Genomic DNA, 250,408 nt, shown 5'->3' on the forward strand with positions numbered 1-250,408 from the left:
TAGTGAGTCTCATGCCAAGTTTCCCTGCTGTGTTTCTCGTTTACATATGGAATGTCCATTGGTGTAGGCCTTAAAGAGGCCTCCAGTAGAAATGTTTGATTGTTAAACAATGTGTTCCTGTGGAAACCGTGTTTCCATCTGAGTTCCACAGGAGAAAAGAGGTGAATAAGGTCCTATTTTAGTTCTATTTATAAATATGTTTACTTCAAGAGGGTTTGCATCTGGGTTGGCGATATTTTTATGGGATGTACAAACCTATAAAATTAGACTTAAGGAAGGGGGAAATAGGAAGTTATTGTTTAATGGGTGTGGAGTTTCAGTTTGAAAGATGAAAAAGTTCCCAAGATAGATGGTGGTGATGGTTACCCAACATTATGAATAGACTTAATACCACCAAAGGCACTTACTTAAACATGTCTAAACTGTTTTATGTTTTATACTAGTGGCCCGGTGCACAAAATTCGTGCACGGGGGCAGGGTGTCCCTCAGTCCGGCCTGCACCCTCTCCAATCTGTGACCCCTCGAAGGATGTCCTACTGCCAGTTTACAGGGATCGGGCCTAAACCGGCAGTCGGACATCCCTCTCGCAATCCGGGAATGCTGGCTCCTAACCACTCACCTGCCTGCCTGTCTGATTGGCCCTAACCACTCTGCCTGCCGGCCTGCTCGCCCTCAACTGCCCCCTGCCACCGGCCTGCTTGCTCCCAAATGACCCCCCCTGCCAGCCTGATCACCCCCAACTGCCCCCCTGCTGGCCTGCTTGCCCCCATCTGCCCTCCCCACTGGCCTGTTCGCCCCCAACTGCCCCCCTGCTGGCCTGCTCACCCCAAACTGCCCCCTGCTGTCCTGATCACCCCCAACTGACCCCCACTGACGGCCTGCTCGCCCCCAACTGCCCCCCCTGCTGGTCTGCTCACCCCCAACTGCCCCTCCCCCTGCTGGCCTGATCACCCGCAATGGCCCCCCCCTGCCATCCTGATCACCCACAACTGCTGTCCCATCCTGACCTGATCACCCACAACTGCCCTCCCCTCTTGGCCTCTAACCGCCTCTACCTCGGCCCCGCCACCGTGGCTTTGTGCAGAAGAACGTCCAGAAGGTCTCCTGGAAGGTCTTCCAGTCTAATTAGCATATTACCCTTTTATTAGCATAGATATCTGACTACAATAAAAAATAGATCAAAATATCAAAAGCTTTGTTTTTAGATATTTCAATTACATTGAAACATTTCCTGGGAAGCTCTCCTGTTAGGAGGGAAACACCACCCCAAATGTAGTAAGAGTCATTATTCACTTTAGTCTCAGGGGAATTTTGGAATCACAGAAGATTGAGGTCCTCATAGATGATACCTTGCCATTAGTACTCTGCAGCAGAGGGGGGAATTATTAATTCTCAACTAGTTGATCTTAATTGTCGCTCAATTCGCAATCTTTAATGTAATTTTCCAGCAAACTGTTAATATTCCAGGGAACATGCTGTTGTGATTTATCCAACTATAGACTCGTTTATTTGGCCACAAATGACTAAGCACAGCACGTGCAAAGGGAAGAGCGATGGTTTCAGATAGAACTGCTAATGATGTTTTTCTTTTTTAAAACAGGGAAAAAGGGGGCTAGGTGTGCAGGAAGGTATTTATTTTTTTTTAATATATTTTTATTGATTTTTCACAGAGAGGAAGGGAGAGGGACAGAGAGCTAGAAACGTCGATGAGAGAGAGACATCGACCAGCTGCCTCCTGCACACCCCCCACCGGGGGATGTGCCCACAACCAATGTACATGCCCCCGACCGGAATCGAACCTGGGACCCTTCAGTCCGCAGACCGACGCTCTACCCACTGAGCCAAACCGGTTTCGGCGTGGAAGGTATTTATTAAGCACTAGTAACAAGCAAGGAAATAGCAATAGAGCCCGCAGTATTCATTACTGTAGCTGACAATGAACTTGGCCCACTTCATGGTTCTCTGGGGCTTCCGCCGGCATCTCAGTGGATTGGGGGTGATTTGCCCAATTGGCAACTTGAGGGATCCTGCTTTTATAGGGTTGTAGTAGTCATCCATTGCTTTTGCATACGGGTATGGCAGTTGGAGAATTCACTCTCAAGGGTAAAATGTTCTATCCATGATCTTTCAAGTTCTTACTTTTCTTTAACGACTAGGTCGGTCACCCTAGTCAACCCATAACTCACTGTTCCCCTAGAGCAGCGGTCGGAAAACTCATGAGTCAACAGAGCCGAATATCAACAGTACAACGATTGAAATTTCTTTTGAGAGCCACATTTTTTAAACGTAAACTTCTTCTAACGCCACTTCTTCAAAATAGACTCGCCCAGGCCGTGGTATTTTGTGGAAGAGCCACCCTCAAGGGGCCAAAGAGCCGCATGTGGCTCGCGAGCCGCGGTTTGCCGACCACTGCCCTAGAGAAACCCCCCTCCTCTTTCCTGTTGCATGGAGTCTAGAGTCCATATTCCTTGGTCTAAGGCTCAGCAGTCTTCCTGATCTGGCCCTGCCTCCTCTCGCTGTGCTTGCTCTTGCTTCTATGACCTCAGACCCTGTTAAATGAACTGTATTCCCCTCCAGCTCCCTGATCCAGCCAAGTTCTCACTCTCTGGCAGCTTTCTCATCTACATGCCCCTTCCCACCTTGTGTGACCTTTAACTCATTTATTGTTTTAGTTTCCACTGAAGAGCGTATCCCTTGTGTATCTTTCTCTGTCCAATTCCCTCCACCCCACTGTTCCCTTCAGCACTGCCACAGTTCTTTAATGCTTGATGTTTCCGTTGCCCCTGCTTGTTCATTCATGCATCTGTCCGTGTCCTACACCAAGCTTCCTGAGGGACAGGCCACTGTTGGACGTATTCTGTGCCTCGTTCACGGCCCTGAGTGCCTCCCTCACTCCATAACGTAGGGGTTCTCCTCTGTTTTGGTTGTTACGTGAGTGATAATATAGCAGGTGACAAACACTTGAATTAAGGAATGAAGCAAGACCACCTTGTATTGTGATGGCTTGTATCACACTTGCACTGCCTCGCAGTGTGATTAACCTCTGTTTAATATGTTTTATTGATTTTTTACAGAGAGGAAGGGGGAGGGATAGTTAGAAACATCGATGAGAGAGAAACACCCATCAGCTGCCTCCTGCACACGCCCTACCGGGGACGTGCCCGCAACCAAGGTCCATGCCCTTGACCGGAATCGAACCTGGGACCCTTCAGTCCGCAGGCTGACGCTCTATCCGCTGAGCCAAACCAGTCAGGGCCTAACCTCTGTTTAAATGTAAGCTGCCAGCCCGGCCAGTGTGGCTCAGTGGTTGAGCATAGACTTATGCACTAGGACCGTGGTCCGCAAACTGCGGCTAGCAAGCCACATGCGGCTCTTTGGCCCCTTGAGTGTGGCTCTTCCACAAAATACCACGGCCTGGGCGAGTCTGTTTTGAAGAAGTGGCGTTAGAATAAGTTTAAGTTTAAAAAATGTGGCTCTCAAAAGAAATTTCAATCGTTGTACTGTTGATATTTGGCTCTGTTAACTAATGAGTTTGCCGACCACTGCACTAGTAGATCACGGTATGACTCCAGGTCAGGGCTCCATTCCGATGTGGGGCGTGCAGGAGGCAGCCTATCAATGATTCTCATCATTTTTCTTTAATATATTTTATTGATTTTTTTCCAGAGAGGAAGGTAGAGGGATAGAGAGCTAGAAACATCGATCAGCTGCCTCCTGCATACCCCCCACTGGGGACGTGCCGCAACCAAGGTACATGCCCTTGACCGGAATCGAACCTGGGACCCTTCAGTCCGCAGGCCGAAGCTCTATCCACTGAGCCAAACCGGTTTCGGCGATTCTCATCATTGATGTTTCTCTCTCTCTCTCTCCCTCCCTTCCTCTCTGAAATCAAAATGCATATTTTAAAAAACAGTCAGCTTCCTCCTAGATTGGAGGGCAGGGCCAGTGTCTGAGCCGCCCTGCTCTCCACAGGGCGCGAGCAGGGCAGAGGCCCGGTCCAGCGATTGCCCAGGGCTGCGGGATCCCTGGGAAGAGAGCAGCGCCAGGGACTGTGCACCTAGGTGCTGCCCGAGCCACGGGAGGGCGGGACTTCCGGCCCCGCTCGCCAAGCTTTCCGGCGCGAGGCGGAAGCCGGGCTCCGGTCCGGGTCCGGAGCCGAGCGCCCGGCGCTGCGTCCTCAGTGGCCGTTTCCCCGGCCCCGCAGCCGCCGCGCACCGCGGAGGGGAGACCGGGTAGGGACCGCAGCGTCCGGGGCCCCCGCGCGGAGGAGGGAGCCCCGGGCCTCCGGGTTTGAGGGAGGGGACCGTGACCCGGGGGACCGGGACGGGGGAGCCCGCGGGGTAGCGGGCAGGGGCTTGGGGAGGGAGGCCGGGGGCGGGAGGGCGGGGAGGGGAGGAGGGGGCCGGGATGCGAGGGGCGGGGAGGGCGGTGACCCGCGCGGGGATGCCGCCGTGGGGAGAGCGTCCCGCGTGGGGGAGTGTCCCGGGCTTGGCTGGTGGTGCGGGCGGCGCGCGGTGGCCCAGGTGGGCTGGCCGGGGCGGGATGGAGGGGAGGGGTCGGCCCTGCGAGGGGCGTTCCCCGGGGAGGACCACTGACCTAACGGGTCGGAAAGAGGGTCAGGCACCTACTGGTATTGGAGGCTGAGCGCGCACCCTGCATTTTCAATGAATGCTGGCTGTGCATGTGTGTGCATGTGTGTGCGTGTGTGTGTGTGCATGTGTGTGTGTGTTTGTGAGGGTGAGGGTGTAGGTGTCCCAGGAAAATAGTTTACATTCCTCGGGCAGCGTGAACCCTCCTTCATGCAGGTTCCAACGGAAGCTGCCTGTCTTTGTCCAACAGATACGGCTCTTTATCAAAGTTGTTGCCTCCGAGCAAGCCCACCAGAGCTTTCCTCTGCAGTCTCGTCTCTACCCTGCGGAGTGTGGGCTGTCTCGTTGCCTTTGTGGTGGAAATGAACTTTTAAGTGCATTTAGAATGAGGGTGATAATTACACGGAAAACCCAGCTGTCAAACCGTTTGCAGTTACAGTTCATTGTTTTTTTGTTTTTTTTTTTCTGCCAGACTTGCTCACACTAAATACTTAAAAGTTACCCCTGTGGGGTTTAGTTTTTCGGGTTTAACCCGTCAGGGCAATTTTAGATTAGGGTGCAATGACTGAATTACTTCAGCACGTACTGTTACTTTTTTATTTCTGCTACAAGGAAATAAATCTATTTGCCGTGGGCAGTATTTAAAAAAATACATCGGTAGCCCAAGATTTGTTGTTGTACACACGTGGACCCGTGTAGTTTTCCTTAATGGGCTTGTTTTTAATCATTGTCGGAGGTAATTACAATTATCGTCTACGTTATATTTATGTTTTATTGGCTGCAATTAATACGCACTTCCTAGTCTATGTCATACAGTGTCTCACTTCAGTGTGATTACAAAGACTCTCTTAGCTTCAAGTAGATGGTAAGTGAATTGTTTGCCATTAGCTGGGCCGGGGAGCTGGGGAGAGCTGTAGCATTGTCATTGGTGGAGAGTGATACCAGATGATGGTTTTGCTTCTTTCCAGAGTTTCATATTTCCAGTGTTAAACTTTATTATTTTTAAAATTACTGTATTGGCGCAGCTCATTTTTAATCTGATTTGGTCCTCTGACTTGCACGGATTCACATAAACTGGAACATTTTCTATTTATTGGTGCCATGGTGTCTTGCTAGCTTGTAAATTCTTTTCCCGCAGCTTTTGGAGGTATAATTGACAAATAAAAATCGTATATGTTTAAGGTGTAGAATGTGATGATTTGATATACATATACATTTTGAAATGATTACCACAGTCAAGCTAAACAACAGATCATAACCTCACGTTGTTGCCATTTTATTTCTTTTTTGAGAACACTTAGGATATACTCTCTTCCAGATTTCAGATGTACAGTATTATTAGCTGTAGCTTATACACTCTTGAAAAGAATCTGTGCTTGAGTTTCTTATAAATTCTTAAAGCTTGTGTTGAGTCAGGGCTGCCTTTGGATTGACTGTAGCTAAGTAGCTAATGCTCCTTGTGGGGCTTAATGGTCTTTGTAAGGCTTAATGGCAGATCATCTCCAGATTCTGTTATACAGAGTCTCCTGCAGAAAAGGGTCATCAGTGATGGTTCCCTGGACCTGGTACCCTCACTCCCTGGGAGACCCAAGAATTACTTACAGGCTTTTCCAGTGTTTGTAGTGGGTTTTCCGCTCCCTACCACTCACTTTTACATGCGTATCTCTGAAGAACAGAAAAACACAAATCATTGGAATTACATTCTAACATACCTGCCTCTCTCCTAGCCCTCACAATGAAACGTCACACTCACATCTAGAAGAGTTGAAAACTTGCTTAAAAGAAAGTATCTGGGACCTGCCATTTCTTATGTTTATATGATGTTGCTTTGGAGTTTAGCCTTTGAACTGTATATGAACTCTCATCCATACTCTAAAGACTTTTAAAAACTGCCAAGAACTATAAAAAAGTTAAAAAAAAAAAAGACCTATAGAGGGAAACGATCATTAATGTTCTTGGAAACTAGCCTTGCCAATGGCCTTAGTCCATTGTTATTATTATATAGATGTATAATTATGTATAGATTATATAAAGACAGACATAGATTGTATGCAGAGATTATTTCCATTTTTAGCCAATGTCAGACCTTTAAAACCCAAACCAATAGACGCATTTTTAAAACCTTGGTTCAAATCTTAGTTCTTCATCTCCGTATTTTTAAAGTTAAAATTGCCAATAGCGAAGTCTAGCTTAGAAGAAAGAGTCTATTAGTTGGTGAGTTGGATGCTGTTTAGTGGGTAGTGAATGGGAAGTTAGACCTGCAGGAGTTGGGTTTTCATTCAGTTAGCACCATCCTAGTAGAGGACTAGAAGGAGCCCTAAACTGAGTGTTGGGATACCTGGGTTCTAGCAGTAGCCGTGCTGCTAATGGGCCATGTGATTGGATGAGGTGTTTGGCCCCTTAGACTCAGCAACTGCCTGTGAAAAGGACTGGATTCTCAGTGTTCTGAATTTCCCCATTGTTACGGCAGTAGTATTCCTCTCTGCAGCTGCTTCATAATTCCTAGCTGTAGGAAGTCTTTTCCTAGGCCCGTGGTCGGCAAACTGCGGCTCGCGAGCCACATGCGGCTCTTTGGCCCCTTGAGTGTGGCTCGTCCACAAAATACCACGGCCTGGGAGAGTCTATTTTGAAGAAGTGGCGTTGGAAGAAGTTTAAGTTTAAAAAATGTGGCTCTCAAAAGAAATTTCAATCGTTGTGCTGTTGATATTTGGCTCTGTTGACGAGTGAGTTTGCCGACCACTGTCCTAGGCTATGAATGGCTAACTTATGGCCCCCAGGACCCCTTTCAGCTCTGATAGTCTAGAACTGTGCTATCCAGCACAGCAGTCCCTTGCCCACAAAGCCAAGATATGACTGGCCCTTTACAAAAAAAAGTTTACAGATACCTGGTATCTATCAGTAATGCTTTTAAAAAATATATTTTAATTGATTTTTAGAGAGAGAGAGGGAGAGAGAGAAACATCGATGTGAGAGCAAAACATCAATAGACTGCCTCCTGCATGCCCCCCACTGGGGATCGAGCTGTAACCCGGACATGTGCCCTAACCAGGAATCAAACTGACAACTTCTTGGGTACATGGGATGATGCTCAACCAACCACACCAGTCAGGGCAGTACTACTTTTTGAATGGAACCACAGTGTGATTTTAACAGATTGGCTCATGGAATCGTGGGGATTGGCAAGGCCATAATTTGCAGGGCAGGCCAGCAGGCTGGAACGTCAGGCAAGAGTTTTGCTGCAGTCTTGAGGTAGAATTCCTTCTTTGGGACACCTTGGTTTTTGCTCTTTTGGTCTACAACTCATTAAATGAGCCTCCCTGTCCCCACCTCCCCATCCCCACCTCCGTCCCCCCCCCCCCCCACCACACACACACATTCAAGTGTAATCTTTACTTAAAGTCAACTTATTGTACATTAACCACAAAATACCTTTACTGCAACCCCTAGATTAATGTTTGATTAAATAACTGGGTGTTATAATCTAGCCAAGTCAACACATAAGACTATCCACAGTTAGTATTTAAAACACATTTGGCATATTAAACAACCATGTATATAAAATACTGCATAGAGATTAGCAAATAGAGTATTTATATTCATCATCTTTAAGGAATTACTTGTATCAAAGAGTAGAAAATGGACAATTTAATGAACCTTGTCACCCTTTGAAACTTAAGTTATTTTCTTTTTTTTTGGTTTTTTTATGTCATATTTTTAAAACTTAAGATGCCTTACATAATTTTAACATTGTATAATAATTTTTGTTCTTATAAGTTAATGCTCTTTGCTAATCTTTTTGCATAAAACATTCTTAGAGCTGGGGGTCAGTTTTCAGCTTATGCGGTCTAATGCCCATCGGTTATGGTTGAGAAACTGGTCCCGGAAGGTGGAGTGATCTGCTCAGGTAATACCAGCAAGCGGAAGGACCAGAGCAGAAGCCAGATCTGGTTTCCAAGCCAGTGTGCCCTCTGCTACAAGAGTGACTACAGTTAGGTGAAGGGGTCAAGGGCAGGCGTTCTGAAGAGAGGGTCATTTTGAGTTTCTACTGAAGGGATTGAGTATGAATTGATAGTTAAGAGAATGGAGGTGGTATGCAGGCCATTCAGTGACATGGGGGGGGAGAGACAGAGAGAAGTGGGTATGTCATAGGTATTTCCAAGTGGACAGCATATCCTATTGAGGGCACATGGTGACATATGGTACCCAGAGGGCTTGAAGAGATCTGTCAGAACAAGCTAGCCATTGGATGATTCACGGGGGATATTCCAAAGGAACTTAAGTAGAGAGAATGCATGGACCAGGACAGGGACTGAGAGAGCTTGCTTGCTTGAGGAGTGAAGAAGAAGGGAACCTACTGTGTTGAAACGTAAGTACTCCCGTAAGCACAGAGGGCCCGAATCGGGAAATCTAGAGGGAACTTTAGGGTTCGGTGGGGCACCGAGAAAACATTGTAGGGCGTAAATGGATCCTTTAGAAGGTTGCCAGGTTTTTGGCATGATCTGAGTTTACTTCCTTACCTGCAAAATAAGCATAATAATGCCCACCGCATGCAGTTGTTCTAGAAGTGTTTTATGGTCCATTTGTTGCACTTTAAACTTTTATGAAATGCGATCAGTGTATTAGTGAAAGTGTTTTTCCAAGGTACCAGAATTAACGTCGCATCTAAAGTCGTAGATGCTTGTGACATTTGCTGCGTGGATAACAGCAATAGCAGAGAGGTGGCGGTGGGTGGAGGGGGCTACTCACATAAAAATTCATTTCTTTTGGAATTCGAAGCAGGAACTTTCCTCATATTACAGGCTGCTGCAGGGCAGGGCTAGGATCCAAGCTTTGATTAAAAGCACCCAAACTCTCTTTCTCTTTTCTTTACAACCACAGTTATTGCCAGCTGAAAAGTATAATGGAGAGTAATGATGAATGCATTTCCATCTGCTGCAAAAAAATGTTTTAGGCAGTTTCATTCTTTTACACCTAGATAAAAAGGCCGCTTTGAAATGAGGAGTAAATTAGTGGCTGCCAAATAAGTGGTTATTAGATTCCTGCTTGGGAAGCCTGTTTAGGTGATACTGATGGGGGCAGCTGCCAGTTAACAGTTCCGTCTGAAATACTTTCTCCCTGGGGTTGGGGGAGTGGGGCGGGGGTGGTAGAATTCGAGCACTTAGAGACTCTCTTTCCTTTTCATCCCCAACTTGTGGATTTTAGATAGAGGTGTTACTTTCCCTGAGACCGCTCAGGTTAGCTCGGGCTGTCAAGGTCAAATGCAAACCAAACTTTTGGAGTGATCTGCAGTAGATCCTTTTACTCATTGGGACGGGCGAGAACTAAGCTGGTTGGAATGGGCCGTGGCTTGCATGCCCTCCTTGCCAGCTGTGAGAGGGGCTACGGAATTGCTGGGCCTCCCCCAGAGTTGATGGGACTTGATGCTTTTTGACTTTAGTGTGGCTTCATTACCGTTACCCCTCAATATCACTTCAGCAGCAGTAAACTATAGAAAAATGTAATCAGTCCCTTAATATTGGAACCTAATTATTAGTAATCAGAACTCTGGGCTCCAGTGAACAGATGAGTACTTTTCAATGATTTTAAATTTGTGTTTGTTTGGTATGGGATCCAGGTTGTTGTATTTGCTGAATGTTGATGGGCATTAGGGTTATGTACTCCTATTAGGGAGTGAGTCACTAAAATATAATTTAATTTCTGTGCAGTGTGCTTTTTTATTATTATTTGTTGTTAATCCTCACCCAAGGATATTTCTTCATTGATTTTTAGAGAGAGTAGGGAGATGAGGGGAGACAGAGAGACAAACATCGATGTGAGAGAGACACATTGATTGGTTGCTCTCACCCATGCCCTAACCAGTACCACCAGGGATCAAGCCTGCAACCGAGGTCTGTGCCCTTGACCGGAATCGAACCCGGAACCCTTCAGTCCATCGGCTGAACCAAACCAGCCAGGGCTAAGATGCTTTCTGATACTTCTGCTACTGTGGTGGTATAAAACAATTTTAGGAAGAGGAGAATAATTACACGCTGGCTGACACGTATTAAATACTTACTGTGCTAGTTACTGTGCTAAGTGCTTCACATCTGTTCTATCTAATTTAATCCCCACTGTAATCCTATTAAGGGCCATTATTACGCCAACTTCACAGACACAGAAACTGAGGTAGATGGAGGCTAAATAACTTGGCCAAATGAACAGTAATTGGAGTTGGGATTTGAATCCCGGCGACCTGACTTGTGGGCCAGAGCGCTTGCCTGCTCTGCTGTACATCAAGCGGATGCCTCTGCTGCAGACATAGGCAGCTCTGTGTAAGGTTTCCACTCATAAAGCTCCCCCTGTCGTTTCCCATTAGGGGCTGTGTATTCAGGCCGAGTTTCCATTTCTCTTCCAATAAAACTTCATCTTTAGGGTTAGTGGTTGCCAATTGGTTTCTTGCAAAACATTTTCAGCGCTTAGCATTTCTGTCCCAGGTGAGAGGATGGGGTCCGTTGGCTGACTCTTTGGCATCTGTGCTTTAAGGTCGGCGTGGTCAGCTCTTTGTACTCGTAGAAACGAGCAGTTAAAGCAGTCTGTACCTGGGGTTATAGTGTCATTTGAACTTTATTTTAGACACATATGGAAATTAATTTTTATTTTACAAAATATGCAGATGGAGACATTCTGAAAGCAGCCTGGTGTAGAGGAGAAAAATCCACTCAGAATTTAAAATGGGCCATGGAGAATTAGGAAAGGGGGTGAGGGTATGGATCATCCATATGTGGGTTGTTGAATTCAAAGTTTCTCACCTTTTTCCTCCTTAGAGTTAACCTTAGCATAGCATTATTGGGAAATGCTTGACTTTCTAAACTTTAACTGAACACTTTAAGTTTCGGAGCACAATTTCTAAACCCATGAAATAATCTTCACACAGCATGATTTTATTTTATTTGTACTTTGGGATTACACACTCGTTCCTAATTTTCACAGGTTTGAATTAACTGAAGTGAGTTACACATCTTTGAGGTGACATAATTCATAGTCTTTTTCTCCTAGGAAGTTTGGGGTTGGAGGGATAGGCAGCTACCTAATAAAGCAGCGACTGGGTTTTCTTTTGTTTTTAAATATGCTTTTATTGATTTTAGAGAGGGAGGGAGAGAGAGAAAGAGAACGAGAGAGAAAGAGAGAGAAACATCGAACGGTTGCCTCCTGCCTGCCCCCTACTGGGGATCAAGCCGCAACCCAGGCATGTGCCCTGACCTGGAATTGAATTAGTGACCTCTTGGTGCATGGGATGACACAGCCACACCAACCAAGGCACAACTGGATTTTCTTTATCTTAAATGAAGTGTTAACCTTTACATTTTGCTGTGGAAGGGGCATTGACTTCAGATTGAATTTAACCTGAAAACCTAAACACACATAGGCACACTTTTGCAATAGTAATGAGCTTTAGGTACTACACATAATATAATTTCATACGGAAGCTTTTTAGTCCTGAATAAGGGAGGGATGTATAGAAAGCCAAGGAGATGAGGATGGCTGAATTCTATGTAATAGTCATGGTTGAACTAGTCTAAGTCAGCAATCTAAAACAGTGCCCGCTTCTCAGTGAACACTTCACTGTCATGAAAAGAGGGGGAAGGAAATGGTATTTTGCAGATCTGTGTGCCAGGTGCTTGCATGCTAAGATCCTGGGCTAACCATCTCTTTTTTATTAAGACGAGGAAACTGATATTTCCTCATCTTTAAAAGCAATGGAAAAATATACCCTCGGCTGAGGATTTAAAAAAAAAAGTGATGGTAAACCTTCTTTAGGTTATATTTGTAAGGATATAGGTTATCCTATATAATAATAGAGTAATATGCAAATTAACCATCACTCCGCGACAAAAATGGCGGCGCCCATAGAAACAAGATGGCGGCGCCCAGTCCTCTCAGGCCCGCAGGAGTCCCCCAGTCCCAGGGAAGGCTGCCGCTGAGAGCAGGCAGCGAGCAGCCCAGCCTGTTGGCCTAGGAGGCGGCTTTGCCCTCTGGCCAGATCCTCTCCTAGCCCTGAACCTGGCCGTGGGTCTGGGAGGCACCCTTGCACAGCCGCCATGATCAGCTGCCCGCCCAACCTGGGACATGGGTCTGGGAGATGCTTGAACATGGCCGCCATGATCAGCTGCCCTCCGCGACCCGGGCCGTGGGTCTGGGAGGCGATCGTGCACGGCTGCCTCCATCAGCTTCCTGCCCGGACCCGGGCCGTGGGTCTGGGAGGCGATCGTGCACGGCCGTCTCCATCAGCTTCCTGCCCGGACCCGGGCCGTGGGTCTGGGAGGCGATCGTGCACGGCCGTCTCCATCAGCTGCCCTCCGCGACCCAGGCCGTGTGTCTGGGAGGCGATCGTGCACGGCCGCCTCCATCAGCAGCCTGCCCGGACCGGGCCGTGGGTCTGGGAGGCGCCCCCGCACGGCCGCCTCCATCAGCTGCCCTCCGCGACCCAGGCCGTGTGTCTGGGAGGCGATCGTGCACGGCCGCCTCCATCAGCTTCCTGCCCGGACCCGGGCCGTGGGTCTGGGAGGCGATCGCGCACGGCCGCCTCCATCAGCTTCCTGCCCGGACCCGGGCCGTGGGTCTGGGAGGCGATCGCGCACGGCCGCCTCCATCAGCTTCCTGCCCGGACCCGGGCCGTGGGTCTGGGAGGCGATCGCGCACGGCCGCCTCCATCAGCAGCCTGCCCGGACCCGGGCCGTGGGTCTGGGAGGCGATCGTGCACGGCCGCCTCCATCAGCAGCCTGCCCGGACCCGGGCCGTGGGTCTGGGAGGCGATCGTGCACGGCCGCCTCCATCAGCTTCCTGCCCGGACCCGGGCCGTGGGTCTGGGAGGCACCCGCGCACGGCCGCCTCCATCAGCTTTCTGCCTGGACCCGGGCCGTGGGTCTGGGAGGCGATCGTGCACGGCCGCCTCCATCAGCTTCCTGCCTGGACCCGGGCCGTGGGTCTGGGAGGCGATCGTGCACGGCCGCCTCCATCAGCTTCCTGCCCGGACCCGGGCCGTGGGTCTGGGAGGCGATCGCGCACGGCCGCCTCCATCAGCTTCCTGCCCGGACCCGGGCCGTGGGTCTGGGAGGCGATCGTGCACGGCCGCCTCCATCAGCTTCCTGCCCGGACCCGGGCCGTGGGTCTGGGAGGCGATCGCGCACGGCCGCCTCCATCAGCTTCCTGCCCGGACCCGGGCCGTGGGTCTGGGAGGCGATCGCGCACGGCCGCCTCCATCAGCTTCCTGCCCGGACCCGGGCCGTGGGTCTGGGAGGCGATCGCGCACGGCCGTCTCCATCAGCAGCCTGCCCGGACCCGGGCCGTGGGTCTGGGAGGCGATCGTGCACGGCCGCCTCCATCAGCTTTCTGCCTGGACCCGGGCCGTGGGTCTGGGAGGCGATCGTGCACGGCCGCCTCCATCAGCTTCCTGCCTGGACCCGGGCCGTGGGTCTGGGAGGCGATCGTGCACGGCCGCCTCCATCAGCTTCCTGCCCGGACCCGGGCAGTGGGTCTGGGAGGCGATCATGCACGGCCGCCTCCATCAGCTTCCTGCCTGGACCCGGGCCGTGGGTCTGGGAGGCGATCGTGCACGGCCGCCTCCATCAGCAGCCTGCCCGGACCCGGGCTGTGGGTCTGGGAGGGCCGTGGGTCTGGTCTGGACATTGCAGTTACATTGTGCAAGGCGTGCACAATCAGCTGCCTGCCGAGGCCCGGGCTGTGGGTCTGGGAGGCGACTGCACAAGGCCGGCTGGATCAGCTGCCCACAGCAGCCTGGGTATTGGGCCTGCGAGGTTCCCATGCATGGCAGGAGCCGTCTGCTGCCTGTCCCAGCCTGGGCTGTGGGCCTGGGAGACCCAGGCTGCCTATACACCTCCCTCCCCACCTCCCCACCCTGCCCCCTCTGAGATCAGCTCCCATCTGCAGCTGGGGGGTGTAGGCCTGGGAGGCAGCCGAGCCCCCCAGAGCTATTCCCTCCAAGAGGCAGCCTGGGGTGTCAGGCTGCACCCCCATGGAGTGATCTCCCACACACACTATAGCCTTGGAACTTCCCTTGCTGCCAGCCAAGTGATTCGAGATGGGCAGTGATATCTGGGCGATGCTGCCCAGCAAACCTCTCCCATTGGGTAGAAAGTTCTGACCAGGTTAGGGAGGTAAATGGGTTTTAAAATCTTTAGGAACCACATGGAAATGTCTGAGGTAGGGTTTCACATCGGAAGTAACTTACAACTAATTTCTGAAGGCAAACCTGGACATTGCAGTTACATTACTGGAGAGTACCCCGAGGTCCGGAGGTTGGCTCTGCAGCGGCGGTGCAGAGTGCTCCCCACCCTGGTTCCTCAGCACCTTGGGCAGGGCTTGAGCCCACCCAGGAAGGCCTTTTCCCCTACAGTTTTCACCACGGCAGGGAGGTTTTGTATACATGAATAAGAAGTGCCCACGCACAAGTCCTGAAGATGCCAGGGCCGGCAGAAATGACAATCAAACCGGGAAAAGAGCAAAACCAGAAACACCACCGATCCCATCATAGATCATCTTTTTCTTCAGATGACTGTGTGTTTCCCTCTTCTTTGTCTTCTGGAAGCAAGACAGATTCAAGTACTGACAATTCTACCAACGGAAAAGTTAAGAGAAAGAGAGGACAGAAAAGGAATAAAAGGAAAAAAGAAAGAAAGGACAAAAGTTGAAACATCAAGAAAAAGAAAGAAAGAAAAAAGAAACAACCACATCATATCACCTTTCTAAGGTCTCATGAAATTCCTGTTTAAGTTTATTTTATGACACTTTTAGTTTGGGTTTACATTTTTACTGGTTTGTGAAGACCACGGCAGGTACACAGTCCAATATGTTAAAGAAAAAAACCCTATCTACTAAAGAGGTAATAGGAGGGGAGAGCATTTGGGGGTGACCGGGCTGTCAGGGGAAGGAAGTTGGGGATGACTGGGCTGGCAGGGGGACAGTTAGGCATTGATCAGGCTGGCAGGAGAGTGGTTAGGGGGTGATCAGGCTGGCAGGCAGAAGTGGTTAGGGGCAATCAGGAAGGAAGGCAGGCAAGCAGTTCGGAGCCAGCAATCCTGGATTGTGAGAGGGATGTCCGACTGCCCGTTTAGGCCCGATCCTACTGGTAGGATCGGGCCTAAACGGGCAGTCGGACATCCCTTGAGGGGTCCCAGATTGGAGAGGGTGCAGGCTGGGCTGAGGGACACCCCAACCCCGTGCACGAATTTCGTGCACCGGGCCTCTAGTAGAAACATAAACACTGTTACTAGTAAAAGTTCATTTGAAATTTGTCAATACCCTTGACACTCATGATATGTTCAGCATCATGTTATCAGTTACATTCCAGTTATGTTAAAATATTGTATATATTGAAATAAACAAATTTTCTTGTCAATTACATTATAATGACTTCTCCTGGGATCTCTAACCATGGCCATTTAGAAGTCTTTTGTCATTCACAGACAGTTGTTTTTCACTTCTAATTCTTTTCTGAAAGTGTTTACAGTCAGCTTGAGGCGAGAATGTTCAGTGAAGCCATCACTTGAGACCATGCCAATGGACTGAGTAATTTTCTCAACTAATGAAGAAGTTGATGGATTCATAGAACTGCTCACCCAAGATCAAACAGAACAAGAATTAATTACACGAACTGATGAGGATGATTATAATTTTTAATGACTTTTTGTTTGAAACGTTGCTGGTTCTTTAATGTTTTATTTTCCTCTTTTCTCTTAAGCTATCTATAATTTACAGCAATTTGGTAAAGTGTACCTTTGTGAACAAAGATGAAACAATTTTCTCCCTATGTGATCCCTCCAGAATTCAGAAAAATCTTATTGAGTAATTTTATTTTCATGGCGATATAGCTATTTACATAAGTCCAACAAGAATCCGTTTTCTGCCTTAGTCAGTTAGGCTCAGTGGATAGAGCGTTGTTGGCCTATGGACCGAAGGATCCTGTGTTCCGTTGCAGGGCATATACCTCGGTTGCAGGCTCGATCTCTGGCCTTGTCAGGGTGGGTGCAGGAAGCAATCAGTCGATGTGTCTCTCTCACATCAATGTTTCTTTCTCTCAGTCTCCCTCTCCCTTTCACTCTCTCTGAAAATCAATGGAAAAATATCCTCGGGTGAGGATTAACAACAACAACAACAAATAAACTGTTTTCTTTGTAACTGGACATAATCGAAAACATTGGTTATACTACTAAGGCTTTGACTGGAATGTCCTATTTGAGAATGATGTATAAAATCAGATATGACCTTCCCTTGGAGCAAATCAGAAGACCCTCATATGAGAGGTGCCTTCCCTGAACCCAGAGAGAGGAGTACCCTTATCTCCAGATGGAGGGGCGTGGAGAGGACCGAGCAGACAGGCCTTGCTGAGTTCCCCAGGGTATTACTGTTAGCGTGTACTCCTTTTGTCTGTCATATTTTCCCATGATTCTCTACTCTTCATCAAACCTTAAAACACTCAGATTTAACCATTTCTTTGGTCTTCATTTCCTTAGGAAGTCTCCTGTTTTACAAAATTTATAAATAAATGTGTATACTTTTCTCTTGTGAATCAGTTTTTTGTCATAGAGATCCAGCTGAGAACTTAGAAGGGTAGAAGGAAAAGATACTTTTCCTCTCCTACAAGAAGCACCAAATCAGTAACTTCCCCCACCCCCAAACTTGAAGACTCCCTTATATTGACTGCCCTCCTGAGGAAGAAAAAGAAAAACAAATCTCCTAATGAGACATTAAGTGTTTTATCTTGCCTCATATTCTGAGATAAACAGGGTCCAGGGATGACTTGATCTGAGCGTGGATGCCGTGTGCGAAGCTCAGATAGGAACAAGTACTCCACGAGGTTTATGCAGTGGGTGAATGACCACGAATACGTCAAACTTCTTTGTATTGAAATTCGGCCAAGTTTGTTCTGAGGACTTCTTCAGGGGCTTCTGTAATCTTCAGAGAGATGATAAACACACCTCATCAGTCCTCTTTAAATTTTAGGCTCATACCCTGGCTGGTTTCTTGGTGGTTAGAGCATTGGCCCACCGACCGAAGGGTCCCGGGTGCCATTCCCGATCAAGGGCGCATACCTTGGTTGTAGGTTCAAATCCCTGGGTGGTAGGGGTGCAAACCAGAGGCAACCAATCTATGTGTCTCTCTCACATTGATGTTTCTCTCTCTCTCTTCCTTCCTCCCTTCTCCCTCCCCTCCACTCTCTCTCAAAAAAAAAAAAAATCAATGGAAAAAATATACTCAGGTGAGGATAAAAAAAATTAGGCTCAAAAAGAGTTTTGATAAGAGAAGTTTTCCTCATGTGTCTTTTAATGCATTTTTCAGTGAAAAATCATGCATGATAAAAATAGTATATGTACTGTATTTTACTTACTCTTCTTGTTTAGAGTATATATTAGGAGGGCATCTAGAATAGAAAATAACTTTAAAGCATGCTTCCTCTATTCTTCCTTTGATGTAATCTTGTAATATGATTACCTACAGACGATGTGATTTTCCTTTGCTCTAGATAAACACTGTTAAAAATAATATTTTAATTGAAAAGGCGCTTAACCCATCTATTTTTTAATGTGTTGAGGTTAATGTTTTATCAAGTTATTCAATCTGTAGCAGGCAGTCTTAATGTAGTGGTTTTTGGCAGAGGTTGTCAATGAGCTCTAATGGAGGAGATGAGCATTTGAGGGGAAACAATTGCTTGCTTTGTAAGCGGTGATGTTGAGCAATGACTAAGTACATTCATTTGCACAGCCAATGTAAACTCCAGACAGATTCCCCGGCCTTCTCCTCAAGTGGGTCATGTGAGTCGGTGTTTATCACCGACTTGAATAGCTTCAAGTCTTACAAACCACACAACTTGACCATGAAACCAAGCAGCTGTTTCAAAGGACTCTTTGCAGGCCGATTTTATTTTTTATTTTTGGGGTCACTGCAATGAAAAGAAGATTGTGCAATTTGTGTATGCTTATTGGAACTTCCCTCCCTCCCTCCCTTCCTTTCTTCCTCCCTTTGGCCTCTTTAAATCAAATTTCAGTGCAGAGATTTCTGCAGTACATTTGGTTGGTCCTTTCCACACGGTGCCTTCCATCAGCAGTTGGCTTTGGGCTAAGGCTCATAGGCCATTGCGTTTAAAAAAGTCAAATCGTGTGCCTGGTACTTGGTGACTGTCTTTCGGAAATGACAGTAGGTGAGATTGTAACCCCTATTGTTAAAAAATATATTTTATTGATTTTTTTACAGAGAGGAGGGGAGAAGGATAGAGAGTTAGAAACATCAATGAGAGAGAAACATCGATCAGCTGCCACCTGCCCACTCCCTACTGGGGATGTGCCCGCAACCAAGGTACATGCCCTTGACCGGAATCGAACCTGGGACCCTTCAGTCCACAGACCGACGCTCTATCCACTGAGCCAAACCGGTTCAGGCTGTAACCTCTATTTTATTTAGATCTGCTTACTGCTTTTGTTTTAGGGTTAGTGGGGAAGGAGCCTAATCCCTAAAGAACAGTATCTAAGTTTTCAAAGAACCTGCAAAGGTGGGTTAAGTGGCACCTACGACTGATGGGTCTTTGGGATTTCGATGCTTGCGTTGTTTTCAACATGTGGTTACTATTAAAATTATTCCTGGGTCCTATCTTTCTTTTACAGGATGTGTGTACATGTTAGTTGTATAGAACCTTTAATATGCTGACCTCCAATTGTGCTAATGTGAAATGCTTCTCTGATGATTCTCTTCTTAAAAACTGGGCTGTTTCAACATGGAGAATGTCAGCATTATTATCTGGGTAGAGCTACGCCTCCAGGTTAAGTACCGCTCGGTTTGGCTTTTGTATGTGTGCACACATACACATGTGGAATTACGATTTTAAGTTAGGCAATGATGTAAAAAAATGGGGAGATTATTTCAGAGGCAATAAGTAGTTTATTTATTTTTTAAATCTCTTTAAAAAATTGATTTGAGAAAGAGAGGAAGGGAGAGGGATAGAGAGATATAAACATCGATTGGCTGCCTTGTGCATGGAAGGAGCCCGCAATATGGGCATGTGCCCTGACCAGGAATCGAGCCAGTACCTCTGGGTTCATGGATCAGTGCTCCACCACTGAGCCATATTGGCCAGGCAGTAAGTTTATTTTTGGATAATAAAGGTATCTTAAATCAACAAATACATTCTAAATGTCCATGATGTATGTAGAACTATGTTTGATGCTGGAGAATTTATAAACACCTGTAAGTTCTTACCTCTTATCCTTGAAGACCCTACATCCTATAATTACTGAATGTAGTGTTGTAGTAGTTCAGATGAGAGAGAGATTATCACAGGACAAAGAGAGTAGAGAAAACTTTATGGACATCATGATCTGGGTTGAAACGCGAAGATAAGGAGACACAGTGTAAAGGAGGAAACACCCAGTAGAGGGAGCCTGAGTGAAGGTGGGAATCTCGGGGTGTGTTGAGGGACCAGTTTGGCTGTAGTATGTGGCACAGGTGAGGGCCTAGGGGAAGACCAGCGTGGGGCTAGGACTTGGAGGACTTGAGTGCCATCCCGAGGAGACTCTACACCTTGTGAAACAGTGAGATTCATTCATTAAACCAACTGAATGTTTATAGTGTGCCAAGTGCCAACGAGGCAGAAGAGTCTAGTGGGTAAGGGCAAGGCCCCTAGAGCCTCTAAACTTCCGGCTGGAGTCCTGATCAACTATTTGATGGCTCAGTGAGCTTGTGCACAATTCTCACCCTCTGGTGGGGCTAGACTGATCTGTGATGACCGATTTGTCAGATCACCAAGTCATTGATTCTTATCAAATTTTCTAATGTTTAAGGTCTTAATAAGAACTTCCATTTTCTGGTTCCTGATCAGAAGATATATAGAAAACTATTATTACTAACAAAAATTTTAGTATTTCACTTTGTAGTTTTTTCAGTTGAGACTCTTTTAAATGGAGGACTGTTTTAACTATTTTTTATTTCTTTTGGCTACTGTTGATTTTAAGTTAGATTTAAAATGAAAATAAAAATGAGTTAAAGTTTTTGAGTTTAATTTAAGTAAGTTAAAAATAAAATCCAAAAGCACTCCAAAGAAATCACAGTAGTCTTGCCTCCAACCTGTGGGCAAGACTGTTCAGGGTTCTGTGTGTGACAGCCCCACCTGTACCACATGGGGCGGGGAATGGTTTTCACAGAGATGAGATGAATGATGTTTATTCCTTTGGTCTTTGCTGTTGTTTTCTTACTCAGAAAAGGGAGTTTGGAAAGCATTGTGGTAAGGGTAGGGGAGGTCAAGTCTCTAGGACAACCTCACAGGAAGTCATATCAGTGTGGCAGACATGGGGGTATTGAGTGGGTCCTTCCAGATCTCCGCTTTTTTGTTCAAGGTCACTCCTTGGTCTTGGGCCATGGTCGGCAAACTGCGGCTCGTGAGCCACACGCGGCTCTTTGGCCCCTTGAGTGTGGCTCTTCCACAAAATACCACTGCCTGGGCGAGTCTATTTTGAAAAAGTGGCGTTAGAAGAAGTTTAAGTTTAAAAAATGTGGCTCTCAAAAGAAATTTCAATCGTTGTACTGTTGATATTTGGCTCTGTTGACTAATGAGTTTGCCGACCACTGGTCTTGGGTTGATGGCATTTAACATTGGATGTCCCACAGCTACCCTCCAGTACTCGCTGCTTTTTCACCCTGAATTGCCTTTTGGTCTCTGATTTTAGAGACCAAATATGGACAGCTTAGTTCCATATTCGAACTGTGTGGCGAGACTCATATTGGAGAGTGGGAAGTGGGTTTGGCCTGAGGACAAGGGACCAGGGAAGGCCCAGGCCTGCTGCTGCGCCTTGTTCCTTAGAATTTATGTCCCTTTAGTTGCTGACCGCTGCTTTGCCACGACTGTGTGAAACTTCCGTGTGATGTATGGGTTCCGAAGCGTGCATTTCAGATGTTAGGAATTGAGCTCTAAATTCACTTGACAGAAACCAGACTCATTGTTCCTCCGAGACCCTCGGTGTAGCGGAATTGGAGCCAGAAGACCTGGGCTGGACGCCTGGCTCCTCCTCGATTATTTGTGTCACTCTGAGCAAGAAATATAGTTTTTCTTAATCTGTTTTCTCTTTAATATCAAGGGAGGGATAGTTCTTCCTATCGTTGGTTGTTGCAACGAGACTTGAATAAGATGCTAAGAGCATTTTATAGCATCCTAAGGAGCTATTTAATGGCAAATGTAAGGGGTGGACTCTGTCTTTGGAGGCAGGCAGTGTGTCACAAGTACCCATGTGCTAAGGCTCAGATTTGAGGGCAGAACCCTGTTTGCTGCCCTACTGTGTACCCAACATCTTTATAGAACTGTGCTTACACATTGTCTTTATTTCTAAGTTTAAGAACTTTTCAGCATTTTTGGTCATTCACTAGCTTTCCTCAGATGTTTGATTGTTCCTTCCCCATCTCAGAATAAATGGTATAAGAAAGCATAGCGCCCTATTCTGTAGCTGGACAGATAAGCTACCCCTGTGGGCTAATCCCTAACAGTAAAGCGGCAGGAGATGCAACAGCAGGCTTCTCTTGAGTTCTCTGTCGGCCTCAGATTAAAATCAACAAGATAGATGGGAACCTGGAGGACACAATACTGAAAAGAAAGATGTTTGGCGAGACTCTGTGGACAGACACAGGAATCCAGGCTTAGCCATTGAATGGAGAATCCAGAAAAGGAATTTGGTCTGGGTCCAGGGAAAGATAATGGGGCACATGAGGCCTTACCTTTGACATTCTGTCCCAGCCAGATAACGTACCCTAAGCTTACACACCTGTAGCGTCCAGGCCGCACACTTACAAAATGCTATGCTACCCTGTTGATATTTTTATATATGCAAATTAGCATTCGTGTACTGATAGATGATAGTTAAGACTTTATATATTTTAAGACAATGTCCTCTTTTTTTAAAAAAATATTTTTATTGATTTCAGAGAGAAAGGGAGAGGAAGAGAGAGACAGAAACATCAGTGAGGAGAGAGAATCATGGATCGGCTGCCTCCTGCATACCCACACTGAGGGATCGAGCCCACGACTGGGCATGTGCCCTGACAGGAAGTCAAACTGTGACCTCCGGGTTCATAGGTCAGTGCTCAACTAGTAAGAGAAATATATCCTTCAAGTTAATTTTTTTGAAAGTGAAGTATTTGACTCTTGGCTCTATTACACACGAGCTGAGTGATATTGGGCAAGTTACTCAACCTCTTTTGAATGTTCATTTTTTTATTAGCTATAAAATGAAATAGTATCTTGAAGAGTTGTTGGAATGAAAAATAAGATATGTAAGGTACCTAGTACAGTATCAGGCACACAGTAGGGATTCAATTAATGATGGGTATTAGTTTTTTATATTGGTTTCATGTGTAAGTATTTGTATATCATTGGCAATAAGTTCTATAGATATAATATGAGCATTCCAAATAGTGCCAGTCTTGTGAGTTTCAATATTTGTTTATAGACTAAATATATATTATGTTCCTTCATAGATTCCTGAGGGAGCAGATACCATGTTCTGTTGAATTATATGCAATAACTCAAAAGACATTTATCAGTTGTCAGAAGCAGCTTCATTGGCAAAATTGTAATTTCACATTTGGAAAGGGTCACTTATTTTTAAATTTTACTTGGGTTATATTGGTGTCCTTGACAAGAAAATCAATAGTCTTCATGAACTAAATTGGAGTAATTTGGGCTATAGGACATACCAATTATATCACATTCTCTCTGTACTGGGGTCCTCATCCCTCTCCACCTTCCCATCCCCTTCCTTACCATCTCCCTCCATCTTTGATAATGCAGACAGAACTGCTAACTGTACCCCAGTAACTGGTCTTTTTTTCTTCTTTTGAGAAATAGAACTCCTAGTCCCACCCCATGTTAGCTAACCCATGGCCACCCAACTACAGTGTATTTCCCAACTACGTACACTAAATGGAGCCCCGTGACTAAGTTTGGGGCCCTGGGATGTAAAAGGAAGAGATGTGGGCAACTTCTGGGGTCGTCTTCTTAAAGACCAAGGCACTTGCCCTGGAGGTCCTTGTTTTCTTTTCCTCGCTGGCTGGGCAATGGCAAGAATGGAAGCAGCAGTCTTGGGCCCAGAGATGGACACTAAGTGATGGAGATGACAGCACAACCAGCTCTTCTGGGTCCCCTGGAGTAGAGCTCTTTGCCCACCCTAGATCACTCACTTACCCATGAACTGTTAGGTGACAAATAAATAAATGTCTATCTTTTTAAAAAAATATATTTTATTGATTTTTTTTACAGAGAGGAAGGGAGAGAGATAGTTAGAAACATCGATGAGAGAGAAACATTGATCAGCTGCATGTACCTGCAACCAAGGTACATGCCCTTGACCAGAATCGAACCTAGGACCTTTCAGTCCACAGGCCGATGCTCTATCCACTGAGCCAAACCGGTTAAGGCTAAACGTCTATCCTATTGAAGCCCTGGTACATTTGTATTTGTTTATTGCAGCTATTACAGTTTGTTGCAGTCTACCTAGTGGCCTAAACAAAACTCTGATATAAAGAGTTGCGGGTTGTCTACTGCATGGGAGAAAATATTTGCAAATCATATACCTGATAAGGAGTTGATATAAAAATATACATAAAGAACTCATACAAGTCAATAGCAAAAAACAATCTGATGAAAAAAGGGGCAGAGGATCTGAATACATTTTTCCAAAGATGACTTACAGATGGCCAACAGGTATGCAAGAAGATGCTTAACGTCATTAATCATCAGGGAAACGCAAATCAAAAGCTAAATGATGTAGCATTTCATATCTGTTAGGATGGCTGTTATCAAAAAGACAAATAGCAAATGTTGACGAGGATGTGGAGGAAAGCGAACACTTGTGCATTGTTGGTGGGAATGTAAATTGGTTCAGCCGCTATGGAAAACAGTATGGAGGTTCTTCAAAAAATTAAAAGCAGGACTACCATAAGATCTAGTAATTCCACTTCTGGGTATTTATCTGAAAACAAAGACATTAATCGAAAAGACATACGCACCCCCATGTTTATTGTGGCATTATTTACAATAGCCAAGATATGGGAACAACCTAAATGTTCACTGATGGATGAATGGATAAAGAAGATCACACACACACACACCACACAAAAGCCAAAAAGTGTCAAATCACAATAGCAATCAAAAAAGAGAAAAACGAAACAGTGCTGGAAAGGAAAGCTGAGATTATTAGTGGTGGCTGTAGCAACCGAGATGGATAGATATCGGGGAGGTCTGAAAGCAGGGGCTCCCCCGCAGCAAAAGCAGATAAATGGTGTCACCATCATGGCTGCCTCTGAAGGTAATGGCAGAGTGCACCCTCGTTGAGGTGTGGTGTTGGGACTGGGAAAGACACACGTGGAATTGCATTTGTCCTTAAACTGCTGCCTTTTCACATGCTAAACATTCATCTTGGAATATATCCTGAGTAGCCCGTTTGCTACTCTGTTTTTGCGTATTTAAAACAGCATGTACACATCTGTTTCCCCAAATCTTGTCATATCAGTGGTTCTTGCCGGGATTTAGTAGACCGGGTATGCTGAGATTTCCTCTAACTGCTTTTTGCTTCCTTTGATACTTTATATTCCTTCACAGCAGAAGAAAATACAGTCAAGCCTAGTATTATCACCCATTTTACAGGAGTGGGGAAATCAAGGTGAAGGTTAAGTGGCTTCTGCAAGGAATGAAGGGGAGGCGGCTTTCAAGTGTAGCTGAGAAGCCAGGAGTTTGGTATTTTTATAGGGAAAAAATAAGATGGCTAATTGAGCAGGCTTTCTGAATTTAACTTTTTTAATGCTTGATTCTACACTTAAGTATGTTAAATCTTTCAAGTATTATCTATATCGGTACCAACTAATCTACCTTTCGTTATATAATGGAGAGCTGATCCAGCCTCTCCTTTTAAGAAAATCCTTGATGTATTAGGTTGTTAAAACAAATTCTAACATTTGGTGCTCATTAGTGTTGTAACCGAAACAAAAACATTTTAATGGTTGATCCCAGAATATTTTGAAGTTAGTGTAACTTTGCTGGAAAGGTATTTAAGCTACGGTATCAGTTGCAAGTAGGCCATGAGCCAATTTTCAAAGCTGTTTCTAAGTAAGATGTTGAGTTTTTCAGAATGCAGAAAACTACATTATGTGGCACCGTGCCATGATGCAAAGCAACAGCACGAAAAAATTACAATGGGTTTTGTATTGATAATTGTATTTCTAAGTGAGTAGTTTAAGGTATTATGAAACTGAGTTCAGAATAACTCCCCAGTGTGTACAACAGTTGCTTTATTTTAATTGTAGACCATGAAAGAGTTGTTTTGAATATAAAGAAGGATGGGAATAGCTAGATGACAAAAATTCAAACTCAATATTCAAATCTTTTGCCCATTTTTTAATTGGGTTGTCTTCTTGTTATTGGATTTTAAGAGTTCTTCATATGTTCTGGATAGAAGTCCTCTGGTGGCTCTATGTATTTTAAATATTTTCTCCAGTGTATGGCTTGCCTTTTCATTTTCTTGATGGTGTTTTGGGAGGACATACATTTTTATTTTGATATTTAGCTTATCAATTATTCTTACATGGTTTATGCTTTTTGTACCTTGTCTAAGAAATCTTTGCCCAGCCTAGTTAAGGTCTTAAAGATTTCATCCTAGATTTTTTTTTAAAGAAATTTTATAGTTTCTAGCTTTTACTTTTATGTCTATAATCCATTTTGAGTTGTTTTTTGTGCATATTGAGTATGATGTGTTTGTGGTGTGTGTGTGTGTGTGTGTGTGTGTGTGTGTGTGTGTGTGTGTGTAGGTGTATGTAGTCAGTAGAAACCCATAGAAAATGTTTGTACATGGACCAACATTTAGTGACAGTGTAGAGATTGCAACCAAGAGTAAAAAGGTGGTGTGAGTTGATAATAACCCGAAGTAGGAGAGCAGGGAAGAGGATAGATTTGATGGCATTTTAGAGACAGAGTAAATTGGATGGGGAGCAAAGATGAGGCTAAGGCTTATGGTTCCAGGAAATAGCATGGTCTGTGCCAGGACTGGAATATAGGACAAGGAAAAGATTTATGATGAATGGAGAAGAGCTCTGTTCTCACACTCTTGACTCATGTGACAGCAGGACATTTAGTCTTTGTCCCTATGCACACATGTTGGGGCATAGCCAGATTCTTAGTGAAAACACTTCTTTTTATTAACCCACTGTATCCATTTTTCTATGTTGTTATATAGTCTCCATTATGGTATTTTTTATAGCTTAACAATATCATAGTTTTGTAATAAAGCTATGCTACATCTGCTATATAAAAGAGTTATCTTGTAAAAAGGATTAAATGATGCCACCAAAATGCTTTCCACTCTACTTCCCTCCTATTTCCATCACAGCATAACCACTTATAAGGATATTCTTTCATTCTTTGTCTACATATGCAGACATCTCACATCACACTTTCATGCAAGTAAGGTTGTATTATCCTTATTTTATTTTTTAAAATATATTTTTATTGATTTCAGAGAAGAAGGGAGAGGGAGAGAGAGATAGAAACATCAGTGATGAGAGAGAATCATTGATCGGCTGCCTCCTGCACGCTCCCTACTGGAGATCGAGCCCTCAACCTGGGCATGTACCCTTGACCAGAATCGAACCCGGGACCCTTCAGTCCCTAGGCCGACGCTCCATCCACTGAGCCAAACCAGCTAGAGCTAGACCTCCTAATTTTTATACTGTGTTTATAGAATGACAAAAGCTGATCTTCTTTATGTATAAATAAATTATGTGAAGAAATGCAACCAAGATTAGATGACAGTCAGTTATTTAGAATTGTAGGTGTTCTAGATTACAGCCTCTTTAAAGGCAGAGATTATGTCTTACTTCATTTAACAAGTATTTATTGAGCACCGCAGTGTGCCAGTTGCTGAGCATAGAACAAAACACAACTTCTACCTTGAGCACTTGAACAGTTTATATCTAATGGGGAAACAGACATATAAGAAATAAATATAAATAGTGTGAAAAATACGTATGTTTATACACACCAATGTTTTTAGTTGTTTTCTGCTGCTGTGGAAATATTTATATCAGAACTGCACACATTCACTGAGACATTTTCCTAAACATATGGACGGGATGATGAGACTATTTAAATAGTGTTTTTATGCTAACTTCCTGGGAACTATATTTCAAAATACTTATTTGTCCCCCCACCTCCTACCCTCAAATTCTTATATGATACCAATCACAAAGAAGGCAAAAGGCCACATTTTTGGAATGCTTCTTTTGTGTTTTCTGCTTTGCAAGATGTTAACTCTGTATTCCACATTGAATCCTGAACAGGGACTGCATACACGCTACATATTAACAAAATGATGGTAGTTTCGGACCTCGTGCTAATACTGTTTTCTCTTACTGCTTCCTCTAGTTCTGTGACTCAAATCATGTAATTAATTTGTATTTTTATAAGGTAAATCAGTGCAGTTTAAAACCCAGGCATCTGTTCTCTATATGTTCCACACCTGTGACAAGATGATTTCAACCATTCACTTATAAAAGAGAAACACATTGTCAGGGGGCACCCCAGCTTTGAAGCATGCGTTCTATTTTTCGCTTGGTAACCATGTGAAAAATACCAATTACTGAAATTCTGAGAAGAATGAAGTTACTTGTAAACCTGGTATTCATACCAAGAAGGCTCTCTAAATCAAAACCAGACTGAGATGCAATAGATCAAATCTGTATAGCATAAACCTTTCAAGATCAATGTCGCTGAAAAAGTATCTGTGATTCGGGAAGGCAGCTTTAACAAAACAGTATTGTTACAAACAAGAAACGTGAGACAGCTGGCGGCCAGTCCGACAAACACGTACCATGCAAGGAAGCTACGCAATTCAAAGACCTCGGGGTGTAATCTGGGTGAATGCCAGTGGACTGTTACAGGTCATATTTCTTTTCTTTTTTACAATTTTAACTTAATTTTTAATAGATGTTTTTATTGATTTCAGAGAGGAAGGGATAGGGAGAGAGAGATAGAAACATCAATGATGAGAGACAATTATCGATCTGCTGCTTCCTGCACGCCCCACACTGGGGATCGAGCCTGCAACCCAGGCATGTGCCCTGACCGGGAATCAAACCGTGACCTCCTGGTTCATGAGCCAACGTTCAACCACTGAGCTATACCAGCCAGGCATACAGGCCATATTTCTAGTACATTTTCGTTACTATTTTAAAGCATATGAAATCTTTTGATACATGGAATTTCCAAAAATTAAAAACATACATAAAAGTACCATTTTAGTTGGAATGAAAATCAATGTTATATGTCAATGTTCTATGTCAATATTGACAATGTTATATGTCAATGCCATCTCAACAAAACTGGAAAATAAAATCACGAGCATTTCAGATCTTGAGGAGAATAATCTGGATTCTGGTTCAGTGTCTGTTGATAATGTATTCTAGCATCACTTTTCATTATTAGACAGTTGCCTTCAGGAGGAGCAGATATGAGCGGTCTAGAGCTGCGTCTCCGAGTCAGGAAGACAGGCGGGAGGGGCATGGCTGTAAGGACTCCGAGGCTGGCGTTGGGCTCAAACAGCAGGTCTCTGTTTAAATCCCAGCCCCGTCACTGGCTATCTACTGAACAGTAGACTCAGTCTTTCTGTGCCCGTTTCTTGAGCTGTGGAACATATAAGATAGGTCTTATACATGTAAGATGTGTAAGCTTTAATTACATGAAAAATGCTGAGCGTATCATTAGCACACGAGCAACAGTTAGTGAATGCCTGCGGTCAAGTTCAGTGAGAGCAGACCTTCACCCCTCGTGTGCTTTGCCTCCATCTCCCTTTACTCCTCTGCTCACTTTTATTTCCCCCTTTCTCTTTAGCTTTCTAATCTTCCCACCCTTTCTCTCTCTCTTTTTAAAAAAAAAATAGATTTTATTGATTTTTCACAGAGAGGAAGGGAGAGGAATAGAGAGAAGCATCAATGAGAGAGAAACATCGATCAGCTGCTTCCTGCACACTCCCTACTGGGGATGTGCCCGCAACCAAGGTACATGCCCTTGACCGGAATTGAACCTGGGACCCTTGAGTCCGCAGGCCGACGCTCTATCCACTGAGCCAAACTGGTTAAGGGCCCCTTTCTCTCTTTTAACTCTCTTTTCCCCCAAGTTTTTATTAGCTTTAAATATTTCCCGATTCCTGTTATTTTGTTTGGCAGGCTCAGCGGCCATCCTTTCCCTTTGTAGGCTTGAATCTCTGCCTCAGGGCCCCTTAACCTGAGACCTTTGAATGCCCTTCAGAGACCTAAAGAACACTGACACTACACAACATGTGATGAGGGGAAGGCTCCATAGGTCTTCACCTGGTTTCGGAGGATTTCACGCTTTCTCCAAGGTTAAGAACCACTGATCATTGGGGTGTAACTACCCTCCCTCCCAGATGACTTGTTGTGTCTCTTCACCAGTTGCCTCATTGGTATGAGGGGGCCTCTTTAGACTTGGGAAGATCTCACCACTCTGCTCTCTAGACGCGGAGAGCATGCGAGATTTGTCCCATAGTATTAGAAAGGCATTGAATTCCCAGGCGATTCCTCAGCTGTGGCAGTATTGTGTTGTGCTTTACTATTTGTGTAACAGCTTTGTTTTGCAAAATGTTAGCGGTTTTAGAGAAACAACATTATGCATTCCATATGGCCAGCTCCATTTCAACCAAAGTAGATATTTCTCATTGTAATTTCTTTTCCATTTCTGTATGATACAGCCCAGCCAGCTTGGAAACAAAGCAGCCAATATTTTAGAAACCAATTGTCTAGTGAGAAACCAGTGAATTTGGAACGAGTTATAAATTCATTAGCGAAAATTCCAGATTGACAGCATTTGGGGTTTCTCTGAGCCTTTGAAGGCAGGCATGTCAACGATAACAAAACAGCAACGTAGACTTTGGGGATTTTTTTTTTCGAGTTGGCCAAGGAGCCCAAGTTGTTTTCTTAACTAAAAATCATCATTCACATGAGTCATCCTGACAGCTTGAAAAATTTAAAACTCCTCTAGGAAAAGAAGATACCCAAGTAGCGCATTCTTCACACATCCTACCATGTGCAAAAGTCTGGAGGAGAAAAATATCCCTTTAAGAAGAGCGCTTCTTTCACCTCTGCCCTGATAACGGCATTAAAATAAAACGCCCATTTTCAAGGACGTGGATTCCACTGGGGAGTAATCTAACCAAATTACCAAACAGATCCCTTACCTCCTCACCGCCCCCCCCTCCCCCAACGTACATAAAAAATACGGGTAGTCAGTCCTGCTCACTTAGTGTGTGGAGCTTAGCCAGCACGGCACCATATACATATTTATCAACAATAAACTGAGTACCTAGCATGAGGTCCTTGCCCTTGAGAAAATCATAAATACACACACACACATATAAATGCATCTACACACATATGTATATATACATACACATACGTATGCACATATATAGTGTGTGTGTTTGTATACAGATAGTGGTAAGTGCAGTGAAGAAATGGATAGAGCCCGAGGAAGAGTGAATTTTGCTTTAGAATGCCATCTACACCCGGCTAGCGTGGCTCCGTTGGTGTGAGTGTCGTCCCGGGCACCAAGAGGCTGCAGGTTCCATTCCTGGTCAGGGTACCAGCCCTGGTTGCGGGCTTGATCCCCAGTAGGGGGCATGCAGGAGGCTGCCAATCGATGTTTCTCTCTCATCATTGATGTTTCTCTCTCTCCCTTCCTCTCTCTCTCTAATCAATAAAAACATACATTAGAAAAGAAGACTTTCCTAAGAAGAGAGGGGTCGCTGCCTACTCCCTTACCCTTAACTGGGGAGCTACTACTAGAAACAAAGCAAAACAACTTAAAACAGTGAACCAATTCTTGCTTGGTTCTGTGTCAGAGGACCTTCCTGAGTAAGGGGGTTTGTGTACCAGTCGGGAGGGTTTCCTTGTGTGACAAGGAGCCCCATCAGGAACCTCTCACCTGGCTCCCCTATTCTTCCTCCTCCCATCCCTCCTGTGCCCTCTCCTTGTAGAAAGGGAAGTGGGGAAAGGAAACAGGACAGGAGTTCACGCTGTGGGAATTGTAGAGGACCTGTTAGCAACGGCAGATTTAAGCGATTAATTAATATTCAAAAGCCCTGAAAGTTATGTTCCTAAATCTTCTAACCCAGTGGAAAAGTGCATTATGCTCATTAAGAAGAATCTATGGGGAAGTAACGGACACACTGAACTGTTTAGAAAGCAACATATTTTAGCCAATAATGAGTCTTAACCTTTACAGGGTTAGCACATGGAACTCGTTACTATGCACCAACAGATAGCCCCGGCACCATACTTCTTAAGTCAAGGACTGAGCGTCCATTCATTACACCAGGGCGCTCTGACTTCCCCAGTTAATCTCATTCGCTTGCTCAGTGGTTTCCATGCTTACAGAACAAATGTAAAGGGATCACTGGTTTAATTTTGCCATGGGAAGTGCTTCCTCCCTTTTCTTTCTACCCTTGGAAGAGTTTTGACTATTTCAACTTTTGCATACTGTTAAGAGGACCACAGTTTTTAAGCTCCGGAGGTATGCGATTTGAAGGCTTCCTACCTAATGTGACTGGAATTTTTCTCCAATTATAGAAGAGGCAAACCATCATTCTCCAGTTTCCAAAAAGGAATGCAGCTGCTTGCAAGAGGTCTAAGCTAACAGGACATTTAATATTTTGAAAAATATACCCTGGGGGGGGGGGGGCAAAGACTTTTCTGTTCAAAAAGATATTAAATTATTTAGCTTGGCAGCTCCAAGATGTGAATACTTTGAGCCCCTTGGATGTCACTGATCTTTTATTGAGTTCAAATGGGAGCATTGAAAACTTTATTCTGACACACAGTCTTTTATTAGCTCTCACATCTAGACCTTTGGCTGCAGCCGCCTGCAGGTCCTGTGATCTGCACGGCCACATTCTACTTCCAGGGGATCCGTGCTTAATTTTCCAAATTCTCAGCAAATAGCAGCGCTGCAGCCTAAATCCCTGCACCGAGATTCCTTCCGGCCCAGAGGAAACTAATAGTTCCAGGCTGCGTGGCTGTCATTCATTACTAATCCAGGTAGGGCTGCTTACTGTTTTTAATTTTCCTGGTCGGGACCTAAAGGCAGTGTTTGCCTGTTTCCCATGAGAAGCCGGTGATCGTGGGCCTGACATTCCAGCAACTGGAGACGGCGGGCCTCTCCACACCCACACAGCCAGGCTTTGTTCCGGGGCCCGTATAGACACCAGCTTGGTGATAGACATACTACAGCAGAGGACAGGCGTGTAATAGGGTGTTAAGGAAAAGGAAGGCTGCATTAGGGATTTGCCCCTAAGTTTTTAAAGTTGGTGTCACGGAAAGCAGCTATTTCCTGCCACAAGATACCCATCGATGCCATTTGCCATTTTGGGTCAGAATGTTGAAGTGGATGGACAATATGTGTTTGTGTTTATGACAATTCTTGTTATAAAAATAATAGAACAAGACTGGGATGTCCTCAAGGGTAGGGATCTGTGTTCTGTTCATCTGTGCCTGCTGTCGGACAAATAGCAGAATCTTAACTGTTAACTGAATGGCTACATTTATGGATGAAAGAACTATAATGTCGTGTTTCTTTATCACTTTTAATGTTGATGTAATTGCAAACTTAAAGAAGCATTACAAAATTGGTACAAGGAAATGCCATATATTTATACTGTTTATTGAGATTTACCAATTGCTCACTAAGTTTTAAATTATGCATAATGGTTTTCTGAACCACTTGAGACTAAGTTGCCAACATTGTGTCCATTTACCCCTACCCACTTCAGTACGTTTTTCCTAAGAAGAACATTCTCTTATAATAAAATACAGTACACTTATCAAAATCTGGAAATTTCACCTTCACATAATACCATTTTCTAGTCCATATGCAACTTTGCCCATTGTCTCAATAATATCTTTTGTAGCTATTTTTTTTTCTCAGTCCAGTATCCAATTCAGGATGACACATTCCACTTGATTTTCATGTCTAATTGGCCTCCTTTAATCTGGAAGAGTTCGTTAGCCTTTCTTTTTCTTTCTTGACCTTAACATATCTTGAAGAGTAGAGGTCAGTTATTTTGTAGAAGAGCCCTCAATTTGGGTTTGTCTAATTATCAGATTGTCTAATTATTAGGTTGTCATTGGAAGGAAAACCATAGAAGGGAGGTGTGTCCTCAGTAGATTATATCAGCAGACACAGGATATCAGTGTACAAATATTACTGATTTTTCACTTGGTTAAATTATATCCACCAGGTTTCTCCACTGTCCAATCACTGCTTCTCCTTTGCAATTAATATGTAATTTGTGGAGATACCCTTTGGGACTGAAAATGTCTTGTTTCTCCTTAAACTTTCACCCCATAGTTGTTGCACCCCTCATTCGTTCTTCCGCATTCAGTAGTTGGCTTTATGCTCTAAAGAAGCGCTTCCTTTTTCACTTGTCTTTATTTTTCATTTGCATTCGTTTGAACTCGTAGATTCTTATTTTTTTCAAGGAGTTCCATTCCATTCTGTCATTAATGGTTTTGATTCTTGAATGACTCTAGATTTGTCCTGTGGAGCCCCTGCAAACTGCTCCCCTGTCCTTGTGATACATTTTCATCATTCTTTGGGAATTTCCTACTTTCTGGTGTAACAAGATGTCCTAAGTCCTTCATTGCCCCAGCCCTGGGCTCAGCCTTTTTCTAAGGGGCCCTGACTCCCTTTCCTGGTAAATGGTATTTAAAATCAAGATCTGGGTGTGCTCATCGCTCTACTGGGTCATTGGTTCTAGATGCTCTCAGGTCTTCGGTCTCTCAGACTGAGCTAGGAAGCGTGTGTGTGTGTGTGTGTGTGTGTGTGTGTGTGTGTACATCTATGTCTAAATTAAAGTTCTATATATAATTTAAGAGTTCATAGTCATTATTCCACTTCAAATCCAGCACCCCAGGATTCATCCCAGTCTTCCATGTTTATAACTCCCTTCTCCAACAGTGGAGAACTTGGCTTCATGATACTGTTTTATATCCCTAGCATCTTGTCCAAGCCCTGGCAGTATGTGATAACTATATGTTTTAAGGATTTAAATCAGGGGTGGGGAACCTTCTTTCTGCCAAGGGCCATTTGGATATTTATAACATAATTCGTGGGCCATACAAAATGATCAACTTAAACATTAGCCTGCTTTATTTGGTCAAACTTTTAATCAACTCACCCCTAATGCCTTGGCAGGGCCAGACCAAATGATTAGGGCCCATGGGCCCGGCGTTCCCACCCCTGATTTAAATGAATGAGTAAATACAACAGTCATGGTGTTATCTCTGTAAATAGCCGCACTGCTGTGACCAATGCCTAGCCTGACTTAGATGTTGAATAAAACTTTGTCAAACAAATGGTTCTCTCCAACATCTTCATTTTACACTTTCAAACCAGATGATGCATGACTCCATATGATACTCTCGTGTGTGCGTGTTGTTGTTCTTTTAACATTTAAATCATGAAACCAGATAAATTATTCAGTGAATATGAAGTCTTTTTTGCAAGAAGAAAAAGTTATAAATAAAATTGCAACAGAAGAAAAATCGTTCTTTTGTTTTGCTCAAAAAACCCCTGGAAGTGGGCGGCGCCATTGAACAGGTTTCAGAATTTCTAATTATAAAACTTGCAGCCAGCAGAGTCTGTCTGGCACATTTTTCACATTTGTCAGCCCTGGCGATGTGAAATATGTTCTTCATCTGAATTCTCTTCCTATCCCCCCTGCTGTCAAGGCAAAAAGAATTTCCACTTCCCTGCTGCTTATTATTAAGCTCTTCTAAGCAAGGATGCTTGAAGATAACTTATGAGCCAGGGACTAGAAATTTCTGATAACCTTAGGACTCATTGCCAAATTATATGATTAACTTTGTGAGGAATCTGGGGGAAAGCAGTGGGGTTTCATTCACCTATGCCCTCAAATGTTATAGATTTACAATTCAGGGCAGCCATTCACGATGTTACTTCTTGAAGTGAATTCTACCCCCCCCCCCGGTCTCCTCCCCCCTCCCGCCACCCCCTTAAATCTCAGGAAATGTGCTCTATTTTTCTCTCTGATGTAATTAAAACGAACAGTTTCTTGCTCATAAACTCGTAGTTTATTCCTAGAAACTTGCTTAAAAACGACTTGCTTTTTCTGTTTACCTAAAGAATGTTACATATAGCATATGCATTGTAACTTCTAATAGAGCATTCAAAGAAACAAGATATTTTAGTAAACATAGAACAAAGCCTTCAGGAAGACTTTTCCACAAAATTGGCTTGGAATTAATTTTTGTTTGAAAGAAGTTTTCCCGCAACGTAGCTTCTTTAGCCCTTTATGGGAACATTTATTTAGAAATGTTCCCCCATGTTTATAGGAACAGTGCGAGGTGTCTGCATCTTCCACAACGAATAGAAAGATCACGACATTTAAAGCACTTCAGTCTTGAAAGCCTTTTCTATTTAAAGAAAAAAACTAAAAAAGTGTCACTTTACATTAATCATCTTTTTTTCCCACGATTAAATTATTGAAAGCAAAGTTTTATGGCTTCATATCTCTTAAGTATAGACATATAGCTAAAATCCCCAAATTGTCACTTACTTTGGGAGTGGTAGTGTTGTTATATCAGATTCCCTGATGTGTATTTTGTTTTATTGCGCCAGCATCAGCCTATATTACTGATTTTTCACACACACACACACACACACACACACACACACACACACACACACGGTATTAACTAGTAAAGGCAGGTATGCTTGCCAAATTTCTAAAAATGTCTCTGTACTTTTAGCCGAAGTTCTGTTTTTGTTCCTGTTTGAGTTTTCACTTAAGGGCCCCTGGTGTGTTTTATGATAATTCAGTGTTTTCTTTAGGGGTACAGACAGCCCAGGAACGTCACCCACAGGAGATGTGGTAGTCCAGTAGTTGCATGAGCATCATGGAGGGATAACTAGGTAGTTAGCATTAATTATCTCATGGAGTGGGACTGAGAAGAATTATTAACTCTTTATCATTATATTATTCAGTTTGTTAGAGGAGGCATCTATTGTTAGTATAGGCTTTTGTTAGTAAAGAGATCTAATAAATAGAAATTGAAATCAATCCTAGCTTTGTGTATTTAGGATTCGTTTTTAAGAAGCTTAAAACAGTGAAGTCAGGTAATCGATTTTTTCATTGAAGAAAAATACAGATTATCTGGCTACTGATTGGCTCAACTCTAGTGTTTCTAATACCTTCAGATTCTTCAGTAGCAATATCTATACAAAAAGGAACATCTCAAAGATAATTTTTAGACATGCTTTCCTTAAGATCCAACTTTTCAAATGCTCATATTCTTGATTCACATAATGTTAAACATTTTCATCTTAGTTTATTTTAGAAATCTTTTGTATTTAGCAATAAATGCATTAAAATAGTACAGTGGTCGGCAAACTGTGGCTCGTGAGCCACATGTTGCTCGCAAGCTGTGGTTTGCCGCTCTGTTGACTAATGAGTTTGCCGACCACTGAACTAGTATATTCACCAATGAAAGATGAATGTTGTTTCCATGTGAAACCAAGGCTAATAAATTCTCACAGTGCCCTTGATTTAATTAAGACTTAAACCTTCTTTTGCCAAGAAATGAATTGCTTGGTGTAATTACAGTTTTCTTTTTAAAAGGGAACAAAATTAATTCTCTGCATTTTGTGAATTTTCATAAGTTTTCTGAGGCTCTGAGCCTTCAGTAACTCCAAATAAGTGTAAATGTCCTTGTAATTTTCCAACATTAGGGGTGCCTCAGGCCCTAAGAGATGGTTTGTTTGTTTTAAATCACAGGTACTAATAAAAGAAAAAATATTTTTGAATGTAAATATTTACTGGGAGTTTCTTAATCATAGGTTTCACATAGCACTAACAAAGCAGCTCTTCACATAAAATGTAAAAATTAGTCAATTTAAAACGTAAGAAAAACGTCAGTAACAATTTGAGTGTATTTGAGATTGAGAAAACAAAATACTAATCCTTTTCTTAGTTAAGGTTTGTGTGTTATATATAATCAGTTGCTCTTGTAGCAAGCTTTTATTTTTTTCATTAAAGTAGCACCAAATTAATACCTTTTAAATACCATGAGATTATAATCAAGATCTGATTCAAGCACTACATTTTTTTTTTCATTAATCCTCACCTGAGGATATTTTTCCATTGCTTTTTGATAGAGTGGAAGGGAGGGCAGAGAGAGAGAGAAACATCAATGTGAGATGTTTTAACAGAGGAATTCTTTCTCTCTGAGGAGCTAGCAAAGCTTGTAGAAACCATGACCATTTGATCCAATAGCTCATGATAATTTTAAGGATTAGTTGATTCAGGCTATAAAAGAACAAAATATCTTATACATGATGAAACAACTATAAAGAAAAATAGAGGGATCATATCCTTTCCTTGATCTTTTCTATATTCTGAGAGATGTAACTTACAACTGAATTTACGTAGTAGCTTTTCAAATGAAACTATTAAAGTTAAGCCTGCATGAAGAATTCTGATACTGTTACTATAGCTCTAAATGAAAATGGGATGATTATCAGATCAAAGGAAATCATTGGTTTACTAGTTTTTGGAGGGGGTAAAGTGAAGCTAGACAATGAGGGAGCATTTGGGGCTTATAATGGGATGGGACTGGTGGATCCTTTAGCTTGGGCCTTACATTCATGAAGGGCCTTAAATTTAAATTTTTCTTAATATTATCCCCAATTAAGGTTGTATTTACAGTTGTATGTTCTTTTTTTCCCCCTCCCTCTGTGTTAACTATAAAATGTACTATGAATTATTCTAACTATTTTGGCTTTTTTCTTTTCTTGTCTACATACTAGGAACCTAGAAAGAATGGAAATGGCGGGAGCATCTCTTGACCTCTTAGAGGAGCAGAATGTTTTAGGTAGGAAGTCGCATCAGAAAACACTAATTAGATGCCTGCTAGAATGAATTCAAATGAAAAGTTTTGGATGTCGCTATTGTATTTGAAGATATGTATATGCTTCTAAAGTTTGCCGGGAAGGAAAAAAATTGGTGAAAACATCCAGGCAAATTCTGAAAAGAAGAGTTCCTAAGGGAAACCTGATGTAGCTGATAGCAAAATGCGGTAACATACTACCTCTTAGGGTTGTCATGACAACGGAAAGGTATTGTTCAGGTAAAATTCTTGGAAGAGCATCTGACAGAGAACAATTTTTTCTTTTTTTGAGCATGCAGTATTTTTCCTTTATTCAGAATGGGAAGATTTTTCTCGCAGTCCCCACGTAAATGTAGTAATAGTGTAAGACACGCATGGGAGTGCCAGCCCCCAGTTCAGGGCAGCGGTGACCTCCCCGGAGGGAAGAGAGGGAACAGGATCCAGAATGTTCCACTTGGCTTGTGGAGTCAAGGGGACCCCGCTTGTCTTGTAATACTTGATTTTTTTAAAAAGGCAAAATTTATAAAGATTTTTCTAAGCTGGAAAGCAAGTCCACGGATATTCATTACTCAAACCCAACAGGGCAGGGTTCTTTCTAACATTTCTCCTTTTCTTATTTGTAACTTTTTTCTCCAGCATGAGAGAAAGAACCTGGCTCCATTCTCTCTAATATGTTTACTTACTCGTTCAAACCTAGTAGATAAAGCAGGGGTTCCAACTGGAGGCGGTTTTGTCTCCCAGGGGATGTTTCTGGCATTGGCTGGAGGTGTTTTGGTTGTCCTCAATGTCCTACAATGCACAGGACAGCCCTCAGGAGAGAGTTACATGGCCCCAAATGCCAGGAGTGCCAAGGTTGAGAAAGAAACCGTGACACAAAGTAGTTTCACTAACCGGTCCCCCCATAACAAATAAATGTACTAACTCCAATACAATATTTGGGTACAGTTCTTCCTTTAGTCTTATAGTATTTACTCAAAACAGTGTTATCCATGTTTATTAGGGTCAGTTCTTTTCCCCCCTCAACATGCTTATGTTATTGATGATATAGGCAGGATCATCTGTTACTGTGTTCATTCAGTTTGGGGTTTTATTTACTTGTTATTGTGTGAGTGTGTGGGACATGAGTCCGAGAGTCAGAGCAGGACAAAAAGGGACGCCAAGAAGTGGGGGGAATGGCTGAACGTTCTCCAGGTGATTCTGATGTTCGCCTGTTTTCAGAACCGCGGGTCTAGCTCATGGGCTTTGAAGTGAGACCTGAATTGAACTCCCGTTTCCTAGCAGGTATGTAACGGTGGGTAAGTTACTTTCCCTCCCTCAGCCTCTGACTCCTACTCCGAAGGATTGTTGTGAGGATATAGGATGTGTATGCGGTGTTCATTGCAGTGCCAACCTGAACCTAGGTGATCGCTGTTTCTTTCACGGACCCATTTAGCAAACATTAATTGTGTTGCTGCTCTGTACTGAGGCGCTGCACTGTTTCTTAACATGGGTGCATGCCTTTGAGTAGTTCACATTTTCGGGGGCTTATAGCGGTTTTGCGGAGAATGCAGTGACTATTGCTTACATTGACGTGCAATATGAGAGGTTCAGATAGTCATGATTTTGTGGAAGCTTTTCCCCAGAAAGCCTCACTAATGCAGACTGCGCATGTATCATGTGAACCATCAAGGTAAAAAAATATAGATAAATAGATGGTTATGTGTCTCTGCCTCTCTCAAACGTAAGTCATTGCAGGCTTTTAAAAATGTCTGGATGTCAGACCATGTGAAGTTGAATTCTCTAGGAGTGAGCGCCTGCAGGTAGGCAGGCGTTCAGTGTTCTCAGGTACGAGACATTTAAGTGGTTTTATTATATCTGTGTGGAATGTGTTTACACATCATCTGGGGATCTCGTTAAAAAGCAGGCTCAGTCAGTAGCGCGGGGCGGGGCTGGGAACCCGCATTTCTAACACGCTCCCAGCAGCTGCAGCTGGTTGTGGTCGCGCTTTGAGTAGCAAGGGTTTATTGCACTGACTTTGCAAGCATGCGTTCTGGCTTTGAATCCCAGTTCTGCAACGTATTAGATGTGAGTCTGCTATGAGTGACTGTTTTTACTCTATGTATATATGGTACCTCGAGGTATTAGCTGCCAACATCATCCCTTTATAGCATTTGAACATATAACAAAAAATGTTTTCATTGATTTTAGAGAGGAAGGGAGAGGGAGACAGAGATAGAAACATCGATGAGAGAGAAACATCAACATTGATTGGCTGCCTCCCGCACGCCCCCTGCCAGGGATGGAGCCTGCAACCCAGGCATGTTCCCCTGACCAGGAATGGAACCGGCATCCTCCCGGCTCATGGGTTGATGCTCAACCACTGAGCCACACTGGCTGCGCACATGTGAACATTTTAAATTAACACTCAGACCTCTAACAACTAATGGGTAGAACCGAAAAACAAGTGTCATGATAAGGCAGCAAAGGAGTCTCCTTTCACTTGGGGCCACGTGTTATCTGTGAGGGTTCTTTCTCCCAGTAAACTAAACCAAGTACCTGAAGAAACTGCAGTTAGAACCAGACTCACAGATCACTTCACCACAAGGGGTTAAATCAAAATTAAAAAGCACACACACGTATACTAACACTGTTCTCACTATGTTAACATATTAATAATTAATAAAATAGTTTTAATGAAAAAATTTTTGAACTATTAATAAATGGAATACTTACTTTAATATGTACTTCATCAGTCCTTTTAAAATTTCTAATGTGTGTGTGTTTGAATTTGCCTAATTTCTTGGTATAGAAATACATTTCTATGATTTACATTCCAAATGGGGGTACGGATTACTTTGCTGTTCATGAAGGGTGGGAGAAAAAGGTTGTGATTCTCCTGCCGTTGGCACAGAGAAGAGGACTTTGTTTTGAAAAATCATTGAGGGCCACGCTAATAGCTATGGGAGGAAGGGCTTGTGGAGAAAGATCTTCCAGTGTTCCGTCTCCAGCTCAGATCACAGAGCTGATACGCACATTCCTTTTCTGTCCCTCCTCTCTGTTTCCGATGCTGAGGACAGAGAGCCAGGCCTGGGGAATCTGGATAGTGAGTGCTGGGGGCACACGAGACAGGAACCCGAGCCATATTCGGAGGTTTATTAGATAGCACCCCTGATGAGAGGAACAGCTACCACACCTGATGGCCTGCTGTTAGATTCAGGTATGCGTGCATTCAAAAATGTTTATTGAGCACCTACTGTGCGCTTTCCAATTACATGGGAAAAGACCACAGAGCCGTCAAACGTGTTTTCAGACAAAGCTGGCTCCAGTGGCTGTGTGAAGACGGTTCGATTGCTCTGGTGGCTGATACCTGCATTTCTTCCTTAAGGAGGATTAACTTAGTGGAGGAGACAACCGAGCCCCACTGTGGCTGGCTGGGGGCCAGCTCTTTGAAGTTCCTTCCTCACACAGACTAACCCTGTCAATCCCGAAGGCAGAGGAAGCTGGCGTGCACTTTGATGTCAGGACGGCTCTGCGAGACCATCTTAGGTGGCGCTGCCTTTGAAGCAGTGACTCAAGGCAGTCTTTGCTTACACGGGGCCAATCGTTTGACCTAGAAGGCCTAGAAAGAAAAACCCTTTGCCAAGAGGGACTGGAAAATAGCTACGAGTGATTGGAAACATCACGTCTCTACGGAGAGCTTCCAGAGAGATCAGTTGGAGTGAATCTGGTTTACCTAAAGGCGGAGGATTAGTTGTTCAAAATGATTCCTTATGGGTATTTGCACGTCGATGGAGTGCGTCTCTGTGAATTGTTGGGGCACCGGCTGTTTAACTGCAGACATTCCTGGGAAGGGCCAGTTTCTTGCTAAATGCACACCCATCCATAAACACAAATGTGTGGTTGAGATGTTTTTAAAAGCCAGCTCTGAAGGCTTTGGAGTGGGGAAAACAGTCACAGAAGCCGAAGGATCGGTTTCAGCGACAGCACGTTATCAGGTTTCTTCGCGATGCCAGGTTAATGGGAAACGGCGGGCTGAAAGCTGGAGCGCGTTACCCTCGGACACCTTAGAGTGTTGCTTGTTAAGACAGGCACATTGCTGAAATACTTGTTTGCATACCTGAACTGCAAGCCCTTGTTTTCCTGCCTCTTGTCATCCTATGGGCTGGCTGCTCATGGCATCTGGGCATTTCCCAGGCAGCTGACATTCAGAGAAACTTGGCCAGGTGTCTGCTCCCAATGCTCTTCAGTTCATGGTCAGAACACTTGTTAGTGTCCAGCAGATAGTTTCCTGAACTAGGTAATCACTTATAAATGCCATATTGTCTTTTAAAATTTAATCTTGTTTTCCTCATCTATCTATTTATTTATTTATTTATCCAATTTATTTAAACAAAAACAATTTTCTCCCACTTTACACCCCATACCGCTGGCAACCACAAATCTGTCCTCTATCTTATTTATGCTTGTCGTATTTATTTATATTTTTAAGTTCACATACAAGAGAGGTCATATGGAATTTGTATTTGTCTAACTCAGTGGTCGGCAAACCGCGGCTCGCGAGCCACATGTGGCTCTTTGGCCCCTTGAGTGTGGCTCTTCCACAAAATACCACGGCCTGGGCGAGTCTATGTTGAAGAAGTGGCATTAGAAGAAGTTTAAAAAATTGGGCTCTCAAAAGAAATTTCAATCGTTGTACTGTTGATATTTGGCTCTGTTGACTAATGAGTTTGCCGACCACTGGTCTAACATTATTTCACTTAGTGTGAGACCTTCAAGTTCCACCCATGTTGTCACAAATGGTAAGATTTTATTCTTTTTTATGGCTGAATAATATTCCATTGTATGAGTGTGTGCATACATACTTACCACAATGTTCTTATCCACTCATACATTGATGGACATTTAGATTGTTTCCATATCTATTATAAATAATGCTGCAGTGAACATGGAGTATATATATCTTTTTTTTCATTAGTATTTTCATTTTCTTTGGATAAGTACCCAGAAGTGCAATTGCTGGATCGTATGCTAGTTCAGTTATTATTTTAGGAATCTCCATAACATTTTCCATCGTGGCTGCACCAATTTACATTCCCACCAACTGTGCACAAGGAAGTCCACATCTTTTCTCCACATCTTTGCCATTACTTGTTATTTCTAGTCTTTTTGATAATAGCCATTTAACAGGTGTGAGGTGATATCTCATTGTGGTTTTGATGTGCATGTCCCTGATAATTAGTGATGTTGAACATCTTTCCATGTACCTGTTTGGAAAAATCAGATGATCTGTCCACTTTTAATCAGATTGTTTAGTTTTTTTGCTGTTGAGTTGTATGAGTTCTTTATATACTTTGGATATTAGCTCCTTATCAGATATATGATTTGTAAATAGTAGGTTGCCTTTTCATTTTGTTGGTGGTTTTCTTTGCTTTAGTATCTATAAATATCGCATTCGTCTTGTTTTTGATATTTTTATGTTCAAAAGAATGGTATCTTTAAGAATAGAAAGAGAGCTTTGTCCTAATTTGGCAGGTTGGAATGGGGTTAGAGGTCAGAATAACAGAGGACTAACACTGCTGACCCGCCGTCATTTGGCCGTTTCAGTCACTGATCTGAGTCACTAATCATGGGTTCCGACTGGGACTCTCCTGGGTCCTTGGCTACAAATCCCTGAAGGACTTCACCCTTTTGCAAAGTGGATCTGCCTGAATGTTAGGAGCAAGTTGGCGTTTCATACCAGTTGCTTCATTTAAGACGGTTTCTGGGAGATGGTTTAGCTCTATAGAGTTATCCCAAATAGTCCCAACATGGCCCTATTTAAGGTTCCACCATTCACCTCCAAATGATAGGTGGACAATGGAGAAAAAGGCCCTCTAGTCATTTTTTATTCTAGATAGACTAGCCACCCATAATAAGTATCCCATGTGAAACCAGGCTGGCCACTCCAAGGACATGAATGAGATGGAGTAAATCCCTACATGCATATATACACATATGCATTGAACAAATTAAAAAGTAAGACTTTCAAGCTATTGCATGTGTAGGACAAGTAAATCTTAAGAAGCAAAGCATTTTTAAAAGTAAAGTTTTCAGAGGTATTTTTATTGAATGAAAAGAGTTAAAAAGTTCTCCTTTTGGTAAATTTGTTTTCTAGAGCAAGAGAATGCTTCGGGCGGGGCAGTATAAAAATGATGAAAATTAGAATGTCCAACACAATGAGGGAGTCTTTTAAACTTTGAGTTTTTTTTGGTGTTTTTATCAGAAGATATTCTGATAACAGAATAAATTCAGCTGCACATTGACGATAACAGACAAACCAGAAAGTGTTGTAGTAACCCTTATTTTCTCTCACAAACTGGGAGAGAGTAACTAAATCTTCCTAAACATCCACCGTGTTAACTTCTACCAGAACTATGAAAACTGTAACGTCTTTTTTCTTGCTATTCTTGTAACAACCTTATCTTGAGTAACTGATAATGTTCAGTTTTCTAATGTTTTTTCCTACTTGAAAGACTTTTAAGAGATTTCTTAGTATATTTAGTTACTTGTTTTTAACTTGAAACATTGAAAATAAATACTTTTTTCTGAGATTCTAATTTAAAAAAATACATTTTATACTTTGAGTAGTATGGATTTTGTATTTATGATTGTGATATATTTTGGGAAAGTGTGTTGGGATCCTTTCTGAAGTCAAGTATTTGAGGTTAAGAATGAGGAAAGAAAATACCCTTAAAATCTCAGTAAGCGAGTATTAAATAAATTGATGTTTAATCCCTTGAAAGCCAGGGTTTGGTTGGATATCCAGTTACCTCGTATGTCTTGTCTGTTGTACTGATTGATGATAGGGAATCTGTTTTCCCAAAATAAGAGCTTTTCAGCAGTTCCTAAAGGAACTCTTTCAAGAGATTTTCTGATTAGGGGAGACAATGCCAACAGTAGCACTTGGGATACTGTCTGGTTTGTGACACTGTTTTGCTTCCAAATGTAAGCTGTTCATTGGTCTATCATTTTCCCCATGTGACTGTTTTTTTCATAGTCATAGCCATATGTTATTATAACTCTGTGAAATTCATATGTTTTGGGGCAAAGGCTACAAGAAACAGAAAAAGGAAAATAATATGTTAGAGACATGGGTTAGTGGATGAAAATGATTTTTAAGAGTTTCTCAACGATGCTACTATTACTTCAGCAATATAGGACATCCCAAGGAAAACAATTTTCATTTTAGACAATCTTGAAAGAAACATTTTTTAAGCCTATACCATTTTGTTGTTTCAGAGTAGAAACCTTAACGAAGAAAGTAATGAAAAGGTCTGTATCTTCCTTGAAATCATTTTCAGATCAGTCATAGCTGAGAGCTGTGTCTTTTGAGTTCTTTTGTTGGCAGAAGACTCAATGGGAGTGGCAGAGGGGATCTGGAAGGGAGATAAAGAGACTCAAGAGAAGTGTTTCCATGTGGGCTTTGCTTCCTTTTTTCAGATTCCAAATGATAAACGGCAAGTGTTTTAATTCTCCTGTGAGAATTAAAGTTTAGCAATAAAAGCAGAGAGCGCTGATTCACAGGAATCCACTGATACCAAGCCCAAAGCAAAAGCAGGAAACGTTGACACGGAGTCGCAGGTTAAGATGGATCTTTCTGGAACCTGGATAGGAGCATGGAGGAGAGAAGGCTTCGCAGTCAGCCTTGTTTGTGGCTGTTGCCATATGTTAGTGTGAATTCCCTGGCCCTGTCTACTGCTAATAGTGATTCAGTCTTGCAAAAAAGAAGTATTAATAAGTTTGTTCACATAGTATACTTGGTATGAGTCCAATAAGTGGTGTTGCAAGAAATAACAAGTTTTGACAGCAAAATAAATTCTTAAATTGGGGATTTGGACATGGATTCTGTGTTATGCTATTAACCTTACTAGGAGATCCAAGCATTACATTATTTGAATACTGCCTAATACTTTTCACTCCTGGTTTCCAGTGCTTGACATTTGCTACAGGCTACACTTCTTTGTGCACTTTAAGAAATGCAAAGTGAAGGTGTGAATGTGGCTGTGGAATACTCCAACATGAAATCCGAAACTGATCTGTGTAATCAGAATTAACAAAGCAATTTTGACTTTAATAGTGAAACCAAAATCAGGGTAAACAAATACTTTTTAAAAAATATATTCTTTATTGCCTGGCCAGTGTGGCTCAATGGTTGAGTGTCGACCTATGAACCAAGAGGTCACGGTCCAATTCCCAGTCAGAGCACATGCCCAGTTTGCAGGCTTGATCCCCAGTGTGGGGCATGCAGGAAGCGACTGATCAATGACTCTCTCTCATCATTGATGTTTCTCTCTCTCTCTCCCTCTCCCTTCCTCTTTGAAATCAATAAAAATATATTAAAAGTAATAATAATAATAAAATATATTTATCTACAGCAAATGCACAAATGATCTAAAAATAGATCACAGACCTAAATATTATAAAACCTGAAACCAAAATTTTTAGAAGAAAACATAGAAGGTCTTTGTGACCTTAGTGTAGGCAGAGATTTCTACCTTAGTCTGTTTAGCTGCTATAACAAACTACCACCGATGGGTCTCTTAGAAATAGCTGGTTTTATTTCTCACAATTCTCGAGGTTGGAAGGCCAAGATCGGGGTGCCAACAGCGTAGGGTGAGGTTCCTCTTTCTGGTGGTACACGCCTCATTGTATCCTCATGTGGCGGAAGGGGCTAGAGATCTCCTTCGAGCCTCTTTTATAAGGGCACTAATCCTATTCATAAAGGCCCCACCCACAGGATTTACCAATTCCTAAAGGCCCCACCTCCTAATATTACCAGGTTGGACATTAGGATCCAACATGAATTTTGGGGGGACACAAACATTCAGACCATAGCAATTTCTTAGGACAAAAAAAAAAGCACTATTCATATGATAAAAGTGTTTGATAAATTGGACTTCAAGATAATAAATTTTTCTTCTCCTGAAGATACCATTTAAAAATGAAAAAGCAAGGCACAAAATAGGACAAAATATTTGTAACACAATGTCTGACAAAGGGCTTATATCTAGAATGTTTAAAGAATTCTTACAACACAATGATAAAGAGAAACAATTTTTAAAAATATGGGCAAAGACTTGAAAAGACACTTCAGTTACTGAAAGCCTCTAATGAGATACCACTTAGAACTACCAGAATGGCTCACATGAAAGAGACTGAGAATAACAAGAAGAGAAGAACAGGTGGGACATTTCTAATGAGAGTGTGAAACGGCATTACCACTTGCAAAGCAGGTCAACACAAATGTACCTTATGACCCAGCAACTCCATACCTACATGTTTACCCCAAAGAAATAGAAACATATGCCCTTGTAGAAACAAAAGACTTGTTCATGAGTGTTTATATCAGCTTTATTCGTTACAGTCAAAAACTGAAAGCAACTAAATGTCTATCAGTGGGAATGGATAAACAAAACAGTCAATGCAATATGTACTCCTCATCAATAAAAATGAATGGAAGACTGATACACGCAACTGTGGATGACTCTCACAGACATCTGGTGACTAAAAGAGACTTGGCACAAAAGAGTACATGCTATGTGGTTCTATTATATGGTTACCTGGAGTGGAGTTCATTGGGAAGATTGGCTATGAAGGGTAAAGAAAACCTGTGCTGATGGAAGTATTCGCTGTCTTGATTGGGATGTATCCATTCCTTTGCCAAAACTCATTGAACTATATGCTTAAAATCTGTACATTTTATTGCGTGTAAATTATACTTTCATAAAGTTTAAAAATAAGAACATGATGACATTTTAAAAGTATAATTAAAATATTGTTAGCATCTCATTTTGTATATTTTTAAGAAGGCATTTGCCACGTAAATTTATGGGGAGTTGTTCTATATTTCTAGGGTGCTTTATTAGGAGGCAGTTCAGTGAACCTGTCATGAATAATTTAATTTTGCACTTAATAGTCAGGTTAAGTCCAGAAATAATGAGGCAGGCTCCATTCCCTCAGGGAAACAGTCCTTAACATCTACAGCTTTCACTTTTATTTGAGCGTTTTATAATTTAAAAGTACGTACCAGTTTTATTATATTTACTTTTCTGCATTTTCAGAGGCTAAATTATGTGGTGTCTTGGTTAACCTGCACATGCCTTAAAAACATGAGTGTGTTCATTTTGGACTTACTTTAAAAAATGCTCCATATCTAATCTGAATCAGAGGAATCTATCTTCTTCCACGTACGTCTTAAATCTTCACAGTTAGCCGTGCATTTTCCTGTCTTTTCCCCTTCTGCTTCATGTCTTGGTGTCCTACAGGTGAATTGTTGCCATCTGATTTTCACTGGCCACATTCTTTGAGACAAAACATAAGCTTTCTGATTAAATCCTCCTATTCGTAAAGTTCTGGTCACTTTTCGAGGGACTCTAGCTTAGAGTAGTATATGGAAGAAATAGAACATTGGTTTGAGTGGGGAAGTCTGCATTAGCTGATGTAGTATAAAGGTTTAAGCCAGTGACAGATGTCTTTTTAGAGGTGGGGCCCATGGTGCTTAGGAGAAAGGCAAAGGAAATGTGGGGGTGGGGGGGGGGGAGTGGGGGGGAGGAGAAGGGGAAAGGCACGGGCATGCTCTAGAGAGAGTGAGCCTGGGGGAATGAGGGGGTGGGAAAAGGCACTGGCATGAGAGAAAGAGAGAGAGAGAGAGAGAGAGAGAGAGAGAGAGAGAGAGAGAGAGAGAGAGAGAGAGAGGAGAGAGAGAGAGAGAGGAGAGAGAGAGAGAGAGAAGGGGCTTGCTCTAGGTCCCTTGCCTTGTGGGTTTTAAAAGGCAGGAATTCTAGGGGAGGTCTCAAGGGAGGATCTCAATAGAATATTCATCAGCTTTCCGGGTATGCCCGTTCATGGTCGTGGTCTCTACTGATTGGTCAGTGCCAGGGCTGGGGTCATTTGTCATCGCAATTCGTCCTGATGTCAGTCATGGCATCAGCCTGCCTGGCCTTGCTGCTGTTCTGGTCCTGGAGCTGAAATACAACTGAGGCCTAGATGTTATCTCTAAGGCTTAATGCTTAAGGGAGTGGTCATGCAGGGCTTGTATGAGAAACTTATGAGGCCATTCTCAGCCCCCCTTTTTCTTCTAAAGGGGTCTGCCACATGACTAGCAACCTACCGGGGAGGAAAGATCAGGGAAAGGTCTGAACCTCATGACCAGTGATATGCTAGGGGCGGGGAAGTTCACCCTGGGGACCAGGGCCCACCCCCAAACACTTATCCTCCAAGTTTTCCTCATTGCTAGGCCCCCGGGCTTTCTGCCCTGGTGACCTTCCATATCTGACTTATCGTTCCTACTCTGCTCATGTCTGTCTAACTGCCTACTATATCATCCCCCCTATCCCGCCCGCCCCCCCCCCAAGGGTTCTCGGCTCCGAATTCTTTGAGGGATAGGGGTGTAGGGTCTCTTCTACAGCTGCTTCCTGCTGAAGAGGGGCAGTTTTCCTTCAGAGCCAAGTGATCCTTGCTGTCTGTCAGAGGGATGGTGAGGCCTGGGCGTGGAAGGAGGCTGTGATGGTGTTTAGAATTGGTAAGCGGCTGTCTTCCTGGAGTACAAGTAGGACTCGTAACCTGGTGAAGACAACTTGTGTTATAAATCTTAATGGTATTGAGGCAAAAATTAGAACAATAAGAACCATGACGAATGGTCCCATGAAAGGCAGTATCCAGGTAAGGATACTGGGGTGCCCCCTAGTCTGAGTAGCCCAGATTTTGCATGTTGTTTGCCCTGACCAACAAGTAACATCTCTAGTGATGAACAATTCAGGATCCAGTTCAGTTGATAGGCAGAAAATAAAAGTATGAAGACAATGAACTGGACTTGAGTCTAATGTCCACAACTGTGTATTATAGATTCTTTTGAAACTCAGTTTTCCCCCTGGATTTACTAGTATCCTCATTTTCATCAAAGAGCCAAATTAAGACCAATATACTTACTGCAATAAGTCCAGTTTTAATTTAGCCTGATTATTTGCATAAACATAACAAGAGTCGTAATGGATCATATAGGCTCTCTTAAGTCTGCTTTGCTGGAATCTCATGAGGAATCTCCCTTAATTAGCCTCTCAAGGTGAAGAGGCCACGCCACACAGTTGCCATCAGACTTTGCGTGCAATACCTATAGCTTTTGGATTCTTCAAGTTCATGAGGTCCCCAAAAATGTCTCGTGATTCTTCCTTTGCCGTTTCCCAGGAAAGCAACCTTCATTCCTTACCTGGAAAGACTGCCCTGAACCATGTAAATAAGCAGGCTTTTTCCCCCAAGGGGATTTTATCTACCTCCAAAGTCACTCTTAATTCCTTAAAGCTTTCTGGTGACATTCAGAGTCTAGGCATGTCTCTCTCTAACATGACATTCCAGTCAAAGTCTTGATACCAGAGATATTTGACATTATCTTCCAATTATACTGAACAGTATTCCTCTAAATCTTTGACTTATCAGATATCAAACACATTCCCAGAGATGTTTGCTCAGAAGCTAGGGAGGGGATCTCCTGCGTGTTAACGCCTTGTTTGGGCAGTCCCTTAGAAAGAGACAGTTGAGTGAATAAACATTGATTTTGTGCTTACATACATTTTTTATTATCCTTATCTGCTTCAGTGTTTGCATTTAGATCAAATAAAACCTAGTATATGTACTGTGTACTCCTATAGTTCAGATCCCTTTTGTAGAAAAGAAAGAACAGTAGCCTGCTCTTTCCTTTCCCTAATCAGGAAGGATGAGGCTAATGGGTGTTGACAACAGCTGAAAAATAGTCTCATGTCCTTTATGTAAAGGTTTAGACATCTTTAGAAATCACTGGAAACATAGACGGTATTTGATTACATGCCATTGTGAGGTGTTTAATCTATTTTATTCTTTCAAAACTAAAAAGTGATCTCCAAGATTGAATCTGAGTTATTTGTTAGGTAGAAAATGTATTTGTGTGAACTCCCTAAGCCTCTGCTTAGGAAATCTGTTATGTCATAAGTCATTATGAAGCATTTGTTCTGAACTGTACTGTAGATGCTAATTATTTACTAACATAGTTGTAGACTTGTGTAGTGTCATTTAACACATTACTATTCTTGATGTTCAAAAGAGGCTAAAGGTTCAGTGCCGAAACCTTTTCTCTTAATACGCTTTTTATTAAATTTAGAAAGAATAATTTATCTTTAGCTTATTCAGGGACTTTTGCTTTGCTTAATAACGTGATTTCTAATCACTTGATTATACTATTGGAATTTTTTACTTTCCTAAGCTTTATTTTACTATGTTACTAGAAAAACATAAAATATAGTAGTCATGGCTGCAAGTGATGTTTGCTGGTAAATGCAAGTCAGATAATTTATTTTGAGACTGATTTTATTTGCTTTCTAGATTAGTATTTTATTATTAATATATCTTAAAATAAAAAGGGAATTAAGAAGTTACCATAAACCTTTTTTTTTGGAACAAGTTGGAGCATAACATGCAAAAAATAAGATGGATTATGACATATTAAGTGTTCTGTTGGGTTAACATTTTATTTTACAAGTAGTTAAATAATTTAAGAAATATTTCTTCCCTTCAGTGTTAATGCTAAATCAAGCCAGTCTGAGATACATATTAGTAATGCTCAGGATGGAAAATACACACCTGTGGTGGGAGACTAGGTCATGGTAAATATGTTTGTACAGCTGTGTGCTAATGTTAGTTATTACGGAGTACATTTACAGAATCATGTAATGAGCCTCATTTTCAAACAACCATTAACGTTGGCTTAGAAATGACTAATTAAAGAATAACTTCATTTTTCAAATGCAGACTGTGTAAACAATATATAGCATTGCCATAGCTATCTGTAAACTCTGAACACATAAATTTGATCATAAGTATATGTTGGCTAATTTCTGAGGAAATAGAGACTTGTGAGATTATTTCTTATTTATAATTTATGCTTTCATTGCATATAATGCCTACTCTTAGTACCAGACTGAGTTTCCATTAAACTTTATTGCACTTACATGGACTCTTCTGTCATGCTTTAATAAAATTATAAAATTACTTAATTGGGTCTGTGTGAAAGCTTCCTTTATCATTAATAATTCCATTTATTCCATGGGGTTATTAGTTTTGGATAACTTACATGACTTCATTCAGATTTGTACTGGAATATGAATAAATATTTAAAAATTAGCTAAGCATGAGTAAAAGCACATTTTAAAATGTACTCATAGGATTTTGACTTTGAGGATTAAGAAAGATATTTTATTCAAAAGAGTGAATAAAATGTTATCACTATACATGTATTGCTGTAGTGTTATCTGTGCAAATATTTTATCTGAAAATGTAACAGGCAGTGAGTGGCTTCATCCTTTTGTTTAACTTTTGAGCACCTATTGGTTCTGTTAAACTCCAGAAATGCCAAGATGGAAGGCTTGTTTCCTGCCCTCAAATATTTTAGTTTCCATCTATCTGGAGAGAAGACCAAGCATCTACCTGTAATTATTAGCAATTACTTTTTTTTTAATCCTTACTCAAGGATATGTTTTTATGATTTTTGAGAGAGAGAGAAAGGAAGAGAGAGAGAGCGACAGAGAGAGAGAGAGAGAAATATCGACTAGTTGCTTCCCGTACTCACCCCGACTGGGGATTGACTGGGTGTAGGTATGTGCCTGACCTGGAATCGAACCCGCCACCTTTTGATGTCTGGGACGGTGTTCCTACCAGCTAAGCCACCTGGCCAGGGCAGCAATTCCTTTTTAAAACCTGCTACATGAGAGGAAGGTATTATAAATCTATTCAACATATATGTAGTGGTATCTTTATTATGCCCTTAACTCTTTTTAGAGCTCTTTGAAATGGAAACTAAGTTATATAAGAGGGCCAAGGAAGAGAATATAAAGACTCACTCTATCTCCATTTCTACTCCTGGGAAAACCAGTTCCGAGAGCGTTGGGGTCAGTCATTTTGCCTGCTGAATTTAATTTCTAAGGTGAACATAGAAGCATGGATGTTTAGAGTTGATTTGAGGTTAACTATGGAAGGTTTTAACCTCAGTTCTTTTCATAGCACTACGCAAGGTGACTAACATATTACAGGTACTTCATAAACATTTGTTGAATTATTGGATGCATACAAATAATTGATAAAATCGCGACCATTTATTGGCAGGTAAGGAAGAGAGCCTTTCAGCAGGGAGAGGACAGCTGAGGTGGCAAGCACTGTGGGAGGGTTTGTTAGTTTGGCCACGAGATGAGGGGGGATCAATGAGGAATCTTAACAAGAGGGCCTTACATACTGAACTGAGGCGTTCTAGCTTTAGTATGAGATCCCCGGGTTACTCCATGACTTTCTTGACTGAGGGATTAGCTCAGTTAACTCTGTGGGATGTAGTAGAACGGGGAAGAAGCTAGAGCAGCAGTGGTTCTCAAAGTGCGGTTCCCCGGCTTCTGCGTCACCTGGGAGCTTGTTAGAGATGCAAACACCAGGGCTCTACTCCAGAGCTTCTGCATCAGAGCCTCCTGCTGAGGGACGAGGGACGGGGAGAGTCCCTGCACCCCATGTGAAAGGGCCTCCCAGGGACTCTGAAATGAGCAAGCTGGCCAGGTACTATCTGGAAGAGAAGGGGTTCTGTAGGAGCGATGCCCACTGAAGTCACGTTCAGCTGTAAATGGATGATGTCACGATTTGATGAGTTAGGACAGCTGTGCAGTAATATGACTCATTGGATGGACAGCAGTGGAGAGGTCTGTGCTTTGGTGGCGTAACCGCCGGCTCTCAGCTTTGCAGATGGAGGGACACTTGCCAGCTTACCCAGAACTAACCGGAGACTTGCCATTTCTCAAGGACAATGTTAATGTATTGTTATAGTGGGAACACAACTAGCTCAAACCAGAACAATATATTTTACACTCAGTGTGTTTATTCTCCTAGAAGATAAAATTATAAAGCAAAGAGGTGTGATGGACAGAAAATTAAATCAAAGGCAGTTGGATATTCATAAGCATTATTTATTTTGATGTGCTTTAAGCAAGTTCCTGTGTCCAGAATTAGGATGGATGTTATGGGGTTATAATAAAAACCGAGTTGGAATCTCAAGATTGGCAGTGCCCAGGAGTGCTTATTCCTACTTTTGTAATAACTCCGTAGGTTGCAATTGTCTCCATTTGTGGTTTTTCTCCCAATAAGTTGTTTTAGAAACCAAGATTACTGCTCCGTTAGATTAGGGGCATACACCACCTAAATTTTCTTCTGCTTTACCTAATTTTCAGTGCTAGATTTTGTCCTCACCCTTCTGTTTCCTATTTTCCCCTCAGATTACTTTCGTTTCCGCCTTGCTCCTTTTCTCCCCCATTGTTTGATGTGTTTGTCTTAAATTTATCATATTAAGACTGCCTGTTTTCCGTTTCCCACATTCCTTTTACCATTGGCCTGTTACTTCCTTTTTCTCATTCTCTCCTCTTTTATCCCTGTTTGCCTTCGTTTCCTCATATGTCAAACTCTCTTTCTACAAGGGATTTCTTAAAGTTAATTATAGGGAGTTGATTCATGATTAATCAAATTGCTCCTTTTAAGAGGAATGTATTCTCAGGACTTCTTAGACGGCAGGGGGAAAAAAGCCAATCACACCATATCCATAAGCCTCGGTAAACTTTTGTTGAACTTATTTGGTTACTTTAGGTTTCACTGAAGAATGTGAGCTAGAAAAATAGCAGAGTGATAGGCACGTGTTTTCATGTCTGAGCTCTGACAGATGAGGTAGTGGGGACCGGGATGGAGCGGGGCCGCCATATGCAGAGATGTGGCCTTGTGATATGAGACAGTCTGCAGGGCGCTCAACCTGAGGGACTGTATTTTTACAGCAGGAATGCTTTTTTAAAAAAGCACTTAGGAAACTTGCAACTGTGCTTGAAAGTTTCAGAATAAAGTAAAAAATAGTGATTGGGACTTAGTACATTAAAAATATTTATTTCGATTTTTGTGAAAAGTATCGCCCTCACCCTATCTCCTTGGTTCTTGGTAGTCGCTTGTGTTCTTTTAAAAGGTTTACCTGTGAAATGAAATATAAAATTACGATGGAGTCATCATATAAAATATTAAGAATGAAGCAAATAAGTTAATGGACTAAGTTTATTTTTTGTGGATAAAATAATAAGCTTTCAGATATCAAAATATTAGTTTGTGTGTGTAAATATAGAGTGGGAATATTATTGTTAGATCCATATTACCTAAAATATGAACATCCAAGTTACTTTATTTGAAAAAAGAATTTGGTTCATAAAATATTACATTATTCAAATTACATTCTTTTATTTGCTTAGCAATGAGATGTTGCCCTTGTAGCTTCCTTTTCCTCTTTCCCTATAAAAACTATTTAACCTTTAGTCTTTAAAAATCATAAGATATTAGCATTAAACATTCAGTAAAAGAATCGGTGAAAAATAAAGTAGGACCCTCTTACTGGCATTCATCTTTGGGCTAACGCCCATAAAATCTTCTGTATAATTGGAACACTCCAGGGCCAAGTGGGGATAACTTCTTCCCAAACTTGTACTTGAAAGTGGGAGTAGGTCATTTCTTTAAAAACATTCTTAAAAAATGGGTAAGTTCAGTTTATATAAATAATACTATTACATGTTCCTCTACCCCAGCCAGGACAGGCGTCCCCTGACGCCAGGTGATCCGAAGGAAATCATTAAAATCCTTGGCTGTTATAAAATTCCTTGCTCCTCTATTTGAAGTCAGTCTTGATCAAAGGGACCAGGATTTACATTTTTAAAAGGAACTTGTGCAACTCCACAGTTGAACTTTCCAAGCGTAGGACCAGAATCCAGAGTCCAGGGTACCACTGTACACAGCTTTAATTGCCTTTCAGCATGTATTATACCAATGGGATATATTAGTTTTATGCTTTGAAGTTAGGAATCAGAAAAAAAATCCCTCTTGTGGCGTGGTGAGGTCTGTACATGATTATTAATTTGGATTCAAGGTGAGTTTTTTGACCGGCTCGGTGGCTTTGCCCTCAGAGACAAGACGACGTGGACTCCAGGATCTTACCTCCTTGTTCTGTCTTCTCACCTGCCCCTTCCCCTTTTTTCACTTGCCCTTTGAGAAGGTTACAGAGTTCTTTATCACTGTGAGAATAAGACTCTACATACTGTCCCGTCTTAGTAGATGTGCTGAGAGATCTTGTCAACTTGAGTCTTCGACTGTGTCTAAGAATGTAAGGAAGTTAAGATCCTGGTAGCAGATACTGAGCATCTTTCGCACATCCTGGCTTCATAAAAGCTGAGCCCAGCTGTGGTGGCCCTGGCACTGCCTTCGGTACCAGTCGTGGGTGTGTCAGTATTGCCAGTAACCGTTGTTGCAAATAGAATCACAGATGAGCAAAAGCGGTTATTTCCAAAAGGCACGCTTTGGTCTAAGTCAGTGGTTCTCAACCTTCCTAATGCCGCGACCCTTTAATACAGTTCCTCATGCTGTGGTGACCCCCAACCATAAAATTATTTCCGTTGCTACTTCATAACTGTGATTTTGCTACTGTTATGAATCGTAATGTAAATATCTGTGTTTTTCGATGGTTTTAGGCGATCCTGCTAGCAGTTCTCAACCTGTGGGTCGCAACCGCTGCTGTAGAGCCTAAGACCATCGGAAAACACAGATATTTACATTATGATTCATTAACAGTAGCAAAATTACAGTTATGAAGTAGCAATGAAAATAATTTTATGGTTGGGGGTCACCACAGCATGAGGCACTGTATTAAAGGGTCGCGGCCTTAGAAAGGTTGAGAACCACTGATCTAAGTAAAAGGTACATCTTAGCGCTATGCAGGATCAGGGCTGTGTTAGAGGTTTGTGACATTCTGCTTGTTTCTGTCCAGGGGTTCTGAGCTGGGTCCCTGAGGCGGATTTGACTCAGTACAAAGCCAGGAGGGTGTGGCCGCTGTTGTCACTAAGGCGTTCCACTTGGCAGGGGAAGGAGTGAGCAGTGCATTGCCTAATCTCCCGTAGGGCTGGCACAGGGGAGTGCCTGCCACTCCTTTGCTGTGACTGAGGCTGTGCCCACGGTGCCCTCACTGTGCGAGGGGATGAGACTTGAGGAAACGAAGCAGAGTCCACAGGATTCCTGGTGGTTGACGGTGATGTCCAGGAAAGCGAAGACTGTTGGGTGACTAAGCAAGGCAGACGCTGTAACTTAGGAAGAGAACAAAGAGCTTACTAGTTTCATTTCCCCAATACTCTTTTTAAAAAATAAATTTTTACCGATTTCAGAGAGGAAGGGAGAGGGAGGGAGAGTTAGAAATATCAATGATGAGAGAAAATCACTGATCGGCTACTTCTTGCACGCCCCCTACTAGGGATTGAGCCGCGACCGGAGCATGTGTCCTGACCAGGAATCAAACCGTGACCTCCTGGTTCATAGGTCGACACTCAACCACTGAGCCACGCCTGCCGCGCTCCAACACTTTTTAAAATATATATATTTTTATTGATTTCAGAGAGAAAGGGAGAGGGAGAGAGAGATAGAAACATCAGTGATGAGAGAGAATCATTGATCGGCTGCCTCCTACACACCCCACACTGGGGATGGAGCCACAACCCAGGTATGTGCCCTTGACTGGAGTCGAACCCTTCAGTCCGCAGGCCGACGCTCTATCCACTGAGCCACACCTGCCGGGCTCCAACACTCTTGTCACCCTTTCTTCCCCGGCAGCATCAGGAACGTTCAGTGACAGGACTGTGCAGTGTCTGAGTACTGGACATTGCTAATAGCACGGTGACACACAGCTCTTTGGGGTTCTTGTGAAGGCAGAGGACATCTTGGTGAGATCCTGCTGTTAACATGACTTGGAACTCTTAGTAAATAATTGTGGGAGCTTATTTTACTTTTGCTTTGCCATCAGCGTAACCGATTGCCCCTCTCCTGTGGTGTTCCTTTGCCAAAGCAGTGCTTGCTCCAGTGCTTGTTACATGTTAGTCGTGGTCATTTTCATTATACAGCTTTTTGTTATAAAGGAATAGAAATGTTAAATTCAGTTTAAAGACTTCCCCTTACATTTTTGTCAGAGGTTTTGGGATCTTAAGTCATTGGAGTTCCTGGGAACAGGTTAACAAGGCAAGTTGTGGATTTTTCTTCTCTAAAGATGTTGACGGTGAAGGATACCTCCAAAGACCGGGGCAGGTTTCCTCTGGCCCCAGGTATACATGCTGAGACTTTTGAGGAGGCCAACGTCTAGTGGACACGTCATAGCACACACGTGGGTCTTGGTGTGGGTCTCGGGGCAGCTGCCTCGTCATGTCAGTTCCCACCACCGGAGCTGGAGCATTTACCAGTCCACACCCAGGAGGTCCGTTCTGGCTGACAGCCCAGAAAGGCCTGCCACTCGGGGGTGGCAGTGACCAACTGGAACCCTTGCCTGAGCTTTCAGCGTTGGGCTTCGCAGCGAATGGGCCAGAGATGCCTGTTGTTGCAAAGCCTGATTGTGGAGCATATCAGTCATTGTGATGACCTTTGTTTCTATGTTTTTGAAGTGGCATGTGCTGAGCTTTGTGACATGCTGTCTTTAAAGATATTAAGAAAACTTTTACCTCCCATGACCTAATCCTAGCTTCTAATGTCCCTTGTTTATAAATGTATCCTTTCAGTCATGCCTGTGGTTTAAGTCTAACAACACTGCTATGTTGGAATATTTTAAAAGATTTTTGAGAGGCCTAAATAAAATATTCTGGTATATATCTTGCATTCTTAAATTTTGATAAAAATATTCTCCTTTTCTATTTTTATTACATTTTTTCTTATCTTTTAGCAGCCATCTCACGGAATTTTATTTTATATAAAAAATGTTCTGAAGCCAGACATAGCACGAGTTGCATAATTTTGAAGTGCTTGAAACTTCTGAATAATGAATAAGTGTGTTTTCAACATATAAATCAACTCCCGCTACATTTGTGAAATACCTAACCCTAATAATGCCTTCTCTCTTAGAGTTTGGGTAATTTAAGGTTCTTTCTTGCCAACAATAATAGGACCACATATTACAAGAAATACAAATAAATAAAATAGGGTTAGAGTGTTCACTGGCTTTCTCCCATACGACCTCGTCTGATGCGAGAGAATGTGATATGTCACAGTATTACGTAATCTAAGCGTTTAGCTCTGGTGACGGGTGTTTGTTTGCAGGTGACACATGTATTTCCTTGGAAAATTAACTGGCAGGTATTTTTATTTCATGACATAAGGAAAGTAAGGGTAATTTTCGCCATAAATATTAGCAGTCTGACTTACAGAAAATTTCAATTTATTGGTCATAATCCCTCTGAACATAGGCACACCACATTCATTTAGATTCATTTAAGGTCTGGCAACAATGCAACCGAAGGTGTTAAGATAATGTTCTAATTAAGTGACAGTTAAGACGCAGCGGTCCTCATTCTGGCCGGGGAGCTCCTGCCAGGCATATCTGTTGTGAAAGTAAAACATCTTATTTTGAAATCCTAGATTGCAAACCAAAAATATTTGGGAAATTCTCCAGAGTCCAGGGGTGTATTATGTTTTGCTTTTAAATCGTTGTGCAGTACCAGATTATATTCTTAGACGATCCACAGTCTAGTTATTTTGTTATGGCTGAAATGATCCAGTTGTTTTTGATATAAAATGATCAAATCTGAGCCTCCTCTCTCCTCCAACACACAGCACATTCTTTATACTTCATGTGGGAGACAGACTCGGGCAGCAAGCTGTTTACACTGCTCATGTCAAGACAAAATGTTCCCCAGAATTCCAACGTGAGACCCATCGTAAACTAACCTGCTGGAGTTCTTTTCACATTTTAAAAGTTTTTGTTTTTTTCATAGTAATTTTTCAGTTCAGCTAAGGAGGGCTGACATTTTTGGCTACTTTTGATATTTCCCAGTAAGATTCTTTTTTCTCCACAGAAAAAAAGAAGACTGCCTTTTGTCTGAAAGTTACTAATCTCTGTACCTTTTGCTTTAAAATATATACCTGAGCTTTTGATCTTCATTAACACTTTTGGTATGTACAGATCAGTAAGTGAATTGCATTCTGGATGATCAAAATGCTTTCTGGATTACAGTTGGTCCTTGAACAACATAGGTTTGAACTGTACGGGTCCACTTATACGTGGATATTGTATGTATTTTCTCTTTTTTATGGTTAAAAAATTTTTTTAAACCTCACCTGAGGATATATCTACATATTTATATATGTATATACATATAGATGTGTGTGTGTGTATATATATATATAATTGATTTTATTTTTTATTTTTTTAAATATATTTTATTGATTTTTTACAGAGAGGAAGGGAGAGGGACAGAGAGTTAGAAACATCGATGAGAGAGAAACATCGATCAGCTGCCTCCAGCACACCCTCTACTGGGGATGTGCCCGCAACCAAGGTACATGCCCTTGACCGGAAGCGAACCCAGGACCCTTCAGTCCGCAGGTCGACGCTCTTTCCACTGAGCCAAACCGGTTTTGGCTATATATAATTGATTTGAGAGAGAGAAAGGAGGAGAGAGAGAGAGAGAGAGAGAGAGAGAGAGAGAGAGAGAGAGAGAGAGAGAGAGGACAACATCCATGTGAAACATCCATCAGTTGCTTCCTGTGTACATCTGATCGGGGACCGAACCTACAACCATTTGGTGTATGGGATGATGCTCCAGCCAGTGGAGCCACCTGGCCAGGGCTCTGATTGTCTTAGTAACATTTTGTTTTTTCTATCTTTATTGTAAGAACACAGTATGTAATACATATAATAGATAAAATATGCATTAATCAACTTTATATTATTGTAAGGCTTCTTTCTGGTTAACAGTAGATTATTAGTAGTTAACTTTTTGGGGAGTCAGAAGTTATATGTGGATTTTCCACTGCACCAGGTCAGCACCTTTATCCCTCTCCTCCCTCCCGCTCTGTTTAAGGGTCAACTGTATTGATCATTTTTCATCGAATCAAGCACAGGATGTAATGAGTAAAAATTAAGTTTCCTAGATTCACCTATTTCCAAGACACTTTATCACAGAACTCATAATTGCTACAATAAAATCAATTGGCAATTAAACAGAAAGTCCATTAAAGTTAATGGCTCACTGTGGGGGAGACCTCTTTTATTTGTTTTCATTCTTTAAAAATATTTCTGCTAATGCCAAGGACAATCCTACCTTGGAAACCAAACAAAAAGAAATTTTCAGAACTATCCAAGAAAAAGCTTGCGTATTGGCTTCTTGAGTGACTTCTACTGGTTAGAGATAAAGGCCAATAACTGACATCTCTTATTATTCAGCAGCAGTTTAATATTCAGAATTTAAAAGCAGAGAACAGTGCAACATGGCAGTCATTCTTAAAATATATGGAATATTGGTCGTTGTTTCTTTCCCACACCTGTGATCCTTGGGGCCCATATACATCAGCAGGAAAATAGGATTTGTGTACTGAGTTTTATTTTGCAGACTGCCTTCCAAAACTACATATATTCTGTTTAATAAAGGACATATGTAGCAGTGACACATTATAAAATGTCATTTTTTAAAATTAACATTTGTTAAGTACTGCCAGGTACTAGATCTTCCTGAAGGGTAGAAAAGTGATACTAGAGCCCAGCCATCGTGGCTCAGTGGTTAGCGTTGGGAGCAGCTCGGGGATCCGCTGTTACGATGATGAATCTGGAAGCTCTGTGTTGCTGAGGTTGAAATGTAGGAGAGCAGAGGTGAGTCACATCATTAGGCTGTGGCAGCGATCCGAGGGGCATTAGGACGTAGAAAGTGGGAGACGGAATGGGAAGGAAGGGGTGGGTGTACGTGCCAGTGGCTGCTCTTGAAAGCAAACAAACAAGGGTAGGCGGTGGCATAACGGTCAAAGGTGACCCTCATCCTAGATCCCGATGCAGCACAGATCGGTAAATAAATACCTAAGTGAAAATTTGGGGGTCAGGGGACAAAGACTGAAAGAAAGAAAAATCAAGATGCTATTTGAGGAGGATGAGGTAATTTATATTTTAGATTACTGAGTTGGATCTTCTGGCAGGACACATACTGAAATGTCCTTGGAGAGTTTAAGGGACCGAAGTTTTGCCCCCTGAGCTGCCTTTTTGGGATATTGACTTAAGCTATTTATTGAGAAGACTTAGGGACCCTTTGACTCTCCCCCTCTTTCCTGCCCAAAAGATCAGGCAGAGAAGCCTGCTTTAAGAAGGAGTTCTTAGGATGCCACCTTAGCCTAATTTAAAGTAAGCGTGGTGAACAAGAGGGCGTCAGGCAGGGCTGGTTAGTGGTTACCTCCTGTGTCCCATTGTTTGTGAATTGCCCAGCAAGGATTTGCCTGCCACGTACGTTCCCCTCTTCCTCCGCTCCCTGTAAGAGGCCCCTCTCACGTCTGAAATCTAAACCCCATCCCCAGCCATCGGTATTCCAGGAACACCACAATGCAATGTAGGGCGTCATCTGCAAAACTTTCCCATGGCTTGTTTTTCTGAACTTGTCCTTTCTAATGGCTAAGCTGTGACTTGACCAATCTGGAAGAAAACCTGACTGGTTTTTAAGGGACTCTACTGTCTAGCTTAGCCCACAGTTTACTCATTTATAACTGCACATTTAACACACACACACACACACACACACACACACACACAAACACTCACACACACACAGATTACTAGGTGGGATTTCTAAATGTCAATAAATATAACAAAATCTAGGATTACGTTTTGGCCTGAGTTCAGATGTGAAAGAGTTTGTTAATCAGCAGGTGGTTGGGTCCCCGCCCCCCCAACCCCGCCCCCCGCCCCAGTTTTTAAAAAGTACCTGCTAGCTCTTGTCTCTCCTTCCCTCTCCGTATTCTCTCTCTAATATTGAAGACAGAAAGAAACCTAAATAAGTGATTTAAGAAAAACAGGGATATTGGTTTCGGAGAACATTGGGTCTTTGATAAAGTTACTAGCATTTTCTTTTCACTCTAAATAATATATTGAGAAATATAATGAAGTGATAATACTATTATTTATAAAATAATGTATTCCATGTGATAATACTTAAAGTGTACTTTAAATTGTCTATTTTTACATGAACACAACAAGATTTTAAAATTTTTATTTATGGATTTTAGAGAGCAAAAAGAAGGAAAAGAGGGAGAAAAAGAGAGAGAGAGAGAGAGAAAGGGAAACATTGATTTGATGTTCATATGGGGATCAAGGCCACAACCTTGGCATATTGGGATGATGCTCCAACTAACCGAGCGAACCCAACAGTTTTAAATCAAGTGGTTAAATGTACAAACCAGTAACCTACCTACTAATGTAACTTAGAATTTGCAAGTTTATGAGTTGGAGATTTCAGGTATTCGGTTTCTGTGACACCTGAACTCATTGAAGGGCCTTCTTGAAGTTGTTTATGGGATCAACCACCCCAGAGCCCGTGTTTGCCTTTCTTGCAAGGACAAGCACAATGAAATGGCATTAGCCTCTTTAATAAACTCAACCAAACCATCAAAGAAGGGTGAACGCCTTCGCTTTCATTTGAATTCTCCGATTCCTCCTTGGGGATTTTTAGGTATTATAGCAGTTGGCATCCATACGGCATGACGTCAGCATACCCTAAGATCGCAGGGACTGGCTCTTTCAATATATTTACTTGACTAAGTGCTTCTGCTTTTCCCTCCCTCCCTCTTCCTGTCGATTTCCTCCGCAGGCCTGGCTCTTTCTACCCGCTGTGAGCTCATGAGCTCATGCGTGGTCTTTCATGCAGGGACGCCCAGCATGTGGTCTCAGACCAGCAGCAGCATCACCCGGGAACTTCCAGAAAAGCACACTCCCAGTCCCCCCCGCCTCCCCCCCCCCCTCCCAGTCCTGAGAGCCAGGATCCCTGGGGATGGGACTCAGCAGTCTGCCTCCTAGCAGGTCTTCTAGGAGGTTCTGACACACACTCATGTTTGCGAATGAATGCCTGTTAGAACTACTGGTCTCATGCAGGGTGGGGAACCTTGATTCTGCCAAGGGCCATTTGGGTATTTATAACATCATTCGCTTAATATAATTCATTTCATATAAGTTTATGTTGCTATGAAAAAAGCTCCTAGATTTATTGAATTTTGAGTCCTGCCTGCGGTTGCCTTGGCAGGGCCAGACCAAATGACTTCTCAGGCCTTACACGGCCCGCGGGCCACACGTTCACCACCCCTGGTCTAATAGTTAGAAACGTATACCTTCTTTTTATTGAGATAGGTGTATCCACATACTATAAAAGTCACCATTTTAAAGTGTACAATTCAGTGGGTTTTAATGTATTTACCACTGTCACCACTATCTAATCCCCAAACATTTTTATCACCCAAAAAGAAACTGCATACCTATGAGCAGTCACTTCCTATCTTCTGTCCTCTCTCCCCCCCCCCCCCCCCCAGTCCCAGGTTCCCACAAATCTACCTTTTGTTTCTATGGATTTGACTGTCTGGATATTTCGTGTAAATGGAATCATACAATATGTGACCTGTTGTTGTGTCTGGATTTCACTTAGCATAATATTTTCAAGGTCCATTCATGTTGTAGCACGTATCGGTGATTCTTTTTCTTATGCTGAATAGTGTCCCGTTGATGGACACATTGGGTTGATCCAGACTTCCGCTGATGGACATTTGCGTTGTTCATTGGCTGTTATGAATAATGCTGCTATGAACATTTGTGTACACATTTTTTTATGAATATGTTTTCGGTTCTCTTGGGTGTATACAGTTGATTCTCTTTATTTGTCCTAGTTGTATTTCAGAAAGACTGCCAGTGCTGAATTGGTGACTACTGAGTGATCACTTCACAGGGAAATACAGGACTAGGTTACTTTGAGTATCTGGTTACATTTTAAATAAAATATATTTTTATTGATTTCAGAGAGGAAAGGAGAGGGAGAAATTTAGAAACATCAATGATGAAAATCATTGATTGGCTGCCTCCTGCACGCCCCTACTAGGGATCGAGCCTGAAATGTAGACCTGTGTCCTGACTGGCGTCGAACTGTGACCTCCTGGTTCATAGGTCTACACTCAACCACTGAGCTACACCAGCCAGGCTAGAGTTACATTTTTGACAACCAATCAATACTTGTCTTGTGTGTGTTTCTGTTTAACACACATCACAGCCTTTTTGAGCTTAGGAATGCTAGACAGCACTGCACATGACATTTTGGGGCCATTTTAAACAGTGAAATTACCCAGAAAAAGCACAAACGTGTGAAAAAAGGGCCATTACATAGACTGTGGAAAGAACACTTGTTTACAGCCTGAGAGCTGAACCAAGGAGGCAGTCGCCTGCTCATCCTCAGCGGGGCTCACATTTTCCACCTCTGCACACGCATGCCTGATGCCTGCAAACGCTCCGAGGGGTTACTTGGGGTTACAAATAAATTTCAGCAAGTTTGTAATTACAGAATCCTCAAATAATGAAAATCAACTGCACCTCGGAGCGAAATTGCTGAGTCATATGGTAACTCTATGTTTAATTTTTTGAGGCATTGCTAGACTGTTTTCCATAGTGGCTGCATCATTTTACATTCCCATCAGGGTTTCACTTTCTCCATATTCTTGCCAACATATGTTTTTCCTTCTTTCGGTTATAGCTATCTGAGTGGACGAGAAGTGGTGTTGCACTGTGGTTTTAATGTGCATTTCCGTAGTGATTAGTGATGTTGAGCATCTCTTTCCATGTGCATATTAGCCATTTGTATAGTTTCTTCAGAAAAATGTCTATTTTAATACTTCGATTTCTTTTAGATTGGATTATTTATCTTTTTATTATTGAATTGTAAGTTTCTATATGTTTTATGGATACTAGCCTCTTAGATATATGATCTGCAAATATTTTTTCCCATTCTATGGGTTGTCTTTTTTGATGCATACAGGTTTTTTATCTTGATGAAGTCCAATTTTACCTATTTTTTTGTCTGATTGCTTGTGCTTTGGTGTTATTTTCTTTCATTTTGCAAGTGCTGTCTTCATATAATTAATCAGTACAGCCTCCACGTTTTCATTAAAGAAGTCATGAAGAGTTAGATTTCATGATTTCAGTAAATTATCACTTGTTTGCCAGTGGATGTCATTTGTCAGTTTAAAGCGGTTGTTTGCAGGTATTTACCAGGTTTTTATGTTGTGGCTGTGGCTTCAGCGGGGCCCACGTGTGAAGGCCACGTCAGTTTCCTTTAACAAAGTGCTGGTTTCGTTTGGGAAAACTGCAGAGAAGCACTTACAACTTTTAAACAATATTTGCTTCTTTGATAAAGAAGACTCTGCCTCTTTTAAAAACTATGAACTTGCTGCCCTAAAAAGCAGGGTCTCAAAAGCCCTTTGCGAAGGAACAGCAGAATCCCCGGAACTCGGAAATAAACACGGGTTGGTGTTTATTTGTGTTAGTTTAAATGCAGTAGCCCCGCGTGTCAGAAAACGGAATCTGCGACACTGAAGTTAGTCTAAGCAAGCAAATAATATCAGCTAGCATGGCTTTAATCTACTAAGTAACTCTAAATCCAAGAGATCAAAGGAACGCATAACTGAAAACAGCCCTTCGTGCAATTTCTCTGTAGAAGCAGGAAAAGGCTAGAAATTACATGTCACCTTCATATCCTGGCTGGTGACCTTGTGCTCAGATCCAGCCCCTCTGTATGCCAGCTGTTACCATTATTAAGACCTTGCCCCTAGGGGTTAAGTAGGAGGGAAACTCCTGCCCTATAGGAGAGCAAACACTGCAAGTCCCAGCCCCTAACACGCCTCATTCAGAGCGATCTGCACCTTCTTGTCATTCCCTCTGCCCTGCACTCGCTGGGAGCTCTCCTGCCCAGTTCTGCTCGCTTGCTGTTGGGCTGTGTCCCTGCAGCCCGCTGGGGCTTTTGCTGCTGCGATCCTTTGCCGACCCAGAGGAGCCGGGAACTTTCTTCTTTCAACATCAAGGTAATCCTTTGCCTCCTGCGTGGGTATGTGCCCATTTGTTATCTGGGGAGACTGGACTTTGTTCTGTGCTTCTAGAATCGCACTTAAACTTCCAACTTGCGATTGCTTTTCCGTGTAAACTTGGAAGGGCTTCCCCATGCATTAAAATCCGATATGTATTTAAATTGTCCTCTTGCATTAGAAGGTGAGGCAAGCTGTTTCTTAGGAGAGTTTATTCAAATGTGCTTTCTTTATGAAGTTGGAAGGAAACCTCAGATTTAAAGCACCGTAAACCATTGCTTCCTGCTTTGAGGTTTTCCTTTAACCACTATCTAAGTCAGAGAATTTAAAAAATATGTGCTGCTCTTTACCCATTCGTAGCGAACTAGATGCAGACTTGTAGGAATGACTTGAATCGCGTTTGTGAATCAGATATTGTAAGAAAGGAATAAAACAGCAGCATCTTCCCACCTACAAAAATAGAAGTCTTGTGAAGAACCACGTAGGGACTGAACTTCCAGGCAAATTTAATTCTTATCAGTGTTCATTTCGAAGACACAACTTGGTAAACATCCTCCAGTTGTATTTGAGTCCATTAAATGCCTTATGTACTGTATGCATTTTAATTTAACAATGGTAACTACATTATAATTGGATTCATTACTTAAAGCACAAGTCAGAATATATTTGCCACATTGACTTTTGTTTAAAATGAGGATGGATCATTTATATGTGACTGGTAGAAAAATTCAAACTAGTTTAACTTGTGAAATATTTGTGTGTCTGATAGCAAAATGTACATCTTAGAAAATTCGATAAAAATTTCATAAAACAGGTATTTCATGCAAATCATGGACTGATCATAATGACTTCAGTGAAAATGCAAGAAATAAATAGACAACGTACTTCACAATTTGCTAAAATATTATTTGACAGGTATTCCTGTTGAAAGAAAAATGAAATATGTACTTCTAACCACCAGAAGGTTATAATAGATGCTAGTATTTATAATTTAATGAAACCCCAGTTCCCTCTGATGGCTAGGAAGTCACCAAACTGTCAATAAGCTCTAAACCAGTGTCTCACTGTAGACAGTAGGTCACTATTTCCCATGGTTTTAATGTAGGCTGACACATTTCTACTTTTTAAAATGTCAAAGTAAGTAGTCTTTTTGCAATATTTTATTTATTTTACAATTTTGCATTTCTACAAAAAACTCTCTTAGAATGCTTTCACTGCCAAAACCTTGTCTATCCGAGTATTTCATTGGCTTGGGCTCCACTTGTAGCTTGCTGTATGTAAAAACAAGGCGGAGTATTTTTTATGCTACCACGCTCCATCTAGCTTACACTTCAAACCTGAATTATCGAACCGTGAGCATGAGCTAGTTGTGTTGATTATGAAAAAAATGTGTTATACTTAAGAATCTGGAATGATGGCCCTGCAAATCAGTTGAGAAAATACATGTTTCTGGTGAAAAAGGTGAAGGGATTAAGAAAAAAAATAAGAGATGCAGATAACAGAATGGTGATTGCCAGAGGGTGAGGGTGTTTGGGGGAGGTGGTCGAGGGCAGAATGGTGACTTTGGGTGGTGAGCACACGACGCGGTGTGCAGATGATGTGTTACAAAGTCGTAACCAATGTCACCCCAACAAATTCAATTTAAAAATGAAAGAAAAGAAAATGCATGTTACCCTTGCCTCGGTCTGGGAAATGAGTTATATGTGTTATAAAATTGATTCAGCCAACATTTTCATCTCACCCCAGTTGGCTTTGTCATTTACACTGAACCAGTCAGCCCTTTTTGGCAAGCGTTGGAGAACCCGCTTTTCAGTGTTTGCTGGGTACCTTTCCTTATAGCTGCTGAGCTATTGGGGCTGGACCAGCGCGCTCACTCGCAGCTCCCCTCTTACCCCTCGTGTGGGCGATGCACAGTCTTGGCACGCTGACTGTGAACATTGCCCATTTTTTAAAAAATTGTAATTTATTGATCACATCCTAACACAGGGAGTAGACAAACGAACTGCTTAGCCTGCCAGCCTTTTGGAAAAAATATAAAAAACAAAGCAACTATAGCAAATTAGGAAAGGGAGACTTGGGGAAAAGGGTGCCTTTGTTCTCTCTATCTTCTATTCTTTCATCATTTTAATCTCTACTAAACAGGCTCGCTTATGACAGGCCCACATATTAGATTGTAAGAGAAGTATTCAGAGGGAACACTACAGGTGCTCATATGCCTATAAATAAGGAAGCCACCTAGTTAACTGAAGAATACGATTTAATTACCTCTGTGTGCAAGCAGGAATCCCACAGGAACAGTAAATATAATTTCAGTTCATCTAATGTATCCAAGAAAGCAAACAGCAGAAATCATTAGCGTTTATAGTGGTAATTTAAGTAAAGAATAGAAAAAGGCTTCTGAAAGGTGTATCCAGGCTCTTATTACTAAGTTAATTTCCTGACCCAATTCAAGTAAGAAAAGATGTTTTTCTACGCTTAACATCTCAGAGTCCTTTAAGTGAAATGTGTTTCATGCAAAAACTTTGAGAGCCATTTCCCAGATCACTCAGTGGGCGGAGGGACCCCTTGAGATGTCGGGGGTGGGGGAGCACTCTGTGGGGAGAACCCAACTGGGAGCTGCTCTAGGAATCTGATTTGCTGCTTCTCAGACTTCCCCAAGCAGCAGGGAGTGGGGCCTGGTGGTCTCAGATACTTAGCATTTGTGGGAAAAGCTGAGATAACTCCAAGTGTAGTATTCAAACCCACACCTTGCTATCTAAGTCAGACAACTTCCAGGGCCTTTATGGTGATTGGTCTCCATTTCTGACTTTATGGAAGATGGCATCAAAACTCTCCCATTCTTTTGCCTCGCAGCGTCTGGGAATAGACGTTTCTTAATTGGGTTGACCTCCGCGATGGATGTTTCCTTGGAGCTGCTAAGTCTGAGGTTTTGAGATGTGTGAAGTCCTAGACACGCGTGGTGACTTCAGACGCGTGTGATCCCTTCGCAGCATTGGTGAAGCTCAGTAATCTGAGCCTGTTTCTGAGCAGGACTGGGGTGGTACAGTAACACTGCTCACTTGTAAACTTGCCTTTTTTTGCGATGTTAGTGGAGCCAAATAGTTCAAGATGAAGTATTATGGTCTCACGATAGACCTATCCCATCTTGAGGGACCTGTTTATGACCAAGGCATCTTGTAATTCTTATTTGGTGGGGAGGTGGGGCGAGGTAGCAGGCCTGCTGTCTGGAGGCTGTCTGATCCGAGAATTGGAACATTTAAGATGCTTAAAATGCAGTAAAAAATCTTTTCTGTCTTACTGGTTTATTCTTTTTGCATAAAACTTTAGAAAACATGCTTTCTAATAGCTTTTCTAACATGCTTCATTTTTTTAGAGATTGGCAGGTGTTGGGGTATAGTTTTTCTTGAGGGTTAAATGAACTCATGAGACAAATTGGCTATATCCTAAACTTGATTCAAATGATCTCTAAGTGATTGAGGGTATGTGACCACTCGTTTATGTCTCCACAACATTATTCCACATACATTCTGCACTGTTGTCTCTCAAACTAATGTCTTAATAAAGATTTCTCTTTGCTGAACCCTTGTCCCCATGCTTATACTTTAAAAGTACTATAGATGAAACCCCTTTCATTATAACCAAAAAAAAGTTAAGATAATCAAATACTCCAAAGCATATCTAACATGAAGTACTTGGTCCAATTTTTTAAAACTATACAGCAGCATTCTTTATTTCAAGCAATATGTTTTGAATGTTGACTATTTTGAGTGGCATTTGCTTGCTCTTATAAATTGACTAGAGGCCCGGTGCACGAAATTCGTGCCCTGGAGAGGGAAGGTCCCTTAACCCGGATTGCGAGAGGGTGCAGGCCAGGCCAAGGGACCCCACCAGTGCACAATCAGGGCCTGGGAGGGACATGGGAGGTTAGCCAGCCAGGGAGGGACTGCAGGAGGGCTCCAGGGCATGTCCAGCCTGTCTCGCTCAGTCCAGATCTGCCGGACCCCAGCAGCAAGCTAACCTAACAGTCAGAGGTCTACCCCTGGTGGTCAGTTCACATCATAGGTGACTGGTCGACTGCCCCCTGGTGGTCAGTGCACATCATAGTGAGAATTTGAGTGGCCTTAGCATATCATTAGCATATTACGCTTTGATTGGTTGACCAGATGACTGGACACTTAGCATATTAGGCTTTTATTATATAGGATTAGCATTACTTTTATAAACTGTAAGTCATTGGTTCTCACCCCTAGCTGCACAATAGAATCATCTGGGGAGTATTTTTAAAAATACTAATGCTGCCCTAGCTGGTTTGGCTCAGTGGATAGAGCTTTGGCCTTTGAATAAAAATATATTTAAAAAACAACAACTAATGGCCACACCACATTACAGTATGGATTAAATCATAACCTCAGAGCCAGGGACCGTGTCTGTAATTTTTTACTTATTTATCACTGGAGTGACTGTAATGTGCAGAAAGGGCTGAGACTGCTGTCATAGATTTGTAACTTGTGAATATTTATGATATTTATTGCATTTCCTTCAAGATTTGCCGCAGACTCTCAATGAATGTCTTGGCCGGTTCTTGGGTTAGTTGACAACTTATCAGAGGGTTTTCTAGAATTTGAAAGACTATTGATATTTCTGATTATAGAAAACTTCTCTAGTTATGTTTTGCATATTCTTAATTATCCAAATGAACATAAGTCTCCAGACTTAAGATTCAGTAGAAATTAGTGCAGCTTAATAAAACTAGTGAAATATAATATTTTTTAAATCCTCACCCGAGGATATTTTTCCATTGATTTTTTTAGAGAGAGTGGAAGAGAGAGGGAGAGACAGAGAGAAATATCGATGTGAGAGAAACACATTGATTGGTTGCCTCCTACAGGAGCCCTGACCAGGGCCTGGGCTGGAGAGGAGCCTGCAACCGAGGTACATGCCCTTACTGGGCTCAAACCTGGGACCCTTTGGTCTGCATTCTGACGCTCTATCCACTGAGACAAACTGGAATAGAATATTTTAAGGGGAATTTAAATTCATCTGGAATAGGAACTCAAAGATATAAGAAACCTCTCTCTTTCAATCAAGAGCACTGATGCTTATGAATATAGCCCTTGTAAGTGTGGGGAGAAGTGGTGAAGATTGTGTGGAATGATAATTTTTATGGATGAACTTGGGAAATATATCTTTCTTGAAATATATATGTAGGAAGATAGCTTTTATGCTAAAAAGAGGATGTTATTGACTGTCATTTACCCCAGACTGTGAAAGATAAACTTTATTTTATACCCACATTTCTCTTCCCACATTGATCTGTTACCACAGGCACATTGGACATAAAATAAAGGAGAGAAATGAGATTCATGTCTCCGCAGCCCTGACACTGCTATTGCTCACCCCTGCAGGTATAATAGCTCTGCCGTGACAGCCTAACTCACATCCAGCAATAAGATGCTTCCTAAATTCAGGGTCTTCAGATTTGCTATGGCACATACACTTCCTAAGGTTATTTGATTTTTATTTTTGTTGTTGCAAATATGAAGGGTAGAGGACTTTGCCTGGCAATTTTAAGTTTTCCCTGTATCATAAAGCTCTTCATATATATTATGAACATTTTTGGTAATAATGAAACATATAACATCTAGTTTATGGGTGCCTTTAACAATATATACCACATATTGCCCTAGCTGGTTTGGCTCAGTGGATAGAGCGCCGGCCTGCGGACCAAAGGGTCCCAGGTTCGATTCTGGTCAGGGGCACATGCCTGGGGTTGGGGGCTCAATCTAGGGTGTGCAGGAGGCAGCCAATCAATGATTCTCTCTCATCATTGATGTTTCTCTCTCTCCCTCTCCCTTCCTTTCTGAAATCAATAAAAATATATTTAAAAAATATATATATACACACACACACCTCATATTAAAAGAAGTTATATAAAAGTGTTAGGTAGGTTTCCATTTTCAACATTAGTATTTGTTATCATAAGTTTTATCTACCTTAATAATATAAATTTAATAGGAAAGTAATACATTTTCATTGTAAAAGAATAGTAATCTTTACTTTTGGATTTTTTGCTTTTTCATGGTGTGATAGAAAGCATACTAATACCTAGAAAGTTCTTATGAAATGTATATTTAGGCTATTCTCAAATGGATGACAGTGTCTTGGGAAAATGGTTTCTAATGCATTGCAGTTTATGCTGAAGGGAAATAATAACTATAATAATTTATTTTTGTATAGTTCTTTGCAACATATAAAATGTTTATAGGTGATTAAGTGAAGATATTTAGAAATGTTCTTACTGAAGGAGAGTTTAATGGTAGAAAGTTCATGAACTCGAAGAAAAATAAGAAAATTTAATTTGTCTCAGCAGGGAAGAAGATTATATTTCCTTATTTAAGACCATTCTTTATAGTTCCTTAAAAGTGCCGGTTCTTTATTAAAGATTCAGATTTGCTGTCAAGTCACAGTGACATTATTTTGAAATAGTCTAAATGCTACATGACTGCCTGGCTGGTGTTGCTCAGTGGTTGAACATCGACCCATGAACCAAGAGGTTGCTGGTTTTAATTCCTGGTCAGGGCACATGGCCTGGGTTGTGGGCTCGATCCTCAGTAGAGGGTGTGCAGGCGTTAGTTGATCAGTGTTTCTGTCTATCCCTCTCCCTGCCTCTCTCTCTAAAATCAATAAAAATATATATTTTAAAATGCTACATGACCCAGTCCATGGCCTTGCTTTTCAGGTCTGCATAATATGATACTTAATTCACTGAAATACGTTTCTTAAGTGCTGGATTGTGCCTTTTTAAACTATCTTGGGAAATACTGAATTCAGACAATATTTTTCATGTGGACCTTCAGACCGAACTTTATATCAGTAGCCTCTAGTGGGCCTATAAAAGCTAGCTGAACTTGGCAATGCCCTAGGAGCATCCTGAGGTAGTGGAAAAGCCTTGCTTTTCGAGACGTACTAGTCTGAGATTGAAGTTTAACCATGTGATTTGGATGGGTTATACTTTAATATTTTTGACCCTCAGTGTTCTCTATAATGGTTTAACAATATCTTCATAGAGGTGTTGCAAAGAAAGTATTTCACACAGTGAGTTAAAAAAACACACACATTTTTAATAGTCCTTTGAGGGGAAAAATATTCTGGGAGACAAAACCTGGTTGATGTCCTTATCCTACCCGTCTTGAATAGCCCACGGCAGCCGATGCCTAAAACCCAATTCTTTGTCAGTTTCTCTGGTGCTTTTCGAGAAGCTATCTATTCTCTGGCCACAGCACTAAGTATGAATAAGTCAGCTTAGTACCGGTGATCAGAAATGAGACCATCATTTGGGGCTAAGCATCAAGCAGTTTTAAGAGGAGCTGTGTTTTTTTAAAAAAATATATTTTTATTGATTTCAGAGAGGAAAGGAGAGGGAGAGAGAGAGAGTGAAACATCAGTGATGAGAGAGAATCATTGATCGGCTGCCACCTGCACGTCCCCTACTGGGGATTGAGCCTGCAACCCAGGCATGTGCCCTTGACTGGAATCGAACCTGGGACCCTTCAGTCCACAGGCCAACACTCTGTCCACTGAGCCACACCAGCTAGGGCAAGAGGAGCTGTTTTATATTAAAACAGGATTGGTAAATAATGGGTGCGGTACTCCCAGCCGGCCTTTATCCCAGTGTGAAAAGACTCCAGGGGTCTCTCTACACCCATCTGTTGATATGTAGGACCGCTGGAGAGAAAAAGACAGTCTCCCCCAGTTAGCTGGGCAGGTGCTTCAGTCCATGTATGTGTTGCTCTAAAAAGATTAAAGATTTCACTGGTTGTTTTTCGGTGCACACAACAGTTTGGGTCATAAAATGAGCCAGCATTAAACTTGGTTGTCAATTAGAACCACTGTTGTTAAAATTGTTACTTTTCTCTGTTTTAATCAGAAAAATGGGACTTTCTCTGTCGAGTGTTGTCCTTTCCCTACTTGTTTTGTCCATCTGCTTTAATTGTGCATCATTTTGTCCTTGCTTCGGCCTCATTCTCTAGGTTTCCCCACCTTGTTTGTGGCCGGGCCTTGCTACACTAAGTGTTTTCCGGGACCAGCAGGGTGGGCATGCTGTTGGCAGCTTGCTGCCCCACTCCACATGGGCTCTGTCAGAATCTGCACTTTAGCATCATTCCCAAGTGGTCCTAACTCTCTGAGAAGCACTGGGCTAGTTTTTTGTTTTTTGTTTTAAATATATTTTTATTGATTTCAGAGAGGAAGGAAGATGGAGAGATAGAAACATCAATGATGAGAGAGAATCATCGATTGGCTGCCTGCTGCACGCCCCTACTGGGGATCGAGCCCACAACCAGGACATGTGCCCTGACTGGGAATTGAACCGTGATCTCCTAGTTCATGGGTTGATGCTCTACCACTGAGCCACACGGCCGGGCAGTGCTGTGTATTTTATCTAGTGAAACTGTGCTATCAGAGCATCACTCTTCTGACAAAGATGATCGGGTACAATGTGGGGCCTTGTTGGTGATCCAGTCTTGCCATTTCTTGTTAAGTTTGATGTTACGGAACCTGATGAAGCATCCAGTTACCCTGGAATACGTCACCTGAGCTTATGAATGTAGTTTAGCCGAAAGCCCTCCAAACCTTGGCATCGGGCTCTGAGGGGACTGTGTCTCAGATTGTCTTTTGCAAAATGGAGCGGCAATGCCTGCCACACCTGCTTTTCTGAGGGCTGTTAGGAGGATCAACTCAGGAGAGCTCAAGCATGGGAAAGTGCTTGGCAAAAGCGGTGCCCTGGTGTGGCTGTTGTGGGATGAAGGTGACGTGCCTGCAGGCCAGAGGAGCTGTTGGTGACGGATAGTGATGGCTTTGCTAAATGGTTCCTGTGGTAAGTGGAGCAGGTCTGTGTATCCTCTTCAACAATACATTTAGATTTGAACTTGACAGTTTTCTGGCCACGCCAGCAGTTCTGACTTCCAGTTCCAAGAAGTTACCATGAGCTTTTCATAACACTCTTTTTAGATGTTGAACCATCTCAACAGTTTGCAACCTTTGGGTAAATTTGGCATCATTAGCACATCTTTTTATGTCATATGTTGACAAATAAAATGTCCATAATTCAAACAGACCCTATTAGGATTATACTAGAGGCCCGTTGCACAAAGATTCGTGCAAGAATAGGCCTTCCTTCCCCTGGCTTTGCTGCCGGCCACCCAGAAGCCTGCAAATCTTTGCTCCTGGCCAGAGCGCCGCTCCTGTAGCTCCCTCCGCCCCCCGCCCTTCCCCTCATAGCAGGCGTCCCACCCAGCCGTTCAGCACCTGCGCATGCAAATTAACCTGCCATCTTTGTTGGGTTAATTTGCATACTTACTCCTGATTGGCTGGTGGGTGTCATGGAGGTATGGTCAATATGCATATTTCTCTTATTAGTGTAGATGATAACATTTTCAGTGAGATACAACTTTTTGTCTTCGGAGCATTGTAATTTCCTTATGCCTTAATAGGTGTTGAGTTTCCTGAGTCCCAGACCAGAGTAGGATGCAATTGCTCGAACCTTCTCCTCATGTGAACTCAGATGACTTTTCTCTCTACATGTCAGCATGACTGAAATGTGGCATGTGTCTTCTCTGTCATGTCTGCTTAATGCTTATGGAACTAGTCAGAGTGCTCTTGATTTAGATAGCTTTAGTCCAACAAACAATAATTATGTTTCCAAGAATTTGGAAGCTGTAAGGTAAGATATATTTTTGGAATATATATTTATATATATGTTTGAATATTTATTTTTCTGAATAGTTTGTATTCATCTGTTCTTATTCCCTAGCTCCATTTTCATTCCCTGCTTTCTCCAACTATTTGATATATTGTGTAGGGTGTTATTGTAAACAAGCACATATATATCAGAAGATAAACATTTTTAAATACATCCAGTGAATAGGTATCTGGTTTTCCTTTAAGGTAAAATAAGTTTGCTTTTGCATATTAATATTAATTACCTTTTGTTCATTATTAGTCAATATGCTAGAAACTTTATGCATTGTTTTATTAAAATCCTATATAGAAGATACATTTGTAGTAAAAGTTGCAAGTGGTATGGAAAGTAAAATGTGAAACTTCTCCACCTTTCCAATGGCCTAGTCCAACCTTCTGTCGCAAAATAATGATAGCATTTTCTTAAGTCCTTCTAGAAATTATCTGTGTATTCTAACCATGTATTTGTGTCTCCCTCACATTTTTAACAAACTGGATTCATACCATATAGGCTGTCCTGCAGCTAGGTTTTATTTACACTTGAAGATCGGCTTTGGACTTCTTTCCATAGCAGTAACCCTGAGCCAACACATTTTTGTTCTTGTTGTACAGCACACCCAACGTATGGACATGACAGAGTTTCATTCTCGTATTGATTTAGTTCGCTTCCTGTTTTCACTGGTACAAACAGTGGTGCGATCAACGACTTTATCCATAACATCATCTTTACACATTGTTCAAATAGGTCTAAAGGATAAATGCCTAGTAGAACTGTTGGTCAAAGATGAGGGTATTTTAAATTTTGATTAATTGCTCTCTTAGAGGGTTGAGCCAATTTGCATTTCAAACAGATTTAACTCTAAGAACAAGCAAGACTTAGAGACCCTAAGAGGGTGAGTAACGTGACCCAGGTTCTCAACTTTCAAACGCAGACCCAGCCAGGCTGTTTCTTCCAAGATACAGATGTCTCGGCTGCCATCTTAAAACACAACTCTGGCTTTCAAAGTAGGGAGCAGCCTTCTGTATTTTTTTATATTCTCACTCAAGGAAGCAATAATGATAATTCTTCCATTATAAAAACATTGCCCTTTATAGTTTTCAAAACATTTTTATATTCTCATAATAATCCTATGAGATGGACAGTGATTACTAGCCTGATTTATACATTTGAAGAACTGAGGTTCAAAGGCAAAAAACCACTTAAATTTTAAAATATAATCAAAAGATGGTGCTTGGCCAAAGGCCTCGTAAGCCCCACACCGCGGAAGCACCCAGAATATTAAAATGCTAGTAGAAGAGGTGAAATGGGGAGATGAGATTAGTGGCTGTGACTGTATTGCTGTTGGCATATTAAATGCATGAGCAGGAAACGCACTAAAGTCTCTGGCCATGGGCCCCATCACACCTCCAGGAGAGTTTTTCTCTGGCAGCCTGTGTATTATGGCCCCGGGGACAACGGGTGATTGCAACATAGCTGCTTTTAAAATTGTTCATTATATTTGGTCCAGAACGGAGTTTAAATTCCCACCATGAATACCATGATCATTGCATTTATAATCACAGAGCATTGCATTTACAGTAGTTCCTTTTTTTATGGTGTGGACTCGCCCTCTGTCTCATCCCCTTTCCTATTCTATCCTAGGCTCAAGGCTCAAATCAAATCTTTTTCTCATTTGTCTCGGTTCTAAAGAGAGAAGCTCCTTCTCTGTATGGCTCTGGGTCAGCTCTTGAGTTCAGATGGAAGCTTTGCTGTTCTCCTGGTCCCCGAATCCTACTGAACTTGATCCATAGACATTTCTTAAGCTAATCTTTCTTCTGGTTTTGCTTTTTATTATTTTTTCCTTCTAATTCACAACTTATAAAGTCAATATGATTTTTCTCATTTTATGATTAAAGACACAATCATAGAAAGCTCATGTGACTTACTTCAACGACAAGCCAGAGTTCAAATTATTCTTTACTATCCACTAGCTCCTAATTCATCGCAAGAAGTCTCCAAGTTACGAAACAGGTTTTGTTCCAGAAATTCATTTGTAAGTCAGTGATTTGGCATTTGAGCTGCGTTTTACCACATCGGGGGGAAAATGTTATAAATGGTGATTAAGTCCGTTGGCTGGCCTGCAAAAATCTGTTTAACTCTTCTGTAACTACAAAATGATACATTTGTAACTTTAAAAAAAGAGGGAATGATAGTTGTTATTCTGGTTACAAAGGAAAAGAAAAACTATTATAATTATTTTAAAAATATCTTTATTGATTTCAGAGATGAAGGGAAAGAGACAGAGAGGGGGGTAGAAACATCAATGATGAAAGAGAATCACTGATCGGCTGCCTCCTACATACCCTACACTGGGCATCGAGCCTGTAACCCAGGCATGTGCTCTGACTGGGAATTGAACTGTGACCTCCTGGTTCATAGGTCGATGCTCAGCCACTGAGCCATGCTGGCTGGGCGAGAAATTACTTTTTCCTGAGGAATAGTAGATTCCGTAAGAAGATAGGGAAACATGGAATTGACAGAGGGGATGTTAGGGCACTTGGGAGGGTGTAGGAGAAAGATTGATGGCCTCTGTGTTAAGCCCAGTTTCACTTGAAAACTCTGAGGATTTTATTGTTAGACTAGAGGCCCGGTGCACGGATTCTTGCACAGGTAGGGTCCCCAGCCTGGCCTGCGTCCCCTGTCCTGTGGGGATTGGGCTGAAACCAGCAATCCAATATCCCCCGAGGGGTGCAGTAGTGTGCAAAGCGGCAGGTGGCTGTGGAGGAGCCCGAGCCTGGGTTGGGCGCCACGCCACCCCTGCTCATCCCAGCCCTGCTGTGCCTGCTGCTGCCGTGGAGGCAGCTGCACTTGCCAGCCGTGAGCCTGGTGTCTGGCTGACCACCACGGGAAAGCTCCTGCGTTGAGAATCTGCCCCCTGGTGGTCAGTACACATCATACCAATTGGTCAAACGGTCAACCAGTCGAATGGTTGACCAGACACTTAGGGTTTTATATATATATAGATACTTTCACTAGCACAACTCACCCAACAGCTATGATTAGAGTCAATAGGATTGACTGAATTAAATACTTTAAAAAAATAGACTCTGAGATATTAACCAACCTGGGATGGTGGAACCAAACCATCAAACCAGAAAAGTCTTCCTTCCTTCCGTCCTCCTGATGGAAAGGTGAAAGGCAGGCATTGATTTTCCCATTCAGCCCAGTAGATCCCATCCACTGGGGTAGCTTGGCCGAGGTCTGGAGGGGAGGCTCCGGAGCATGAGTCATGGGTGGAGGCGAGAAAAAGAATGTGCCTTCAGTATTTGTTAGAGTGAGAGTTTCCACTTCTGGGAAATGACTGCATTTATCTCATCCAGCTTCTTACATTATCTAGACTGCCTTTCACTTAAGCATACAAATAAACATCTTACATTTCAATTAACTTAAAAAAAAGAGTAAGTGCCTTTGTAGATGGCCTTTATGTTCTATTGTTTTCAGAGCATTTGCACACAGCGTTTTCCTTTTGTTACCAACAGAAGGGAGGATCTGTTCTTTAGTAAACAGAAGCTTAAGTGAGCAGATCTTGCTGAGCTGGCACATTGAGAAAGGGATGGAGGATTAGAGCTGCTGCCTCCTGGGTCAGTTAGGGCTCTTCTAGCTCCCTACCCGCCTTCCTACTCCTGGGATCATAGAATACGTTTCACTGCCATTGCTTGGTGTTAGGTATGTTATCTGAATGTTTTATAAAACACGTGAAACTATATTTTATCGTACATATTTATACCCAGGCGTGACTCAGTAAAGGAGAGAGCAACAGTATTGACTGCAACAATGCAAAAGCCCTCTCCGTCCCATTATAAAGGATTGGCAGGCCCTTTCAAAGCGATGATAAGGCTGATGAGAGGCAACAAACAGCTCCTTGATTTGATGTACATTTTCATATTTATAAATGCTTTGTCTTTTTACTAAAACAGTTGATTAAATTGCATCTCTCTTAGCTGTGATACTTATATAATGGAATGTCTGTGTGTCTGTGTCTGTCTTGGTGTGTGTTTGAGGAGTTTTATCTAAAAGGTAAATAAGTCAGTAATGCTAAATTTGTCTCCTAGCATAATGGGTATCTTCTGGGCATGAGGATGCAGGTGGGAACTCTATGCATTGTTCTGGCATGTTCTGCTCAGCAGTGCCCCTGTTGAGTAGTTTTCACAGGGGGTGAAAACACCATGGCCTCATACGGGAAAGGGATGGTTTCTCCGGGTACCTGAGGTCTGCAGAAGTGGGGGAGGCTGGAGAGAGGGCGCTCCTGAAGCCGTTTTGTCTGCACAGAAGAGTGCTGTTCCAGAAAGGTTAGCGAGCCAAACCATTCTCTTCCTCTTGTTGGCTTTCATGTAAGGTTAACTAGACCAGTCATAACGACAACCCTTGTTTCCAAAGAGCTGTTTTTAAGTATCTTTCCTGACTTTCCACAGATCCGCCTGCCTCACGATAACTGGATGATTTGATACCATTGTCTTCCTTAGGGTCCAGAGATCGGAGCATGGCTATGAGCAATGGAAACAGCGATTGCGTGCTTCTGAGCAATGGCAGCCTCGCAGCCAGCGCAGCCACCCCCAGTCCCCTGCCCCCCTCTGACGGAGACCTCGCAGCCCAGCAGCTCACACCCAGAGAAGCGCCAAGAGCAAAAGTGAGTCCAAACGGATGCCTGCCAGTGAATGGCACAGTCAGATCATCCTTCCTGCCTTTAGACAACCAGAGAGCGACTCCGCTGTTGCCGCAGTGCTGCCATCCTTGCCCATACCATCACCCGTTGGCCAGCCATAGCAGTCACCAGGAGTGCCACCCCGAGGCCGGCGCGGCGTCCCCCTCTGCTCTGGCCTCGTGCTGCATGCAGCCCCACTCCGAGTACTCGGCACCTCTGTGTCCGCACCATGCTCCTGTTTACCATGCCGCCTGCTGCCTCCAGCCCGCTCCATCCCTCTGCCTGCACCACCCCTGGCCCGACCATTTTCAGCATCAGCCTGTGCCACAGCACATAGCCAGCATCAGGTGAGTGGTCCCAAAGCTTGGCGAGCCGTCAGCATCCATAATGTGACTGATTGTATTGTCTGGTAGGGCACATACAACCAGTGAGTGCATGAATAAGTGGAACAACAAACCTCTCTCTCTCTCTCTCTCTTTCTCTCGCTCTCTTTCTCAAAACCAACAAATTAAAATAAAATAAAAAAGATTTATAGAGCAGTGTGAGCCCACTCCAGCGTGGCTGAGCCTGGCTGGGCCCTGGAGGAAGGGCGTGTGATTGGGAGGAGAGGGACGCTGGGACCAAGTCCTATGAGCGCTGTCAGGCACGTTCAGGAGATCGCTAGACTTGATCCTGTGCCAGGGGGAGGTATTGTGTGTGTGCATGTTTTTTGTTTGTTATTTTTCTATTGTGGAAAAATATATATAACAAAAGCGATCATTTTTAAGTGTACAGTTCAGTAGTATGAAGTACTTCCAGATGGCCATGCAATCGTCACCACCGTCCATCTCCAGAACATTCTTCGTCTTCCCAAACTGCAACTCCATACCCATGAAATCCAGTCACTCCCTGTTAGCCTCACCCCCAGCTCCTGCCAACCACCATTCTCCTGTCTGTCACCAGGAATCTGGCTACTCTAGGGACCTCATAGAATTGGAATCATAGAGTTCTCGTGTCCTTTTGTGAATGGCTGATTCCACTTAGCAAGGTTCATTCAAGGTTCATCCCAGCCTTAGAGTAGTATGTCAGAATCCCTCCCCTCCTGAGGCTGAATAACACCCCGTTGTAGGCATGGATAGAGCGCGGTGCGTTTAGCCAGTCATCTGTCAGCGGGCAGTTGGGTTGCCTCGCCCTTTGGCTGTGGTGACTCACGCAGCTGTGAACAGGGGTAAACAAATAGCTGTTTGCGTTCCTGCTTTCACTTCTTTCAGGTCTACACCCAGAAGTACAATGACCGGATCATATGGCCATTCTGTCTCACTTTTTGGGGAGCCAGCAAACTGTTTCCACAGCTGCTGTGGCACTTTCCATTCCCATCAGCAGTGCGCATCCTTGCTCACACTTGTTCTTTTGTCTGTCTGTGTGTGTGTGTGTGTGTGTGTTAATTACAGCCGTCTTAATGGCTGTGACATCACAGATTTTTAAGCAAAAAGAAATCCTGTCAGATTTGCCTGTTAGAGAGGCCCATGATCTCTGCATGGTAGAGAGCAGGTTGGACTGGGTCAGGACCATTGGAGAGAGGAGGACCAGGAGAAGGCTTGTTGCAGTAATTCAGGTGAGAGATGATGGTGACTTGAACCAGGGTTTAGGAATAATTTCATGCTGGAGAGGTTTACAGGTTCTAAGAGTCACCTGGAGAGTTACAAAATAACATATGAATAATAGGAAGGTTTTTTTGCACCAGAAACAGTAGAGACCCTTAGGAGTTCAGAGGTGGGAAGGATCCCTGTGGAATGAGGTCAGGGACAGTCTGATTGAGAAGAGAGAATTGAGTGACCCTCGAAGGGTGAGCAGGACGTGAGAAAGGACGAGGAGGCAGAGCATGGGAGTGGGGGGAAGTATGCAAGAATAAAGCCATGCTGAAGGAAAGTAAGGAGAATGGATGGCGGGTGAAAGGTCATCTGGCTGGTCACGAGCGATGATAGGTGTTCCATCCTGAACAGTCAGGTTGTCTCCGAGCCTCCAGGCTCCTGGCCTGCGCTTTGTCCTGCCGAGATCTGGAAAATGTCTCGCAGGAGCCAGTCACGTTCCATGTGTGCTGGTTGAAGCAAAGTATTCATCGGGGATCTTCTTATTGCCATATTAAATGGAAGGGGCAATGGTTTATGACAATTACTAAGGAGTTCTGCATCCAAAAATAGCATACAAAATTTCTAATCCAAACTGCACTTACCTTTTAATTTGGTGTCGCAGAGAAATGAGCTCAGTGGTACCAGAGGACTCCGTAAATGATACTTGGCAATGCCACAGACGCATGACCGTGGCAGGCAACCTGTGATGGTTTTGGGCACCTGCCAGCCGCATTTTTATTTCCCTGAAGGTGATTTCGTAGACAGATGGTCAGTTTGAGTGTTCCCCGTGGCACCCTGGAGGAGTTACAGCTATGCAGAGTTAAGAAGGCTGGGCACAGAGGGGCCCAGCACCCCCCAGCATTAGCTCAGCCCCTTAAAGGTTAAATAAACATTGTCCCCGCCCCCCCCCCCCCCCCATATATTGTGACTGTGTAATTTTTTGTAACCTCTATTTCCTTTCTTCTTTGGCTCTTTATTAATTTTCCAATTTCTGACTCTTTTCAGAGGTTTTCTTTTTGTTTCCCCTTAGGACACTAGTTACTGTCTGTGGCGGGAACTCTTTAGAAGTAGGGATTCTTGTCTTATGTCAAAAGAGATAGAAACTACTCAGTGAGCCACCCTTTCCCCTTTCCTGAGCCCTGGTGACTGTGTGATTGTAGTTAGCTAGGGAATTTGAACCCAACATCACTGTGAACACTTCATCAGCAGTGTAGCATGAACCTGGACGTGGACACAGACCCAGAGTCTCCGATTTGCCCACATCACCAGACTCAGCCCAATGGCTTTTGTAAGATGTTGGAGCCATGAGTGGAGAAATCCAAGTTAGGTACTCACTTATTTAGCAAGTATTTAATGAGTACTTGCTAAGTGTTAAGTGCTGGGACAGGTTAAAAACTGCAGTCCATGTCCCCATCTTCACAGACGTGGCAGTAATGTGGACAGGGTAAGCCACCTGGATGGGGCGTGAGCCGTCCACAGGCAGGTTGCCTTCCTTGATCAGCACATATTGACTGAGTAGCTGCTTTGTTCCCGAGGGCAGTGAAGGTAAATACCAGTGCTTTGTCAGGGGCATCTCCTGTTCTTCTATTAACACACAAAGAGAGCCAGTTTTATAAGTTCACTTCCCCCTCTTTTCCTCTCTTCGCACTGAAAGGTTACTAACAGCTAAAAAATCATTGGTCTTTGTTTATTGATAGTCGTCGTAACCTGTCTAGGACTATGGCAGGTGCGTTGGAATCCGGGTTCTGCCATTTGCTAGCTTTGTGGCCTTGGGGAGGTATTTCAGCTCTCAGCGTTGGCGTCTCTCTGTAAAGACGGATAACTGTGGCCATTTTGCACAGAGCACCGTGCCTAGAACCAGTCATTCCTTTCTCGTCTTTGTTCCTTTCATTGTCTTCTCTATTTCGTCGGTGTTGTTCTTGACTGCCTGCGCTAATTCTGTTAACATTGTTTTGGAAACCAAGCCATTCCTGAATCCTGATGTAGCTAAGTATGGCTTTTCATCCTTATTTATCAATTGCACAGTTCGCCCTATCAGCCTCCAGGAAAGAGCAAGTGGAAAAGGTCGCAGATCTGGCTCCGGAGAGGGAAAGGGGGCTATTGGGAATCAGTGGGTCTCTCCAGCCCCGACTCAGGGCCCCTAGACCTTATACTAATTATATAATCTGATTAGATAGTTAATTTTAGAGGTCTGGTCAGATTAAATCTTGATTTCACTGCAACCAGGGTTTATTTTTACTTTCCTTAAAGTAGTCCAAATTAACTTTTTAAAACAGGATAATGTTTGTAAAATTTTAAATGTTCCAAGCTCACTTGCCAAAGTAAGTGAGTTTGGCAGCCGGATTGAGCAAAGGCCTGTTTTATTAGCAGCACTTCTTTTAGAGACTTTTTTATGCTATAAATGAGCAGATTTTAGAGTGTGCTGTGCCTCGTGGAATGCTTTGCACAGCCTGCAATACATTTCAGAATATGAGCTTTGGTCATCTTGTATTTTAACCATCAATATCAAGAAACAATGCCCTTCTTATTTTATAAAATTAATTAATATAACATTTTGCCGTGAAGTAATATGTTCTTTACCCCCTTTCCATATTATTGCTTAGCAGGTACTAAGAGGGAAGAACAAAAAAAGAAATGATTCAAATGTTCCTTTTTTCATTGTGGTTAAAACTAAAGTTTCAAAAATGTAAACTATTTGGCAAACATACACGTCATTGTTATGGATCAACTGCAGCTCTAATTCCAGGAAAAAGACAATTATCTGTAGTATCTTCTTCTCAACTTAGGTGGATTGTTAAGTGTAATTTAAAAGAATTTATAGAACTTAATATTTATAGGAAAATTTTGATTGCTGTACTATTTTGTGTTCTTTTCAGAAAAATTGACTCTACAAAATTATATCTTTTAAAAAATATATTCTTATTGATTTCAAAGAGGAAGGGAGAGGGAGAGAGAGAGAGAAACATCAATGATGAGAGAGAATCATCATTGGCTGCCTTCTGACCGCCCCCCACTGGGATGGAGCCTGCAACGGGGGCGGGGGTGGGGGGTGGGGGAGGGGCACGTGCCCTGACCGGGAATCTGCCTGTGACCTCCGGGTTCATAGGTCCTCGCTCAACCACTGAGCCACACTGGCCAGGCTCTTTTTTTAAATATACAAACCAGATAACCAATTGCTCGGTGTTTGGGAGTTTGAAATACAGCCAACTGCCTGGGGCATATCTGGAACCAAATATTTGTTGAATGAGTGATTACAAAAAAAAAAAAAAAATCTCAGGAAATTTTTTTTTTAATTTATGAAGCTTAAATGTGTGTTTTTTAAAAAACCTCACAAAGTTAGAGTAGTCACTGCCATCAGGCAGCTTATAGTCTAGTAGGAAAGAGATGATCAAGGCAAAAATAACCACACTCTCTGAGGACCAAAATCAAAGTGGAGAGGGCTCGGTGAGTCCCAGAAAAGGAAAAGGGGGCTTAGGAGCACTTAGAGGAAGCATCAGGGAAGATGGGGGAGCCAGCTGCCCAAAGTAAGGGAACAGGAGGCCTGGAGGACGGGAGAGGGGGAGCAAGTGGAGGCAGCCTGGCAGGCGGTCTCCTGCGCTGGAGGAGGGGCCCGAGGAGGCCTCACGGGGCACTGTGCCTCTTGGGTTCATCCCATTAGACCTTTGAAACCAATATGCCATAGTCAAGGAAGACTGCTCCCCAGAGCGCTAGAAACAGCGGGTTCCACATACTGTGTATTCATTTACTTGTGTATTTATTAAGCATCTAAGTACTCTAAATGCAGTAATTCTATGCTTCTAACACCTTTGATTCCTTGCTATTTCCCTACGCTTGTTGAGCCAATTTCTTTGTACGAATGCGTAGCTCCAGGGCCTAGCAAGGAGCCAGGTATTCAGTGAACACTAGAAAGTGATTATTGAATGAACGGAGGAAATATTTGAGTCCCACTCAGGTCCTTCAGCTGCAGAGCTTGATTTGAGGCTGTTCTATGCTAATCTAATAATAGGCAAATATGCAAATTGACCGCACCTTCGCTACACCCAAGCCACGCCCACCAGCCAAGCCACGCCCACCAGCCAATCAGGACGAATATGCAAATTATCCCAACAAAGATGGTGGCTAATTTGCATATCATGACAGCGTAGAAAGAAGCCAAGAGCTGCAGAAGGGAGCAAAGCTGCAGAGAAGCAAGCAAGCCAGGGGGAGGAGAAGGGAGGAGTGGAGGCGGGGCCGGGGGAGAAGGAATTGAGCAGGCGGGGCCGGGGGAGAAGGAAGGAGAGCGGGCTGGCGGAGAAGTTAGAAAAGCAGGGGGGCTGGCGGAGATTGTGGGGCGGGGGACAAGGGAGGAGAGCAGGCAGGGTGGGGTAGAGTGCAGCAGGAAACCCTATTGCAGGATTTTTCCTGCAACGGGAACGCTAGTTGAATAATGAAAATCAGGCCTCATGGGTCGAGCGCAGTGAGATGTTTGCCAAACAGCAGGAGGAGGTTCATCAGGCTTGGAGTCCGTCTGAAAGGTGTCTTATTACTGACGTTTGAGTTCATTTTGGGGATAGCCCATCCTGTCCTTTAACTCCCCTCCCACCACCACCTCCCCAAATAGCGTGGTTTCTAGCATTTTAAAAATTATAGCCTACTAAGAAGAGGAAAGAAGGAAGGCAGAGGCCCGGTCCACTCCCCCAGTTCCTAAGCTGCTTTCTGACTTGATGCTGGAGCCCCTTTGAGGAATCCTGGGAGGGGCCGGGAGACTGAGCCCCCAGTAGCCTTTCTGTTTGCTCAGCTCGGGCACCTCCTGGGTATTTGCAAATCTGGCGTAAGTGACTCTAGAAGCAATCAGCAAGGTATAAAACGGGTGGATGAACCGGATTCCCGAATAAGAGTTTGGGCTTACCTTCGTGCCTGTGTATTTTATGAATTTAGAAGGTGGAAGAAGATGAGAGGGACCTGGAGCAGGCGCGATGCCTCCTTCTGTGTGACTTGGCTGAGCTGTTGGGTTAGTTAAATCGGTTTGCTTTAACCCCATTGGACTGCTGCAGGACTCGGAGAGTTACCAAATGGCTTGAGATTCAAGCAGGATGCTTTCTATGGGAATGGGAGCAATTGACTGCTTCCGAGCGCGACTCGGTGCGTCCAGTCCGAAGCAGCACGGGGGGACACTTAGCGCATTCATTCCTCCAGACCGTCTGTGCGGCTGCGGTCCCTTGGGCCTGCCCACCGCCCCCTTCCTTAAACACTGCTTCCATTATGTCGCTCCTGTCCCTGCTCAGAAATCTGCCATGGTTCCCCCGGACTCCTAGACCTGGCATGGAGAGTCCTTTCAGGGATGGCGTGGGTCTTGGGAAGAAGGGTGCTCAGGGGGAGGAATCTTGCAGCCGGGCATAGGAACAAGTCAGAGCTCAGTGAGGAAGATTCCTGTAGCGCCTTCCCCCTGCACTCTAGGCGTTTAAACAGGAATCTGATCAATGACGGCGTCTTCGTTCCCACTGCTGTTTCATTGGCAGTTGGACTCGGATCATTATTTTGGTCCTGGCCGACACTAACTATTCTGGGCCTTTGCTTCTTAGGCATGCGTCTGGGACTTGGTTTTCTGCGCTCAGCCATTGATCGGCCTACCATGTTGGCCAGCAGAAACTGAAGCTATTTCATTGTAAAGCTACCCCTGGGGAGATTTATTTAAGTGTATTATTTGCTTGTTATAATGTTCCCCTCTAACACAGAATTAAACCCTACATTAAGCTTCAAATTCTAGGGATATTTTTCCCCCCCTCTTACCCCAACCTCCTTCTTCCAAAGCTTAGAATTCTAGTGCCTGGGATTTTGGCTTGAGAAATTTGGACCTTGTTCCAGCATCCCATGCTCTTAAGTTAGTTAAGTTTAATAAGATTTTTCTGGCTTTCTTAGGAGCTTTTCTTGGATCTCTTATTAGCGATTATTCGCATCTTATTAAGAGAAGTCTAACCTGTGTGCCTATTTAGGATGTTTTGTACAGGGCTCGCAGCCACAGTCCGGCAGGGAGCGGCTCGAGTTTAAGGGCAAGCACTTTATAATCGAGTATCCGTTTAAAATGGGGCACACAGGGCTGCTTGCTCTAAGACCTCCAACCAAACCACGCGGCCTTTACCTCCTGGCTGGCGAAGAAGGTTTCCTTTTAACCCAGGCTACTTTGCAACCATTTCAAAATATTTTGAATTAACCAGTTGCCCTTTGCAGAATTCGAATTGCTTTAAACGGTTTCTTTAAAAAGATAAATAAATAAATAAATAAATAAATAATAAATAAGGCACTCTTAGCCTCCTCTTTGAGGGTGTGCCTTGCGCAGGGCCTGAGCCATGTGGTGTGTTGACCTTTGGGGTGCCCCTCCCCCTCCCCCTCCCCCTTGTAAGTGGCAGGGACAAAAATGTGTTTGAAAAGGAATTTCCCATGCCCTGCTCCCCTCACCTCTCCGGGGCCGCAGAATAGCTGCCCTTTAACTAGTGATCTGCCAGACCTCGGAACTCATCGTTTTCAGGAGAAATAATTAATAATAGAAGAGGAAGTGGGCCCCGCCCCCATGCTCATCCAGTTTTGTTTGACACAGTTCCTTTCTTGTTTCCCGAAATAACTGGGGGGGAAATAGCATCATTTTCTTTCATTTTATTTTTTTGCTTGCTTGCTTCTTAGGACCAAGCTCTGCTAAGAATAGAAAAGAGTCTTTTAACTTATATTGGAACTCAAGCTGTTTGTTCCATGAACATTTGATTTGTTCCAGCTTTCAGGGGTTTTGAGTCTGAGCGGGACGGACAGACTCACGTACATTGCACACAAAACGTTCTTCTTTGGCATCCTGGTATCTTTCTTTTGCCAACGAGTTTGGTTAGGTTGGCTTGGGGCTTTATAAATACGTGCAAAATGCACATTTTTGTCATTTTCACTGCAGCCTTTTATCACATCTCGGCGATATTCTTAGTGTCTCTAGAGGGATATTGCAAATTATTTAACAGCTAAGGTGGGAGGGGTTGTTTTCTGAGTTGATCAATAGCCACTGAATGATTATGAGGGCTTTAAAGTAGATCGAAGTGAAGGCTAGCAGGAGAGTTTCTCCGTAAAGCCAACTCCACTCTGAGCTGCCACCGTGGTTTATACAGAGAGTTTATTTATATATTTTTTTCTTGATTTGAAGATAGCAGAGTTAGGTCGCATTTTTCTCGGGATCTAAAAGGGAGAGCATTTGTGACCTGGTCCATTGTGCACATCCTGGCTTCTTCGCCTTCTCCCTGGGTCCCTGTCCGCCTGTCGCCTTCCTGTTTTGGTGCTTTACTGCTCGCTGCTCAACGCGGGGTGGGGGTGGGGGGTGGGGGGACTGAAACTTCCAGGAGGGAGAAGAGATGACAAAGGAGTGATTTAAAGACGCTGGGGAAGTGCGGGGCTGTCCCGAGGCAGCCTCCCTCAGGGAGGACAGTAACGCACCTTTGTCCCTCGGCCAAAGATGTTCTCGCACAATGAGCCAAGGTTACGGAAAGATTTAAGGTTTCCATACGGAAGAGCCAGGTTCGGGGCCAGGAAGAAGGAACAGAAACGTGTTTTGAACGTTTTTGACAAGAAAGAGCCCTTGGATCCTACGTATGAGAGCCTTTCCCTCCAAAACACCGCAGTGGAAGCCAGGGTCTGGGAAAAGGAACTGTGCTCAGTTGACTTAGGCTTGAATGTGAGTTTACTTTGCGAGAAATAGTCTGTGTACAAGGCGAGCACACGGGGTCTGCTGTCACACCACTGCCCTGGGGTTGTTCTCAAGGAGCAGAAAGGCTTGTGCAATTTCCTTTTAGGATTTCTGTTCTAGATTATAAATTAGCATGTGCGCGTCCTCGGGGAACTAAAGTTCTCATATTTGATTGGGGGCCCATTTAATAATCTCATCTGATCTTTCATTAATTGGAGTTGTTTTTAAGTAACGGATGCAAGAATAACGCTCTAAATTGCCCATCCGTTTTCTAAAGGGAATTAGGATGTCCTACATACTCCGGCGTGGGACTTGCCCATCCTGAAGCCAAAATTACCAAAACAGTGTGACTCTGTGAGGAGAACTGGGTCAGTGGGTCCACTAGGACGATGGGACAGACCCCAGTGTGTGGAAAACCTGAATCATGAGCCCCTGGGCGGCTCCGCGGGCTCCCCACTCTGCCTCGTCCCCATTCTCAATGCGGCCGGGCTAACATTGAGACTTCTGACAAGCCAGGAAACCCTAGTCAGCCCTTGTTCAGGACACAGGACCGAAGAAAGCGGATCCCCTATTCCCATTCCTCCCGTTTCCCCACGTCTGGCTCACAAAGCGGGCCCCAGCTCACCGAGAGGTGTCTGTTCCCACTGTCGTAGGACCAGTCAGAGCCCGCACTTGTCCCAGCCATCACTGGGCTCGAGGGATCAGCTCTTGCTAGACGGCACCACCCCACAGCGCGTGCTGGGCCGGCTCGGGGGCGCGGCCCGACCGGGGAAATTCAGTCTCCTGGCCGCACAGTATGCCACGATCAGCGCGAGATTGTCACAATATCAGATGCCACGGGTTTTAGGAAAATGGATTTTCCGATTCTACTTTTCTCCATAAAACAGGGCTTTACAGAAGATGATACCTGGCGCCTCTCAAAGGCACAGTAAGCGAAACGGGGAGGGCAGGGGGAGGGGGGGGCAAACTGACTCGTTGTGATAGGAATTTCTAATGAAACTTAAAATGCATGTCCAAAAAGTCATGTCGAAAAACATGCCACAAACTAGGGAAAAAATACTGGCCACCATTGTGATGCCTTAGCTTTCATACAGACCTCTTTTAAATAAATAGGAAACGCAGTTGTATATAAGCAAAAGAGACATGAAGAAATGTGTGAGTGTGACTGGTTATGTGCATATAAGTAATGGTAAAAGAATGGGACATTATACAGCTAATAAAAATCATGTTTTCAGATTTCAATTACATGGCAAAAAGCTCATTATCCAGATGGATAACACTTGAGACTATGATCCTAGTGCATCTTTAATGTGTATATTTAGGCACAAGGGGTAAAATACTGAAAGGAAATAGATCCAACTGAGGTTAGATCTGTGTAGTGAGAGTAAGGTGATTTTTTTTCTTTATAATTTTCTGCATTTTCAGACTAAAAAAATGAATGTGTGTTTTAATCAGAAAACAAAACCAACATTAAAACAAAATTAATCTCCTCATTAAAGCTTGGCTCCTCCTTTAAAAATTAAAATTCATGTTTTGGAATGGGAAAACATTAAGCAAGAAATGTTTATCAAAGATCTTAAATAAATTAATAAATAAATAAGAGCCCTGGCTGGTGTGGCTCAGCTGGTTGAGGGTCATACTGGGCACCAAAAGGTCACCAGTTCGATTCCCAGGTCAGGGCACATGCCCAGGTTTGGGGCTCGATCCCTGGTAGGGGGCATGCACGAGGCAACCAATTGATCTTTCTCTCTCACATTGATGTTTCTCTCTCTCTCACTCTTTCTCTCTAAAGTCAATAAAAAGCATTTATATATATTTATATGTATATATATTTTTTAAATAAAGATTTTATCTTGCCTTTCTTAGATAGTGGATGGGAAACTCAGGAATGAGGCTTTGGAAATTTTAAAACAACTCTTTCCACTTGAGCACGCTCTCACGTTTGCTCTTCTGGTAAAACCCTTTGGGTTGGTGAACTGGATGAGTCCTGACCACTTCTTACCACGAGTGTCTTTGATGACCTGGCCCCATTGCCTATAGCACTTCCTCCTTTGACACCTGCTGGTACAGGTGTGTTCCTGGCATCCAGTTCATCAGCCCCCTGTCCATCTAAGTTAACAGACGGGGAACTCTGCCCTCCCCTCCCACCAGCACTTTTTCATTAAACCATTTGTCTGGCCATTTAAAACGCCTCTCTAGCTATTCACATAAAGAGCCAGCATTACTTTTCAAAGCATTTTAAGACACTAGTTCTTACCTCCCTTACAGTAGGACTATTTTTATTGATTGTTCACATGGAATATTTCAATATAGAATTTTGATGGGGGAACCTGGCTTCTTAGCTTTTGCCTAGCAGTGTGTTAAAATAATTATGAGCTGAAATTCCACAGGGGAATACAGTCGAATTTCACGGCAGGAGAAGACCTTAGAAATAATTTAATCCAACTTTCTTTATTTTACAGACGAGGATGGAAGACAGAGAGGTTAAAACCCAAGATGAACTCCCATTTAATAACAGGTCTTCTTCCTGTGGTCTTTTTAATACATTCTCCTTAGAATAAGTTCCTAAACTTTGGAGTGGCATTTGGGTATCATTGGCATATATCATAGTTTTGGGGGCTGCAAACAGAATCTACACCGTTGTGAAATGAATACATTGAATTTAAGGTTTTAGCCGGAAGTAGAGTGTCACAGGGGCCCCACTACAGCCTGAGAACATGTGGTCCCACTCTTGGGGGGAGGGGGGGGTCCTCATTTTTCTTAGAAAATTCTCAGTTGTCCTCGGTCTCAGATTCTCTTTTTTAACCTCAGACTTTGGCTGAGAAAACCCTTTTCTATCAGTATTATTTTTATAAAAATCTGTGTTAGAGTTTTGCTTTTGATCTTTATTTATGAAAGCTTTTGGCGTTTATTTGGAATACCTAAATTTAATTTTTATGCTAAAGGAGGACTATGAGAAAACGTAGGTTAGGAAGAAAAATCAATTCACTATATATTGTTGTTCTTAAAAGCATAACTAAAGAATTTCTGCAGAAGGGGAGGGAGTAGTCTATCCTCCTGGCTAGTAAAATGAAGATGTCACAGCAGCTGCAGAGTATTGGTTTCACTGTTGGAATTCATTTTGATACAGTGGATTTTTCTTATTTTTTTAACTCCCCCCAATGTTTTTTTTTTTTTTTTTTTTAATAGCAGGTGTGACTTTTAACCTTCCAAACTGAAATTGTACAATAGCGAGTAATTTTGAAGGGGCAAAATAATCCAAAATATGTGGGAAACGAATCGAAGAAGGATTAGTAATCTTTCCATGTAATTTTGAGCTCAAATAATAGCTCTTATATTGAGCAAAATAGAGACATGTTATACTAAAAATTGAGAACTGCCAGATGTTAGAGGAGAAGATAATTGGCAAGTTTATAAATTACAATTGTTTATACTTTTAATCTCTGGTCTAATTGATGGAGGCCTTGTCTTATTAATAAAATAGGTAACTTAAACTTATTTTCAGAAATGCAAATATATCTTCACCGATGTTATAATTAATATATAAACTCTTATTTATGTAATTTGTACAGTTGGTAATGAAAATGCAGAACATTTTACTATTTATAGATAAGATCCATAAAACTTTCAAAGTGGAGAAATGTGTGTGTGTTTCTTATTTTACTAAAATTACTGAAATATATATTTTTAGTAAGCCCCCAAAATGTACTTATAAAACTAATCGTTTGGACAACCTCTTTGTGTTGTAATCCAAATCATCACGAAATTCACTTCCGTCGGCACTGCCACTATTTTTATTTTTAATTTTTATTTTATTTATTTATTTTTTTAAATTAATTTCTTTATTGATTAAGGTATCACATATTTGTCCTCATCCCCCCATTCCCATTCCACAACTGCCACTATTTTTAATTCATTATATAAGTATGCATTAAATGTAGCTTTCAGCATTTCTAATTGTACTTAAGGGACCTCATTATAGGTAAATATTAAACAACAGTGCATGTGGAAATGTGTTATAATATACATAGGATATACACTGAGTGGCCAGATTATTATGACCACCCCATCAGTACTTCATTGGGCCACCTTTTGCCTTCAATACTGCGGCGATTCTTCTTGGCATTGACTCCACGAGATGTTGAAAGGTGATGCGAGGAATCTGACACCATGCCTGATGAATAGCGCTGTCCAGTTCTGTGAGATTTGATGGTTGTGGAACCAGCTGCCTGATGGCTCTTTTAACTTCGTCCCACAAATGCTCAATTGGATTGAGATCTGGTGATTGTGGGGGCCACCTAAGCAAGGTAAAGTCTCCCTCATGTTCTCGAAACCACTCCTGCACAATACAAGTGCCGTGGCATGGCACATTGTCTTGTTGGATAAAGCCATCTTCATTGGGATACGCCATCAACATGATAGGGTGAACTTGATCAGCAACGATACTTAGGTATGTTGTGCTATTCAGACGTTGTTCCACACGAATTAAAGGGCCCAAATCATGGCAGGAAAACATGCCCCAAACCACAACACTGCCCCCACCAGCTTGAGGGGCTGTACTCATGCATGTGGGGTGAATGCTTTCGTGCTGTTTCCGCTAAATTCTCACTCTGCCATCTGCATGATGCAACTGGAAACGTGATTCATCGGACCGCATGACTTTTTTCCAATGCTCGACTGCCCAATCCTTGTGTTCCTGTGCGAATTGGAGACATTTTATCTCGGTAACTGCAGACAGCAAAGGTGTTCGAACAGGCCTTCGGCTTCCATATCCCATACGATGCAGTGTACTGCTAATTTGCCTACAAACGTCAGGTGGTCATAATAACCTGGCCACTCAGTGTATAAATCTTGGTTTATCTGAAATTTCATCATAATTTTTTTCTTGTAATACCATGCATATTTCTGACAATTGATACTCATAGTTTTGATTCACATATTTATAAGAGTCTCAGAAGCTTTCTGAGTCCTTAAAGGAAGACTTAGTCTTTTCCACTTTTCTCTCTCGGCACTGTGTACCTGGACCACTGCAGCAGCTCCGACCTCGTCTCCTTATCTGTAGCGTTTCCCTTTCTAGATCAGCCTGCACATTGCCACCAGGTCATTCATCCTAAATAGTGTTTTCATCATACGCGTTCTTGCTCAAGAAACTGTAGCAGCTTCCTATTTCTATTGCCCATTCTAGGCTCCTGCTTCCCCCCGAACAACTGCTGCTCCAGCAAGCCTCCCTCCTCCCTCTTCCCTCTCGGGAAGGCCTGTTGACGTAGCTACGCTGCCCCGCAGTGCTGTTTAGTAGAGGTTTGTCACAATATTTATTTCCTTTCTCTCTCCCTCCTGTTTATCCATCTGAAGCCCACCTGTCCTTTAAGACCTAGCTCAAATTCTACGTCTTCCGTCAAGTTCAAGGCTACTCTTTGGACCACTCTGTTCCAATATCACCTCCCTGTGCCTCATTCAACTGAATGTTTGTCCTACACCTTTAAGTTCTGATGGTCCTTGTGTTACTCTCCAATTGTTTCTTGTCTGGATGTCACATTTTCCTGGCAGGTCGTCCCAGGCAGTGGTTCAAGCTCTGACCATGTAGCTCTACTCCAAGCCCCACTGAGCCAGACCCTGGGGAGGAGTCTGGAAATCCCTGTTTTAATAAGCTCCCAGGTGATTCCAATGATGATCAAATCACTCGGTGTCACTTCAGCTGTGTAGTGAACCAGCTGACAGAATGAACCGTAGATTTTGTATTAAATGTGTTTTTTAAGTTCTTTGAAAGCTTATGATCCGTGTGTAGTGTTACTCTTTTTTTACTATTTGAGTTAGCCAGGGTGCCCCATCCTCCCCAAATCAGTATCAGTGAGAGACATCTTCAAATAAAATATTTCAGCCACATATACATAAATGAACACATATGCAATTTCCCTTTGTAAAAATTCTTTCCACTTCTTAATTACACAAATAATTAATGAATATAGCCTCACGAAGAACTTAAAGATACAAAAACTTACTCTTGATTTCTTCTCCCATGTCAAACAGGGCTATTGATTTGCCATATTCTCTTCCAAACTTTTAAAAGACATTTAAATATTTGCTCAATTTCTTTTCTAACATTTACTAGTAAAAAGTGCTTGGTATTTATTGGATGATCTGTAAATGTTAGTCCTCCAATCCCAACCTTTCCCTCCTGCCTCCTAGGTTATTTTATATTTGGTGTAGTAGTTGGGACTCTGTTCATATCAACAATTTCAGACGTCAACATGACCAATACTTTGAGTCAGCATCCCTTGAGCGTCCAGGAAATGCATCGCGCAGTGGTTGTGGTTATTGTTCTTCAGATCACTGGACAAGACCAGAGCATTTAGAGCTGGTGCATGAGAGATGAATTAGCAGCCAGCCTTAGCATGTCCCCAGGGCTCCTGTTTCATCCTCATGGCTGAACCCGTGTGCCAGTGTCATTCATGCAAACACTTAACGATGAAAAATGGTGGTGGTTTTGATGGAAATCTTTTCAAGAATGCTCACTAAAGTGTGGGTTCTTTATTTTCAAAGGCTTTCTCCCTAACGTGTCAGCACTGAACCCGAGTTATCACTTGCAGGATATGTGTGAAAAGGCAACAGGGCCCAATCCCGTGGGACTGTTGCGACTAAGACAGTGGTCGGCAAACTCATTAGTCAACAGAGCCAATTATCAACAGTACAACGATTGACATTTCTTTGGAGAGCCACATTTTTTAAACTTAAACTTCTTCTAACGCCACTTCTTCAAAATAGACTTGCCCAGGCCGTGGTATTTTGTGGAAGAGCCATACTCAAGGGGCCAAAGAGCCGCATGTGGCTCGCGAGCTGCAGTTTGCCGACCACAGGACTAAGACATGCTGCCTGGAGCACTTGTTTACCTAAGTTTGGCTATTAGTTGTTCAGAACCACACAAAGCTGTTTTTTCCCGAGCTTGGATTTCCCCGAGTGCTGGGCAGAGCCATCTGGAATTGCTGCAAGCTGATACTGTCCCTCTCTAAGTTGTGGTATTAGTCCTGCAGCTCTGCCCACAGTAGAGTTCTCTAGACGGGTGACATGTCTTCATGTTTCAGCGTTCCATTTCCCTCGCCCTTCAATCTCCCACGCTCTCCTCAGAAATTATTAAAAGAGAGCAAAACGGTGAGGGAAGCAGACCACTGGTAGCTTTTTAACTTTTTTCTGTTTCTTGTTAACGTTCCCCTCCCATACAACTTCCTTTTGGTTATTACCTTTAAGAAATCCCCCTTGCCTCTGTATCTGCCCCAGTGCCCCTCATCATGTCAAGTTCCCTCCTTCTGAGAACTTGACAGTCTCATTAGCTGTTCCCTTGACATACCCCAGCTCACTGATCATCGGAGTCGTGAAGCCGGGGTCCTCAGCTGCTGTGACAGTTGTCAGCCGTGCAGTGCCAGGGGCCATTGATTCCTAACCATGAGCCCCCGGGTCTGTAAGTGCTTTATTTACTCACCTGTTTAGGGCAGAGCTGAGCTTAGCCCTGTAACAATGTCACTGTCACACAGAAACGCTTTCTTGAGTGGGAGAGAAAGGATGACACTCCGCCTAGGCCTCTGGGGATGGGGCCAGCCCAGCTTATCCGTGCCCAGCCTGTGGGAGAGGGTCCTGGAACCTGCCAGTGTCATCCCTGAAGACCTAACGGAAGTGCAGGCAGTGGTGCCCAGCCGAGGTTGTTATTGTTTGGTTTTTGGGGGGGTGTTTTGGCCGTATGGTATTAAAAGGTGAAAGAACGCTGGGAAAACATTTTCTTTCTATAACAGAAGTTAGATTTGTTTGTTTTTACGAGTTTCTATTTGTCTGCATAAGTCTGAAGTGAGTGTGGAAAATCACCTGCAGCTTTTACTAGACAGGTATGAAAAGTTGCAAGTGGAAAGATTTCACAGATGGAGGAAGACTCCATTTGAGGGGTGAAAGTGTGCGATGGGTGCCTGCCTGCCTGCTTTCTCAGATGTTTTCTGGGGAGGCTGTCAGGGGAGAGGGGAAGATAGATAACACACGGCGAATCAAAGGGATTTCACGTCTTACCTGTAGTTGTGGTTTGGGCGTTTCAAACATCTGCTTGTCATGTCCATTAGTATAAAAACTTCAAAAGGATCCAGTGTTTTCCCAGGAGGGGTCTATGTGAGAACCTCAATTTTTCTTTCTCAATCGATGTCGACAATCTCCACTTAGGGTCTCAAGTTGAACATAAAATGAAGTCGTTACTCAAGCAGAAAGAATGCGATGAATCCGTAGTTTCTGTCTCTGAGGAGTAAACTAGTCACAGACCCATGAATTTCTCAGCGAAAAAAAAAAAGCAACAAGATAGCAGTGCTACGTAGGAAGAAATAGAATATTTACATTTGTTACAACCCAGAACGTGTATAATAAAATATTCCTTTGCAGATGCAGATCTTAGTATAGCCTGTCCCAGTGGTTCTGAGGATCACTTTCGACCTAGAGATAGCAAATCCCTGTTGCCCTCCCAGGATTCTTCCAGAAGGAGAGAGGAGTGAAATGCTGACTACAGACATTAAGCCTTTATGTCATGGTGCTTTGTTTCTGATGGTTTTTCCTTTGCTTTTTTTTTTTCCAGACCATCCAGACCTTTCAAGTTACCAAAAAGGTAAAGTAATCGGATCATTTTATTAAATAGCAATCTTGCCTGCATGCTTTCCCCTCCTCGTATTTTCTCCACGTTTCGCTCTGCCTCACTCATAGTTTTGTGAAGGAGAAATAAATTTCCCCTGAGCTGGTTGCTTGATGGACCCTATCTCCTCAGTGGTTTTCATCTCCAGGTGGATTTCTAGCCTTATTCTCTTTGTGTTTCATCATTCACATTGGCCTAATGATTTTGCTCTCCTTCCTGTAATGGATCGATTGATAAGAAAGATACATCATATTGTGCCAACCCACATGGCTTGAATTCATGGCAGTTTTTTTCAAATACATGGGTTGTGTTTCTCCCTAAAAATTCTGTTGCCCTATTATGGTGGAGATATTCTTTTGCGTGAAAATGTTGAAGTTTTGCCTTTCCAGTGGAAGAGCAAAATTTTAAATGAATACGAGTTTCTGAACAAACGGTCTTGTCTCATCAGATGTCCTTGAACATTATGGTTTCAGATATAATGTGATTACACCATAAAAAACGCCAAGCGATCTTTGGAATTCACTTGCTGAAAATGCTCAGATGTGACCACTCTGAAGCCCTGTCTTTGGAGTAAAATGACTTCATAAATTTTAATACGAGTAAATTCCCCTTCCATTTAAAAAACACTTATTTTTTTAAATGCTGGTAAAATATGCACAGCATAAAGCTGACTATTTTAACCACTTTTAAGCGTTCAGTTTTGTGGCATTAAGTGCATTCACATTATTATGCGGCCATCACCACATCCATCTCCAGAACTTTTTCCATCTTGCAAAACTGGAACTCGCCCCGTCCAACCCCTGGCAACCCCCGTTCTTCTTTCTGTCTCTGTGAATCAGACACCCTAATACCTCATCTCAGTGGGATCAGGCAGTGTTCTGTGTGATTTCATCACAGGCTGGTTTCGCTCAGCATACTGTCCTGAGGGTTCATCCATGACGCATGTGTCAGAATTCCCCTCCTTTTAAAAAGCCTAATGAAATTCCATTGTACGCATATACTGCATTCTGTTTACCCATTTTTCTGAAAAAAATGTGAAAAAAATAAACGGAAGAGGCTATATCAGTAGAGATGGCATATTAAGAAGATGAATTTTCATTTTTTAAAAAATATATTTTATTGATCTTTTACAGAGAGGAAGGGAGAGGGATAGAGAGTTAGAAACATCAATGAGATAGAAACATTGATCAGCTGCCTCCTGCACCCCCCCACTGGGGATGTGCCCGCAACCAAGGCATGTGCCCTTGACTGGAATCGAACCTGGGACCCTTCAGTTCACAGGCTGATGCTCTATCCACTGAGCCAAACCAGCTAGGGCGAATTTTCTTTTCTTTTTCTTTTTTAGAAATACTAGAGCCTTCTCAAATGACTAAAATTTTGCATTTTAAAAACGTGTACATATTTTTTTCTATTAGATTGGTATTTTTTCATATCCTCATTTCTTTTCAGTATTTACACATATAAATGCAAATTCTTCGAAAAAGCCTGTCCTGGCCCCACCCTCGCTGGAAGGATTCACAAAGCATTTGCCTCTCCCTTCGAAAACCCCTCTCTGCTTTCCTGGTTTGTGGGTGTTCGTGCACCTGATTTTCTGCATTAAACGCTAAGATCCATGTCTGCCAGTTTTATATTCCCAGAATGCCCTGCGCGTTACTATGTAAATCTCATCGCTTCACAAGAAAGAAAGACTTATTTATCCTGTTTTCTTTCGTGACATTTCTCAAGTTTCAGTCATTCCTCCCACTAATTTGATCGTTGATGCCACTGGATTTGTAGGTAAAAACGCATAATTTCTGGTTCATTAGAAAGAAAATGGATCCATTTAAAATGGGAAACCTATGATTACTCACATTTTGAAATGCTCACCTTTAGAGGACAAGAGGAATAAGGAAGAGTTGCTGAGGGAAATAGAAAGGGAGAAACCGAAGGTGGCATTTTTAGGAAGAAAGGGGTAGCTAAAGTGTTAAATATGGCTCAGGTCACGACACCTGAAAACCAAGACTGGCTAGTCCAGTGGTCGGCAAACTCATTAGTCAACAGAGCCAAACATCAACAGTACAACGATTGAAATTTCTTTGGAGAGCCAAATTTTTTCACCTTAAACTTCTTCTAACGCCACTTCTTCAAAATAGACTCGCCCAGGCCGTGGTATTTTGTGGAAGAGCCACACTCAAGGGGCCAAAGAGCCGCATGTGGCTCACGAGCCGCAGTTTGCCGACCACTGGGCTAGTTGATTCGGGCGGTTTCAGAGGAGCCGTGAGCGCAAGGTCCAGGCTAGGAGAGGGTTCGGGGTTGGTGGTTGGTCAGGAAAACAGGGCCTCAGGCCCAAGGCACTTGCCACTCTGCAGCGTGGCCGGCTGCTTGGAAGGGAGAGGGAGAAAGAAAAGTATTTCCAGAAAGGCATGGGGGGTGGGGGGGTTTATCTTTGTAAGCTGAGAGGACAATGTGCTGTAGAGGGCCTTATTATAATAAAGGGCCCATTTTCAAGAGGCCCCTATGATGTCACCTGAACAGTAAGTTTGCCCTGTAAGACACTTAGTTTATCTATTCATTTATTTTCTTTTTAATCCTCACCCGAGGATATGTTTATTGATTTAGAGAGAGAGAGAGACATCGATCTGTTGCCTCCCATACCCACCCACCCCCAAATGGGGATTGCACCTGCAACTTTTTGGTATATGGGACAATGCTCCAACCAAAACCAACTGAGCCCCACCCGACAGGGGCTTAGTTTATTTCTTTTCACAGTTATTTCTGATGTGGTTGCAGAGTAAACCCAATGATAAGGTGGCTGCGAATCTATGAGTGTATTTGAGGGACTTCCCATAGGATGCTCATGAAAACGCCAGCGTGGCAGTAACAGCCTGGACCAGGATGCCAGGCAGCGTGCCACCCACTCAGACCCACAGTTCACCCACGAGCACATTTCGTTCACTCGGCTCCTCCGTTCCCTCCCCCTGTGGAAGGAGGAGAGGCCTGTGGGTCTGTGTACTGCCTGGCCTCGCCCTGGGTGGGGCTGTGGGCCCTCACTGGGCAGCTGGGCCTCAGGGAAAACGGTCAGTGGCCAGTCACTGGAGGTGACTGCCTGCTGCAGCCCAGGGTTCCGGGGGTGGGCTGCATTTTCAGTCTCAGGCTGTCCAAAATCAGAACAGGCAGATGAAAGACACGTACTCTGTGATATGTAGATATGCAGAACATACAATAGTGAAAGGAGTGGTCCTTTTTAAAAATACCTTTTTATTGATTTCAGAGAGAGGGAGGGAGAGGGAGAGGGAGAGAGATAGGAAATCAATGATGAGAGAGAATCATTGATCGGCTGCCTTCTGGGGATTGAGCCTGCAACCTGGGCATGTGCCCTGACCGGGAATCGAACCAGCAGCCTTTTGGTTCCTGGGTCAGGAGTGGTCTTTTTTGAAAATTCTTCCATTAGTCCCCTTTCCAAAGAAAATAATGTTCAAGTGCCTTATTCTTTAAACTTGGTTAGAATATATACCTTGAACCGGGACTTGCCAGGAATGGAATTAGCGAGAGTGCACAGCAGTGAGATTTCACAGGCCCTTTTAATTTCCTTTATGTCCCCACTCTCCTGCTTTCCTGGTTTTCATCTTAATATTACAGCCCCTGTCTGCATTGCACATTGTGCGCGACACTTGTGTTCCCGCGTGGTGCCCAGGGCTCCATGTGCCTCAGCCTAGAGAGCAGGAGGCGCAGAAACGCCCTCAGACACTGCGTGGTCCTATTATGAATCGTAACGTAAATATCTGTGTTTTCCGATGGTCTTAGGCGACCCTGCTAGCGGTTCTCAACCTGTGGGTCGACCGCTGCTGTAGAGCCTAAGACCATCAGAAAACACAGATATTTACATTACGATTCATGACAGTAGCAAAATTACAGTTATGAAGTGGCAATGAAAATAATTTTATGGTTGGGGGTCACCACAACATGAGGAACTGTATTAAAGGGTCGCGGCATTAGAAAGGTTGAGAACCACTGATCTGGTGGGAACAGCTCAGCCCGCAAGGTTGGCGCCCGAAACATCTGGGTGAGGAGGGTTGTGATCGAGTCAGGTGAAATGCGGGGGAGAAGCGTGCTGAAACCGTAATGCCATCTGTAGTCAGCACACGTGTGTCGTGGGTAGCGGCGCTGCCAAATCAAAACCAAATGCTTTCAAGGGAGGGAAGCAGTACTGGCAGCGGGCCTTTGAAGGTGGCTGCGCATGTGCGTGCAGCGTTTTCGAGAACACAAAACAAAACGTCATTGTAGGGGTGATGCAAACCACAGTAGGAAAGCTAAGCGATTGGGGGCCCACTGCCCTCTATTGATAACGTGCTTGGAGGTAAAAATGAGTAACTTCTGGCTCATTTGAAAGAAAATGATCCACTTAAAGTAGAGTCCCGTGAGTCATGGTGGAAGCCCGGGGCATTTTCATTTTGCAGGGCTGATCTTTTCAAGGTCTGGCGTGTGAGGGCCTCTGTTCAGTCTGCAGCAAGGAAGAGAAAGCCTCACGTGTGCTATTGACCGCGGACTTGACTGCTTCAGAACCGTTCCTTGCACCTTAGTTTGCGTTTGGTGGGGGAGGAAATAAAGTATGAAGAATAGGAGCGCTGGGTGTGTGCTGTTACGTTTGAACAACCACCACCAGCCGATTGTGGTTTATAGCTTCTCATGACATTCAGAATTATTCTTAAAAGGTCATTCCATCTTATCTAGCGGAATCTTCCCTTGATGAGTGAGTGATCGTCAGACTTGAAGTCATGCGGATCTAGTGGTTTTGCCTGGAGAAATGAGCTGTGAGTGTGGCTTAGGAATTTAATTTAAAATGTGAACTTGGGAAGAAGCTGACTTATTCCAGATGGCTTTTGCTTCTCTTGTGTTTGAAGCAGAGATGATATCATAGTGGTTAAGAGGCCAGATTCTAGAACTAGACTACCTGGATTCCAAGCTTTGGGACTTTTTATAGAGATATAATTGACGTAATATTATATTAGTTTTAGGTGTACAACTTAATGATTCAATATTCTATATATTGCAAAAGGATTACTACAGTGAATTTAGTTAAATCAGTCATCACACAGATTTTTTTCTTGTGATGAAAACTTTTATTTTGGCAAATACACAATATGATATGATTAACTCTAGTCCCATGCTGTGCATTACATTCTGTTATTTATTTTATAGCAGGCTGCACCTTGGTTTCATCTCATAAGTTGTTGTGAGAATTCAATGAGATGATAATCTATATAAAGGAACTCCTTGTAAGTACAAGCTAGCATGCTTTATTTTCCTAAGATTACTTTTAAAAGAATAATAATGAAAAACACCTCTACGCCCATTGGCGCCCATTGGCTCAGTGATTGAGCATCGACCTGTGAACCAGCAGGACACCATTCGATTCCCAGTCAGGGCACATGTCCAGGTTGTGGGCTCGATCCCCGTCGGGGGTGAGATGGGAAGGAGGGTGTGCAGGAGGCAGCCGATCAATGATTCTTATCATTGATGTTTCTCTCTCTCTCCCTCTCCCTTCCTCTCTGAAATCAATAAAAATGTAATTTAAAAACACAACCCTGCAAATGCTCCCTTAAAGCATAATTGTTATATTTTAATTTTCTTATTAAAATGTAGTTGGAAGCAAATATCCCCACAAAGCCAGATCTGTGAAGCTGTGAGAGTAGGATGTAAACATCAACAATCTATTCTTAGAGATACATAGCAGCTTTTTTTCAGAATGGTATTTACAGCCCTGGCTTTGTTTACACAGCCAGCATCTAGCATGATGCTGGAGAAGCCGTTCACAAATATATGAGTAGGAAGCCGGTTTCAGCCCTACCTGGTTTGGCTCAGTGGATAGAGCATCAGCCTGTGGACTGAAGGAAGGGTCCCAGGTTCAATCCTGGTCAAGGGTACATGCCTGGGTTGTGGGCTCGATCCCCAGTAGGGGGCATGCAGGAGGCAGCTGATCAATGATTCTCTCTCATCATTGATGTTTCTCTCTCTCTCCCCCTCTCCCTTCCTCTCTGAAATCAATAAAAATATATTTTTAAAAAAAAGAAGAAGAAGCCGGTTTCAGATGAGCCAGAAATGGCCATCACAGCAGCCCAGTGAGCTAGCATTGATGAGAATTTGAGAGTAATTGTCTACAACTTAAACGTTTCTTTTTTCCGTAATAAAACTTCAAGAAACTTGGAGTTGGCAAGACAGATTTTGCATTTTAGCAGAAGTTCAGTGTAGTTAGGTTCTGCCGAGCGCCAAGGTAATAAGGCGTGGCCCAGGTCTGAGGGGGGGCACAGAAGTAGGTCTTTGGGTCAGAGGTGGTGAAGGAGGGCGTGGGAAGGGTCTGGAGGAGGTGGCTTGATGGTGGCATTGGGTAGCAGAGAGGGGTTTCCCAGGCGTGGTAAGAGACTAAAGCCAGGCGGTAGCGGTTGGAGAGTGGTTGTTCATCTAATCAATAGGTAGCTATTGAGCACCTTTGAAAGGATACTGTTCTAGGCTCTGATACTGCACTAATAAATACATAAAGCAAAAAGCTGTGCCGACTGGAGCTCACAGACCAATGGACATGTTCATTATAGTTTTAGCTAGAACGACAGTTACAGGTTCAGGGGATTCTTTGGTTTGGTTCAGCTGTTTTGAAGATGTACGCTCTAGGAATCTGTTTATGGGCTGAATTCTTCTTCCAGAACTTCCAGAGTAGAAGTCTGGAGAAAGGGGATAAACAGACAACCAGAGTTCTGGGAGAGAGGCGAGGAGTTTGGATCCTCTGCTAGAATACATCTTCTTCCCACGGAGGAAGGGTAAATTTCAGATCCTCTTTCCCAGACGCAGAGGTCGATAGAACATGTTATTTGTCAGAAATAGACCGTGTTCTGACTCTCAGCCTGTGGCATGAGGACCGCTGCTGCATCATCGCAGGAGTGAGAGGACAGTGATCTTGTAATCGCCTACAGTTACACAGAAATACTTACAACTCATCGGGGCTCTTATGGACACATACCCGCACTAGGTCGGAGATAGCACAACTCGCCATTGCTTCTAAGAGGCCTTCTTGGCACTTTCTCTCTGCCCCTGTAGTTACGCGGCCCTGCTTGCCGACTGGCCCGTGGTGGTCCTGGGCATGTGCACTGTGCTCATCGTGGTCTGTGCCTTGGTCGGAGTATTGGTGCCGGAGCTTCCTGACTTCTCTGACCCATTGCTGGTAAGGAGGGTTGGGCCGGGAGCGTTTATCTATTTTCTTTAGCCCAAAACCATCTTAAAAAACACAAAAAAGAAGTATGTTAATACCAATTGCATTATGTTATATGGGATCCAATTTTTTAAAAACCTTCTCAAGCCATTGATGGGTTTTTTAAAAACCTTCTCAAGCCTTTTCTGCCAATTAGAGGTGTCACTTCTCTGTTCTCAGATCCTTAAAGATCAAGAAACATGCTCACCATGAAAAATCCGGGCATTGTGCTTCTTGGTCCCCATGTTTAATCTAAAGAGCAAGACATTGGAGAATCTGCTTACTACAAAAAATTTTCATGAAGTCTTTAAACTGGCTTCTCCCCCCTCCCCACCCCCTACCCCCCAAAAAAGCTAAAGGAATTTCGGCATTGCTAAGCGATAGTAGGGTCTGTTTTTAAGTAAAATCTGCTTTGGGGCAGAATAATGAGGAAAATGTGAGCAAGTTTAATGATATCCTCTTTGTAAAACACTGTAACATGCACAATATAATTTAATTTGACCATAATATGTTATAAACTAAAAGTAGGCATTTACGAAATGCTTAGGTATGAATTTGAAAGAAAAGCTTTAGATAAGTTTTTTTCCCCTTCCCTGAGACATGTGACATACCAAAGAGTCAAAATGTTTTGCCACAGCAAATAGGTGATCATTATCAGGTTAAGTCATCTGTTTTAATGCTGGTCACCTCTGGAGTAGCTATAAGGAACCTCTGTGTGTGTATTTTCGGTTAAAAGCTATTCATCACCTTGACGTTGCTTTTCCAAACTGCTTAACTACCCTCAGCCTGAAATGAAGTACACTAACAGGAATTTGTCACTTTTTGCCTTAGGGTTTTGAACCAAGAGGGACTACAATAGGCCAGAGACTGGTCACGTGGAATAACATGGTGAAAAATACAGGATACAAAGCAACCTTAGCCAATTATCCCTTTAAATATGCAGATGAGCAAGCCAAAAGGTAATCATTTATTAATGTTCAGACAAAACATTGCTTAGTGAATTCCACTTTTAAACATTGCCTGAGAAAAAGATAAAATGTGAAATGTGTGGCTCAAAATCATGTTTCAATTGTCCTTGTCTAGTAAGATTTCGTTGTATTGGGATAAAAAAGAGCATTTGGGAGCTTTTTTCTTTCAGAAGTGAGAAAATTAATGTTGGTTGCTTATATTAATTTCTTCCAACTTAATTTCAAGTGCTAAGTAGGCCGTGACTTTGAGGATGTACTGTTACAGGCACGTTGATAGGCCTTGAAATAGCTCGCACTTTATTGAAGATCCACTTGCTCTGTTTCAGCCATCGGGATGACAGATGGTCGGACGACCATTATGAGAGAGAAAAGAGAGAAGTTGACTGGAACTTCCACAAAGACAGCTTTTTCTGCGATGTTCCAAGTGAGTGGTGTTTGTGGATGGTCACAGCGCTCAGCGGCTTCCTGGACCTCTTGAGATTGAACACGATTAAAATCGGGACTGATAGACTGTGTGGCTGGTCTTAAAGGGATTTTAGCTTCGTTAACTTGTCAGTTACATCTCTAGGTCAGTCAGCCACTGCTCTGAAGTTGTTTACCTATAACGAAAATGAATATGGAAGAGATGATTGAGTTATATCTGATTTTAAGGAGGATATAAATCTAGTAAAATTCTTGTGCTGACCCCAAATTTTATTACTATTATTATTTTTTTTGTCAATTCTCGCCTGAGGTTATTTTTTCCATTGATTTTTTCCCCCCCAGAAAGAATGGAAAGGTGTGGGAGCGAGAGAGAGAAACATCCATGTAAGAGAGACACATCGATTGGTTGATTGGTTGCTTCCTGCACAAGCCCCAATCGGGGCCAGGGGTTGAGCCTGCAACCAGCGTACATGCCCTTGACCAGAATCGAACCCGAGACCCTTCCGTCCTCGGGCCGATGCTCCCACCACAGAGCCAAACTGGCTAGGGCTCACGTCACTTGCTAAAATTCTTCGTACTATTTAAAAAATAGTACACATTTTGGGATTGAACCCTGAAATAATCTGTATGACCAAAAACGTAGTTTTAAAATTTTGATTCCTTCAAAAAGTCTTCTGTGTGCCTGCCTTGTCCTTAGGCATTAGAGACCGAGAGATGAGCAAAGTCAAGCCCAGAAGCCCAAAGCTTGAGTGCCACAGGGACCTGGGTCATGCTGTGAGTGAGTGACGCTAGCCTAGCGGGCGGGAGACAGCAAGAAGCGATGGGCGTGGGGAGCTGGAGACCGCCTCTGGGAAGAAAGCAATTGCTACTTTGCAGCAGAAATGAGAGCCCAGATATTATTGTAAGAACCTCCCCGAGGCCAGAAAGCCAGATTTAGGTCGGCAGCAAATTTGCTGAAAATCTGTTGCCTAGAGTTGGCCTAGCCCCTCTGCAGTTGCCGAGGAGGGATGGGTACCGGCCAGGGCAGCGGTCGCCAACCTTTCGGACCGCAGGGACCACCGGTTGGCGACTGCTGGGCTAGAGGAATGCATGCAAGTGGCAGTCACCGATCAGCCTAGAGGAGGAGTGAGGAACTGGAGAACTAGTTTCTATCAGTGAACATTAGCAGTAAGCTCTTTTGAGTTTAGCCTTTTTGGTTGTTGAAAATCTCTCTAAAATGTGTAGCTTCCTGTAGATCAGATCACAGAGGACCTGATCAGCTCTCGGATGTTTCTAGATCTTGCCAAGCCCCTGGGTCTTTGTTTTGGACACTGTTTCACTACATAGTCATAGCGAGATAGAAAGGAGATTAGGGAGTATTTTATACTGATCTTAGGAAGCAATGCAAGTTTCTTTTCTCCTATTAGAAAAGTTGGTTTCTGGTTAGTTGCATGTTCAGCTAGCTTGTTTCTCTCAAAGTGTTGCTAGATATTGCTTAACCAGCATCTCTCTTAACCAGGAAGCACATTAGCAAATTCACGAGATACAGTCTCGTTTATATTTCTGTAGTCAGCACTAAATGTTTGTCCCATAAGCAGTAGGTCCCTCCCTGATAAAGTCCTCTCTGACTACTCGAATGAACTGTTCCACAAAGCTTATTTTGATCTGTAAAACCAATCAACATAAGATAACAGCCATTTGATGAAGACAAGCGTTTACTAAAGAAAACTTCATAATCGTGAACAAAGCTTATGTAATAAAGCTTTATTCATTCATTTGCAAGTCGAGTTTCTTTGTTAGCACATTTAGGCATTTTAGATCATGTGAAACTCATCAGCTTTGTTTTCCTTGGTTCGCATTTTTGGTCACGGCCGGGGAAGCAGAAAGAGGACTTATCAAGCACCCCTTTTCCATCTCATTTAGTCCCCACGGTTGTTTGAGATGGTGTTGCTGTCTCCATCTAACCAGTGAGGAGCCGAGGTGCAGAGAAGCAGTTGGTTGCCCAAGATCACCTGCGAGGTCTAACATCACACCCAGGTCTAACGCCAAAGACCACGCCCTTTCCAGAATATCGCACAGCCTCCCTTACTGAGAAATATATTTTGTTAACGTAAAAAAACCATTGAAACCTGTAAAGAATTTTTGTGAGTTTATTTGAGCCAAACTGTCGACATATGCCCGGAAGCAGAACCTCAACAAACTGAGATAATCCTCCGGAGAATGGCGGGTTACATTTGTATTTATACATTGCAATCAAAGGAGGGACATAGGTAGGTTACATGAATCCATTGGTGATAGATCAAGGAAGTGGGATAAAGCAAAGTGAAGGAAACCCTGGGATTGGATAAAAAGTAAAATGATGGACACATACTTAGGTGGGTGCAGGGACAATTAACATGATAATGAAGGAATTTGTGGCATCTGTCCTGGCGCCCAGCACATTTGGTTGTGCCCCAGGGGCTCCAGAAAAAGGGAAGTTACAAGTTAACCCAGACATTTCAAGGGTATGTTATCATAGATGCAAAAAGACAGACAGGCTCAGTTAAGGTAAAGGTTGACCTTGTCAGTGAAGATACCGGCCTAGGACGTAACTGCCCACCATAACTGCTTTTAGTTAAGGTCTCATTTCAGACCATCCTTTGTGGTTACTTTAGGTCTCTGAGTTTGCAAGACTGCCATGCAGGCCTCCCCTGAGCTTGTCAGGTCAGCATGTGGCCCCTTTCGTCCACAATTTTATATGAAGATGATTTTCCGCACAGTTTTTCTACTCTGGTGAGCTCAGCCAGGACGTGGAGGGGTCTGTGGTCCTGGCCAGCAGTCTGTACTCAGTGGACTGTTTTTAGTGCCTTTAAATGGATCACCTGCCATGCCTCCTCTCTAGTTAGCTGCCAGAGAAAGAGAGCATCCTTACCATCCATCCTCAACAGTCCCTCGTGCGTCATTCTCGGATGTGATATGCCACCGTGGTGACGTGTTGTGGGATTAAGAGGGAGGCATTCAGTTAACTGCCTGCTGAACGTTCGCATGGATGGCTCTTCCTCGTTGAGTCTGACCCGAACTTCATTTGTCATGTGACTCTGGTTTTTCAGGTGCAGAGAGTAGACAAAGGCCTTGAGCGAAGACAATGTCATAGCGTTGCTTTTTTTTTTTTTTTTTTTTAACATTTTCTCCTGGAATTTGTCGAAGGGAGGGCTCCCCTGCCGGTAATGAATTGTCCATGTGGCTTCCCAGTTTGAATCGCTTCTGAATGCCCAGTCTTATGAATCCATGAATAATTTATAGCCCTGTTTCTTTTCTTGTTTCATATCCACAGGTGACCGCTATTCCCGAGTAGTGTTTACTTCAGCCGGCGGAGAGACGTTATGGAACTTACCAGCAATTAAATCGATGTGCAATGTAGATAATTCAAGGGTATGTAAAGGGAAACTGAAATAGGTTTGGCGCCCATGAGGCGATGTTTTTGAAACTCCTCTTACTGCCGAGCCCTGTCTGATCGGATGGGAGTCCTTGCGGGCTCACCTGCTGAGGAGTAAACAGCACAGGCCGCTTGGCAGTCTCTTAGATCCCAGATCAAAGTGTCTCTGTCCCCACCCTCCACGCTGTCTTCCCTAATAAAGGACTTTTTTCTTTCGCTCTCCTGTTCTTTGTCCTTGACAGTCTTTTGTATTCTTTCACAGCAGCTCTCCTTTCGGATCGTAGTTAAGATTCTTTTCCTTCTTTTGTCGTATTTCCTCTCCTAATCTGCTTTCATTGTTCACCACGCTTCCCCCTGAGGCAACTGTCAGCACCTTAATCATACAGCCCAATGCCTGCCTGCCTAGCAATCCGGGCCATTTCCCTGTGGCCTCAAAGGAAAATGTAGGGCACAGGCTGGGGAAAGGGACATCAAAGGCTAGAAAGCGGGATCTGTGCACACGGCCAGAGTAACCTCCACACGCCGTGCTCTTGAGAAGGCAGAGGATGCCGGCAGACAGCACCTCCTGTCCTGGAGCCCCAGAGCTGTCAGGCCAGAGCGTGCCGAGGCCGCCCCTGGGCCTGGGAGAGCTGTCAGTTTCACGAGTTCAGAGGCCGTTTCTCCAGGTAGAAGCTGCTGTCTGGTGTCACTCCTGGGCCTGTCCAAGCACAGTGACCAGGCGGGAAGGAACTCATTGCTTTCTTAGCGTCACGTCCCCCTAAGGTGCCGCTGGAAATGGAAGCGCATGCAATGCTAAGAGCTAGCCTGGCCATCGGGGCAATGGCCTGTTCTGACAACAGCGTTCCTTCATGGGGTACGAGGAGAAAGGACGCTGAGGTCCCCCAGACCAGCAGTCTCATTGTGGGAACGGACGTGGCTGTTCAGGTTAGCTAGTTGGCCCCAGATCTCCTGACTCTCTTCCTCCTGAGAGGCGTTGATACCTTTTGAAAGGAACTCCCCCGTGGGCTGAGCTATCAGGATTTGCTGCAAGTGCCATCTTGTCTCTGTCCAGCTCCAAACAGACCGGAGGCGCAGACCATCAGTAAACAGCGGTTCCCTCCCAGCGGTCGGTTTTCGTCGGCCGCATTTTCTTCTCTCCCACAGCGATCAGTTCGTTATTTGGAAGCTGTGAAGGTATTTCTCCTTGTCACGGGCTCCACCTTCTTCTGTGGACAGTGAGACCTGGAGGAGGAGATGGTAGAGGATCTGCGATGAGTAGACTGCATGCCCCGTCCTTTACCTTACTCACGAGGCCGGTGACCTTGGAACTTGTAGCCGGTACAAGCCGGGCTGGTTACTGGATGTTCACACCTTGGGTGAGAACAGCTCCTTCCCGTCCATACCTCCTAGTTCTCGTTATCCCACCTTCACAGTTGATCTTTAGATCTTCCTTCCCCGAAGGTGCTGTAGTGACTGAATTCACGTTGTTGATTAAGAGCTGATGTTTCTTGAGTGCTGCTGATGTCTGCCAGGACGTGTCCCAAACACCTAACCAATTATTTCATTATTCATTGAATTATTATTCATCTGCACCATAGTCTTATGAATTAAGTACTATTAGTGCCCATTTTATTTATTTTTTAAATATTTTTTATTGGTTTCAGAGAGAGGAAGGGAGAGAGAGAAATGTCAATGATGAGAAACATCAATTGGCTGCCTCCTGCATACCCCTTACTGGAGATCAAGCCCGCAACATAAGCATCGGCCCATGAACATGACCTCCTGGTTCATGTGTCAGTGCTCAACCACTGAGCCCCACAGGCTGGACTTACTGCCCATTTTATAGATGAGGAAAGTTCGCACAGGAGGGAAGTGGCAAATGGAGGATTTGAGCCCGGCCAGGTCTCACTCCAGCCTGTGCCTCATGCTCCCAAAATGCAGGAAATACCCCATTTTTGTTCCGTTTTACTATAGACGCCATTTCCCACTCAAACGAACCTCAGAGAGTCACCATGGCCTGGAATAAGTGTCACTGTTAGAGCTAGCAGTTTATTCCATGATGCCTTCAAAGACTCAAAAGCCAGAAAGCTGAGGCACTGGAGCTTTCCTGAGTGGGAGCAGTACAATTTCATATATAACCCGTATTCACACAGAGCAGATGGATAAAATCAGCATCAATCGGTGGCTAACCAAAAGGCATTCAGAATGGACATGATAAAAAAGTGGAATGAATGACACGAAGGGAAATTAACGGGAGGAAGATTTGACATGAGGGTGAGATTTGACATGAAAGAACACATACCCCGTAATCCTGTACACTTCCTGACCGGGAGCAGCAGGCTTGTCTGTACCCTCCCTGACAGCCGCCGCCAAAAGCAATTCACAGTCGGGGGAAAGCCGTAGAAATAGGGTAACCAGTTTGCTTCTAGAGGACGCCCTGCTCCCCCTGATAGTAAGGCAGGCGAGGACCGCCCCTCGCTCCTCACAGCCTCCATCAAAAAGCAGGATGTGTTCAGAGTCCTCCACCTGCTCACAGAGACACAGTATGGATCCTTAGCTGATTGGTAGACCCCGTCTCGGCAGGTTGGAGGCAGGAACACGTTATAGCAGAAGCATTTCTACAAGAGGTGAATGCAAGGAAATCTAAGTATGTGGCCTTGTAGTGGTTTCAACACACTTGCAGAATGCAGACTATAAAGGGATGGTGCACTCTGCTTCTTGGAGTGTTTTTCTCCCCTGGGCTCCGAATAAAGATTGGGTAGCTGTGCGGTCAGATTGGTAATCCGTAGCAAAGACACCCTAAGCATTGTGGTCCACTTGTGAAACGAGCGGAACACGCCCAAGACACGCATCTCAGTGAGGGGCTGAGCCAGCTACAGACCCACACCAGCACGTGAATAGCTAGATCACGGGTCCCCAAATTCTGCCTCAGAGGGCATGCTTGTCATTTTAACTTGTTAAATTAAATGCTATTTTTGCCAATGGCTAGTGCCTTTGTATGCTAGTCTCTAACTCTGCCATGAACCCAGAACCGTAAACCTTTCCCGTAGGGATAAGACATTCAGTGGCATCTTAACTCTTGGTTAGCAGGTCAGATTTCAGATTATTTCAGATTGTTGCTGTGCCTTTTTTAGTCTCCCAGCTCTGGACCCTTTTCGGGCTTTTATTTGTTGCCGTGGTTTGAGCAAACTGTGTCCCGAGGCTACCTGGCCATCTCCCTCCGCCCTCTCCCCCCGAATGCTAGTATTGTACTTAAGCACTTGGTTATTAACAATATCACGTTTAATGGGTCACACATCAAATGACACAGAGCAGAAGAGCTTAACGGTCGGTAGGTCGACCCTAGAAAACATCTGGTCCTCAGTGTCATATCCAGGGGGACCGATGCTTCCGTTGTCGCCTGCCTGTGCTGACAGCACACTGAATTCAACCCCAGTGTTCGTTCCCATGACAAGCCCCAGACACACGGAGTCCAGACAGCCCTGCCCCCTCCCCTCCCTGAACGAAGAGCTTCGTTCCCAAGCTGTCAGCTCCCTCCTGACAGTCTGTTCCTTAGCCTTTCGCAGGAGCCTCAGTTGACACCCCATCTTCTCCGTTCCTTTTCTGCCCTTTGACCTCGGGGGCCCACTGGCAGTTGGTCGTTGGTGCCAGGAGTGTGCTACTCTGTGTTGTCTCTGCTGGAAACCCTGTCCCTGCCTCTTAGTCTCTGCACATCGTCGGAGTCGGGACTCTGAGCGATCAGCTGATACAAGGGATTTGAAATTCGGTGCCTACGACCCCGTTTTCCAGGGCAACTTTCGTGGACAGCTAGGCCCTCCCCAGTGCTTATTCTAAGGAAGGCCGCGGCGCCCCCGCCTTTTCTTTTCTCTCGGGTCCCTTCAGTTGTTCAGTCACAGGCCTGTGGTCACGTGGGGAGGAGCGGCCAGCAGTTACTAGAACCTGGGATTAGGGGCTGACTTGCTTCCCTTTAGCTTTTTCTCAGCCTCTTAAAATAGCTCCAACTCAGCCGCTAGTTTTGAAAGTGAAGGTATTATTTAAAACTCTGCTGCCTCCTCCTTTTTCTCTCTTCTTCCTTTACCCGCTATTTTAAGCCAACCCCACCCCTGCTGCTGTCTAACCAGGGACTGTGCAGGGACACGTTACAGCCACATAAGCAGCATGGCTTTCGACAGCAGCCAATTTGCGAATGCCTCCAACTAAGAGGTACAGTGCTCATGAGAGTTACAAGAAATCGCTCTCACTCACTCCGTTCCTATTTTTATAAATGTCAAGGATTGTGAAATCATCCGTATGAACTCTTTTCCCCAAAATATGGCAGAAATCTATGTCTTCTGCATGAAGACATACCTGCTTGCCAAGCCCCACAGGGTAATATACACTGAGTGGCCAGATTATTATGATCTCTGAACTCATAATAATCTGGCCACTCAGTGTATATCCTATATAATAAAAGGCTAATATGCAAATTGTCCCCTCAACCAGGAGTTCGACCAGCAGGCAGGCCAGCTAACTGCCCATGTCCCCTCCCCCTGGCCAGGCTGGCCAGACCCCACCCATGCACGAATTCATGCACTGGTCCTCTAACATATATATATATATATATATATATATATATATATATATATATATATATATATATATCTGAGTGGCTAGATTATTATGCATTCAGAGATCATAATAATCTGGCCACTCAGTGTATAACCGAGTGTTACCTGGCTGAATCGCACCACCAAGTTAGGGCCGCTGTCCACACACAGACTCGCCCTCGCATCCCTTCTGCAGGTTCACGCAGACCCTTGCACATAACACGGTGGTCCTTCTCACACCGAGTTAGAATTACTGGTTACTGGTCTGCTTTCCCTGTCGCTCGTGAGCCACTTGAGGGCAAGGACCACTGTGCCGTATTCATCTGGTACAGGCGTCAGGAGCATTTTTTTTTCTTTTGAACGGAGGGCGGATGGGACCATACGGCCTCACTCCTGACGGCCTAGGCAGTTCCTTGTACCCCATTCCTTTAGACTCGGGGCCTCAGGCACCAGCTTGCAGCCCCGGGTAAGTGCACGTCACGATGTCTCAGCGCTGTCCTTATTTCTGACCCTGCCCGCGCCCTCGAACTGGTTTCCCAAGGTGGTCCGTCCGCCAGCACCGCCTTGGAATCGGGATCGCCTCTCCGGAGGCTGCTGGCGTTTATTTTTGATAGTGGCCGTCCAAGTAGTGTTCATCTGGTCCAGCATTTTCATCTTTGATCAGATACCCTCGTGGAAAACAACAGCCCTGCTCTTATTTGTGAAGGTTATTCAAGGACAGGATTCTGTGCTCGCTTTCCCAGCTTCAGCTGGCAACCTGCTTCCTTTATCTTTCCGTTCGGTCACTTCATCCGCTACAGACAGGTTCCTATACCAGATCCTGGGTTTCATAATGGGTGCGATTTGTTTTCCTCCGTTGGAAGCGGTCAGACATTAGGGCTGCTTTGCCGCTCAGCTCCCCAGGCTGAGTGCAGGGGCCTGCGGGTTCTCTCTCTGTGGGGAGGGAACTGGTATCTTCCACGACGCCCGGAGGGTGCTCTCCCCGAGTTCCCTGGTGTCCCTAGGCAGCTGCTTCCCCTGACAGCCCATGTGACTGTCTTCACCTGGAAGCAGCTAAATATGAATTATCCTGTTTGGTGAAATGTCAAGTAATTATCGCTCTTCGGAAGTGAACTTAAAAATGAGGGCTCTGTTAAAATAAACATTAATTTACTACACTTGAATGATAGCCTTTTTGGCTCTTTTTTTTTTTTTAAACCCCTGACAGAGTATCTTTAAAAACAACTTCTTATTATGGAAATTTTCAAACCAATGCCGAAGTAGAATAACAGAATAATTCCTCACGTGGAAGTCTCCCAACTTCAGCAGTTCCCAATACATGGCCAATTTATTTTATCGTAGTCCCAATAAAGTACAGTTGACCTTGAACGGCATGGGGGTTTGGGGTGCCAACCCTCTGTGCTATCAAAAATCCACATAAAACTTTTGACTCCCCAAAAGCTTAACTGCGTATCTTGACAGCTTAGGTTCTGAATGACTTGGTTCTTCGGTAAGCTTCAGTTCCAAAGAGGTGATTTGTGCCAACATGTCCTTCACTTGGAGAAGGTATTTCATGCATGATTGGTAAAGCCCACTTGAATAAAGATCAAGATGGGTTTAATAAAAAATATTTGCACCCTTCTTTTTTTAAAATTGTTTTTATTGATTTCCAAGAGGAAGAGAGAGAGAGAGAGAGAGAGAGAGAGAGAGAGAGACATCCATGATGAGAATCATTGATGGGCTGTCTCCTGCACGCCCCCTACTGGGGATCGAGCCTGTAAGCCGGGCATGTGCCCTGACCAGGAATCGAACCGTGACCTCCTGGTTCCTAGGTCAACACCTAATCACTGAGCAATGCCGGCCTGCCGGGCGCTCACACCCTTCTTGAACTTCGGAGTTTCCTCCCTGGAACAGCCTTTGGCAAGTGAGACTTGGGTTTTCCAAGGTGGTCCATCCGCCAGCACCACCTTGGAATCAGGATCGCCTCTCCGGAGGCTGCTGGTATTTGTTTTTGATCGTGGCCGTCCAAGTAGTGTACATCTGGTCCAACATTTTCAGAAGTGGGTCGTCTCTCGCTCTGGTGCTTCGGAGAGGAGTCTGCACGGGCTCCCAGGAGGGGCTGTTTCCTGTTCTCACTCGGGGGAGGAGGAGCCACTCGTGGCCTTTACAGGCTTCGGAGGCCGTGGACTGGTGCAGGCTTCCGCGTGAATCAGCAGTGCCAGGCTTGGCGTTGGGACAACTTTCCCATTTTCTGTAACCAGAACAGCCGTCAGCAGAAAAGCCTCCTCCGGGAAGCGTGGCCTAGAGGAAGTGCCGTCCCCTGAGCCTGGGTCGCCGCCCCTGCTACCACCAGGCAGCAGGGCCCTGTGTGCGAGAGAGGACGTTCTCCCCAGGGGCTCAGCGTAAACGTTAGAGGATGCGGAGGAAATCCTTAAACTCTTTCTTATTTATGGTATTAACTGTACATGTTCGTTTAAAATCAGATCTATCCCAGGGCAAAAGCAGGTTCACAGTTGTGAGTATGCAGAACACAAGAGTTTATATTCCTGTATGATTGATTATTGTGTTATTTCTCTGTACAACTATATTTAAACCCACTTTTGCCCACCCCTGTGAGTGGATGTATTCCAGGAAACAGTTTCACTCCAGGGCTTTCCTGCATCTTTGTCATCAGCGTTTCTGATATCAACAGTCACTTTTTTAAAAATTGTTTTAAAGAGGTTTTTTTATTGATTTTTTTAGAGAAAGAGGGAGAGGGAGAGAAACATCGATGAGCACAAGCCATGGTTGGCTGCCTCCTGCACGCCCCCTCCCAGCTCCCTGCCAGCTCCCTGCCAGCTTGGGGGGATGTGTCCCGACCTGGAGTTGAGAGGCAACCTTTAGGTGCACAGGGCGAGGCCCAGCCAGCTGAGCCACCCCAGCCAGTTGCTTCCTGATTCACTGACAGTTTCTAGGGGATGGCATGTTGCTTCCTGCCAGGTTGATGGAGCCAATATACCTTCATCACCCAACGTTTCACACTGATAACCAGAAATCTGGGGCAAAACCACAGATTTGTGTCATGAATCAATTGGACCATTGTCCTCTTAACTGATCCGGTAGGTATGCATGCAGAACTCTCTCAGCCTATCCACTTTATTGCTTTTGAGAGGGACTTTGAAAGGGCTTGTTTACCGGAGAGGTGTTAATTTCCTCCCCTTTCTGAGACCACACCAGCGCTGGTTGAAGTTGTCTCACACCTGCCTGTCATCCCCAAGCAGAGAAAGGAGCCTAGGAGGACTTGGCCACAGCAGGGCTCTGGGGGGAAGTCACACTCGGCATTCACACCGAGGATGGCTGTTTACCTTCTGTAACTCCCTGGCCCTCGAGGCCACCTTAACCCAGACCTTGGAGCAACCCGTTCTATTTATTTATTTATTTTAAATATGTCTTTATTGATTTCAGAGAGGAAGGGAGAGGGGGAGAGAGAAACATCAACAATGAGAGAGAATCATGGGTCAGATGCCTCCTGCACGCCCCACACTGGGAACCGAGCCCGCAACCCGGGCCTGTGCCCTGACCGGGAATCAAACTGTGACCTCCTGGTTCCTAGGTCGGTGCTCAACCACTGAGCCACGCTGGCCCGGTGAGCGACCCTGTTTTAAACGCCAGTCCTCCGTGTGTCTGTCTCTGCAGATCAGGGCGCACCCCCAGTTCAGCGACCTCTGCCAGAGGACCACGGCCGCCTCCTGCTGCCCCAGCTGGACGCTGGGCAACTACATTGCCATCCTGAACAACCGGTCGTCCTGTCAGAAGATCGTGGAGCGGGACGTGACCCACACGCTGAAGCTGCTCCGCGCCTGCGCCAAGCACTACCAGAACGGCACGCTGGAGCCCGACTGCTGGGACGCGGCGGCCCGGCGGAAGGACCAGCTCAAGTGCGCCCACGTGCCGCGCAAGTGCACCAAGTACAACGCCGTCTACCAGATCCTGCACTACCTGGTGGACAAGGACTTCATGGCCCCCAGGGCGGCCGACCACCCCGCGCCCGCCCTCAAGTACAGCATGCTCTTCTCGCCCACCGAGAAGGGCGAGAGCATGATGAGCATCTACCTGGACAACTTCGAGCACTGGAACGCGTCCGACGGCGTCACCACCGTCACCGGCATCGAGTTCGGCATCAAGCACAGCCTGTTCCAGGACTACCTGCTGATGGACACCGTGTACCCCGCCATCGCCATCGTCATCGTCCTGCTCGTCATGTGCGTCTACACCCGGTCCGTGTTCATCACGCTCATGACCATGTTCGCCATCATCAGCTCCCTGATCGTCTCCTACTTCCTCTACCGCGTGGTGTTCAACTTCGAGTTCTTTCCCTTCATGAACCTCACGGCGCTCATCATCCTGGTGGGGATCGGGGCCGACGACGCCTTCGTCCTGTGCGACGTCTGGAACTACACCAAGTTCGACAAGCCCCAGGCCGACACCGCCGAGACGGTGGGCGTCACCCTGCAGCACGCCGCCCTCTCCATGTTCGTCACCAGCTTCACCACGGCAGCCGCCTTCTACGCCAACTACGTGAGCAACATCACGGCCATCCGCTGCTTCGGGGTGTACGCGGGCACCGCCATCCTGGTCAATTACCTGCTGATGGTCACGTGGCTGCCCGCCGTGGTCGTGCTGCACGAGCGGTACCTCCTCAACATATTCACCTGCTTCCGGAAGCCCCAGCCGCAGGCGTACCCCCACAAGAGCTGCTGGGCGGCGGCGTGCCGGGCGGGCCACAGGGCCCTGTTTGCCGTCTCCGAGGCGTCGCGCATTTTCTTCGAGAAGGTGTTGCCCTGCATCGTCATCAAGTTCCGCTACCTCTGGCTGTTCTGGTTCCTCGCCCTGACCGTGGGGGGCGCCTACATCGTGTGCGTGAACCCCAAGATGAAGCTGCCCTCCTTGGAGCTGGCCGAGTTCCAGGTGTTCCGGTCGTCTCACCCTTTCGAGCGCTACGACGCCGAGTACAAGAAGCTCTTCATGTTCGAGCGCGTCCACCACGGCGAGGAGCTGCACATGCCCATCACGGTGATCTGGGGGGTGTCCCCCGAGGACAACGGCAACCCGCTGAACCCCAAGAGCAAAGGCAAGCTGACCCTGGACAGCAGCTTCAACATCGCCAGCCCCGCGTCCCAGGTCTGGATCCTGCACTTCTGCCAAAAGCTGCGGAACCAGACGTTCTTCTACCAGACGGACGAGCAGGACTTCACCAGCTGCTTCATCGAGACCTTCAAGCGCTGGATGGAGAACCAGGACTGCGACGAGCCGGCCCTGTACCCCTGCTGCAGCCGCTGGAGCTTCCCCTACAAGCAGGAGGTCTTCGAGCTGTGCATCAAGCGGGCCATCATGGAGCTGGAGCGCAGCACGGGGTACCACCTGGACAGCAAGACCCCGGGGCCCCGCTTCGACATCAACGACACCATCCGGGCGGTGGTCCTGGAGTTCCCGAGCACCTACCTCTTCACGCTGGCCTACGAGAAGATGCACCAGTTCTACAGGGAGGTGGACGCGTGGATCTCCCGCGAGCTGAGCTCGGCCCCCGAGGGCCTGGGCAACGGCTGGTTCGTCAGCAACCTGGAGTTCTACGACCTGCAGGACAGCCTCTCGGACGGCACCCTGGTCGCCATGGGGCTGTCCGTGGCCGTGGCCTTCAGCGTGATGCTGCTCACCACCTGGAACGTGATCATCAGCCTCTACGCCATCGTGTCCATCGCCGGCACCATCTTTGTGACGGTCGGCTCTCTCGTCCTGCTGGGCTGGGAGCTGAACGTGTTGGAGTCCGTCACCATCTCCGTGGCGGTGGGCCTGTCGGTGGACTTCGCCGTCCACTACGGGGTGGCCTACCGCCTGGCCCCGGACGCCGACCGGGAGGGGAAGGTGGTCTTCTCCCTGAGCCGCATGGGCTCCGCCATCGCCATGGCCGCCCTCACCACCTTCGTGGCCGGGGCCATGATGATGCCGTCCACCGTCCTGGCCTACACCCAGCTGGGCACCTTCATGATGCTCATCATGTGCGTCAGCTGGGCCTTCGCCACCTTCTTCTTCCAGTGCCTGTGCCGCTGCCTCGGGCCGCAGGGCGCCTGCGGGCAGATCCCGCTGCCCAGGAAGCTGCAGTGCGGCGCCTTCTCCCGCCGCCTGCCCGCGCGGCCGCCGGACAAGGGACCGAGCAAAGCGCACGGCGTGAGCGCTTACCAGGTGGGTCCCCGGGGCCCGCAGTCCGGCGCGGAGCACGAGTTCTATGAGTTGGAGCCTCTGGCGGCCCCCAGCTGCCCCGCCTCTGAGAAGGCCGCTTATGAAGAGACCCACGTCTGCCCCGACTTTCTCGGCGGCCCGGCCAGGAGTGCGGGGGTGCCCGTGCCCGCAGCTTACCCCGGCGAGCTGGGCCAGAGCGCCGGGAGCGAGCCGGGCTCTGCCTTGTTGCAGCCGGCGCTGGACCAGCGCGCCGTGCGGCACTTCCTCTCTCTGAGTCAGAGCTGCGGCTGCCCAAATGCCTACAGACGTTTGCAGTATGGGCCGCCCTCCTGCCAGCAGATGGGCGACTGCCTGTGCCACCAGTGTGCCCGCGCTGCCGGCGGCTTCGTGCACCTGCAGAACGGCGTGGCTCCCGTGCCCGTGGCGCACCCCGTCCCGCACGTCCACCACTGCCCCTGCCTGCAGGCCAGAGCGCACCCCCCCGCAGGGCAGGCTCCCGTGCCGCCGAGCTGCTTCCTCCACCCGGCGCAGCACCCGCAGGCCCAGGACGCGGCGGGCAGGGGCGGCGGGCACGGCCCGCAGGGCCTCGAGGAGCCGGCAGCGCTTGTCCGCAGGAGCGCGGGGTCCTCGCGGGAAGCAGGTGACCCTGAGGATAGCCAAAGGGGGCCCGGTCCACGCGGGGACCCGGGGACCGCGGTGGGCGGGGCGGGGGCTGAGGACCAGGACTCCGGGGCCGCGGGGCAGCCCGACCGGGCGGAGAGGGGGGCCGAGCCCTGCCCGTCACAGACCGGCAGCCCCGTGAACTCAGAACGTTTACACCCGAATGAACCGAAATTCCTGTTGAACCATTTCGTGGGGGAGGCTGGTTGCGGGGCCTGCCCGAACCGCCCCCAGGGCTGCGGCAGGACGGCGCGGGCGCGGTGCGGATCCGCGCACTGCCGGGTGCCCGCCTTCGAGGCCGCCGTGCCTGCTGTCTTAGCACACGCGGAACTTTCTGGCGAAAGTCTGTTAATAAAAACACTTTAATAAATGCAGTATTAAACCCTGAATTCCGAACCGGCGCCTCGATTGTTCCTTTGAAGGGGAAACGGAGCCCAGATGTGCAGGAAGGAGAAGGTCTCACTTTGTTAAAGGCCCCGGGAGACTGGGTATTCCGTGTGAACGGCCGGACACATATCTAAGAAGTGGAGGATCTGGTTTATGTTTTCAAAAAGCCCAGTTGTTTTACATCTAAATCCAGTTTGAAAAATAAGGGCCTCTCCTAGCAGTGAGTCAGCGCGGAGTGTGAGTTACCTAGAAGTTTCCCTTCTCCGGGAACCCCATTTGCCTGGTGGCCTCTCCTGGTGCCTGTGGGTGTCCGTAGTTAGGACATTTGATTGCACACCACGGAGGTGGGTTTTAGTAGAGCTCCTTCCGCCGAATTCGGCATCCTGCCTCCAGGTTGGTCCTCTGAAGAAAACTGGTGGAGATACTTCTAAATACCACTTCCCCCCCCACCAAAAAAAGAGTTACATTTGTTATTTTCTAGGAATAGTTTTCCAAATTAGATCTGCCTCTTATTCGGGGCTTTCAAAAAAGAGTTGCAAGGGATCTCATGGTGCCCTGACTCCAAGCCACCTCCACCAAACCACGTTTCTAGGTAGCTTTCCAGCGTTTGAATACTTCCGGCACGTTAATTCCTTGTCACTGGGCAGCGCAATATCACTATTTCTAACTGCATTGTCCTAGAGAATTTAATCAAAGATAATAGATTAAGTTATAAGAGGAAAGGGACCTTTCACTGTGAAATGTGTGTAACTTGGAGGGTATTTGCTTAGTGAAGGAGTTACAGGCTGTTCCGAGGACTTACCTTTGAGCTTGGGGTCCCCGTGACCAAAGTCGTTCCTGACTTCCCTGCAAGCTCACCTTCTAATCCCCGGCTGGTTGGGAAGTGGGCTGGGCCCAGAGCGGGAAGCTTGTCGCAGAGAAGAGCTGTATTGTTGGAAAGAAGCTACCCCGCTTCCCCTTGCGTGTAATTGCCGTGAAATGCACATCCCCCCAAGACAATCTTCTGCAAAGTTACGCTGAGCTGCTCTGATATTAAATTCCACCGCAATAATATATGCCCCAGCCTCAGTCACTCTAACTTTTGAAACTTTGTGTCACTGGTAATAGGAAGAGTCGTTTGACAAATGGGGTCTTACGGACGATGAAATGTTCCTGGTTCACGTTGGTTCACATGGAAACCATCTCTCCACCAGCAGTTAGGACCGTTTCTGAAGGAAACATGAGGAAACAATGACTTTGAAAACAGCTGTCTTTTCTCTTAGAAGAGGAGGGTCACGTGAGAAGAAACAAATGAAGCCTAGGTTAAAAAAAATCCAAAGACTCAATTGAGATTGCTTCTCATTGGATTCAGACATAGCCATGAGAGTAGAAATTTATTGAAATTATGAGGGTGTTTTTTTTTTAATGCAGAGGTAACTATCATGTTCAAATATTCTTTACTGCACCGAGGATTTTTCCATAGTGCTTGCTGGCATTTAGTTTATCTCCAGTTGCTACACTAATCCATGTAATCGATGATGGGGTTTTTTGTTGTTAAAACGGCCACTTTCATTAATGTTTGATTTTTATACACTAAGAGGTTTTATATCTTTGCATTAAATAGAAAAAGAGACGCCCTGACCGGTTTGGCTCAGCGGATAGAGCATCGACCTGCGGACTGAAGGGTCCCAGGTTCGATTCTGGTCAAGGGCATGTACCTTGGTTGCGGGCACATCCCCAGCAGGGGGTGTGCAGGAGGCAGCTGATTGATGTTTCTCTCTCATCGATGTTTCTAACTCTCAATCCCTCTCCCTTCCTCTCTGAGAAAAATCAATAAAATATATTTAAAAAGAAAAAAGAGATAAGGCCTGAATATCCGTAGTTGACTAGCAGAATCTTGTACCTTTTGTTCTTGACAGTGTTTTAACTGCCCTGATTCTGGATTTTTTGTGTGGATTTTGTGTGTGTCTCTTCTCTTGAGCTTAAGAAACTAGTGTGCACACCCAAGAACAATGCGCCAAGTGACCGGATCAACACCATTTCCCTGGACTTCCCTGAGCCCTCAGTTGCAGCATGAGCGTGACCACACGCTGGCCAGCTAGGTCACAGCTTGCTAATCGGCAGACCTTCCTGAGCGTGGGGTGCGAGAGCGTTGTTCTAATTGCAGGGCGGGCAGGGGAAGAAAGCAATGATGTCCTGCCTTCAGTCCGTACAAAAACGGGGCCCTCCTAGAACGGACATTCTTCAAGAGTGTCTTTTAGGCCACCTTGAGGCCCGTAGAATTTTAATCTTGAATAAGAAGATAAGTCACCCCGGCCAGCGTGGCTCAGTGGTGGAGCATCGACGTAGGAACCGGGAGGTCACAGCTCGATTCCCAGTCAGGGCACATGCCTGGGTTGCAGGCTCCATCCCCAGTGTGGGATGTGCAGGAGGCAGCCGATCAATGATTCTCTCTCATTATTGATGTTTCTCTCTCTCTCCCTCTCCCTTTCTCTCTGACATCAACAAAATATATATTTTTAAAAAAGGAAAAAAAACAAGGTAAGTCAATGGCCGGGTTGTTAAGAGCGTCTCTGTAGAGCATACATCTTCCTCTGAGGGGGTTTAAGCCAACATTTGAACCACCGGTCAGCACCTCCCCCGTCCTCCCCAGACCCCTAAAATGCAATCCATTCCTTGACTTGTTGCTTATTATTAATGACTCTGTGATATCCCCGACCTTGTGACAATTACAGTGAATCAAGTTACACTTCATATACTCAAACCAACTGGAATAGCCAAACTTGGACGTTTATCATCATATTTTTTTTTCACATAACTTTCTGTACTGTAACTACATCTTCCTAAGCAATGAAGGCAGGGCAGGTTATTTTCAGCAAGAGGTTTGTTGTTTTAACTGGTAAGATTCTTACAAAGGAGCCGGTTTGAACTTGAGACAAAGTGACCATCAGGATAATTCGCTCAACCTCTACCCACTAATTGGACCCTTTTGGTCAGTGATCTGGACTTGCGATTTCCACTATTTAAAGGAGAAGGGATTTGCTAAGGAAATCAATAATCTAAATGAGATTACAAGGAGGCTATTTGCCTGCCTAAGAAATCAAACCTCCGGAGTTTACAACACGACGCCAGTGCAGTATTTTTGGCAGCATAACGTGACCCGTACAAATCTCACCGATAAGGAACGGTCCCAGCAGGACTGGCGCTCTCTAGGGCTAAGCAGATCTCTACCAGATGTTGAAGGACCAGCTGAGAATAATCACACAGCATCTATTTTTAAGCAGACGTAGCTGGGATCTTCCTTGGATGCTCTCCACTCCCACGAGGGCCGCTGTTCGGCCACGGAAGCTGCCTGGTCTGCGGGGACACTTCCGGTCCTCAGCACTCCGGCCGCTGGCCAGCGACATTCCACGTGGCCAGGAAGGTGGGATGTGGAGTAAAGCCGCAGGCTTACCAACTCTCTCCAGCAAAATTGCTTTCCGTGCAGAGATCTGAGAGAAGGCTTTGGGGAACCAGCAAATCTCGGGCGGCATCCTCACTCAGGCTGAAGTTCACCAGTGTCTGTCCTTTTCTGCAGTCTGATCTCTTCACCTTCAGTTTTCTGAACAGTGTGTTTGTGATTAGGGGGATAGATCGGATGGGAAGAGGTAGATGCTAAACAATCTTGGATCGTTGAATAAGATCCCAACTTGAATTTTTACCCTATTCTGAAAAGGACCTGAAAAGAACCCTGAGCCCTAGCTGGTTTAGCTAAGTGGTTAGAGCATCGGCCTGTGGACTGAAGGGTCCCGGGTTTGATTCCGGTCAAGGGCACCTGCCTGGGTTGTGGGCTCGATCCCCAGTAGGGGGCATGCAGGAGGCAGCCGATCAATGATTCTCTCTCATCACTGATGTTTCTCTCCCTCTCCCTTCCTCTCTGAAATCAATAAAAGTATATTTTAAAATAATAATAAGAAGAACCCTGGGCTCTGATTGGCACACAGGGGGACATTTCCAATCATAGTGAATACACAGCACTTAGCTAGACATCTACACGTTACCATCAGAGAGTGAGCAGAGGTTAGAAAAGCCAACTTCGAGACAAAACTTGCTCCTTCCGCTAAATCATCTAAATCAGTGGTTCTCAACCTTTCTAATGCCGCGACCCTTTAATACAGTTCCTCATGTGTGGTGACCCCCAACCATAAAATTATTTTCATTGCTACTTCATAACTGTAATTTTGCTACTGTTATGAATCGTAATGTAAATATCTGTTTTCCGATGGTCTTAGGCTCTACAGCAGCGGTTCTCAACCTGTGGGTCACCTAAGACCATCGGAAAACCCAGATATTTACATGATGATTCATAACAGTAGCAAAATTACAGTTATGAAGTAGCAACGAAAATAATTTTATGGTTGGGGGTCACCACAACATGAGGAACTGTATTAAAGGGTCGCGGCATTAGAAAGGTTGAGAACCACTGATCTAAATCCTTCAGAAACCCAGAAGGCACAGATCCGGTCCTGAGAGCAAGAGCTGTGGTTTTCCTCACCTGGGCGTCGATGGTTACAAACCCCACGGGCTGGGAGAACCGTCTGGAGCCACTCGGGAAGTGGAGGGCAGGTCTTATGCTCTCTGTGTTCTGATGTCATATTTGGGTTCAGGGCCAACCAGTCTGATCATCTTTGTAAGCAGTTTGGGCCATCCTGGAGGGAACTCCAGGTGACCTCACGTGCTCAAACTCCACAGCCCGTTAGAGTCACCCCGATACCAGGGTGCGCCATCCGCATCCATCATCCCGTGTTGTGATCGATCATCCGTCTTCCTCGCTAGACCAAGTCCTGGAGAGCAGACGCTGAAGTTACAAAACTCCACTGAAGGACTGCCCATTGCATTCAGGTCCCGGACAAGGGCTTACAACGACGCAGAACCTTCAAGAAGACTCTCTTCCTGAAAAAGCAAGCTTGACGCCCTCTGAGAAAAAGGGATTTCCAGAGCCTGTCATTGTACAACGAAGACCTTTTTAAAAAGTTGAAATTAGCCCTAACCGGTTTGGCTTGGTGGATAGAGCGTCGGCCTGTGGACTGAAGGGTCCCAGGTTCGATTCCGGTCAAGGGCATGTACCTTGGTTGCGGGCACATCCCCAGTAGGAGGTGTGCAGGAGGCAGCTGATCAATGTTTCTCTCTCATCAATGTTTCTAACTCTCTCTCCCTCTCCCTTCCTGTCTGTAAAAAAAAAAAAATCAATAAAATATATATTTTTTAAAAAGTTGAAATTATGCTTCAAATAATCTCCTGCATTTTAGAATCACCCAGTTATGAAGCAGCAAACCTTAAAAAAATCAGGGATTCTGGAGTTTAAAAAACAAAGACCTAGGTTGAAGAGCAAGACCAGCCCTTTCTACTCGCTCAGTTTCCTCATCTATAACCTAACGTTGGGGATACCTACCTCACCGAGTTGCAAGGGTTGAATGAGATGACACAGTAGATACTACATTGTAGCTATCACTGTCACACTCATCACGAACCATTGTCATTTGCTATCTACATATTTGCCTCAATTGCAATTATTGTGTGTATTCTACAGTATAGAAATGTGGGTACATGCATGTTTTCAGTGTATACATTTGTGCAAACATTTCAATATAATAAAAGCTTTATCTTCTCCGAGTCTGACTCACTGTGACCACCACGGTGTTTTAAATGAGCTGCATGTGTCCATGTTCTCATACATTGTATTCTCGGGTACCACGGAGCGGTTCCCTCCGCCAGCTTTAAGAGTAAAACGTTTTTAGGATTATCCTTCGTATTATGGTTGTAGAGTATTCGTTTATAGCTTACAAGTCACCTTCACATACACCCTCATTTAAATGGAATCAACCTACACTATAAGATGTCGGCTAATAAGTTGTGAAGGAATGAATGAATGAGTGAATGGATGGATGAAAGAATGGATGGAAGGATGGCTAGATGGTGAAACTAGTCTGAGCAGACACTTTTCCTCTATCTACAGATGATGAAATCGAGGTTAAGGTAGTTAACTTGGTCACTCAATTGGCATGTGCCAACCTAGGAGTCCAGGTGTATTCCCCCCGCCATGATATAAACCGACCATGATTAAGTCATTTTTAAAATGATTGATGATTTCTTGACATTATCTTCATTTAACAGTCTATATGACCATTCTTATGACACAAGTATTCATCAGCCTGTTCATCTTTATTTAGTTCTTATTCGAGGTAGACACGTATTTTCCTAGTGTTTTATTTGCTGTTTATTCATCTGCATAATGCCACCTAATATTGATTTCACATTCATTTTAAGGGTCTCAGGAATTGAAACGTGAAACCCAAGCTCCCTAGTGGTTTTTACTGAAATGAACTGAAGATGTAACTTTCAGAAAACAGACACAATTGAGATTTTCCAGAATATACAGTGTATTTTAAAGGCCTCTGACGTAGAGTTTTTACTTTCGCAGACACTGCCTGCCCTTGATTCGCCTGCCATCCAGGTGTAGGTTCGCTCATTTACACAACAGGAAGCGCTGGGAGCCGGCGCCCCCATCCTGCTTTCCAAGAGCCCAGAGTAGTAAACAAAATAACCACAAAAAACAAATGACTGCAGCCCTGGCCGGTGTGGCTCAGTCGGTGGAGCCACGTCCCATGTACCGGTTGGATTCTGGTCAGGGCACATGCCCAGCTTGTGGGCTCTATCCCCAGTAGGGGGCGTGCAGGAGGCAACCGTTGGATGTTTCTCTCATTGATATTTCTTTCCCTCCCTCTTCCTTCTTCTCTCTCTAAAAATAAAAAATAAATGCTGCCTGGAAGAAACAATACCTTTATGACACCTATAACGAAGGATCGATATCTCTCTCATTCAGGACTAAAAGAGAAGGAAACCCAGCAGAAAAACGGGTGGATGATGGAAAAGGGCACTTCACAGGCGGAGGCTTACAAATGGGCCATCTATTCGCTAGATGACTTACTCAAGCCATCGGATTGGCCAGAATTTTAAAGATCGATGGCGCCCAGCGTCGGAGAGAACGTGGGGGAAAGAGGCAGTTTGGATGAGAGAAAATCAGCACAATATTTCGGAACGTCAGCTCCTGACAACAATTGTGAATGTTTATAGTGTGTGACACAAGAGCCCCATGTTTAAGGACCTTTCCTCTAGCGGTGACAACACGCGTGCGCCAAATACATGTGTGGGGATGCTCGTGGCGAGAATTTGAAACAGATGTCATGTCCACCAACAGACCCCCGGTTAAATAAAACCACGGAGTGCTTTGCATCGCCCTTAAAAAATGATGCAGGTGTTTCTTAGCTTCGTGGAGAGATGCCCAGGGTGCAGAAGGAAGTGGGGGAAAGTGTTGCAAATAAAAATGTTTAGGACGAGTCAGACAAAACTTTTAGCAGAGGCTCCCTCGGCAGACTAGAGCTGAATTCCCCTTGATTCGCCTGCCATCCACGTGTAGATTCTAATGACTAATGACTAATGAAGGAGTAATTTCCCATTGTGTACGTGCTCTTTATTCGATGCGATTTTAACTTTATTTGCTTTAAACATTTTTAACATAAGAAAATCATTCAGTGACACAGGTCAGCCTCCATGCTGGAATCAAAGTGTGGCCTGTAATTGAGGTGTGTGCTGTGATCAAGGTGAGACACATGGGAAACAGAAGCAGGAAAAGTGGAAGGAATCCTGAGTGTTGCCTATGATCTATGTCAGTGGTCGGCAAACCACGGCTCACGAGCCACATGCGGCTCGCGAGCTGCCACGGCTTGCCGCTCTGTTGACTAATGAGTTTGCTGAGCACTGTCATATACTACTCTTTACCCCTTTGCACACAATATGCCACAATTGCCTAATCCTCACAGCTTCCAACTACACGGTAACATTTAGTCTAGTCCAGTGGTCGGCAAACTCATTAGTCAACAGAGCCAAATATCCACAGTACAACGATTGAAATTTCTTTTGAGAGCCGAAAACCGACTTCTGCGGGTGGGCCACGAAGTTTCAATCGCACTGTCCGTGCGCGCCCGCACGTGGTATTTTGTGGAAGAGCCACACTCAAGGGGCCAAAGAGCCGCATGTGGCTCGCGAGCCGCGGTTTGCCGACCACGGGTCTATGTAATTAGCCCCTTTTCATTTATGAGCCAGTGGATCCCTTAACAACCTTCGGTAAGAAGTCAGCAATATTATCCCTATTTTAGGGACGTGCACGCAGAGGAGCAGAGAAGTCAGGAAACACTCATTAGGCCACCTGGCCACAGGCGCTGGGGAATGACATCCTTGAGACCCAGGTTCAGCTGGAGTTCACACCGTCCCCCTTAACGATGGGAGGGGGTTTGGAGGCCTGACTCGCCAAGGAGAGTCCAGGGGAGTCGGATCTTAAGGGGAAAAACCTGAGTTAGGTTCGCACCTGCCGGCCCGCCTGCCTCCGGGAGGCTGGGGCTGCGCGTGGGTGGGGCTGAGCCCACGCGCCCAGCTGAGGCCAGTTTGCGGCTTAATGATGCTCAGGACCCGTTATATTCGGAGGCAGCGTTGTTTGTCCTGTGAGCCAAGGGTTGTTAACGCGAAAATAAAGACGGAGACGCCGAGGGTTGAATGCTGAGCGGGAGAGTTTGACTGTCCAGCTGGAAACGGAGTGAGCAGGCGAGGCTCCGAGGGTCAAGGTCGGCGGCAGAGAAGGAGGTAGGAGGTCTTTTAGGCCTGAGGCCTGCGGCCTGTCTCGGTGACGAGTTTGTGGTGGGGGCCGGCGTCTGCTGGTGCAGGAGGCTGGCTGTTGGTGGCAGCCTGTGCAATGCCCCGCTGGGGTCGGTGGGGTTGGCCTCTGCTGTGTCCAAGGGGAGGCAGGGTGGAGGGAGGGGTGCCAGGCCGTGAGCCAGCACCTGGCAGGCAGGTCTGCCTGGGGCACCTGGCTGGGGGGCCAGCGGGTCCGTCAGTTTCTTGTTTGGGTTCCCGTCAAGCACAGAGGCTGGGGCCCACGGATGGGGAGAGGGAGGGGGAGGGGGCTGCCATCTGTGCGGGTTCAGAGGCTTCCCCGGGCAAGGTGCTGCCCACCGCGGGCGGGCCCGGCCTTCTCGCCACCCCGCTTGCAGGCCTTTCTCCGGGGACCCCTCCGCCCTGCTTGCTCCCAGGCTGAAGGCCCGTGGCGTCCCCCCTCACCCCCTGGGACAAAGCCCGGCCTGGACGCGGCTGCCGGGGTCGGCAGGAAGCAGGCTGGGTGCGGGAGAGGACGGACGGCCCCCCTCGTCCGCCGGGGCAGGTGGCGGGCGTAAACAGGAGGTTGGAAATTCCCGAGGGAGGTCTTTCTTTACAACTGGGAGGAGGGGATATCCTGACATTGATCGGGGAGATGGTCCCCGGCAGCATCTTTCCAGACCCACACGGAAGGGCGGGCTGCGGGCTTTGTCCTGTGACCCGACGGCCAGGACACGCCAGGCCTGGGGTGGGCGCCGATTCCCTCCAGGCCAGGCTGGGAGAGTCGGAGCCGAGGGAAGTTAAGGTCCCGGGAGCCCTGGAGCGACACAAACCCAGCGCCGCCCTCTCCAGGGGCCCTGAGGCTGGTCCCTTTGAGTCTCTGGCTGGGCTGCGGGGTGAATGGCCGCTTCCTGCTGGGCTGTCTGGGACACCAGTGCACCCCCTTCACCCCCTTCACCCCCTTCACCCCCTTCACCCCCTTCACCCCCTTCACCGCTCACACCCCCCTCACTCCCCTCACTCCCCTCACCCCCCTCACACGGGACCCAGGGCCCTGGTGACTTGCCTAGGAGGTGGCCCGTGCTGTGCACCTGCTCATTCAGGAGCTACACCTGCTCCAAGGATGGGAATATAAACGAGCAGCCTGCCCTAACCGGTTTGGCTGAGTGGATAGAGCTGTGGTCGGCAAACCGCGGCTCTCGAGCCACATGCGGCTCTTTGGCCCCTTGAGTGTGGCTCTTCCACAAAATACCACGGCCTGGGCGAGTCTATGTTGAAGAAGTGGCGTTAGAAGAAGTTTAAGTTTAAAAAGTTTGGCTCTCCAAAGAAATGTCAATCGTTGTACTGTTGATATTTGGCTCTGTTGACTAATGAGTTTGCCGACCACCGGGTCGGCCTGCAGACTGAAGGGTCCCAGGTTCGATTCCGGTCAAGGGCATGTACCTTGGTTGTGGGCACATCCCCAATAGGGGGTGTGCAGGAGGCAGCTGATCCATGGATGTTTCTCTCTCATCGGTGTTTCTAACTCTCTATCCCTCTCCCTTCCTCTCTGTAAAAAAAAAATCAATAAAATATATTTTAAAAAACAAAACAAAACAAAAAAACCAACAAAATAAACGAGCAGCCTGCCCCAAGGCAGCAGGGGCCTGGAGGACAGGGCCTGAGCGGACACAGTGGCCAATGATGGATCCCTGTGTGTGAGGATCGGTGGCACAGTGTGGGACCCAGCAGGGCCAGCTCCTGTCTGCATCCCTCAGCCTCCCGCTCCCGGCCAGCAAACTAGTCCGTGCGCGGCCCCGGGGCCTGCAAATTAACTGCCTCCCCTCCTGTCTCCCCTGGGATCGCAGACCCGCCCCCCAGTGACCCCCATGACCCCACAGTAAACACTCCTTCGGCTTGTCCCCCAACATCTTTTCGTTCTGAGCTGCTGAGGTTTTCAAGAGAAAGTGCTGACTGAGCAGGGGAACTGAGCCTCGGGCTGGGAAAGGTCCTGGCTCGGGCGGGCCTCCTCCTCCGGGAGGTTAGGAGCCGGCGCCCATCATGGTGGATCTAGGGAGGCTGAGAGGGCCAAGCACAGCTGCTCCCTGCTGTGGGGAAGGAGCCCGGGTGGGAGGTGGCAGGGGCCCCATCTCTCAGAGCTCCCCTGATTTGGGGGCGAGGGGCTGGGGCCAGGGGCCCAGGGAAACCATGGGTTTCTGGGGGAGGGGCGGCCGGCAGGGCTGGTGGGACCCAGGCGCCCCTGCAAGTCAGCACCGAGGTCGCGGCCAGTCTGGGGTGCCCGTGTTCCCCTCGGCTCCCAGGACCCCGAGGAGAGAGAGGCGAGGCCACTGCCCAGGCCCACAGCTGGCCCCTCCCCGGCCTGGCTGCCCCGCAGCCTGACCCCAGGAATGGCCGGTCTTCCCAGCACACAAACAAGCTCCGTCAGTTCTAAATGCAGGGGAAGGTGGTTGTGAGAGGAACCGGGGGGGGGGGGGGGCTCGGGGAGCCCCAGGACAGGCTTCCTAAGGGGCTGGAGCCCAGAAAACTGCTCCCCCCCCCCCCCCCAGTCTCGTCCGTCTCTCTCGGAGTGACAGTCTCTCTCTGGGCAACACGGTCTCATGCTCACTTGTCTCTCCCTCGTTCTCTGTTAATCTGTGTCCTCCGTTCTCCTGGCACGTGGCCTCTCGGGGCTGATCCAACACAGCGCCCCCCACCCTCCGACCACATCCCCCCCGCCCCCCCGGGCTCTTGAGGTCCCGGTGACAGATTTCAGACTCAGCCACCCGAGTGGCCCAGCCGCGCTGGCCACTGCTCTCGGCAGCGGAGGACCGGGGCACGGAGCACGCTGCTCTGGCTGCTCCCGGGCAGGTGTCTGAGTGATCCACACCCACGGCCCTAAAACCGCACGCAGGTGCTCCCTGCACGACCGGCACACGGGCTGGGCCAGGCGGGGCTGGAAGAGAAACATCCGGGGGGGCGGACGGTCCTTGTGCCTCCTGAAGGCACCTGGCTCCCTGTTCAGGGAGCGATCCCGCGTCCCCCCAGCTCATGGGAGCCCAGCTCACAGCGCCGGGTTCCGACTGGGTCCGAGCATTCCCTCCCGGAGAGCAATTGGGCCTACGGAGCTCCAGAACCGTCCTGGTTACCGGGAAACCCCGGGTGGGCTCGGGGTGCCTGTCGCTGTGTCCAGTGGGGAAGGCGGGGCTTAATCATAGCAGGCGTTTACTGAGACGGCCAGCCCGCCAGGAAGACAGGGCATGTACAAGCATCGGATCCTGTCTTCCGGCAGGTGCAGGGGCCAGGGTCATAAAGGGGAGCGGGCTGGGGTGAGGAACGCAGCTACATGCAGGCCTGGGGGCCCGCAGACGTCAGCTCTTGTCCTTAGTCACCAGGCGACGAGAGGATGGGGACGAGAGGATGGGGCCGGGATGCTGGGCCCGAGATGATGGGGCCGAGAGGATGTGTTGACTCCTGGTGGGTCGGCCTGAGTCTGCTTCTCAGTGCTGCTTGCTGGATTCCCAGCTGAGTCACCTTCTCCATCGCTTCGCACAGGCCTTGGAAAGGAAACTTAAGAAAAATGTAACCCCCTTGCCGAAACCGGTTTGGCTCAGCGGATAGAGCATCAGCCTGTGGACTGAGGGGTCCCGGGTTCGATTCCGGTCAAGGGCATGTACCTTGGTTGCGGGCACAGCCCCAGTAGGGGGTGTGCAGGAGGCAGCTGATCGGTATTTCTCTCTCATCGATGTTTCTGGCTCTCTATCCCTCTCCCTTCCTCTCTGTAAAAAATCAATAAAATATAAAGAAAGAAAGAAAAGAGAAAGAAAAGAGAAAGAAAGAGAAATGTAACCCCCTATTCACATAAGGACATGGGTTCTCAGATTTAAAATAATATGATCATTTTTCAGGTGAATTCAGGCGCTCTCTCTCTCAGGTTGTACGTCCCCCTGTCACCCTGTGGCTGCCGGCACCGTCTCCCCTCCCTAATGCAGCCGCCCCAGGGGACCGGGCCTGTGTGCCCCTCACAGTTGTGGGGCTGACGTCTCCCGGGGTCTCCAATTCCCAGGGCGGCAGCTGCTCCCGTCCATCCCCGCCGGCCTGGTCTGCCTCCCAGGGGCCCCGGGAAACCACAAGGGCAGAAGGGGGTTCCCTGGGGGCGATGGGGAGCGAGAGACAGCCATGGGCACTGACCCAGAGCCTCTCGGCTGCTGAGCTAGAGACCGGGCCCGATTCCCACGAGTGGACCCCGAGCCTGGGGTACCCCCTCATTTTGCAGGAGTTGGGCCATCTCCGGGGAGCGGCTTCTCACCGCCACATCCTCGGGGTTGGGGGCAGGGGGAGGGAAGGGGGGCTTGACATGAGAAACAGCTGGGGCCCGGGCCTCACACTCGCTCAGGTTTCTCTCTGTTGTGACGGGGGATTAGCGGGAGCAGAGGAGGGTCAGCTGTGGCCGGCCTAGGCCTTCCAGGTCTTTCTCCCCGGGCCGCCTCCGCCTGAATTCGGGTGCTCGTGTCTGTCTGGGTGGGGGCATGGGAGGGACCGTGTGTTTGCGCACCTGACGTTCATTCATTGATGCTCACGGCGTCATCCCTTCACGCACGTGGTCGACAACCGAACACTCGCTCATGGGCCGCTGGGCTCGGAGGTGTCAGCAGCCCCAGAGCTGGGAGGGCCGCGCTGGGTTTGGGGTGTGGGGAGCCAGGCCAGGGGAGGAGAGGACGATAGTGGCTTCCTCCAGGCTTTGGGGCTGGGAACTGGGAGCTAGAGAGAAGGTGCCGGTGGGGGACGCCTCGAGGCCTGGCCGGGCTGCCTGGAGCTCGGGGTCCTGGGCCGGCCGGCCGGGCGCGTTGCTCTGGGCAGAGCTGGTCAAGTCTCCTTCCACCCCAAGCTTTTCTGTCTGCTTGGCAAGAGCTGCAGAGAAGGGCTCAGACCGAGCACCCCAGGCCAGATTGTCCGTGGGTGGCGACATTGTCCGTGGGTGGCTCCTTAGTCAGCGCTGGTGCAGGTGCAGGTGCAGGTGCAGGTGCGGCCTGGGGTTACAGACATGGTCACCCCGGCCTGAGACAGGGGCTAGCGCACAGCCGACCCCACCCCGGTGGCTCCAGGGCTGCATGGACAGCTGTTGGCAACATCCAAGTCACCCCAGAGTCTGACCACTTCTTTCCTATAACATCCTTGGATATTCTTCCTCCCTGGGGAGGTTACACACACACACACACACACACACACACACACACACACACGCCAGATTATTATTATGATCTCTGAACGCATAATAATCTGGCCACTCGGTGTATTTGTATCTCAAATGGGTACCAAAAGTATTCTAGACCAGTGGTTGGCAAACTCATTAGTCAACAGAGCGGCAAACCGCGGCTCACGAGCCGCAGTTTGCTGACCACTGTTCTAGACTTTTGCTGGAGATCAACCACCTATTTGCCCTGAGCTTTCTATCAGCCAGTGCAAAGGGGAAAACTGATCAGGTGCATGATTTATAGTATCTTTGATATCAAATAAATGAGGTGCTTAAGAGAACTACACTGAGTGCCAGATTATTATGCGTTCAGAGATCATCATAATCTGGCCACTCAGTCAGTATGTATATATATGTGTGTGTGTGTGTGTATTTTATAAATATATATATTTTTAATTTTAAAACCAATGGGTTCTCTAAAAGCACCCAGATAGGTAGGTAGTACCTCTTTTTATTTTATTTTACTTTTCTTTATTGATTAAGGTATTACATATGTGTCCTTATCACCCTATTGCCGCCCCACCCCCACCCCCTTGTTCATGCCCTCACCCCCCTGGTGTCTGTGTCCATTGGTTAGGCTCATATGCATGCATACAAGTCCTTTGGTTGATCTCTCCCCCTTACCCCCACCCTCCCCTAGCTTCCCTCTGAGGTTTGACGGTCTGATCGGTGCTTCTCTGTCTCTGGATCTGTTTTTGTTCCTCAGTTTATGTTGTTCATCATATTCCACAAATGAGTGAGGTCCTGTGATATTTATCTTTCTCTGACTGGCTTATTTCGCTTAGCGTCACGCTCTCCAGCTCCCTCCAATGCTGTTGCAGATGGAGGTTGTATTTTTAAACCTCACATCCCAGGTGCCCTCCCTTCCTGGAAGGAAATACTCTCGTTCTGTTGTAGAAAGTGAAAGTCAAGGTCATCCATGCGGCCTGGGGGGCTGGGGGAGGGAGGGGGAGGGGAGGGAGTGGGGGCTGGGAGCTTTGCCCTGTCGGGGAGCAGGGACATACACACAGACACGTGTTTCGGGTCCAGCAAAAGGGAAGGTGGAAGGTGCCCCGAGACCCAAGCCATGTCCTCACCAGCAGCCCTTTGCGTGTCCGCCAGCCTGTGACTCCCGAGCAGGGGCCCAGGTCGCCCAGGGGGAGTCCCGGGCTGAAAACATCCGGCCCAGTGGTTTCTCTGGGATCCAAGTTCACGGCACCGTGTGCGGGTCCTCCTCTCTCCCTCCGGGGAGCTTCATGCCGATGGCAGGGAAGGCCCTTCCGTGGTTCAGAAGAACATCCCAGTTAAGCATTCTGAGGGAGGACGCCTGAGTACGTTCACCTTAGATGCTACATCGGGAAATTATCGCTGTTTCTGCCCGAGAGAGCCAGCAGGCAGGGCTGTGAGCGAGGGACGTTGTACTCAAATGAAAAATGAATGTAACCCCTTGATCACAGGGCCACGTGCAACCCCTTCTTTGCACGTTGCTGATTCCACGCCGGGTCCGGGGGACACGCCCCAGGGCGCCTGGAACCTCCTCGCTGACCGCCACTCGGGAGGCAGGCTGGGGAGCCGGGCCTGACCATGCCCTCGATGGCCAGACCCCACACCAGCACAGAGCCAGGACCCCCCAGTGACACTCCACAGAGAGGTGTTCGCTTCCCCCCCAAGGCCCTAGAGCGGGGGTGGGGAACGTCCGGCCCTCGGGCCACATGAGGCCCGAGAAACCCTTTGGCCTGGCCCTGCCACAGCATGAGGGGTGAGTGAATTAAATGCTTGAGCAAACACAGCAGGCTCATTTTCAAGTCAATCCTGTGGTCTGGCCCTTGAATGATGCTATAAACACCCAAATGGCCCGTGGCGGAAAGAAGGTTCCCCAGCCCTGCCCTGGACGATGGAATGGCCTCCCCCGGCACCTCTGGGCTGGGGGAGACACCAGTGGGATGGCCGTGGCCCACGCAGGCTCTGTCCGGTGCCGGGCTGGCTCCCAGGGCCTGACGGAGGCACCTACAGTTCTGGGATTCTCCGGTGACCAGACAGGCCAACACTTGGGGATCAGGGGAAATGACTGTGAGGTCCTGTCTCCCCGCTGCCTGCGGGTGTGAGTGGCAGGTCCTGTCACGCTGAGGGCGGGACAGCGTGGCTGGGTGCTCCCACACCTGCGAGCTCTCCAGGGCGGTCACAGGGCTCTGGGTCGCTCCACATCCGGCCATCGTCCCCAGGGCCTCTGCACGGGGCCCCGCGTGCTGCCTCACCCCCATCGGACAGCAGGCCCTTCGGGGGTGGCGGGGGGCACGTGCTGGGTCTTCAGACGCCTTGTACATCGCCAGGCAGCGGGTCACGCGCCGGCCATGCCCAGGGGGCACCGTGTGCCGTGTCTCCCGCCCTCGGCTTTGTACGCATTCCTTCTGGTTATCCAATGTGGCAACAGGAGTCCCACCTCCGATGAGGAAATGGGGGCTCGGGGAGGTGAAGTTACAGACAGAGACGGGGAGGGTGCAGCTGAGCTTGAACCTGGCTTCACACTCCTGCTGGTTCCCACCGGCTCTCTCCCTGGTGAAAGCCCGCAGGTGCTCCCTCCTGCCCCACCACCCTCCCCTCCCCTCCCCTCCCATTCCCTCCCCTCCCCTCCCCTCCCTCCCCTCCCCAGGCCTCCCATTTTCCCAGCTCATCTGGGCTGAAAAAGCCCGGGGAATTCGGGGAGCTACCTTGGCAGGGCCCTTGGAGGACAAACTCGGTCGCTGCCCCTGCTCTCCCCCCCCCCCCCCCCCCCGCCGGCTCCCCCCGCGCGCCTGGCCAAGAGGGCACGGGGCGGGGGCCTGCGCTCCCCCTGGCAGCCTCCCCAGCCCTCATGAGTGGGTAGGGTTGCCACACTTAGCAAATGAAACATGGGCCACACTTGTACCAACAAAAATCTGTTGTTTATCTGACATTCAAATGTCGCTGGGAGTCCTGCACACCCCCTGGCCCCCTGGCCCGGCCCACGCAGGCTGCTGTCCAGGGGGAGGTGAGCCCAGGGGGAGGCTGGGAAGGAGAAATAGAGCCGGCAGGGGGGAGAGGGTGCGAGGGCAGGAGGGAAGGGAGAGGGGTGAGGGAGGAGGGGGGGAGTCCTGGCTCCCCGTGTCCAGCCTGGCCCCAGTTCCTCATCTGGGGACAGCCCTTGTCCTGTGTCTGTCCCCCAGGCCAAGGGGGCTGGGCTGAGACCCCGGGCAGGCAGGGCGAGGTGGGAAGACAGGACCTCCTCCTCCTCCGGGGCCCTGAGAAAGGCCCTTCTAGGACAGAGTGGGGGCGGGGAAGGGGCTCCCAGCTCTGGGTGAGCCCAGGGGGCCGGGGCCGCCCATGGAGGAGGCCCGGGACGTGTGCTCGCCCCGCCCCTGCTGTCCAGCTCGGCGACTCTGGGGACGGACAGGCGCCAGGGAACGGAGGGCCGCGCTGTGTCCACATCTCATCTGTTGTTTATCGGACGGGGACCCCTCCCATCTGAGCCGGGCCACACCCCGAGGGGCCGAGCTGGACCCCAGGGAGGGCCCCCCGGCTCCGCTCAGAGCGTTTCTGGCTTCTGCGCCCGGATCTTCCTAGAGCTCCCCCCTGCTTGCCGCCTCCTCCTCCGGGAAACGTGGTCTCGGCGTGTGTTTAAGGAGCAGTTGCAGGGTTTGCTCCCTGGCTTTCCGATGGGGTGTTTCTGTCCTCAGACATGAGGAGGCTCCTGGCCGCGGCCCCGCCCGGCTTCGTGCGGCTGCTGTGGGGTGTGCGGTGGGGGTTCTGGGACCGGCCCTTCTATTTCTGGCCACAGGGAAGGGCGGCAGCCGCCCTGTCAATGCCATCGTTGTGTGACGTGGCCGAGCGTGGCCCGTGACGCTCACAGACGGCCTTTGTGCAGCCAGAGCCCGTGGGGCCCGTGGCTGTTGGCAGGGGCCCCGGGGTGGCCCTGAGGCCTGGTCGGGGGGGCCTGGAGGAGGGGGTGTCGGCAGGAAGCTGGGACGTCCGGGTTGCTCAGTAAACTCCGGGCAGGTGGACAGCGGATGAGATCTGACGCGGAGAGGGTGGGGGGACATTTGACAGGGACGCCATGGCTGTGTCTCGCCATCCCACCGGACAGGGGTCCCAGAGGGGCTGAGCCTGATCCCAGCAGGGGACGCGCAGGGCCCAGGGGAGAGAGCCCCAGGCCCCTCGTGTTCTGACGTCAGGACTGAGATTAGGGGGAGACAAGTGAGAGCAAAGGTGTGGAATTAAAGGAGGCATCACTCCCTAACCCGGACCCGGACCCTGACCCTGACCCTGACCTGGGCCCTAAGCCTGACCCTGACCCTGACCCCGGCCTGCAGGTGGGGCCTGAGCAGACCCTGCAGCCGCCGCCCCTCAGAGTCCCAGCACAGCACGGGTGGGGCGAGTGCGTAGACTCTGGCTGGGCTGGGGTCTCGGCCCTGGTTCTATGCACCTGTCCACAGGGGTGACCCTGAGAAGGTCCAAATGCCACTCAAATGTCTCCCCGTGGAAAGAAAGAACGAGAGATTTTTGAAAAATTTTAGCCCTTTTCCTGAGACGCCTCTTCATGAAGTCGGGGGGTGGGGGCACGGGGACCCTGAGGGTTGGTCCCCCTCACTCTCTTGCCTTCTGCCGGGAGGGGTGGGGAGCAGAGGCTCACCTGTCTGCTCCCCACCCCGTGCCCAGAGGCCATGGTGGTTCCTGGTGGGTTTTGACAGGAGCCTTCCTGGCCTGGGTCAAGCCTGAGAAGGTCAGGGGTTACCTCTGCCCCAAGGCAGGCTTTGTGCCTGGTGTCCGGGCGGGAACTCAGGACCTCGGAGCACGTGGGGAGGTCTGGGAGTGGAAGGAGCACGTGGGGAGCTCTGCTCGTCAAGACCAGGGGCCCCACACTCACTGCCAGGGCACAGGTCTCAGCGTTGTCTCCCACCAGTACCTGCGTTTCGGCCACCCCTTGGGAGAGGCGGGCCTAGGGGGTGTTCCATGCAAGACAGGGCCCTTTGGGAAGGGAACTTGGGGGTCCTGGGCCCACTCAGCAGGATATAGATCAAGCATGTCAAACTCAAAGGCTGGCACAGGCCAAATAAACAAGGGTTAAGTGTCTGTGGGCCGCAAAAAAGCAAAAGCTTCCATTTTCATAGAAACACAGGTTTATTTCTATAGAGACATGCGGAATGCAAAGGGCTGGAATAAATGAGTCATCGTGAACATAAAATAATAGAACTTTTTAAAAAAAATTTATTAAGGTATTACATATGTGTCCTCATCCCTCCATTAACCCCCCAACCCACCCACCCCCACTCATGCCCTCACCCCCCTGGTGTTCATGTCCATTGGTTATATTCATGCATACAAGTCCTTTGATTGATCTCTCCTCCTTTCGCCCACCCTCTCCTACTTTCCCTCTGAGGTCTGGCAGTCTGATCGATGCTTCTCTGCCTCTGGATCTGTCCCTGTTCATCAGTTTATGTTGTTCGTTATATTCCACAAATGAGTGAGATCAGGTGGTATTTGTCTTTCTCTGACTGGCTTATTTCACTTAGCATAATGCTCTGCAGTTCATCCATGCTATTGCAAATGGTAAGAACTCCTTTTTTACAGCAGTGTAGTATTCCATTGTGTAGATATGCCACAGTTTGTTAATCCACTCTTCGGCTGTTGGGCACTTAGGCTGTTTCCAAATCTTAGCTATGGTCAATTGTGCTGCTATGAACATAGGGGTGCATATGTCCTTTCTGATTCGTGTTTCTAGTTTCTTGGGATATACTCCTAGAAGTGGATTACTGGGTCAAATGTGAGTTCCATTTTTAGTTTTTTGAGGAAACTCCATACTGTTCTCCACAGTGGCTGCACCAGTCTGCATTCCCACCAGCAGTGCACGAGCGTTCCTTTTTCTCCGCATCCTCTCCAGCACTTGTCATTTGTTGATGATAGCCATTCTGACAGGTGTGAGATGGTACCGCATTGTTGTTTTGATTTGCATCTCTCGGATAATTAGTGACTTGAGCATGTTTTCATGTCTCTTGGCCTTCCTTATGTCCTCCTTTGAAAAGTGTCTATTTAGGTCCATTGCCCATTTTTTTATTGGATTGTTTATCTTCCTTTGTTAAGTTGAATGAGTTCCCTGTAAATGTTGGAGATTAAACCCTTATCGGTGATGTCATTGGCAAATATGTTCTCCCATGCAGTGGGCTTGCTTGTTGTTTTGTTGATGGTTTCTTTTGCTGTGCAGAAGCTTTTTATTTTGATGTAATCCCATTTGTTTATTTTCTCTTTAGCTTCCTTTGCCCTAGGAGCGGTATCAGTGAAGAAGTTCTTTCGGCATATGTCTGAGATTTTGCTGCCTGTGGATTTCTCTAGTATTTTTATGGTTTCCTGTTTTATGTTTAAGTCCTGTATCCATTTTGAGTTTTTTTTGGTGTGTATGGTGTAAGTTGGTGGTCTAGTTTCATTTTTTTGCATGTATCTGTCCAATTTTCCCAGCACCATTTGATGAAGAGACTATCTTGACTCCATTTTTATGTTCATGCCTCCTTTGTCAAATATTAATTGGGCATAGTGGTTTGGGTCGATTTCTGTGTTCTCTATTCTATTCCATTGATCTATATGTCTGTTCTTGTGCCAGTACCAGGCTGTTTTAAGAACAGTGGCTTTGTAATACAGTTTGAGATCCCACCTACTTTGTTCTTCTTTCTCAGAATTGCTGCAGCTATTCGGGGTCTTTTCTTATTCCAGATGAATTTTTGGAAAGTTCGTTGTAGGTCTGTGAAATATGCCATTGGTATTTTAATGGGGATTGCATTAAATCTGTAGATTGCTTTGGATAGTATGGACATTTTGATGATGTTGATTCTACCAATCCATGAACACAGTATGTTCTTCCATCTATTTATGTCTTCCTCTATCTCTTTTTTCAGTGTCCTGTAGTTTTTCGCATATAGGTCTTTTACCTCCTTAGTTAAGTTTATTCCTAGGTATCTTAATTCTTTTGGTTCAATGGTAAATGGGATTGCTTTTTTAATCTCTCTTTCTGTATTTTCCCCATTGGTGTATAGAAATGCTATAGATTTCTTGGCATTAATTTTGTATCCTGCTACGTTGCCAAATTTATTTATTAAGTCTAATAATTTTGATGGAGTCTTTAGGGTTTTCTATGTACAATATCATGTCATCTGCAAATAAGGAAAGTTTTACTTCTTCTTTTCCAATTTGGATGCCTTTTATTCTTGTTGTCTGATTGTAATGGCTAGTACTTACAGTACTATGTTCAACAGGAGTGGTGAGAGTGGGCATCCCTGTCTTGTTCCTGTTCTTAGGGGAAATGGTTTTAGTTTTTGTCCATTGAGTGTGATGTTCACTATGGGTTTTTCATATATGGCTTTTATTATGTTGAGGTATGATCCTCCTATTCCCACCTTGCTGAGTGTTTTGATCAAGAAGAGGTGTTGGATTTTGTCAAATGCTTTTTCTGCGTCAATTGATATGATTATGTGATTTTTATCTCTCAATTTGTTTATGTGATGTATCACGTTTATTGATTTGTGGATATTGTACCATCCTTGCATCCCTGGGATAAATCCTACTTGGTCATGGTGTATGATCTTTCTGATGTACTGCTGGATCCGGTTTGCTAGAATTTTGTTGAGGATTTTGGCATCTATGTTCATGAGGGATATTGGCCTGTGATTCTCTTTCATTGTGTTGTCTTTATTTGGTTTTGGTATTAGGGTGATGCTGGCTTCATAGAACGAGCTTGGAAGTTTCCTCTTGAATTTTTTGGAATAGTCTGAGGAGGATAGGTTTTAGTTCTTCCTTGAATATTTGGTATAACTCCCCTATGAAGCTGTCTGGCACCTGGCTTTTGATTGCTGGGAGCTTTTTGATGACTGCTTCAATTTCTTCCATAGTTATCAGCCTATTGAGATTTTTAGAATCTTCCCCATTGAGTTTTGGAAGGTTATATTTTTCTAGGAATATGTCCATTTCCTCTAGGTTGTCTAGTTTGTTGGAATAGAGTTGTTCATAGTATTTTTTAACAATCCTTTGTATTTCTGTGGGGTCTGTTATTTCACCTCTCTCATTTCTGATTTTGTTTGAGTCCTCTCTCTTTGCTTCTTGGTGAGCCTGGCTAGAGGTTCATCAATCTTGTTTATCCTTTCAGAGAACCAGCTCTTGGTTTCATTGATCTTTTCTATTGTTTTTTTTTTTGGGGGGGGGGGTGGGGGGGTTTGGTCTCTATGTCATTGATTTCTGCTCTGATCTTTATTATCTCCTTCCTTCTGCTCACTCTGGGCTTTTCTTGTTGCTCTCTTTCTAATTCTTTGAGTTATAGAGTTAGATGATTTAGTACAATTTTTTCTTGTTTTCTGAGGTAGGCTTGTAGAGCTATAAACTTCCCTCTCAGGACTGCTTTCATTGTGTCCCATAGATTTTGGATTGTTGTGTTTTTGTTGTCAGTAGTTTCCAGGATGTTTTTAATTTCTTCTTTGATCTCATTGGTAACCCAGTCATTATTTAATAGCATGCTATTCAGCTTCCAAGTGTTTGAGATTTTTGGATTGTTTTTATTGTAGTTTATTTCTAATTTTATGGTGCTGTGGTCTGAGAAGATGCTTGGTATGGTTTCAATCTTCTTGAATTTGGGGAGTCTTTGCTTGTGACCCAATATGTGGTCTATTTTTGAAAATGTCCCATGTGCACTTGAGAAGAACGTATATTCCGTGGCTTTGGGGTGAAATGCTCTGAAGATGTCAATTAGGTCCATCTAATCTAGTGAGTCATTTAGAATTGCTGTGTCTTTGCTGATTTTTTTGTCTAGAGGATTTATCTAGTGATGTCAGTGGTGTAGTAAAGTCCCCTACTGTGATTGTATTGTTGTCGATCTCTCCCTTGATATCTTCCAGGAGTTTTGTTATGTATCTGGGTGCTCCTGCATTGGGTGCATATGTTTATCAGGGTTATATCCTCTTGTTGTATCGATCCCTTTAGTATTATGAAGTGGCCTTCCTTATCTCTTGTTATGGCCTTCACTTTGAGGTCTATTTTGTCAGATATAAGTATTGCTACCCCAGCTTTTTTTTCATTTCCATTTGCCTGAAAGATATTTTTCCATCCCTTCACTTTCAATCTGTGTGAGTCTCTTGTTCTGAGGTGGATCTCTTGTAGACAGCATATATACGGGTCATGTTTTTTTTATCCATTCAGCCACTCGATATCTTTTGATTGGACCATTTAGTCCGTTTACGCTTAAAGTTATTACTGAAAGGTATTTGTTTGTAGTCATATCTATTTGTGTCTTGTGTTCCTTCTTACCTATTTATTTCTTCTTTTTACAGTATTCCCTTTAGCATTTCTTGCACTGCTGGTTTGGTGGTGATAAACTCCCTGAGGCTTTTTTTGTCTGCGAAGCTCCTGATTTCCCCTTCAATTTTGATTGATAGTCTTGCTGGATATTCTTGGATTCAGTCCTTTGCTTTGCAACACTTTGTATACCTCCTTCTATTCCCTTCTAGCTTGATGTGTTTCTGTTGAGAAATCATTTGATAATCTGATGGGTGTTCCTTTGTAGGTAACTCTCTGTCTCTCTCTTGCTGCCTTTAAGATTCTCTTTGTCATTGATATTTGTCATTGAAATTATGACGTGTCTTGGTGTGGGTCTTTTGGGGTTGATCCTGCTTGGGACTCTCTGTACTTGTGTAACTTTTTTCTTCCCCATATCCGGGAAGTTTTCTGTCATTATTTCTTCAAAAAGATTTTCTAATCCTTGCTTCTCTTCTTGTCCTTCTGGCAGCCCTATTATACGTATGTATGTTACTTCATTTCATGTTGTCCCAAAGCTCCCTTAGGCTTTCCTCCTGCTTTTTAATTTTTTTCTCCAATTGCTGTTCAGATTGAGCTTGTTTCTGTACCTGATCTTCTAACTCACTAATTCGGTCCTCTGCTTCTTCTAGTCTACTGTTAAACTTTCCATGGTGTTTTTGATTGTAGCTATATCGCTTTTCATTTCTTCCTGATTCTTGCATAGGTTGGCCACTGCATTAGACTTGGACTGACTTGCTTGGTGAGCGCAACGGGAAATATTTCACTTTCAGAGAACAGGAAAAATAGGTTTATTTGCATCACGCTTATTAATTTGTGCAGTTATTCAGTGTCTGAATAACTGCACAAATTAATAAGCGTGATGCAAATAAACCTAATAAACCTATTTTTCCTGTCTAATGCCGTGGCCATCGGCTGCTAAGATATTCACCGCTGGTATTAGTGGAGAGAAATGGTGCGCCTGTGTGTAAGGCGTGTAAAGGAAATGAATGCAACACGATGATAGTAACCAGTCATTAGCCAACGTTGCAGTTGGTTATTAATCATTATGTATAACAGGACATTGTAAAAATTAAGTTACGAAATTTTTATTGAAACGTTTCTTACATTCCGTTATATTGGCCGCAAAAATATTCCTTGTGGGCTGCATGGGCCGTGAGTTTGACATGCTAGCTGTAGACCCCACAAGGCAGGTCCCCTCTCTAGGCAGGGACATGCCATTGGTCCTCCCTGTGGGACGGACGTGGCCAGGGAGGGGCCTCTGAAGTGTGGCTGTCAGAGCAGGACCCTCTTTTTCATTCTTTCTTTTAAAAAATATATTTTAATTGATTTCAGAGAGGAAGGGAGAGGGAGAAAGAGAGAGAGAAACATCAATGATGAGAGAGAATATCATTGATCGGCTGCCTCCTGCACGCCTCCTACTGGGGATCGAACCTGCGACCCGGGCATCGAACCCTGACCAGGAGTCGAACCCGGGACCCTTCAGTCTACAGGCCGACGCTCTATCCATTGAGCCACACCAGCTCGGGCAGGAACCCCCACTCTCTAAGGTGGTGGGGTCTGGGCCTCATCTGTCACAAAGAGAAAGTGGTGGTGATATGGGCAGCAGCCAGTGTCCCTGAGAGGCTGCCAATCCAGGGACCGGACAGAGCCACCTGCCGAGGACCCGTGTCACTCCTACAACTTCCTCTTCAACTTTCACCTCTCGCCCTTGGCTCAAGGCCACCCTGGGTCACCTGCTGCCGGGCCTTGTGACAGGAGGGACAGAGGAGGAGAGGGTCCCCGCCCTCTCCTCCCCCAATTCCTGTTCCCCTTTAAGCCTGTTTATGCGCCTTTGAATGGCTGACCTTTTCCTTCCCCGGGGCCTGGCAGATCTATTTTTGAGGATCTGGGCAGGGGCCAGGGCTGGGCGAGGACAGCCACGTCAAACAGAGTTGAGCTTCCTGCCTGGGCCTCCTCGCTGTTCTGAGAATGGACCCTGTCTCCCTGCCCCGGCTCCTCCCAGAGAGAGACAGGGTGGCTGGGTGCAGCAGGGTCTGAGGGAGGACAGCTCGGTTAGGCCTGGGAAGCCGAGAGGAGTCCTGGCCGGGTGGCTCGGTGGGTTAGGGCAGTGGTCAGCAAACGGCAGCCTGCGAGCCACATGTGGCTCTTTGGCCCCTTGAGTGTGGCTCTTCCACAAAATACCACGGCCTGGGCGAGTCTATTTCGAAGAAGTGGCGTTAGAAGAAGTTTAAGTTTAAAAAATGTGGCTTTCCAAAGAAATTTCAATCGTTGTACTGTTGATATTTGGCTCTGTTAACTAATGAGTTTGCCGACCACTGGGTTAGGGCATCATCCCATAACCCCAGGGTTGTGGGCTCAATCCCCAGTCAGGGCACAAACAAGAACCAACCAATGAATGCATGAATAAGTGGAATAACAAATGGATGTTTCTCTCCCTCTTTCCTCTCAAAATCAGTTTTTATTTATTTATTTATTTATTTATTTATTTTTAATATATTTTATTGATTTTTTACAGAGAGGAAGAGAGAGGGATAGAGAGTTAGAAACATCGATGATAGAGAAACATCGATCAGCTGCCTCTTGCACACCCCCCACTGGGGATGTGCCCACAACCAAGGTACATGCCCCTGACTGGAATCGAACCTGGGACCTTTCAGTCCGCAGGCCGACACTCTATCCACTGAGCCAAAACGGTTTCGGCTCAAAATCAGTTTTTTTAAAAAGAAAAAAAAAAAGCCCGATCTGGATGGCTCAGTGGTTGAGCGTCGACCTATGAGCCAGGAGATCACAGTTCGATTCCCGGTCAGGGCACATGCCCGGGTTGCGGGCTCCATCCCCAGTTGGGGGCGTACAGGAGGCAGTCGATCCATGCTTCTCTCATCGATGTTTCTCTCTCTCTCTCCCTCTCCCTTCCTCTCTGAAGTCAATAAAAATATATTTTTTAAAAAGTTAAAAGAGAAAAGGAAACTGAGAGGTGATTTACTCCATCTGCTAAAATGGAAGTCATTTCCCCGGAACCTCTCTTTGGGAACCCTGCCGTGTAGGGTTCATTTATGACTGGAACCCAAACAAAAACAGTCCCTGCGCCTGACACCCAATGAAGTCCCTGTGTGGCTGCTCCTCACGTTTCTCCGCGGCCCGGCGGGCCCAGGCACACGCTCCCCGGTGTTTCCTGCGCTCCCTGCACGCGGCCTCCTGCCGCCTCCGCGGCCCCCTGCGCCTGGCTTTCCCCAAAGCGCAGGCCTCGCCCTGCTGTCAGCTGTGCCCACAGACACCCCGTGTCCCCTGCTCCACGTTTACTGCTGCCGGGTGTGGGCCTTGGGCCTGTGGCTGAGGCTCTGAGGGTCACCCGCCCTCCAGGCGGATCCCGCAGAGAAAGGCAAGGAACGGAGCCTGAGCTGACTCAGGCCGAGTCTCCTTCCCGGCGTTCAAATATGTCAGTGTGCAGAGTCAGGGACTTGAAACGTCAGAACCAAAAGGGCCGCCCTGGCCGGTCTGGCTCAGTGGGTAGAGCGTCGGCCTGCGGACTGAAGGGTCCCGGGTTCGATTCCGGTCAAGGGCACATGCCTGGGTTGCGGACTCGATCCCCAGTGGGGGGCAGGCAGGAGGCAGCCGATCCATGATTCTCTCTCATCATGGATGTTTCTCTCTCTCTCTCCTTCCCCTCTCTCTCTCTCAAAAAAAAATTAAACATAGAACGATCAGGCAGTTCTACTTCTGGGATTATATCTAAGGGAAGTGAAATCGGTGTCTTGGAGAAAAAAAAATTTTAAAGCTTCACTCCCACATTCATGACGGCATTATTTCTAACAGCCCAGATATGGAGGCAACCTAAGCTGATGGGTGAGTGGTCAAAGAACCGGTGATGTATATCCACGTGGCTCGCACTTCCTCTCAGAGGCTTATTCCTAGAGATCTGCGTCTCTCCGCTTCCTCTCTCCTGACAGTACAACGTTAAACAGAAGTGGTGACCGCGAGGGTCCCTGTGTTTTTCGCAATAATAACGGTAAGGAAGTGCTTTGACAATGACAGCACTCCTCGTGAGCAAGGGAAAGGAACGGCATTTGACCCCACACAGTCCTGTCTTCTTTGTCCTCAGGCAGCAACTGAATCCGCTGGTAGGTGCTGCCGGAGGTGGCCGCGGTGTCCCGGATGTAGCTGTGGGGCTTGTCTCCCAGCAAAGAAGGGAAGGGAAGATCATTGTTACTACTGGGTATTTGGGGGGCCCGCTCTAGGCCCCAGTGTGACTCAGTGGGGCGGGGACAAAGGACAGGGACTGTCAGATACTTGGCTGATGCCAGATCCAACCGCCTCCTGCAGCCCTGGGTCACTGATATTCTTTTTTTCTTTTTTAAAATATATTTTATTGATTTTTTACAGAGAGGAAGGGAGAGGGAGAGAGAGTTAGAAACATCGAGAGAGAAACATTGATCAGCTGCCTCCTGCACACCCCCTGCTGGGGATGTGCCCGCAACCAAGGTACATGCCCTTGACCGGAATCGAACCTGGGACCCTTGAGTCCGCAGGCCGACGCTCTATCCACTGAGCCAAACCGGTTAGGGCAGGTGCTGATATTCTTTATCAATTATGTTCCCTTCAGTTCTTGTTTGTAAACGTGCAAATATGACATAGGAAGCTAACCTCCACCTACCTTCTCAGACGTGCACACCGTGGTCCGATCCTTTTCTGTGCACACACAGCTATAGAAGTAATGCAGTTTCACTTATAGAACTTTCTGTACAAGTGGAATGCTATTATTACTTTTTAAATGTTAATATATTTTTATTGATTTCAGAGAGGAAGGGAGAGGGAGAGATAGAAACATCAACAAAGAGAGAGAATCATGGATGGGCTGCCTCCTGCACGCCCCCTACTGGGGACCGAGCCTGTAACTTGGGCCTGTGCCCTGACCAGGAATCGAACCGGTGACCTCCTGGTTCATAGGTCGCCACTCAGCCACTGAGTCAGGCCGGCCAGGCTGGGATGCTATTTTTTTTGTATGGGCCCTGACCGGGGGTCAGGATGGCGCGTTAACAAACTGAGCAACCGGTCAGGGCGGGGTGGTGTGAGCGTGACCTGGGCTGAGAGGAGTCAGTGGACAGACGGGGTTCCAGGGGAAGGAGAAGGGGACAGTACTAAGTGTAAGAAGAAGCACTGGGGATTTTATATAAGAACAGAATTTTCCTTTATGATGATGTTTTTTAAAAATCACTTATACCTGGAGACCCTGCCGAAGGTCCGGGCACAGGCTCAAGTCAGCCTCAGGCAGTGAGTGAGCAGGCTCAGAGGAACACACAGAAACGCGTGCGCTGCTGTCCCTGTGGTGGCCTCACCGGGTTTGGGCACCGAGTGTGTGGGCGAACCAGCTCTGAGCACGGCCAGCGCGGACTCCCTGTTCATCCCCCAGGTTTATCGCATGATCCTTTTTTTTTTTGGTTCAGGCGTTGGCTGAAATTTTATTTTTTTCAACAAGTTCATTATTGCAAACCTCTCTTTCTGTTGAGTGAATAGACAGAATTGGAGGTAATTGAATTAAAAGCACTTTTGTTGAGGACAAACACAGGCAGACTGATTAACTTAAGAGTCTTGTACTCAGTTTTCAAGTCATTGGGAGCATGTTCTCCTTTTCATGAACTTTCGGGGCTTTTTTACTTATTTTTTAAAATATATTTTATTGGCCCTGACCGGTTTGGCTCAGTGGATAGAGTGTCGGCCTGCGGACTGAAGGGTCCCAGGTTCGATTCCAGTCAAGGGCATGTACCTCGGTTGTGGGCACATCCCCAGTAGGGGGTGTGCAGGAGGCAGCTGATCGATGTTTCTCTCTCATCGATGTTTCTAACTCTCTATCCCTCTCCCTTCCTCTCTATAAAAAAAAAAAATCAATAAAATATATTTAAAAATATATATATATATATATATTTTATTGATTTTTTTACAGAGAGGACGGGAGAGGGATAGAGAGTTAGAAACACAGATCAGCTGCCTCCTGCACACCCCCCACTGGGCATGTGCCCACAACCAAGGCACTCGGGGCTTTTTAAAAAAGCACTAAGCCAGGCACTTCTCCGTGCTTTGCTCACAAAAAAAATCGCCCATCGAGTCCCTGCAGGGCAGCGTCCAGACGGAATCCAGGCAGGTCCCATCCATCAGCGTGTGAGTGCCGGGGCCCATGCACACGTCGATGCAGACGCCCCACTGGGCTCTGTGTGTGCTCGGCTGCAATTCCTCGCCATCGCGACGCTGCGGGGCCAGCTCGTGGAGCTACAGAGTGACCAGGAGGGATGAGCTTGGGCAAGACCCCCAGGGGCCTCCTCTCGGCGATTCTGACAACCCCAAGGTCTGGCTCTCGGCCGCATCTGCCCAGAGACCTTGCTGTCCGCCCACCAAGCGTGGGCCTGGCCCGCGAGGCAAACTCCCATTAGCCAGACTCACAGGGGCTGGTGTGTAGACCAGAATAAAACCCTCCATCCCTGAGGGGACTGCTGGGGGAGGTAAGGGGCAATTAGAGGGTAGACCTTCCGCTCAGAAGCAGAGCCGGGAGGTGTGTGCTCCAATGTTGAATGGTGTCAGGCCGGAGCCAAAAGACTTTGAGAAATCTCTTGATTGTGAATTACGCTCGGCAGATTCCCAGGTGGTCCATGGGGCACAGGATGCTCCCCCACACCCTCCCCCTCCGGACAAAGAAGTGTCTGACCCCAAGCACCAACAGTGCTGAGGGTGAGAAGCCCGGCTCCAAGGTCTGAAATTCTATGTGTCTTGCCAAGAGGGAGCAGGACCTTCTGAGCCTGGGATCGCTGGAAAGACTCATTCCTGTCAATCTGGCTCATGGCTCTCCTGACTCGAGGGGTCTGCATTAGACAGCCTGGACATTGTTGGGGGGTCTGACCGCGGCGAATATGTGTCACCATACAGCTGTGGTTAGGGGAGTGACGAGAAGTTCTTCCTGCTGTCTAGCCTCAGTCTTGGCTGCTGCAGGGTCTAAAGCACTGAAGTGAGGGTGCGTTTTGGGTCAGTAGAAGCTAGACCGTTCGCCCCTGGGGACCCCATCTTCCCCGCTGAAGCTAGAGGGGTGCTTTGCACAGAGCCAGCCGCTCTTTTTCTTGGTCGACTATGTCCTTGGACATACAGCTCCTTCCTCCCTTCCTTTTCTCCTCCTTCTCCCCTCCCTCCCATGTGCTGGCCATAACACAGCGAATAAGACGCAGTTCCCAGTACCAACACACACCACGGGCTGGCCGCTGGCCGGGGGGCCAGGTCACCCCCAGATGGTCACGGTGGGTCTATTTTTACAGCCAGGAGCCCCCCTTTCTGAGGAAGGGCGTCTGTTTTGCCCTAACTCTGCTAAGGGGACCCTCTCCGGTAGTCTAGGTTAGCGATCACAGGCCATGTCCCTCTGCTGCAGAAAACCGCCGAGCGGTCAGCCTCTCCCGGCACCGGGGCCTCTGGGAGGGGCCGGCGTGCCCTGGCCAGGCCGTGGCCTCGGCTCCCACGTTTCATCTCTCACCTCTCCGGCTGCTAAGCTGGGGAGCAGGCGCTGGGCTTTCAGGCAGCCGCCTGCCGCCCAGGGTGGGGGGATGGGGGGGGTACTAGGAGGTCTGTCCCGGGGAGCAGGGGGTTGTGGGGAGGGAGCCAGGGGCACAGCAAAGTGCTGAGGCCGGCCAATTCCTCCCAGGCCTGCAACATTCCAGGGCTGAGTCCAAACGCCCAAAATAGAAGCGGACAGAGAGCAAACTTCCTGGCCCAGGAGAGGCTGCTGTGTGCTGTGTGCTGTGTGCTGTGTGCTGAAAGGAGCCGTCAGTCCGCTGGGTCTGGGGGGCGGGGTGTGAAGGGGGGCCGGTGGAGAGGAGCCCCCAGAGCAGAGGGGACCAGGAGCCTGGGGCCGGGTGACCTCAGCCACGGAGCGGCAAGCGCCCGCACCCCATCTCGGTGGTCACGTCTTTCTTTAGAAAGAGATCGTTTGCTTGTGGCCTCGGGATGGGACGGCAGTGACTGACAGCGTGGCCCCGGGCGGTGCGGGGCCGGGGACCCGTCTGCATCCCAGGGGCGGCGTGTTTGTGGACACGGGCCGGGCGGGGATGCTCTTGTCCACCTGCGGCCGGCACCGGGGAAGCGCGTGCCTGGCCGGGTTCACGCCTCCGTCCTCGACGCGGCGGCTCCTTTACCAACTGTTCTCCCGGGCCCTTAGCTCATCGCCGCGCGTTCAAAGCTCAGGGCTCAGCCGTCAGCCTTTACGTGTGTTTGTCTTTGGCTCCAGCGTGGCTGGCTCGGTGCGCGTTACCCCCGGTTTCCGTGTTTTAACGGTCTCAGGAGAGGATCAGACACAGTCCCATCGGAACAGGCAGCCGGGCCGGCCGAGCCAGGTGCGGACGGTGAGCAGAGAGGAGGCAGCGCAAATGCGAGCCAGCCGGGCCGATCCCCACGCTCGGATTTGGCAGGTTACTCACCTGGCCTGGCCACCTGCTCTCCTGGGCCTCGGTTTCCTTCCTTGTCAGTTCTTCCCATAAACAAGGCTGGCGTTGAAGCATCCCCCAGAGTCGAGACAAAGCATCAAACACGCCCCCCACCCCACGTGGGATCCTCACAGGCAGGAAGCGCCTCTGGCGTGAAGTGGCCTTCCCGCCAGCGCCCTACGGACTTGAACTCCGTGGACAGGCCCCCTCTCAAGAGCGAAAAGCGGGGAGATTGCTCCTCCCGTGGGGTCCGGGAGCCGTTCCCATGATCCTTTCTGCCTCCCTTGGTATGTCCAGACGCGATGCCCAGCAGGCCGCCTAGCGCGGCGTCAGCTCTCCGCCAGGGTGTGTGGTGCGAGCTGCACTGAGCACCCTGGGCGGGAGGGGTGGGGGGGTGGGGGGAGGAGGACAGGCGGTGCACTGGGCAGAGGGTACCCCGTTGGCAGGGACTGAGGGCACGAGGGGCTCGCCTTGGGCAGCCAATCAGCTCCCAAGGACACCTGAGTCAGGCCTGGGACCCGCTGCCCCGATGGGGTCTCTCCTCCCTCCGGAACCAAGCCCCGGGCCCCTTTGGGACCCGCCATCCTCCTGGGAGGTGAGCTGAGCGGCACCCTCAGCCCGCCACCCTGCTGGGAGGTGAGCTGAGCGGCACCCTCAGCCTGCCACCCTCCTGGGAGGTGAGCTGAGCGGCACCCTCAGCCTGGGTGTTGCTTCACGGCGGCCCGCAGACACCCCAGGGTGCGGGCCGGGGGTGCCCGTGGCAGGTAGCTACTGTCTTGTCTCAGAGCCGGGAAAGCCGAGTGGCTGGTTGAGGCCAGCTGTCGGCATGAGCTGGGGTGGGATTGGAACCGGGCAGATGGCAAAGCTCTCCAGTCTCCCCAATCCTGGAGAGTCCCTCGGGCGCCCAGGGGCACCCCTAAGGGATCCCACCCCCACCCCCCACCACAGCCCACAGTCCCACCACAGCAGCCCCCAGCCACCCCGGGTCCCTCGGGCCTGGCAGGCCTCGCACCACAGCCATCTTCCATACGAGCGACACTCACTATCAGGGGCTCATGTCGTTATTATTGTTGCTTTGCTCCTGACTTCCTCTCGCCAGACACGATGTCTAAACAGGAAAGAGCGGCCTTCCTGCTTGGAGACCGGCCTTCAGAAGCGGTTGGCTTGGGGAGCCCCTCTCCCCCCCCCCCCCCCCCCCCGTGGTTTCCAAAGGTTCCCTTCGGTCCGAGGATGAGTGGGAAGGAGCGATAACAGCCCCGGGAGAGGAAGGAAGCCGCAGCCCGGAGGTGGGCTCCGTCCGGAGTCTGTTCCTTCCGCCCGCGGGCAGCGCCCCTGGGTCTCCACAGGCATCCCCGGCGCAGGGCGCACCCCAGGGCGGCTGGAGACCGGCGGCCCGGCGGCCTGGGCTCTGTAGGCACCTGTGCCCCGTGCAGCCCCTGCTGGGCACCGGGTGGGCAGAGGGGCCGTGTGTGGATGAGGCCTCTGACCTGGAGTCCACGTCCTGGCTTTCGGGGGAGGTCAAGGTCCTTCCCCATCACCCCCACACCACGGAGCTCTAGTTGCGTTTATTTCATGTAACTGTCCCCTTACCGAGCCACCGTCACATGAGCGCTCCCCCGGGAGGTTCCGAGAGCGCGAATGAACGCGTCCTTGTCCTGAGAGGGCTGCCGCGTGGGGTCAAGGGCCACATGGACACACCGTTAAGCGACAGACAGGCCAGCACACTGGGGGGCAAAGGGGGGGGCACGAGAGTGGGACCAACACGTCCTGGGGCCTGAGGTGCCGCTGGACAGCGAACCCAGCTCCAGGTGGCCACCTGGTATCCCCAAAAGGCAGGGTCTGGCTCTGGTTCAAGGGACCCCGATTCTGGGGCTTTGGGGAAGGGGGTTCCCCCTGAACCCCTCACTCTGCACATCCAGGTGCTTCCTGTTTCCCTGCGGGGGTAAGGGGGGAGACCTGAGACGCCTTGGAGAGGGGAGGCCATGGCTGTGGCTGCTCTGAGGTGGGACACACACAGTCCCCCAGGGACCCCCCGCCCCCTCCTGCGCGGTGTCTCTCCCCGGAGGCCCCCAGGAGGTGAACGCTGCGGTAAAGCGGCGAGAGGCAGATGGGAAGAGGAGCGGTATTTCTGAGGCCTGGGGGGGCCGGGGGCTCCATCCACCCCAGCCAATGCCAGGCCTTATCCTGACACCTGCCCGCACGGACCCCCCTTACCCCCCGCACTGCGCAGCCACGGGGTCCCGGTGCTCTGGGTGTTTCTACTTTATTGCGATTGGGTGACAGCTGCACCCAAGGAGCGATCTCGTGTGGGGCACGGAGCCCTCGCGGCGCGGCTGGGCGGCTCCGTCTCTGAAGATCGTCCTGCGTTTCCTTTCCCGCGTGTCTGTGTGTGTGAGGCCATGTCTGCATGTGGCTGCGGTGCTGGTAGGGTGTCTGGGGGCAGGAGCAGCGCAGGGAGGGCGGTCCCCTGGGCACTGGGGCAGGAGGAGGGCAGGCTGATGGGGTGGGGGGTGCTCGCCAGGGTACATTCCACGGCCAGGCTCTCAGCCCCCCGCCGCTTCCCACGTCCCGTGGAGGGACACCTAGACGCCTGATGGGTGACTGGAAGCTGCAGGAGGTAGTGGAGCCGCAGGCTGAGGACGGCCCGGGGCTATGGTCCTGCAGCGCCACCTGGGGGCGACCGGGAGAAAGGCCACAGGAGGGTGAGCCAGAGGACCCGCCAGCTCCCCTCTAGGGAGGGGTGAAGGTGGGGGTCCTCTAGAGAGGGGTGGGGGTCGGGGTCCTCTAGGGTACCTACCCCAGAGGAAACGCCCCAGTTCCTTGGGGGATGCCGGAGGTCTGCTTTTCGTTCCCATCAATAGACGTGGGGAAAACTCCCCTGAAAGCCTGGGCTCCCATTGGGGTCGCCTTACTGGGGACCCAGTGGGGACCCCCGCGACCAGAGCCACCACCGCCCACCCTCGCCGCCCACTTGTCAGAACACCTGTTCTCTTAGGAGGCCACAATTACTCCAAGACCCTTCGGATGATCAAATCGGGGAGACGGTGGGGTCCACGTTTTATGGGTGGGGGAGGAACGAGCTCAGAGATAAGCCCAGAGCTGGGAGCTGCCGGAGGGGAGCCGTGGGGCGAGGAGAGTGCCCCGGTACCACTGAGGCAGCACCGGGGCCGGGACACATTCAGACTAAAGCCCGGGCCTGAGGGACACGGACCTGGACGCTCTGCCTTCAGCGCTGGCACGAAGGTGGGCATCGCAGCCTGGTTCCCCTCGGAGCCCTGCAGGCTGCGCCTCGGCACCGATGCTCCTCAGCAGCAGCCCTTCCGAGAGCCGCCGCCTCCCCGCGTGGGGGCCTTCGCTTCCGCTGTGCCTCCAGCGGGGACACCGGCCAGGCCCCTCCAAGGAGCCGGTGAGCCGACGCCCCCGGCACAGTGCCAGGGCCCCTCGGGCGTGTGGCGGGAACGTGACGTCTCACGGTCTGGAGGCTGGACGTCCACGGTCAGGGTGGTGGCAGGTTGACTCTTCCTGAGGGCGGGCAGGGCACATGCCCCCACGGCAGGCTCGATCCCCAGGTGGGGGGTGCAGGAGGCAGATGATGGATGTTTCTCTCCCTCTAAAAGATAAAAACATGTTTTAAAAAAATACCACGAAGAGGCGAGCTAGAGGCTGTGAGACAATATGAGTATTACATGTGTCTGACAAAGACTTCTCCCTAGAACAGTGGCCGGCAAACTGCGGCTCGCGAGCCACATGCGGCTCTCTGGCCCCTTGAGTGTGGCTCTTCCACAAAATACCACGGCCTGGGCGAGTCTATTTTGAAGAAGTAGCGTTAGAAGAAGTTTAAGTTTAAAAAATGTGGCTCTCAAAAGGAATGTCAATCGTTGTGCTGTTGATATTTGGCTCTGTTGACTAATGAGTTTGCCGACCACTGCACTAGAATATAGAAAGCATGCCTACCAGTTATTGATAAAAAGATGCCCCACTTAACACATTGCAGGCAGATCAGGAGCATTCTCGTGTTTTCATATTACACAGTGTTTTACGTAAATGTTAAAGGCATGCCTTAAAATGAAATACCCATTGCATTTCAAAGTTATTTTACATGTTCTTACAAGCTAGTATCTTTTTAAAGTATGATACTTTGCAAAACGTTTTTTGTACTCGTTCAATAGAAACTTATCTGGCCACTGGGTAAAGCTGGCAATTAAACTACTGGTGCGCGATGTGTTAAGATGGGCACAGGACTTGAATGAACACTGCCTAAAAGAATACGTGTTAAATGGGTAACGAGCATGGGAAGTGGTATTCCCTGTGGCCATTGGGAAAATGCACGTGGACACCACTAGGGCAGTGGTTCTCAACCTTCCTAATGCCGCGACCCTTTCATACAGTTCCTCATGTTGTGGTGACCCCCAACCATAAAATTATTTTCGTTGCTACTTCATAACTGTAATTTTGCTTCTGTTATGAATCGTAATGTAAATATCTGTGTTTTCCGATGGTCCTAGGCGACCCTGCTAGCGGTTCTCAACCTGTGGGTTGCGACAGGAGCTGCTGTAGAGCCTAAGACAATCGGAAATAAAAGATATTTACATTACAGTTATGAAGTAGCAACGAAAATAATTTTATGGTTGGGGGTCACCACAGCATGAGGAACTGTATTAAAGGGTCAGGCATTAGGAAGGTTGAGAACCGCTGCTCTACAGCAACAGAAATGCTCTCTCTCGATGGAGGTGGTGATTACATGCATGGAGACAAATGTCAAGACGCACTGAAGTGCCCTTAGGAGCTGCCCATTTTATCGGGTGTTTAAAAAAAACACACAAAAAAACACAGCTCGGGGGTTCCCTGTTCGGATTCCCAGAGGCGGTGCCTAGACCTCCAAGAAGGTCAGCTCACCGCAGGGACGCGGAACAGTGTGGGAGCCGGAGGAGCCGAAGGCAGACCCGGGAGCCCCAGGACCCCAGAAGGCCGCAGTGAGCAAGCAGCCGCCCCTCTGTGCACCCACCAGGTTCTGCAGCGCATGTCCTTTGTGTTAGAGCCGTGGTCGGCAAACCGCGAGCCACATGCGGCTCTTTGGCCCCTTGAGTGTGGCTCTTCCACAAAAGACCACGGCCTGGGCGAGTCTATTTTGAAGAAATGGCGTTAGAAGAAGTTTAAGTTTAAAACATGTGGCTCTCCAAAGAAATGTCAATCGTTGTACTGTTGCTATTTGGCTCTGTGGACTAATGAGTTTGCCGACCACTGTACAGTTAGAACAATTCCGCTGTTTCCCACGCCTTTTCATTCTGGGCAGAAATCACCAACAACAACCCAAACACCCCGTACCTGGGGCTCCGAGCAGCTCAGCAGCACACAGCTGGCCGGGCGACAGCTTGCTCTTCCGATGGGGGGCCAGCATGTCTCCGGGGAGGGGGAGGGCCGGGGAGCTCCTGCCCCCTGCTCATCTGGGGACTCCACCTGAGCCAGGTGATACCAGCGTTTCCTCCTTCGTTCGACAGCAAAGCCCGGAGGCCTCCACCGAAGGGCCACTGGTGAGTCCTGGTCCCTCTCCAAAAAGATCCTCTTGTTCCACGTGGACCAGCGCACAGCAACGCTGGTGACTTCATTCTGCAAACCCCCGAGGGCTTGGCCCGGGCCGCAGGCTGGGCCTGTGACAGCTGCAGAGGGGGAAGGAGCCGGGAGCCAAGGTCCCTGGAAAAACCATGAAAGCGGCCTCAGGTGTTAGCCCCGAGGGCTATGGGAGCCACAAACCCAGGTCAGCCCAGCCCAGCCCAGCCCAGCAATGCCACGGCCGCCACTCTGCCCACCTGCTTCCTGGAGGGGCCGGCCGAGGAGACATGATGTCATTGGTTTTTATCACCCTGCAGCGGGGAGACAGAAAAACAAGGCCTCGTGGAGGCAGCAGCGTCCCGAGCGAGGAATCAAAACAAGCCTCCAGCCTGTTGGCTCCGGCCCCCGAGATGCAGGAATAAGGCCGCCTTGTCACACGCGCCCGGGCTGCGGTGCCCGAGAGGACCCCGCGCGCGTTCCTGCCAGGGGATTGTCTGTAAAAAGAAAAACGTTCGACTTCTTAAAAGGCCTGTCTACATGGAAGGTCTTGTGGCCGTGGGGGAATAAAATATTTCACTGCTAAGTAAAACAGACGAAAAGTCCCCTTAATCTTAAAATAAAACGGAGCCAAACATTATATATATATATAGATCGTCCACCTGTTGAAACAATGTCGTTTTTCTTTGTCGGTGGCTTCATTTTAAAAATTGTGGCGAAGTTTATTTCTGCCAAGGTCAGAAGTTAGCTCCCTTTTATGTATGCATGCATGGGTTATTTTTGTCCTTATGAAAGTATCAATGAAATGCATGCAGAGAGCTAAACATTAAATAATACCATTGATTCATAATGAAAGCTTATACTCCCTGCCTCACCTCAGCCCTCTTTGATCTTTCTAGACCCCCCCAAGCACGGCTGGCTGCGGCTGAGAAACAAACAAGCACAGTTAGACCAGAGGCCACTCCTAATGAAGGTAAGGTGTTTGGGGGGGGGGGGGTGTCCTATAAGCCCTTCATGAATTGATCTACTACAGGTACATGGGTTTCTGATGTGTGTATACCTATGGGCTGAACTGCAGTGTCCTAGGGCACGTGTGGCCTCAACGTGAGCAGATAACGAGAGATTGTTTTTGCAAATGACACCAATTTACATTCTCACCAATAACGTAGTTGAGTGTTAATTGCTCCCACCCTGGCTAATACTTGATGCTGCCGGTCATTTTCATGTTAGCCATGCTGCTGGGCCTGTGGTGGTATCAGCGTGTGGTTTGAATTTGCATTTCCCTGATGACTAAAGAAGGTTGAATTTTTTTTTTCCCCTTTCATTTGCTTTTGGACATCGAGTATCCTTTATGGCAGTGGTCGGCAAACTCATTAGTCAACAGAGCCAAATATCAACAGGACAACGATTGAAATTTCTTTTGAGAGCCAAATTTTTTAAACGTAAACTTCTTCTAATGCCACTTCTTCAAAATAGACTTGCCCAGGCTGTGGTATTTTGTGGGAGAGCCACACTCAAGGGGCCAAAGAGCCGCATGTGGCTCGCGAGCCGCAGTTTGCCGACCACTGTTCTAGGCGTTTTAAATTGATTTTGTCTTGCCCTAGCTGGTTTGGCCTAGTGGATAGAGCGTTGGCCTGTGGACTGAAGGGTCCCAGGTTCAATCCCAGTCAAGGGCACATGCCCAGGTTGTGAGCTCGATCCCCAGTAGGGGGCATGCAGGAGGCAAACAATCAATGATTCTCTCTCTCCATTGATGTTTCTATCTCCCTCTCCCTCTCCTTTCCTCTCTGAAATCAATAAAAATATATTTTAAAAATATAAATGGATTTTGTCTTGTGGTAGGTGAGCATTTATCTACCTTACACCTGGGCTTCATCTTCTCCTATCCTCCAAAGAGAGTTATTTCATAATTTCAAACGTTCAACCGCCTTTACATTCTATCTGGACCGTCTGGAATACTAGTCCCTGCGGGTTCAAATGGTTGATAAGAAATGGTCAAAGTCAGTTGTATTTTTGGGGTGATGAGCAGGATTCTCTCTGAAGTTTACAGTAGCCCCAAACAATAGTCCAGATCAGTGGTCGGCAAACTCATTAGTCAACAGAGCCAAATATCAACAGTACAAAGATTGAAATTTCTTTTGAGAGCCAAACATTGTTATTAACTTAATTAGGATACTCCTAAGCTGGCCTTTGCTAAAAACTCAAGGGGCCAAAGAGCCGCAGGTGGCTCATGAGCCGCGGTTTGCCGACCACTGGTCTAGATTTTCCAGAATCGTCTCCATTTCAAACACAGCCAGCGATCGCCACTCATGGGCCAAACTGCGGTGGTTCCTCCCATTTAGGAGTGACGCCAAAGGACCGCGCTCTGTGGGGTTTATCAGCTCACCGACTTGGAACTGTTAAGTGGAATTCAGGAGCAGTTGCTTAGCAAGTAGCATCTCCGCTGGCCAGCTGGTACCCCCATCTCCACGCGGCCCTGCTAACCTTCGCTGTTGCCCTGTATGCTGCGACTCTGGTGAAGTGGGACTTGGAAAGTGGCCTCAGAAAGCATCACAACTGCTGGGGAGGGGACACGGAAGGGAGGGTCTTTCCTCGGGGGCGGGGGGGCTTCTGGGGGGCCAGACAGGCCCCGGTTCTGAAAGGAGGCAGGAAGGGGTGCTGGTTTTAAAAGGACAGCTGGTGTGCTAAGAGTTTGCCCAGAAGGAAGAGAGGCCTTGGGGCTGGAGGCACCCAGGAGGCTTGGTGGGCTGGGTTTGGAAGAACAGGTAGGATGGATGTGCAGAGATGGGAGAACATTCCAGAAGGAAGGGCAGAACCGTAGAATAGGGGGGTGCGTGTGCTGCGATGATGAACAGTGCTAATGGGCACAGTCATTGTTCAAATGTGAGAACAGTCGGTGCATGGCAAGCTCAGCTTCCTGGATCAGAGAAACCAGGAAGAGAACAGCTAGTCCATGTGTGTGTGTCCATGTGTGAGTGAGTGCCTGTGCGGGAGGGGTTAGGATTCGGGGCGCACAGTGAAGACAAGGGAGTGACGTTCTGGATGCCGAGTCCCAGGCCTCTGTGTGCTCCTCAAACGGCAGCAGCTGACCTGGGGCCCTGCTGGACCGGAAAGCCACAGGTCATGTTGGCGAACCTTCCTTGCTTTCGATTTTTCTTAATACTTTCAGAAAAACATTTCTATATTGAAACAAACATGAAAAATAAAACTTGTATGATAAAAAAACCAACTTCAAAGACATTCTGATTCCATCTAAGAGGCCCTCTGTGTTTGCACCCTCTTGTTTTGGCCACTGGGGCAACTAAGGTCAAGATCTGAGAAGCCTGGCAACTCTAGGAGGCAGACACCATCATGCGACAGGTGAAAAACCGAGGCCCATCAAGGGCGTGTAACATGCTCCAGGTCACAGAGCTAATGTGCAGCAGCATCAGAACTCAAGCCGGGATCTGTGACCAACGGCTAAGTTCCTTCTGGAAGAACTTGAATGGTTGGTACATTATATGGCATATGGAGCTCAGATAGGCCGGCGCTAAATCACGGAATAAAGGTTACCTGCCGACAGGAAGTTCCCGGCCCACGTTCTGCCTGGAGGAGCTGAAGGGAAGAGCAGGAGGAGCGCTGTGGCCACAAGACAGCTAATTCTTCTCATCCCGGCTTCTCTGGGGCCGTTCTCCTCCCTGAGACTGAGGGTGACCTTGACCCAGCCAGGGCGCTGTTCCCACCGTGCAAGCAGGACACGTGCCCCTGTGTCTGTTTCTCTTCTGCTTAGCGCTGTCCCGCAGAGCACACAGGGCTCCGAACGCGTGGCCAGCCCCTCCTGGAACTGAACCCTGTTGGAGGAGGGGTGTCCGTCAGCTGTACCTTCTCTCACGGCGTCCTCCCACGACTAGGAAATACCTGTAGTTGACACAAGAGAACGGTATTATTGAGTCCGACAGGAAATCGGTGGAGAGTGCGGACCTCGGGGGGCAGCTGCGATCTTCCAGACCTGTTCCTGCCCATTTGCAGTTCGTGTTGCTATGAAAATCAAGAGCTTTATGGTTGTTTTTGTTTTTTTCAGAGTCGGGCAAAGGAACCTCAAAAAGGACCCCCCAGGGAGACTCGGTGCAAATACAAGGTGAAGCGCTATCCGCGAGGTCCGTCGAAGGGTCCCGCTCCTTGGACTAGGAGACGGTAGCTATCGTCTGCAGCGGAATGTCCCCGTCTTTCTTCTTCTCCTTCTTCAGTATGTGTTGGGAGAGTTTATGCAGGAACCAGCCAACGTCCTGGAGGTCCTCGGGCCACCTCAGGTACTGCTGCTTCTGCACAAACGCCCGGATGCACGCGTGCCTCATCAGCTGGAACTGGGACAAGGACCCGACCACCACCACGATGAGGGCGCCACGGAGGTCGGCCAGGCTCCTGCTCTGGGCGCAGCTGAAGGCTTCCAGGCACCACCCGTCCCGCAGGAAGTGTCTGCTCACGAGACAGACGACCTTCCTGCTGCTCCACACGGCGTCGTGGATGTTGGCGATGACGTTCTCCCCGGGCATGAAGTCTCTCTCTTCGAAGCACAGGCGGAGCCTGTTTCGGCCGCTGTACTGAGCGTCCAGGTGCGCCAGCAGCGCGCTCTGCACCCATTCGAAGTCCTTGCCGCTGAAGCACAAGTAGGCGTCGTACTTGTACGTGTCAGGCTCTCTGGTCTGGGCTCGGTCCTCGAACAGACGTCTCTGGACCATCTGGTAACAGAGGAAGCAAGACCCCCGGAACTTGGTGACGATGAGGATGGCCACGAGGAACAGGGTCACTGTGACGGTGAACAAGACGAAAAGGGAGAACTTGAGGGCCGTGAGTCTCTCCTCTTCATCGCAGCCCTCCGTGGTCAGCGAGGAGAGGGCCATCCCCAGCAGGGGACTGGGGTACGAGCAGGACAGGTCTTCGGGAGCCCCGAGGAGGGTGACGTTGGTCTGATTGAGCCACGTGATGAAAGGGCCAAGTTCACACTCACAGATGAACTTGTTGTGAGTGACGTCCAGGACGCGCAGTGACGCGAACACCTCGGGGTCGGGGGAGAGGAGCTGGTTCCTGGACACGTCCAGCACCTCTAGGCGAGGCGGGAAGTCGCCGGGAGAGAGAGTGGTCAGCCTGTTGCCGTTGAGGCTGAGTAACCTTAAGGCGACCAGATGGCTGAACACGCCGGGGGGCAGGAAATTCAGGTAGTTATTGTTCAAAAAGAGGCGCTGGAGGCGGGCCAGCCCCTGGAAGACATCCCAGCAGGCCCCCGTCTCCCAGGCGAGCTGCAGCATGTTTTCTCCGAGGAAAAGCTGCTCTAAGCTGAGGCTCTCAGAAGGCCCAGGGTGGGATTCGCACAAGGAAAGGCGGTTTTGATTTAAAATGAGAATCTGGAGGTGAGGGATCTGAAAAAGGAGATAGAGCTCATCCACCCGTTCCAGCCTGTTCTCCGACAACTGGACAAAGTTGGCTGTGAACTTGGTGTTTGGCAACGTCACCAGTTTGTTGCCCCCCAAGTAGAGGGTAGGGATGCTTGGGATGAAGTGGATCGTTTTCAGAGCATTATCCCGGAGGTCCAGGGTCTGCAATCTTGGCAGGGATCTGAACGTTTCGTCCTGGACGATCCCAATGTGATTCTTTTGCAGATCGATGTAGGCGACGTTGGGCAGTCCGTGGAAGTTAGGGTTGTACAGTTCCCCCAGAAGGTTGAAGGACATGTTGAGAACCTGGAGGCTGTCGAGCCCATAAAACGCCTCCCGGGCAATCGTGTTGATCTTGTTGTGGGCAACGTTCAGGACCTTCAGCGCCTTGAGGGTCTCAAAGAGCCGGAAGCCCAGGGAGAAGATCGAGCCGTGTGAGAGGTCCAGGCGACTCAGTGAGCTTCGGGCCAGGCCAGCAAAGGTGTGCCGGTCAGGATCTTTGATGTTGTGGAAGCCAAAGCCCGGACCCATAATGTGACGGGCAAGAACCAGAGAGAAAATCTGGGTGCCGCTGATGGCCTCGGTAAAGTTTCTTATGATGTCCACGGTCCAGCCATTCTGAGAAACATCGAGGGTGTCTAGGACCATGTTTCTGAGTGGGTTCTTGCACGTCCCCCAGTCCACGGAGACCCTGTAGTACAGGTTATTGGAAGCAAGACCTAAAAAGGAGAGTTCCTTCCCGTGGAGGGGCTGGAGGTCATGCTCACATACGATGGGTATGTCGTTGAGGGAGAAGTCAATGGACTTCAAGGAATTTAATTCCTGGAATGACGGGTGAAGGGAAAGGCTATGAATCTGATTCTTGGACAGGTCCAGGCGATTCAGAGACGGCAAGTTTCTGAAGTAACCATCTTTGAACACGGCATCGGAAAGACCACAGTAAAAGAGCCGAAGTTCAAAGAGACGGGGCAGTCCCTGAAAGGCATCTGGGTGCAAGAAGTCTATCGTACTTTGGCCCAAGTCCAAGATCCGGAGATTGGGCAGGTTCCTGAAGGCTTCTCGGTCAACAGTGAAGGAGGTAAGCTGAGTCCCAAGCTCCAGCAGCTCCAGCCGCTCCAGCAAGGGGAATGACGTGGCTGTGACGACCTTGATGTAGTTGAAGCTTAGCAGGAGGCGCTCAGTGGTGGCGGGGACCCGGGGGACCTGGGTGAGGTTACAGGAACGATACAAGGCGATGCGGCCATCCGAGGAGCAGGAAGACAAGCCAAGCACAGGGCTGGCCAGGAGCACCACTCCTAAGAGAAGGTCAAGGTGATTTCCCATGATCCTATGGAGAAGAAGGGAGAGTGATGAAAACATAGCTCTCTAAGCCCGAGGCATTGCACATAGGTCTTTAGAACTTGGGCTCTAATGTCATGTGCCTGCTGCTCGCTTAGACCAGTGGTCGGCAAACTCATTAGTCAACAGGGCCAAATATCAACAGGACAACGACTGAAATTGCTTTGGAGAGCCACATTTTTTAAACTTAAACTATATAGGTAGGCACATTGTGATTAACTTAATTAAGGTCCTCCTAAGCTGGCCTTTGCTAAACACTCAAGGGGCCAAAGAGCCGCATGTGGCTCGCGAGTCGCCGTTTGCCGACCCCTGTCTTAGACCCTTTGACCCTCTGGCTCCCTGGACACGGCGGTTGATGGTATTTTCTGGTGCAGAGAGCACTGTTCTCGCCATCTTTTTATCATTTGTATTGCGTTTCCCACACCCCGCGGCGGCTTCCCTGCTTTGAGGTCATGGTCCCCCGCGAGAGGCTGATGATAGCTCTGATCCCTCGCCTTCCAAAAAGGCACTTTTGCATCAGCAACCCAGTTTTGTATCCAATATCGGGGGGTTCACTGACCTCCCGGAGCCTGCCCCTCCCAAGCCTCATGTCGATGGACGCTTAGTTCAGTGGTCGGCAAACTGCGGCTCGCGAGCCACATGCGGCTCTTTGGCCCCTTGAGTTTTTAGCAAAGGCCAACTTAGGAGGAGCCTAATTAAGTTAATAACAATGTACCTACCTATATAGTTTAAGTTTAAAGAATTTGGCTCTCAAAAGAAATTTCAATCGTTGTACTGTTGATATTTGGCTCTGTTGACGAATGAGTTTGCCGACCCCTGGCTTAGTTGATGGATCACCACCGCCGTGCGTTATGTTCTGCGACGGGGCTTGGGAAACGTTCCGTTTAGGCTTTGTAGTCCACGTGCCATCGTGTGCTGACCTCTGTTCTGGAAGGGAAGAGCACAGAAACGCTGATTTCCCAAAGGAGGGTTTTAAGTGACCGATACACACGTTCTGATACTATTTGCGGGAAAGAAACTAACTTGGCCCCCGAGTTGCTGGCAGTTTTGCAGCTACTGTTGGACCCGAGCATCAGAATGGATCCTCATCTCAGGGAACCAGCCAGAAACATCCCCACGGAGCCCCGGGCGCGAGCACGCCGGCTCAGAACAACAGAGTTACGCGCTCTGGTTTCACTCCTGCCTTCTGTATAGATGACTCAGCGCTGGCCCCCAAATGCAGACACTCAACTCGGGGGCTTGACCTTGAATCGGTGGTGACAAGAGATGAAAGAGAGCCCTGTCCACGGAGCCAAACCGGCCAGGGCCCTAAACCATGTATTTACACGGTGACAAGAAGCGGCATGAACAATTACTGATGCTCTTAGTTCTGCCATCAGGTGACATATGGATTCCTTCCTAAATCATCACCATGCGAGGCAAACTTACAGTAAGTCCCCAGGCTCCCCGGGGGGGGAGGAGGGCTAGAGACACCACTCAAAAGCGTCACCAGTGGCCCATAAAGCAAGCTGACAACAGCGGCAGCACCTCTTACCCATGTCCCATGGTTAAAAGTAATAAGCCATCACCAATAAATCAACAAGCGGCAAGTGCAGGCGAGGAAGCGGAGAAAAAGGAACCCTCGTGCACGGCTGGTGGGAACGCAGACTGGTGCAGCCACTGTGGAGAACAGTATGGAGTTTCCTCAAAAAGTCAAAAGTGGAGCTCCCATTTGACCCAGTAATCGGACTCCTAGGACTATATCCCAAGAAATCAGAAACAATCAGAAAGGACATATGCACCCCTATGTTTATAGCAGCACAATTGACCATAGCTAAGATGGGAAAACAGTCTAAGTGCCCATCAGCAGAAGAGTGGATTAAAAAGGTACATCTACACAATGGAATACTATGCTGCCATAAAAAAGAAGGGACTTTTACCATTTGCAACAGCATGGATCGACCTGGAGAGCATTATGCTAAGTGAAATAAGCCAGTCAGAGAAAGGTAAATATCACATGATCTCACTCATTTGTGGAATATGATGAACAGCATAGACTGATGAACAAAAACAGATCTAGAGACAGAGAAACACCGAATGGACTGTCAAACTTCAGAGGGAAGGCAGGGGAGGGTGGGGGGAAGCGGTGTCCATATAACCAATGGACACGGACACTGGGGCGGTGGGGGCTTGTCCTGGGGGGTGGGAGTGGCCGGGGAGGGGTTGATGGGGGAAAAAGGAGACATATGTAATACTTTAAACCAGCGGTCGCCAACTGGTCGTCCACAGACCACTGGTGGTCCGTGAGGTCTGAAAGGTTGGCAACCGCTGCTTTAAACAATTAAAAAAAAAAAAAAGGACATAAACACTGCAGAAAACATCCCTTTACCTTGACAATCCCTGCAGGCTGCTGCGGAAGTGGGCATTAGGGGTCTACGGCGCAGAGTGGAGGGAGCGGGTGTTGGTATCAGACAGAAAGGTATACCGAACGCCACTAAACTGTACACGTGAAATGGTGCCTTTTACCCAGGCCGGCGTGGCTCAGTGATTGAACGTCAACCTATGAACCAGGAGGTCACGGTTCGATTCCCGGTGGGGCACATGCCTGGGTTGTGGGCTCGATCCCCAGTGTGGATCGTGCAGGAGGCAGCCAATCAATGATTCTCTCTCATCATGGATGTTTCTCTCTCTCTCCTTCTCCCTTCCTCCCTGAAATCAATACAAATATACTGAGCAGCCGTCAATGCGGCCTCCATGCTCCTGCCCACGCGGCTCGTCCAGATAACGGGACCCGAGGGAGAAGGGTCAGCATCTTCCATCGGAGCCGAGTTCACTTAGCGCTGACCCCAGCCCTGAGCACAGCAGGTGCCCTTTCCGGACCTAACGGCCCGGACAGCGTCGCCACGCGTGGCGCTTGGGTGAGTTATGGGCCGCGGTGTCTCCACGGGAAACGGGCACCACGGGGCCAGGGCTGCTCCTGGGCCAATTCAACGCTTGGTCCTTAACCCCGAATGCCAGTCCTGGGCTCCTCGGGAGGACCCGGCCTTGGCAGCTGTAGAGGCATCGCTGCCTCTGGGAGGGGGCGGCCAACGTCAGGCCAACCCGCCTCCCTGGCTGTGCCCGCAGCCTGGCCCTGTGCGCCAGGGAGAGCCTGCTTTCTGGGAACCTGGCCTCCATCCCATGTCTCTGAGTAAGCTGGTCCCTGGGCCCCCATGCTTCTATTTGTCTCATCGGCTCTGCGGTGCCGACTGACCTTCCCAGGGGCCAGCTCCTCCGTGGAACAGTTCTCATGCCCACAGGCGCACCTGGTCTCCCTCCCCTGATATTCTGTTTACGGCCCCACGATAGCATTTTCACTATGTTAGGCCTCACCCCCTGCCCCAGACAGTAAATTTCTTAAGGACAAGGGCCCTGAAGGTTCCACAACTTAAACACCCCACTCCTGTTTTTCCCATGAATAGTTTTTGTTATCATTTTACTTACCTTTTAAATTTTATTGATTTCAGAGAAGGGGAGAGAGATAGAAACATCCATGATGAGAGAGAATCATTGATTGGCTGCCTCCTGTACACCCCACCCTGGGGATCGAGCCCGAACCCCTTGCCTGTGCCCTGACAGGGAATCGAACCGTGACCTCCTGGTTCATTGGTTGACGTTCAACCACTGAGCCACGCCGGCCGGGTGTTTAGATTTCATTTTTATATATATATATATATATATATATATATATATATATATATATATATATATTATTGATTTTTTACAGAGAGGAAGGGAGAGGAATAGAGAGTTAGAAACATCGATGAGAGAGAAACATCGATCAGCTGCCTCTTGCACACCCCCTACTGGGGATGTGCCCGCAACCAAGGTACATGCCCTTGACCGGAATTAAGGGGGCCAAGTTAGTTTCGGCTTAGATTTCATTTTTAACTATAGTTGACATATATTAGTTTCAGGTGTACAATATAGTGACTCAGCATTCACTTACCTTACCACCTGGTCACCACAATCGGCCTCGTAGCCATGTGTCACCGTGCACAGTTATTATAACTTTATTGACTATATTCTCTATGCTGCACTTGACACCCCGTGACTTATTTTATCACGGGAAGTAGTGCTTCTCTCCCCACTAACACTTTGAAGAAGATGTATGTTCATCAGGGGCACTTACCTCCCGGTCCTAACCCAAGGCGCTGCGGATAGGGTCTCCTTCATCCTCAGTCCCTGGTGGTGTAAGGACTCCCGTTCCCGAGACGGCAGAACCCCATACAGTGACGATGGTGGCCAGTGTTTTTCTGTGAACGGGGAAATGGGGCTCTCGGTTGCCTAAGGAGAAACAGGAAATCCAATTAAGAGGATGAAACAAAACAACACGTAGGTGTTTTCCTGTGCCGCACAGCAGTTCTCTTTGCAGGAGAATTTAAAACCTTAGGTGTGTCTCTTATTGAGCGGAATTTTTTAAAAATATATTTCTTTATTGATTTCAGAGAGGAAGGGAGAAGGAGAGAGAGAGAAAGAAACATCAGTGATGAGAGAGAATCATTGATCGGCTGCCTCCTGCACACCCCCTACTGGGGATCGAGCCTGCAACCCAGGCATGTGCCCTTGGCCAGAATCGCAGGCTAACTCTCTATCCATTGAGCCAAGCCGGCTAGGGCTATTGAGCGGAATTTTAATGGGCAAAGATCAAGGCCATTTTGCCAAGCGGGGCATGGGGCACCTCAGAGCTGAGGGGGTCCCAGGCCCAGCTCTGCTTCAGAAGAAAGTGGGCATCTAAGCCAGCGGGTCCGAAGGGCAGCTTTCTCCCCTGTCACCCCAGTGAGGGAGGCCCTACACTTTGGCAATGCCACATCACCGTGGTGGTGAGGAAGTGGCTCCTTGGACCTAGACGTCCATTTCTGGGGACATGTGGTTTCTGGGAACGCGAGCACGCTGGTGAGGGTGAGCCACTGTCCACGGTGAGCAGGGAACATGCAGATTTCTGGGGAAAAGCAGCTAAGCTCGCCATCAGAGTGGGACACTCTCCACGCGGTACGGCCGGGTGGGTTATGGCTGGGCTAGGAGTCACTGGGCAAGGATGAGGTCTCAGATTTAGGACCAGAAGGACCCTGAACGTTGAGTAGATGTCTAGTGCTTCCATTATTTTACAGAAAATCCCACTGATGCTCAGAGAGGCCAATGGGTAGGGCCATGCACCTATTAACCTGTGGGGCTGGCACCTGAATCCACCTGCAAACGCAGTTGTGCTTTAGATCTTTCAGAAACATGGAATCTACCGCGAGCCAGATCCAGAGCCTCAGAGGGTGCTCTGTATCCGAGGTACCTGGGGAGAGAGCCGGATTGTGCATCTGGAATGATCCTCTCGGTCAGCGGTCGGCAAACCGCGGCTCGCGAGCCACATGCGGCTCTTTGGCCCCTTGAGTGTTCTAACGCCACTTCTTCAAAACAGACTCGCCCAGGCTGAAAACCGACTTCTGCGCATGGGCCACGAAGTTTCCACCGCACGGTACGTGCGCGCCCGCACGTGGTATCTTGTGGAAGAGCCTCACTCAAGGCGCCAAAGAGCCGCCTGTGGCTCGCGAGCCGCGGTTTGCCGACCACGGCTCTAGGTGGTACTGAGGCCGCTGGCTCCCTGACCACAGTTTGATGGTAAGGACTTAGGGACCTGATCTTTGCAGGCCCTGCTCACGACTCGGGCTGCCCTGTTCTCCTGGGGTGCAGCACGACCAAGATGTGAAATGATCATTTCTGAGAAGCCGGCCTTGATCAAGATAGTAACCCCCAATTCTCAGCCCCGAAGGGTAAAAAAAAAAACAGTACTTGGGTGCAATTGCTCTCATTCCAGGACAGGCGCTTCTCCTGAAGACCAGCAGGGGGCGCACCTAAGGCGGGGGGCTGAGGGGAGGAGCCCGCAGGAAGAGGCTGAGCTTGGGGGCATGGAGGTCAAGAGCTGCTCTCAGTCCTAGCGGGTTTGGCTCAGTGGATAGAGCATCAGCCTGCAGACTGAAGGGTCCCTGGTTTAATTCCGGTCAAGGGCACATGCCTGGGTTTCAGGGCTCAATCCCCTAGGGTGGGGTGTGCAGGAGGTAGCCGGTCTCTCATCTTTGATGTTTTTTATTTAATATATTTTTACTAATTTCAGAGAAGAAGGGAGAGGAAGGGAGAGAGAGAGAAACATCAATGATGAGAGAGAACCAGTGATTGGCTGCCTCCTGCACACCCCTTACTGGGGATCAACCCTGCAACCCGGGCATGTGCCCTTGGCCAGAATCGAACCTGGGACCCTTCAGTCCGCAGGCCGACGCTCTATCCACTGAGCCAAACCAGGTAGGGCGATGTTCCTATCTCTTTCTCCCTCTCCCTTCCTCTCTAAAAGCAATAAAAAAATTTTTTTTTAAAAAAAGGCTGCTCTAAGCGGAAGTTGGTCTTGCTTGCTGCCGTGCGGAGTGCAGGCCGCCCGCTCCTCAGGAGCCCGGGGAGAGGGCATCATCGCTGAATTTCAAACCAGGGCAGCCTCGTCTCTTCTTCCTGGGCACGCGCTTAGGATGTAGCCACCCCCACCCTGTGCCCCCGCGGGTCTCTGTCTGTTTTGCAGTGTGCACAATTTTGATATTTTTAAAAGACCAAAATGACAACCGAGTTTGTAGCTGGCTTCAGACTCCAGCTCCCCAAGGTAGCAGACGTGTGACCTTGAGTGCGTGCGCGCCCTCTGCCAGCACCGGTCTACTCACCTGAACAACAGCACCCACAGCAGTTCCTACTGCCCCCAGGAAGCGTCACCGGGGGCTTCTGAGGACACTCAGTGCCCGAACCAGACCCTCGGTCACTGATACTTACACTGAGTGGCCAGATTATGATGATCTCTGAACGCACAATAATCTGGCCACTCAAGAGTGTGTGTGTGTTTTAGAGGCCCGGTGCATGAATTCGTGCATGGGTGGGGTCCGGCCAGCCTGGCCAGGGGGAGGGGACATGAGCAGTTGGCCGGCCTGCCTGCTGGTCAAACTCCTGGTCGAGGGGACAATTTGCATATTAGCCTTTTATTATATAGGATGTATACTGAGTGGCCAGATGATTATGCATTCAGAGATCATCATCATCTGGCCACTCAGTGTAAGCCTCCGTTACGTCTTGCTCGCTTAACACATTGCGGGCCAGTAGTTGTACTGCTAGCTTTACCCAGTGGCCAGATAAGTTTCTGTTGAACGAGGACCAAAAACATTTTACATGAATGTTAAAGGCACGCTTTACAATTAAATACCCATTGCGTTTTGAAGTTATGTATCACGTGTTCTTACAAGCTAATACCTTTTTAACGAATTCTCATGACAGGCCACAAGCTTTAGAACAGAAAACACCAGAATTCTCGAGATCTGTCCGCAATGTGTTAAGTACACAGACATCATGTAGGCCAGTGGTCAGCAAACCGCGGCTCGCGAGCCACATGCGGCTCTTTGGCCCCTTGAGTGTGGCTCTTCCACAAAATACCATGGCCTGGGCGAGTCTATTTTGAAGAAGTGGCGTTAGAAGAAGTTTAAAAAATTTGGCTCTCCAAAGAAATTTCAATTGTTGTACTGTTGATATTTGGCTCTGTGGACTGAGTTTGCCGACCACTGAGCTAGGCAATGGCACCTCACCCAGAATGTATTCCTTCTAGAAACCACTGAAGGGGAACCGCGAAGGGTGGACATGGAATTGCTCGGTTCACAGTGGGGAGCTGGTGCTCCTCTGGTCCGCACCCCTGGGAAATTCTGTGCAAGCAACCCCGATGGTCCCAGCACCTGCAGGAGGGGGTCCCCCAGAACCTCAAGCACCAAGCACAGCAGCCGGAGGCATTGATGGTGTCAAGACAGGACGCTGAAAACCCAAACGCACGCTTCATGAGCACGCAGGTTTAAAGCACCTGATGCAAAGAAAGAATTCCATCCGGGCGAGGATTGAAAACACACAACTAGCACGCCACATTCAAAATCCTTGGGGCCCGGCCGGCGTGGCTCAGTGGTTCAGCATTGACCTATGTACCAGGAGGTCACGGTTCGATTCCCGTCAGGGCACATGCCTGGGTTGTGGGCTTGATCCCCAGTGGGGAGCATGCAGGAAACAGCCAATCGATGATTCTATCTCATCACTGATGTGTCTCTCTCTCTCCCCATCTCTGTTCCTCTCTGACATCAATAAAAATATATTTGAAAAAAAAAATCCCTGGTGAGAAATAGCTCGCCAAGGAATTGCACATCTCCCCCCGGTCTTCGGGTTCAGGCACCAATATTTGCAATTAGAGAATTAACACCCCCGGCTCTGCTAGCCTTCCCGAATGCAACGCGGCGAACGCTGGTGTGTGGACGGGCAAAGCAAATTGCCAGGAAAGATGGCAGCTGCAAGGTGGGCAGTCGGAGGCAGAGCAGCCGGGAGCCGGGGGTCCCAGATTGCATCCCTGAAAGTAACACAGGGACAGTCTGCTAAGAGCAGCAGGAACCATTTGGATTGTGATGCAAAGTGGAAGCGGTTGGGTGGGTGGGGGGCAGGGGGGCGGGGGACTGGGAAGAAAAACCTTATTAAACTGGGATCTGTTAGAGAGGATGGAAATGGGAGAAGAGATTAGAAAACACTTGAGAACCTTCCTGGCAGGGATCTGAAGTCTGGGAAGGCACCGAGAGGAACCTGGGTGGGGGGAGGGAGGGGGGGGATCAAATCAAGCCTGCTCTGCAGCTGTGGAGACACCCGCTGGTGGGGGTGGAGGAGGGAGAGAGGGCGGCGGGCCAGCAGGAGTGGCCCAGGGTCTCCCTGCCCGCTGGGTGCAGAGGAGGAAAGATGATTCCATTGGCTGCACCCAGGGACCAGGCGCTGGGCCAGGCCGGGCTGGGGGCCACACCCCTGCCCAGTGCCCAGGTTCCGGGCCCCCAGGGAGGGTTATGGAGCGTGGAATCCGCCCTGGGCAGGCTGCCCGGGGTGGCCGAGCCCCGTTCTGAGTGGGGTGGGGTCAGCCAGAGACTGGGCTCCGACTTCCTGTGGGTGTCACTGCCAGGATGCCTGGGATCCTGGCAAATGCAATGAGGTGGGCCCGGCCGGTGTGGCTCAGGGGTGGAGCGTCGACCTAGGAACCAGGAGGTCATGGTTCCATTCCCGGTCAGGACACATGCCTGGGTTACAGGCTCGATCCCCAGCGTGGGGCGTGCAGGAGGCAGGCGATCCATGATTCTCTCTCATCATGGATGTTTCTATCTCTCTCTCCCTCTCCCTTCCTCTCTGAAATCAATAAAAATCTATTTTTTAAAAAAAAGCCCTGGGCTGGGAGAGGGGAAACCTGGGCTCCAGCCTCCTCCGCCATCGTCTGGGTGCCCTGAGAAGCCTGGTCCCTTGTCCTAAGTCTGTGTGTGGACAATGGCGCGTGGGAGCTGGGATGGGCCCGTAACGTCTAATGAGACTTGCTGAGCGCTGTGACGACAGTCAGACCCGGGCACACTCCTAGGAGCACACCCGGGGGTAATTAGGGTAATTAGCAGGTTACCCTCCCTCTTGGCAAATGTGCAAGTCTGTTAGAGAGGATGGTGAAAATATCTAGTGGGAAAGAATATGATGAATGCACCAACAAAATGAATCAACAAGATGTATACCCGGGCCTTAGGTAGCAAATCTACCTCTACCCTCCCTCCCCCAAGGATTTACTCTCAGAGGGGATTGCTTTGGGGGCAGATAGTATTTTGAGGGTAGAACCCACCCCCCACCCCACCCCTTTCCCTGCCCACATCTCCACAGTCTCCCCGCGTCATTGCCCCGGCCAGGTCCGAGGCAGGACTACACCCAGAATGAGCTGTGGGCTCTCCTGGCTTTGCTCTTCCAAACATGGCCTTAGGTCAAGGACTCGGAGGCTTTCCAGGAGGCACAGGGAGGAAAGGGGGGGTGGTGGTGGAGGGAGAGCCCAGAGGCTCGGAAGAAACAGGAAGTGAAAGCCGGTCTGTGGGTCCCAGGGGGACAGGACTCGGGCAGGAACTCCGAGTTTGCGTGAGGAAGCAGGAGGGGCGGGGAGTGGGGGCAGGGTGCGCTCACTGGTAACTGGCGTGGACCAGACTGGTGAGCAAGATCTACCCCCCTGTCCCCCCCTCCCCGCCCCCCGGCTCTGCCCGGAGGTCCTGACATCCGCAAGCAAGGGATAGCATAGGGCAAACTAATGTGGATATCGAGACCAGAAAAGGAGAGGTGGGATTTCTTGCACCCCTGAGCTGGTTAGAGATTCATTACGCTCCATCCTTTCCTTTGCACGTTGGGGAACATCTGGCCTCAGTGGTGGTTCAGCTCCGGGCCCAGACAAGCAACAAACCCCCCCACGGCTGGCTGACGTCGGGAGCAGCTGCAGGGAGTAACGACCCCCGCCCTGGTGCCCGCCAGGCAATCAGAGGAGACCACAGCCCTGAACGGACACACCTGGGAAGCTGCTGACTGTTCCATGAAGTTCTTTCCCTGGGACCGACCCTAAAATCTCTGCCTTTGAAACCCTCAGGACAGCCCTGGCTGGTGTGGCTCAGTGGATAGAGCGTCGGCCTGCGGACGGAAGGGTCCCGAGTTTCATTCCAGTCAAGGGCACATGCCTGGGGTCGTGTGGGCTCAATCCCCAGTGGGGTGCATGCAGGAGGCAGCCGATCACTGGTTCTGTCTCATCATTGAGGTTTCTGTCTCCCTCTCCCTTCCTCTCTGAAATCAATATACACACACACACACACACACACACACACACACACACACACTAGAGGCCCGTTGCACGAAGATTTGTGCAATAGACCTTCCTTCACCTGGCTGCCGGCACCAGTTTTCCTCCTGCACCAGGGACCCAGGCCTTGGCTCTGGCCACCGCCTTCCGCCTTCTTTCAGGGTCGGGGCTTGGACCCCGGCGCCGCCATCCGTGATGGGGGCAGCGCCGCCGCCCGGCCGCCCGGGTCCCTCAGTGATGGGGGGCGGGGCAGCGTGTGGGGGCCGCCATCTTTGCTGGGTTAATTTGCATAGCGCCCTGATTGGCTGTGGGTGTAGCAAAGGTAGGTTCAATTAGCATATTACTCTTTTATTAGGTAGGATATATATTTTTTTAATATATATACCGTACTTTCCGGCATATAAGACGACTGGGCGTATAAGATTTTCCTGGGTTAAAAAGTTGTTTTATACGCCAGAAAATACGGTATCTTGGACTATATTGATGGGATTAGATATAATGGATTATATATATTGGACTACCGTATATTCCGGCGTATAAGACGACTTTTTAACCCAGGAAAATCTTATATGCCCAGTCGTCTTATACGCCGGAAAATACGGTGTGTGTGTGTGTGTGTGTGTGTGTGTGTATATTTTTTTTAAAAAAAACACACCCTTAGGACAGAGAACCCAGTGCCTCTCCCTCCAGAAGCACACCCTGCCTTTGCCTTCCCCTCCTCTTCACTCCCCCTGCGCCCCCCCAGACACCTTACCATTGGCTTCCTCACTCCCGCAGCTCCAAGGGCCCTGCCTTGACCTCTGTAACTTGTTTCCTAAGCCCACTGCTTCTAGGAATTCCTTTCTCTACCCCTGCGATGGGCCCAATAAATGTCCTCTTACAGGTTGGGTCTTGCTCCAAGTTCTTTCCTAGCCGGAACCCAAGTGTTGAGGTTGCTGCCCCACCGGTCAGACAACTGGTGCCCTACCCGCCGCCTACCACAAACCCATCGACAAACCCATCGTAAGCCGAACAGGCATTTAATGCACCCAACCTAGCAAACATCATCGCTTAGCCCCGCCCTCCTTAACGGTGCTCAGAACCCTTCATTGGCCCACAGCTGGGCAACACCACCTAACACAAAGCCCATCCTATACAATAAAAGCCTAATATGCAAATTGTCCCCTTGACCAGGAGTTCGACCAGGGGGTGGGGCCGGCTGGCCAACCACGGGAAGGGAGGCCCCAGCCGGCAGTCAACAGCCGCTCGGGACCCTCCCTGTGCACACATTTCATGCACCGGGCCTCTAGTCCTATCTAATAAAAGAGTAATATGCAAATTGACCATCACTCCAACACACAAGATGGCTGCCCCATGTGGTCAAAGATCCTGCCCCCATGTGGACACAAGATGGCCACACAAGATGGCCGGCAGGGGAGGGCAGTTGGGAGGGACCAGGTCTGCAAGGGAGGGCAGTTATGGGCAATCAGGCCAGCGGGGGAGGACAGTTGGGAGGGACCAGACCTGCAAGGGAGGGCAGTTGGGGGCAATCAAGCCTGCAGGGGAGGGCAGTTAGGGGTGACCAGGCCGGCAGAGGAGGGAAGTTGGGGGCAACCGGGCCTGCAGGGAAGGGCAGTTGTGGGGACCCAGGCCTGCAGGGGAGAGCAGTTGGGAGGACCAGGCCTGCAGGGGAGAGCAGTTGGGGAGGGACCAGGCCTGCAGGGGAGGGTAGTTAGGGGTGACCAGGCCTGCAGGGGAGGGCACTTAGGGGTGACCAGGCCTGCAGGGGAGGGCAGTTAGGGGCAAACAGGCTGGCAGGGGAGCAGTTAGGCATCAATCAAGCTGGCAGGCGAGTGGTTAGGGGGTGATCAGGCTGGCAGGCAGAAGCGGTTAGGGGCAATCAAGAAGGCAGGCAGGTGAGCAGTTGGGAGCCAGCAGTCCTGGATTGTGAAAGGGATGTCCGACTGCCCGTTTAGGCCCGATCTTACCGGGATTGGGCCTAAACGGGCAGTCGGACATCCCTCAAGGGGTCCCAGATTGGCGAGGGTGCAGGCTGGGCTGAGGGACACACACCCCCCCCCCCGCCATGCACGAATTTCGTGCACTGGGCCTCTAGTGTTATAATAAAATACTGACTATCTGTTGTCACTCATTGACCACTGTGCTGGAAGTGAAAAACAGACTGGCTGTCTGCACCACCGTAAAGTCAAGAAATCCCAAGTTGGGGAGCATGCATCTCCAGAACCAGTTACGTCTCTGAGCAGGGTGAGGAGGAAGCTCAGACCACTCGGGGCTGAAAGGGCCTGGTTCCTGCCTTTATTACGGCGGTTTGAGTTCAAATGCTGCCTCGGTTTCCCTGTCTACAAAACGGAGGGGTTCTGAAGGTTGAATGAGATGAGACACACAGCTCATATTTTTGGGGTCCCTGGCAATGCTTTGCACGTAGCAGATTACCTGTTGACTACTCAATTGCTTACTGACTGTGAGAGCCAGTCTAGCCCCCAGGGGAACTGGGTCCCGAGAGATCCTTGGCTTGGTGACCTTGGACAAGCCATGCTGTACGCAGGGCCGGGACCATGGATCCTGCAGTCGCGTCAGGAACAGGCCCGTTCATCTACCTGAAAGCGTGAACTTGCCTTCTGTCATCTGACAAATGAGACTGAGAACAACACCCACTCACAGGCACTCAGAACAGCGACCGGCTCAGAGTCAATGCTATTGGGGTGTGTGCTGGGATTACGGGGTTCTTCATCTGGCACAACGCCTGGCCAGCCGCATTAGGAAGGAAAAGCCAACTTTGCGGGTGTTTGAGTCCAGTTCGGGCCGGAGAGCTGAGAGCCAATCATCTCAGCACTGCAACCTCCTAGCGTTGGGTTTAGCAATACCATGACGTTGGCGGTTACCCAAAGTCAAAGTTCTCTGGGACATTTGCGGGGGAGGGGAGAGAGGAGAGGGAAGTTGACATGAAAAACAACCAATGTGGAGAGGGGCACTCATCCAAATTCCTCAGCACACACGGGCTCCTTCTCCCCCTTCCACTGTGGGCAGATCTCTGTGGTCTTCTCTTGACACGATCACTCCCCACTTCCTGCTGAGAGACAGTCTATCCCTTCTTTCGTGGCCAAATTCCTCAGCCCTGACGTTGAGAGATTGCACCCAAGGTTCCCAGTGTCCATTCCCTAGCCTCTTGCTGACCCCGTGAGATCTGGCTTTCCGAGGGGAGCTGCCCTCTGGAAGGTCGCCTCCTTCTGGCCTATCCTTGTCTGAACCTCCCCTTCTCTTTTTAGCAAGGACGGCTTTCACCATCTACACTGAGTGGCCAGATTATGATGATCTCTGAACGCACAATAATCTGGCCACTCAGTGTGTGTGTGTGTGTGTGTGTGTGTGTGTGTGTGTGTGTACACTAGAGGCCCGGTGCATGAATTCGTGCATGGGTGAGGTCCAGCCAGCCTGGCCAGGAGGAGGGGACATGGGCGGTTGGCCGGCCTGCCTGCTGGTCAAACTCCTGGTCAAGGAGACAATTTGCATATTAGCCTTTTATTATATAGGATATACACTGAGTGGCCAGATGATTATGCGTTCAGAGATCATCATAATCTGGCCACTCAGTGCATATATGTTTTTTAAAAGTCTCACCCAGGGATATGTTTTATTGATTTTTTTAGAAAGGGAGGAAGGGAGGAAAGAGAGAAGCATCAACGTGAGACAGTGAGAGAGAAACATGGATCGGCTGCTTCCCATACGTGCCGAGCAGGGATCAAACCCTAAACCCTTTGGCGCACAGGACGATGCTCCAACCAACTGAGCCACCGGGCCAGGGCTGGCCTCCAGTTCTTCTTGGAATCTCTCTTCCTCGCTTTCTGGCTCTGTTTTCCACAGTTCCTTACCTTCTCCCCCTCCCCCCCATAGCTTGTCTGTTCTCCCCAAGACCTTGATCTTGGCTTAGGCTTCTTCCCTCAGGGGACACATTTGCTTCCACAAGTTGCACCTCCCTGCTATGCTCCCCAAATCTCCTTCGAGCCTTGACCTCACGGGTACTCAAAGTACGCGGGTATTTCGGCTGGTTCAAGGGCATCGTTAATTGGATGTCCTTTTAGAACTTGCGATTCAATTAGCCCCAACGTGACTTAATGATATTCTGAATTTGGGAAACCTTCTAAAAAACAGAAACGCTTTTGCACGCCAGTCGGGAGGGGACCTCTCCGTTGCCAGGGACCCAGGTCACGTGCGACACCACCTCCACCGGCCTCCCTTCTCCTTGACTCTCCTTCTACCACTGACCGCCAAGTCCTATTTCCCTCCCTCCCGACGCCTCCAGGGCTGTTCTGCCTTTTACATGTTCATCACCCTGGTTCCGTCTTCCATCGAGTATGTGTATATCGGGCACTCTCTCAGGGAAGATGGTAGCCAAGGGGCTTTCTTTTTTTTTTAATGCATTTTATTGATTTTTTACAGAGAGGAAGGGAGAGGGACAGAGAGTTAGAAACATCGATGAGAGAGAAACATCCATCAGCTGCCTCCTGCACACTCCCTACTGGGGATGTGCCCGCAACCAAGGTACCTGCCCTTGACCGGAATCGAACCTGGGACCCTTCAGTCTGCAGGCCGACGCTCTATCCACTGAGCCAACCCGGTCAGGGCCAAGGCTTTCTTAAGGAAACAGCCAATCACTGCCTGCAGACAGCTCAGCCCTGAGCAGGAGGGCAGCCGCAGGGGGCGTGGCGCTGTGGGAGGGTGGGCACCAGGCTGTGGAGCAGAAGTGGGCACTCACCCAGCCCAGGGCACCTCCACACCCGGGACAGAGACACCGAGTCCTGAGCATCAGCAATGAGCTAGAGGTGTCAGCGGGTATTCCTGGCAGAGGCTGCGCAACGGCATGGTCAAGGGAGAGGAGGGAGCTGAGGCCCCGGATGGCTCAGAAGGCAGACGTGTGAGGTCCCGGTGGGAGCGGGTGGGAGCTGAGGCCGGAGAGGACACCCTGGGGCCCGATCAAGAACGACCGTGCGTCCCATCCTGGGGGCAGACGGGGGCCGCTCAGGGTCTGAGTACGGCCACTGAGTTAAACTCAGACTCCTCAAGGCCTCGGGATCTAGCTCTACCCAACTGGCTAATCTTAAATTCCCCATGACAACACGTCACCCATGCCTGTGGCTCCAGGTAGGTGAGGAGAATTTACAACAACAAAAACATACAAGGGGGAGGGGCGAAGGCCTGAACTGGCGAAGGAAGATGGAGACCAGATGCACTCAAAGGGGAAAAAACTACGGTATATATGCAACCTCATTTTTTATAAGCCTCATGGCAACCACACACAAAAATCCCCACACCAGGGCATATGGCTTTAGAAAAGAGGACACAGCCCAGACGAGTGTGGCTCAGTGGTTGAGCTTCGACCCAGGAAGCAAGAGGTCACCGGTTTGATTCCCGGTCAGGGCACATGCCCGGGTTGCGGGCTCCATCCCCAGTGTGGGTCGTGCAGGAGGCAGCCGATCCATGATTCTCTCCCATCAATGATGTTTCGATCTCTCTCTCCCTCTCCCTTCCTCTCTAAAATCAATTAAAAAACAACAACAAAAATAACCCAACCATATGCTGCCTACAAGAGACACATCCACGCAGCAAAGATAAAGGTCGATTCAAAGTAAAAGGGTGGGAAAGGATTCTCCAAGCAAGTAACATCCACAAAGAAGCAGGAGTAGCCAGACTTATATCTGACAAAATAGATTCCATGATAACAAAGGTAACAAGAGACAATGATGGACACTTTATAATGATAAACTACATCAAGAAAACATAACACTTCTTAATATATTTGCACCCAATCAGGGAGCACCAAAATATATAAAACAACCACTCGCAGAGCTAAAGGGAGAAACGGATCAAAACACCATCATAGTTGGAGACCTTAATACTCCATTGACAGCTCTAGACAGATCAACCAAACAGAAAATCAATAAGGAAATAGCGGCCTAGATGAAACACTAGACCAAATGGACAAAACTGACATTTACGGAACATGTCCTCCCGGAACATCAGATCATACATTTTCCTCCGGAGCACATGGAACGTTCTCAAGGACAGACCATACGTGGGGTCGCAGAACGAGCACCAACAAATTCAAAAAGGCTGAAGGGATACCAAGCAGATTTCCTGACCACGACGCCTTGAAGTTAGAAAAGGAAGTCAAGAAGCCCACAAAACGAGGAGATTAAACCACATGGTACTAAAAAAATGACTGGGTCAAAGAAGAAATAAAAAAATGAGGTCAAAAGATAGATGGAGACAAACGGGAATGGTAACACAACATAGCAAAACCTCAGGGATGCAGCGAAAGCAGTAATAAGAGGAAGTTTACATCATTACGGGCCTAGCTCGAGAAACAAGAGAAACCCCCAGTAAACAACCTAACATCACATCTTAAAGCACTAGAGAAAGAAAAACCCAAAGTCAGCAGGAGAAAGGAAATAATAAACAGAGCAGAATTAAATAAAACAGAGAACAAAAAGACGATACAAAAAGTCTATAAAACAAAGAGCTGGTTCTTTGAAAAGATTAGTAAAATGGACAAACCCCTGGCTAGACTCACTAAGGAAAAAAGGGAACAGACCCATATAAACAAAATCACAAATGAGAGAGGAGACGTCACCTCAGACATCACAGGTATACAAAGGATCATACTCGCATACTGTGAAAGACTATATGCCACCATCTTCAATAACCTAGAACAGTGGTCGGAAAACCGCGACTCGCGAGCCACATGCGGCTCTTTGGCCCATTGAGTTATTAGCAAAGACTAGCTTAGGAGTACCATAATTAAGTTAATAACAATGTACCTACATATATAGTTTAAGTTTTAAAAATTTGGCTCTCAAAAGAAATTTCAATCGTTGTACCGTTGATATTTGGCTCTGTTGACTAATGAGTTTGCCGACCACTGACCTAGAAGAAATGGATAAGTTCCTAGAAATATATAACCTTCGTAGACTAAATCATGAAGAACTGGAAAATCTAAATAGACCGATTAGCTGTGAGGAAATGAAAATAACCATCAAAAATCTCCCCAAAATCTCCCCAAAAGTTCAGAACCAGATGCCTTCACCAGTGAATTCTACCAAACGTTCAAAGAAGAATTAAAACCTATCCTCTTCAAACTCTCCCAAAAAATCGAAGAAGAGGCAGCAATACTTTCTAACCCATTCTACGAGGCCAATATAACCCTGACACCAAAACCTGTCAAAGTTAACACAAAAAGAAAACTGCAGACCAGCATCCCCGATGAATACAGATGCAAAAATCCTAAACAAAATACTAGCAGATAGAGTACAACGGTACATCCAAAAATAATGCATTACGATCAAGTGGGATCCATTGCAGGGGCAAACGGACGGTTCAACATTCGCAAATCAATCAACGTAATACAACACATTAACAAAGGAAAGCATAAACAAAGATGATCTTAAATACAATCATATTTATCTTCTAAATAGAAAAAGCGTTTGATAAGATACAACATCCATTTATGATTAAAACACTCGATAAAATAGGAATAGAAAAAAAGTACCTCAAGATAATAAAGGCTATCCTATAGAATAAAGAGGTAATATGCAAATTGACCATCACTCCAACACACAAGATTGCCGCCCCCATGTGGTCAAAGATGGTTGCCCCAATGTGGACACAAGGTGGCCGCCACAGATGGCCAGCAGGGGAGGGCAGTTGGGAGGGCCCAGGCCTACAAGGGAGGGCAGTTGGGGGGGACCCAGGCCTGCAGAGGAGGGCAGTTGGGGGCAACCAGGCCTGCAGGGGAAGGCAGTTGGGAGGAACCAGGCCTTCAGGGGAGGGCAGTTAGGAGTGATCAGGCTGGCAGGGGAGGGAAGTTAGGGGTGACCAGGATGGCAGGGGTGGGCAGTTAGGGGCAATTGGGCTGTCAGGGGAGCAGTTAGGCATTGATCAGGCTGGCAGGAGAGTGGTTAGGGGGTGATCAGGCTGGCAGGCTGAAGCGGTTAGGGGCAATTAGGCAGGCAGGCATGCGGTTGGGAGGCAGTAGTCCTGGATTGTGAGAGGGGAGGGATGTCCCAGATTGGAGAGGGTGCAGGCTGGACTGAGGGACACACCCCTTCCCGCCCCCCAGGCATGAATTTCATGCACCCGGCCTCTAGTATATGATAAACCCTCAGCTGATATCATACTCAATGGCGAAAAACTGAAAGCTTTTCCCCCAAGATCAGGAACAAGACAAGGATGTCCACTCTCACCACCCTTATTCCGCATAGTGCTGCAAGTCCTAGCCAGAGCAATGAGGCAAGAGAAATAAATAAAAGGCATCTGAATAGGAAAGGAAGAAGTCAGACTGTCACTTTTTGTAGACAACACGATTCTGTACATAGAAAACCCTAAAGACTCTATTTAAAAAAAAACAAACACCTATTAGAAACAACAAACAAATGCAGTCAAGTTGCAGGATACAAAATCAATGTGCAAAAATCCATCACCTTCCTGTATACGAACAACAAAACTTCCAGAAAAAGAAATGGAAAAAACAATTCCTTTTGCAATAGCAACCAAAAGAATAAAAGACCTAGGAATAAACTTCACAAAGAATACGAAAGACCTATATACTGAAAATTACAAAGCATTATTAAAAGAGATTGAAAAAGACACGACAAAATGGAAAAACATAACATGTTCATGGATTGGAAGAATCAACCTAGTTAAAATGGCCATATTGCCCAAAGCAATGTACAAATTTAATGCAATCCCCAACATCATTTTTTATATTATTTTTATTTTTTTTTCCCAACATCATTTTTTAAAGAGATAGAATTCATCAGATTTGTATGAGACCACAAAAGACCTCAAATGGCCAAAGCAATTCTGAGAAAAAAAGAAGGAAGCTGGAGGTATCACGCTACCTGACTTCAAATTATACTACAGAGCTACGATCATCAAAACAGCATGGCACTGGCAGAGAAACAGACACACAGATCAATGGAACAGAACAGATCCAGCTATAAAACCACACGTATACGGACAGGCAATTTTCGACAAAGGAGCCAGAAATGCACATTGGAGTAAAGGTAGTCTCTTCAATAAACGGTGCTGGGAACACTGAAAGCCACATGCAAAGGAATGAAGCTGGATTACAGTTTGTCCCCATGTACAAAAATTACTTCAAAATGGGGCAAAGGCCTACACATAAGACTGGAAACAGTAAGTCACATGGAAGAAAATATAGGTGCCAAACGTATGGACCTGGGTCGTAGAGAACATTTTATGAACTTGACCCCAAAGGCAAGGGAAGTGAAGGCAAAAATAACCCTGGCTGGTTTTGCTCAGTGGTTAGAGCCTGGGCCTGCGGACTGAAGGGTCCCGGGTTTGATTCCGGTCAAGGGCACATGCGCGGGTTGCGGGCTCGATCCCCAGTAGGGAGCGTGCAAGAGGGAGCTGATCCATGATTCTCTCCCATCATTGATGTTTCTATCTCTCTCTCCCTCTCCCTTCCTCTCTGAAATCAATAAAAATATTTTTTAAAAGGCAAAAATAAATAAATGGGACTATATCAAACTAAAAAGTTTCTGCACAGCAAAAGAAAAGGACAGCAAAACAAACAGGCAGCCAACCAGATGGGAGATGATATTTGCAAACAGTAGCTCCGATAAAGGTTTCATTTCCAAAATATATAAAAAACGAATAAAACTCAACACCAAACAAACAAACAATCCAGTCACAAAGTGGGCAGAGGACCTGAAAATACACCTCCCCCAAGAAGGCATACGAGCAGCCAATAGGTATATGGAAAGATGTTCAACCTCCCTGGCAATCAGGGAAATGCAATTAAAACTACAATGAGATACCACCTTACACCTGTTAGAGCGGCCATTATCAACAAGACAAGCAACAACAAGTGTTGGAGAGGTTGTGGGAAAAGGGAACCTTCAGTCCCTGTTGGTGGGAATGTAGACTGGTACAACCGCTACGGAAAGCAGGCTGGTGATCCCTGACAAAATTAAAAACAGAGCTACCATACAACCCAACAACCCCCCTCCTGGGTAGATACCCGAAAAACTCGAAATCATGTGTTTTTTCACAAAGACATATGCATCCCTGTGTTCATTGCAGCATTATTCACAGAGACCAAGACATGAAAACAACCAAGTGTCCCGAGATAGAGGGCTGGGTAACGAAGACGTGGTGCATATACACCCGGTGGAATACTACACACCCATGAGAAAGGGTGAAATTGCGCCATTTACAACAGCACGGATGGACCTTGAGAACATTGTGCGAAGTGAAATAAGTCAGAAAAACCTAAGAACCATATGCTTTCACTCATAGGTGGGATATAAAACTGACACTTGTGAATACCAACAGCAGGGGGTGGGGGCGAAGGGGGTCCTGATATGAGGTGATAGGAGAAGATTTGACTTTGGGTGGTGGGCACACGGTGCAATATACAGATCTTGCAACATAGAAACCCACACCTGAAACTTGTATGTTCATGTTGACCAATGTCACCCCAATCAATGTAATAAGTAAGAAAAAAATTTTTTAAAGGTAGAGGAGCCCTAGTCGAGCCTCGGACTAAAGGGTCCCGGGTTCGATTCCAGTCGAGGGCACGTACCTCGGTTGCAGGCTCTGTAGGGGAGCGTGAGAGAGGCAACCAATCGATGTGTCCACATCAATGTTCCTCTCTCTGTCTCTAGCCCGCCCTTCCATAAATCAATGGGGAAAATGTCCTCGGGTGAGGATTAACAGCAATAACAAAGGTAGAGGATTCCCCAACAGCATCCCAGCACAGCAGAGGGTGTGTTGAGAGAGGGCATGCCAAAAAAGACCTGGTCAGGGCGGCAGGGGACGTAAGAGTGACAGGAGACAGAGCGGGGAGGGAGGCAGGCAGGCAGGGCTGTATCTGGAGGGTGGCGAGTCCCCTGCTTGTCCTGAGCTTCCTATCAGCCCCAGGCTTCCTTCCTCGGCCGGACCCTGTCCCTGCCTGTGGTTTCCCAACGCCCCTTCGGCTGGGAGCGCCGGGCCCTCTCTCCAGCCCGGCCAGCTGCCTCTTCCACCAGCAGGTGATACCACAGATTTTCTCACTTCCTGGCGCTGGGTCTGTCTCCCCACCTACACCTGGACATTGCTGAAGGGCAGGAAGAGTGCCTCTGACTTGAACTGGTCCCCTGCAGCTGAGCACACCTGGCCTACACAGTGTGGGGGGGCTGCAAACCCAGCCCGGGGACCCCCCGAAGCTCGAGGCCTGGCCCAAGATGTGGATCTGCCGTCCGCATTCTTTTCCACAAAAACGAACACAGAACAGACACACCAGGATCCAGTTAACATGCATCCCAGGGTTTCTTGCTCCCCGAGTCTGCAGCACGCAGACACAAACAAACAGGCCTGTTTTGATTTCGACACTCCGCAAAGCCAACTTCCCCATGGCGGGGTCAGCGGGTCAGCCAGGCGGGGCGGGGGGGCTGGACCCAATTCCTCCGAAACAAACAAAACCAGGCAGCTCTGCATCCAGGCAAGGAATCTAAAAGCCGCCAAGGGACTCCTCAGAGCGGTGATGCCCAAGGGGTGACCCTGTGACATCGCTCAGGATGGGGGTACCAGGCAGGCCCAACGCCCGGGAGTGGCCACACTGACTGTTCAAATGCGCCTGGTTATGACTTGGGCCTGGGCCCTCCCCACAACCCCGCCACCGAGGGGTTGGCTTCCTCAGACCCTGGGCGGCTGCTGGCCCCTGGGTTCTGTGCACAGGGCAAGGCGGGCCCAGCCAGGGAGTCCAGAGACCTTGGGCCGACTCGCAGGGTTCGGACTGGCCGAGGAAATGTAGGCGGAAGAGATCAGACCACACGACTGGCTAGGGCAGTGGTCGGCACACTGCGGCTCGCGAGCCACATGCGGCTCTTTGGCCCCTTGAGTTTTTAGCAAAGGCCAGCTTAGGAGGACCCTAATTAAGTTAATAACAATGTACCTACCTATATAGTTTAAGTTTAAAAAATGTGGCTCTCAAAAGAAATTTCAATCGTTGTCCTGTTGATATTTGGCTCTGTTGACTAATGAGTTTGCCCACCACTGGGCTAGGGCCTGGCGGCTCCCCAGGCAGCTGACCACAGTGACCCCACGTCCCCACGAATGCCCCCTCCCAGGCCCCGAGCGAGAGGATGATGTCCCAGAGGCACTCAACGTCCAACAGGGCATGGCCCTGACCGGGTCATTGCTCGGCAGCGGTGTCTGCCCGAGGACACGGGCCTTGAGCCGCTGTGGGGGCCACGGTGCTGGACAGGGTGTCCCAAGCTTAGGGGACTGTTACTCCCCGCCACAGGGAGCGAGCCCCGCCATCCATGCTCACCCGTGGCCTCGGCACCTCTTGGGACCCGCCTCACCCCAAGCCCCCCCTCGCCCCTAGACAGTGTCGCCCACCGGCGGGTTCCGGGGGCCCTACCACCGGCTCTCACCTTGGTCCATGTTTTATTTTGTTCAGTACAAAGGCCAACCCTGCTTACCTGGAGCTATGCCGCTGCTCTACCTGTGCCAGGGGTGGGGGGGGGGGGGGTACAAGACCTTTGCTGAACAGCCCCGGCACTTTGGGGGCTCCCCTGGCCCAGCTGGGGGCACTGGCTCCCTCTCCCGGGGAAGAGAGTGGACCCACCTGCCCCTCCCAGGTGCGGAGGGGAAAGTCTGATAGGACGGTGCCCACAGCTGAGCTTCCTGGTGTCCCGCGCCCCGGGCAGGTCTCCACATTCTTCCCGCTTCCCCCTCCCCGCCAAGGGACTCCCCCAAACCGCCGAGAGGCCCCCAACATCGCCTAGGGACCCCCAACATCGCCAAGGAACTCCCCAACACCGCCAAGAAGCCCCCAACACCGCCTAGGGACCCCCAACATCGCCAAGGAACTCCCCAACACCGCCAAGAAGCCCCCAACACCGCCTAGGGGCCCCCAACATCGCCAAGGAACTCCCCAACACCGCCAAGAAGCCCCCAACACCGCCTAGGGGCCCCCAACACCGTCAAGGGGCCCCCAACACCGCCACGGGACCCCCGGGGACGGGGCAAAGCGCGGTCCAGACATGGGACGCCCCGTGCGGGGCTGGGGGCTTGAAAGAGCCCAAGACGCCCCCAGAAGGAAAGGGACGACCGACCCAGGCGGCCCGGCCCCCCGCGACTCCGGGCCCCGCCCGGCCGCCTCCGCTGCGGGGCGCTCACCTCTGGGGAGTCTCCCCGCCGCAGCCCGCGCCTCCGCTCGCGTCTCCCCGCGGCGCCCACCGCGCGGTCGGTCCGGCGGGGAAATAGCCGCCCGCCGGGCCCCGCCCACCGCCCGGGCCCCGCCCACCGCCAGGCCCCGCCCCCTCGCCCGGCCCCGCCCCGCCGCCCAGGTGGCCTGTTCCCGCTCTGGGGGGCCGGGGGCGACCTCCTGCTGCAACTCGGGGTGCCTGGGACGTGGCCCGGAGACCCTGCGGCTGCGGGGCCAAGTGTCCCTTTGCCAAGAAGAACACAGAGGCCCGGGGGGTTCGGGGGCAGCGGGCGGGGTGCGGGGGGCACGGCCGCGGGAGGGGCAGAGCTGCAGCCTCTGTAGTTGCCCAAGTGTCCACGGAGGTGTCCGGGCCAGATCGCCCCTGCCCTTCCCTCTCCCCCCCCCTCCCCGGTGCAGAGGGTGCCCGGGCCCAGGACCCGGGGAACCTGTCCCGAGCCGCAGCCAGAAGCCGGCAAAGGAGGGACTTGACCCCATGCCCGGGGCGGCGCTCCTTCAGCTGCACCCAACCAAGCGGCATGTGAGGATCCGAGTGACAGCTTCCGGCCAGCGCCTGGGATATTTGAGGACGAAACCCGGAGTTTGGCGGGAGAACCCAGGAGGAGACAGGCGTGTTCCTTCTGCCCCGCCTTCTCCTTTCTTCTTGGCCCCACGTGGCCCGCCCCTGGGGTTTGCAGGGGGGTTGCAGGAAAGGGGACCTGTCCCAGGACAGCAGCCTGGCTCCCAGGGACCCAGCAAAGGGTTAGAGAGGCGACTGTGAGGAAGCCCTGCAGTGGCTCCTTGGCTGAAACCCATTCAAAGACATGGCACTGCCTTGAGTAAGACTGGGGGGTAGGGAGGTAAGGGCCTGGAGTAGGGGTGCAAACTGGGGAACACCCCTCCTCTCCCCAGGAACCTGCCTCTGGGAGGTGTCATCACAGAACAGGTTGCCCTCGCACTCACCGGGCAGCGACGCTGGCAGGAGGACCAGGCAAGGTGGGAGAGACGGTTAGGCAAAGCCTGGCACTTAATCACAGCACAGGGACCTCATCCTAGCCTCTGCCCGGCTCCCCGCCTGGGCTCGGCTGGCTCCTTGCAGTGCGAGTGACAATTGCCTCAAGTAGGTCTCCGAGGACTGCATGCCAAGGATGACCCCGCCTCCCGCTCAACGCCAGACCCATTGTGGGGGGTGGAGATGGAGGGGCGCTACACTCCGCTGTGTGGGGTGGAGGGGAAGGGGAAGGCCCCCCAAGGGCACCCAGAGGGCGCTGAGAGCTGGAAGCCTCCGCGGCCAGAACCTGACCCTAAACTGCACTTGGTTGGGGGCAGACCCGGGGTTCCCCCTTTGTCAGTTCCCCCAGAGCACACGTGGGTCACTGGGTACCTGGCACCTGTTACCCTGCCCGACCCCGCCTCACAGGTGGGCCCTGGGAGACCAGCGGGGGCTTGCATATCACTAAGCCAGAGCCCTGGGACTCTGCAGGCAAGGGGGGGACATGCCAGGGGGTGTCCTGGGCCCCCAGGGACTCCCAACACCCTCTCCCAGGGCGGCACCTGCCTTTGGTTAGGGGTTCCAGCCACCTGGCTCCAGAGACTCATGTCAGACCTGGAAGGACCCGTAGATCCCGTGGACCTGGCCCTTGAAGCGAGCTTCTGTAGCCTCTCTCCAGTGTGGCAGTGGGGGGCTGGTGATGCCGTCTTTGCTGGGCAGGGCCCAGGCGCTGTCTTTTGCGTTTTGCCCATTAAAACACAGAGCAGCACACACAGCCTCGGGGCACGACGGGGCGCCCACAGGCAGAGAGGGTTTAGAGGTTTGTGCCGCTCCCCTGTTTGTGTCATTGGCTCCCCTGCCTGCGGAGGATCAAGTTCAAAGGCCAGAGTCCAGACCTCAGCTTCACGAGAAGCGAAGTCGTGTCTGATCTGTCCACCACGTCAAATCCAGTACCGGAGCAGGGTCCCCCAATAAATATTTGCTGGGGACTGACTGAATGAATGAGTGACGTTTAGCTGCCTTCGTTTCAAAGGAAAAATGACAACGCCACAAACCTGTAACATCATCATTAGTGACTGTGTTTCTTTAAAAAGGCAGCGACCAAAACCAGATCCAGGGAAGTCCGGACACCGAGGTTTAATAGGGACGTTTAAAAAGGAACCATGCAGCCCTGACCGGTGTGGCTCAGTGGATAGAGCGTCGGCCTGCGGACTGAAAGGTCCCAGGTTCGATTCCGGTCAAGGGCATGTACCTTGGTTGTGGGCACATCCCCAGTAGGAGGTGTGCAGGAGGCAGCTGATCAATGTTTCTCTCTCATCGATGTTTCTAACTCTCTATCCCTCTCCCTTCCTCTCTGTAAAAAAAAAAAATCAACAAAATATATTTTTAAAAAACAAAAAATGAACCATGCATTCAACAACCACACAGTTAAGCTTCAACTCTAGAGCCTGTGTTCTTGCTAAAATGACAGGTCTGGAGACAATGAGTCCTTCCGCATCACTGCCCACAGGGGAAGGCGGGCGTGTAAACAAATGGGTATTATGCAGCAAGGGCTCCAATAACAGGCGTGCCCCCCGCTGCCCGGAAGCCCTTGGATCGGGGACTTGGTGACGCCCAAGAGTCAGGTGAGAAGATAATGATCACTTTGTCAGCTGGACGGGACAGAAGAAGGGCCTTCCTGGCAGAAGAACTGAGAGGAGAAGGGGGCTCATGTGGGGAACGGCGCTGGTTTGGTGTAAATGGAATGTGGGTTGTGTGCCAGGGAGGGGGCCAGACCTCAGGGGACCATCCACAAACACTCTGCTCCGGCTGCCTGTGGGGGTTGGGGACCCAGTGCGTGGTGGTAAGCAATGGAGTGACATCTCACCTTTGTGTCTGTGTATTAGACGTATAACCCTAACAGATATCTGCCGAAACCGGTTTGGCTCAGTGGATAGAGCGTCGGTCTGCGGACTGAGGGGTCCCAGGTTCGATTCCGGTCAAGGGCATGTACATTGGTTGCGGGCACATCCCCGGTGGGGGGTGTGCAGGAGGCAGCTGGTCGATGTTTCTCTCTCATCGATGTTTCTAGCTCTCTGCCCCTCTCCCTTCCTCTCTGTAAAAAATCAATAAAATATATTAAAAAAAAACAAAAACCCTAACAGACATGTATAGACTGATGGGGGTAGAAGATGGGTGATTTTCAGAAAACAAGGTCAGGCCTAGCCGGTGTGGTTCGGTGGTTGAGTGTCAACCTATGAACCAGGAGGTCATGGTTCGATTCCTGGTCAGAGCACATGCCCGGGTTGTGGGCTCCATCCCCAGTGTGGGGCATGCAGGAGGCAGCCGATCCATGATTCTCTCTCATCATTGATGTTTCTATCTCCTCTCTCCCTCTGCCTTCCTCTCTGAAATCAATAAAAATATTTTTTTTTTTAAAAAAAGGAAAGGAAACAAGCCCAGTTAGGAGGCTACTGCTATTGTCCAAGCAAAGATAATCAGAGTGTACATTGGAACAGGGACATTCATTCATTCTGGCCAATAAATATTTTTTATGCTTTTATGAGCCAAGCACCATGCTGGCGGGGAAGCTGAAGACAATGGTGTGTAACGTACGGGTGCGTACGCAGGCTTGGTTTCCTTGGCCGAGTGGTCAATCTCTCCAAACCTCGGTGTCTTATCTGTAAATAGAAAGAATGATGTGTACCTTACCAGACGGTTGTCAATATTAAGATAATGAATGGCCCCGTAACACATGTATGAAACGATGCTCAACATCGGTAATGATCAGGGAAACGCAAATAAGAAGCACCAGGCAGTCTCACCTCACACCTGGCAGAATGGCTGTTATCGAAAAGTCAACAAATAACAAGTGTCGGCGAGGATGTGGAGCAAAAGGAACCCTTTTGAACTCTTGGGGCCGAAGTGAATTGGTACAGCCACGATGGGTAACAGCATGAAAGTACCTCAAAAAGTGAAAAATAGAGCTACCATATAACCTAGCAATTCCACTTCTGGTATTTACCTGAAGAAAATGAAAACACAGTTGGAAAAGATACACGCAGTGGCCAGATTATTATGATCTCTGAACGCATAATAACCTGGCCACTCAGTATCTAATATATATATATGAGGCCCGGTGCATGAATTCGTGCATGGGTGGGGTCCGGCCAGCCTGGCCAGCGGGAGGGGACATGGGCGGTTGGCCGGCCTGCCTGCTGGTCGAACTCCTGGTTGGGGGGACAATTTGCATATTAGCCTTTTATTATATAGGATAGACACGGAGTGGCCAGATTATTATGCGTTCAGAGAGCATCATAATCTGGCCACTCAGTGTATATACCCACTACGTTCAGTGCAGCATTATTTACAATAGCCAAGATGTGAAAGCAACCTAGGTGTCCATCAATGGATAAATGGATAAAGAAGATGTCACACACACACACACACACACACACACACACACACACATACACACAGAAGTATTAATACTGTAAAGTGCCTAGTGAATGGCTGGCAGACGGGTCTTTAAAATCAGCTTCAGCGAGGTAGAATTTAAATACAGTAAAATGCAGTGGGCCCCACAAATTATGTAGCTGCAGCCTCTCCTCCCATCACCGTGGATTAAGTGAGCCTTTTCTGCAGTTTCATATCAATGGAATCAGAAGTACGAGCTTCTGTCACTAACACAAGCCTAACATGAGGTTCACCTATGTTGTTGCATGTCTCATCAGCCTCATTCCTAACAGCCCAGACCGTAAACACGCCAAATGTCCATCAGCAGGTGAACAGTCTGTATGAAGCATTCACCAGAGAGGCCTGACCTTTGTCTTGGCTACAGGAAGACTGGCTCTAGGCCACTGGGATACCCTGCCTCGTAGAACCGTATTTCGACATGTTTTTAAAAATTGTTTAGCCCTGACCGGTTTGGCTCGGTGGATAGAGCATCAGCCTGCGGACTCAAGGGTCCCAGGTTCGATTCCAGTCAAGGTCATGTACCTTGGTTGCGGGCACATCCCCAGTAGAGGGTATGCAGGAGGCAGCTGATCGATGTTTCTAACTCTCTATCCCTCTCCCTTCCTCTCTCTGTAAAAAAATCAATAAAATATATTTTAAAAAATAAATTAAAAAAATGGTTTATTTACTTTTATTGATTTCCGAGAGAGGGAGAGAGAGACAGAAACATCAATGACGAGAGAGAGAATCCTTGATCGGCTGCCTCCTACATGATCCCTACTGGGGATGGAGCCCGCAACCTGGGCATGTGCCCTGACCGGGAATCGAACTGTGACCTCCTGGTCCATAAGCTGACGCTCAATGACTCAGCCACACTGGCTAGGCTCAAAGGACTCTTTGTTCGCCTGGGGGCTTGGCCACCCAACAGTCGGACAAGGTGATTTCCATTCGGTCTCTGGGAGGCACCACATCAGTTCCAACCTCAGGGAAGGGCTGGAGGCTAGAGGTCAGCCAGGGGTCAGTATGTGATCAAGCCCCAGGAAGGAGGCTGGGCTGCACAGCTGAGTAAGCTCCTGGGTCGGGGGAAGTGCGGTTTTTAAGGCAGCAATTCAGCAACTGGCCCCGGGACAGCATGTGACCAGGGATCCCCGCGGGGTCCTTGCTCAAGAAATGCTGGGGTGTCACCGGAAGGTGGCATCACCGTGGCCTGCGAGTGAGGACAGCCTCAGGGGGAAGTGAAATGTGGGCAGGGCCTGGGGCACAGAGGTAGGTGGCAGCGAAGCGGGCCCTCGCCTCCTGGGCATCAGGGAGACAGTCTGGCAGGAGCAATTGGAGACGACGCGCTGGAGAGGCGGCCGGCTGGGAGCCACGGGGGGTTCGGCTTCACCCTCGAAGGCGTGAGAAGGCCTCCGCGTGGCGGCGCTGGGAGGAGTTGCCGCGTCAGGAAAGCAGATTTTGGGGCATTTGTTTCATATCGTTGCCTCGGACTGGAGCGATGGAGGGGGTTCTGCTGCTCCCCAGCGTGGGATAATTGGGGTGGTTGCAAAAGAGTGTATTTGCTCTGACTATAGCAGTCAGCGATCAGTACACATGTCATCCCCCAATGGAGTGCTTCTCAAACTTCCCTGGCAGGGACCCAGGCAGAAAATACATTTTCCATCGGTATTCAGCACGCGCACGCACACACACACACACACACACACATGCACATGCACAGACGCACACACATGCACACGCAACACGAGTTACATGAAACAGTATCTCCTCTTACTATGTGCAGTGCACTCTGAAATTTCCTATTCTGCTCTATTTTATTCTATTCTATTCCATTCCGTTCTATTCTATTTCCTAAAGATACTGGTCATTAAGCAGCAATGTTATTCCCCCGCCTAATGCCCCCTGCCCACCTCCCCCCACCATTCAGCCCTCAGGTCGCGAAGGCCAGGCCCCGAGCATTTAGGGTCAGTGTTAGCCACAGACATCCATCCCCGTGTTGAAGGAGTGGGGTCCTGGGCGCCCCATGATGCTCAGGAGGTCTCGTCCTGCCATTGGAACCTTGCTCTCCAAAATATACTACTGCCCACGGCCAGCACTCGGGGCGCCGGCTGAGCTGTAGAGACCCACGCGTCCCCCGGTGGCAGGGACCGCCCTGATCCTGCTGTCCAACTGAGGGAGCAGAGGGGGACATACTGGCTGACAGGCCACAGAGCTGGGACCTGAATGCCATGCGACTCTGTAACCTCCGGTCTTGTGTTCTGAGGACCCGAGGACAGGAAACCGGGAGGTGGGAGCGAGAAGAGCGACGGTCAGGCCACGGGCGTCCTGCAGGCTCTCAGGGAAACCTGAGAGTAACATGGGACGCAGACATGCAGACACCCGGGCAGGGCGCTGGCCAAGCCCTGCTCAAACTGGTATTCTTTTCCGAACGGCCACGCGCAGAAATGACTCCTACAAACCATCAGACGGAAAGGCCCACCCTTGCTGCTCCCGGTCACGGTCACCCCTCGGAGCCCTTTCCGTGTGACCTAGAGCAGGTGCGGTGTGCACGGCGGGTCCCCGGGAGCCTGGCAGCCCCGGGAGGGCGGAGAGGAGGGTGGCGGCGGCCTTGATGAGGAGGAGCTCTAAGCTCCCTCTGCCTGGAGCTCACAGGCGGGAATTAACGCAGAGCGGCAGGGCCCCGAGGAGCCGAAGCGCCAGTGAGGAGAGCGGGTGCCGGAGGGGAGAAGCTGGAGAGGGGGTGGAGGATATCACAGGGAACAGGGGTCCCCGAGAGGAGCTGAGATGCCCTGGTGTGTGTGTGTGAGTGTGTGTGTGTATATGTGAGAGTGTGTGTGTGTGTGAGTGTGTGTGTTTGTGTGAGCGTGTATGTGTGAGTGTGTGTGTGAGAATGTGTGTGTGAGTGTATGTGAGAGTGTGTGTGTGAATGTGTGTGTGTGAGAGTGTGTGTGCTTGTCAGTGTATGTGTGCGAGTGTGTATATGTGAGTGTGTGTGTGAGAGTGTGTGAGTGTGTGTGTGAGAGTGTATGTGTGTGGGAGAGTGTGTGTGCTTGTCTGAGTGTGTGTGTGTATGTGTGAGTGTGTGTGTGAGAGTGTGTGAGTGTGTGTGTGTGAGTGTGTGTGTGAGAGAGTGTGTGTGTGTGCGTGAAAGTGAGTGTGAGTGGGTGTGAGTGCGTGTGTGAGACAGAAGAAGAGAGAGAGAAGCCCATGAAATCCATGTCTATTTCTGTCCTCCCTCCCTGTTTAAAACTGAATCACATTGGTTTTCTCTCCCACAGAGAGATTTACACGCCCCCCCCCCCCCAATCTCCCGGCCAGGCCACCTCTACCCTCATGCTCAAGGGGTAACATAAACTACTCTGAGTGGAGATATCTTTAAAATGTCACATCCTGAACCACCACCCCCCCCCGCCCCCACTCACACACACACACCCACCCCGCCAGGAGTGGAGCGGAAGCGTGATGGGGCATGCTGGTCCCAAAGAAGGAGCATCAGAAAGGACTAAGCCAGGGGCCTGGGGAGAGGGACGGGCCCTCCGTGGAGCCCCGCCGTCCCTCCCTGATCGGCCTCAGGACATCAACAAGATGTGCTGCTGCCTCAGAGTGTGTCCCTGAGGCAGGGAGACGACTTCTGGAATGTTCTGGGTAGAGCACTCTATTGGGGATGGGTGCCCTCTTTCAAGCATTTCCTTCTCTCGCTCTGCTCTGTGGCTGTTTCTTCGATGTCCACCTCCTTCAAAGTCCCCTTCTGTGTCGAAGCATCTCGGTTAGACCTTCACGGTCCCCTTCCTCAGGCCCCTCACCCCCCCCCCCCAGTCTCCCTGGTCTGAAGCTGACCAGAGCAATTACTATAATGCTGTGGACTTCATTGTGTCACCCCCAAATACCACGTGGAAGTCCTACCCCTCAGTGTGATGTTGTTTGGAGATGGGGCCTTCAGGAGATAATGAAGAGACAATGAGGTCACGAGGGGGTTGGGGGTCCTCACAACAGGTTTGTGGCTTTAGAAGAAGAGGAGGAGCGTTTGGGTTTTGTTATAGCAGCCCAAGCAGACTAATACTTGCTACAAGCCATTCTCACGTTTAGGTAGCATTTATGGAACCGGCACCGAGCCAGGTGCTAGAGACGGTTGAAGTCGGAGACGCTGTCCCGTCTCTAAGGAACACACACTCTGCTTGGCGATGTAAGACTCACCACAAGGCAAAGGCAGACACGGAGAACGAGGTCTCTGAGTGGGAGCAAGTCAGCGTGCGGCAGATTGGCATATCCTCGGCACAGGGGCCCAAGAACATCCATTAGCAGATACACACACCCTCGCCCACACAGCCACGCACTTCTCAAATCCCTGGTGGCGAAGCCGTGTGAGCGCAGAGGGACGAAGCAAAGACAAGTCCACAGCCCGAGTTTCTCCGAGACCTCTCAGGGTGACCTTGACAGATGGCATCGGGGGAGTCAAGTTCACAAACTAAACCAGTGGCCACCGCAGCCACGTGGGGAAGCCACGACTCAGACTGAGCCAGTCTCTGTCTCTGGGCGACTGTGAGCCCAGCATCGGTCCCATCTTCTTGCTCACTGCCTCCCACCGCGTGGTGAAATATTTACATTCCCCCCTCCTTGGACTGGGGGGAGAGTTTCCCCAACTTGCAGAAAACCTTTGAGTGACATTGGCCTCCACCGTCCCTCCTAGAGATGCAAATTTTCTCCCAAGCCCGGGGCTGAGGATGTTCGTCCTCTCTCCCGGGGTTCTCGTCCAGAGGAAGGCTTGCTGTTCAGTTCAGTTTTCCTTCCTGCGGGAGCCAGTGCTGACGGAATTATGGTAATCCATCCTGCCCACTCCTTGAAATCTCCCTGAACCGCACAGGTCCCGCCGGGCGTCCGTTGATATAATGCTAAACGCCAGCTCGCCACAGACAGAGAGCCCTAACCTCCCCAGATAAATTGCTCTGCAAGGAGAAATGCAAATCACGGCTCAAAGCCGGTCCGGGGTCTGCAGGGCGCATACCAATGCGGCTTTCCCCTGCGTGGATTTGTCTCCTGACGGGTGGAAACATGAAGCCGGTTAGCTGTGGTTTCCCCTTCAGAAACGCAGCAGGCACCACAGGGTCAGATGCTGAGCCGTGAAGCACCAGATCCGTGGAGGGACCGCACCGAAGAGCATCCCTCGGAGCAGGACCGAGTAGGTGAGAGCAAGTCCAGAGAAGGATGCGGGCAAATCTCGAACCCGTGACCTGAGCTCCACCTCAAGCATAGGAGCTGGCAAATCGTTCCAAAAGCAGCAGGTAAATTCCCTCTGGTTCCTTCCCCCAAGGTCCTCTTCTCTTCAAAAACAAAGCGATGGCTGAGTCTGGGACATTCCTGGAGAGAGAGGGTGGGGCTCGGGGCCCACCCTGTTCTGTCTTCTCTGCCCAGAGCAAAGTCCAGCACATGTTTGCTGAGTGAATGTTTGTTAGGGAGCGGGGTGGGGGGGTGGGGGGGTAGATGGAGAGGCAATAGCTGTCACTCCTGACAGCAGGCAGAAGAGAGGTAGAGGAAGGAAATCAATGAAAACGTATTTTAAAAATAAAATCTATATATATAAAAGCCTAAGCGACCATTAGGACCGGACGACCCGCTGGTAGCAATGACGTGCACTGACCACCAGGGGGCAGATGCTCAACGCAGCAGGCCCGGTGGTCAGTGCGCTCCCACAGCCAACCTCCCACGGCCAGCCAACCTCCCGCGGTCCCTCTCCCCGGCCGGCCCCTATCGGGACTGGGCGAGACGGCCCCGATCGGCCCCCGATCGCCAGCCAGGCCGAGGGACTCCACCTGTGCATGAATTTGTGCACCAGGCCTCTAGTAAATAAAGTAAAATGCTCGGGGAGTGTGACCCTGCGGATACCTTGACTTTGGACCCCAGAACTTCTGGAGAGTCCATTTCTGTTGCTTTAAACCACCCAGTTTTTGGTAACTTGTTACTGCAGCTCTAGAAATGGAGTACAGCGGGAACAGCCGAGATAAGATAAAAATAAGAGATTTTAAACAACACTAATAAATAAAATAAAATATGGACCGCACGGCCTGGTTGTGGGGTTCTCTCCGTGAGGTGGTGGAGGTAGGCGATTCCGAAATGACCCCGCGTCTCCTATTGTTTTAAATTTTTCTAACCACAAAGAATTTGTAAGTTGCATGCTGTTGCAGAGAAAACAGAAGTAGGATTTATGCTTCGCCATTTATGCAGCCAATTTCATAGATATTAGTTCGTTCTATCATGTACCTGAAAGGTACACATTACTGTTTCCCCCTAAGAACTTGCCGAGTGTGGACAGAAATGACTTACGCAGGATAAAGACTATTTACTGAGAACCAAGACCAAACATTTCACTAAGTGGAAAAACGCCGAAGTCGTTTCTATTAAATCCGGGGCAAGATAAAGCGCGGCTGTCTCCACTGTCGATCAACATGGCTTCGGAGCTTTAACTAAGGGAGTAAGCCAGGAGGATGAACTGAGCGGAGGAGTAAGTGCCCAGAAAGAAAGGAAAATATCTTTACTTACAGATTATCGGGAGTGCACCTCGATAACCTAATCGATTTTAACGAAACCATATTAAAATTAGTAGGGGAATTGAGTAAGCTAGGTGGGTAAACAGAGAAAGTTTTGACTTATGATGGCAATACACATTTGGGAAGGGAAATGGGAAAAAATATCCCATTCATAGTAGCAACAAACTGTAAGATTGCTAAGGATGTGTTTAGCAAGAAAAGAATTTTGACTGGACCAAGCCCTCCCCAATGAGACGCCGTTACCCCAAAACAGGAGAAGAGCACCCCCTATTTCTGTGCTTCGTTATCACCTGCACCCCGCCCCCCATGCCACCACTGCCTGGTGGCTTGTGTCCCTTCGGCTGTGTCCAGTCCCTGCACTTTGAGTGATGGGGCCCAATCGCCTTCACACAGACAACAGACGGGGGGTGTCAGGCCTGGGAGCGAGCTGCAAGGGGTAGGAGGGCGGGGAGCGGGAAAGGTGGCCACATTCCGAGGGAGACCGGAAGCCGGGAGTGTCCCAGGCCAGTACCTGCACAGCCGGTTCTGCAAGCGGCAGGAGGTGCCCACCAGGAGCGGAAGCAGCCACTGCTGGCTGGCACTCAGGCTGCCAGGCACCCGTCCAGCCTGGCTGGCTCCCGGGGCGGCTCGGTGCCCGGCCCAGCCAGGCTGGAGGCGCAGAGGCTGTGGAGTTGCTTTGTCACCCGAGGGCCCTGAGCCCAGAGCCAGACCAAGCTCCGCAGCTGCTGAGGAGCAGGGGGATTGGGGTTCGGGACCAGCCGTGTCTGGTTGTCTGAGCGAGCCTGCAGGCAGCGTCCTATGACTGCTGTTCCTTGGGCTTTGGGCCAGGACTGAGGGCTGAAGGGGACACTGAACTACACTGTGCCGGACCCTCCCCACCCACCTTCCTCCCCTACATCAGTGTGCACATGTGCATGCACACACACACACATGCATACACACATATGCACACACACATGCATACATGCACGCACGTGCACATGCACACACACACTCGCTCGCACATGCCTAACCCAGGCTCGGAGGGTTCTTGGCTCTTTGAACAGCCAGGAGAGAGGCAGGACACGCCACAGACCTGCCCGCCCCGCAGATGCGCAGGGCTGAGACGCAGAGGGACCCGCATTTGTAACTCCTCCGGAGCCCAGAGGAGAGAGAGCAGCGCCGTTCGGAGTTTTACTCTCTCGGGCGCTGTTCTGAGCAGTCGGCACCATCGTCCCACTGACCCCATCACGCAGGCCAGGTGGGCGCCGTCAGCGTCCCCGCTTTACAGCTGGAGGAGTCGAGGTGCCCACGGCGGTGAGCTTGCCCGACGTTGCTTCACAAAATCCAGTGGGCAGAACGGCTCTCTCACTCGCTTGCTCGCTCACTTCTGCACCTCACCCGGGCTTCTCGTTCTCCCAAGGGAGCATTGGCCTCCTGAGCACACCCCCCTCTTGCCCCCAGACCCCAAGACCCCCTCCTTCTTGCCCCCAGGCTCTGGCCTGAGTCCCTCTCCAGTTCCATCTCCCTCACCTTCTGCCCACCCTCCCCTCCCCTGGGCCTGCTCTTCATCTGGAGCCTCAGAGCCCCAAAGCACAGAACAGCCATCCATTTCCCAATCCCCCCAGCTCTCCTGCACCCCGACACCCCACGCCCCCTGCTCTCAGCTCGGCCGAGGGCGCCTCCCAGGCCCAGGCCCGGTCCTGTGCTCCGTGGCTCCCAGTTTGAAGCTGCCTGACCACCAGGCCTCACTTTCCGCGAGAGCACACAGCAGGCGCTTAATAACTGCTTACTGACTGCGACGGGGTCTGTAAATAAACCTTATAGGATCCAAGCAGAGCATATCTGTCTCCTTATCCCCTTAGGCTCCACCCCGACCCCCCTCGCCCCCAAACTCTACACGCATCTGCTGGCATTTGGTGTCTACATCCCCGGGCCTTGGAGGAGCAGGGGTGGGGTCCCCGCTGGCTCTGAACACGTGGGGGAGGCTCCTACTCAGGTATTGGGGCCACTCCCGCTGCCTCGGGGTCCCCAGGGCCTGGTTCTGCCCAGCGTGGAGGCGGGCAAGCTGCCTGCCACGGCAGTTACACCTAATGGCCTCGACGCCCCACGCCCTGCGTTAAGTTTTATGATTTAACGATCGGATGCCGCCGTGCGCAGCGCCGCCCGCACCCCATCCCACCGCCCTGAGCAGTGGCTGCTCTCCTGGGCCCTGTTCTGCCAGACCAGGCACCTTTACCGTCCTCTTTATCGCCTCGGAAACGCACGGGCATTAACTTTCATGCCTTAAATCTAAACTAAGCGATAAAACTGGGGAGGCAGGTGAGTGCTCATCTCCAGGGCCGCCCGTGGGGTGACCTGAGTCCTTCGGGGTCCCTGGGACAGGCTGAGGCTGGCTGCCCGCCCTGAGCAGAGCCTCTGTGGCATTCCCAGAGGCCGAGCTGGGAGGAGGGCAGAGGCCCAGGCCAAGGAGGGACACTGTCCCTCTGCCCGGACCCTTAGCCAGGACAGGGCTCCTGGGAAGGGGGCCCAGGGGGTCAGACAGAGCACAGTGTAGTCCATCCCCTTGGGGCAGCCCCAAGCAAGCCTGTCCGTAACCTGTCGGGGGGTGGCAGGGGCAAAGGCAGGTCCAAGTGCCCAGAGACCCATGTCCTAGTGAATCAGCCACCCACACGCTCCCGCACACTGACCACAAGGAGACGGCGGCCACTTACCAAGTGCCTGCTGTGCGCGGTGACTCACATCGCTGTCCTCCTCGCCCCAGCCCGGGGGAGGGCAGAGGGGACTTCGCTCCGGTGTCTGCAGGAGGAGAAAGAGGCCCGGGGAGGGCAATTACTCATCCCAGACACACCCGTGAGCGGGGCAGGCAGCTCGGAAGCCAGGTGTCGCCCATTGCAAAGCCCAGGCTCGCCCAAGCTATTCCGCTGCCTCTGTGGGGAATACACAGGGGCCGGGCCAGACGGGGGGCTGCCCAGCACCACGCGGCGTCGGGGGAGGGAGCATCCGGGCCAGCAGGCGTGGCCCATGAGCCTTTGCGTTTGGCGCCCACTGGCCTGGCCCGCTGTGTGGCCAGGGGCGCAGTCCCTCTGCAGGAACGGGCGGCAGGCTGCCGGTGCCAGCTGCTGGGACGGCTGCAATCAGGTTGGAATGGCTCTGCAGATCCCACACCAGCAAACCGCAGCCTTCAGTGTGAAAACATGGAATCCGAACACGTGGCCGGTGTGGCTCCGTGGATAGAGCATCGGCCTGCAGACTGAAGGGTCCCGTGTCCGATTCTGGTCAAGGGCACATGCCCAGGTTGCAGGCTCGATCCCCAATGTGGGGTGTGCAGGAAGCAACCGATCAATCAATGATTCTCTCATCATTGATGTTTCTATCTCCCTCTCCCTTCCTCTCTGAAATCAATTTAAAAAATAAAATCAATGGGAAAATATCCTCGGGTGAGGATTAAAAATAATAAATAAATAAAAACATGGAAGCAAAGTGGGAAGATGCGCTGGGACTTCGGTGCTTGTGACGGAGCACGCAGCCAGAAACGGCTGCTCTGTGGTTCCTTAAATACCGACTTCTGTGAACACCTCGGGGGGCCCAGGGACAGACACCCTCGGCCCTCCCTGCAGGCTCCGCCCTCCGCCCTCCACCGACCTCTGACCTCCGTCCCGAGGGTGCCTCCCTCCCCGAGCAGGGAGTCCTGTGGTCAGGGCCGGCTCCCTCCACACGGCACCTCTGGGCACAGTTCACAGGGTGGCCGTGTGTTCTCGTACCCACTGGCTCCTGAGGCTGTTGGAGAAAGATCGGTACGTTCATACCCCGAGGGCCTCCGGGACGTTGAAATGAAGAGAGAGTCCGAGTCCAGGCCTGCTTGGGGCGCCAGGAGGATTCTTTCCTGCCACCTGAGCCCACCGTGATGCAAAATACACCCCCCCCCCCCCAGAAACAGCATGGGTGGGTGAGATGCTGTTGCGGCCACAAACTCAAGGGACCAAGCGGAGGACCCCGGTGACTGGGGAGATACTGTCTGATGGGTCCACTGAACCCACACTTCCTTCCTACCAGCCTCCATTCTTAGAACAACGTTGACACGAATACCCGGGCACGTGTGGCACTGCGGTACCTGTCCCCGCAGGTGTGGGGCTAGACAGGCATCCGCGACGTACTCGGCTTGCAGGTGAGGGCCTGCGTGCCTACTTTGGGGTGCAGAACGGTTTCTGGAAGGAGGTGAGGCCAGGCCCGGAGCCAGCCTCCCAAGTCTCCCCGCCCCCCCCCCCGACACCCCCACCCTGTGTGACAGGAAAGGAGACACTTACCTGTGGCCTCTGAGACAGGCACGCCCCCCATTTAGGGAGCCTGGGAGGGAGGGCAGCTGTTGGCATGGAGAAGAGCGGAGACCGGGCCCGACGGGGATGCCTGGAAGGCTGCCTGGAGGAGGCGGCCCCAAGTGCGCCCTGGATGCCCCACTCCCATCCAGCCCCCACGTCCTCTCTCTCTCCGAGCGGGCCAAGGGGCATTGAAGCACAAACACTTACAAAAACCATCCCTTCTACGGGCTTGTCGTACCAAGTTGTGCCCGTGGCAGGTGAGGCCGTCAGGGGACAGAGACGTGATGACTAAACACGCGACCCACCTGCCCGGCACGCCCACCCCCCAGGGCACCGGGCCAGGCCTCAGGTTCTAGTCCGCCGCTTCATCTCCATCACCCACGCTCACGGTCCCGCCCTGCCCACCCGACGCCCTTCCACCAGGAACATCACGCTTCATACGGGCATTTCCTTTTTAATTTTTAATCCGTCTGTGTCCAGAAAGAAACAGGATTTGATCACGCTTGCCGCTCTCACGGCTCCGTCAGCACAGCAACGTGATGGGGCCACGTTTTGTCGGTATTTATCTAAAATCCACAGAGCGTCGTGGATTTGAAGAGACACCTCACGGCTCGGGGAACTTTCTGCATCCATCGTTTTCGTAGGCACCACAGCCAGGGGGCGCCGGCCGGGAGCCCTCGGGGTAGGAGGGCAGGGTGGGCAGCCAGAGGCCCAGAGGGGCGGAGGGCAGAGCCGTCTTGGGGCCGGGAGGCCTGCCCGCGGACTTTGCAGGACAAAAATAGAAGGAGAAAAAGTACATAACTCCAACCTCATCTTTTATTGGGAGGAGGGACGTGTTTACAGAAACAATTTCTGTTCGGGAAAATAAAGTATGGCTGAGTTTGGGAGTGAGGGCCACACTGAGAACAGCTGGCCAGAGAGGGCTCGTGACGCAGATCGAGGGCCCACGGAATCTTTCTAAGACGCCGCCACAGAGCCCCGCCGCCGTGGGACGTGTCGAGACACCTTCAGTAGAGTCCCAGGATGTATCCCACGCCACGGGCCCAGGTGCTCGGCCGTGCACACACCTACCGTCGCGACTTCGCCCCAGGACAGCACGCAGGACACGGGCTCTCCTTTTTGAAGAAGCTTCCAGAAAGCAGAGCCTGCCCGCGCCTCTCCTCTCCTTCCTCGCTGGGTCTGCCACGTCCCGCTTTGGTCGTGCTGAGCGGAAACCGCCAGATCCGGGAAGATGGTCCGAGAGCCGTCGGGGAACCGTCCCGCCGGGCGCCTCCAGGGGGCGCGCTGCTGCTCTGCCCGCAGCCCCACCCAGACTCCCCGCCGAGGCCCACCCAGCCCCACGGGGGATCCGGGGACAGTTGGAAGCAGAGGTGGAAGCGGATTTACGCGATGTGACATGCTTTCGGCGGGCGCAGGTGGCACGCGTGACGTACGTCGGCGGGACGCGGGATCCGGTGGCCCGTGCGTGGACCGCGTCCTGTTCCCCAGCACGCGACCCCTTCCTCCGGGCCCGCACGGGGGTGCCCCTCGTCCCTTGGTTTCCCCGTGGTCGTGGCAAACCCGCAGGCCCCAGGTAAAAGGCCAGCCACCGCAGTGTGTCCGTGTCCCACACCCACTGCCGAGTCCGTGACGTACGACGTGAATCACTGTCTCCGTGTAGACAGATTAGAACACGGCCCCACCCCCATGCTCGGTCCTTCTGCAGCCTCCCTCCACGGGACCGGGTTCCGTTCCCAACGGGGCAGCAGAAGCACGGGGGAGGGGGGATCTCCTTCCAGGCTAGGCGTCTTCTTCCATGAGCGGGATCTCTGTGGGAGGAGATGGTGGTTACTGACTGCACCCCCAGCCCCACTCCGAGCCTCCAGGACAAGCTGCATGAGACGATCTGCAAGTCCCCACCCCGGGGAGAGGAAAAGGCTAAGTTCCACAGATCCGGCAACAATCAAAAACCCAACTCCTGCCCAGGACCAAACCAGAGAGGGTCGGACCTGCATCACCACCATTGGTCCACCATCCAGAACTGAAATATCATTACTGACAGGTACGCACAAGGAACTGTTTGACATCGAAATTGGGACTCAAAAGAACTGTTGGCCCAGAAAGAAACTCACTACAGACTGATTCATTTGCCTCTCGGCATAACCGTTATGGCTTGCCTCATTTTCGGTTCTTATAAGTGCATTTCTTGTATCACATGATCTCACTCATCTAGGGGAAATAATGAACAACATGAACTGATGAACAAAAACAGACCCGGAGACAGGGAAGCATCGATCAGACCGTCAAACCTCAGAGGGAAGGCAGGGGAGGGTGGGGGGAAGGGGGAGAGATCAACCAAAGGACTTGTATGCATGCATATGAGCCTAACCAGTGGTCACGGACAACAGCGGGGTGGGGGCATGTGTGGGGAGGGGTGGGGGATGGGAATGGGGGGATGAGGACAAATATGTGACACCTTAATCAACAAAGAAGTTGATAAATAAATAAACATAAAACAAAATAAATTCCATTTAAAAAAAATAAAATAAAAAACCCAACTCCTCCGTATCACAGCGACTTGCTGGGAGGTCTCAGACGCAGCTCGTAAAAAGGAAAATGTTAGCTGTTAGCCACGCGCCCTGACACTCATTCCAAGAGGCGACCATTCCGGGCACAGAGAGGCGGCAGGAACTGCAGAAAAGGATCCTGGGGGGACCCAGGAGACCCCTGTGACTGCCGCTTCCTGTGGCTGGAACTGCCGTCTCGTTTGCAAAGCGGTGCCCCCTCCCCTGGGACACGGGCCTACGCCGTCTGACGCACGTTCCTGCTTTACCGCGAGCCGCACCCCGCCTGTCCTGCGACACGCAGACACACGCATCCTGCCCCATGCCTCGTAGAAACGCCCTGCATGGGCACAGAACGTCTCCGGCCCTGCCCCACGGCGCCCGCCTGGGTCTCCCCTCCTGGCACGGGTGGGGGCTGCCTCCCCCCAGGCCCCGCTCTCCGAAGTCCTGCCTAATTAAGGGATCGAGGAGGCCAGCATCCGGGGTCAGAAAGATGCTCTGGAAACCAAGGACCGGCCCCTGGAGCCTTTTCGCTCTGGACGGTGGCTTGGTGCCCGGTGAGCCTCCTGAAATGTCCATTTGGGCTCATCCCGTGTGAGGTGAGGGTCCCCCCTCTCCTAACGGGCCTTGCCCGCGGCCTCCGCACGCAGGGAGAGCGAGCAGCCCGACCCGGCTGTGTGCGAAGATGCTGGGAGCTGGTGCGGCCGTGTGTGCCGGGCCCGGGGGCAAACACTTACCGTCTGCGATGTCGATGCCCGGGCTGGTGGATGCCACCTCCCCCGCCGCGCTGGCAGCCGTGTCGGGGTCGTCGGAAGCGGGGCGGGTGCCCCCCGGGCACGTGGGGGACGGGTACAGACTCGGGAGCAGCTCGGAAGCGCCCGAGACGCCGTCACAGGTGTCTGACGCCCCGGGGCCTGCGTCCGTGTCCCCGGGGCCGGGGTAGGCCGGGGGGCTCTGGTCCTCGACGGGCAAGGGGCAGCCCCGGCCCCCAGGGGCCAGGTACCCGGGGCCTAAGGCACTCAAGCCGCCGCTCACAGCCTCGTCGTAGGACGGGAGCATCACGGGCACGCCGTCCACCACCACGAAGTCCGGGTCGCTGCTGGAACTCCTGGGGGGCCCCCTGTGCAAGGCAAAGCGGTTCCGACACGTCAGGGTGACACGCCACCCCGGGGAGGAAGCCACAGCGCCCCCCGCTGCAGCCGGGGTCCTCGGGGCCGTGATGGGAGCAGAGGTTTCTTTTAAATATATATATATATATATTTGTATTGATCTCAGAGAGGAAGGGAGAGGGAGAGAGAGAGAAACATCCATGATGAGAGAGAATCATTGATCGGCTGCCTCCTGCACGCCCCACCTTGGGGATGGAGCCCGAAACCCGGGCATGTGCCCTGACCGGGAATCGAACCGTGACCTCCTGGTTCATAGGTCGACGCTCAACCACTGAGCCACACCGGCCGGGCTGAGGTTTCTTCTCCTCACCGTCTCGTGCCCTCCCGCCTGTCCCCTCCGCTCTCCCCTCACGCTTCCTTCCTCCCTCTGGGACCGCTGTGCCTGGCCTTGTGGCCTTAACCTCCCGGCAGGGGACCAGATGGCCCGTTCCCGCCGAGCATCCGTGTGAGAGTCTCTGTGGTGTCGCTCAGGAAGGCTGCTGCGAACAGAACAGGTAAGAGAATAGGGGCTGCCCTGGCCGGTGTGGCTCAGTGGATAAAGTGCCGGCCAGTGGACTGCAGGGTCCCGGGTTCGATCCCGGTCAAGGGCACGTATCTCGCTTGTAGGCTCCATCCCCGGCCCTGGTCGGGGCAAGCGGGGGAGGCAGCCAATGAATGCGTCTCTCTCACATCGATGTTTCTCTCTCTCTCTGTCTCTCCTCCTCCCTTCCACTCTCTCTAAAAATCAATGGAAAACTATCCTCAGATAAGGAACAACAACAACAACAAAAATGAGTGGCCTTTTCTGATGCCCAGGGTCCCCGAAGGAGAAGACGGACACGGGGACAGATGAGTCCTCGGGGACAGGCCGCTGTGTCTGTCCGTGAGCCCAGGCGAGTGTCCTGGGACGGTTGGCCCCCTGCCCTCCTTCAAAGGGGCACAACCCACCCCTTTGCTTTCCACGTGGCTTCTTCCCGACAGCGGCCTGCGGGCAGCGGGCCAGGAGGCACTTCTCGGACCCAGAGGGTGCTGGTGGCACCGGAAGGCGCCGGGCCAGGCCCCTCTGGGAGGAGTGTGACCGTGTCCTCTGTGGGGATGGCGGCGGCGGGAGGATGAAGACACCAACCCAAGCTCATCGGTGAGTGGGGGGGATGCGGGGGGGTGGGGGCGCAGCGCCTACTGGAGGCAGATTCCCACGGGCCCTGCCCTGACCCCAACCAGAACCCTTTCCCGAGACTTCCCATCACACACTGTTTTTGGACCGCTGTTGGGTCACACAGCTTTGACCTTGTCTCCTAATCAGCTCTGTGCATTCCTTATCCTCGCATGGACCACCCGCTGCAGGGACCTCACTCCAGGCCGCGTGCGGGGAGGCGGCAGGGGCATGGCCCACATGCAGCCCTGAGTCTGCGCTCCCCTCTCTCACCCCAAATGCCCCCCGAGGACCGAGGACCGAGTCCAGGGAGGAAGGGAGACAGGCTCCCAGGGGGCGGGAAGGGGGGAATGAGGTCTGTCTCCTGCTTGGTGCCCTGACCTCCAGGCCCCCCAAGACGTCGCAGGGAAGCGTTTCGCTCTCCCCGTGTCCTCCCCGAGGACCGCCCCTCTGCACGCGCTGCCCGCCCAGCTCACCCTCCTCTCCCGGCGGCCCCAGGGGGCGGCACTGACCTGGGGGGGAAGTGGGCCTTGAACTTGGTCTGGAACATCCTGGCCAGGATGACGAGCAGCAGCACCAGCAGCACGCTGGTCGCCGTGAACGCCACGATCTTCCACGTGGTCAGGAGGGTCTCGTGGGTGTTGGGCCACGTTTGCTCTGCGGGGGGGGGGGGGGAGAGAGAGAGAGAGAGAGAGAGAGAGAGAGAGAGAGAGAGAGAGAGAACGAGCCTGGTCCGTGGTCTCGGGACCCCACAGCGCTAACCCTGTCCCCAGCGGGCCTCTGCCAGGCTGGAGGGCGACCTGCATGCGCCCACTCCAGACGGGGTGAGAGCCTGCTTCTGGGGCAGAGAATGAAGGGGGGCCCTCCCCTGGGGAAGTCGTGTTCCGGAGCAGGGAAGGGGCGCTGAGCTAACACCTTTGTGAGGGTCTGGGATGGACTGGGGGGTGGGGGTGGGGGGGTGAGAAAGAACAGGAAGCTGGGAGGGCCGCGGGAGGCACGGCCGTCACATGCTCCAGGTAAGGGGAGGCAAGGGCCGACCCCCAAAACAGAGTCCTGTCCCTTGGCCACAAGCCCCCCGTCTCCTACACTTGCCCTGTGTGGCTGCTGGTTCCTCCTCCCTCCTCTCATTTTTGTTTGTTAATCCTCACCCGAGGACATTTCCCCAGTGGTTTTTAGAGACAGCGGAAGGGAGAGGGAGAAGACACAGAAAAAGAAACATCGATGTGAGAGAGAGAGACATCTATTGGGTGCCTCCCGCCACCCCCCAATCCAGGGCCAGGGATGGAGCCTGCAACGGAGGTACACGCCCTTGGCCGGAATCGAACCCATGACCCTTCAGTCCGAAGCTCTAACCACTGAGCAAAACTGGCCAGGGCCTCCCTCCTCTCATCTTGCTCAGCAGCCTCCCGTAGGCCTCCCTGCACTGCTCCTCCGGCTGGTTCCCGGGACCCCGGGGGGGGGGGGGGGGGGGCTCTGGGGGCCCGTGTTAACCGGAGCTTCCCTCACTCGCTGTGTCCAGGGGGAAGGTGTGCAGCCTCCCACTGCTCAGGGCAGGTGGCCAGGGGTGCACCAGGGAAACCCCAGGGCGGGCGGGATGGGGGGAGGATGGGAGGGAAGGAGACGGTGGGCGGGTGTCGCCGGTGCTCGGGTCTCTGTACCCTGGAACCCCGAGGCCAGTGATTTGCTGGTAACTTGTTATCAACTAGGCCAGTGGTCGGCAAACTCATTCGTCCACAGAGCCAGATATCAACAGCACAACGATGGACATTTCTTGGGAGAGCCACATTTTTTCAACTTAAACTTCTTCTAGCGCCACTTCTTCAACATAGACTCGCCCGGGCCCGTGGTATTTTGTGGACGAGCCACACTCAAGGGGCCAAAGAGCTGCATGTGGCTCGCGAGCCGTGGTTTGCAGACCACTGAACTAGGAAGTACTTAAGTGTGCACGCGGCTGATGTCTTTCTAAGTGCGAGCAGGTCTGACCCACAATGTCGTTTCCGTGGGCCCGGCCGTGGGGCCGGGGCAGGCAGACCAGGGTGGCTCACCTGACTTGACGCAGTAGACCTGGTAGGCGGGGAACCATTCCCCGTACTGGCAGGTGATGTACTTGTAGTCACTGGTGAGGCTGTAGCCGGGGTCGCAGTAGAACTCCACCACGGTCCCGTGGCTGTAGCGATCGCAAGGCCGCGGGTGGCAGACGAAGTCGCCGTGGCTCACCATGGGGGGCAGCGGGCAGACTTGGGCAGTGGGGAGGAATAAGGGTGTGAGTACCGGGCGCTCCCCGCGGGGAGAGCCCTCCGGACACGGCGGGGGGCCGGGCGACCGCAGCCCCGAGAGGCGCGCGTCCGCCACGGTCCCTTCCGCGCCCGCTGCCGCCGCGCGGTCTCCTAAAGCACACTAGTGGCCCGGTGCACAAAATCTGTGCACATTCAAAGGGAATTAGTTAGAGGAAATATTTTAATATTAATGTTTGCCCTTTATCTATAATAGAAGTGTCAGAGATGAAAGAAAATTAGTAAAATGTATATGAAAATCTCCCTCCTGTCAAGAGTCTGGAGCGTGCCCCCGGGACCCAGAGTCAAGTCCCCGCCCACCACCCACACGCACTTCGAAAATGCAGGAGATCCAGACCCAGCCGGCCCCACCCCCATTGGGTGAGACCCAGACCTGGCCGGCTCCATCCCTGGTAAGCCCCTCCAGGCAGGGGGCACAGCCCCAGGTCCCCTGGCCCAGGGGCCTGAGGTCCCTTGCCCTGGCCAGGTGCCATGCAGCCTCAGGTCGTGACATTATGGCATTCTGTCTAATTTGCATATTCCTCTATTATATAGATAGATGGTCAAAGAGAGGTTCGCTCGCTTTACATTGCAAAGAGTGTGCCTGCTTCACGGATAGTATGACGCTACTCTGTTCATGATGCATGCTGCCATGTGCCAGACCACCTAGGAAGTGAGACTAAGATATTTATGGGCAAAATACTCACCGAAGGAACAGCTATCCCAAGCCCATGCCTGTGGCGAGGCTCATAACTGGGACCATCCAAATTCCCTAACCCCGTGGTCGGCAAACTGCGGCTCTTTGGCCCCTTGAGTGTGGCTCTTCCACAAAATACCACGGCCTGGGCGAGTCTATGTTGAAGAAGTGGCGTTCGAAGAAGTTTAAGTTTAAAAAATTTGGCTCTCCAAAGAAATTTCAATCGTTGTCCTGCTGATGTTTGGCTCTGTGGACTAATGAGTTTGCCGACCACTGTCCTAACCCAATTCCCAAAGGCCCTGCTGGGGTTCGGCCAGTGGCAAGTTTGCAAGGATTCTGGTGGCTCTGGGAGGGAACCCGGCCACAGCCTCCCCCTCGAAGGCGACCTGGCCGGTGGGCAGTGAGCAGCCGGGCCGGCAGTGAGCTCGGTTCTGCCTCCAGCCCTCTGAGTGACGTCACGGAGGCCACTTCCCCGATTTCCGCCTCGATTCTTCCCTTCTGTCAAATGGAAGCTTATTCTACCCTCAACGACCTCTTACGGTTTTTCTGACCCCAACGTCCTACGATTTTGGGGAGAGGGAAAAAGTGGTTTTCCGTTGCCTCTCTTGAGCCCACACGCTGGGTTGCAAGGTAAGAACGGGTCTACCCCCCCTCACCCCATGTCCAAAAGATGGGGTTAGTGGAATTCGTGCTTCCTCTCGCACCACAAAGGGCTCGCCATCCTGGGCCACGACCCCGTGCTCCAGGAGACAAGCCAAGCCCCACCTCCACAGAGGCCAGCTCCAAGCCACTAAGCACTCTGACCCAAAACATACATATATGGCCCTGGCTGGTGTGGCTCAGTAGATAGAGCGTCGGCTTGCGGACTGCAGGGTCCCCGGGTTCGATTCCGATCAAGGGCACATGCCCGGGTTGCAGGCTCGATCCCCAGTAGGGGGTGTGCAGGAGGCAGTTGTTCACTGATTCTCTCTCATTGTTGATGTTTCTCTCTCTCCCTCTCCCTTCCTCTCTGAAATCAATAAAATATATATATATTAAAAAAAACATATATAATACACAGAAAGAGAAATGATCGTGAACACAGGTGTCATGGTAACAGGTTCGAGGGGAGAAAGGAAGGACATGCAACACCAAGAAGGACAAGGGAAGGTGTGGATGAGCATTTTACCTGCCTTTCGCTCCCCTCGTCTAATTACTTGGGGAAGAAGACAGGGAGTTAGGGGAGTCGTTTATTCTGGCAAATTCTTCTGGCTGCCCAGGCACAGACAAGTGGGGGTGGGCTGGAAGCTGAGGAGGGAGGACCCCCCCAAAACCACCCTGTAGAACACTCTCAAGCAATTCCCCTCGTGAAAAAGGCCCAGGGGGTGGCTACGGGATTCATCGCCTTCCGTGTTGCCCTCGGTTGCAAGAGCGTTTACTGCCGTGAAATACGAGTTCGTGAACTTCCCAGAGAGGAGAGGAGAGACTAGCTGCTGCCTGGAGCAGGCCTGGAGAAGATATTCTAGGCCAGGGGTCCTCAAACTTTTTAAACAGGGGCCAGTTCACTGTCCCTCAGACCGTTGGAGGGCCGGACTATAGTTTAAAAAAAAACTATGAACAAATTCCTATGCACACTGCACATACCTTATTTTGAAGTAAAAAAACAAAACGGCAAAAACACCCGCATGTGGCCCGCGGGCCGTAGTTTGAGGACGCCTGGTCTAGAGTTTAAGGCCGAACACGGAGATTTTCCCCGTTTCTGCAGTCATCTATTTTCTGAGCAGCATGAAGGCATCCTATGGGTGGCTCAAGCCACTGGCCGCTTAGCTCCGCACCCTTCAGTGGCCTGAAATTTATTTTATTTATTTATTTTTATTATTATTATTTTAATCCTCACCCGAGGATATTTTTTCCATTGATTTGTAGAGAGAATAGAAGAGAGAGGGAAAGACAGAAGTATGGATGTGAGAGTAACACATGGATGGGTTGCCTCCTGCACGAGCCCCAACCAGGGCCCGGGCTGGGGAGGAGCCTGCAACCGAGGTACATGCCCTTGACCGGAATCGAACCTGGGACCCTTCGGTCCTCGGGCTGATGCTCTATCCACTGAGTCAAACCGGCCAGGGCTTGGCCTGACACTGAAATGTCACAAAACAAAGACCTCGGCTCGCAGGTCTGTGAGTTTTCACTATGAGGCGGCTGCCAGGCACAGGGAGGACCGGCGGGTGCGAAGCAGGAGCCCCGGGGAAGAAGGCTCTCCGCTGGCCGGAGGGTGGGCATTCGGACGCACCCAGAATGCTGAGCCCCGGGGACGCTGCGTGTGGGATTTCTGCTGCGGACCGGGGGCTCTAGCTGCAAAACACTCACAATTCCTACCGGCACATCGGACAAAGGGCTCCCACAGTCCGCAGCACACGGGGGTCTTCAGTCTTCAGATGTATTCACCGACTCATGAGTCAACCCATCCCTAAGCCTGGCCCCCAAGAGACGGTTCCGTGAAGACATGAGGGCTGGCACCTGGGCCCAGACCCACTGTGCCCGCCCCCCGGGGCCGATGGAGGCCCCCCAACAGGCTGTCTGCTCAGTGACAGCCTAGGGGTGAAGGGCTGGGAGCAGCCGGCTGGAGCCTGGGGGATCCCTTCTCTGAACGTGAGTGTGTGGTGGGGGAAGGGGGGTGTCCTCATTTCTTGATTTGGTGGGAGAGGCCATTCCAGAATTCTGCCACCTTTGCTCCCTTTGGAGGGAAGAAGAATCCCCTCTCTTCTTCCTTCGGTGTCCGTGTACGAGTCTGCATTTGAACGAGGTAAAAACACACTCCTAGGAGACCAGAGAGCTGGAGGGCTGAGGGTCACGCGTTTCCAACGAGGCTAAAGGAAGGCGAGGTGCTAAGGCCCGTGGACGGGGGCCACGGGGGGAGAGGGGGGTGGAGTTCAGGGCCATCCTCCAGGTCAGGGCTCCTAAGATCCAAGGGAAAAGGATAGCAGGGAAGAAATAGCAGGGAAGCCGGAAAACTTGGTTCCACTTGAGAAACAGGAGCAAGGCCTCGTGGCTTCGTTAGCACAGGAAGATCAGCGTCTCTAGATTCAACATAGAAAACATACATGGGTGCTGCTTGATGCCAAGGTACAGTCTGCTCCCGAGGACAAGAGCGATGTGTGAGCGAGAAGATGGAGAAGCCACGGTGGCAATTACTTCTTGTGTGTGTGTGTGAGAGAGAGAGAGAGAGAGAGGGAGAGAGAGAGAGAGAATGAGGCACGGTGGCCCCTGCGACACGCCGGTGACACGCAGGCAGTCATGTCCCTGTAATCGCCGTGCTGTGATGTATGATGGGTACACGGGAAGGAATGACAATAATTTACCATTGCGAGTGAACAATACATCAACGAGATTGCCTGCTACTTGCATTTCCCTCTAATAAAATAAAATTAAAAAACCTGCTGGGGTCCCGGGCAAGGTGGTTATCACACAAACAGTGTCACCCCGAGGAATCTCAGGAAACAAATGTTTGCAGGAGACAGAGCAGAGGGCGTTGCGCTAACGTACGGGCCATGATGGCCGAGCAGGTTTTCAAGTTTGCAGAACGACCCCGCGTCCTTCAAGACACTCAGGGCTTCCCTGGCTCACGTCCCCAACGTGGCAGGGCGAGTGCCGGCAACACGCGTGTCTGCAAAGGGGAAGGAAGATCTCTTTGGTTTTGGAGACTATGATGAACCAACAATCCCTTAAGACGTTGACGCATGTACTCGGAATTCCAAATGAGGGTTCTAAATGGGCTGTCTGCTCGCTGGCTTGAAGGCTGGGAGTTGGAAGAGATGGGGGGGTGGGGGCGAGGGAGTCTGCGACCCGGCAAATCATTTCATTTCTCTGGTCTCAAGTTCCTAAGGAGGCAGAACCGGATGAGTGATCTTCATACGTGACAATGGCAAGTCTTTCTGCAGATAAACCCGCAGTGGGAACATGGTATGGAGCATAGAGCCCCTGGGGGTGGGCAGCTGGAACAGAGCTACCTCGGGCCTCTTTGCTTCCGAGGGAACTCCTGGGCCTCAGGGCCTGGGGGGAGGAGACGGGGGCGGGGGGGTGCGGGCAGGAGTCCAAGGCCACCTGGCCAAGGGTTACCTGGCCTGGTATACACCTCTTCCCTCGGGCTGAGGAGAGGAGAGAAGGATGGAGGCTCGGGCAAGCAGACTAAGCCCCCCCACCAGCCCCTTCCCATGAAGAGAGGCCCCACTGCATGCTGGGTAAGGGAGAGAAGGGGCATTCGTTTTGCTTGTCTTCACTTCCTGCTGATTTCATTTCACGTCGAATCCAGCTGCTGACAGGATCACGGGCGCGCGGACGGGGAGCTTGACAAGCCCAGGAGAGGAGGAGGAGACCATGGCCCTGGCCAGCTGGCCCACTGGCTGGTGGGAGGCTCTGGCGGGTGGGGGTGACCAGTTGGCCGCTGCTATTATCACTTCGGGTGAGGGGAGCAGGACTTGAATTCCTGATAGCAATGGCCCTGGGCACTTAGTACCCCTCTGGTCATCACCACAGCCCTACCTGGGAGGGAGGGAGGGAGGGAGGGAGGGAGGGAGGGAGGGAGGGAGGGAGGGAGAGAGGGAGGGAGGGAGGGAGGGAGGGAGGGAAATTCCAACGCTCAGCCATCACACGTAGCACAGCTTGGGCCAAACCATTGAGGGAGTGTCCTTCTCCCTCCTCCCAACCCTCTGACACGGGTCCAGGGTCCACTAAGGAGTCGCCATGGGCAGCTGGGCAGACTCAGGAGCCAGGGCAGTGCCGCTGGGGAGTCGATCAGGGCTGCTCTTGACTCTGTGACTCACTCCGAGGCCACGTCCTGGGGCCTGGTCCCCATCGGTGCAGAGGGCACAGGAATACCTGGAGCTGTTGGGGGGCTAAATAAATAAATTCCAAGTCAAGGGCCCAGGGCCCAGAGGACGCTCAACAAACGCCCGTTCCTCTCCCTGGACACTGTCAGCGGCCTCCAGGGGAGAGATTCCCCAGGCGCCCCCCGCCTCTGCCGTGCCTCCCAGAGCCAGCCGAGGGCAGGGCGGCCTCTCGGGACAGTGCGTCCCGTTCACAGCAGAGCCGAAGGATGTGGCCGCCTGGGAGATGCTCCGGGGACCACCTCCCCAGCTCCTCCCCGGCCACCCGAGGAGATGAGGCCCCTGGCCAGCAAGCAGCAGAGCGAGGCTGGGCCCCCGGCTTCCGGCAGGCACTCCGGGCCCTGGACGTGCCCGGGAGAGCAGCGTGGGGAGCAGGGGAGGGCTCAGGAGGCACGAGGCTGGGCCTCTTGTGAGCAGGTGACCCTGAGAAGGCAGGAAGCTCTCTGAGCCTCAGTTTCCTCATCTGCCGGGTGGCACCCCTCATTTCTCACAACGCTCGTAGGCTGAGCGATCCTGGGTCGCGGGTACCTCCACGTTGCCCGGCGCCGAGTAGGCCTCCAAACGCTGTCACGTGCCGGCTGTCATGACGCTTGTTTCCACATCACGGGGTGTCTCACCTTCTCCCCCCTGGACTGCAACCTCTTCAGAGTGAGGGGTCACGTCCTCTCCTCTCTCTGTGGCTCCCCAACTCGCTGCTGCTCTGAGCCCGGCAGGTGCTCCCTAAACACCATGTCACCGTGACCGGAGTTCTCAGCACTCACACATGGGGACGCGCCCACAGTCATTGTCAAGGTTGCTTTTCAAAAAAGATTCCTTGGATTCAGAGTGTGCGTGCGTGTGTGTGCGTGTGTGTGTGTGATAGAGACAGGCAGCCTCCGAAATGAAGACTGGAAAGCGTTAAGATAAGAGATGAGGCAAAGCACACAGACGCGCAGGGAGGCTGACCAGCCACGGGACCACGCAGCTCCTTCCAGGCGCCCGGATGGACCCTCATCTCTGTGTAAATGGCATGACCTGCCCTGTGCCTCAAGCCTTTGTGGTTTTGGGGGCTTTGCCCCCACCGCACAGCCGTGGGAAAACACGCGTGCGTCCGATCGCCCACCTCGATAACATGGGGGCAACAGCCCGGACCTCGAAATACCAGCTGCTCCACACCTTTGCCGAAGCGGCCAGAGCTTCTCCTTCCAGATGAGAGACTCCTTCGTGGAGCCCTCACAGTTCACGGCAGTTACTACTGCCCAGCATTTCCCCTCATCACCTGGGATGCGTCTGAGAGCCGTGGTCGGCAAACGGCGGCTCGCGAGCCACATGCGGCTCTTTGGCCCCTTGAGTGTGGCTCTTCCACAAAACACCACGGCCTGGGCGAGTCTATTTTGAAAAAGTGGCGTTAGAAGAAGTTTAAGTTTAAAAAATCTGGCTCTCCAAAGAAATGTCAAGCGTTGTACTGCTGATATGTGGCCCTGTGGACTAATGAGTTTGCCGACCACTGTCTTACTTAGACAAACACAGCTACAAGTATGCAAGCAACACCAAACAGCATCTGAACTACCAAAACAGTGTCACGACGTATATGCATCAAAGCCTATACCCAATGTCACCCCAATACATTTTTTTAAAAAGCCTGGATACTTTCTTCACACCATCATGCCCAGTGGCTCACTTACTACTGATGACTTTGAACACGATTTTAGAGCTAGAGTCACGATGGACACTTGATTGACCACCTACTACGTGCCAAACACGTCACCAAATGTGCTGCATCCGTCCCCACTGGGTCCTCACAGTCCCGCGAGGTAAGGACGGTTGCCTCCCCCTTTTATGGCTGAGGAAACGGAGGCTGATGGAAGCTCAGCGGCTTTCCCGCCTCGGATACCGACTGGGAGACCCAGGACTTGAACCCGGTCGGCGGGCTGTCAATCCACACGCTTCATCAATACACAGCATTGCCCCCGCCATCACCCTGGCGACCCCATCTCCCGGCTCCCAGTGGGTCAGAGGAGGAGGTGGAGGCGGGGGAGGTGGAGCGGCAGGTGCACTGACAGCTGATGGACGGATGGATTCGCGGCGAGAGGAGGATGAAAAGCTCAAGGAGAAAGGCCTCCATGCACAGCTGTCCACACCGGTCACCTTCGGGGTCAGAACACGCTCCGACAGCTCAAGCCCCCGGCAGCATCCTGACCCGCAGCACCGTGCGGACAGCAATTCGCCCCCCCCCCCCCCCCCCCCCCCGTGCCGACAGGAGACATCAGATGGTGTGTCAAGAAAGGCAGAGACACGAGGGGCGCCGGAGTGGGGGATACAGGAAAGGGTGGGGGTCTCTCCGCAGAGTTCACCCTTGTTGAATACCCTAAGTCCGTGGTCGGCAAACGGCGGCTCGCGAGCCACATGCGGCTCCTTGGCCCCTTGAGTGTGGCTCCTCCACGAAACACCACGGCTTGGGCGAGTCTATGTTGAAGACGTGGCATTAGAAGAAGTTTAAGTTGAAAAAATGTGGCTCTCCAAAGAAATTTCAATCGTTGTCCTGTTGGTATTTGGCTCTGTGGACGAATGAGTTTGCCGACCACTGGGCTAAGACACTATCACACCCTTGAGGCACCGCCTTTTCAAAAGGTGACACGTAATTCAAGTCAGTTAGAGATACCAATGCCAAGGTGCACCTGGATACGTTTTTCCGTGAAGCCTTATTTCTTATTAACCCATTGCTTAATTGAACCCAGTTTATATCAAGTCTTTAAAAAAATTTTTTTTATGGATTGTAGAGAGAGAGGAAGGGAGAGGGAGAGAGAGAGAAACATCAATGTGAAAGAGAAACATAGATCTGCTGCCTCCTTCACGCCCCCTACTGGGGATCGAGCCCACAACCTGGGCATGTGCCCTTAGACCGGAATCGAACCTGGGACCCTTTGGTGTCTCTAGTCAGTGGAGCATTTAAAGGTCTCACAAATGAATTCCATCAGGTAACTTAAAGGGACATATACTGAAAATAAAGATGTAAAGATTATTTAAACAAACAATAGGCACGAAGTGACTGTCCTGGCCCGGGCAGCTGCCCCCTTGCGTGTCCGCATCCGTCCTGGGCCGCAGCCCGGCCGGCAGAAGCAAAGGGACGGGTGTGAACGCGATCCCATCCGGAGGACAGTCCCTGCTCCCGCTCTGGCCCTCGGCTCGCTGTCCTCCGGAGCTCGGTTTAGCTCTGCGCCTGCTCCCGTCGCCTCCTGAGGCTCCGTAACAACTGCGTTCAAAGCCTCAACGCGAAGCTCATCCGACGGCTTGAGAGGCATTTAAACCGAATTTGAGGAGAGTTTGAAGGTGGCATTTCAAATTGCTGTCATCGCAACAGCCATCCCTTTCACCCACCCCGATGATCGGAGCAGGGGAACCTCCAGGGACCAGAAGTCCCTTTCGTAAGTGGCCCCCGCCCACCTGGGCGGGCCGGGGCGGCGGCATCCGGACGGCAGAAAAGCTGTTCCCATGGAAACAGAGGGGCCGCCCTTCTCCCTCTGGACCAGAATTGGCAGATTTCGCCAAGAAAAACACAGGCCACTCGGTTATATTGGAATTCCAGATCAACAAAGAGTAACTGTTGACCACAGTTAAGTCCCATGCAAAATTTAGAACATCCTGTATAATAAAGACGTAATATGCAAATGGTCATTACGCCGTGAAGCGTCATGACTGACCGTGTAATGACCGGCTCACGGATCAGCAGGAGGGTGGGGCAGCAAGCTACAAGTGGGCGGCGGAGAGCTACAGGAGGGGGCAGGGCAGCAAGCTATGGGGGGGTTGGGGGGAGAGCTACAGGAGGGCGGGGCAGCGAGCTACTGGCGAGCTACTGGTGCACGGATTCGTGCGCAGGGCTACTAGTGTTCAAATAAAAAATTATGTGTTGTCTATCTGCAATTCAGATTTAACTGGCAGCCTGTATTTTATCGGACATTTCTACTGTAGGTTCTGATCCCCTGGGGCCGCGGTCGGCAAACTGCGGCTCGCGAGCCACATGCGGCTCTTTGGTCCCCTTGAGTGTGGCTCTTCCACAAAATACCACGGCCTGGGCGAGTCTATGTTGAAGAAGTGGCGTTAGAAGAAGTTTAAAAAATGTGGCTCTCCAAAGAAATGTCAATCGTCGTACTGTTGATATTTGGCTCTGTTCACTGATGAGTTTGCCGACCACTGGCCTGGGGGATTTGGGATGAGTGAGAGGAGGGGCGAGTGGGGGCTCCCCTTACCAGCCCAGGAGAATGGCCCAGGCTGGGCACCCCGTCTCCTGGGAGCACCGGGCCCCTCTCCCCTCCCCCCTCGCCTCCTGGCCAAAATGGCACCAAGGCTCACCCAGCCCCACTCCAAGCCTTCTCCCGAGGCCTCCCGCCGAGACACCCCCCCTCATCTGACCGCTTCCGCGCAGGGGTGTCCACCGGAGAAAAAAACGCTTGTAAGCACGCGCCTGCTGCCACCTCCTCTTGTTTTGTTTCCCCGGAAAGGCTGCAGAAAGGCTCTGCAGGGCCTCTCGGCTGGGGGCTTCCTCTCATTTGTTGCTTTCCCCATGCAGACCCCCGCCCGTGTCCCCCCGCCTCCCCCCCCCATCCGCCTACTGTATTCAACAGACGCCAAGAAACAAATGGGTGTTTGTTCTCTTCCATCATAATTTCCAAAACCCGAATGAAAGCAAGGGCTGAGCCAGCACGGCTGGCTTGCCTGGCGGAAGTAGTTAGGGCTCTACACCCACAGACACCGGCCTGCCTGAGCCCCCCCCCCCGCCCCCCATGACCTCACACCCCTGATCCGTGATCATCACGCTGCAAAGTCACACCTATTGAACAAGCCCGGGAGGAGCGAGCGCTCCGTCCCAGGCTCCTGCGTGGGTGGGCCTGCCGTGACAGGACTTCCCGCAAAGCCACAGAATGCATGGGGACAGGAAGGCACCCTGACACCTTCATAAAACAAGGGGTGAGATGAATGGCGCCCCAAGACAATCTGTCTCCACCGGGTGCGGAGAAAATTAATTTCTGAAGACGTTTCGTGTAGCTTGGCAATACTCTGCAGTTGAAGGGCGGATGCTGGGAACTTTTCTCTCTTATCCCTTAAGCTTAAGGATGGGGGGGTAGGGGGGAAGCGGGTGTGATGTCTGGTTGTAAGTACGGCTTCCTGGCAGACGAGCGGGCCTTGCTGCCTCGGCTCAGGATGGAGGCCAGCAGGGGGTCCTTCGTGAACAGTTAGGGCCGGCCATCGTGCTCAGCTCTGCACCTCCCATGGAGACATCGGCTCTAATCACCCCCCCATGCACCTCCCGAAAGGGTCAGAGGTGTTACCTTCCAGAGCAAGGCACCGGGGTGGGCTGGACGACCAGATAAGGTTGTGCAAGCACTCGAGATACTCCGACCCCTCGAGCTTGAAGCCGGGGAAGCAGCGGTAGGCGATGACCGTCCCCACCGGGAAGGAGGTCTGGAACTCGGAGATGTTCACGTAGCCGTTGGAAGAGGCCAGCGGCCTCAGGCAGCCTGGGGAGAGGCAGGGCGAGAGGGGGACGTCTTAGCCGGTCGTCTTTGTACGCCCGAGATCATCCCAGCTCTCGGACTCCCCCCGCTCGGAACGTGGCCTCTGAGCCATGGACACCTTGGTCCTAAAAGCTCAGATTCCTGCTCAGTTGGCGTGGCTCACTGGTTGAGCGTCGACCTAGGAACCAGGAGGTCACGGCTCGATTTGGGTCAAGGGCACATGCCCGGGTTGCAGGCCCGATCCCCAGTGTAGGGCGTGCAGGAGGCAGCCGATCAATGATTCTTTCTCCTCATTGATGTTTCCATCTCTCTCTCCCTCTCCCTTCCTCTCTGAAACCAATAAAATACTTCTTTTTTTACAAAGTTCAGACTCCTTATCGACCTGCCTATTCATTCTATTCGTGATGCGCAAACTTGATTTCACAGTTGCAAATGGCACTAGAGAATGGGAGCAGTGGGGAGCAGTGAGGAGGGGGGAGCAGTGAGGAGGGGGGAGCAGGGAGCAGTGGGGAGCAGTGAGGAGGGGGGAGCAGTGAGGAGCCAGGCGCCCCGAGCAGGTGGTCCCAGCCCTGACTGCACCTGAGAATCACCTGAGAAACCGACTAAACACCCAGGGTCGGTGGGCAGCCGGGGCACCCCAATCTCTCTGTTGTTGTGTTTTTTTTTTCAATATGTATGTTTTTATTGATTTCAGAGAGGAAGGGAGAGGAAGAGAGATAGAAACATCAACGGTGAGAGAGAATCACTGATCGGCTTCCTCTTGCACACCCCCTACTGGGGATCGAGCCCGCAACCCGGGCATGTGCCCTTGACCGGAATCGAATCCGGGACCCTTCAGTCCGCAGGCCGGCGCTCTAACCACTGAGCCACACCCGCTAGGGCTCGATCTCTTTGAAAACTCCCCCAGTAATCCTAACGTGCCGTGCCGTCAGGGCTGACAACCACTGGGTGCCACAGAGGAAAAGGACACCCCGCCATGTCAGCGACAGCAGTGGGGGGGTCGAGCAGGTTAGGACACAAACTCTGTCCCGCTGTCGCAGAACACGGCACGGATGCCCGCGTGAGGAGATGACACTGTTGAAAAGCCCGTTGTGCTTCACGTGAAGTACGCCAGGCACCCTGTGGGGCAGCGGTTCGCGAACTTGGCGAAGACCCAGACAGGGGGTCTGCGTGGGCACGAGGATTCGCATCCCTGAGGCTTCCCGGCGGGGGCGGCTGGAGGGCGGGACCAGGTCCGAGAACCCCGCCGTGGTGAGACCCGCACCCTGGAAACCTGCGTGCTCCCCGCGTGGACTGAGCCCCGAGGCCACGCTCCTGCTTCTGTAAAACACCAGCTGCCTTTTTTGTCTCGAACCCCGTGCGGCCCCGGGGACTTCCCCGGCCCGGAATCCATCCTGCGTGGCATCGCTGTGACTGTGGGACGTCTGATGGCCTCCGCAGCGCCACTGGAGGGTATAATGACCCCGCAGAGCGGCCTCTCTTCCCGGGGAGAACTAATTGTGCGTGAAGTAAATACTGTGTAATGGAAATACCTCGTTCCTTCCCATCACCAGGGACAGATTCCACCAGCTGCCCGAACCCTTCTCCGCAGTGACTGTTGGATAGTTTCCACTGAGCATCCAAGAGCCTGCTGTTGGGCAAATGGCTTCGGTCCTCGCCCCAGCGCATGGGGTCGGGGTATCAGGGCAGAACGTAAGGAGGAACTCCCTCTGGGGTGACCCTGCTCTGCTCCATGATGGCACCGCATTGCTCGGTGACCCGGCAGGCCTCCGCCCACCACCAGCCTACGCTCAGGATGGGCCGGATCTGAGCTGCGTGGGCTCGGTCCTGCCTTCAGGCCATCCCCCAGGCCCGTGGTTGGCAAACTGCGGCTCGCGAGCCACATGCGGCTCTTTGGCCCCTTGAGTGTGGCTCTTCCACAAAAGACCACGGCCTGGGCGAGTCTATGTTGAAGAAGTGGTGTTAGAAGAAGTTTAAGTTTAAAAAATGTGGCTCTCAAAAGAAATTTCAATCGTTGGACTGTTGATATTTGGCTCTGTGGACTAATGAGTTTGCCGACCACTGCCCCAGGCCTTGCACGATCGAGTGTTTTGTTTGTTTTGTTTTCTGAGCTGACAATGTTCATGGCAAAAGTGAAATGTGTGAGGGGAGGTTGGGATTGGGCGGGGGGTGGGGGAAGAATCAGTGAATGAGAACAAGAAAAGCCAATTCATCCTGGAACAAGTCAATCTACTGGAGCCTCTGGGCATAGCTGGCACCAAGACGGTGCCCGGGCCCCCTTTGGGGGAGTGTACAGTGGACCTTAAACAACCTGGGGTGAGGGGCGCTGAGCCGAACGCAGCTGAAAATCCACATATGAGCTTGACTCCTGCAGAAGCTCAGTCGGCCCTCAGTTTATGGGGGGAGATTGGTTCCGGGACCCCCGTGGATACCCAAATCCGAGGATACCCCAATCCGCGGATGTCCAGGGTCCCTCTTACAAAAAGACCTAGACCAGTGGTCGGCAAACTCCTTAGTCAACAGAGCCAAATATCAACAGGACAACGGTTGACATTCCTTTGGAGAGCCACATTTTTTAAACTTAAACTTCTTCTAACGCCACTTCTTCAAAACAGACTCGCCCAGGCTGTGGTATTTTGTGGAAGAGCCACACTCAAGGGGCCAAAGAGCCGCATGTGGCTCGCGAGCCGCAGTTTGCCGACCACGGTGCTAGTGACTTTGGTGCGAGTAAGCTTTCTCTCCCTCGGCCTCGAACTTGGAATTATGCATTGGGCTTCTTGGTCCTTCGGTCCGAGTCACGTGTCGAAAAATAAAAATCAGGATTAACGTGACCTCGAGGGCTTAGTTTCTGTAACAGGGCCCTGCATGTCAGTCCAGGCTCATTTAAACACACACACACACACACACACACACACACACACACACACACGGGAGAGGATAAATATTCCCTGTGTAGTAGTCTGGACGGAATTTGAATTTGATTATTTTTCTGTTCCTCATGCATTATACAAAGGGATAGCATTAGTAAGAGAAAGTAACCGCTGTAAATTGGCTTGAAATATCTTCTCACCACCAGTGAAATCAGTATAAATGTTTTGTTACTTCCATTAAGTGCACGGCAGTTCATCACCGCGTCCACAGCCCAGGTCTGAGCCTCCTAACTCTTCCCCTACTTGCGGTTTCTCAGTAGAGGAGGCATCCAACATGCTAACGAACTACCTGGTTCCCATTTAAACTTTAAAACTGGTGTACGGCCCGGCCGGTGTGGCCCAGTGGTTGAGCGTCGACCTAGGAACCAGGAGGTCACGGTTCCATTCCAGGTCAAGGGCACGTGCCTGGGTTGCAGGCTCGATCCCTAGTAATGAGCATGCAAGAGGCAGCTGATCAATGATTCTCTCTCATCATTGATGTTTCTCTCTCTCTCTTCTTCTTTGAAATCAATAAAAATATATTTAAAAAACCACAATAACAAACAAACAAAACCTGGTGTACAGAGCTGGAGAAAACCCCAAGAAATGATGGGGGGGAGCGTGCTGACCGAGGGGAAGATACAGCGGGGCCACGTGGGTGGCGTGGGTGGCTCTGCTTTCCTGTCTGTCAGAGAAACGTGCGCACACTCTACACCATGCCCGCGAGAAGAGCAGGCGAGAAGGACAGCTTCCATCTCGTACCTTGACAGATGGGCAGATTGTCCCACGTCCCGTCATCGCGACATAAGGAAGCCAAGTTGTACAGGTCGGGGTACCGGATCTTGAATCCCTCGTGACAAGTGATGTTCAGCTTGTCTCCGTGTCTGTAGGTCTTGTTATGGATCTCGGCATCTTCGATGAAAGGGATACGGCAATCTGCGGTCGTGGAAAAAGGACACATTATTGTTGGAACTTAAAATAGTTATGGTGACCCTGGCTGGTTTGGCTCAGTGGATAGAGCATTGGACTGCGGACTGAAGGGTCCCGGGTTCGATTCCAGTCAAGAGCACATGCTCAGGCTGCGGGCTCGATCCCCAGGAGGGGGCGTGCAGGAGGCAGCCGATCAATGATTCTCTCTCACCATTGATGTTTCTGACTCTCTCTCCCTCTCTGAAATCAATTAAAAAATATATATATTTTAAAAATAAAAAGAACAGGCTGGGAGGCAGCTCTGTACCTGAGGCCTGGCACCCCAAGGCCCATGATGGGGTTCGGGGAGCTCTTCCTTAGCTACAGGACGCTCCCATGCTGACTGGGGAGCCGTGGCCAGCCCCTAACTGCTCCGGACCGGCCTGGGAGAAGATGAATTCCATCTGCAATAGGTTTGGAGGGGCGCCCGTGGGGCGGGCCTGCGTTTTTCACACGCAGCCAACCTAACTCTGCGTCGTTTCCGGTGGCGAGCTGGTGAAGGACTGCTTTCTGGGGAACTGGCCCAGCAGCGTGGCGCTCACGGTCGCCAACCATCACCTCGCGGCCTTGATACAAGAGCCGACGGGGACCTCTCCCCGTGCCGATGTGTTTTTCTGCATCTGCCTAATTAATTCTGTGACTGAGAGCAACTCGGTGCCTCCATGGCCCCTGGGGAGAAAGGGCGCACCCTCCGTGCCCCCGGAACACGGAAGCGGGCACGAGGCAGCTGGTAGAAGCTGCCCCGGTTTGGAGTTCCCCTCTGCACGGAAGCGGGGCCGGCGGCATGGACGTGGGAGCCCTCGGCTGGGGCAGCTGGCTGTCATCCGGCCACGGCGATCGCTGATCATTCCTGTCACTTCTCCGTGCCGCGGCTGCCCCGTGCTGACCTGAACTTACTGCCTCTGGATATTTTTTTTTCCCCTCCCCTTTCGAGTCGTGACCACATTGAAGTGAATGAAATCTTTTCAAGAGCAAAAACCAAACTCACACCAAAGCCACCAGGGAGGGAGGGGAGGGAAGCAGGGACTCCTGGGACAAGAGGCACAAATAAGAAATGCTGGAGGCAGGCAGGGGCACCCTCGTGCTCCTTCTTATCTCAGAAGATGGAAAACGAGGAGAGAAAAGATGTGCAAACGCTTGCCCTCGTGGGCACAGGCTGCTGTTTCTGATAACTCGTCTGAGGCACCAAGGAAGAACTTTTAGATGATGGAATATGCACATGAGAAGGAGGGGGTTCTAAATAAACAAGTTTAAAGCATCCATCTGGCCCTGGCTGGTTTGGCTCAATAGATAGAGAGTCAGCCTGTGGACTGAGGGGTCCCAGATTCCATTCCGGTCAAGGGCACATGCCTGGGTTGCAGGCTCGATCCCCAGTAGGGGGCATGCAGGAGGCAGCCAATTAATGATTCTCTCTCATCATTGATGTTTCTCTCTCTCCCTCCCTCTCCCTTCCTCTCTAAAATCAATAAAATATATTTTAAAAAATAAAATAAAATAAAGCATCCATCTGTTTTGGTGAAGTCTCTGAGCTGGGAGACAACCCACTTTCATACAGGAGTAACTCTAAAAGATGAGTATGACTCACCTGCTTTTGAAAAATGCCCGCACCACCCACAGTTTCTACCGCCACCTTTAGCTCATGCGTCAAGTAGAACCTTTTAATTAAAAATGTGTAAGGTAATAGCAATACTTAAACTCACATTGCACCTTTTCTCCCAGGAGGCTCAAAGAAACTTCTTTTTAAAAATAAAAAAAAGATTTTTAATTGATTTTGAGAGAGAGGGGAAGGGAGAGAGAAAAACATCGATGTGAGAGTGAAACATCGATCAACTGCCTCCTGCAGGGATGGAGCCCGCAACCCGGGCATGTGCCCTGACCAGGAATCGAACCCGGGGACCTTTCAGTGCACGGGATGATGCCCAACCAACTGAGCCACACAGGCCAGCGCTCAGAGAATTGGAAGACTCCCACGTAGGCTGGCTGCGAGACCTGTGGGCTCCGGCTTCCCCCAAATCCCTTTCGATGGGCTTGGCGCGGATTGACCTGCAGCTGACTTGCAACAAGGAACCCATGGGACCAGCGACCGTTCGCAGAGCTGCTCGAGGGAGGAGGTGAGGAGAGGAGAGCAGAGCTCTGTGGGGAAAACAGTCCTGCAACAGGCAACCCACTGCACGGGACCGGAAGTGCCACGGCGCTCGGTCTCCCTCCCTCCTCAAGGGCGACTCTGGGGGCGGGGGGGAGTCAAAGAAGAAAGGGAAGTTCTGTTTCTGCACCCCAAGGTGTTCAAGGGACACCCTGAGTCCACCCAGAGGTGTCTGACCTTTCAAATATCCAAACGCCCTCCCCAGGAGCGAGAATCGAGAATCCTAAGGGAGGAGGGGCCTGTGGCATGATTTACTTTGTCTCTAAAACACACACACACACACACACACACTCACACACACCAAAATCCAAAACCGCTATCCAGCCAGTATAACGAATGCCCTGGTTGCTGAACGCAGTCTGCGTCCCAGCTGTACCCAGGGATGGTTAAGTAGCGAAAGCTTCCCATTAATATTGATAATGAAAAGGTTCTGGCTGCTCATAACACAAATGGACTCGAATTCATTTCACTTTAGTCGCCTTGGGACATTGGTGTTGTTTTTTGTTTTTTAAATACGGCTTCTCTCTCTGTGCACACTGTGGTCTGACTCTCTCTTACACTGCCCCGGCCCCTGTTGGGGTGTGCAGCTGGGACTCGTCTTTCCACGGTCTGACTGGACGTGTTAAGTGTTTGTAAAGGGCATTCATGTAGAGTCATCCTTCCTTCCCGGCCATCTTTTCTTACGAAAGGACTTAGAGGCCTGGTGCACGAAATCGTGCAGGGGTAGGGTCCCTAGGCCTGGCCGGTGATCAGGGCCGATCTGCGGAGTGACCGGTGGGGTGATTGGGGGGGTGGGGGGGCGCTGGCACCCACCTTGGCCAGCCTGGGGCCTGCGGGCTGGGGGCAGCTCCTGCCCCCTGGTGGTCAGTGCACATTGAGCGTCTGCCCCCTGGTGGTCAGTGCACATCATAGCGACCGGTCGTTCCGCCGTTGGGTCTATTTGCATATTAGGCTTTTATTATACAGGATTGCATTTACCCGGGGAAAGTGGCCCCAGGAGACCCAGTTGAGGGGGGTTTAGGACGGAAGAGGCCAGGGCAGAAGCTGTCACCGGCCTTTGGTCACTGTACTCACATCGGCAGCCCTGTGCCCACGGGGCATAGTTTCAGGCCTTTGCCAACTCCAGGGTCTCCTCTCCCCCTTATTGGCCGCCTCCCCTGCTCCCTGGACCACAAGCACTCCCACCCCTGCATAGGGACGGGCAGGCTCTGGTCTCGGGGAGGCAGCTCGGAGAAGCAAACACCTCTCTACGCCTCTCTAGGTTGGAGGCTTTGGGTGCCATGAAATTCATCCAGCGCCCGTATTATCAATCCTGTGAGTCCAAACTTCTATGCATCGAGTTACTGGGAATAAACCAGTTTCGATGGGAATAAAGCGGCCGTGAGAGAAGGCAGATGGCTGAGACACGTGGCAGAGTGGAAGTGGAGAATAAAAGAGAGGGAACCTGTGTAAACGAACAAGAAAACGAGTGTCTACTAACCACCCGGCTTTTGTGGAGCACGTTCCTAGTATAAAGCATCGTAGTGCCCACAAACTTAATTTCTTTACATCTGCACCTCAGGCAGAACGGTGATCGCGTGGGAGACTGGAGGGAGTCCAGGGGACAGTGAGGAGACCTGGGGCTGAACACGTCTGTCCCCAGATCGCCATTCCACTCTGGGAAGGCTCCTGACTTCGCCGGGACTCGGTTTCTCTATTCGGTCACACAAAAAATTAAACCAGAATAAGGACTTGGATCGTAGGATTTCTATACATCCCTTCCACCCTGAACTTCGACGGTGTCGTTTACGGTAACACTGGGCTGTTTTATAACTGATGAGAACGGGCTTTGGCGACACAAAGAAGGTTAGACATGACCTTGCGGGGGGGGGGGGGGTGGGAGAGGGGGCGGATACTGGCTGAGAAGCAGTTCCAGCTCTGCCAGTTACTCATCAGCTGTGTGACCTTGACGAAGTAGGCGAACCTCTCTGAACCTCGTTTCCTAATGAGAACAATCCATCTCATCGTGTGGGGGAGACCGTGCCTGTTAGAGGAGATGGCGAGCATGAAATTTTACACCGTAATAACCTATAAAAATGAGCTAATTCATTACTGTGATTACTATTACCACCTCGCAAGGATTCATTAGCCTTCTAAGAAGGACCCGACAAGGGATACAAATGGATTCAGCAGCCCTTACTATTTCCAGCATTAATTCCAATCAGGGAGGAAAAGCTATGTATAAATCAAGGCGGGGCGGGGGGGGGGGTGGTGATTTTCAGCTTCCTCACTTCTACATGACACCCAGGGCATAGACTTGTGGGTGTCCCCGCCCCCCTATAAACCACGTGGAATAGAGAATGGTCATTAGGACGTTGGCAACGATGATTTTCTCCACCATTGGGGCCACCGAGGCCATCTCTTTACACAGCTCTCTCAAAGGCCAACAAAATCACCATGAATATTAAAAATCAATAGGCCTCCAGACTTCGAAAGGCAATGCCTGTTCTCCCAAGCTTTCTGAAAAATACAACCAGGGCATACCACTTTCTGAATTGTTTAAAGTATTACCAAGAGTAGTACACAGGTCCTGCCGTTTTGACCAGAATGCAGGTCCTTATCGCACTCTGCATAATGAACGGACTGACCTCACACGGCCACCCCTCACTTACACAGCCCCTGAGCCAGTGGTCGGCAAACTCATCAGTCCACAGAGCCAAATACCAACAGCACAACGATTGAAATTTCTTTTTGAGAGCCACATTTTTTAAACGTAAACTTCTTTGAACGCCACTTCTTCAACATAGACTCGCCCAGGCCGTGGTGTTTTGTGGAAGAGCCACACTCAAGGGGCCAAAGAGCCGCATGTGGCTCGCGAGCTGCAGTTTGCCGACCACGATGCTAAGCAAACACTGAGGCTAAGGGGTAAGCGTTAGCTGGTGTGTCTCAGCTGGTTTCCAGCTTGATCCCCAGTAGGGGGCGTGCAGGAGGCAACCAATCAATGATTCTCTCTCATCACTGATGTGTCTCTCTCTCCCTCTCCCTTCCACTCTGAAATCAATAAAAAATATATTTCAAAAATATATATATCTTATCATGACCAATAAATTGAGGGGTGGTTGCTAGCATAATTGTCTCCCTTGTCAACCTGTCATTGCTTGTCACAGTTGTTTCTTTCCTTAAACGAATCACGTCCAACCGAGAACTGATCAGTAGCAATTGGCTTAATCCTCCGAATCAGACATCTCCTGTATCATTATATATAGTCTTTGCCCAATATGTCTACTGCGCTTTGTATGGAGTAACATGGCAATGAGCGCGGGGGTGGCAGCCCAATAATAAACAGCCCTAATGCGCTCTGAGCTTCTCTCCTGCATCGACAACCACGGTGATGAATTGGGTGGTAATTGAGATGGAGAAGGGAGATGATTGCCTCTCACGCCGAGATGAATTTACGTGCCCCGGCCCTCGTCACACACGCGTGCTTTCCCGTCAGCGTGCAGGCCCGGCTCTGAAACGAGGACAGCATCCCCGGGCACGGACCCCTCTGGCACACACACAGCCTTGCACCCCTGCAGCCATGGCAACGCAAGCTGGCCACCGCGCAGACGCTGACCGCGTGGGGGGTGTCCGTGGGCAGGGGCGGGGGTGGGGGGTGGGTGCAGTGAGCACTTTACCTTCTTGCACACAGACGGATCTGTCGCTCGGGATCCAGCCGAGGGTCCCATTGAGATGCTTCACGCACAGTCTCTTCGGGGAGCCCTTCAGCTTGAACCCGTCCTGGCAGTGATAGCGGGAGACGGAGCCTTCGAAGAAAACCCCTCCGCTGGGCGTCCTGAAGCCATTCTCGGGGACGCCGGGGTCAGCGCACACCTGAAGGTCATCGAACCCTACGTGGACGGAGAGAAGAGAAGGTGTCCGAACACATCCCGGCGCCGAGGGTCTTCCCAGGTAACGGGCAGCTACTGTGTTCTTCCCGACACCCTGGACCAGCCAACCGCCCCAACCGGGGAGCCAGGACTGTCGGCTCTCGGGTGCCCATCTCCCTCTGCTCTCCGCTCCTCGCTTAGAACGGTGCTGTTAGCATCTCAGTGCCATGACCGAGGTCGCTCTTCAAGGAGCGAGACGAGGACACGGAAGCCACAAAAGGAACCCGCCTCAACAGCTGGGCGAAATGCTGACGGTGGAGCGAGGAGACATTGGCCTTGAAGGCGGGTAAGATTTCTACAGGCAGAACCAGCTGTGCGGAGGGAGGCCTGGCCGGCGTTCTAACGGGAATGGCATGAGCGAGGGCCTGTGCTCAAGACAGCGGCCCAGGTTTGGGGGAGCAGAAAGTGGGCTCCATAGCTCTGCGGGGGTGTGGAAGAGGCATGCTGGGAATGCCAACCTTCCCCCTGCCCCTGTCTCTCACCCCCGTCTGCCAGGCCTCCGTCAAGGTCCCTCCTTGAAGGTCTAGGAGGCCTTCCTGAACCCCACACTCCCCCACCCGGCCCCCCAGTGTCCCACCGCTGTGACGTGAACACAGTCCTGCATTGAACTAGCTGGAGAATGACCACCTCCCATACAGGGCTGGGAGTCCTTCAAGGTCAGGTCCTGCGACCTTCCCATCTTGGCATCCAGCATCTCTCACAATATCCTCCAGAGGAAGCGCTGCTTCCGTGTTTGCTGAATGAATAAACGGAGTTGGAGAAGAAATCTGGAGACCTACTGGGTGATCCCAAGAAGCCAGGCTAAGCGAGGAGGCCAGTGTGGAGCCAGGGGGCAGGCCAGTGGGCCAGGGAGGCCGACAGGTGGGGTGGGGAAGAGGCGATGAGCCCGAGAGGGCAGGAGGGTGCTGGGAGGCAGGGGGGGGGGGGGGAGAGGAGGGCACCAGGGTACAAGGCATTTCAGTTTCAGGTCCCCTTTGTCCACGGACTGGAGGTCGGGGTGAGGGAGACGCCCAGGGGGCTGAGATGAAGGCAGATCCTTGGCACAAGCACGGCTGTCCTGGGCTGGAGGGGAAGCCAGGCATGGCGAAGGGTCCTCCGTGTGCCTAGGATCTGAACGCACTGTCAGAGGGAAGGTAGGCAGCGCACCTTAGTTCTCACACAACCAGTGGACGCACCCTCACGGAATAGGTCCCAAAAATAGGCACTCCAACCCAGGGCTCACCCCTCTTAGGGTGCTCCTCACCCTGACTGTCCCCGCTGGTCTACCTCGCTGTCTCTCTCACTGGGCTGTGACTCTGGGAGAGGGAGACCAGCTCTTACTCTTCACCTCCTCAGCACCTAGCATGGCGTGTTGTGAGTGTGGACATCCCACAAGAGCTGCTAATAAAAGAGGAATGAAGGGAGGGAGGGAGGAGGGAGGGAGGGAGGGAGGGAGGGAGGGAGGGAGGGAGGGAGGGAGGGAGAACGGAAGAAGGATAAAGAATAGGTGGGTGGATGGAAGAATAGAGGATGGGTGGATGGAGGATAGGCGGGTGGGTGGATGATGGATGGATGGATGGATGGATGGATGGATGGATGGATAGTTGGGTGGGTCAATGATGAATGGATGGATGGAGGAGAGGTGGGTGGGTGGATGATGGATGGATGGATGGATGGATGGATAGAGGATAGGCGGGTGGGTGGATGATGGATGGATGGATGGATGGATGGATAGTTGGGTGGGTCAATGATGAATGGATGGATGGAGGAGAGGTGGGTGGGTGGATGATGGATGGATGGATGGATGGATGGATAGAGGATAGGCGGGTGGGTGGATGATGGATGGATGGATGGATGGATGAATGGATAGTTGGGTGGGTCGATGATGAATGGATGGGTGGAGAAGAGGTGGGTGGGTGGATGATGGATGGATGGATGGATGGATGGATGGAGGATAGGCGGGTGGGTGGATGATGGATGGATGGATGGATGGATGAATGGATAGTTGGGTGGGTCGATGATGAATGGATGGATGGAGGAGAGGTGGGTGGGTGGATGAAGCCACACACCATGTCCTCTGCTGGATTCATCAGGCAAACGTCCCTACCCGCTGCCCTATCGCTTTGAATCGCCTCTAAGCCTCTGTATTCCAGGGACAAGGGAGGTGTGATATCCCCCCCGGCCCCTGGGCACAGACACACTCTCTTCCAGCGCCCTCTCACCTTCTCTTCTCTTCTCTTCACCTGAATGGACGACACTCTACATTTTTACAATCTCTTCCAATCCACAACCCCAGACACCCCAGCCCTCCTCCTCCCTCTCCAGTGTAGGGCCAGAGGTGGGTGTATGCCAGGGATTCAGCTGAGACAACTGTCCCCTCCCCCACCTCCAGCCCCAACATGTGCTTTTTGACCAGTCACAGCCTGCTAACAAATGAGCCATGCTGACTGCTGGGTCCTGGGCACAGACCCTTACCACCCTGAGCCACACAACTGTTCTCACTCAGAGAAGAACAGGTAAGTCAAGGGGGAGACGAAGATCCGGCCCCGGATCTATCAGGAAAATGACCCCTGCCCTCCTAAATAAATAAACGATGAAGATCGGGATGTGAGAACAGCAGAGCTTCCTCGCGAATCCAATTCGTACTCTTCCTTTACACATCCCTTCCCCTTTAAAAGGGCATCCCCGCCCAGTCTCTGCTTTCACGTAACCATAGTTACCCTCTGACTCTGCGTCCATGCCCGGGCCTGTGCTGACGATCAGGATGCCGCTGGCCGTGGGGTCTAGCCGTTGGCCAAGAGGGGAATGAGAACAAGCAGTGAAAAGAAAGCAACTGGAAGGTGGGGCGGCAAAAGAAGAAAAATATTCTTCATTTTGGACAACTAATCCCATCGAGCAAGATGGTAATTTTCCAGGGCCTGAAAGAGCTGCAATTCCACTTTTCAAACTGCCCCCAAGCGGATCGGGTCCCAGCCGGGGCCATTTTTTTCCATGGAGCTGTTCTCTTGGTGTCTTTCCATAATGCTGATGAGCAGCCCCATCAGGTAACATGTCCACTACGGAGGCGGGCTGGCCTCGGGGTGGGGAAGAGGAGTGGAAAGTAACGTGCATGCTACCTACTGAACAATCTTTTTTTTTTTTTTTTTAGATATATTTCTTTATTGATTTCGGAGAGGAAGGGAAGAGAGAGAGATAGAAACATCAATGATGAGAGAGAATCACTGATCAGCTGCCTCTTGCACGCCCCCTCCTGGGGATCGAGCCCGCAACCCAGGCATGTGCCCTTGGCCGGAATCGAACCTGGGACCCTTCAGTCCGCAGGCCGACGCTCTACCCACTGAGCCAAGCCGGCTAGGGCCCATTGAACCATCTTATCCTAGGATCCTGCAGTCTTGAAACCCCGACCCATCTCCCTCCCATTCTTCAAATTCTGTGGCTGCTTTGGGTCCAAGTAGCCACAGCTTGGAGAAGGGAAAGACGTTCATGGAGTGATTTCCAACACGTATGTTTTGGGGGTCAGATGGAGGATGGAACATTCCATTTTATTTTATTTTTTTAAATATATTTTATTGATTTTTTACAGAGAGGTAGGGAGAGGGACAGAGAGCTAGAAACATCGATGAGAGAGAAACATCCATCAGCTGCCTCCTGCACACCCCCTACTGGGGATGTGCCCGCAACCAAGGCACATGCCCTTGACCGGAATCCAACCTGGGACCCTTGAGTCCACAGGCCGACGCTCTATCCACTGAGCCACACCGGTTTCAGCCAGGTTATTCCTTTTCAATCAGTTCCCTAAAGAACCAAAAAATACAACTTCCTAGAGAGGCGATCTCCCAATTTCCTAGAGCCTCCGTCATCTCCAAAAAGATTCAAGCGCTTTCCCCCACCACACCCCCCGAATTTGCCCCAGAATTAAGTGTCTTTTTGCAAATGACTGTTGACTTGAAGAATAACAACGGAGAGCCCCTCTTGGCCAACAGGTAAGCCGTGAGTTGGTAACATAAACCCCCAGAGAACTGAACTCTTGACTTCTCTAACTCACGGCCCCCGCTTGGAGGGGGGCTCGAGGGCCAGCAAGCAGTTCCCAGTGCAGGGACAGCTCTGGTCGGCGTTACCAAGACAGCAGCTGGTTCCTTAGGAACCTCCGCAGTGTCCGCTCTCAGGGCGGCCAGTCAAGCTCCACGGAGCCCCCGATGCAGGCGCGCAAGGCCACGTACCTTCCTGGCCCCAGTGAGACTCACCGAAACCAAACAGGAAACACCAAGAATCTGAGGATTCATAGAGAAAGAGCTCCGAGCAAAAGAACCAGACGAAGACCAATTTTTCAGTAGAACACAAAAAATTGGACAAAGGAAATCAAAGGTTTCTAAGTGGATTTTGTTTGTGAACTTAGTGCTGGACCATTCAGGGTATTAACAGTTACATATCGCAGAGGTATCTGGGCCCGGCCGGCGTGGCTCAGTGAGGGTAGAGCGTCGACCTATGAACCAGGAGGTCACGGTTTGATTCCCGGTCAGGGCACATGCCTGGGCTGCGGGCTCGATCCCCAGTGGGAGCGTGCAGGAGGCAGCCGATCAGTGATTCTCTCTCATCCCCGATGTTTCTACCTTCCTCTCACTCTCCCTTCCTCTCTGAAATCAATTTAAAAAATGTATATTTTTTAAAAAGAGATATCTAGGGGAAGAAAGGGAAGGTGATCACGGTTACCATTTATTAGGCTAAACAGATTTTTCACTACAAAAGCAGTGTCTCTTGGGAAATACAGCCGAGACCGGGCTCATTACTAGAGTCATATTTCTGCCACAGCCATAGCGCAATATACTACTTATTACGGCAAATTTATACTAACGAGACGCCACTTGAACCTAGTTTTGTGAAGACACAACGATGAGTTGGGGAATACGGAATTTATCCATGTGGGTTGAGGGCGGCTCAGTATTCTGGATTTCATTCCACAGGGTACACATTGAACACTGCACCGTGACAATATTATACTTATTAGTTACCGCCATAATAGCAACTCGGAAGATTTGGATGGCAATCAAGTTAGGCAACTGTTCCCTAGAAATAGCGAGAGTGTTTGCACGCTTCAAGAACGATCCAGAGATGAACAGAAAGTCTGCTGTGTCTGAGCAAGGGAATGTAGCCAAAAGGAGTCTTCACAGCATCGTTCAGACCTGATTAAAGTGGATGAAGACCACAGATGTGGGCGCCACGGCGTCCCCCCGTTTGACGCCAGCACTGATGTGTGCTCCCTGGGGACTTAATTAGCTTTGATGACCCCATTATCCCTGCATCCTTCCACTCCGTTTCCAGGCCGATAAGACTGGTAGCGACACTAACTCAGAAAGCGATTTTCCACTCCAGTCTCACGACATTGCTTCATGAAAGCATGGCCCGCAACGTCACGAAATCACTCCAGATGATGACAGCGTGACATGGAGAAACAGAAGAAACCTTTTTGTCTGTTCGAGAGAAAGCAAACACGGGCAACCATTCGTCATGGAACAAGGACTTGTCCCAGCAACGGGAAGAAGGTGGCTTGGACGTGTCCCCGTGGATAGAAACTTTAGGATGGCCGGGTGACGGCCCTGAGTCAAGGAAGAAGGCAAGGATGACTAAAGGAACGGATTCCCACCTTTTAAATGCGGTTCTTTCCTCAAGCAAATCCTTACGGAGCAAAATGAGGTCGCCCGTCTAGCTGAGCTCGGGGATCCCTGGACAGGTCACTGGGTCTGCCAGGGTTTTCGCATCTTATCCCTACACAAGGCAACGGGATGATTTCTCAGCTCCCTTCCACGTTTAAGTCCCAGAACGTCTAGACTCTTTCTGATTAAAAAAAAAAAAAATGGTAAGAACTCCTTCTTTTTTACCGCAGCGTAGTATTCCATTGCGTAGATGTACCACAGTTTTTTAATCCACTCATCTGCTGATCAGAACGTCAAACCTCGGGGAAGGTAGGGGACGGTGGGGGTAAGGGGGAGAGATCAACCAAAGGACTTGTATGCATGCATATAAGCCTAATCAATGGACACAGACAACAGGGGGGTAGGGGCATGAATGGGAGGGGGGTTGGGGGGTAAAGGGGGAATAAGGACACATATGTAATACCTTAATCAATAAAGAATTTTTTTTAAAAAATTGGTAACAACCTCCCAAAGCACAAACACACGGAAGCAGCCCGGAAGACAATTCGTGGGTGGCTTTAAACAAACAAACAAAAACTCCCAGGAATGGCCATTTGCTGTTTTTAAAAACTCAGATCCCCTTTCTTTTCTGTGTGCAACACCAACGTGTGAGAGCTCTACAGTTCACAGAGCGTCTTACGTGCGTGATCTCAGCTCCGCCACAGAACAGCCCCGGAGATCAACAGGACGGGCTGAGAGGACCCCTTCTCACAGTCACGTGATGAGCATCCAACCGCTAATGAACGGTCCCAGCTTTACAGTCACCTCGTGAGAAATCCCGCGAATTCCCTCCCCACGGGGGTTCATTCACAAACTGGCCTCCAGATCGTGGGGTGTCACATTCCCAAGTGCCGCCCGGACTTCCCCCGGGTTTGGGGACAGGGAGGAAGAGCAAGGTACCATGGGAAGCAGAAGACGGAAAAGGAACCACTGCCGACTTAGGGCAGTGCCGGGCAAGACGACTGTCTCCGGTCACCACGGAGATGACCTTCCGTCCTCGTAACAGGCAGGCATCAGCGGGCACTTCATCAAGGAACGAAGAGGTTAGGGCTCTGTTTGTTATTGTTTGTTTCTTTCTTTTAAAGATAATTAGCTCGCCCTAACTGGTGTGGCTCAGTGGATAGAGCGTCGGCCTGCGGACTGAAGGGTCCCAGGTTCGATTCCGGTCAAGGGCATGTACCTTGGCTGCGGGCACAACCCCAGTAGAGGGTGTGCAGGAGGCAGCTGATCGATGTTTCTCTCTCATCGATGTTTCTCTCTCTCCCTCTCCCTTCCTCTCTGTAAAATCTATAAAAAATATAAAAATAAATAAAAATAAAGATAATTAGCTCAAGGAAAGCCTTGCTTCCATCCCCTATATATAAAGTCGCCATAAAAAATGTGCTCAGCCTGGCCAGTGTGGCTCAGTGGTTGAGCATCGACCCATGAACCAGAAGGTCACAGTTTGATCCCCTGTCAGGGCACATGTCCAGGTTTCAGGCTTGATCCCCAGTGGGGGGCGTGCAGGAGGCAGCCGATCCATGATTCTCTCTCATCATGGATGTTTCTCTCTCTCTTTCCCTTCCTCTCTGAAATCAATAAAAAATGTATTTTAAAAATTTTAAAAATGTGCTCAGATGTTCCAGTCACCACCATGTCTGCTCTGTCCCCCTAGGAGTCGGCTGTCTTTGGTCAAAGCCACAATATGGTTCATGCATCAATTATTAGCATTGAATGTTAATGATCACGGGACAATTCCCCACATAAATAGTTAACTAAAAAAATTACAAAAAAATGTATTATAGCATGATCCTTTTTTTAAAATACACAAAAAGGAGGCATGTGCATGGAAAAAAGGAAAAGAAATCTGCCTAAATTTTAACTGGGTTATTGGGGGCTGAAAGTAGATTTTTATATTCTCCTTTACATATGTCTGTATATTCCAAATTCTCTGCAATGAAACATTTATAATGAGAAAAAAAAAAAAAGAATATTGCCCTAGCTAGTTTGGCTCAGTGGATAGAGTGTCAGCCTGTGAACCAAAGGGTCCCAGGTTCGATTCCGGTCAAGGGCACGTACCTTGGTTGCAGGCTCCTCCCCGGCCCAGGCCCTGGTCGAGACTCGTGCAGGAGGCAACCAGTCAATGTGTTTCTCTCACATCGATGTTTCTCTGTCTTTCCCTCTCTCTTCCACTCTCCCTAAAAATCAATGGGAAAATATCCTCGGGGGAGGATTAACAAATAAAAAAGGAAATTTTTTAAATGTATGCTAATGGCAAAGGTGTGTTAAATTGGGGACGGATGACTGACAGGCTCAAATGTTAAGAACAGAGCAGCGAAGTTCTTCTAGCAGTGGTCGGCAAACTCATTAGTCCACAGAGCCAAATACCAACAGCACAACAATTGACATTTCTTTGGAGAGCCACATTTTTTAAACTTAAACTTCTTCTAACGCCACTTCTTCAACACAGACTCGCCCAGGCCGTGGTATTTTGTGGAAGAGCCACACTCAAGGGGCCAAAGAGCCGCCTGTGGCTTGGAGAGCCGTAGTTTGCTGACCACGGTTCTAGAGAAACGTGGTCCCCAGGGCCAGAGCTGCTGGGATGGGCCCTAAATTCCACAGAGACGCCTGCAAATCACATCACTTCACTCTAGTGGGTCCCTTAATTCCATTTCCTTCCAGGAGGAATGGAGCCAACTCGGGGCACCCCAGACTCTGACATGTCCCAGGGCTGTTGGAATCCAGCGTGCTGCCCAGGGGGTGGTCACACCCCTTCCCAGAGGGGTGCAGCACTGCAGACCCGGGGTGCCCACGCCCGGCAGGCAGCACGAGAGGAGGAGAGAGCAAAGCCAACAGAAGCCGAGGGGGACACAGCTGTCTGGCAGGGACCGATAATGAACCGTGACTTCCTATCTGGAATCACTTCTTTTCTCAAACACGGGGTTATAAATAGGCCGTCCCCGGAATTCGTCTGTGAGGAAACGAGGCTGGATCAAAAACGAACGTTCGGATGAGATGCCACCGGCTCCCAAAACCAATATCCTTCTCTCCCATCGTAACCTGCGCACGGCCCCCCCCCACCCCCCCACGGAGGACAAAGACGAAAGCCGCAGGTGATGTGGGATGCTCTCCCAGCAGCTTCGCGTCAAAGAAAAACAAATCGTAGTCACGAAAGGGCATCGGAAAATGGGCTCTTTTTATGTGCCGGTTGCTACCCTAATTTGCGGTTTAAAATGTGTCTTACAGCCCTGAGCGGTGTGCTCAGTGGTTAGAACACTGGCCCGTGCACCCAAGGGTCTGGGGTTCGATTCCTGGTCAAAGGCTCGTACCTGAGTTGTAGGTTCAATCCCCCGGGACCCGGTTGGGGCATGTGCATGTGTGGGAGACAACCAATTGATGGGTCTTTCTCACATCAATGTATCTCTCTTCTTCTCCCTCTCTCCCTCTCTCTCTCACATTGATGTTTCTCTCTCTCTCCCTCCCTCCCTCCCTCCCTTCCACCTTCTCTAAAAATCAATGAAAAGAATATCCTCAGGTGAGGATTAATAAAAGGCCGCGTTACAGTAGTGACGGGGGTAGACTTGGTGAGCAAATACAGGCATGAGGGCATTTAAGAGGAATGCAAAGAAAATAAATGCAAGCAGAGAACTCATTTACTCAGGAACAGGCTCAGGTTTTTCTGTCCTTGTTTCTTTTTCTTGCAAAATTTTATAAACTCTCCAAACCCCTAGATTCTAGAACACAGAAGCCGCTGTGTCTTCCTCCCGTCTCCAGCTGCAGCCTGCGCTATCACTCCTGGCCAGAAAGGAAACCAGGGAAAAGGGTTGAGGGGGGACTGGGGCTTGGGCCGTGTCTCCGCTCTTATCGCCGCAAGAACAGCCTAGAACTTTCTGCTCCGGGAGTCAGCTGCCAGCTCATTTCCTCGCAGCTCGATTCGTTTTTTCTAATTTCATCTCCCGGCTATTATTCCAGCGAGAAGCTGCAAGCGGAGTCTCCACCTGCCCGGTCCTTTTCATTAGCGGCCCAAAGGGTGAGCGGGAAATCACGTGCTCCATTGGCGCCGCTAACGGTGCGGTTCCTGAACGTGGTGCTTAACACATTTCCTACCAGCCCCTCTGGAAAGACCATATGCCACTGGTTACGCCGAGGGGCCCTGGGCTCCTGCAGGCCGGGCCAGCCACACCTTGAGCCGCCTGCAAACTGAGGCTGACATCGTTTCCACGTTGGAGGGGAAGGACATGAAGCAGCTGCTGTTTAAGTTTTTATGGCGCCTACACTTTGTCTCATTAGCTGGCAAATGGCAGAGGGCCAGCCCTCCTGTTAGCGTCCCTTCTCTCCTGTCTCCCCGGAACAGTGGTTCTCAACCTTCCTAAGGCCGCGACCCTTTCATACAGTTCCTCACGCTGTGGTGACCCCCAACCATAACATTATTTCCGTTGCTACTTCATAACTGTCATTTCGCCCCTGTGAATGAATCAATGTAATGTAAATAAATATCTGTGTTTTCCGATGGTCTGAGGCTCGACAGCAGCGGTTGACCCACAGGTTGAGAACCGCTAGCAGGGTCGCCTAAGACCGTCGGAAAACACAGATATTTACATCACGATTCAGTCACAGTAGCAAAATGACAGTTATGAAGTAGCAACGAAGATAATGTTATGGTTGGGGGTCACCACAACGTGAGGAACTGTAGGAAAGGGTCGTGGCATTAGAAAGGTTGAGAACCACTGCCCCAGAAAGTAAGAAAAAAAAAACAAAACCCTCTTTTATTTAAAAGGAACGTAAACAAGCTTATTAAAAATAGAAGAATTCCCAAATAATGCCCCACCTGATTAGTTTAGCCGTAAGAAAAACTTGGAGAAGACATGACTTTAACAGACATGTAGAGAGTGACGGGGAGATGAAGTGTGGAGATGATGGGGGTTTTCCCGGGTTCTAAGCCAGGACCGTTCATCCGTCAGACACGCCTCATCCAGGGACAGTTTCTTCTAAGCCGCGTCTAACTCGCCCTAAGACTTCAGCCACTTCACCACAGAGAACGAAAGAACATGACTTCCGCCAAAACCGGTTTGGCTCAGTGGATAGAGCGTCGGCCTGCGGACTGAAGGGTCCCGGGTTCGATTCCGGTCCAGGGCATGTACCTTGGTTGCGGGCACATCCCCAGTAGGAGGTGTGCAGGAGGCAGCTGATCGATGTTTCTAACTCTCTATCCCTCTCTCTTCCTCTCTGTAAAAAATCAATAAAATATATTTAATTAAAAAAAAAGAAAGAAAGAACATGACTTCCTGTCATGCGGTCGGAAGCAGGCTGGTGGCTCCACCGGGCCTGGGGACCTGAACTTGGGGCGCTCCGGCTCCTGCTTGCTCTGGGGCACGGGACACAGGGATCCGCTGTGCGTTTGGCAAAAGGCAGACGGGGTTCCAGGCCGGAGCCAGCCGCGAGCAGAGTCTGCTCCTTGCCTGGCACCCTCGGGCCGGGGGCCACCGGCAGGACCCTACCCCCCGGCAGCTGTCCCCAGCCTCAAAGATTCAAGAAGGCATTGCATTTGCACTCACAGGCTCCTGGGTCAAACCGGCTCATCACGGAGAGCGCATCCGCTGGCTGCAAACGAATCTTCTCGAGGGGCGATGCCTCGTTGGCTCGGGCCCACAGGGAACAGGAAGCAGAGAACAGAGCTCTCCGCAGCTGACTCTAATCTCGTTAGCCACAGACCACCTTTCCCTCCACACTCGGGATTGGACGGAGACGGAACAGCGCGGGGGTAATGTTGTCTGTCAGCAGTAACACAATTAGTGTTCTCTTAAAAACACTTTTTTTTAAAGAAAATGGGCATTTTTTTCCTTGTGCTACTAGACATGATAATCACAGCGTCAAAATATCCAAGTATGTCTATCATCCTATATAATAAAAGCGTAGTATGCAAATTGTCCCCTTGACCAGGGAGTTGTCTGGGAGTTCGACCAGGGGGCGGGGCCGGCCGGGGGAAGGGAGGGAGGCCCTGGCCTGCAGGGAGTGGGGGAGAAAGGGGGAGAGGAAAGGGGGGAATACCCGGCCGGCAAGCAGCCACTAGGGAGCCTACCAGTGCACGCATTTGGTGCACTGGGCCTCTAGTTAACATATATTTGACTCCGCATGTTATACAAAGGGCTCTCAGGTGCACTGTTTCAGTCCTTCCTCCAGGGCCCTTATGGCACAAGGACCCCAGGGCTCTGAGAGGTTACCTGACTTGCTTCTGGTCTCGGGGTAAGTGGCAGCAGATGGGTGGATGATGGATGGATGGATGGATGGATGGGCAGATAAGTGGATGGCAGGATAGACAGATGGGTGGATGATGAATGGATGGATGGATGGATGGATGGATGGATGGGCAGATGGGTAGATGGATGGATAGATGAATGGACAAATGGGTGGATGGATGGACAGGTGGGTAGATGGCAGGATAGAGGGATGGAAGAGGGATGGATGGATGGGTGATTAAATGGCAAGATAGACAGATGACTGAATGATAGGCGAACGGAAAAATGGAAGAGAGAAGGGAGACTCTTCCTTATGCATGCTACTACAACAGTGATGGCGAACCTATGACATGCGTGTCAGCACTGACACGCGTAGCCATTTCTGATGACACGCGGCTGCTGAGGTGGCCGCATGCCGAGGATGAAACATTTGCTGCTCCTGAGGATGAAACATTTGCGAAATAATGTTTTTTCCTCAAAGTGACACACTACCCGAGTTATGCTCAGTTTTTTGGCGAAGTTTGACACACCAAGCTCAAAAGGCTGCCCATCACTGTACTACAACTTACTCTCTTTCTGCATTTCTCTGGAAATATTTACTCATCCTCATTCTCACGCTCACTTGACTGCTAAGCATATTCGCCGTGGAGGAAGGTTTGTCATTTCTCTGCTGCCACCGCTCCATTGAAAGCATGCCGGCAGGCTGCAGCCAGGGAAACCCAGCAAAGGCCCCAAATCTGAGGGGCTAACCCACAACCCACATGTCACTGTCCTCACTTCATAGTAAAAAAAACAAATAAATGTATTCCGTTTGGGAAACTCCCCAGGTCTTCCTTCATAGGCTTTCCAACTTCTCCTGAAGTATCTTTATTCTTTCCTGAGCCCCTCACTGCCTATTTCCGTTAAATTTAAAGTCTTAAACAGGGAGACTCGGGAAACAACAAAGGAGAAAATAAAGTCCACGGTAAGAGAAATGAAATAGGCTCGTTGACAGCCGAAGGAGAATCGGCCAATAACAACGCCATTTGTCTTCGTTACGGCCTTTCCCTGTCTCTCTCTCTCGGCATTAATAGGAATAAAACGGCACGTCCCCAGCCTCCTGCCGCTCCTGTACCGGCAGCACCCCGGGCGATCGGAGCCACGGAGTTCAAGTACAGTGGAGACAAGTTCAAGTAAACAGACTGGAGACGCGATGGACGGCCGCGTTTAGTCCGTGGCACTAGCCACCATGGCTGGCGGGTTTTATGTAAAAAAAGGAGAGTCCTGGTGGGGGGGGGGGGAACGGGCCCATGTAGACAGCAGGGGCCTTCTCATCACGGAAATTTATCTGCTAGAAGGAAAAGACGGAAGGACAGCAGAGAGAGGGGGGTGGAATGAGTTCCACCAAAGGGTGACTTGGGATGTTTGTTCCAGTAAACATGCCTGCGCCCACATACAGTTTCGCTGCAGCCTGCCCCCCCTTTTCATAACCGCTAAAGGCATGACTGACTGACCCACGGCAGGAGAGGGCATTTCTCTATCACAGGCCCCCCCAGGCCCTTTCATGGGTCCGCTCAGGGTCACCTATTACATTCCTTTGCTTCTGCTTCACCCTCAGATTCGTACTATTTTCTCTGATGACACTGGCAATTCTGACTAGAGAGGCAACTGCTGCCCATGATCAAAAGAGTAATAATAGCCCGGCCAGTGTGGCTCGGTGGTTGAGCGTCGACCTATGAACCAGGAGGTCCCAGTTCGATTCCCGGTCAGGGCACATGCCCAAGTTGCGGGCTCCATCCCCAGTAGGGGGCGTGCAGGAGGCAGCCCATCCATGATTCTCTCTCATCATATAGATGTTTCTATCTCTCTCTCCCTCTCCCTTCCTCTCTGATACCAATAAAAATAGATTTTTTTAAAAAAAAAAAAAAGAGTAATAATGACGACGACTTAGATTTGATTTGCTGGCGCTTTAGAGTTCGCAAGCGGCTTCCAGATTCCAGCGTCGCGGAGAGACCTGCTCCTCAGCCCGTAACCAACGCCCTGGGCCGCTGGGTCCCTAAGGCGAGCTTCCCCGCTTTCTCTCGATTCCCATTCCAAGCCGGCTGTGAAACCCTGGGTGCCCACAAAGCCTGTCGCTTCCAGCAACACACAGCTATACCTGTGTCCCCCCGTGGCTGTGGTGAACACAACGGAAAGGGCCCCCAAAAGGCAAATGCACGTATGTCCTAGAAACGGCAGTCGCCCCGCACGCACCGTTGACTTAAAAGCCCTTGGTTTCCCTCCAAGGCCTCCGGTACCAGCTACGCGGGCAGAAGCCAGGTTCCTGGGCCTGAGACTTTGCAACAGCTGCTGGCCTGCCTCACGCACTGTGCAAGGCCTCCGTTCACAGGACTTTGTGTGGCTTTAAAAAATAATACATGGTTTTATTGAGAAGAATGGAGAGAGAGGAGAGAGGAAAGAGGAGAGAGAGAGAGAGAGAAAGACATCAATGTGAGAGCAAAACATTGATTGGCTTGGCTGTCTCCTACACGCCCCTTCCTGGGGACCAAGCCCATCACCTGGGAACGTGCCCTGGCCGGGAATTGAACCTGCGACCTTTGGGTGCCCAGGATGATGCTCAACTAACGGAGCCACACCAGCCGGGGCTGGGTGACTTTTTAGCCGACCAGAGAGGTCCAACAAAGCCATCTGCTGCCACAAGCAGGAGCCTGGGGAGCCGGGGAGCCCCCGGCGTGGACCCACTCTGGCCCAGTGACGCTGACCAAGACGTGCCAGGGAGGATGTGGGCTCACCTCGTCTTCCCCAAGAAATCACCCCGCAAACCCACCGGAGGACAGCAACGCCGTGTCCACTGTAGATTGAAAAGGACAGTAAACGTGACAAGACACCTGCTCATGGGGAAGGCAGGGCCAGTCCTTCCTGAATCCTAACGCGACATTTTGCAATTCCAGGCCCCCAGGCCCCTCACCCGGCTGACTCCCACCTACATCCGGGTTCCTGAAATCCCCGTGGGGCGGCCCTGGAGGGCTGCATGGGCCCCTGCAGGGAGGGCTGGGTCTTGGGGACAGAGGCACCCGCCTGGCACTGGTTACAGGGCCCCCTTCTCTCCAGCTTCTGAGTCCTCGCCCGCTTCGTCACGGGCCCATTCCTAAGTAAAGCCGCCGTCAGGGTGGCCTGCCAGGGACACTCCACGCGGCCATAAAATTCAGGGGATTCGGTTCATAAAATATTTGGAGGAGGCTATTAGGAAGCAGAGCGAGGCCAGCGCACAGCGACTTGTTTTCTGCGTGACCGGATGCCCACACACACACACAGAAACTATCCCCGTGTGTGCAGAAATGACATCTCCATTCAGACACGGCACCTGCCTCCAACGCGCATCCAAGGGATTAAATTACTTGCTCTCTTGCAAAAATTGGGCAGTTACCGCTGCGGGCATCGCTGACAATTTTCAGGAGCTCGAGTTCGTTCCCGAACACCGCCTTCCTAGTCATTGCACGGAGACATATGGTTTCTCAGGGCCTGTCCATTTCAACCAGGCGTCGTTAGTTATGTTTGAGGCTGTAATTTGGATCGGAGGCTTTAACATACACTTCCTGGGCGCTCCGACATGGCCTGGCCGCCTGGATGAGTTATTCTACAATTCTTTTCTGTTGTTGTTTTTTTTTCTTTTTATATAT

The 250,408-nt window shown here is 49.2% G+C and overlaps 3 protein-coding genes and 1 long non-coding RNA gene across 10 annotated transcripts in view; 2 read left to right on the top strand and 2 right to left on the bottom strand.

Moving 5' to 3' along the window:
* The first annotated feature begins 4,110 nt into the window (after positions 1-4,110).
* DISP1 (dispatched RND transporter family member 1) lies at positions 4,111-125,226 on the top strand. Of its 4 annotated transcripts, XM_079763689.1 has the most exons (10): positions 4,111-4,232; positions 38,506-38,570; positions 39,804-39,866; positions 81,747-82,272; positions 99,825-99,854; positions 106,947-107,070; positions 107,929-108,056; positions 108,392-108,489; positions 111,781-111,878; positions 120,102-125,226. In XM_079763689.1, the coding sequence occupies exons 3-10, from the start codon at positions 39,821-39,823 to the stop codon at positions 123,666-123,668; spliced, it is 4,617 nt and encodes a 1,538-aa protein (XP_079619815.1). In that variant the 5' UTR covers positions 4,111-4,232; positions 38,506-38,570; positions 39,804-39,820; the 3' UTR covers positions 123,669-125,226. The 4 variants fall into 4 exon arrangements, with proteins under 4 accessions (XP_079619815.1, XP_079619816.1, XP_079619817.1 ...); XM_079763690.1 differs by lacking the exons at positions 38,506-38,570; positions 39,804-39,866 and having other exon boundaries at positions 4,116-4,232; XM_079763691.1 differs by lacking the exons at positions 4,111-4,232; positions 38,506-38,570 and having other exon boundaries at positions 39,814-39,866; positions 81,696-82,272.
* A 25,584-nt stretch (positions 125,227-150,810) lies between these two features.
* LOC307094674 lies at positions 150,811-175,971 on the top strand. Its single transcript, XR_013813114.1, has 3 exons — positions 150,811-150,983; positions 161,762-161,835; positions 175,248-175,971. It is a non-coding gene; the product is annotated as an uncharacterized lncRNA (long non-coding RNA).
* On the bottom strand, positions 157,392-200,253 carry TLR5 (toll like receptor 5). Of its 4 annotated transcripts, XM_079763701.1 has the most exons (7): positions 191,481-191,546; positions 171,762-171,916; positions 164,415-167,600; positions 163,249-164,041; positions 161,123-161,359; positions 160,641-161,006; positions 157,392-158,925 (listed from the first exon to the last, which is right to left on the bottom strand). In XM_079763701.1, exons 2-3 carry the CDS (start codon positions 171,803-171,805, stop codon positions 165,026-165,028), a joined length of 2,619 nt encoding a protein of 872 aa, XP_079619827.1. In that variant the 5' UTR covers positions 171,806-171,916; positions 191,481-191,546; the 3' UTR covers positions 157,392-158,925; positions 160,641-161,006; positions 161,123-161,359; positions 163,249-164,041; positions 164,415-165,025. The 4 variants fall into 4 exon arrangements, with proteins under 4 accessions (XP_079619827.1, XP_079619825.1, XP_079619824.1 ...); XM_079763699.1 differs by lacking the exons at positions 163,249-164,041; positions 191,481-191,546 and adding an exon at positions 200,123-200,253 and having other exon boundaries at positions 161,123-161,176; XM_079763698.1 differs by lacking the exons at positions 163,249-164,041; positions 191,481-191,546 and adding an exon at positions 200,123-200,253.
* Positions 200,254-207,316: 7,063 nt separating this feature from the next.
* The window catches only part of SUSD4 (sushi domain containing 4), a 70,462-nt gene continuing 27,370 nt past the window's right edge, over positions 207,317-250,408 (bottom strand). The window contains exons 3-9 of the mRNA XM_079763728.1: positions 234,614-234,826; positions 228,608-228,781; positions 224,751-224,939; positions 213,658-213,855; positions 212,125-212,269; positions 210,049-210,431; positions 207,317-208,576 (exon numbers count right to left, since the gene is read on the bottom strand). Coding sequence (XP_079619854.1) covers positions 208,548-208,576; positions 210,049-210,431; positions 212,125-212,269; positions 213,658-213,855; positions 224,751-224,939; positions 228,608-228,781; positions 234,614-234,826 — 1,331 coding nt within the window. The 3' untranslated portion in view covers positions 207,317-208,547. The remainder of the gene's footprint in view (positions 208,577-210,048; positions 210,432-212,124; positions 212,270-213,657; positions 213,856-224,750; positions 224,940-228,607; positions 228,782-234,613; positions 234,827-250,408) is intronic.

Source organism: Cnephaeus nilssonii (genome assembly GCF_951640355.1).
Source record: "Cnephaeus nilssonii genome assembly, chromosome: 23".
NCBI classification, from domain to species: domain Eukaryota; kingdom Metazoa; phylum Chordata; class Mammalia; order Chiroptera; family Vespertilionidae; genus Cnephaeus; species Cnephaeus nilssonii.

Bases quoted from the DNA above. Each gene is read 5' to 3' on its own strand.
- DISP1 (XM_079763689.1), top strand. From the start codon at position 39,821: ATGGGCTTTGAAGTGAGACCTGAATTGAACTCCCGTTTCCTAGCAG. The intron at 82,273-99,824 runs GTGAGTGGTCCC...TTTTTTTTCCAG, and splicing joins CAGCACATAGCCAGCATCAG to ACCATCCAGACCTTTCAAGT. The intron at 111,879-120,101 runs GTATGTAAAGGG...CTGTCTCTGCAG, and splicing joins GCAATGTAGATAATTCAAGG to ATCAGGGCGCACCCCCAGTT.
- TLR5 (XM_079763699.1), bottom strand. From the start codon at position 200,224: ATGGATGTTCTTGGGCCCCTGTGCCGAGGATATGCCAATCTGCCGCAC. The intron at 171,917-200,122 runs GTGAGTCTTACA...GTTTCTCCTTAG, and splicing joins GTGTCTGCCTTTGCCTTGTG to GCAACCGAGAGCCCCATTTC. The intron at 167,601-171,761 runs GTAAGTGCCCCT...TCTTCTCCATAG, and splicing joins CCTTGGGTTAGGACCGGGAG to GATCATGGGAAATCACCTTG.